Source organism: Daldinia decipiens (assembly GCF_022478715.1).
Source record: "Daldinia decipiens strain CBS 113046 unplaced genomic scaffold F4813scaffold_21, whole genome shotgun sequence".
Classification (NCBI taxonomy): domain Eukaryota; kingdom Fungi; phylum Ascomycota; class Sordariomycetes; order Xylariales; family Hypoxylaceae; genus Daldinia; species Daldinia decipiens.
The window spans coordinates 168,883-410,622 of record NW_026054564.1 but is presented as its reverse complement, the minus strand read 5'-3'; the positions used below and the strand labels follow the sequence as shown (position 1 = coordinate 410,622).

The 241,740-nt window shown below is 46.8% G+C and overlaps 59 protein-coding genes across 59 annotated transcripts; 33 read left to right on the top strand and 26 right to left on the bottom strand.

Moving 5' to 3' along the window:
• Positions 1-1,974: 1,974 nt before the first annotated feature.
• Positions 1,975-3,523, bottom strand: F4813DRAFT_381325 (P-loop containing nucleoside triphosphate hydrolase protein; the record flags this gene model as incomplete). The annotated part of the gene is made up of 6 exons (XM_049245659.1): positions 1,975-2,301; positions 2,351-2,673; positions 2,738-2,989; positions 3,089-3,141; positions 3,201-3,411; positions 3,466-3,523. 6 exons carry the CDS (start codon positions 3,521-3,523, stop codon positions 1,975-1,977), a joined length of 1,224 nt encoding a protein of 407 aa, XP_049098699.1.
• Positions 3,524-8,301: 4,778 nt separating this feature from the next.
• Positions 8,302-9,056, bottom strand: F4813DRAFT_363047 (uncharacterized protein). The gene is made up of 2 exons (XM_049243672.1): positions 8,733-9,056; positions 8,302-8,653 (listed from the first exon to the last, which is right to left on the bottom strand). Exons 1-2 carry the CDS (start codon positions 8,934-8,936, stop codon positions 8,492-8,494), a joined length of 366 nt encoding a protein of 121 aa, XP_049098698.1. The 5' UTR covers positions 8,937-9,056; the 3' UTR covers positions 8,302-8,491.
• Positions 9,057-10,403: 1,347 nt separating this feature from the next.
• F4813DRAFT_381324 (uncharacterized protein) lies at positions 10,404-11,666 on the top strand (the record flags this gene model as incomplete). The annotated part of the gene is made up of 1 exon (XM_049245658.1): positions 10,404-11,666. One exon carries the CDS (start codon positions 10,404-10,406, stop codon positions 11,664-11,666), a length of 1,263 nt encoding a protein of 420 aa, XP_049098697.1.
• A 7,767-nt stretch (positions 11,667-19,433) lies between these two features.
• Positions 19,434-20,416, top strand: F4813DRAFT_123084 (uncharacterized protein). Its single transcript, XM_049238625.1, has 3 exons — positions 19,434-19,690; positions 19,809-19,970; positions 20,332-20,416. Exons 1-2 carry the CDS (start codon positions 19,542-19,544, stop codon positions 19,930-19,932), a joined length of 273 nt encoding a protein of 90 aa, XP_049098696.1. The 5' UTR covers positions 19,434-19,541; the 3' UTR covers positions 19,933-19,970; positions 20,332-20,416.
• A 2,363-nt stretch (positions 20,417-22,779) lies between these two features.
• On the bottom strand, positions 22,780-26,820 carry F4813DRAFT_363028 (DUF676-domain-containing protein). Its single transcript, XM_049243671.1, has one exon. The coding sequence runs from the start codon at positions 26,452-26,454 to the stop codon at positions 23,131-23,133; it is 3,324 nt and encodes a 1,107-aa protein (XP_049098695.1). The 5' UTR covers positions 26,455-26,820; the 3' UTR covers positions 22,780-23,130.
• A 2,827-nt stretch (positions 26,821-29,647) lies between these two features.
• F4813DRAFT_122923 (uncharacterized protein) lies at positions 29,648-32,776 on the top strand. Its single transcript, XM_049238621.1, has 4 exons — positions 29,648-30,764; positions 30,821-31,012; positions 31,086-31,598; positions 31,657-32,776. The coding sequence occupies exons 1-4, from the start codon at positions 29,884-29,886 to the stop codon at positions 32,636-32,638; spliced, it is 2,568 nt and encodes an 855-aa protein (XP_049098694.1). The 5' UTR covers positions 29,648-29,883; the 3' UTR covers positions 32,639-32,776.
• A 325-nt stretch (positions 32,777-33,101) lies between these two features.
• F4813DRAFT_122949 (uncharacterized protein) lies at positions 33,102-34,860 on the bottom strand. The gene has a single exon (XM_049238623.1). It carries the CDS (start codon positions 34,224-34,226, stop codon positions 33,330-33,332), a length of 897 nt encoding a protein of 298 aa, XP_049098693.1. The 5' UTR covers positions 34,227-34,860; the 3' UTR covers positions 33,102-33,329.
• A 2,396-nt stretch (positions 34,861-37,256) lies between these two features.
• F4813DRAFT_122909 (uncharacterized protein) lies at positions 37,257-38,608 on the bottom strand. Its single transcript, XM_049238620.1, has 4 exons — positions 38,466-38,608; positions 38,358-38,409; positions 37,769-38,286; positions 37,257-37,714 (listed from the first exon to the last, which is right to left on the bottom strand). The coding sequence occupies exons 3-4, from the start codon at positions 38,220-38,222 to the stop codon at positions 37,689-37,691; spliced, it is 480 nt and encodes a 159-aa protein (XP_049098692.1). The 5' UTR covers positions 38,223-38,286; positions 38,358-38,409; positions 38,466-38,608; the 3' UTR covers positions 37,257-37,688.
• A 1,558-nt stretch (positions 38,609-40,166) lies between these two features.
• F4813DRAFT_122874 (uncharacterized protein) lies at positions 40,167-41,538 on the bottom strand. The gene is made up of 4 exons (XM_049238619.1): positions 41,383-41,538; positions 41,287-41,329; positions 40,596-41,228; positions 40,167-40,534 (listed from the first exon to the last, which is right to left on the bottom strand). Exon 3 carries the CDS (start codon positions 41,185-41,187, stop codon positions 40,672-40,674), a length of 516 nt encoding a protein of 171 aa, XP_049098691.1. The 5' UTR covers positions 41,188-41,228; positions 41,287-41,329; positions 41,383-41,538; the 3' UTR covers positions 40,167-40,534; positions 40,596-40,671.
• A 985-nt stretch (positions 41,539-42,523) lies between these two features.
• F4813DRAFT_397310 (uncharacterized protein) lies at positions 42,524-43,990 on the top strand (the record flags this gene model as incomplete). The annotated part of the gene is made up of 3 exons (XM_049247930.1): positions 42,524-42,691; positions 42,746-43,633; positions 43,688-43,990. The coding sequence occupies 3 exons, from the start codon at positions 42,524-42,526 to the stop codon at positions 43,988-43,990; spliced, it is 1,359 nt and encodes a 452-aa protein (XP_049098690.1).
• A 2,071-nt stretch (positions 43,991-46,061) lies between these two features.
• Positions 46,062-47,100, top strand: F4813DRAFT_122857 (uncharacterized protein). The gene has a single exon (XM_049238618.1). It carries the CDS (start codon positions 46,452-46,454, stop codon positions 46,995-46,997), a length of 546 nt encoding a protein of 181 aa, XP_049098689.1. The 5' UTR covers positions 46,062-46,451; the 3' UTR covers positions 46,998-47,100.
• Position 47,101: 1 nt separating this feature from the next.
• F4813DRAFT_122843 (mitochondrial K+-H+ exchange-related-domain-containing protein) lies at positions 47,102-48,351 on the bottom strand. The gene is made up of 2 exons (XM_049238617.1): positions 47,679-48,351; positions 47,102-47,611 (listed from the first exon to the last, which is right to left on the bottom strand). Exons 1-2 carry the CDS (start codon positions 48,113-48,115, stop codon positions 47,206-47,208), a joined length of 843 nt encoding a protein of 280 aa, XP_049098688.1. The 5' UTR covers positions 48,116-48,351; the 3' UTR covers positions 47,102-47,205.
• A 1,041-nt stretch (positions 48,352-49,392) lies between these two features.
• On the top strand, positions 49,393-50,911 carry F4813DRAFT_122786 (uncharacterized protein). The gene has a single exon (XM_049238616.1). The coding sequence runs from the start codon at positions 49,664-49,666 to the stop codon at positions 50,711-50,713; it is 1,050 nt and encodes a 349-aa protein (XP_049098687.1). The 5' UTR covers positions 49,393-49,663; the 3' UTR covers positions 50,714-50,911.
• A 557-nt stretch (positions 50,912-51,468) lies between these two features.
• Positions 51,469-54,545, top strand: F4813DRAFT_122768 (Cullin-domain-containing protein). The gene is made up of 5 exons (XM_049238615.1): positions 51,469-51,892; positions 51,944-51,960; positions 52,010-52,089; positions 52,141-54,029; positions 54,146-54,545. The coding sequence occupies exons 1-5, from the start codon at positions 51,761-51,763 to the stop codon at positions 54,332-54,334; spliced, it is 2,307 nt and encodes a 768-aa protein (XP_049098686.1). The 5' UTR covers positions 51,469-51,760; the 3' UTR covers positions 54,335-54,545.
• Positions 54,546-55,272: 727 nt separating this feature from the next.
• On the bottom strand, positions 55,273-58,775 carry F4813DRAFT_363009 (transport protein Avl9-domain-containing protein). The gene is made up of 4 exons (XM_049243670.1): positions 57,853-58,775; positions 57,358-57,784; positions 57,089-57,301; positions 55,273-57,037 (listed from the first exon to the last, which is right to left on the bottom strand). Exons 1-4 carry the CDS (start codon positions 58,056-58,058, stop codon positions 55,670-55,672), a joined length of 2,214 nt encoding a protein of 737 aa, XP_049098685.1. The 5' UTR covers positions 58,059-58,775; the 3' UTR covers positions 55,273-55,669.
• Positions 58,776-60,010: 1,235 nt separating this feature from the next.
• Positions 60,011-63,650, bottom strand: F4813DRAFT_122706 (vacuolar protein-sorting protein BRO1). Its single transcript, XM_049238613.1, has 4 exons — positions 63,166-63,650; positions 62,673-63,102; positions 61,470-62,621; positions 60,011-61,417 (listed from the first exon to the last, which is right to left on the bottom strand). Exons 1-4 carry the CDS (start codon positions 63,441-63,443, stop codon positions 60,278-60,280), a joined length of 3,000 nt encoding a protein of 999 aa, XP_049098684.1. The 5' UTR covers positions 63,444-63,650; the 3' UTR covers positions 60,011-60,277.
• A 1,669-nt stretch (positions 63,651-65,319) lies between these two features.
• On the bottom strand, positions 65,320-67,392 carry F4813DRAFT_122693 (uncharacterized protein). The gene is made up of 3 exons (XM_049238612.1): positions 67,019-67,392; positions 65,730-66,964; positions 65,320-65,670 (listed from the first exon to the last, which is right to left on the bottom strand). The coding sequence occupies exons 1-3, from the start codon at positions 67,202-67,204 to the stop codon at positions 65,484-65,486; spliced, it is 1,608 nt and encodes a 535-aa protein (XP_049098683.1). The 5' UTR covers positions 67,205-67,392; the 3' UTR covers positions 65,320-65,483.
• Positions 67,393-67,871: 479 nt separating this feature from the next.
• Positions 67,872-69,344, bottom strand: F4813DRAFT_363006 (uncharacterized protein). The gene is made up of 2 exons (XM_049243669.1): positions 68,927-69,344; positions 67,872-68,860 (listed from the first exon to the last, which is right to left on the bottom strand). The coding sequence occupies exons 1-2, from the start codon at positions 69,143-69,145 to the stop codon at positions 68,534-68,536; spliced, it is 546 nt and encodes a 181-aa protein (XP_049098682.1). The 5' UTR covers positions 69,146-69,344; the 3' UTR covers positions 67,872-68,533.
• A 3,305-nt stretch (positions 69,345-72,649) lies between these two features.
• F4813DRAFT_381316 (alpha/beta-hydrolase) lies at positions 72,650-73,642 on the bottom strand (the record flags this gene model as incomplete). The annotated part of the gene is made up of 1 exon (XM_049245657.1): positions 72,650-73,642. One exon carries the CDS (start codon positions 73,640-73,642, stop codon positions 72,650-72,652), a length of 993 nt encoding a protein of 330 aa, XP_049098681.1.
• Positions 73,643-78,111: 4,469 nt separating this feature from the next.
• On the top strand, positions 78,112-81,250 carry F4813DRAFT_381315 (uncharacterized protein; the record flags this gene model as incomplete). The annotated part of the gene is made up of 5 exons (XM_049245656.1): positions 78,112-78,346; positions 78,423-79,990; positions 80,056-80,143; positions 80,209-80,886; positions 80,997-81,250. The coding sequence occupies 5 exons, from the start codon at positions 78,112-78,114 to the stop codon at positions 81,248-81,250; spliced, it is 2,823 nt and encodes a 940-aa protein (XP_049098680.1).
• Positions 81,251-82,677: 1,427 nt separating this feature from the next.
• On the top strand, positions 82,678-83,547 carry F4813DRAFT_390421 (uncharacterized protein; the record flags this gene model as incomplete). Its single annotated transcript, XM_049247017.1, has 1 exon — positions 82,678-83,547. One exon carries the CDS (start codon positions 82,678-82,680, stop codon positions 83,545-83,547), a length of 870 nt encoding a protein of 289 aa, XP_049098679.1.
• A 4,791-nt stretch (positions 83,548-88,338) lies between these two features.
• Positions 88,339-91,069, top strand: F4813DRAFT_362984 (G protein alpha subunit). The gene is made up of 6 exons (XM_049243668.1): positions 88,339-89,172; positions 89,244-89,589; positions 89,643-89,771; positions 89,830-89,959; positions 90,014-90,252; positions 90,322-91,069. Exons 1-6 carry the CDS (start codon positions 89,046-89,048, stop codon positions 90,419-90,421), a joined length of 1,071 nt encoding a protein of 356 aa, XP_049098678.1. The 5' UTR covers positions 88,339-89,045; the 3' UTR covers positions 90,422-91,069.
• Positions 91,070-92,882: 1,813 nt separating this feature from the next.
• F4813DRAFT_122179 (glycosyltransferase family 35 protein) lies at positions 92,883-96,222 on the top strand. The gene is made up of 7 exons (XM_049238609.1): positions 92,883-93,190; positions 93,300-93,620; positions 93,685-93,950; positions 94,019-94,528; positions 94,586-95,502; positions 95,554-95,626; positions 95,678-96,222. The coding sequence occupies exons 1-7, from the start codon at positions 93,037-93,039 to the stop codon at positions 96,077-96,079; spliced, it is 2,643 nt and encodes an 880-aa protein (XP_049098677.1). The 5' UTR covers positions 92,883-93,036; the 3' UTR covers positions 96,080-96,222.
• Positions 96,223-100,057: 3,835 nt separating this feature from the next.
• Positions 100,058-102,988, top strand: F4813DRAFT_362949 (mitogen-activated protein kinase HOG1). Its single transcript, XM_049243667.1, has 9 exons — positions 100,058-100,782; positions 100,848-100,895; positions 101,000-101,129; positions 101,203-101,246; positions 101,305-101,404; positions 101,475-101,831; positions 101,882-101,960; positions 102,015-102,198; positions 102,286-102,988. The coding sequence occupies exons 1-9, from the start codon at positions 100,727-100,729 to the stop codon at positions 102,359-102,361; spliced, it is 1,074 nt and encodes a 357-aa protein (XP_049098676.1). The 5' UTR covers positions 100,058-100,726; the 3' UTR covers positions 102,362-102,988.
• A 9,034-nt stretch (positions 102,989-112,022) lies between these two features.
• On the top strand, positions 112,023-115,293 carry F4813DRAFT_381311 (fungal-specific transcription factor domain-containing protein; the record flags this gene model as incomplete). The annotated part of the gene is made up of 3 exons (XM_049245655.1): positions 112,023-112,360; positions 112,425-113,327; positions 113,391-115,293. 3 exons carry the CDS (start codon positions 112,023-112,025, stop codon positions 115,291-115,293), a joined length of 3,144 nt encoding a protein of 1,047 aa, XP_049098675.1.
• An 851-nt stretch (positions 115,294-116,144) lies between these two features.
• On the top strand, positions 116,145-118,563 carry F4813DRAFT_121884 (uncharacterized protein). Its single transcript, XM_049238608.1, has 5 exons — positions 116,145-116,263; positions 116,385-116,699; positions 116,803-117,709; positions 117,771-117,912; positions 117,993-118,563. The coding sequence occupies exons 2-5, from the start codon at positions 116,442-116,444 to the stop codon at positions 118,243-118,245; spliced, it is 1,560 nt and encodes a 519-aa protein (XP_049098674.1). The 5' UTR covers positions 116,145-116,263; positions 116,385-116,441; the 3' UTR covers positions 118,246-118,563.
• Positions 118,564-118,607: 44 nt separating this feature from the next.
• On the top strand, positions 118,608-120,435 carry F4813DRAFT_121832 (Pex12 amino terminal region-domain-containing protein). The gene has a single exon (XM_049238607.1). It carries the CDS (start codon positions 118,781-118,783, stop codon positions 120,077-120,079), a length of 1,299 nt encoding a protein of 432 aa, XP_049098673.1. The 5' UTR covers positions 118,608-118,780; the 3' UTR covers positions 120,080-120,435.
• Positions 120,436-121,284: 849 nt separating this feature from the next.
• F4813DRAFT_362909 (uncharacterized protein) lies at positions 121,285-122,675 on the top strand. Its single transcript, XM_049243666.1, has 2 exons — positions 121,285-121,854; positions 122,061-122,675. Exons 1-2 carry the CDS (start codon positions 121,459-121,461, stop codon positions 122,307-122,309), a joined length of 645 nt encoding a protein of 214 aa, XP_049098672.1. The 5' UTR covers positions 121,285-121,458; the 3' UTR covers positions 122,310-122,675.
• On the bottom strand, positions 122,676-125,521 carry F4813DRAFT_362907 (DUF590-domain-containing protein). Its single transcript, XM_049243665.1, has 4 exons — positions 124,187-125,521; positions 124,029-124,137; positions 122,987-123,974; positions 122,676-122,936 (listed from the first exon to the last, which is right to left on the bottom strand). Exons 1-4 carry the CDS (start codon positions 125,168-125,170, stop codon positions 122,852-122,854), a joined length of 2,166 nt encoding a protein of 721 aa, XP_049098671.1. The 5' UTR covers positions 125,171-125,521; the 3' UTR covers positions 122,676-122,851.
• Positions 125,522-125,953: 432 nt separating this feature from the next.
• On the top strand, positions 125,954-127,420 carry F4813DRAFT_121813 (Metallo-dependent phosphatase). Its single transcript, XM_049238606.1, has 3 exons — positions 125,954-126,572; positions 126,639-126,720; positions 126,775-127,420. The coding sequence occupies exons 1-3, from the start codon at positions 126,046-126,048 to the stop codon at positions 127,141-127,143; spliced, it is 978 nt and encodes a 325-aa protein (XP_049098670.1). The 5' UTR covers positions 125,954-126,045; the 3' UTR covers positions 127,144-127,420.
• Positions 127,421-130,687, bottom strand: F4813DRAFT_121809 (glycoside hydrolase family 16 protein). The gene is made up of 8 exons (XM_049238605.1): positions 130,079-130,687; positions 129,800-130,017; positions 129,640-129,748; positions 129,523-129,592; positions 129,192-129,470; positions 129,029-129,141; positions 128,608-128,967; positions 127,421-128,547 (listed from the first exon to the last, which is right to left on the bottom strand). Exons 1-8 carry the CDS (start codon positions 130,177-130,179, stop codon positions 127,698-127,700), a joined length of 2,100 nt encoding a protein of 699 aa, XP_049098669.1. The 5' UTR covers positions 130,180-130,687; the 3' UTR covers positions 127,421-127,697.
• A 1,073-nt stretch (positions 130,688-131,760) lies between these two features.
• F4813DRAFT_362902 (acyltransferase ChoActase/COT/CPT) lies at positions 131,761-134,240 on the top strand. The gene is made up of 4 exons (XM_049243664.1): positions 131,761-131,903; positions 131,973-132,024; positions 132,090-133,752; positions 133,826-134,240. The coding sequence occupies exons 1-4, from the start codon at positions 131,823-131,825 to the stop codon at positions 133,950-133,952; spliced, it is 1,923 nt and encodes a 640-aa protein (XP_049098668.1). The 5' UTR covers positions 131,761-131,822; the 3' UTR covers positions 133,953-134,240.
• On the bottom strand, positions 134,241-136,911 carry F4813DRAFT_362900 (adenylate cyclase associated N terminal-domain-containing protein). The gene is made up of 4 exons (XM_049243663.1): positions 136,361-136,911; positions 135,641-136,240; positions 135,077-135,587; positions 134,241-135,004 (listed from the first exon to the last, which is right to left on the bottom strand). Exons 1-4 carry the CDS (start codon positions 136,402-136,404, stop codon positions 134,561-134,563), a joined length of 1,599 nt encoding a protein of 532 aa, XP_049098667.1. The 5' UTR covers positions 136,405-136,911; the 3' UTR covers positions 134,241-134,560.
• Positions 136,912-137,114: 203 nt separating this feature from the next.
• F4813DRAFT_121645 (Ribokinase-like protein) lies at positions 137,115-139,203 on the top strand. The gene is made up of 3 exons (XM_049238604.1): positions 137,115-137,289; positions 137,345-137,482; positions 137,829-139,203. The coding sequence occupies exons 2-3, from the start codon at positions 137,395-137,397 to the stop codon at positions 138,992-138,994; spliced, it is 1,254 nt and encodes a 417-aa protein (XP_049098666.1). The 5' UTR covers positions 137,115-137,289; positions 137,345-137,394; the 3' UTR covers positions 138,995-139,203.
• Positions 139,204-139,717: 514 nt separating this feature from the next.
• F4813DRAFT_390407 (GTPase-activating protein ZNF289) lies at positions 139,718-141,384 on the bottom strand (the record flags this gene model as incomplete). The annotated part of the gene is made up of 4 exons (XM_049247016.1): positions 139,718-140,058; positions 140,123-141,040; positions 141,112-141,247; positions 141,313-141,384. 4 exons carry the CDS (start codon positions 141,382-141,384, stop codon positions 139,718-139,720), a joined length of 1,467 nt encoding a protein of 488 aa, XP_049098665.1.
• A 229-nt stretch (positions 141,385-141,613) lies between these two features.
• On the top strand, positions 141,614-142,801 carry F4813DRAFT_362891 (mitochondrial import inner membrane translocase subunit TIM21). The gene is made up of 4 exons (XM_049243662.1): positions 141,614-142,144; positions 142,200-142,384; positions 142,435-142,489; positions 142,545-142,801. The coding sequence occupies exons 1-4, from the start codon at positions 141,893-141,895 to the stop codon at positions 142,734-142,736; spliced, it is 684 nt and encodes a 227-aa protein (XP_049098664.1). The 5' UTR covers positions 141,614-141,892; the 3' UTR covers positions 142,737-142,801.
• On the top strand, positions 142,430-144,511 carry F4813DRAFT_397277 (uncharacterized protein). The gene is made up of 4 exons (XM_049247929.1): positions 142,430-143,126; positions 143,181-143,523; positions 143,580-144,049; positions 144,123-144,511. The coding sequence occupies exons 1-4, from the start codon at positions 142,867-142,869 to the stop codon at positions 144,361-144,363; spliced, it is 1,314 nt and encodes a 437-aa protein (XP_049098663.1). The 5' UTR covers positions 142,430-142,866; the 3' UTR covers positions 144,364-144,511.
• An 18,493-nt stretch (positions 144,512-163,004) lies between these two features.
• F4813DRAFT_121033 (p53-like transcription factor) lies at positions 163,005-165,256 on the top strand. The gene is made up of 2 exons (XM_049238603.1): positions 163,005-163,595; positions 163,690-165,256. Exon 2 carries the CDS (start codon positions 163,709-163,711, stop codon positions 165,155-165,157), a length of 1,449 nt encoding a protein of 482 aa, XP_049098662.1. The 5' UTR covers positions 163,005-163,595; positions 163,690-163,708; the 3' UTR covers positions 165,158-165,256.
• Positions 165,257-174,330: 9,074 nt separating this feature from the next.
• F4813DRAFT_390403 (uncharacterized protein) lies at positions 174,331-176,140 on the top strand (the record flags this gene model as incomplete). The annotated part of the gene is made up of 2 exons (XM_049247015.1): positions 174,331-175,167; positions 175,274-176,140. The coding sequence occupies 2 exons, from the start codon at positions 174,331-174,333 to the stop codon at positions 176,138-176,140; spliced, it is 1,704 nt and encodes a 567-aa protein (XP_049098661.1).
• A 211-nt stretch (positions 176,141-176,351) lies between these two features.
• On the bottom strand, positions 176,352-178,176 carry F4813DRAFT_362840 (Dihydropteroate synthase). Its single transcript, XM_049243661.1, has 2 exons — positions 177,686-178,176; positions 176,352-177,633 (listed from the first exon to the last, which is right to left on the bottom strand). Exons 1-2 carry the CDS (start codon positions 178,073-178,075, stop codon positions 176,458-176,460), a joined length of 1,566 nt encoding a protein of 521 aa, XP_049098660.1. The 5' UTR covers positions 178,076-178,176; the 3' UTR covers positions 176,352-176,457.
• Positions 178,177-178,275: 99 nt separating this feature from the next.
• F4813DRAFT_362838 (NPD-domain-containing protein) lies at positions 178,276-180,403 on the top strand. Its single transcript, XM_049243660.1, has 4 exons — positions 178,276-178,606; positions 178,658-179,005; positions 179,067-179,328; positions 179,394-180,403. Exons 2-4 carry the CDS (start codon positions 178,993-178,995, stop codon positions 180,223-180,225), a joined length of 1,107 nt encoding a protein of 368 aa, XP_049098659.1. The 5' UTR covers positions 178,276-178,606; positions 178,658-178,992; the 3' UTR covers positions 180,226-180,403.
• A 417-nt stretch (positions 180,404-180,820) lies between these two features.
• Positions 180,821-182,064, bottom strand: F4813DRAFT_390400 (uncharacterized protein; the record flags this gene model as incomplete). Its single annotated transcript, XM_049247014.1, has 4 exons — positions 180,821-181,191; positions 181,264-181,328; positions 181,395-181,756; positions 181,870-182,064. The coding sequence occupies 4 exons, from the start codon at positions 182,062-182,064 to the stop codon at positions 180,821-180,823; spliced, it is 993 nt and encodes a 330-aa protein (XP_049098658.1).
• Positions 182,065-183,257: 1,193 nt separating this feature from the next.
• F4813DRAFT_362835 (NAD(P)-binding protein) lies at positions 183,258-184,794 on the top strand. The gene is made up of 2 exons (XM_049243659.1): positions 183,258-184,170; positions 184,257-184,794. The coding sequence occupies exons 1-2, from the start codon at positions 183,483-183,485 to the stop codon at positions 184,457-184,459; spliced, it is 891 nt and encodes a 296-aa protein (XP_049098657.1). The 5' UTR covers positions 183,258-183,482; the 3' UTR covers positions 184,460-184,794.
• F4813DRAFT_362832 (uncharacterized protein) lies at positions 184,792-186,871 on the top strand. The gene is made up of 2 exons (XM_049243658.1): positions 184,792-185,282; positions 185,342-186,871. The coding sequence occupies exons 1-2, from the start codon at positions 185,189-185,191 to the stop codon at positions 186,685-186,687; spliced, it is 1,440 nt and encodes a 479-aa protein (XP_049098656.1). The 5' UTR covers positions 184,792-185,188; the 3' UTR covers positions 186,688-186,871.
• Positions 186,872-187,545: 674 nt separating this feature from the next.
• F4813DRAFT_120907 (actin cortical patch SUR7/pH-response regulator pali) lies at positions 187,546-188,928 on the top strand. Its single transcript, XM_049238602.1, has 3 exons — positions 187,546-187,776; positions 187,839-188,151; positions 188,215-188,928. The coding sequence occupies exons 1-3, from the start codon at positions 187,630-187,632 to the stop codon at positions 188,772-188,774; spliced, it is 1,020 nt and encodes a 339-aa protein (XP_049098655.1). The 5' UTR covers positions 187,546-187,629; the 3' UTR covers positions 188,775-188,928.
• Positions 188,929-189,082: 154 nt separating this feature from the next.
• F4813DRAFT_390396 (uncharacterized protein) lies at positions 189,083-189,982 on the bottom strand (the record flags this gene model as incomplete). The annotated part of the gene is made up of 4 exons (XM_049247013.1): positions 189,083-189,480; positions 189,559-189,640; positions 189,691-189,805; positions 189,858-189,982. 4 exons carry the CDS (start codon positions 189,980-189,982, stop codon positions 189,083-189,085), a joined length of 720 nt encoding a protein of 239 aa, XP_049098654.1.
• A 1,356-nt stretch (positions 189,983-191,338) lies between these two features.
• Positions 191,339-194,534, bottom strand: F4813DRAFT_120871 (P-loop containing nucleoside triphosphate hydrolase protein). Its single transcript, XM_049238600.1, has one exon. It carries the CDS (start codon positions 194,443-194,445, stop codon positions 192,010-192,012), a length of 2,436 nt encoding a protein of 811 aa, XP_049098653.1. The 5' UTR covers positions 194,446-194,534; the 3' UTR covers positions 191,339-192,009.
• A 543-nt stretch (positions 194,535-195,077) lies between these two features.
• Positions 195,078-197,036, bottom strand: F4813DRAFT_120877 (DUF618-domain-containing protein). The gene is made up of 4 exons (XM_049238601.1): positions 196,614-197,036; positions 196,442-196,533; positions 196,153-196,353; positions 195,078-196,095 (listed from the first exon to the last, which is right to left on the bottom strand). Exons 1-4 carry the CDS (start codon positions 196,709-196,711, stop codon positions 195,305-195,307), a joined length of 1,182 nt encoding a protein of 393 aa, XP_049098652.1. The 5' UTR covers positions 196,712-197,036; the 3' UTR covers positions 195,078-195,304.
• Positions 197,037-197,546: 510 nt separating this feature from the next.
• Positions 197,547-198,380, top strand: F4813DRAFT_390393 (clathrin light chain; the record flags this gene model as incomplete). Its single annotated transcript, XM_049247012.1, has 3 exons — positions 197,547-197,589; positions 197,663-197,871; positions 197,931-198,380. The coding sequence occupies 3 exons, from the start codon at positions 197,547-197,549 to the stop codon at positions 198,378-198,380; spliced, it is 702 nt and encodes a 233-aa protein (XP_049098651.1).
• A 372-nt stretch (positions 198,381-198,752) lies between these two features.
• On the bottom strand, positions 198,753-199,226 carry F4813DRAFT_390392 (uncharacterized protein; the record flags this gene model as incomplete). The annotated part of the gene is made up of 4 exons (XM_049247011.1): positions 198,753-198,814; positions 198,869-198,929; positions 198,997-199,076; positions 199,118-199,226. The coding sequence occupies 4 exons, from the start codon at positions 199,224-199,226 to the stop codon at positions 198,753-198,755; spliced, it is 312 nt and encodes a 103-aa protein (XP_049098650.1).
• A 322-nt stretch (positions 199,227-199,548) lies between these two features.
• On the top strand, positions 199,549-202,339 carry F4813DRAFT_120824 (uncharacterized protein). Its single transcript, XM_049238599.1, has one exon. The coding sequence runs from the start codon at positions 199,680-199,682 to the stop codon at positions 202,170-202,172; it is 2,493 nt and encodes an 830-aa protein (XP_049098649.1). The 5' UTR covers positions 199,549-199,679; the 3' UTR covers positions 202,173-202,339.
• Positions 202,321-203,918, bottom strand: F4813DRAFT_120814 (t-SNARE). Its single transcript, XM_049238598.1, has 3 exons — positions 203,699-203,918; positions 203,066-203,619; positions 202,321-203,007 (listed from the first exon to the last, which is right to left on the bottom strand). Exons 1-3 carry the CDS (start codon positions 203,719-203,721, stop codon positions 202,469-202,471), a joined length of 1,116 nt encoding a protein of 371 aa, XP_049098648.1. The 5' UTR covers positions 203,722-203,918; the 3' UTR covers positions 202,321-202,468.
• Positions 203,919-204,313: 395 nt separating this feature from the next.
• On the top strand, positions 204,314-206,049 carry F4813DRAFT_362816 (calmodulin). Its single transcript, XM_049243657.1, has 7 exons — positions 204,314-204,732; positions 204,841-204,897; positions 205,005-205,020; positions 205,164-205,289; positions 205,358-205,428; positions 205,482-205,623; positions 205,681-206,049. Exons 1-7 carry the CDS (start codon positions 204,730-204,732, stop codon positions 205,713-205,715), a joined length of 450 nt encoding a protein of 149 aa, XP_049098647.1. The 5' UTR covers positions 204,314-204,729; the 3' UTR covers positions 205,716-206,049.
• A 1,066-nt stretch (positions 206,050-207,115) lies between these two features.
• Positions 207,116-209,465, top strand: F4813DRAFT_362813 (glycoside hydrolase family 47 protein). The gene has a single exon (XM_049243656.1). It carries the CDS (start codon positions 207,449-207,451, stop codon positions 209,279-209,281), a length of 1,833 nt encoding a protein of 610 aa, XP_049098646.1. The 5' UTR covers positions 207,116-207,448; the 3' UTR covers positions 209,282-209,465.
• Positions 209,466-211,053: 1,588 nt separating this feature from the next.
• Positions 211,054-212,283, top strand: F4813DRAFT_381296 (uncharacterized protein; the record flags this gene model as incomplete). Its single annotated transcript, XM_049245654.1, has 1 exon — positions 211,054-212,283. The coding sequence occupies one exon, from the start codon at positions 211,054-211,056 to the stop codon at positions 212,281-212,283; it is 1,230 nt and encodes a 409-aa protein (XP_049098645.1).
• A 791-nt stretch (positions 212,284-213,074) lies between these two features.
• Positions 213,075-215,181, bottom strand: F4813DRAFT_362808 (uncharacterized protein). The gene is made up of 4 exons (XM_049243655.1): positions 215,118-215,181; positions 214,338-215,055; positions 213,751-214,054; positions 213,075-213,684 (listed from the first exon to the last, which is right to left on the bottom strand). The coding sequence occupies exons 2-4, from the start codon at positions 214,443-214,445 to the stop codon at positions 213,290-213,292; spliced, it is 807 nt and encodes a 268-aa protein (XP_049098644.1). The 5' UTR covers positions 214,446-215,055; positions 215,118-215,181; the 3' UTR covers positions 213,075-213,289.
• Positions 215,182-216,944: 1,763 nt separating this feature from the next.
• F4813DRAFT_390386 (glycosyltransferase family 8 protein) lies at positions 216,945-219,254 on the top strand (the record flags this gene model as incomplete). The annotated part of the gene is made up of 7 exons (XM_049247010.1): positions 216,945-216,986; positions 217,051-217,078; positions 217,132-217,238; positions 217,298-217,882; positions 217,936-218,072; positions 218,132-218,843; positions 218,919-219,254. 7 exons carry the CDS (start codon positions 216,945-216,947, stop codon positions 219,252-219,254), a joined length of 1,947 nt encoding a protein of 648 aa, XP_049098643.1.
• A 1,378-nt stretch (positions 219,255-220,632) lies between these two features.
• F4813DRAFT_120613 (uncharacterized protein) lies at positions 220,633-222,084 on the bottom strand. The gene has a single exon (XM_049238597.1). The coding sequence runs from the start codon at positions 221,754-221,756 to the stop codon at positions 220,851-220,853; it is 906 nt and encodes a 301-aa protein (XP_049098642.1). The 5' UTR covers positions 221,757-222,084; the 3' UTR covers positions 220,633-220,850.
• Positions 222,085-223,761: 1,677 nt separating this feature from the next.
• F4813DRAFT_362794 (uncharacterized protein) lies at positions 223,762-226,882 on the bottom strand. The gene is made up of 3 exons (XM_049243654.1): positions 226,454-226,882; positions 225,779-226,374; positions 223,762-225,525 (listed from the first exon to the last, which is right to left on the bottom strand). Exons 2-3 carry the CDS (start codon positions 226,290-226,292, stop codon positions 224,192-224,194), a joined length of 1,848 nt encoding a protein of 615 aa, XP_049098641.1. The 5' UTR covers positions 226,293-226,374; positions 226,454-226,882; the 3' UTR covers positions 223,762-224,191.
• Positions 226,883-241,740: the final 14,858 nt, after the last annotated feature.

Below are 241,740 nucleotides of genomic sequence, written 5' to 3'. Positions count from 1 at the left end.
ATTCTCCTAAACAACCTTCGATGAAGCCACGCCTACTCATCTCCGAGGCTTACTACGCTGTGTAAACAAAGAGGAAGTGATAATGTCCTGAATCCTATCACAATCGAATCAAACTGTCAGGATATGTACACCAAAACTCAACTCCTTGCCTATCTCCTGCAAGGAGGGTTCACTCCAATGCAATCTTGATATATTAGCTTATGTTGAACAATAATCAGTTTCCTATCCATGAACCCCTCATAAATGAGGCTATATCATGCTGGTCATTATATTTACCGCATCTCAGGCACATAAAGTTTCTAGCCATAGTTGAGCTTTGAGTGCTAATTATGGATGGATATGATATCGCACTCTGCCACCAAAATGTAGATGCGGTAACAGGTTAGACCCCTACAACTCTCATCACGATGAATACCATTCTTTTCGAAGTACGTGATGATTGCTTTTTACGGTGGCGTAGCTAACAGACTGAATTCCTAGGAGTAACGGCACAGTATTCCGAGGGATTGTGGAAGGTCCTCCCGAACTCTCACACCGGTGAGTCCAAAGTCAAGCCGGCTGCAGGCGATGCATATCCGGTTGCATTCCCGCTGCAAGTTATTCTCAAGGAACCAGGTTCGCCAATGAAGGGTACTGCGGCATGCATATCTAGTGGTCCTTTCTCCGCACTCGACCCCAACATCTGAAATCTGATAATCGAGCCAAGGCCCTCGAACAATCCATAAGCCTTGCCGAAAGTGAGAATACTAGGTCGCAAGTGTTCGGTAGAGTAGATCCGTACAGCAGGGAATATAGCTTCTACCTTATTACTCCGATGATTGTTTACTAAGTATATTTCGCGAAATTTAATGGTATGATATAAACCACCTCGATTGGCTTAGGTTCTGCAGCAACCTGTTCATCTATCAAGACGCGGGTTTATCGTACTCGCTAGCTACTTTTGCAGATGCAGGTCAGCAGTAGACCTTTGCGGCTGAATACTCGTTCACACTGGTATCTCTTAGGTCAATGAAACCATCGATCGGGCGGGTTACAGTTACATGTCTACCCTCTCACGGGTATGAAGCCAGGAATCCGGGAGTGATATTGAGGCAGTTGGTATGTGGCAGCGTTTAATACAATCGCTGGAATAGCAAGTCTGAAGGTTAGAAGTACAATCCAAATTGACAATGTTTCCTTTCATAGCGGATCGCAGCGGTTCTTCTATGGGGGCCCCGTTAGTAAGATCGCTATGTAAATTGAGTTGCGATAGTAACAATGTAACGGTATTTGGCCTTTGTACTGCAACCTAGTGCCGCGACCGGCTAAAAAATCAGCTACAGTAGGACCCTGATGAATTGGAATGTTGCCCACACTTCGCGTAATGGGCATGGCTCCATGATCGTTTCATCTTTGACGCCATGACGGAATAATAAATGAATAGAATAAATATGGGAAATATGGTTAGCTGGATATTATATATAGTGTTGAAGTAGTGTAGGTTGATACTGCCACTAGCAGGTGTGTTCCTATCAATAACAATTTCTTCATTGGTGCCAGATATCATGTACATAACTCGTAAGTATGTACTATTTGGCTACTTCTATATCTTACCATAAGAAGGTAACGTTAGCATGTGAAAATTTTACCGTGGCAACAGCTTGTACAAATTTTCTACTTCTTTCAGATAAGGGTAGTCCGGCAGCTCCGAGATCAATGAGAATGGCCGACAGGATGGAATTGGGCCGTGAAAGACCGAGGTGTGGAGTGGCGGTGGTCGACCGTTGAGGCTAGAGTATAAGGAGCCGACATTTGGCCGACGTTTCGTGGTAAGTTCTTTTTTGGTGTTGAGTTGTAGTGGAGTTCGTAAAGGGGTATGCTGAGGTTACCTATGGGTTTTAAGAGGGGTTTATCGTGAACGTTCCTGGCTTATACTTATGCTTCACATTCATAATAGATCAGACCTAAGCCATTAAGGACCCATAAATATGGATATTAGCTGGGGCCGCTCTCCTCATCCCCGGCAAGATCCGAACCCAAGCGGAGCGTAGTCTCTTCTAAATGTCCGAGTTGGTGTTCTAATCCGTCTTCAGTCTGGCCATCATCGTCTTCTGCCTGTCCAAGAAGAATGTCCTCGCTTCCCTGCCATTGGGGTGGCATACTTGGCATTTCTAATTCATCGTCATCTTCCCAGCCATAGTCTTCATCTTCGCTATCTGCAACCTCAAAATCGGTTTGCCCTAATTTTCGCTTATGTCGCGAAGTTGGGGACAGAGGCAAGGATGCTTGGCTCTCATCCAGGCCGACACCAACAAGACCGTCCTAAGCGGGTCAATATTTCAAGTTAGTTGCGGGGCACGAGTTGACTTACGCTCTGGACATGAAAGGCAAAAACTTGACTGAGGCCCCCCGCGGTCATCTTACCATTCAATTTCTGAATGCCAACAAAGTGGACATTGTGGACCGTGTTATTCCCCATTATCCAGTCCCTAAATAGAACTAGCCGAGTAGCAATTCCCTGTTCCCAAGTGCCAGCATTAATAGCGGGGATGAGAGTAGCGCCATGCTCAAACTGCATTCGAGTAGCGCACTGAGACAAAATTACGATGCAAATATCCCTCGTAGCGGAAAGTTTCTGAAGCGTCGAAATCAAGAACTGAAGGACTTGCAACCTTCTAGCCGAAGGTCCTGGCCCTGTGCATTACATATGTGAGCAAGCAACCTGAGGTAAGGTTGTGATATTATTGCGTAGCATTACCTTTTTGAGCCTGTCGGATCTCGGAATTTTTAGGGAAAGCGTAGTTCACCAGGCTTGATAGGGTGTCGATTATGACGAGGGACGTGTTGTTAGGAATCGCATTTGCCGTAGGTTTGCATAGGAGACCGATAAGATGCGCCAGGGTCGGTGCTTGGAAGTGGACGAAATCATCCAATTGATCTGCTGTTAATGATGCCGAAACAGAAGTGATCATATCATGAAGCCTACGGGAAGATACCGGATGGAACCCATCTATGAGATAAATTAATGACTCGGTAACACATCAACCATGTTAAACGACTATAAACTTATAACAGAAGATTGAATGAATATGGGCAAAGCAACACGAACCTACCCACACAACCTTCTCACCCTGTCGTAAGACATTTGCAGCGAGCTGGGTTCTATATTTGACATTCAGAAGATGCAACAACAGTTATATCATTTTGAAAGGCGTCTATACCCGAGCGAAGTCTTTCCGGATCCTGGGGGACCCCATATCTCTATGACTTGGCCTTTCTGCAGGCCACCAGGACGAGGTACGGTGCTGCTACTCTCACTAATGACATCATTGAGGGCTTGGTCGAGAGCCTCAATATTTGTCGGTAAAAATCGCTGAGGATCAGTCCCCAGATCTTCAAGCGCCTGGGCCGCAGAAACAGTTGGCAACCGATCTAGGTCTGGTTAGCACCAGTCTAAAGATATAAATGGTGAGATGCTATTCTTACGAGTCGAAGTTAGATCGAAACTAGATATATCTTGGCCGTGGATGGACGGATAGTCCATTTTAGAATCTGGGGGTAAGCGAAAGAAGGGGTTAATTAATGGGTCGCCGCATATAATGATTTATTTAAATTACGCAGGTCATATCATCTTTTACCCTTTTCGAGAATCAGGCGGTAAGAAAGTTTGTTGCTGGGGTTGGAGATTGGAGATTGGAGATTGGGGTTGAGTTTCCAAATCTTAGCAGGGTTTGAGCCTCACTGTGACAAGCAGCCGCAACCTGCAGATCAACCGTTGATCCCCTGAAGCAACTGTCGGCACTGGTGCACGTGACGTGGGGTCCATTAATTACTGATTGTACCTACGTACCTGCTTCGCTAAATGAGGTAGGTACCTCCTAGAGGTAGTGTCCCAGTGAGGTCGTCCTTGTCGTTGTTCATATTACATGTACTTATGTACTTAGTTGGATTCGCCTTGCATTAATCACATTTTGATCAAGAAACCCCGATTCTCCCAGCAGCGTCGATCAGCCACATGATGGTAACAATGCTGGCTAGTTCGAAGCTAACAAGCTTACTACTAACTAAGCTAATTGATGAAGAGGGGTTCTATTTACATACAAAGGATAGCATATCTGGCTAACTTGGATCGGTCCTCTCTTAACCATATCGGCAATAAGGCATTCCCAGCGCATCTTATGCCATACCTAGATAGTTCTAGCCCAATCCTGAACGGGTCCTAGACTGCAGTTGTTAATTAATTGCCCCCACGGAGAGCGCCATTCACTATTATGTACTAACAATTTGAGAGATTTGGCTACCGTGGCTACTTTCAAATAGTGCTCTTGTACAATTTACATACTACAATCGTGGAACAATCCGAGTCGCAACAATAACTAACCCTTGGCTAGCGGGTAAGGAAAGCATAAACCTATCACCATCTAAAGAAAGCTGAGACGAAATATGTGGTTCATCTCGGCCTTGTTTACTTTGCACAACCGGATAGAGAAGTCCAGTAAATCAGGTGGGCACTAAAAACGAAAAGTGATAACCTAAACCGGTCCCGACTGGGAGACTTTCTTTCTTTTCGCATTGATGAAGCTCGTCGATCCTCAATGCGGAGAGCTCACAACGGGTCTCCATTGGTTCGCGTGCCTAACTTCCATGGTTACGCTATCAAGGCTATCTCCAGATCGCAGGCAGGGGATGGATGCAGGTACGTGTCGTGTCGGGGAAAAGTTTCAACTCGGACCGGTTCCTGGGGTCTGGGCTTGTTGAACGCCACAGTCCGGGGTCCTAGGAAGTCAGCTTACTTCGGAAACATGGAACGGCATTCCTATCTCTCCTGAGCCGGTATGATAAGGTGAATAAATGCCTCTCGAAGCAAGACAATACAGTTATTCCGTAACGATCGCACCGTTTTCTCTCTCTTAAAAGCTACGTAAAACTACAGGTAGTATCCGAATAATCTATGGCGTATGCCGTCGTAACAGAATTCAGGGGATACATACTAGACTTTATGATGTATTCGGATACACGAGTATAAGGGGCTCATCTCGGTTTAATGGCAAGCGGAGCATGCCATAGCGTATATCGGACCAGTTCGGAGCGACCGAGAGCAGAAGGAAAAACCGGGGAACGATTTACCCGCGGGTAATCCTAGTCCACGATCAAGAAAAGATGGATCTAAGGAGGTTGAAACCCCCACCGAAAACCCGCACAAGCCTCATGATACCATTGCAGCCCCATGCGGGTTGTAAGAATCCCGCAAATCTGGTTTGACACAAGCGACCTTTTGAAATGCCTCTGTTAGAGTCTAGTTGTGTATTGTTTGATCGATGAATTGATGTATTGTGGTGGGGTAAATATCATCTATCATTAGCAAGGTCGTATTATTGCTTTGGGGATTGTGAATCCTAGCTAGCCCGTTGATAAGACTTTCAGGACGAGACGACTCTGTGTCGGTGTTTCTCGGCTACTACGTAAGCATCACGCACCATCAGCTTCGTGTTGAGTGTGCTGGATGCCACCGGCCTGACTCGCAGGTTACTTGGGGCTCTCGTATGTATGTACATATGTTGACTGGTAAATGCATATTCAACAAGATCGAGGACGAGGACGAGGACAAGGACAAGCCTTTCTCCGCAGCACGATATAGCTAAGGGCCGATTCAAACATCAGAGGGTGGCCCGATTGATAGGAAACTCGTTCGGCGGTTGATTGATCTTGCCTTGCCAAGATATCGCGGGACCTTATGTGCGTTTGCTACCATTCACTTTATTTTATTCTAGAATGTACTCCGGAATATGTAACGGGAATTAAGCTGCGGAGAGCTGTTGCGGAGAAGCGCCACCCTCCGTCTTTCTATATTACGTATGCGTAGATGAGTCTTCTATGAGAAAGGCAGGGAACTTCTGTTATCACTTACGAAGCAGGCTCCAGGAAGAGATTTTCTAATTTCATCTTATGCCTGAAGAAGCCGTGCGTACATAAGTAGTAGCTAATCATGACATCTACTATTATGCATGGCACGGTTACATAGGTAGGTTAGGTATCTAGTATTATTGTATTTATCGCATGAGCTACTATACCTGTAGGTTAGGAATGTTAGTCTATAGAGCTAGTTATTTTACTTGATTGCTAGAATTCCTTCGGACGGGTCCCTGCATTAAACATTTAAGGACCTGATCTTCTTGTTTACTCCTTGCAGCATAGACATGATATGACGTGTGTGTGTGTATATAACTGTTTGCTAACTTATAGTTATCTCATATATAGGTAGTTATATATAATAAACATGTTACTTATGATCGTAAGGTCCGTTCCAGATTTCAAATTAACTTGGTAATAACAAGGCTCATTTGCGCAATTAAGATGGACAAAGAGGTGCTCTTCGGTATGCCTTTCTGGGAAATGAGAACATTGTCTAGACCCTAAAGCCTTAAGCCTAATGAAGTATAAACTTAGTTTATCTGTGGATCTACAACCCCGGATCAGTGGAAAGTTTAAGTATTATCTTTGTGGGGAAACATGTCTATATAGCGAATTAAGTATTTATACTGTGCGTATCTTGCGTATCTTGATGGTTTACGTGCATGTAAGTTACTCATTTTAGCACCTTTGATACCTGTTTGTCTCATACGTAACTCCTCGTGTTTACAATGTTAATCTCAAGACCCTTGGAACCCGCGATCAAAGCTACAGTCATCAAATTACTTATTGGAAGTTGAAGCTATTGTATAACTATTCCCCAGGATAAAGTGGGTTTGACCTCGAGGCTACTCCCGCCTTTCCCCGGACTTACTTCCACGTCTACGCATTATTACGTATAGCTGCATACAAACTTAATGGGCTGTGAGGACTACACGAGAATAACAAAAAGCTTCATGAGCTGCTAGTGTAATAATTTTGAGTGGGCTGAAAGAAGACGTAGCAATCGGTTTGTCATTAGAGAGAAATGACATGTCAAGTGAAAATTAGACGCGAATCCACCCATGAGAAAAGGGCGGTATTAAATCTTTCGACATTAATATACGCGTAAGGCGACCAACTGATGAGCTATGTTCCATCTTGTACTTTCGGACGCATTCTACGACGCATAGCACACATCGATTATTATGCCTTACCTCGCTGCCTTCTATTATTTTATTCGTACGGCCCCCCGCGTTCTGAGAAAAGCTTGGCACAGACTGTGCTTTCGGTAAACTGGTATTACGGGGATTCAAATATCAATTAGTTACATCAATATTCTGCTCCTTACCGAGGGATGCCGCAGAAGAAAAACCTGCTTTCTTCATCGACAGCTTTCTTCCACTCCAGTTTTACCGAGACTGGGGGATTATTAGCCGTGCGATTACGTTCATGTTAGTTGTCGTCAGCACGTGTAAGACCTTATCATCAGCCACTCTCAAGGGAGCATGTGCAAACCATGGATCTGGTGATAACAGGACCCCAGCCTACGTATTCGAGAGTCTAAACTATACTACTTATTGAATTTTAGTGGGATGCTGGCCTTGTGAGATGGCAGCGTACCTGATAAGAAGCAAGGCTAACCCAGGAAAAAAAAAGTAGTATCTGGAACATGGCAAAACTTGGATTACACGCTATCTATCATACATGTTGCACTTGGCATGAATGTCTTACAATATGTATATACAGATCTTACTAGGGTAGATAGATAGCCTGTGGGGGAGAAGCTCTGGGGTACGGTAAGTCTAGTTGTCCAATGCGATTATGGTGACTTTCTTAACCCCTAACCCCAGATTTAGGACGAGTCAGGAACCAAGAAGAGAGAAAGATTGCGAAGATCAAACCCCGAGTCGCCTATCTACTATCTAGGGAGCCTGTGTTTCGTACGAATATATTAAGAAAGCTACGCAGTGCTCTCGTAATCAAGCCTTGTACAATACGAGCTGGTTGGCTTACTTGCGCTCAGGGCTCAGGGGCTGGGCTTGTTTTTTTTTTGGTCATCTACAAGTTGTCCAGGTGTCATGTCTGCACGTCTTCTTATGTCAGCCAGCGTCTTGCGTTCCGTTAAGAATTCTAGTGCGCATCTTGATCCACTCATCGGAGTCCATCTGTACTAAACTTCTCGAGTGTACTGCCGAGTCGACGATGGCAAGATAGTCCTTATCTATCACGCACTAAGAAGCACAACTCGTCGTCGAATGCGGCCGAGCTCGGCCCCACGCTCTCCATATCTTTTTATCGTGGGCCTTTACAATCATTTTTCTTCTGCTCGTAGTCTCCGGAGAAGGTATCATTGTATGTAGTCAGCTCCCACTTATGTAGATGGGTAGAAAGACAAAATAAGTTAATAATATACTTATTTTTATCAACGAAGATCCTTTGTTGGTCTAGTTACTTATTCGGTTTATTTATTTCTTGCCCCCTTTCCCTCGCCTCGATAGAAAAAAAAACCGAAACCGAGGCAGTTTTCGGGGCGCGAGAGAATTATCAAAAGTAGCTAGTCGTTGCCGCACAGCCAGCCGCCTTGCCATTTATCCCCACACATCTCGGTCGTACTATGCCACTACCCAGACCATTCAGGTGGATGACTTACATTGAGGCTAGTAAGATGAGAACGAATAGTACGAGTTTGGTACGATGGGCTCCTGATCCATTCAGGTGGGATTCGCTTGCGGCATATGCGCCTATTAAGTAATCCAAATAATGCAAACCGGTTACCTTTCATCTTAACGAGCCTCAAGTCCTCTTATTAGTAGCAGCTAGTGATAAGATGAACGGGACGAAAAGGCTTATTCTAGACATACTAGTAAAAGAAGGTGGAAAATATGAATCTGGGTGATACGATGAGATATGGAAGATGTTGCGAGAGGTGGATTGCGGATTATGCCATAATAGTAGTTAGGATGAAGATAGAAAGATAGGAAGATGGAAGTGAGGGAAGACCATGTGTTGTGTTCATTAAGGGCTATTCGTGGCTTGATTGTCCTTCTGTTACGTTTGCTAGACATACCCCCTGTTACTTACATCGTCTATGCAGTAATCTGTGGGCTTGTCTGGGTTGTCTGGGCTCCTTTTTATTTTTATTTTTTTACATACTATGCAGTAACTGCTTTTCCGCTCCCTTGAGAGCCGGGGGGCTCTAAGTAACGGAACTCCTAACCACATGTCCACACGTTCACACATGAAATCCTCTGACATTAACACGCGGAATAATCTCACACACCATCTCTATCTTTGCATACACCCCGTCCTATAAATGATGCATATGAAAGATGCATACACTGCATAGACGGCATAGACGACAGGTGGGAGGACACTCGCGAAAGAAGATAGCCTAAGATTAAAGTATTTGAGGCTTGGTCCAGACCACCCAGCTACTAGGTAGAGTAGAGAGCAGCAGAGCAGCAGAGCAGGTAGAAATAATAACAACAAATTCAATACCGATAATACCGATGCATAACAGGTAAAGTACCTCAGCCAGCCAGGAGGTAGCACATTGATGATTATTGATTTATTCTCTTTTTACTATGTACCCCCTTGTGCAAATCTCTCCAGTAGGTTCAGCGGCCTCCACGTTTCTCCTCCCCCTTCCCCAATTACCTCAAAATATAAATACAAATACGTACTATGCTATATAGGGTACCTAGGTACGTATTATCGTATCGTGCGCAACAGGTATGGCGAAGTAACGTGCGATGTACCTAAGTACTCCAGGGGGGCCCCTCTTCAGGACTTACCCACTGCCCGCCCACTGCCCAACCGACTAACCAACAGGTAGCCTGAAAACCGACCAATCATGTAATACATGCGCGCCTCCTTCAGAATGGAGCTTCAGGGTGGGTTCCAACTCCCCCAGGCCATATTCGTCCGTCTACTGGCTCCCCCCACACTAAGGGAGATTCTGTAAGGCAGGGCCCCGGAGGGGTGAAATGGGTGAAATTGTTACAAGTCTATAGGTACCTACAGTTCCAACAATTACACTGTACAGTACAGTTACAGTACAGTACCCTACTCGCATTTTTACTCGACTCGCCCACTCACCCACCGCCCCAGTGTAGCACGTTTTGGCACCTTGCAACTTTTCCGACCCGCCCGCTCTCGTAGTTCATTTAAAATCATACCAGTGCCCCCATCCCCCCAAAACGGCCTTCCCTTCGAAATTCTACCGCACCAGTACCACACCTGCAACCTACACCCGGCTTTCTTCGATTAAAAAACCCCGTTATCAACCTTGCTGTTGTACGTCCTCGAAATACCACAACAACCTGCACCACTACCACTAACAAAGACCTACGACTTAATAATTTTCAAAGGAGGCATCAAGGAAGAAGAGAAAAAAAAAAGAAGATTTGAGTATATTGAAAATCCGTGTCAAGCTGGCTATTACGACATCCAGCTTGTCAGTATATAAGCCGTACTTCCTTGAGAACCTATTATAGCAAGGAAGAGCCAGTGCCCACTTGGCTGGCGATCACATGCAACGCTCACAGTCAGCGGTGGATTTTTCCAATCTGCTGAACCCCGAGTCTACCACCACAACCAACGACAGCAACTCGACTGTTGGACATAAAGTGAATACGGACGGAGACGTTGATATGGCTACCGTTACTGTTATACGACCGAACGGCCCTCTGCCCGGCGGTCAACCTGCCGAAAACACAAACGAATTGCCACGACCGTATAAATGTCCTTTATGCGATAAGGCTTTCCACCGACTGGAACACCAGACTAGGCATATCAGGACACATACTGGTGAGAAGCCGCATGCGTGCCAATACCCTGGATGCAGCAAGAAGTTCTCCCGCTCAGACGAACTCACCCGTCACTCGAGGATACATAACAATCCTAACTCGAGAAGAGGAAACAAGTCGGGACAGGCTACGCATCATGGATTAGGTCACGCATTAACGCCGGACTCTATGATGCCTCCTCCCTCCAACCCAAGATCTATCAAGTCAGCCCCTAACTCTACGCTTGTTTCCCCAAACGTATCGCCGCCTCACTCTTACTCTGCATACACCATTCCGCATCCGGGGCCTCTTCATCACTACAACCGAAACATGAGTGGCAACGGCTCGCATCATAGCCATAGCATGGACATTGGCATATTAGCTAATGCCACAAATCAGATTGAGCGCGAACATATGAGTGTTCATCACCACTCGGCGAGATCTCACCCCTACTACTCTAATAGTCTCCACAGTTCGCGTGGCCATCTGCCTTCGCTCTCTGCCTACCATATGTCGAGATCTCAGTCGCACGATGACCACGACGACCATTACCATGCTCTTCGGCATGCCAAGCGGTCAAGACCAAACTCGCCGAACTCTACCGCGCCGTCATCGCCAACTTTCTCTCATGATTCTCTCTCTCCCACCCCGGATCATACGCCACTAGCAACCCCGGCTCATTCGCCGCGCCTTCGGCCGTACGTTGGTATTGAGCTACCAACGCTACGTAATTTGACCTTGGGACATACACCGGCGCTAGCACCGATGGAACCGCACCTCGAAGGATCCACTTACACACCCACCTCACAACCGACTAGCAATGGTTCTCGGCCCAGCGGCTTGTCCCTAACGGATATTATTAGCCGGCCCGATAGCAGTAGAAAGCTTCCTGTTCCTCAAGTACCAAAAGTCGCAGTTCACGATCTCTTATCCAACGATGGATATAATACTAGCGGTCGAAGTTCAGCAAGCGGCAGCTTGGCAGGTGACCTGATAGATCGGATGTAGGCCTGTCAATTGAAAACACTGTTACTATCATTGCGGCATGAATAACGACTTTAATTATAGAGGTTAACATAGACAAGAGGTGGCGTTATAGTGGCGGCATGTTTTTATTTTTGAGAGTAGCGGATGCTATTCGGCTTGTTTAATTACGCTACCTTTACGGTACTAATCCAAGCAGTTTCACAATGGACGGACGGCGGATTTACATTTGGGCTTTCCGTGTTTTCAGGCGAATTCACGAACTTTAGAATTGAGACCCTCATCGGCGGTTAGATCTCGTGTTATAAGTTGGTTCTGGAATGAAGTTTCTCTACTCTTAGGTTTCCGTTCATCGAGCAGAATCGACGGGAAAGGAACTACAAAGATTAACCACGTCTCTTTTTCGTTTTCTCATATTTCCTCTCAGTTTCACAGCGTTGGCATATCAGGGTTGATTCTCGCTCCTCATAGGCGATGGGTTAGACAAACACAGCGAGTTGCGTGTTTGGAGCATTGCGGCGCTTAGCTGGATCGGCAATCAAAACCTCGGGCGATCTGTCTACTTCCTCTCTTCTCAACTACGAGCGTTCAAGGGGTTCAAAGGAACTATTTGCTGAGTGTGCGCGTTTCAACTCAATCTCGGGCCAATATCTTGGTACAGGCTTGGCGGTTATCTGGTCACAAAAAGACAGGCAGCATGCTTTCACAATATTGGTAGTTGATAATGGTAAATGACATGAAGCACAGACAAATAAGATTCGGTCAAGACTTCTGAACATCTAAGAAACCTTGTTCTCCCACCACTTTGTTGACTTTGTAGACCTATAATATGATATACCTGATCATCGTGACAAATACCCAAGTTGTCGGGTCCAAAAATTACCCCGTAATAGCAAATCCCGTGTCCCAAACCTAGGTCGAGGAGACAAATGAGAGCGGGTATCGACATGCATTGCCCGACATGTACAAGTTCTAAAAGATTCTAAAAAAGTAGCCAGGATTTCAAAGTCTCCCTCCACTAATACAACCCAAGCAAGTTATTTTCTATATTTTCGTTACACAAGTAGGAGTCACCTATAATTATCGAGAGATACCGACACAAGGGACTAATAAGCCTATCGTCGCCCGTATCGCAGATTACTACGCGCAGCAGAGCCCCCCTGTAGTCACTCATTGGAACACCCCGCATACCTGGAGGCAAATAAGGGGACCAGGCTTAAAGACATGGGGAAATTAAGGGAGAGAGTGATAGCCTAACCTAGGGGAGTCTCGGCTCGGGGCGGGCTACTGGAATTTCTTGCCAAGGCTCTTCTCCAGATCGCCTTTAAAGGCACGGCTTATTACATACAGCGATAAGACGGCAAGGCGGACAAGCATTATATAAATTTCTCAGGTGTACGCATGCTTCACATGTACATTGCTGTAGTAATATTTTCGATATGAAAAGGCCACCCGCATATAATGACTGACACACCGGGCAGAAAAGAAAAATACAGAAAAAAATATTTTCCTCTCTTGTCTAAGTTACTTGCGGTATTATTAATATATTCATGCTCACCGCCGAATAAATAAACGCAGAAAAAGGAAGCTACTACAATATGTACCTAAGTTAATGAGTTTAACGTATGAGGATGGGATGGGGAAGAGGCGTCCCCCCACAAAAATACAATCTTGGTAGACCCTTTTACATTTCTTCTCTCGTAACAAGCAGAGATATAGCACGGTTGCAGAGGCTATGTAGAGAAGATTTTAGTATTGTACCAAGTGGGCACCGGGAATGACAAGCAGGAGGCACAGCGGCAGTGCGTCACCGTCAGCCCTGCGAGCAGTATGTATTATTACCTAGGTTAGGTATGTATGTATGTATGTAGAAGGGGGAAATAAATTTTCATTACCGGACGTCCCCGAAAAGCTGTGGTCCAATCCTGGGGTTGCGCTGAAGAAGCGGTGGGAGGTGGGAGGCATCATCTCTCTCTTATGCAACCTGCCAACGGTAGATGCGCAAGCTCCAATGACAAGCGACGGCCGCGGCCGCAATTATTCTTCATAGGGTAAGCAGGAGAGTTAGCGTTAGCCGTAGCCTCTTCCTACCTTTTGTCGACCTTCCTATTTACCGGGTTCTTATGTACTACTAATAGTACGTATGTCGTGACCGCGAGAGATAGGGGGGGCAGATAGCCTGTCTGGCCTGCTTGGGGGCGTTTACGTGTAATTGCTCAGCCTCGAATCCTAACAAGGCGACCTGAATTCGAAAATACGCTTCTACGTGCTTCCGCTGACGTGATACTTTCCACTGTACATAGGCGTCTTACATATGTAGGTATGTATGTACCTAAGGCAGCTGGTACGGCTGAATGTAAGGTTGGGGGGGTTCCTGAGGATCGCGGGTTAATAGTTTAGAAGGGGGTAAAATTATGACGTGAGGAACATCTATTGCACATGTTTTTATTATGTTTTTATTATGCTTACTTATGTATTGTACTTCGTATGTTTATGAATCTTTTATTTTTATTTTGTTGGGCCATGTCTCCGGTTCCTGGAATTCCCGAATACCCGAGTATTGTATCCGCATGTGAAAAGGCGTGAGGTGAGGGATAAGTGAGCTCAGAAATATGTCATAATGGATTAAAGCTTCGCAACCCCAGACTTGTTCATTTTTCATTACGCGTACAATAACCTTAAGTCTTGCGGGGCTCCGGATTTATCATTAGACACTAAAACTTTAAGACGACCTAAACTGGGATAAACTTAGAAACTAACTACCTATTCTTATTAACTACCTACCTACATAACTAACCTAGCTGTTTCGAATTCCTTCTGATAATGCACATCTACGTGTATCTACATTGTACGTAACTGCCTACGTGTTTTCGACCAACCATAGTTCGCCTACGAGAGATTTCCGAAGTCCAATAGAATCTACATTCTATCCCGGACGTTTAAAGGGGTAATACAGCTAGTGTGAATGATTGGCCCCCCCCCCGCGCACCCCGGGTTAGGTTATCGCTAGCCTTAGGTGACCAACCTCGTTACAAGGACTATTTTTCTATTTCGTCTCGTGTTTGCCTTCCTAATGTATACCTAGGTACCTACCTGCCTGCCTACCTACCTGAGTTGCTTAGTGCTTAGGTAGGTTATATTAGGACACTAAATGAGATCTCACACCTTAGCCCCCGACGAGGACATCTCATGCAGGGACGGGCGATTACAGGAGTCGAATTTCGATACGTGCGAAGGGTGGAACCTGGCTGCAGGCTTGATATTACACAAGACTGGCGCCTGTCCTCGAGCAGTCTATGAGCAAGTTTCTATAGTTGGCGGAACCCGATCAGCTGATTTGCATACAACTGTGTTGCGTGATGATGGTAAGAGCGAATTTGCCTGCTACCTGAGGCCGTGAACGCTGGTCGGCGCCGAGAAGGGTGAAGAGAAGCAAAAACACCATCTCCAGGTCTAGGGAAAGTCGGAAAATCAACGGGATAATGCAGCAACATGTGAAAGCCGCAAAGCGCGAATCGGATCGAATATGATCGACCGGACGCATTCTCCGTCAACGGTTTCGAGGGGTCCAAGAAGGAGAAAGGGAAAAAAAAAAAAAAAAAAAAAGAAAAAGAGGGACAGAAAGTTAACAATAGTTATCCGCTCTAAGGGTTGCAATTGTAACGGTATTGCGAGCCTTGTGCTCGATGCCTCCTACACCGCAACTTCTACAAATATGACGATATGACGATGTGGTATGGTTAAGAGGGCGATGGTGAAAATGCTAAACGAATAAAATGGTGTAAGTCGTGCTCTTGCGCAACTCGGTCTGGTGATTGAATAAATCGAGGGATTACTGAGATGGATGATGTGCACTGCCTAATACGGCCTTTAGGGGCCAAGACCAAGGACCCTAAGCGTCACTTTCGAGTGTGACAACTCCGCGATACTGTCCTGTCTATCTCCTTTTGTGTGGAGGGACTGTGTGGGGTGCGGACAGGAGAACCCTTGCTCATATCTCCGCCTTAGCAGTATGTACGTACATATCGAGTTACATATCGAGTTATTATTACTTTGAAACCCAGGCTGGCCTTTATCTGCGCCTTGTAGGCTGGCTTGCTTAGAGGTTGACCATTAGCATCCTAACATGGCGATATATTTATTGGACATATTTATTGGACAAGGTAACCCCAGCGGCGCGACCCTTTCAAGTTCGGTTTGGCGTGTGATAGACGTGAGAAACCTCTAGTGTAGAGTTGTTCATACGTTCCATTGGGTGCCAGGCAAATCAGTCTAGCCATGTGTTACTGTACCGTCGATAATGAAACTGTGAGCCCAATAGCATACCTATACGTGCTTGATATGAATGAGACGCGTGGGGTGGAGCAGATCCTTGCATTAGCTGATCCAACCAAAATAGCAACTAAGACGTAGGTATGTAGGGTAGGAATCGCGATTTGAGAAACGCCCTTTCGCACCTATCTCGTTCAAGGGGGGCCAACCAGTATGAGAAGAGTCATTTGCCACACGTTGCTTAATCGTCTACCCAAACACTACCATGCTCAAGAGCCCGCCGACGTGGTAAGCTGCCAGATCTTTTATTTTTATGTCCGTGATACGAATCTACGTGTTAAAAATTGTAGCTTTGGCTGATTCTCAACCAACAGAGAGGGCTACCGTATCGGAAATAAAAGGAGATATGTATGTATATTACTTACTTACGTTAACTAGATACCTAACCTAGGTATGTATGTAATTATGTAGGTATATATGTAATGTTACAAGGTCGTCGAGATTCAGGAGAGAGGTAGGTAGGTCCTAGAGTTACAAGATCATGTGTTGTGTTACGCGCAAGAATCCTAGACTTGTGTCTTACATATCCGGTATTAATGACTCTAAGTTCTTAAACAGCAGGTCCTAGACTCCGAGTATGTATGTATATCTATCGTACGTCCAGACGTGGGGGTTGCTCAGCCGATCCACTCCACGGGGTTGAATCCCTGCTTTTCATGTACCCCAAATCCCCACACAGAAACCTTCTCTCAAGTTCGTACGTACAATACATTACGGGGAGAGATGCCGATAATTATCCAGGGCTACCGGGGCTGAACACCATCGCGCTAAGGGGGAAGCGTAAAGGGGGTGGAGGGTCTCGGTGTGCAAAGAGCCGACTTCTCGAAGATCGATACCACCTACTGTAACTGTGGTTGGACGAGGGTTTACATACACTAAGCGCGCATATGAGGATGTAAACGCCTTCGTCTGGGGGTGTGTAACGTTTAGTTCAAAATATCTTCTCCGTGAAGTTCCTTACAAGTCGCTAGGATGCTGAATGTTATTTGGTGGAGATGTTGCTTGAAGCAGTTAAATAAGCATTCTGCTGCTTCATTTATATGGCAAAATACAAGACCCTTAAAAGATTCTGGCTTGATCTTTACTTAAACAGGCAATTTTAGATAATTTTTATCATTCCGAAAATACGAGGCATGTATTTTTCCATAATATTTTGAATGTCCTAATACTTCGCTCTTTTAAGTAACATTTCCACTAAATAACATTCAACATCCTAGCGACTTGTAGCTACCTACCTACGCTTCTGAAGCGGTACAGACATCCGTACCCGAGAGACGCCAGTTTCATAATACGGCAAATGAGCAGCTTTGACTTTGCTTTCATCCACAGGCTTGGGCGAGATATCATATCTCACTCATTACGGCCCCTAAACCGGCATTTTCGGGCGACCGCCCCGGATCGCCAGGACTTTCAAAGTTTGATAATCAACCTTTACAGATTAGACAGCCCACGCTCCGTTATTGCTAGTAGTAACAGGATCCTATCCTATTGGTCCTCCGCATTGTGGCGTATGCAAGAGTACATAGCGAAGATGTTGGACTCCGCCTTTATGTATATACTGGGCTCCGCCGTCTGGACACCAGCCCAGTCAAAACTTCACAATGCAGCGACGGTAGACCGCGCGCCGTCGTGACTTTTATGTGCGAGATAGATTGGCGAGGTGACGAGATGGCAAGGATCTGGACTAGCTAGCTACCTCGCAGATCCTCCTCGATTAAGGAAAACCTGGCGATTTCCCCGGGATATCGCTACTATTTCGAGCTCGGGGGTCGCCTACCCACTATGAACGTGTACATACAGAGTAATAGCGTCGTCTTATGTGACAATTTATTAGCGATCCGTGCCCCACGGATGCCGTTGTAGTGGTGTAAATCTACCCTATCTTAAATCTCGATACTACACAAGTATATGGGGGTCGAATGGGGGTCGAAGATCTCGACTAGTCCATCGAAAAGCTGTGGGGGAATTCTGCGACCTATCAGTGGTTCGGCACTGTCTTGAGATATTAATTATTTGATTGACTGCGCATCTAAGGGGAGATCATGTTGCCAGCAGTTACATATACAATATAGCTTAGGGGGCAGAATCAAGCCATGATTAGAAAAAAAAGAAACAGGGACAGGTCACAGGAACAGGTCCAAGCGATGCCGCGGGAAATGGCGGCGCAAGCATGAGGTTTCTGCCAGGAACAACGTCGCCGTATTCTCAGGTACGGTGTATAGCCTATGAAGGATCTTGCTCGGAACAAAAGAAGCGAGATTGCTCCAGTCGATACGGTGCATACCTTTCCTCTGGAGCCTAAAGAGCCTATCGGAATAGATGGTACTTGTCATCGTAGTCATCGTGAGTGTTGCCGTCATCCTTACGAAATGTTGGACAAGACAAAGCATTATGGCGGCTACTTGTTATATCGAATTATATTGGGCAAAGAAACCCCTTATATTGCCGTCCGCAGTAACCGGAGCTAGACGCCGTTGACGAGCATGTTGTCATTTTACTTATCTGCCAATCCTCTGAGGCAAAAAAACTCCTGCCATTCTGGGGTATGCTTAGACTACCTAGGTCTGAGTATGCTGTCGCCAAGATATCTATCCATAGATCAATCCACTTCACCACCATGCTAGATCTAGCCCTTATCAACAACGCCAAGTCTATTCTAATAACGTCCTCAGCTGGCGAGCGAAGGGCTAGAGCAAGGTTCTATTCTAGATCAAGCAATCTTTAATACCCTTATGATATCAATATTCGTAATCCGTAGCCTCGTTATCAAGCCAGACCTTTGATGCCAAGGGCAAATATCGCCCGGCAACCAAAAGACGATGCAGGTAAATTTGGTTCGGAACAGGTACGTGATATAATCTCTCGGGTTCCTTAGCTTGGCCTGGCCTTGGCTGCATTGCTTGGGAATCTGGATCGCCGTGAACCATCAAAAAACATGGCTCTCCAGTTCAGCTTCCATTCCTGTCTTCCGGATAGACGTACCGGTGCCGGGACTTGGAGAACAAAGGGGTGGAGGCTCTTCGTTCTCCGCTTTCTATAGATGAGGGTGAACTTGTTCTAAATTGGAAAGTTGAACGAGACAACTTCATTCGACTTCGCAACGTCAGAAGCAAGCTGAAAACGACCTAATCCGTCGGCATGCATTCGGTCAATGCAAAGGCCGTATGGGTATTATCTGATCTTATCCCCCCCCCCAACTTCGCCTCCTTACTTCTCCCATCCCATCCCACCCATCTTTACTGCATCATCGGCGCCGGACGACACGGTTGTGCCGATTTGCGCGGTCGTAAACCAGTGGGCGGCTACGGGCGTTACGGGTTACATCTAATCATGCAGTTAATCCCCAGATGAATTAATATCTTGCTCAAGACGAGCCGCAATCTATTCCACATATCGGCCCCGAAACGGGAGTCTACCGCAGATCTATCTCCGCAACGGCTGATTCGGACTTTCGAGTTTGCCTGAGGGGAAGCCTGTCGATGTGGTATTTGTACCCCTTCTCCTCACCCTGTATTCCGGGCGTACTTATCACTGTTGCCACCGGATGTTCGTCTACATATATAACTTATGGTCACCCTCTGCCGTGTAACCTCCACAACACTCTACTGCCTGCCGTACATCCATGTATTACTACTACTCTTCAATCAAGGACCAGCACGTCTCGCTTGGGAACTACAGAGCAACCGTCCCGGATCTAAGGAGAAACATACGCTCCAGTAGGCTACCCCGACGACACATAGCGTCGCTACGGTAAGATGTTGAAACCGGCGAAGGGGCTCGATTCTGAAGATAGATGTGGTGGCGACTTCAAACGGGGTTAATTCATCTCGGCAGCCGGTATTTTAAGTTGCACGGCGTGTGCCGCCTAGGCAAATCACATACCATCTCGGCTCGTACCGAAGGGTGGTGCCAGCAGGACGCCAATCCCGTGTCAGAATCGAGACCCTTTACGTCTTGACCGAGTCTGGCCGCCACAGGCAGAAAAGCCTTTCTTCGGTACAGTAAGCCGAATTGATTTGCTTCCTTGGCTTTAATCACAGGGATGCCGTGCGACAGTTGGAACGCCGGTCCGGTGAAAAGCTTCGATGACGCTGTCGCGGTTATCTCCATAACCTTGAAGCTTCAGCCCGACTCAACTTAGCAACCATACCTACTCCTATTTCATAAGCGCTTGCCTACGGGTGGCTACGGCTACAGATACCCTATCGGTCCTGGCGATTCGATGTACGGCATCCGGTCCTCTAGGAACGGCGCCAAGGTGTCATCTTTTTAAACCGCTACACGAGGTTGCTCACATAGTCGCGGCGCGAAATAGGGGCTCAGAGTGCAGAAACGAATGGTCGCTAATGAGCGTTAGGATATCTAAGCGAGAAAGACATGCAGACATAGACTTCGGTGGGCGTTCGACTACGCAAGCCGAGGCGGGAAATCAGGCCCAGAGATGTTACGACTTCGTTCAGAGTTCATGATGCTGAGAACACGTTCGTATGACGGCTCTACTGTGCGAACAGTAATCTCGATTAAGTAGTCGATAAAAGTCTAAGATGATAACGGTATCAACATCTTAGCACAAGGCATTACGAATGTTTTTGTCGAGATGTAGGATTAGGGGGAATCCATTGCTGGGCGAGGGTGAGGGTGAGGGTGTCGTTAGAACAATAGAACTCAAGGCGCTATAGTAAGTAATGTGAGGATAGCGGGCAATCACTTCAGTCGAAGGTAGTCTTAGGTAGGTAGGCTCTAGGGAGGTGAGTTTCCCCTTTTCGTTGAGTCCAGGGGAGATTATCCTGCTTGGTGGGTAAACTGTAGTGGGAACCATCAACTACCTACTATCTACCTATGTAATGTTATGCAACTATGAAGGCCGAATATGAATTATCCGTATAAAACCAGATGCCTATAATTCCCTTACGGGATATATAAGAAATGTAATAGAGTCAAAGCGATGGAGGGGGGCCTAGCCTCAGGAATAGGGGGTTTGCAATTACCTAGATAATTAACAGCTGGGGGGCAGTATAAGGTTTACTGGTTTGATATTTAATAACCGTAAGAGCTACACGTAGTCTTAGATTATAGGTTAGGTAAATACCTGGTATGAAGTCTCGACATTAAACGTAGTCGTAGTCGTGGTTTCTTAAGATACCTACTGACTTAAGGATAACCAACTGAACACTACCTAGGTACTTATCTATAATTCATAAAAGTAATTTGAGGCCATATATTTGGGTTTATGGTCCTGGTGAATAAAAGCTACACGAGAGCTGATTCCTAAGAATTTGACAATGGTTCTTAACATGTTATCTGATATTATACGAACCGTGGTCGTCTTGACACCGGCCTGAATCTCAACGACAGAGAAATGATAGGTCATGAGTATGCTTCCTGTGTTACATTTTAAGATAAAGCCCAGTATATAGTCGGTGGTTATCTATATACCCGCGCTGTATCACACGAATCGGTTCTATGAGAGTTTGCTAAGATATCTGGCCGACTTGGTCTAAGAGAGCCAGAACACTTATGTATTGGCGCATTAAATGACGGCATATTGATCAACTTCTTTGTATACTATATACCAACAGAGAACTTTACAACCTAAATCATCGCTATATATAAGCAACAGCTTGTGTATTTAGATTAAAACCAGGAATGAAAGATGAGAAACATGTTATAGCTGAGCCTAGAACTATTTCTTGCTGATTTACAACGAAATATAAACATCCACTCTGGAGTGATATACGGCTCATAAGCAACAGTGGCAGCAAAACCCCGAGTTTAGAAATGGACAATAATGTTAGGGTATAAGTGGGTTAGGGGTTAGGGGTTAGGTAGTTACAGGGATATATCTACTACCTGACCTACCTGTCCTGACACTTACTCTGTGTATGACAGCCATTAAAGGTATCAATTATCTAATAATAAGATAACAAGTGACCCTCATTCTCAGGGACGATTAGGTAAATAGGTTGAGAGACAATGAACTGTTCATAGTTGAGATCATGCCAGCCGTGGCCGAGCTTGTTTGTCCGGTTAAGAGTGAATGTTCGATTATGGAAGACAACTCAGATTTTATTAATACACCATGTAGGTATCAGATCAACGGAATATAATCTCACACCGACGATCCAGACGTAATTGAGTCCCTCGCTCTAAGGCTTGTCGACAAGATAAAAAGCGACTGTGCTTCTCAGCTACGACGCCGTTATATCCCATCCCATGGCTTCCTGCCTTCCGCCATCACAGCGTCAACGCCGTTAGCTATCCTAGTTTGTGAGAGGCTATATAGGACGAAGCGCACTGTTTAAGCACCATTAAAGAGACAAAGAGGTGGCTTTAGCTGGCTGTTTTGAGTTTGTTCCGCGAGATTAGTAGGAAGAGAATAGTTCTTCGCATGGTACGAGTAAAATCATATCTTAATAGTAATTGCTGAGGTCATTAGCGCGGTTGTGATTACGGAAAACAGAGAAGTGATGGTAACTGCTTGCACTTATCTAGGCTACAAAGAATGGCAGAGATATCCGGGATGAACCCGAGTGATTTAGGACCAGCCGGAAAGGTTCAAACTTATTGGATGAGATGAAAAGCAGCTAGCAGGTAGAAAAGCTGTTGATCATGGGTGATATTTCTCATCTTAGCTAGTCCTAGATTTCTACTAGAAGGTATTGATAACATAACTACGGCTCGGTTGCAACGTATCTATTCTTAACTGACATAAACTAACGTCGTCTTCTAAGTATAATATTATCAACTCAGGATTCCGAAAATGGCCCTAGCACCGCTACATTTAGGCCAAGTTGGCTAACGACAGTACGGGTTGCGGATGTCATGCCCGTGGCTACTAATGTAGGACTTATTTCGGGCTCGATATGTTGAAAAGAAAGCCAAGTCACATACATATCGATATATCGTAGTGAGTGGAATGATATTTGGTATGTATTATAAGTAATATATGTACGAAGTCGTTCGGTTCATGTAGCTCACTAATATCAAAATAAGATAATATGGTATCTCAGAATAGGCCTGGTCCTGTCATTCCAAACTGATGAATCAAAGATCTAACATGCTATGCCCAATTGCCCATGCTCCTCTATTGAGACTCCAATGCTAAATTAGTAATCCTATTTCCAGGGTTTAAAAAATACTTCCTGGAGAGGCTCTATTATTTTCTGTCTGCATTATTAAGCGCATTTCCGCTCGCGCTTCCGCCCCCTGGCTTTGGACTTATGGGACTTTGAGGGCTTTTAGGACTCTTCACTTTCTTTCCGGCGCCTTTACCTACAATCTTCTCTGTCCAATTCCAACCCGGGCTGGTTGCTCTTTGCTTGTCGTTGTCCTCGTGCCCTTGGGGTGTCTGGATCTTAGGCCTACCATAAGCCATATCCATATCGATTTCGCTATCATCCCCGCTGTCCGCAAACTCGCGATCGCTCCAGCTTGCAGAGTCGACCCTTTCATACGATGAACGAGGCGGCGAATCTCTTGAACTGTAACGAGTCGACTTTCTTTCCTGGGCTAGGGATGGTAGATCTGGAACAGCATCTGTGGCCTCGATAGCTTCACTTGCAGTATGCTTGTGGGTCATCGCACCGTATTTGCCTTTCCGGGGTTGGGCGTCTTCTTGTGTGTAGGTCTCAGCGCCGGTCTCGTCAGGTTGCTGGTCCATAGATTTTGCACGGTCACCAGTTTGCTCGGCTTCGTCTTGCATGCGAGCAGCTGCGCTGTCGCTAAAGTGAGCATCTACTAAGTGTTTGACAACAGGCCAACCAAAAGCATTGGCGAATTTGCGACGCACAATGATATTATTGTGCGCATCTGGCTCTAGTTTAACTAGGACCTTCCGCCAACTCAAGCCGCGGTGGTATGCACGAGCAATCTTTTCCTCAACCTTCATGTTGGAGCTGTCAACAACCTCATCAGTATCTCTGCTGGGGTCAGTATGCGCAGGATCATCATAGTCGTGAGTTGAAAGTTCAGAATCTGCATGCTCAACTCCGGCTTTCGGCGAAGGGAGATTCATATTCTCATCTTTAGAAGATGAAGAGGCGCCATTAGTGTTTGGCTTGTGCCGGAAGCTAAGTGTCTTGGTTGCACGTTTCTTGAGTGGTGGTGGTGGAATATCGGACGGATGATAGACGCGATCATGAAATATGGTCCGTGGACGCTTTGAAGGATCAATCAAGTAGTCCACCGTTGGTAACTTGGGATTAAGAATATCGCCCGCGGACTCAAAGAATGTCGTCCTCGGAGGAGCAGATACGTCATTTGTTGGGTCTTCGCTAAGCTCATGGCCGGAAGACACCTTCGACTTACTTGACGATGCCGAGTCCGTGGCTGCGTCTATTTTCAATGTTTGACTGCGCTGATAAATCTTGTTCTCTCGTGGAGACGGCGGAGGTGTTTTACGGGTTGCTGCTTTCTGCGGCTCGCTGGATTTGAAAAAGTTGAAAATTCCTGAGAATGCAAAGTCGTTATTTGTCTGTGAATTTTGGTTTGCCGGGCCCGTCTCCGAATGGGAAGTGGTTATGTTAAGACTGCGCCTGTCATCCTCTACAGTTGCGTTAGTTGGTGGCTGAGGTACTTCGTGAGGGTCGCTATGAGAGGACTCAGACTCGACGCCGGATTGTGATAACGATGGTGACTCTTCAGTTGTCGGCGACCAGGGACCTCTTCGTGACGACACATTAGCACCTGTCAATTCCGCCCACCCGAATCCGACGACGGTTTCAACCAAGCCGGCTTCACGTCGAGCCTTTTCTACCCGACCAAGTCCTTGCCAGTCTAGAAATAATAGGCAGCTTGTGCGTAGCGGTACAATCCCATCATTTACCACATTGGAATAGACAGTTCGGTTGCGAAACTTCTTCAGCGCCGTATGTGCTGGGCCGCTTGGTAGGATACGCAGCAGCGGTTTTGACTCTGGCTGTACCTCTCCCATTACCTTCTTGTGGGCGCTCTCCCCGAGGGTACCTACTAATGCGCCCCATCCGCTTCTGGCAATAGTCGGTGCCCGCCAAGTAAGGCCCAGATCTTGCCCGGTTCTCCCGACGAGGCCAAAGTCCAGAGCGAATTTGACATATAAAGGGTTCTCGTTGCTAAGGCCTAATAACGGAGATGCAAGGGTAATGAAGTTGATCGGCCGTATCAAGTCAAAAAAATGAGGGGAGTGCTTCTGGATATACGCTATAGCATACACCTGAATGAGGCCTCCTAGTGAGTGCCCAACAAAACTGATGCTGGTAAACTGGAACTTGCGGTTCTCCTCGTCATGCTGGCCCTTGTGTATGGTGCTGTTTTTATGAGCAGGTTTCCCCGATGCATCATCACCCCCACCGTCATTTTTGAAAGCATTGGCAATGCTTCCAGTCGCCGCCTTTTTCCTCGATGGCAGAAAAGGCTGGTCTGGGTAAGTCATGGAGAGCACCCAACGTGCCAAACGTTTGCCAAGAAACTTGATGCCCCTTTCTGTTCGAGTAGCATTTCCAGAAAAGCCTCTTACTACGACTTCTTCTTCGTCGTATTCGTCGTCATCAGCATTAGGAGGGTCGCCTTTTTCAGCCCTTTCTCGTGCTTTCCTGGCTCTCGCATCAGCCTTCGCTTGTTTCGCAGCTGTATCGATACTCTCCTTCATGTATAGCATATCAGCTCCAAGGTTACTATGCAAGCCATGCGTTACAACAACTAGGTGGATTTTCCTTGGTGGCTGCTTTTTTACATTATCATCTTCCGTCTCTGTCGGCTCCGCAACACTACCGGTTGCCTTGCTCACACTCGATGCTTTGTGATTTCCATGGTCCCACTCGTCCCAGCCAGGAAGCGGTGGCGTATTCCAGAGACTTGCCGTATCCTCAACCTTTAAGGCAATAGCCTTCGAAAAGACACCCTTCGGCTGGGCGGGGTGATGGCCATCTTTTGCGCCTATACTTTGTTGAAAATCGGTTACCTTGCCGGGTTGTGGGACCTGAGCTTGACCGCCTATGACTGGCACGCCACCGGGATTTAGACTCTTTTCGTCGCGCGCAAGCAAAACCTCGTAGCCCACGGCTGCACTGTTGGAGAAAATCACCTGGCTCGTAACCTCTACGATCCAGCTCGCAGTTTTGGGGACCTCTTCATTCGTAGTATCGTAGCCAAAGTCACCCCTCGAAGCCCCTGTTCCGGCGCTCTGGCGAATGTTGTCCGGTACGATCAACTGGCATGACCACGTGCCTCCAGCCTTGAGCATAGGCTCAAATTCGGGGACTCCATAACGTTGGGGGTTCTCAAACTTGCTATTAGGATCGTAGTGGGCGGGACAGGCGGAAACGTCTAGAGTATATGGGCCGTGGATAAAGGCGGCTCGCAGGGGAATAGGGGAAGTATTGCGGATTCGTAGGTATAGAACGTCGGGCGAGGGTAGTATTCGGTCGTGCGACGGCGCATAAGTTACGGTGTAGCGGATGACTTCACCAATTTTGACGCTGCCAACCTGGTGCAGGAGAAGCATGATTCAGAGGGGTTCCCCGCGAGAACCAATCATCGACCTGGAGACACTAGATGCGGTCAACGGTCTATGACGAAATATAGACGAATCGTTAACATGAGAAGGCGAGCTCTAGATGGTAGAACTGGGAGGATCGGCAGGGCACATTGGAGAATGAGGTATCGACATATTACAGGTGCGTTTGCAAGTGCGTTTATAGGTGCGTAAGGAGACCAGCGGAAATGAAAATTTAAAAGATGATTAGAGTGATCATTGCGTGGTTTTAGTGGGAGTCAGCGTCGATCGTATGGGATCGTGAATGTATGAAAGTGGTACTGATGTAAAAAGTAGGGTCTAAGAAGCACGCGGACAAAGTTGAACAGAGATCCATGGATCGGCAGGGTCGGGCAGCTGTTGCTACCGATAATGTGGCTACCGATAACAATGTGCTGCAGTACCGACGTCACAGACATTACAGTGCACTAAAATAGCGCCGCCACGCTTAAGTTACCGCTTCTATGTACCCAAAAGCTACAACCCCCATACCACTTCTACATTTCCCCTTTTAGCAACATTTAAGACCTACATCATGGTGTTCACTACACGTAAGCAGCTTCGGATATGGGTTGCGTTTCTCATCCGCAGTCTTATCATCCGAACTTACTCTTAAGCTGAAGGATGATCCTTGTGTCTTAGCGAATATAATATCTTTATCGTGTGCCTGTCGTCTCATTTCTTCATGCGCTATGATGAGTTGCTTAAGTATCCAGGTATCTAATTCGTTCAATAATGCAACTAGAAACTTATGAGTTAAACAACAAATGACTCGAGCACTATCTACTATATAATATGATATAGACTAAGGGGAAAGACCGCGCTTTGAAAATTGTTACAAGGAGCTTTTCGTCAAAATATAACTGATATAACATATGTCAGTGCCTTTCGTTCGCGGGTATTAATACTCGCATTCTATTCTCTATATAAGATAACCTAATATTCTATATGTTGTCTAACAGCTTGTTGGCACTCTTCACCTATAAAGCCACCCAACTGCTTGAGCAACCCCCTTTTAAACCTAAAGTTGAGCTTGACATATTTTAATATTTTGATGCATATCTACCTAGGTATTGAGTTTAATGGCTATATTGTGTGTTTACGATGTTGGAACTTGTACTTACTACCCATCTGGTAAACTAGAAGTAGAGACAAGTTGAGGAATTAACCCTTGAGATAGCCCGCGTATAAGACATACCCAAAAGTGAGCATCTTATTGTTTTATTGTCTGGAAGGATACACTTTATCAGAAAACTTCCTAAAGGCGAGACGCTGGATATTAATATATGATTGTAGGGCTGTGTAATAGTTATCCAGTATTAAGAAGAGGATCCAAGCTGCTTCGAGCGGAATCAAAATACTAGGTTACATCATTGTCTCAAAAAGCTCATATATTACATAAAATATATATATATATTAAATATAAATATCAATCTCTTAAACTTGCTGGTTTTTCGAAGAAGCTTCGGGTTGTGTAGAATACTTGTTGTTCAGGACTCCATACTTACATCTCAATGTTAAGACATAGGTTAGTTAGGTATGTACGGTTACTTTTACGAGTCTCTTAAGTTCCTAAAGGATCGGAGATTTGGGATAACTACCCGCGAATAACTTACGGGATGTCTAATTATACTGAGTCACTCATTATAATTGCTCTTCGTTGTGCATAAAAATATTGACGGATCGGTAGCGATGTCGCCGTGTCTTATTTGGGCTTAGTATTGATTGATCAGTCTAATTGTACGGCCCACGCCGAAGGGCGGCGGAGCTTGTTTTTATATCTGATTTACAATCCAGTTACTTGGGAAGGATAGAACTTCCTTATTGATCAATATACTGCAAATAATCTAGAATTAACCAAATAAATGTTCACTTGAACCAGAGAACGACAATTCAAGGTTACCGGGCTAGTATGGTGTTGACAACATTGAAGCTACCTGCTTGATATATGCAAGCTACCAAAGCTGAAGGACGTAGGTACCTAGGCTAGGGAGAAATACATACTACTACATATCAACACGGCGAAGCGGGCTTTTGGGGCATGCATTCCCTCTAGCATACTTGCGGTAAAGATTCACGGGATGGGCCGTTAGGCTTGAGGCTGCACAGGGCTGGTTGGTCCGGCTAGCTTTACATATGTAGTTGGAACTTTCGAAACTCGCTGTTGTTGTACAGCAGCATTCTTCTGCTACGATGTAGTAGTACGGACCGGTCGAATAGGCAGTGTTGTGTCAGATACGTAAGTAGGTATCCGACTTAGTAACACTAGCACAGGAATCGAGGCAGGCTACACGGCTAAACGCCCTACCACCTGGATCATACCTCAGGAACCATGGTAATCATTAATATATAGGGGCGAGCAGCGAACAGTAAATAGTGATCTATCGTAGGATACGGCTTTCTTGTGTAACTTACTCTACCTGCCTGCGTGCCTGATGACTGATCATCCAACCACCCCTTTTTAATGCATTGGAAGGATGATTTCTTGGAATATTGGAATAAATGACGACGATCAGGAGGAGCTAACGCACTCGTGACGAAGGATTTTCTGTCTTCAATGGTATTTTTTACTCCGAGTCACTTGATTGGAATTGCTCATCACAGAAAATGTCCCCCTTCTAAACCTGTGTGCGACTGGAGAGGTTAGAGCTCTGTTATTTTTTTTTTTTTTTGTATTTTTTTTTCTCAACGTGACGAACGGGCTGGAACTTGACATGTGTGAGGGGCATCTGGCATGGAGGGACCAGTCAGGAGCCAGGTTTTTAGTCGCGCTTATGCCGCTAGAATCACTGTCCAACCAACGAAAGGTCGTTTTCTAGGGGTTCCCGGCCACTTAGGTCCACTCAAACAACCATTCGGGCCACTCCCCAAGGACCCCCAGGTGAAGATCGTAGGTGAGGGTCAAAACAGAGGGGTAGGGGGATAGCCAGCAAAGGCGGAGACAGTAATAGTTATTCCTTACATATCGTACAATACTGTATCAGAATTATGTTCGGGTTAGAACCGATATTTGCCCTGACCACCTGTTCTCCCTTGTCTCACCTCCACAGCTTTTCCATACCTCACCTCTCGTAACTCTCCTCACGCCAGCGCGATCCAGTTATCGTGTAGGATCCTGTAGACGATTAAATCGTAATTAGGTGCCATCACACATCATTGTCCTACGACTTTGACGTCTATTGGGGATGTTTTCGCCCGATACTGCACATCCCACTCCTAATGCAGACTGCAACCATACAGCCCAATCAGCACTGAATTGAGTGCATGCAACTAGCCATTCAGGAGTAACCAGCTGTTCATTTCCCACGATACCGGCAGGACTCCTCAACCAACCGAAGGAGTAGAGCAAAGACGGTCTCTTCTACGAATCCGTAGGTACGGGGCTGATACAACGGACGAATGGCACAATCACAGCATGTCGCAGCCAAGCAGCGGGCCAGACGTCGACACCAGACACGCAGTCCCTCCCCATCTCGCCACCATGATTGGGACTCACGACATAATCCCAACCCCCATTCGCTGCCTTACCGACCCCGAGGACCTGAAATACACAGGTTTGCCGGTAGAAATCTAAAAATTTATTCTCATCAAGGTGCACCGCAGTCCGAAGACGACGACTCAGATGCTACCGACCCAATGCCTCATCCACAGCAGCAACTGACCCGTCCCCGGTCGGCCACCGTCGGGTCTCGGAACGGGAAAGGTCGGGCAGTGTATCTCGAGGTAGAAGACGGCGATGACGATGACGAACAGGCGAAGATGATTTCGAGACTCAGGTCTAGATCCAGACCCAGGACGCAATCGAGACACAGGACTAGGAGCATGACCAGGAGCGTGACCAGTAGCAGCGGAGACGATGAGACCTACGAACTTTCGACACCACCGAGATCCACCCCCTTGTATCGATCCAGGCCTACCTCGAGGATTCCATCACCGTCATCATCGAGAAGTTCAAGCGTTGACACCGAGTCATCGGATTCCACAGAGGATGAAAGACTTAAGCGCCGAGCCCGCAAAAGACCAGCCCAAGTCCCAGTAACCCCGCCTCCACCCCCGGTCGACCGGGTCTCCCGCCGACGGCAACGATCAAGACATCGAGAAAGACCTGCCTATGAAGAAGATACAGATGAAGAACCCGAATACGAAACTACGCTTCGTCGTTTGCGAGAAAGGTCCAAATCAGTGCCGCGATCAGGACACATCGAGTCACGAAGCACGTCCCGGATTCGTCCTCGTCATCGAGATCATTACGATGAGCCAGAGGCTGGTTCATCAAGACGGTAAGCATGCAGATAATTTAATAATGCCCAGCAGCTGATACTGACGATCCTATTAGACCTCATCGGAGGAGGTATTATGAATCCGATGTGGGATACACTGCGAAGCCCTCGCTTCCACGGGCGCATACTGCTCCCAGTTCACATGTAGCGTCCCAGAGTATGACTTCCTCCTCAATATCTTCTCCAGCTTTTCTGAATAGGGTTGTGGGTTCAGGACTCCCGTCGCCGCCCGAAAAGCACTCGAAGATGTAAGTTTGCCAAGCAAATCCAGCAATAAGTCGCCGATAAATGATGCAAATCTAATTGATTGCCTTTGAACAGGGTGGAGTGCATCGTGTGCCTCGACGACCTACCGTCTTCAAAGACGGCCAAGCTGAAGTGCGGGCATCGGATGTGTAAGTCATGCCTAAAGCGCAGCTTCAAGCTCTCCGTCAAAGACCCAGCGCAGATGCCTCCGAGATGCTGCACGTCAGATTGCATCCCGCTAAAGCACGTCGATAACCTGTTCGACATCGATTTCAAGAAGACTTGGAACCGGAAGTTCCACGAATTTTCTACTCGGAACCGTGTGTACTGCCCGGGTAAGAGATGCGGCCGATGGATCAGACCAGACCAGATCCAGCAACACCGCAATGGTCGCAAGGTGGGTAGATGCGGTAGCTGTCATACTCGCGTATGCTGCGACTGCAACAACAAGTGGCACGGCTCCGGCCAGTGTCCTGCTGACGAAGAGACGAACCAGATTCTGCAGCAGGCCAAAGAAGAGGGATGGCAGCGTTGCTTCAACTGCAGAAATATGGTAGAACTAAAGGAAGGCTGTAATCACATGACTTGGTAAGACATCGTTCTTTATGATGACTAGGAGTTTGTGAGGGTCTAATGAGGAATTTAGTCGTTGCGGTGCGGAATTTTGCATGATTTGTGGCCTAAAGTGGAAGACTTGTGAATGCCCGTGGTTCAACTATGATGGCGCCGACGCCGACGGACTTGAGCATATGCAGATTCCAGAACCGATGATAGACCGCGAGAGGTTAGGCCTCAGAAGTGCCCCGCCTGCTCAGGGCTTTGCCCCGGCTTTTGATGCTAGACGCTCGCCCGGCAACGGACTACGAACTCGACCAAGTCCCTACGATGACGAGCTTATCCGCAGGCGTCTTCAAGAACAACGAGACGAAGAATTGGCACGGCGGCTTCAGTTCGAGGACAGTGAAGATGAATATATGGATCCTGCTGAGGACATTATGGGTTTCGGAAACAACACCGTCACCAACAACACGGCGCCTTTCAACAAGAATAACCCCTATAGACGTCGAGCACAGACTGTAGTCGCGCCTCCAGCACCTGCGCCGCCACCAGTAGGGCCATTCGAAAGGACAGCGGGTTCGGTTGCAGACTATGTCACCGGAGTGAACAGGGCACGCGGCCTTCGTGCCAGCTCGATGGAACGTCGTCTTGCCGACCGGTTCGAACAGCGCCAAAACCCTAGCCCGGCTCCCCAAGGCTTCGGGCAAGGCATACCGCCTCCCCCAGCCCCTCCCCGAGCGATGGGCCCGCCGCCGCTACCGCCCCAAGCCCCCTTAACGACCCCTCCTATGATGCGTAGACACACCGTGGACGATGAAGAATTATACGAGATCCCACGAGCCAGTCGAATTCCCGAACGGATGCTCCCCAGACGAGCCGCGACGCGCGGCTACATGGACGACTCGGCTCTGTACGAGCCTGGACCCCGGGTGCGGCACCGCCAGCGAGCTGCGTCGACATCGCCCAAGGACTCCGTTCTCGCCGGCCTCACCGGGCCCGGACGCGGCATGCACCGCGTATACGAATGGGTTGAGCACGTCGAGCAGGACCCGCACACGCTCGCTACGTAGAGATTCGATCACCATCATCAGCAGCAGCAGCAGCATAATGTTAGGGAAATGGATTATTTATGGAGAGGAACGTTTTCCCGTACTAGGGCACATGTGTTTTGACGATTTGTTCATGAAGAAGATGCATGAAATGACAATATGGTTTGCTAGGATTTTCTACGGATCTCCTTTTGTGGCAAGTTGTATCACCATCTACATCAATACGTTCATGCAGCAGCATTATTACACGAGTTAACTTTATTATTCGAGTGGGCTCTGCATTAATATTACTGGGTATGGTTTTTAAAGTCTCAGGACGCTTTGTAACTGCACTCGGGTCGGGTCTAGGATCAATCAATCAGGAGTTGCGGAACGACATTATCCCATCGCTATTCTTTTTTTTTTTCAGGGGTATTTTTATTTATTTTTTTACAGGCATTTTTACAAGGAGAAACAGAACTATCGCTTTTTTCTCTCTCTCTTCTACCGACATAGAAAAACACAAAAAACAATTATCGATTCTTCTGTGCCACTCGCTCCTGAGAAATGACATCTTTTCCTAATACAAGTACATAGTAGTAAAGACAATGAACTTCTGAACATTAGGGGATATATCTACAGTACAATTTCAGAACTGGAACACTTTGCCCGCGGAAATGACTGATGGCCTTGCCTAGACGCTTTGCATTCTCCCATCGTACAATTATTATTTTTAGTATCGAGAAATGGGTTCCCCTTTCATATCCATAACAGCAGGTCCCGGTGCTTCTGTGAGATGGTACATCGGCGGTTCTAACGGCATGGGAGTCTGGCCCATCTGGTACGCGCTCGCTTCGGGTTGCGGCTCGGAAGATTGGAGTGCTGCTACCGCTGCGTATGCGGGAGGCTTGTCGCTTAATCCGTGTGCCGGTACTGGGGACAATGGAGATACGGCACTGGATGTAACCGATGGAGAATATGTAAGTGCCGGAGTTGGTAAAGCCAGACCAGACATTGACGAATTTGTTATTGATGGAGATGGGACTTCCCCTGGATAAGGTGTACGTTGGAACCTGACATTATGCTCGGAGGGGTTTTGGCTTCCGGGCATAGATCGGGTTGGCGGAGTTGGTAAATGTGTGTCCTGGGGAGAGAATTGATAGTTGCTTTCCAGCTCATCTTGCTTCCTGTGCTGCTCTAGTATACGCTGTCTCCTCCTAGGTCGGATACGGAGGAAATACCACACGGCCAGAAGGAATAAGAGTGCAATAAAAGCGCCTATTACAGCTCCTGCTATCATCCCACTGCCGTGATGCTTCTCGTCATTGTCATCGTCGTTGCCATTGCGCTCCTCCTCTTTCTCATGTTGCTCCTTTATATATTCGCGAAACTTGTCACAAAAGGGAAGATCGGGCTCGTCGCCATCAGGATCACATCCTGGATCCCTAGAGACAACCACTCCTTTATGATATATGTCGACTGAAGCTAGCCTTGCCTCAAGTGACTGGGAGATTTCAATGGGTCTTCTTGATTTAAGTGTCAACTCCCTTCCATCGGACCGTCTCGTTTGCGCTGTGTTGTCCGCGGTGACGCTGGCTACAAGCGCCAGTAACATATAAGGGAAACGCATAACGAGTGATGGTACGGTGCACGTAAAAATCGATATCTGGAACCCAAAACTGACCACAAGGTAGATGAATACTATAACACAGCTAGATTCATAAAGCTAAAAACTAGCCTATTACAAACGAAAGAGAATGTGAAGAGGGTAGTTGGCTAGCTAAGTGGGAAGAGAGGATAGCGGTCTATCTTGGACATCCGAGCGGCAGGACTTTGCCAAGGTGTGTGTTTGTTGCAGCCACCAAAAGCCCCAAGAACCGCAGCTCGTTGCAGCAACTTCACGGGGTTGACTTCGTACTGGCTTAACCTGCCTATTGAAAGGATTGATAGGGCGTACATATAACCAATTACGAGGGAACAGAAGCTGCACTGCCCCGATGGTGGAGGATGCGCGAATCAGCTCGTTCTGGTGACACGTCTTACACGGGGCTCCACATAAGAAATCGAGAATACCTCTATAGCTCATAGCCCCGAAGGATGGGGAACTACTGACGCGAGCATTGCTTACGGCCTGGCGAGTCTCGCAAGTCTGGTAAAACAATTATCCTATTGTTTCTCCCGGACGTGGGGCGGCGAAGGCCGGGACTGATGCCGAGACTCGCACTGGGTCGTGCGTATCGGGGACCGAGAAACTTATGTTAATCTATAAATTGGTCTTTAAGTCCGCTCTCAGTCTTTAGGTACTTATCAATATCGAGACAAGTCTATACTTTCAAGTAAGGCCCTAGGTTAGTAAACACATGACTCGTGAGGTTAGATATTACAGTCTTTATGCAAGCAGACGGCACTCCCTAGCCGACTTAGAACTAGATAAACGCGCACACCGTGGCTGAGACCTCGCACCGCAGCATCCGTAAGAAAAGGAGTTCTTATCTAATCCCGTCGATAATCAATAACCGTCTACGGTTTAGATATTGTGACGGTCTCTTCCCTCGCGCTTACGGAGGGCAGGGTAGGATCCTTTTAGGGCGGCTAGGGTACAGCAATAACAAGATACGCTTATAACATTTCAGATTGGTTTCTTCTTTAGCACTGTAGATCGTTTCCTCTTGACATCGACCATCTGGCTTCTCTTAGGGCCAATAGCCCCCACGTCCAAGTGGAAACCAAGAATGGCTGACCCTTTAGATGCCATGCCATTTCATGCACAAACATGCAGAACGATGTTCGTGAAAGGCAGTTTTTTTTCTTGTTTTCATGACCCTCACCCGCTTTGGTTACTCCGGATGAGAGTTTCTACTGGGCGCCAAGCACCGAATCAGGGCATCGGTCAACTGTGTAATAAGTGCTGACAGCGCAGCTAAATCGACAGCGTGCGTTGGGCATCTAGAGAAATGGTAGGCCCATTAGGCATCGTGATAGGCAATGCAGCAATAGTAAGAAGTCGGCCCCGACGAGACCGCCTCTTTTTCATCGATAGCCTGAGTGTTACGAAACGTTATAAGGGCTTTATTTTAATTAATTGAACCACGAGGCTGGCCTGACACTGCACCCAAGGTCGTACCAAGCCACTCCATGACAAGCGAGGAAATATGTAGCGATACCTACATCAAGCAGGCTTTAAGTGAGACCGGACATACGAACTCGCTGCATTTTGAAACATCGTTCGGCCTCCCACATTTTTAACATGTAATATACTGTCCCGATTATTGACCTCCCGGCGGGTTAGAAGTTCAGGTAGTCTTAGATTGCACGGCTAGCGGCCTCATCACCGCCTCCAGAAATCCTTAACAGCCTCTATACGATATAGAGTTAAACATAATGGCTTAACTGGATACCTAAGATATTCATATACGAAAATCGAGAATAATTAATAAGGCTGCATGCAACAAGGTATAGGTATAGGCAAGATGTCGGTAGTTCATAAGACCTGCATATAAGCGAAGTTCGCTGCAGCGTCCGACATCGAGACAATACAACCGTGTGATTGGTTCCCCGGCACGGCAGTGGCTAGATAGCCGTGTTTACCAATTTATACTTATTTTTCTTGTTCGCCGTCTTCATTTGTACATGGATATACGTATACGCACCAAGAATATCATACTTATGGAACACCGCCATAGTGACACGATATCGGGGTTGACATCTGCTGCACCCCTGAGATGAGACAATTATCGCCAAGAGAACTACTCCTATTTCCCTAGCAGTATCTCCATTCAGAAAGGTATCCATCGGCCAACCTTGTGTCCTCAAACATTATCAGCCCCTTGTTATTTGTACTACTAACGAAAGGTCAGACGTATGAGGGATGAGCCGTTGAGTATACAGCTTGCTTAGCTACCTATCTAGAGTCACCGTATTTCTAGCAATCTTATTCACTCACCCTTGGCCATTTAATGTAAAAGAACCGACCTAGCAATGAGAACATTGTAGATACCTTTTGAAAGCTACAAGCGTTGACAACAGCAACAAATCGAACTTTGATGCCTGTTAACTAACATGAGCTAAGTAGCTCACTGATCAGCTGTAGAAAGCCCTTTTAAATCTTTTAAGAGGTAGAAATAAAACTCATCCATCCCAATACAACTTTTGATGAGAGGTGGGATTGGACTATGTTTATATCAATTCTCATTTTTAACACTCAATGTTATATATCTAACTAAGCTAGGACCATTATTGCCTGTGGATGAATGGACTAAACAATGTGCCCCTATCTTAAGTGACTATTAAGGATTTGAGCCTCCTTTCATTTTCGTGGCTGAACAGGTAGCCACTAATCCCACCATCGATTCTATCTAGAGGTTGATGACCAGATAGTTCGGTATCCTCATTAATAAAATTATCTATGCCACTATATGGTTTATGGATAAATCGGCTAGGTTGATAATGTCACGAGGTAGAACTAAACAGTAGGGAAACAACTTCGTTGTTCCGCGAGGAACTCTAATATATCTACGAGAGTCTGCGTCTATACATAGGTACTGAACATGTCCTTTGTTTTAGATGTTTTATTTACAATCTTGACAGATGATTTAAGTTTCATACTTTAGATAGACGAGCGATCAAATACGCCCGACGTCTTCCTATTATATATATCACTCTCATAATATTTAATACTAGAATGCTAGATATACCTTAAACTCTTACATTGCTACAAACAAAGCTCATCAAAATCACAGAAAAGTTTGAAATCGTTAATTGCGGATAAATCATCTCATTGAGGTAAACGTGATAAGAATCATCTTCCAAAATCCCAACTAATCCCATTCCCATTCATCCAGCCATCTTCTCGTGCCACTTAATCTAGAGCTATAGGCATCTAAATAAAGGACAGACCCCAATGATCCATGATATTATCGAGTTGATGAGAGGCCAATGGTAATTGACATAACAATGAAAGCACTTCAGGGCATTACCCTCTCCCATCCCCTTTCCTACATATCCCGCCCTATATATCCTAAACTCATAACATAGACCCTCTAATTATAGCAATTGCCATAGGGTATATTCACGGGACGTGGCGGCGTATCAATTAATTGATGACGACAGCGTTTATTTCTGCACAGTAGTAGTTAGCACCATATATGACTAGATTTCTTCATGGTTACTCACGTGTCTTCTGAATGATAGCCTGGATTTGAGGAACAAGGGACTGGTCGATGAGAGAAGTGATGTCAAAGCCGCTGATGCCGTTGATGAGACCAAGGTCGAAAACATTGAGTTGGAGGGAGCTAAGATCGAAGTTGCCGAAGATACCGAGGCCGCTGAGCTGGGACAGGAGAGCAATCTGCTGCAGCTGGAGAAGCGCGTTGATATCAAAGCCGTTGTTGGAAAATAGCCCCTGGAAGTTGCCAATGTTCAGGTTGTTGAAGGCAGCCAACTGAGCAAATGATTGCAAGTCAAATTGGTTGATAGCGAGCAGGTACTGAAGATCCTGGTTGGCAAAGCCGAAGTTGTTGAAGGAACCAATGTCAATAACAGCTCGCTTCTCAGGAGTAGTAATGGCAGTAGGAGCGGCGGTAGCGACAGCGGCGAGAGCGCTAACAAAGATAGTGGAGGCCTTCATATTGAATAGGTAGGTATAGTGAGTGTTGAGATATTAATAAAAAAATTAGTTAATATGAGCACAGCTGTGTGTATCAGTTAGCCTTGTTACTAATGATAGGATCTATTTCAGACCACTTGATATTGTCCGACTTACCTCGAAGGTTCTAATGAATGTATATAAAGAATGAAGTGAACAACGAGCACAGCTATCGAATGTTAGTTAAGGTTGTCGAACCAGTTAAGAGGAAGACTCAAAACTCACCTCTGAAGGAATGAATGAGAGAATGGATCAAGAGGTCTGAAGATGTCTGTAGATTGGTGGTGGGATAGCAAGAAGAAGAAACATATCCAGATGAGATGAACATCGTCTTATATATCAAATGGCATGCCATGTTGATCGGACGGCAGGAGGGCTAGAAACAACGCCAAGCTTTTGAGGGGACATAATAACTCGGAACATCGTCGAAGGGGGGTTCCGGCGCGTGTCAAGATGTAGAAAGCCTCAGGTAGAGTAAAACAAGCCGAGTCTAGGGAACATATCCTGAATGGAGACATTCAATAGCTCGTGGGGATGTCTTGGCAGAAATAACCATAATGATTGCATCCTTGCATGGACGCAAACCTCAATAGCCGAAAGGCCCCTGTTGCTCTTTGCGTGCTGGGCTCAACAAAAAAACAGGTTGTCTACCTCATGACGGGGGAGCTGTGGGTGACATTGCTTATCCACGGAAGGCTTTTTCCCGGAAGCCAAAGCGTAGATCAGAAGTGTACCCATCTCAGGGGTAATAGTAGTCTAATTAACCTTAGCTGGAACAAGATCTGACTATGCTAATCGTCTGTCATGTACTATGCCATGTGATATACTTTTATTACTACCGGATTTCCCCGTGCGAACTGGTGACTCTTTGACGCTGTTACATGAAGCTAGTTCAACAACTCGCTTGATCGTCGTCAAGGATTGGCGATACCGTTTCCCGCAGTTTTCGCTACCGAAAAGAATACAGCACAGTTGGTAGAACATCTTACTGATATGGTAGAGAAAAGAGTTCGCCTGAAATTATCACTTCCGAGTAATATTCGTGTTTACAAAAATTTGACGTGGTTTGTATAACTAGCGGATGAGTTGAAGTTGAAAGACTGCTATCGCCCAAGCGCTGTCAAGATCTTGGCAGAGTCTTAGCTAGGACAAGGGTCAAATGCAGGGTCTGCCTTTCACTGGCAAGGTGCCGACTAGCCGGCAATGAAGACCTGGGTTCGGGTTTTCAAGAAATTACTTCTCGGACCTGCTATTCACTTTTCCGGATGGCATATCGAGAAATAACAATCCCATCATGATCAGGGCCATCCTAGTGACAGGGCTACCAGCCAATCATAGAGTCATGTTACCCATTTTGACGTTTTGAAGACCCCAGATCCACAAGGGGGGCTGTCATTTCCAATAGATCTCCCGACACGGCACCAACATAGCCTAGACTAGATCTGTTCACTTATCAGTTTCGATGCGACCCTGAGATCCCGTTCCTGGATATCGGATGTGTTACAGATACGACACACAGACCTCAGGTATGCCTGTATACTTCTTACATATGTCATGTAACTATACGCCTCGGTTACAGCTACACTGGAACTTGACATATCCGAAGTTGGTACAGAACACATGGTACTATTTCGGGCGCAATATTTGTGTTCGTCTGATGATATTGGGTCTAAACAAATTTGTTTCTTCGACTTACCGTATCCATGAGTTGAGCTTCCGTGCGCTATCATGTTAAGTCACATTGGGACGGATAGTTCTGTGTTTGATTTTGAAGATGTGCAAAATATATATTAAATAGAGTATGTACATGGAATGCAATGTTTCCTCTAAGCGTACCTGTGCTTATGTATAGAAAATCTCTATTTCCTACCTAGTTTATTCAGCTTTAATTTCAGGCAATCTGTAATAAATCCCACTCCAGGCCATCTCATAGATAACTGACGAATAATATATAAATCAGAAAAAGGGTCATTGCTACTGTATGTCTTGACTACCTAAATTAATATTTCTCTTGAGTTAAGACATTTGTGATATCTAGTTGAAAACAACCTTGGGTATCTAGGGACACAGATAAGAATTAAAATTTCAGTAGATTCTAATGTACAAGTCTATATGGACATATGACTCTGTCCATAGCTAGACATAATTTGACCTCGAAACTCGAACGATCGAGCATTTCGTCCTAGTCATATACTCTTAGTTCTTGTTCCGGCACTCCTTTCTAGCCACAATAGTGCGCTTGTTCTCACGGCTAGCCTGCTTGACAGATGCACTAACAGTACGCTTGATGATGTCTAGACGTCATTAGTAAATCATTTTTAACAAGTCAACTTTACTAGGTTAGGAAGAACTTACTAAGGTTGAAGTTGTTAAGGAGAATTTCCTGTTGGATGAGCTGCTCAATGGAGAATGAACTGACCAGACCAAGTTGTTAAAGCTGAGCAAGTTGCTGGAGTTGAAGGAGAAGCTGGATCTGGTTCCCGATACTAATGCCGCCAAGGCTACCGATATTGAAGTTGCAGATGCCTAGCGAGAGCATGAGATTTCCGATGTTCTCCTGAAGGTTGCCCTCAATATCATTCTCATTGGCGTCGTCGAGATTCTCCTCATTCTTATCATCATTCTGGTTGTCTTCTTCATTCTCATCTTGATTATTGTTCTCTTCGTCGGCATTTTGCTTATCATCAGCATTCTCTTCCTCCTCCGCATTGTTATTCTCGTCGCCATTGTCTTCGGCATCCTTGCCGGCTTCATCCTTGTTGTTTTCGCCTTGGTCGGCATTAACCACTTCGGTGCCGTTTCCAGCAGCCGTGCCATTATTTGCTAGCCCAGAACTCAGCACGGCAACTGAACGCTGATTTACGGCGAGTCTTTCTACGGCAAGGATGCTGGGCAAGTAGGCAATCAATGCCATGGTGGTGAAAAGGGGACCGGCCGTGAACTTCATTTTGTCGTTAGGTATGTATAAATATTATAATAAATATTCCGCTAGAAAGTTTCATATTAGCACATACTCCAGTACTATAGCCAGAGACAGAAGACATACTTTCAAACGGGGTTAAAGACAGAAGAGAATCGAAAGAGCGCAGCTATTATTTCGTCAGTTACGAGCCAAGAGATTCATGGTCTATATATGCTATACCTCTGAAATATACGGTATTAAGGAGTGTGGTGTTTGATAGTTTTCTTGAACGATAGGAGAGTAAGACTTCTCTGAGTCGGGGAGTGCGTGTATTATATCTTCACTCTCAAGTACTAATCGCTCCTATATTCCTACGACTCCCTTACGTCTTCATGTAAGAAGGCTCATGGGAACTTCAGCTTTGATTCCATGACCGAAACTTCATTCAGCTTGGCAGCGAATGTTATATTCTCGCAAGTCAGTCAATATCATATGTTACTTAATTAAGGAAGAGTAGGAGCATCGCCGTGATCTCAAGACGAGGACGCCAAGCCTCCTGATCTACTCGGAAGACAAATTGTCAGTGTTTTTATTTATTTATCAGACCATGCCATATGCACACATAGAAACACAGAAACACAGACTTCGGGTAATACTATCCGGGGTAGATTTTATTTAGAACAAGTTAATCTTGCAGGATCTCTTGAGAACTGGTTCGTATTATACCAGTTCAATAGTAGGAGGTATACTGGGCGAGGTCTGAATTGGTTCGGATGCGTGACAGGGCATCCCCACGCCAAGAACTATTCCTACCCGGGCGCTGTGTTTCCCGAGCTTTTGCCTCCTGTGTCCTAGGTACACATTCTGATACCGCAAACCCGCATGATCGTCATTCCGAAGTATGACCCAATAGCTTGTCCGTATGGATTTCGCTAGGCCAAGGTGACTGGACCCTTCACTTTGAAACCTAAGTAACTAGGTACTGATCATATATACCTACTTCACACTTACTGAATTGACTCGATACGCTCGTTTGTCTAATCACATCTTGTATTTTGTGTATAGGGATATGCCGTGCTTTGATGCAATCAGGCCTGGAGGATAGGTAATATCGAGGCTATGAAAGGGCAAGAAAGCTAGATACGTCAGAAATGTGATTTCTAGTAACCATATGTGCACCATATTGGGGAGTTATCTTGGTAGATAGGTACCTACCTCCTTGTATGCCTTAGGTATATCTCTAGCAAACATGTGAATATGGATATGGTTAGAGAATAATTTACTAACATCAACCACCTTTCTTAAGGTGGCGGTCACAACTCATCGTAACCCAAAACATTGGCACACTCATTCGTAATTTCTTTCTCATCCCTTATTTAATATGGAGGGGCCCTCTATCAACTGGTCTCTGAAACAATCTCTATGGTTTTGTGACTGTGATGGTTGCAAACAACCAGCTGTTCAAAGAGCTGGAAATTGTCCCCTCTGCAATAAACATCTATGTCAGACTCATGCACAGGATGAATGGCACAAATGTCCCAAGCCGGAGGCACGTAAATCATCGCTTCAGAATATGTAGTCGCACCATCGTTAACGTTTCTAGGAAAATTGGACCATGTACGCTTCTCAATATGTAGCCGCAGAAACTCGCCAAATAGATGAGCTATGCCGTAGAATAGATAGTGCTAAATTATGTGCACGCGCATCGTTGTGTAGAGGAGGAATTCCTTGCACTGCCAACTTATCAGCAAAGAACCTGCCAGTTATGATGGGTGGTCAAAACTGTCATGCTGAGATTACCTTTGACGACAACGTGAAATGGCTCGCTCGGTTCCGTCTGTCAAATATCTCATCGCCTCCGATAGAATGCCGCGATTACATCCTTCGAAGCGAGGCAGCCACAATGGACTTTTTACAGAAGCATACACGTATCCCCTCCCCGAAGGTTTTCGATTGGGCATGCGAATCAGACCCAAGCAACCCATTGGGACGAGTTGGCTATATATTGATGGAAAAGATGGAAGGGAAACCCTTGGATTGGCAAGGGGCAACCCCGCCGCAGAGAGAAAAGGTCATGCAGCAATTAGTTGATATATTTCTTGAGATCGAGAAGCATCCATTCGATATGATGGGGTCAATAGTCACAGCTAATGACCCAACAAGACACGAGATACAAGGCATTGCTCACCACGAAGTGTATTGTTTAGGAATTACAGGGCCCCTGGATCCTTTCCACTCTTCGCTAGAGGGAGCCGGCGCCCTTATAAAATTGTACCTTGCTATGATAGCGAGCGGCGAGATCGAGGCTAATCATCCGATAGATGTTTTCCTCATGCATCGCTTTCGTTTAGATCTTCTAAACGATATCGGGGAAGATGCTCCATCAGGGGGACCCTTTTTCCTAAAGCACCCCGACGATAAGGGCGACCACATCCTTGTAAACGAAGATTTCGACATCGTTGGGATGATAGACTGGGAGTGGTGCCAGACAGTTTCAAAGAAGAATGCATTCTCCTCACCATGTATGATGTGACCCGTTGCGAAGTTCTACGATGGTTCCAACGAGCTTGCTGAGGAAGAGTTGCGACTGGCTATGATCTTCCGTGAAAGAGGCCGTGACGATCTAGCCAAACACATTGTCGAGGGAAGGAAAGTGCAACGATTCTTCTTTGCTCTAGGTGCTGGTAGTGGATCCCATAATGATCGAGCAACAATGATCGATCTTTTCATGGGCCTTAAACGGGCCTTCGACTCTGGAGAGGAAGAATCGGAGGAGTGGAGGGCCAAAGCATTAGTTAGATGGAAGGACGACGAATTATTGCAAGTTTTATTGCAGAGATATACGTGAAGTATATGGTCTATGTCCTGTAACTATAACCCTGACTTTATAACCTCCTATCTGGAGAGACACCAATACAAGCAACTACATCGGATTTACTATTGGGTATTTTACCTGCGAGTAACTATAGGAACGGCTTCTTTGGAAGTTGCCACGAATAGATGGCGTGTTCCCATACAATTAGACGATTCTATCAACTCATACAGTCCCGCTATAGTATATAAGTTATTCTACATAACATTCATAATTCCACCATTCCTCCTAAACCAAATCATCCGCATCTCCATGCCAAACGAACGTGCGAGGATACGTCCCGTCATATTTAAGGTACATACTTCTAACCTGCTCAGTCCACTCTGCTCCCGTCTTGGTAACTTGACCTTATCTGCAGCTCGGATTTCGGGTCTCGGGGCTTGGTCCTGGAGATCCCGTGAGGCATCCCGCCGGAAAGCCAGAATAACAGGACGCAGCGGCAAAAACGTCGGGGTATGTCGCGCACATGACATTGGCCATCGTAAAGCCAGAAGACGAGCCAGTAACAAAAATCCTGATTGGATCAGCGTTGTAGGTAGGTAGTTAGAGCCTATTTTGTAATATTGGTAAGCCCAGTGCTGTCGCCGCCGCGATTGTGTGCAAGTGACTCTTCACTAGCAATATCCCATCAGTAATTGTCATGGATGGAACTGGGGAAAAGAGCAATAAACCCTCTGCTGTCAGCATATGAAGTGTAGTTAGTTTCTTATGAGTATTGAGGCCTCGAGAGTGTACAGCATATTCTGTCGACTGGGACAAGTTAGGTATACCTACGATATGTCCCGTCCGGAGGAAGAAGGGGCGAATGGTTGTGAGGTAGAGGTAAGTTTTATATGGCCGTAATAGCTTACATCTCTCAATTAGGTGCCGATAACATGGGTCACTATAGGAACATTCCGAAACCTAGATGAAGGAGGTTGCAATACCCAGCTCACAATGCTACTTTAACACTTCTTGAAGTATATTTCATCATCTAAAATGTCTGGATCTTTATCGAGTTGATCGGTGTCTACTTTCTCTTTGTGGAAACGACAGGAAAGACGAATTTGGAAGAGGTTGCAGCTATCTTGGATGGAGAAAGGGTGGAATCTCCGTTAGAAATAACTGACGAAGGTAGAACTGGGAACGCAGTCATAGCTATGGCTAATAATCACTACAAAGAGTGATACTAATGGTATCTTTTTGATTATTATCTGGGTTTACCTGAGGTGTTTTGCTACTTGTCCCGGGGAACGATTAAGCTAGAGTAAGTATTAAGGGGGCGGGGAAACGAAATGGGGATATTAAAAGACTGAAGGAAGCTATAATAAGGAGGTGCTTATATAGACTCTATTCATTATATATACGCGATGCTATCGTATAGCTGCTTATACTATATCTTCCGCAAATTTTGTATGTTTCGTCATGGCGTCAGCCTTTATAAGGATAGTAGCTCTCCAGGCTAAGCCTCCACCGCCGCAACCGGCCGAGAGCCGTGCGGAGGTTGATATGGAACTCGATCGCAGATAGCTGGTGGATATGATGACGCCTGGCATGCGAAAAGAATCCTCCATGATGAGGAACATGCCCTGCGGTATGCTATTAATCATCTCGAAGTAGTCGTCGCTACTATGGACAATGCCCTGGAGTATTTCCTAAGAAAACCACATTTATTCGGGCTCTGCAAAGGCTTAACCCAAGGAGTGGCCAACTAAGCCAAATTTGCGATGAAGAAGACAGTGCGACTATGTATCAGAACCGGGCTTACTAGAGCCAGTGATATGAACTCCGTCGTGGACTTCGGCTTGGGGTCGATAACAATTTGGTGTTGTGCGTATTTGAGATCCTATTATAAGAACATCGCGTGGGAAGGTTTCCTCCGGTCCAGCCATCCCATCCAGGTTTATGTATGTACAGTAAGTAAATATCGAATCTTTACAATCTTAACCTACATAAGGCTTTACATCGACAATTGTGGTTTAGTAAGATCCCGGCATGGCTTATCTTTGCCATTGAACGCAACCATGGTACTACGAGAGTGGGACATCAAAGGGTCAAAGGCCAATCCCAATACTCTTATTACACTCGAGCCACTCTAACCCCACGTAATTCAAAAAGACCTCCCTTGTTATAATTAGAAACGGTTTATCGAATGCTGTCCTTAAAAGGTCACCTAGGTGCCCATGCTGCGATCCAAATGCTCGATATCTTCGTCGAGGGCGACTCCATGCGTAGATAGAAGATAATTATGATTTTGCCTAAACTCAAATGTGCAAGCAAGGGGAGGTAATAATAATACATGAAACTGTGAGAACAGAGCGATCTAGCCCGCCGGTACCACAAACGACATATCGCTATCGGGGTGCTCGGCCTTTACCTTCTTTACCTTCTTTGTCCGGTGGATTCGACTTCATCCCTCTTCCAATCTGGCCTCTCCACGCTCCCTCAATCTCAGAACATGGAAATGGCTTCCTGGAGCGCGCCCCTGAGAGAACAATACGCGCCGATAATCTCCTCGCCCTTGAATCCGTCAAGACCCGAGGCATCGAAGCGACGCAGGCGGATATACTACGCCCAAGTCACCAGACGCGAACAGAGTCCGACACAGATACTGCTGCGCCGAAAGGCAAATGTCGCGTGGAGATTGATGTCTTCGAGGGATGGCGGCATCACGAATCGCCCCCAAACGATATACAATGGCACGAAGACCACGACGACTAAGCCACAGGAGAACTACTACCCCATCGGAACTATTGCGGAATACTATTTACGGACCGATTTGGAATGCCATGATTTTGGCCTAGGGGTGGGCTTGAGGAGGGTGGATATGGAGAAGCAAGCATTTGCTACTGGCGACTATCAAGGTGGCTCGCTACCAGACGCGTATCAGCTTTTGCACATGTTAACGACGTGGCGGTCAATGGCGACGATGGGGGTCTTGTGCATTGCTGGAGTTTTCTTGGCAATCCGCGTGGTCGGTATAGCTCAGGCTTGGCGAACGTGACAGTCATAACTATTGCTCATAAGAGTACTCTTTTTGAGGACTCCTGTCTGCTGCTCGGATACTATCGTAATGAGGAGCGAGGCCGATTTATCTATCCCCCCAACCAAATCCGGGTATCATTATTTATGGACTCGTGATCTTGTTATCATGAAATACCCTTTTGTCACCAGTTTCCTCGATATCTATTTGCTTTAATTCCGGCACCATGTCATTTTGGTTTATCCGTGTCGGGCGGTTTGGACTTCTCTTCCTGTCCTTTTTGAATCGTTGTCTCAACTTGCCAAATCGCCCGCTCAAGTTCAACTTCGAGCTCCGGTATCTCCAGTGCCTTTACGAGCTGTCGCCTATTCTCTTGCGAAAGTAGCATTCGTTCCTCGGCAGATTCTTGGGAACTACTGGTAGTTGATTTGCTCGCCCTATCCGTGTCTGCTATTTGTTCTTTCGGAGTAGGAGAGTTGGGGAGGAGTGGAGTGTAGATCGAGTCGAGTACTGGCGATGGAGATAAAGATAAGAGGTTGTTTTCGCAAAGAAACTGAATGTGTTTGCCGCCTGCGAGGGCTCGCCAATGCGACCAAGCTCGATACACTAGGTAAAAGAAAGGCAGGTTGGGGATCCTAATGGTATATTAATTAGAAGACTGTTAAGGTACGATGTGCCACTCAGACAGGATAATACACTTACACTGGTACAAGAGCAAACGGTGCACTGATAGGCATTCCGATGAAGCACCACATCAATCTAGTTTTATGCAACGCTTCCCGTTCTGTCCCAAGGGTTCGAAGGACGTTTACCGCCGTTGTTGTAGGTATTAGTGTTTCTGGGTAAATAAGATGGTTCTTATCTTTTCCTAGCACTTCTTCTGCCCTCCGTTTGGTGGATAGAGGAGGTACCGATTTAAGGCCCCATTCTTCGTAGGAAATTCTTTTCAATAGGGAGTTACCGTAGACCACGACTTTCTTCTGCCAACCTTTCTCTTGTTTCTCCCAGCCAGACCAAAGCTGTGCGGCACGAACCGTAGCCTTATCGACTACGGTTTGCTTACTTTTTGGTAAGACTTGAACCTTCTGGCAATATAGCAGAGTTCGCCGGGTTGAGATAGGGAGGAGAAAGAATCTCATTATAGCGGGTGAGGGGAGGATATTGTATTGCGACGGGCTTGCGACAGAAATGGACGAGGATAGCGGCGAAATGGATTAGAATAAAGAAGTCGCAATGAAGCCTCGTTTACTTCATCTCTCTGTAGACTTTGTGGAAATCATCGTGGTCACGTCAATGAGGTTTGCAAGCAGACAAGCAATGACGTTGAAAATGTAGATTTTAGACCCTTGTCGAATCCGGAGCAAGTTTCTACTTATGAGGCCCTGGACTTGTTAGGGTAGCAAATGAAGATTCTCTGGTGACGCATGTGCGCAGGGATAGGCTTTGTGGCTTGCATAATGTACGTAGTTGATTATGTACATCTTATAGAGGTACATACGTTAGGTAATGTCCATATTACGTGCTTACATACCTACATGTAGTACCTAACTACCTCCAGACCTTCAATGTTCTGTAAAGCTACCTAGATGTAATATATTGGATGTATGTAATTTTATAAAGATGTGATGGGTGCAATAGTATATGAATCTGAGTCTAATGAAAACTGTTTGGGATTTAATAGGTAGTTATTAAATATAGTGGCGCAAAATTTGGATGAACAGGGAAAATATAATAATAATAATAGAATATTCCCTGCTGTGAACTTCATGATACCTATAAACCTTAGGTAGGTATGCATGTATTGTACCTGTGGCTAAGACGATATAGCCCCACGGTCGGGTATGGATGTTAGGTGCCCGTCTAACGTATTGTAAATCGTGCTCCACACTGAAACGAAATCGATCCATCCCTGCGATTATACTATGTATGTATGTACTATGTAGTTCAAAAGCTATGGCCCCATATGACATCCTCTACTATTACATACATACCATCCCTGGTAAGTCTCCCCGGACAACGCGGTCCCTTGCTGTTGTACCTGGAGCTGACTTAAATTTATTCAAAAGCTATCGCAACTTTTTGTCATTTGACTTCTCAGCTGCTCCTTATCTCACCTGCACACAAAAGACCGCGTTTGTCGTGTAACCATATTCTACTTCCTTCTTCTTCTTCTTTCCGTCTTCGACGTATGTAATAACAAGTCGGCATTGTCTATTGTTCGTGGAATGGTTTTTGGAACTATCTGTTTTAAGTTATATTTACATACCAACCTCCTTACTTAGGTAGGTACATACTTTATCTACCTAATCTAACTTAGTCGCGTTAAATCCAAGCCTTGCTTTATCCTCGCTCGTCTTATGGTTATGCGCTTTGCGCTTTTCTCCGCTCTCGTCATTGGTGCCCATACATAGTATGCCGAAAGTTTGATGGAAGCTGGCGCCTACACAAACTCATATATACGTACACACGCCCGGCGTTATACATATCTATACCTTTGGAGCGGTTCTTTTTCTACTCGACACGCTAATTAGCCACCCCGCCTCTTCCGCGTCCTGATGACACAAGCTGCCCAATGTATGTGAGAGGATGACTAGCTATTTTGTCTGCTTATTCGACTATCGCCGCCCTACTTCGCCTTTATCCTTAGATTTTCGCATCCCTATGCCTCTACTACACCGAGCATTGCGATGACCCGAAATCCTTTGCGGACCACCGTGCCCGCTTGGGTGGAATTGTATGATGAGCACGCCCATGGGCCGAGAAAGGACAAACACATCAACCCTCCCCCACCAAGTGTCCGCCCGGAACAGAATAAAGGAAACCAATTAAAACGAAGGGTATCGAAGGATGGCTACATTGACTGGGTCGACGAAAAACATGATCGTGTATCTAAACTCCCTGTGTTTTTGAGAAAACGAGCCGACAGGCCGGGACGACGATGGGATCATTTGCGCACGGCAGAGCCAGTTATTATGGGACTCGGCTATCGAGCACCTAATGAAGATCCTTACGAGAGATGGCGGGATTTTATCCATTCGTCTTCCTATGGAAGAAATCCCGATGACGAGTACGAAGTGGTACCCTATGATGTCCTCGAACGACAAATGCCAGGCCTCGATCAGCCTGTACGAAGCCCATTTCATCCGTTAGATCCGAAGACCAAGAGAATATCTAGAAAGGATACGTGGGGGATGAAGATCTCGAATTTTGTACTGCGGCATCCAATAGCGCCGCTTATATTCCGTCTAATCGTTTTAATCACCACCATCGCAGCTCTTGCTGTGGCAACAAATATCTTCCAAAAAGAGAAGAGCCCAGAAACCCCCGACGACAATACCCCGGAGACTTCGCAAGCGATTGTAGCTATAGTCATTGACGCGATAGCTATTCCTTATATTTTATATATGACTTGGGACGAATATACAGGGAAACCCTTAGGACTTAGAGCACCAGCGCAGAAGATATCGCTAACGCTCTTGGACCTCATTTTCATCGTGTTGAAATCTGCTAGCACGGCACTGGCTTTCGAAGCGTTGGTGTATCATAGCGGGGACGGTCTGTCGACAGTTCCTGAATGGGCAGCAATGGAGAGATTGTCTTTGCATCTGGCTAGGGGTCTTGCGGCGTTGACGCTGGTAGGGTTGATCGCCTGGATTCTGAATTTCACTATTAATGTTTTCAGACTGGCAGAGAAGCTCGGCGGGATAGATAACGTAAATGAAAAATGGGTTAGGTAAATAGCTTGTAAGGATAGCGTATAAGGAGATGAATATACCCCAAGATGATAACGTTAATATTATTTAGCCTGAGGGTTTTGTAAAACATTAGCGGAATGTAAACAACTTTATTTGCGATGCTTGACCTTAGGTAGGTAGGTAGGCAAACTGTCTTGGATCAAAATGTCCAGGCATCGTTCTTTATATGCAACAGATGGCAGGCACACGACAGATGGAAAGCAATATCCTGTACAACATTGTAATCTACCTACATACCTACATGTATTCTATAGGTACCTAAGGTAGGTTAGGTACTTTAGGTAAGCCGTTGCCTCCTAAAAGGACTTGAGGAAGGCTAAGGTGACGTGGAGGGGTAGGAGTAAGGATATAGGAGTAAGGATACGCACCTACCTTGCGTTAGGTAAGTCGAAGTGGGGGCGGAGACTGGCAACCATTCGGCGCTAAACGGTTTCTAGTCAGTTGGCAGCCTTGGGGAGACCGGGTGATTTGCAGTGTCTGCCTTATTACAATTAGTGATGCGGCAACCTGAAATCAACTCCATCTGTTAATTCTCACTGTAGCAGCTGTGACATCGATTTTCAACTTCTTTTTGATTTCTGTTTCGATTCACTTTTTTTTTTTTTTAACTGTTAGTTCCTTTCAACACATTGTTTTATTTTCAAAATCATTGCGTCGCTAATTGTCCACCGAACAGTGAGCCTTCCTAGACTGAGGTCACGAGTCTGGAAGATTCACTACTCAAAGACAATGTACGTGCATTGTTTGTCTTGGTGTTCCTCCATCTTCCCTAGCATCCATAACATATAAAACTTTCCAGACCCTTGCACCGAATTTGCTTCACCACCATCTATAGAATATTCTCGTACCCTTTACACGACCGATTAACTACATCACTTTGATTGTCTTGTCTATTGCTAACTGAGTTTTGACATTTGCCTGTCTAGAGATCCGACTCCCACCTTCATACCCGAAAGCCATCTGCCTGTCTGTCCATAGTCCTCGTCTGGCACCCTCCTTGGGGGATATCTCTTCCGACATCTTATCACCATGTCCTTAACCGCGGCACGACCTATGCCTTCGGCGCCGAACCGAGAGGACATCGGCCAAACATGGGAGTACCTTCAGAGTGGTATTTCCAAGATTATGATTAATCTGCAGGAAGGAATGGATATGGGCACTGTGAGTCTCAGGTATTGCTCGCATGGTTTTCTCTGCTAACATCTTCAATAGTACATGGGAATTTATACGTGAGTCTTTCAGCCTTGTTATCTAATTGCACATACTAACGCGAAACAGGGCGGTGCATAACTTTTGTACATCACAGAAAGCTGTCGGGTTAGGTAGCTCCAATGCCGTAGGACAGGCTCACAGAGGAGGTAATGACGATCCATCCCGAAATCCACAATATTCCACTAACTTGAGCAAAGCGCATCTCCTTGGCGAGGACCTCTACAAGAAATTGAAGGAATACCTGAACAACCACCTCAATGGACTCTACGAACAATCCAAGGGACATGCTGACGAGGCCTTACTGGCATTCTATATTAGAGAATGGAACAGATATACGGTCGCCGCCAAGTACATCCACCACCTCTTTCGATATCTCAACCGGCACTGGGTCAAGCGAGAGATAGACGAAGGAAAGAAGAATACGTACGACGTTTACACTCTACATCTATATCAATGGCGCACCGAATTCTTTACACTGGTTAACAAGAAGGTTATGGATGCAGTACTCATGCTGGTGGAGAAGCAGAGAAATGGGGAGACAATTGAGCATAGGCAGATCAAGCAGGTTGTCGATTCATTCGTATCCCTCGGTCTTGATGAGCACGATGCAACTAAGTCGACTCTTGACACCTACAGATACCATTTCGAGAAGCCGTTCCTTGCGGCAACGGAGGAATTCTACAAGGCAGAATCTAAGCAATTTGTTGCCGAGAACAGCGTTGTAGAATATATGAAGAAGGCCGAGGCTCGATTAGCCGAAGAGGAAGAGCGTGTGCGCATGTACCTCCACAACGACATAGCGCTACCGTTGAAGAAGACATGCAACAAAGCCTTGATCGCTGACCATTCCGCAATGCTAAGGGATGAGTTTCAAGTTCTCCTCGACAATGACCGAGAGGAAGATATGGCCCGTATGTACAACCTTCTATCTAGGATTCCGGATGGGTTGGAGCCACTACGGCAGAAGTTTGAGGGTCACGTTCGCAACGCGGGCCTTAACGCGGTTGCAAAGGTTGCTTCGGATGCCGAGAAACTTGAGCCTAAGGTCTACGTGGAAGCTTTGCTTGAGACACATACCCGATATCAAGGTTTGGTCAAGCGCGCATTTGCCGATGAGCCGGAATTCACAAGGTCTTTGGACAATGCCTGTAGAGAGTTTGTGAACCGCAATGAGATCTGTAAGGCAGGGAGCAGCAAATCTCCCGAACTTCTCGCCAAGTATACCGATGTGTTACTGAGAAAGAGTGGGGCCGGCGTGGAAGAGGCTGAACTCGATGCTACTCTGACGCAAATCATGACCGTTTTCAAGTACATTGAAGACAAGGATGTATTCCAGAAGTTCTATTCGAGAATGTTAGCCAGACGTCTGGTGCACAGCAATTCCTCATCGGATGACGCTGAAACGAGCATGATAAGTAAGCTCAAGGAAGCATGCGGTTTCGAATATACAAACAAACTGCAGCGCATGTTCCAGGATATGCAAATCTCCAAGGATCTCAACACCGGATTCCGAGAGCATACCAAGGGCCTACAATCAGAGAAGCAGCCACTTGACTCTACGTACTCGATCTTGGGAACCAGCTTTTGGCCTTTAACGCCCCCTAATACGACGTTCAACCCGCCAGCGGAGATTCAAACCGACATTGATCGATTCACACTATTCTACAAGAACAAACACGAAGGCCGCAAGTTAAGCTGGCTGTGGCAACTCTGCAAAGGAGAGCTCAAGACCGGCTACTGCAGGCAATCAAAGACGCCCTATACTTTTCAAGTGAGCGTTTATCAGATGGCTATTCTTCTGCAATTCAATTCGAAGGATGCCCACTCGTACGATGATATCGCATCGGTTACTCAGCTGACTAGCGAGGTTCTGGATCCTGCCCTCGGTATCCTTCTAAAGGCCAAAGTTCTTCTTATGAAGCCTGACGGCGAGAAGCCTGGTCCCGGAAAGATGTTCCATCTTAACTATGATTTCAAGAGCAAGAAGATCCGTGTCAACCTGAACGTTGGCACCAAGACGGAGCAGAAGCAGGAGGAGGCTGACACTAACAAGACGATTGAGGATGACCGCCAAATGGTCTTACAAGTAAGTATTTACATAATACCCCCCCCTTTCCGCCTTTTAAAGCCTCCGAGCTCTCCAGTAATAGTACTACTATCTGGGCTATCCGTTTATGATCGAGGTGCTAATCAAAATTATAGTCTGCTATTGTCCGAATTATGAAGGCACGAAAGAAGATGAAGCACAACCTACTAATTACCGAGTGTATTACTCAGATCAGGTCACGCTTCGTGCCTAAGGTTGGTGATATCAAGAAGTGCATCGAGATCCTTCTTGACAAGGAATACTTGGAGCGTTTGGAAGATGACGATCTCGGTTATCTCGCTTAAGACAGACATGAGCCCTTAGTCTGTAGCAGAATTGCATTATACTCAGGCATATCCCCCCCGTATTCTTTCTCCTGGCATCCGTCGACGGCGGCGGCGGCGGCGGTTATATTCCTCATGACACATTGCGACGGTGGTGTAATAATGAAAGCCCGGAGGTTGGCTCTCCAAACGGACACTCGGAAGGCGCTTTTTTATTTTTCTTCCTGGTTCTTGGTTGGCGGGGCTGTCTGACGCGAGGTGGTTTTCGGAACGATCAAGTAGACTTTATTACGCGTTTAACGAGGCCTCGAGTTACTACAGAATGCGACGACGAGCTGGGCTCTTCCCACAATACGTTTGAGGGAGAGAGACCAGATCTGGCACGAGGAGAAAAGGGTTGTGTCGTGCGCAGAACGGAAACGCCTCGCTTATAGCACTGCAGCTAGCTAGCTGCTCCTTGCTTTGCCCCTCCTCCTCCACCTGTTTTCCTACATATACCTAGGCTTAGGTAGCTAGGCCGAAGACCGGGTCGTCTTGATGAGTGCTGGTGATGATACCTCAGGCGCCCCGAGCAGCCCCTACTGTACCATCTGGGTATGTGTCTAAATGGAGCCGCAAACCCCATAGATACGAATAAATACTCTATATCTACGTGCGCTAGTGTTCGTGTTGTGAAAATGATGTCTACTTTACTTTGGCATACCTGTGTTTAGTTTACTCCCTAGGTAGGTATCCATAGCCTCCCGGTGCCTAGGTAGGTAGGTAGGTAGTTTTCAAAGTCAAATAAAATAGGTCTGCGTGGAATAAGATTGCGGTCGGGCATTCTTCAAGTCACTTAGATACATACTTCCCCATAGGGACTAACTGGTTATAGCCGTAATACCATATTGAAGTATATTGTCACAAGAGAAAGACGACTGGGTTACAGCATATCACCGAAAGCGACACCGAGGCAACGATTTCTTTCCTTTTTGAACGTGAATTTCTTACTTGGTAGGAATAGACGGATTGTCGTCTATCTACTACCTACCCCCTATCTAAGGTAACCTAGAACACCTACTATGAACGTCCATTTATCCTGCCTATTGAGCGAGGTTGAGCATTTGCTTAGTCTTATGTCCCTAGCCCGTATCCGAAGGGATAAGGGTAACCAGGTTGCATCTCTCATACTCTATATATACACATCTCTTTCCTGCTAGCGCTAGTCGCCGTATAGTGAAGCTGCGTCGTTGCTATCCCCGTTCCTTGACTCGTAGAACGTAGCTCGTCACCTAATTAATTATCCAGCGTCTCTTTTAGACCCGCCTTCGTCGTATATAATTTGATCGCGTATAGGTTTATTCCCCGAGATAATCACTACGTGGTAGTTTCGGACACTTTTGGTTCCTCCCGTTTAGTATCTTCTTTGATATCGTCCTTCTCTTCAGTAGCTACCTTGGTAATACTACCATGGTCATCGCTCTCTAGTTGCACGTATTCATTCCTACCATTGCGTTCCGGAACGCTGCTTTTTCGTAGACTGCCCGCACTGGAAGACCCGCTTTCATCAGCCGAGCCCGCAGCATCAAGCAGGCTCTCGCCAAAGCTATCTTGCGTAAGCGGCCTTCTCTCGTGACCCTCGCTGGCTCGGTGCTGTACATCCGACATTTGAATCTTCTCCATACTAGTAAAGCCGGGTGAAGAAAGTGCAGGGCTGTTTAACGGCGTGTTCTTTTCGCTGCTGGAATCTGTGTTCCCAGACCTTGATTTGCGACCACCAAATCCCCAACCACCACCGCCACCTCCTGTCCCATTGGAAGCATTACTCGATCGGCCCCATCCTTGCTTCCGCTTCTGGTCTGCCCACGAAGTCCAGCTTCCAATATAAGCGCCGGCTCTCGCTCCAACAGAACTCGGTGTACCTGGAGCCTTTATTGAATCTGCTTTAGGTGATGCAGTTCCATTCTTCTCTGCCGCAGCCTGAGTCGCCTGTGACTCTTCAGCACGCTTCCTTTGCGCCTCACGGAGGGCCTCCATATCAGCATATAGCTTGTTGAACATGGTACTTGCTTTATCGCGTCCCGCTGCCAGATTCCTGCCTAGCACTTCCCGGCCAACTGCAAACCTTTCGTCCAGATGTAAATCTTGAACTTGCTGCTGAATCCGTCGTTGGACATCATCAATTGAAAGTCCGCCAGCGCAAGGATGCCTCGGTTCCACGATGTCAAATAGATGCGAGTCCGTATGCGATTCCCATATCCGATAGTTTTCGGTTCTCATCCAGTATTCCACCCATTCATTACCAAAGTCTATAGATGGGTCTCCTTCGATATGTGGAAGGGTTGCTTTAGGATTGTGTGCATTTTTAGCGAGGTAATTATGATATTTGACGGATGAAATGAGAGATAGGAGATATTCTTCAAACTGGAGACGGATGAATTCTTCGCTACCACGGTACCCCATCGTTTTCGGCCGGCCTGGATTGGATTCGTCCCATGTATCATTTACCTCTTGTGTGACGAAGTCGATCCATCGTCTATCAGAGTGGGAGAGTACTAATGCAGTGCGAAGTGATGTAGAGGTAATATTGATCGTACTTTCGTCGAGGTTAATGAGTATGTCGCTATAACGGTCTCTTTGCTGTAATAGTAATGAGTTCGTACTGCCAACTATATATGATTTCGTGCCGAAGTCTGCAAGGATATCCAATTGCTGTAAAGGTGTATATGGCCCGAATAGGCTCCCCTATAGAGATAATTAACTCATGCCCCTTATTTCCAAAACAAGCTGTCTTACCTTGCCAAATATTTGTAATGGAAGTCCCATGTATGAGAGCAACGAGTTTCGATCACTAGTTCTCAAACTCGTCGGCTGAGTCAAATTCTTCTCGTAGTTATTCAACTCCGGCCCTGCACAATCTTGAAGATTCCTAAGCAACCCGGGTATTAAAGAGATGAGGGAGAACTGCATCATGCAGAGGCGCTCACACCGCGAGCCGAAGAAGAGCATCTAATTTCCTAGTGAGTATAAGTCGGGTCGATAGCGAACCGTATTAGACTACTCACCTTCGGCTGCAAGAGGCAGCACTTTAAGAGCACCAAAGTCTGCCAGCGGAACTCCCTCACGAGTTCCCGGAGGCTCATGCCTAGGTATTGGTCCCTGTCTACCTCCTCATTCATCTGGCCGCGCGCCTTCTCATCGGCAAGGCTCTCCTGGAACCTCCGTAGGATTTCGGTATCACCGAACTCGCGCTGGGCAAACCACGCACTGGTGACAACAGATAATCGTTCCCTCAGCATGCCAAAGAACTGTGGGCTATCTGCTATTACTACGACTGCCTTCTGTACCGTTGAGCGCGTCACATCGGAGGGCCGAACCAGCAATTGCGAGGCGTCTAATTGTCTCGTACATGCTATTCCGAAGAGCGATGTCGCGGGAGAGTCGTCTTTAGCCGGTCGTAAAAGGGTGAAATACGAAAAGTCTTCGGTCGATCTATATAGGCCAATGAGCTCAGATTTGTACTAGATACAGATAGATGCTATACTGAAAAGTAAACTCACGCGTGGGCTCCGTCACTTAAAGCCATAAACGGAAGCAGTGGCCAGTCATACTCGACTGCTGGGTCTTGTCCTTCATCTACACCAAACCATCTCTCAACTTCAGGGCCTCTGTGGTGGTGAAAATCCACAACCGTTACTAAAGGCACGAAGCCCGCTCTACTGCTATCGGTCCCCTCCCCAGCAGGGGCAGAATTGAGCGTAGCCATGATAAATACCCAGGTGCCTAGAGACAACCCAAATTACGGACGAAAGAGACGCGCAGGTGGAAACTCGGGGGAAGCAGGTTGTCGATAATAGACGCGTATAAGTCGATCGTGACGATTCCGAGCTAGCAGCAATAATTCCTTTACTTCGAGCCGTAAACAGTTAAGAGGCTCGGCGGAACGAGCGGAGGCGGTGAGTTGGTAGCATACAGAGTCCCGGGGAATATAAGTCTAGGCAAAGGTGCGGCGGTTAAGTAGAACCAAGGTCAAGATTCTCCAATAGCGGGACAAAGATGTAAGTTCGTCAATGCTCGAGACTAGCTGAAAGCCCGGAATCGAGTCGGATTGGAGCTAGGCAGGAGAGTTTGGTGATGCCAATGGCCGGATTCCAATCCAGGTGTAAGCAGATTCCCAAAAATCTGACAGCAGTTTTTCCCATCGACGGTCAACAAGGACATGTGAAGGAATAATAATAACAAGACAGCTCGGCGTAGGTCACATATATGCCATTGGTGGAGTAATATACATAATCTTCAATGCCTCATGCGACATCGAGATGCTGTTTTCATGTAGCGGACTGTTGTTATGGTATGGTATGGTATGGTAGGTATGTTATGTTAGGTATGTATGTACGCTTTGTATTTTTGTATTTTTGTATTTGCTCATAGGTAGAGAAAAGAGAAATTCCAGAAGATTGGATAATATCGGATTTCTTTCAGGTGGTCCAGGGTGATCCAGGGTGGTCCCACATCCAATAAATTAGCGATGTCAACACTGCACAAGACCCCACCTACCCACTGTTCACTTACCCACTTACCCACCGCGGTCAATTAGTGTCAATCGGTTTTAGCACCGCTGCACCGATGGTTCTACCTCATGTCTGCCTACCTGCATTGTGGAAGTTCCATGCAGACATCATCTTCCAATCACGTGTAGCGATTAAGATTTTGCGGCGAACCCTTTTCTATTTATTTACCTATTTATTTATTTATTCCTCTTTAAACCACTCGCGGGTAAGTTGTACCTAGCCAACCTACAGCCAACTTATAGAAATGCTGTTTCGACGCCATAATAAGCATCGCCTTACACTGTTCTAACCTAGGCACATACTTTATAGACCATACTTCCATATTACGTTATACTTACATTAGATAATTACCTCTTATAACAACATCAGCTAGGTATATTCTTCAACAAACAGCAGTTCCTTTCGGATATCCCGCTGCCGCGTTCTCCCTCGTCCAACCCGCGCTAGGTCGGTTTAGGGGGCTACGAAAGAAAAAGATGTGGCGATATGCCATGCCAACTGTCTTGCATTGCATAAACGACGTCGACTTATCATAGCCCTTCCCGCATCGCAGCATCAATTGTTTGCCAAGCCCCCGAACGTTTGTTCATTAAAACCTACCGATCCTGCAGTTCGACGGAATATCCCACCCCCTTTGAGTCAGTCTATGTATATGTGCGTTTGTATGTATGTGTTTTTTTATCTATCTCCGCGTCTTTGCCCTCCGGCACTTTCAACTCCTATATACACATCTACATTTATATGCCTACCTACCTACCTACCTTATATATATGCATGTGTGCAGCCTGGCTACTAGGTCTCTTCGGCTATCAGTTGCTCGAAGAGGCAGACTTGCATATTCGCTTACCCGTACGAATGGGATGAGATCTCGTCCGGCATAATCCCACGCGAACTCATGCCTCTAGTTTAATCGTATTTGTTGGACTCGATGAATACGTCGAGAGAACTCACTGCCTGCCGCCTTCTATTATGCGGCTTGCCGAGACCCTACCTGTAAGCGAACCCGAGTCTGTAGTCAATTACGCTGCGTTAGTTACCAGATCTCATGAGCGTAAATGCTCGTATAACATACAATTTACCGTTAATGGTATTGTGGACGGCTCTCACCTTTGTGAAAGCACCAGGAAGTGGGCAGTGTCAAGGTAATATGTAAATATAATGGATTATGAATCCTATGAAGATAATATCCAGGCTCCAACTAAGTTAATGGGCAGCTACCCTCAGTAGACCTCGCGGTTTTAACACATAGTTTATCACGTATCCTTCCAAGAACAACAATGAGCTCGAAACCTAACAAGCTGTTACGTCTCTGAAGTTGCTATTCGACTGCGATTTTCACGACCAAATACTTGACTTTTTAGAATTCTAAAATCATTGCTAGCGTTTCCCTCGTCATCATCGTAACCTCGATCCTTTACTTCCAAGCGTTTAGTCCCGCCCACGGATCATTGCTTTGCTGCTGCTGCTGCTGCTGTTGTACTGACCGTGGCGCAGCGTTTTGAGGACCTCCGTATACGTATTCTTGTGGTTGTTGCGAATAGTGAATAGTCTGCTGTGGTCCTAACGGCGGAGGTCCAGGAGGTGGCGGAGGCGGTACAAAACCAGGAGGCATGTACTGTTGTGATGTCTGAGCTTGTGGGTTCCCATATGTACTATATTGGTGCGGTGCGAACGATGTCTGTGAAGGCGGAGGCGAAGCAGGGCCTCTACTTCCGACACCAAGCCCAAAGGTGGTCTGGTTTGGTGGTGGTGACGCTGGGCCAGGATTTCGGCCCCAAGCGCTGGGATTGTACGCGGCCTGGCCAAATTGTTGACTATTATGTTGCGGATTAGGAGTGAATGATTGTTGTGGCGTGGGTGCGTATGTGGTATTTGCTGGAGGGTTAGAAAACCCTGGATAATTGACTTGGTTTGGCGGCGGAGAAGCTGGCATTTGATATTGGCCAGAGGCGCTGGTCGTTTGTGGATAACGCGGAGCGTTTGAAAAAGAGAGCGGCGTCGGGGCAGGTCGGTTCGAGCCCGGGTTCGGTGACGGAGTTGTGCTAGGATCCATAGACATACGTTCCATCAGACCACGGAGCCTTTCCCGCTCTGATTCAGCTTGCGTGCTCTTGTTCGCGGCTATCTCTTGCTCGATCTGGCTAAGTAGTTGAGCGCCCTCCGATCTCCTGTTGTTAACAAAAGTCTCAACGTTCTTCTCGAGGCTATCAACCGTTTCTTTCATCTCCGTATACCAGTTCTTAGCACTCTGTAAGCCGGATTCCAAGTCGAGAAATTCTTGATATGCTCTCTTATACTTGCTGACTACCATATTCCTTTGTCGTTGTATGGCCTCATACTTGCTGCGTTCCGAGCGTACGCGCTTGTCCTGTAGAAGCTGGCCGAAGGATGCCTGCAATTCCTTCAGTAGAGAAGCTTGCTTATGGTTGGCTTGCAGGATACGGTTTTGGTGAGGGCGGAACTTCTCTAGTTCGGACTGAAATAATTCTTTCTCGAAGTTCGGGATCGACTTCTTGTTTAGAATCAGGATTTGTGAGATATCGTCGTTGTGAACCTGTACTTCGTTAGCCTATTAATATGGACGCTCCTGGGCTTTACATATATACCTTTTCTTTGAGGTCTTTTAGGACTTGATTCCGTTCCCTCTGAACTAAGTTCAGCCTTTTAAGGATGTCCTCAACTCTCGCTATCTGCTCCGCGACACTAGGGCTACCATCGTCAAAATCGGCATCCAACAAGTTCGCTTCGCTACTAGCTGGGCTTGTCGCGCCGCTAGACTTTGATCTAACTCTATTGACGGCCGTTTGGAACAGCGCATCAACTTCGCCCGTTTGCGCAGCATTCCGCATCTCCTCAAAAGCCACTTCATTTTGACGAAATTTGGTGTAGAGTTGACCATCACTCTTCGCTGCCTCATCTAAAGCTTCTCTATAACTTCGGATATTTCCTCGTAGAGTAGTCGTAAGCCGTGAGCTTGGCTGCTGCGTCCATTCGCTCTCGTACTTTGATCTCATTTTCTCGCAAACGCTCTCTTCCATATCAAGCTGCTTCGAACATCTATCCAGCACAGTCACGATTGCGTCCTTGTCTATCCGTAGCGTATCGAATATCGAAACCGGATTCTCATGGCCCGCAACATCATCGCACCAAGTTTGGAAGTCCCCATCTGGTCGGATCTCTTGATCAACGCCCCCTTTCAGTACCTTTAAAGACATTGGTAACTTCAAATAATCCAAACTGGTGGTCATTTCACTGTTAGCCAGGTCAACCCTCTCGGCCTCTGCGCGAATTAATTTCGCCTTTTCTTCGTCATATAAGCTTGCTGATTCGGTGACCGTGAATGGAACAATCTTCGCGAACAAATCTGGACCAGTTATGCGCTGAATATCCTGACCCGAATATAATTCGTTTACGGGTATTGGCTTCGCTGCAGGGAGTTTTGGGACCGGGACCAAGCTGGCCTCCGCCGGCACAGTCTGGTGGTAGATGTAGTCGTTGTCCTTTATCAATTCCTTCAATTTCTCCTGAATGGTGGTGAGGTTCCGTTTTGTGATTTCCGTTAATAAAACACCCGTGTCTGCACTCAAGTTCGAACTGGGTGGCATGGTGTTAGGGAAATTATTTGCCATTCTACTAGCTTCCTTCGCCTGGATTTCCGCCGCCGTAAGCCTCGCGACGGCGACACCATAAGAATTGGCATCTTCATCAGCAAGCGCTTGATAGTATTGAGAATTTGAGCTCATCAAGCTAGCTTTTATCTGGATACGAGTAAGTCAATGATTTTCATTTCGGGCCGCAGAATGACCTACCTGAGTAAAGAGGAGCCAGACCTTCTCGAAGATGGCCTTATTGACATTTTCCTGGACTCCTTCAAGGGCTTGCTGGTACAGGTAGGCTGCTTGGCTAGATAACTTTGCCAGCAGACCTACCTTCTTCTGGTCTGCAACCTGTTTCTCCAGAAATATCTCCTGGGCCTGCGCGAGCATGATCTGAATTAGAGTCTTAACAGTATCTCTGCTCAAGTCGGATGAAGGTGCATGTAAGAAGTTTTCGTTTATATAAGTAAACATGCCAGCAGAGGCTTGGAAGGAATGATAAGCGGTTTTCAGACCAGCCTCTTCGGAGCGGGTTTGGTTAGCGGCGTGGCAAGACAGAACAGCGGATATGTTGAATATTATCGAAGCTTTCTCAAAGGCGAGGGAGTACTGAGATGTCGACTTATGGGTAAATGCATCGAACCTATTATACTCAAGTCAGAATTAATACAGTACCAACACTCGACCTCTGCGGGAATAGCCATACCAGGTGAAAGAGATCTTGATATGCTGCTCATCTACAGGAAAGCGAAGATCTAGCAGCTCGAGCTGGCCGTAGTATCGATATAATAAATCCCTCCCGGATGTGCTATCCTTGCCGGCACCCCTCATGTCCTGGCGGAGGCGGTTGAGCGTCGCGCATTCTTCTGCATATCTTTCGGGGTCGTCTCCATAAGTATCTCTAATGTAGGTCTTAAGCGGGGTGATCCAATCGATTTCGTTGGTAGCCTTTAGAGGCACCGAGATCATGGGAGTTTGTGTCATGGCGGAAGATGCAAATTGCAGTAGGAGAATTCGGCGCAACAAATTCACTCTAATATTTCCTAGGCCCGTCTATCATAAGGAACGGCGGCTTCGTAGGGGAGTCTATCGTCGTATGTACGAACACAAAGAAATGTGATGTTGGCGTGATTTGATGCTGTATCAACGATGGACACTAGATCAGGTTATGAATTGTGCGTCGTGAATTTTGTCACCACTTCTAAGACACAACACTCGCTTCAAGTTAGTTCTTTGAAGGCAGGGTTGTACCAGGGATCGGTGTGTCTTCCAACATGCTGTCGTCCGAAAAGCAAAGTTGCAGAAGGCTGAATCGGACGAGGTGGGAGAGAGTGTATAGTGTATAATGTATGTAGCCTAATGAGTTCTATTGCGACGAGACAGTCAAGTCGAGTAAGATCAAGTGAAAGTTAGTTCACTAAGATGACGCACAAATAAGGTGACACGCGGCGCGTTGATGGATGCAGTGAGACACATGAAAGTGGCCATGCAAACGGAGGTTCGGGCTGGTAACGACAAGGACGTTTTGAAGTGTTCTGGGCAGGCGTCTATGGGAGTAGCCGCCGTAGGTTCAATCTTTAAGGCTTAAATCTACTATGTATGTAGGTATGTATCTACAGTGGGGTCCGGCTAGAAAGGTAAGGTTTGGGTGGCAGATGCTAGGGCAGGCAGTTCCAATGGGACAGCTTATCCTAAAAGGTACCGCAATACCTACCTAGGTACGGTGGGGTTTTGGTGCGGAGAACGAGATGGTAGGGCACTGTTAATCGTCAGCAGCGACTGCCCTGTAATAAAATCTGCGTACCTATCTGCAAAACATGTATGTACAATACCAGGTACCATACCGAATCTCACCGATGCTCTAATTTACCTAATTCACTTAATGTTGGGCAATCTAGGCCCTATATCCCGTACCTCTATGATAGTTTACGTGATGTGTAACATGGCGCTTAACATACGAGACGCCTCTTAATGGCTTATACATAATAAGCTTACCTATAATCCTACATATGTAGGTAGGTATGTATGTATGTACATGTACCTAATAGTCATGTTGTGCCACCAAAGAGGTACTTGAATCCTTCACCTTAAGGACGCCAAGGTTACATTGAATTACTGGCATTTTCCAAATATGTTCTACCCCTCTTATAAAACACAAAACCACCAACCTTATAATATATCTCCCGATTCATATCATGCAAGCTCCTTTTCTTTTCTTTTATTTCCTAGATACAATCAATAATATCATATAAAATAGCATCAAATTCGGGTTTCCAGACAGTAGTATACAGGTAGTGAGCACACTTATGCAGGTGACAAGGCCATCAACACGGCAAAGAACCCCTCTATCGTACGTCATTGGCTACAGCCTACAATCCTCTTCCGCTCCAAATGTGCCATGATTGGTCCTTCAGGCGGTTAGCTTCGAGACTCGGAGAGAGAAGCAAGGGATGTAGGCGCTTAGCGGGCCGCCGCTGCGACCTTAAACTCAATAAGGTTGCTTTCTCCTCGCGGCTCACCCTGCCGAGGCCGCTCCTGCGACCGCCTGTAAGATCAATTTCGTACATACATTATCAACGCCCCATACCTTACTTACATACATCGCCCATTACATACATGAGGAATGTCCCCGTAGAGAAATTTGGTGGAACTTGGCATAGTCGAATGATATACCTTAATCATCTATCCCAAGTCTAGTTCATCGTATATCTCAAATTGAGGAGAGTGACCTCGCACTATATGACGTTCCTTGAAGCCCCCATGCGTAATATACAAGCTGAATACATCCCATTTTGGGTACCAAGGTGCGCAAGGCTGCTCTCGCCAGTGAGTCGCTTCCGCGGGCGATGCCCGAATATCACCGACCCAGCCTCAACACCGTCCATGCAGTTCCAATCTCTATTTCTAAAATTCTGGTGCTTTATTTAATCACCTATCTCCCGAGGCGTAAGTATGGTACATGCTGTAAGAGGATACATGTCACCCAGTCGCCCAGAGACAATACCCAGGAGGTATAGTATAAGCCTAACTCGAACCCGAATCGGATTTTTTCTTCGGATCTTCGTCAGGTTTATTCTGACCATGCCCTTGGTCCTCTGGCCTTTGATGGGCTGGGTGGTTTGTCAAGTTATGCCATATAGATTTTAGAAATCCTTCGTTTTGATGTGACGCGGGGTCGTCATTTTTCGTTGCTTCTCCTGGGGTCCCAGATCTGTAAATCCCTTGGGTTAGATACGCTCATGTATGAGAAGATATTGGCTGATTACTTACCCCGGCATCCTAACATTCATTATCCGTTTAGCTGTCTTGTCACCCATCTCATCTGCCAACATCTCCAGAATTGTCCTCTGGTTGGCTGAGAGATACTTCGGCATAGCTACTCGGTATTCAACTTTCAAGTCTCCCGTTGCGTTGCTACGCCGAGCACCTAGCTTCTTCATACCTAACTTAGGCAGGGTTATCTTGTCACCGGTGTTCGTACCTGTCCCAACCTTTACATTGACTTGTCCATCCAGTGTCGGGACAGTCACCTCACCACCCAGCATCGCCGTGGTCAAGGGTATAGTTGCAGTATAGAGGATATCAGAACCTGATCGCTTGAACTTAGGATCCGACGCTACCCTGACGGAAACGTAGAGATCTCCTCGAGCCGTTCTAGGATTGGGTCCTGCTGCGTCGCCAGTGACAGGTGCATCTCCTTCGCCGTCTAATCGCAGCCTCATTCCATCTTCAATACCCGCTGGGATGTCTACGGTAATATTCTTGCTTTCCCTAACGGCTCCAGCCCCAGAACACGTCCGGCATTCTGATCCCCTAGGAGTTGACTGCCCAGTGCCTTTGCAAGCCCCACAAGTAGTCGCCACTTGGAACCCGGATAGGATGTGCACCTGTGTCCCTGTACCGCCGCAAGACGTGCAGTCTGACCGCTTGGCACCCGGCTTGAGACCACTTCCACTGCAGCTATGGCATTGCACAAGTGGATGTATCGTGACCGTCTTGCTGGTTCCTCTGGCCGCCTCCATGAATGATATGCTCGTTTGTATCTCGATATTTTCTCCCACGAGTATTTCTTGGGCGAACGGATTCTTTCCACCAGAACGGCCTCCCGCGCCAAAAGGCCCCCCTCGTCCACCAGTAAATGCGGAAAAGATATCATCGAAACCGAAGCCCGCACCGAAACCTCCTTGCCCCCCAAAACCCGTGAAAGGATTACCCGCACCCCCGAAAGGATCACCTCCCGGCTGGGGCCCACCATTAGGATCAAAGCCAGCGGCGCCAAATTGGTCGTACTGTTCCCTCTTCTTCGCATCGGACAGGATTTCGTACGCGGACTGGATCTCGCCAAATTTGTCTTTCGCCGACGGATCCTTATTTGTATCCGGGTGGAACTTCTTGGCTAACCCATAGTAAGCTTTTTTTATTTCCGCTGGCGAAGCAGATTTCCCAACGCCGAGGGTTTGATATGGGTCTTTGATAGAGAGAGAAGTAGGGCTAGCATGGAAGGGCTATATCGACTTTGTTAGTACAAGTATAACTCGAGTTTGAAAAAACTAACATACCCGTCTGCATAATACGGCTTCGCATCCAGGCTTCGTTATAATATTTGGTCTTTTTGATAGAGAACATATCGTGCTGACTTGCGCGCGCTTTCGTAAGTTACTTCGTAATCTCTGCCTTCGATATATATGAGCAGGGGAGAGTATGCGCGAGGGCAGCGCTGCCTTTGAGAATAGAGTCGAATTCATATTAAATACTCCTAGTCGCACGTCAAATTCTACCGGATTTCAAAACTCCTCATAATATCGTATTCATTCAGAGAGCTAATCGATCACGTTTTGCACATGTCGTAGAGGTAGAGAAGAAAGTGAAGATGATTAACATGCAACTTCGGAGCCGTTACAATGACGCTCGAACTTTTTTTTTTTGCGCTAAGATACGGCGCCGAGTAAACGGGAAGATTCTCGATCCTCCAATGACTCCACAGTTGGAAAGCCACAAAGGACAAGCCACAGTACGGACGTATCCCGGCATCTGTCCGGTCGATAATCCGTCAAGCGCACCTGGCAGCTAAACTACATACATCTATGAAATAGGTCTTACTCTATTCAAGGACAAAATAGCTATAGGAAAGCTATTAAATGTAAAAGCTCAAAAGGCGACTATTCATACTTCTAAACATTATTTTTATAAAATCTACCAAGCAGTTAATAAAGGGTTCCATGCTTATCGATATGCCCGTTATTTACGGGTAAATTACATAGGTAGTATGGGCTATTAATATCAATTAAACAACCTTTATTATTTATTACCCATGACAATTTGAATATATTACTGTTAAGCCTCATTGACATGGCTTTATTCAAGGCGAGATAACTAAACGTTCAAAGTTTTCTCCGTCCCTTACATATTCAAATTTGCAGGTACAACATACATACATACATACATATTACCCACCTGAGTATTCGAACTTCAATTCGGAGTTACGCCAGATGTGGTGCCACTTAAAGAAGCGCGGCCAATCTCAATTTAATTAGTAATAGGAAATGAGAGCGCGCGTCCAGGTCCCGCGTGAGGGGTTCGGTCCTACGCTATTGCAGAACCGCGAAACTCAAAAAAGTGGCAGCCAGGAACCAAAGAGGGCCAGGAACCAAAGAGGTACCCACAAAGCGGAAACAATAATAAGCATTTTATACGATAAGAAATATTTCGTACGAGAAGTAGATAACGGCTTCTACTTAATAACAATAATAATACAATCCCGAATTAGTATTTGACCTAATTGAATAGCAAAACCCTCCTTTATATACCTGTGAAGCCCTATCCTAGAGCCTCGGAGTGTCCCTTTATGCTACCCATTCATCATAGTCGTCAGCCCTTGTTCCTCCGTGAGAGTCCCACCCAAGCGCTAAAACTCCAGGATAATGCAAAAAAAAAATGCAAGAAACCCAAACGTATGCAAAGACTCACTACGAGCCTAGCGACACGATAATGATTATGATGCTGTATCTACAACAATAAAAGTAGCGCCCGAATCCAGAAGGGTAAACAATTCTCGCTCTCATAGGGTATATGCATCATGGTAATGGAGAAGAGTGTGGTAAATCTTTGTTCCTTTTAATCTTCCCAACGCCTGGATTCCTGACCTTGTGAACAAAGTCAACAATGACATCGGTTTCCTGTACGCCGAGGGCATTGAAATGTTTTCTCACGACCTTCGTAAGGTTTTCCTTACTCTGGCGTCGGTATTCTAATTTTCGTGCCATGGTAGGCGATCGCAAGCCGATTCCTGGTCGCGAAAGCACCCAGTGATGGTACGGGTTGGCAAAAGCGGTCGGGGTGTGGAGGAGGTATTTGCGACGGTAGTCGTGGAGGACATCTCGTTCAAAGGACGGCCATTGCAACTATAATGAGAAACAATTGTAAGTTAACTTGGAAGAGTAGCATAGAATAGTTGGATTGGCATTTACCCCTGGAGTGTGGTTTGGTTGTGACGCAGAAGCTGGTGCAGTCGAGGAGCTACCGTTGACAGCTGTTACGTCTCGCAATTGTGAGCCCGTGGAACTGCCAACACGTCGAAGTTTTCCATTCGATTGATTATGATTAGATCCGTGGCCGTTCCGATCTTTGACGCTCGCCGTCTCCGACTTTGCGTCGTCGTGGTTCGCTTTTGACTTAGCCGGCGGCATTTGGAAAGATTGTGATTAAAGAACGAAAGAAGGCAACGAGGCTATGGTCGAACTCAGAAGTATCATTACTAGGGTTGCCGATGCGCGCGAGGAGAAGACAGTAGGATAAAAATGACCAAGCCAGAAGAAGAATTGAAATTGGATCGCCTCGTTTTGGCGCATTGGTGTGGGAACAAAGCAGAGAGAGAGAGAGAGAGAGAGAGAGAGAGAGAGAGGAGGAGACAGAGGCAGCAGACCACTTCTGTAGACCGCCCACATTATTACATGGTCATAATTTTTTAGGGATCAATCCCATGTCATTTCTTCGTTTCCAGGTCAGCTAACGTGGTCAGCCACCAATGACGACAGTGGAACTAAATCGAGCCACCTACCGAACATCGGACCCTGCATTTGGAAAGCCGTAAAGTGGAGAAGATGAGACGGGAGATCTGTGGGGTGGCCAATGCGTTAAACTTTAAAGGGCAATTGTCAATTTCAATCAATAAACTTTATATTCTATAGTTACCTACCTACCTACCTATTCTACATACCTTACTATTCCAGTATTCTCCTTTCTTCTACTTACATGTAAATGCTTCTACTACCAAGACGGCCTTGTAAACCCAACATCACTTCGACAGTATCATCAGCATCTAATTACAAGACAATAAGCATAGCCTACCCCGTTCAAAATGTTTACAGGTATGCATGTCATAAGCTGTTTAGCAGTCAGTGAAGGGAAATTCAGTTGAAATTTCTAACATTACTAGGCAAATTGCGGGATAGCGGTTGAGGCTATGAAGGCTACCTGTTAGGAGGTAATCTGCTAAAGAGACGATTGCTTCAAGTCAGTGTCTCATTGTTACCACGTGCTTGCGGTCTGAGAATCAAAGTTGCACCATGCTAAAATATATGTTGTGTACAGCCACGTGGGCTAAGTTTCCCTTTGAAGTCGATTTAAAGAGGATGACGTCGTCAGATACTGCAATATGCATGGTTACCTTATATATTATATATTAGATATATATTGCAGGTCAGACGAATTCAGCCATCCCCCACGGCTACGAGGTGATTAACGCGTCGATCTAAAAGGCCTCGCAACCATGAGCTTGGACACGAACGCCACCAGGATAAACGGTATGCGAAAATCCTGAGATCGGAAACGACACATCGATATTTTATCTATCACTTTACGCATAGTGGTGTCGATTAGCGCATGCATGTCATCGCAATGCCGAAAGGCTATCGAATTCGTGGCTTTTGACGTGCAGAATTGGATCACGCCCCGTTTCAATGACATCCATCAAGCGCTGTGCCACCAGGTACCAACAAGGCTAGGCGTGGCTTGGTGTTATCTATCGGCATGCGCCTATGTGCTGGTAAACTCAGTAGATCATCACCAGAGCCACAGACAGATAGGACAGATAGCGGCCTCACATTTCTAAGTCGATTAACTAAGGAAGTTCGAGTAACTACAGAAGCAATCTAAGGCTGTTAGCAATGCTTCTGCCAGTGGAAATACCCACTCGTCGAATATACCTTTAGCTTTAACGGCTTCAACCAAAATCAGGTAGCTACGAGTTATAGTTATCATATCATCTCAAGTCTAACATTCGTTAGGTGTATAGAATCGGTAATTCCACGATACATAGTAGCAGAAGATGCTGCTCAAATGCAGAGTTCTCAATCGTTTTATAGAGGGAAATCCTCATATAGGAGAAGGACTTAGGTGAAGAAAGAGTCTCGGCGGGCTGTTGAGTGATGACAGATCTCCAAAAAAAAAAAAAAAAATCATAGGGCAGTACCTATAATCATCTGCATGGTTTTGAACCACTATCCATTGCCAAAGGGTCACTTCCCGCCTCCCATTCTTAAGAATTAGTTTATGTGCCCGGAGTTTGGCCTAACATCATCTACTTTCGTCTGCCCGCAGAAGTTTCAGAGTAACATCAACAATCTACCTAATAAGTAGGCCCTTAGGGGCGCCTGCAAGATCTAAGTGCATGATAGTGGCGGAGTTCGCATGGTATGCGCTTCTCGGCCCACCAGCTCCGCGAATGGTTAGTTGGCACGGCCGACCGGAGTTTGTTCAGGGTATCCACGGCGCTATTCGGCGATGAGTTCGGCAGGACGTTTGGGTAAAATATATGCGTGTGTATATTAACGACGTTCGCATGTGACGCTCAGCTGTAGCGGTCTTGTTACCGTTGTAGGAAGTTCCTTGCCGGATCTTTTCATGGACAAGCTTACACTAGTAGTTCCCGGAAAGTTATCAAGCCGTCGGCAGGATTCATAGCTAAGGACCCCCAGCTTCGAATTGCTACTACTCAACTTCCTAGCTCATACGAACTACTACACTATTTGCATTTAGTATACACTTACATACTAGTTAACATTTGTGAAGAATGGGTTCTACCCCAGAGAGGAGCCTATATAGAAAAGATTTACCATAATCAGGAAGGCTATAGGGGCCGATCGCTACTAGCCTCTACCTACTTAAGCATAGTGTCGCCGGGGTATACCAGCAAGCTGACATTGCTATACCTTGCACATGGTTCAGCGGCCCGTTGCGGTCTCGTCCGTGCTGGCAAGATGGTAATATCGAAATTATTTCGACATGCATGGGTCTTTGCACCGAAAGAAGAGCTTGAAACGAATAACTCTTATTTTCCCTAGTTAGAGTATAGTATCGATTTTAGTACGATCAGTTACACATATCCAAGATGACGTGCCCATCTAGCTTCAACTAGTTGCTAGCATCACAGCTGCAAGGACGAGTCGCTATCTAGGCCATAGATGGACTAGCCATATATCCATCCCCTCACAGACCTCTCCAACTTCTTCCATGGGGTACCGATGGGCTACTAAAACACAGGGGATGCCAATGTAACAGCCGCAGGCATTTTCGTTCATCAGCTCGGAATCGCATCTTTCGCGAGAGTTGTCATTTCCGAGCAGTAGCAGTCACATCACGGCGCATTCGGAAATAAGGACAGTACCTAGTTTACTACGCTTGTGGTATGGTATGGTATGGTATGGTATGGTGCTGTTTCTAAGAATAGGGTCAAAGCTCGGCCGAACGGGGAGCCGCTTCGCGTTACAATACTACCTACGTGATGCGCAACGTTGTAACTTGGCCTGTGTACGGGGTGCCGAAAACGACCATTTCTACCATGCGCTTTTGGTTTGTAGGGACTCGGTAGTATATACCTACCTGATAGATACCAAAGATATATGGCTTGGAGGTAGCTGGTTTTCCTTTCGACTGGCTGCGTAACCATGTAGAAACGTTGCGCGCAAAGAGTTTCCGTGTAGGAAACGGGAACTCAACATACGTCGCATGAAGAAGATGGGGTTTGGTAGGGAGATAACCATTGAAATCGACGTCGCTTCGTGCCTACCTATCTATAGTCTATCTGCTACTATCGGGTATAATGGCCGAAATGGCAAGTCGTAAACTCATCGCGGTGCTCGTGAAGCTATCATGTACACACATACATGCGCAAGAGCAAAAGGGAGGTAGCCCTATGTCGCACCACCCGCCTCGATCTTCTGTAGCAAGTCGTCCGTAAGTCCCGCAACCAGCGCCGGATCATCCTTCTGTATGAAATGGCCACACCCCGTCGCTATTAGCGGACCGCGCGCCCTGTCCGCGCTCGTCAGGCGCGCGAGCCCCCCGTTGTAGTCGGCCCAGGGCGGGTTCATGTACGCGTTCGTCAGACCCTTGGGCACGTTCATGGACCCTCGCAAGCCCTCCTCGGCAAAGGTCTCCCAGTCATGCCCTACCACCGTGATCCACGGCCCCGGCTTTTCGTCGGGCCCCTGCAGCGGCGGCGCGTCGGAAAGCGGCAGCAGCGACGCGATGTTGCGCCGGTCCAGATGCTCCGGGTTTGGCGCCGACGGCTGGAAGTGCGCGGCGTAGCCGGCGCGCGTGCGGCGCAGGTCTGCGACCGTCGAGTCCGGGGGGAGTATGGCCGGGTTGAAGCCTGGCGCGTCGGGGTCCGGGAAGAGGGACACTAGGTCGCTGTTGGCGATGTTGCTGTCGAGGAATAGCAGTGCCGCCGTAGAGCCCGGATACGTCTTGGCGTAGAAACGACCAATGACGCAGCCGATGCTGTTGGCGACGAAGATCAACTTGGGCACTTGGACCGCGCCATCTCCATTCGAGATATCTTTTCTTATCTTGGCGCGCCATATCTCTTGCGCCAAGACGTGCAGGTCCGCGACGACCTCGCACATGTCATGGCTCCCGCCGTGCTGGTCGTCGGCAGGATCGCGCGCGGACTCGCCCTGGCCGTAGCGGTCGTAGGTAAGTAGCGGCGGGTGATTAGTGCTGCGGCTTCCTTTGTTCCATCGTCGTTGAAGATGCTGTATGGTTGCACGCCAGCCAGACTGGGGGGCGATGAGTCCGTTGAGGTAGACGACGAGATGCGTGGTTGACAAGGGGCCCTGTCCCGGCACGAACTGGTAAGACAGCGGGGCATCGGGTTTGTGGGGGAGACAGATTGTCTCGGACATTTTCCCGGTTTCCGATTTCCGATTTTCGATTGCGTAGGTCGTTGTGATGTTATGTACTTGTTTGGTTGTTGGGTGGTGTGTTATAATAGATAGCTGACGTTTTAATATAGGTGCGGCGGCGTTAGGAATAAGTAATATATTATTATATATTATATAAGGACGTATAAGGTAGGTAGGTAGGTAGGTAGGTAGGTAATTAGGACATGCCGACTGAGGTTTGTAATTCTCCCCTTTCTTGAACATATGATGAATATGACAGATGATAGCAGTTGGCTGATGCGTAAAGTTTGTTTGTGACCTATAAGAGAGTTTCGTGTCACTGAGTTCATTGGTAGTTATTAGTTATTAGTTATTGGTTGTTAGTTATTGGCAGTCATTAGCAGGCAGCCATTACTGCCGTGTAAGTCAGACAAGGTACCTGGTTAGGTACATCTCATAAGGCTCAGATGAAGGTTGAATTACACATCGCATCATATGAGAAAGTCCTCAGCTGCGCTTACGAAATGACGTCGTTTACACTTCTAAATCTTTGTTTGCTCACCTGCTCACCTGCTCACCAAGTGGGACATACTAAACATATGCCGCTCTCACGGCGTATTAAATGCTAGTAAATATCGTAGTTATCTACCATCAGCTATCTCGAGTTCCTGATTGGTGGTGACGGCGTTTACTATGTTATCCATTTAATATAATTTGATTTGTTGTCACCTAGGGGAGTCCTTGCAATACACAATAAACCCAATCACATCTCATTCACTTGAGTTAATAGTCAACGTAGTATAAGTCACCATTGTAAGTCACCATTATAAGTCACTATTATTATACAATTTAGAACCATCGCATTAGCTCAAGTTTCATACATGTGCTGAAAATATGTTCTTCTCAAGTAGTGGTCAAGATGTCGGCGTCCTCCGAAGTACATGTACGGGACCGACTTATACGTTGTTGGTGACAACTTAAAAAAAAAAAAAAAAGCAGGACACATACATATGGACATGTACATTGTCATAGAAGCGATGTAATGCATGTTACGTTGAATTCATCCGAGTGGACTCGATAATCTCCACCATATCTGCGAAAACAGATGCAAGGGGCAGCTATGTACATACGTGATAGAAGAAGCTAAGAACTCGTAAATACTACGGTGGTATCAATGAGAAGAGAGGCCTGGCCATTAAAGAGTGGTCGCCTTAATTGCGCGAGCATACATACATAATACCACTATGTAAGAGGGTCTTGACCATGTTGGCATGTGAAACCTGTCAAGGTGAGGACGATAGGATAAGACATGTCTAACCCCTGAACGGAGGGACCCAAGCAAGCAGGTAAGGTAGTCTTGGGTGGGAACAATCGGTGGGGAACCAACTACACATGTTAGTCGGATGGCTCCATTGAAGGATCCTCGTCTACCAGTACGAGTACAACTCTACAAGGTGAACAAACTCTCCGTGGTCTGTTTTGGTTATTGGTACCTATCATTCGGTTAGGTACGAGTCTACGAGATGATCCAAGACATCAGGGTCTTGGGAACCGAATTTTGGAAGGTTGTTGTCGATCTACTCCATCGTACCCCCAATGACACCATCGCATAACCTACCAGGCTGCCAGGGCTCATGTTACTCAGGGGACCAATTCGCGTTGAGCCTCATAGGCGCACGTGAGCCATAACTGTAAGGTATGTAGGTTGCGTCCAATGTCGGGCAAAATACAGAAGAACCTTGGAAGTGGAGGGTTGGTGATACATACAGTACCTGACGCCAAGCGAATATTACCGCGAGGGTTAGCAAACTCGCCAATGTTTGACGTCTTCGAGAAGCTTGCTTGCTTGCTAAATTTCTAAACAGTACCAAATGTAAAAATAACGCCTGCGTTTGCTAGGACCACGCTGAATCTTTCCGGCTCATGCTCTTCGATACCGAGGATGTGGACGGCGGTAATGGTAGCAATATCTCAGCCGCATCGCTCAGCAGGTAGGCAAACATATGTATGTAATATTAATATAGAGTTGTCTGGCGCCTTGAAATCCTACGAGGCTATTTTATAATTGAGTGATGGCGAGCTGGATAAGAAGTACATAGGTTTTGTAGAATCTGCCTCGTCGAATACCTCCCCCCTGATACCGAGCAACTTTCTCCAGGCTTCCGGGCCGCATTAGGTACATACCTACATATACTCTGCCTTATCCCAGCTGCCTGGAAGTCTTCTGTATGTACATACAACATCAGCCCCGATGCCAAGACGAGGTGATGTACCTAGGCTAGCTCGCACGTACATACGCACTATTTAGGTCTCAGCTGCATGTCCGGGGTGAAAGTCTCCCCCCCACTGACCAGGTGGGATGAAAATGGGGATTTGAAAATTGGGTTTGGGACTATTGTCCCGTCTACAATGGCCATGTACTTTTGTCTTCTCTCTTATCTCTTTCTACGTGTCCTTGTTGATGAGGATTAAAGAGGTATCGTTAATGCTAGGAATATAGGCAATCTCCCAACGAGAACCACCATTTCACCTTCTTAAGACGTAGTATACCTAGGTATACCATGACGTAGAGCATTCGTATATGATGCGAATAGGCAATCTAGGTTCGATCCTTTATCAATGCGTGATGCATGTCTCATATTTCTACAGCGTAACGTGGGCAGGCTTGGGTGGCCTTGGATCGCCGTGGGAGGGATGAGCTCAGGGAAGAGACCTAATGTGTACGGTGTACGGTAAGGTATGTAGCCAGTCAGCAAAGAAACCTTCCTTCGCGATAGGCCGAGGTGCTTGATTCGTCCGAAGGGCACAGGATTCGGTGGAGACGCATTTGCCGATGGTGGGTTGACTCAGATCCATCGCGAAGCCTTTCCGCCCTATGTATGTATATCTTGTTGTATGTATCTTGTTGTATGTATCTTGTTGTATGTATCTTGTTGTATGTATCTTGTCAGCCAGTCTTTATGCATCTATCATCTATCCTCAGGTACACGCAACTCATTTCCAGTCTCCTGGAATCAACAAGGTATCAATTGCCTGTCAATTGCCTGTCAATTGTTTAGATGCTTACCTCCCCGGACTCTATTATGGAGAATTGATATATGTATAAATTAAAAAAGCCATCAACAATCCTTGGGATTGTCAGTCTATTGGTCGAGTTTGGCCGAGGTAGAGTCCGTTCATCCCGCTCTTTTACCCCAACCCGAACAAACTGCTGGGTTGGTAATAGGAGATTGCCGGAGAGTACATACTGTTGAAGTAGGTGACACTGTGATCTGAAGATCGTTCCGTTAGACTTGAGCGATTTCGATTGCTAGGTCTAGGTAGCTTTCCGCATGTACATCATAACTCCTAATGTTCCTAACGTCAATGCTATGTAGTGTATATGTATGGATGTCCTGGTACTACTACGTGGCAGTTCCGCATAGTGTATGTATAGGTAGTGTATGTAGCACCGCCTCAACGGCTGAATCCGGTACTGTGTAATCCGTACGGAATACTCTTTGAAGCTTGCGGAATTAAAGACCTTCTTTCGGGTTCTCAAACGTTAGTATCTAATAATTTGGAGTCTCGACGTCTCCTATCAAAGCTAGTGCGTCTCATTCGTCCTAGACATACTATATAGGTTGTGATAGTGATCGTAACAGGGGTCCTCTAAGACATTAGATTCGCAACCGAGAGGTCTTCACTGTGGATGCTAATAGTAGAGCTAATAGTAGAGTAGTAGGGAATGGTAAGGGAGCGCTAAGGTGCCGGCCAGTGGAACGTGTGCACCGCCCCTGTCAGTGTCGAACTGCTGGGGGTGATACTGGACGCACTATAACCCCCTAGGGTCCAATCAGAGGCTTGACAGGCGGTGACGCTAGACTTGGATATGTCTACGCGGGTATGGAGTACATAATAGTAGGCATGTCGAGTACCTAACTAACTTACATAGAGGTATGGAGTTTACATATCTAGGTAGATACCCTGATACCCTTGGTCCACGCAAGCCAGGGGTCCATGACCTACCATGTACTGGTCTGTTCTGCATTGGCCAAAGACGCCACTCGACCCTTGGTGGTCCCGTTATGCCCCGGGCAATCGATGATACTGTGGATGTAAGCTAGGTAGGTATGGCAGGTATCGCTGCAGACTCTAGCGAATTCGGGGGTCGCCAACTGGTATTGTTCAGCCTTCCCTGTGCCGCGGGGTGAACTTCTACATCTGATATCTCATTTTTTTTTTCCCTTTCCTGTCTCCTTTTCCTCTTTTCTCATCTCGCATTATGTGTCACCGTCTACGCCAAACGTTGTTGCGCAACCTTGATGTAAAACTACTGTGAAGGCCGAGTCGCGAGATATCCAGCTTGCCGGCTCGCTGCTCCACTCCCATACCTTCATCCTAGTTGCTAAATCTGGAGCTCCCCGACTCTCCACGACGATTAACATATATCGCCGTGTGCGTTGGACGGTATACGCTCTTAATTGTCTAACCTATACTATTAGCCCATCATGACGGACGAAGTCGAGCGGCTTGCGATCGCGCCTTTTAGGGAGATTGTAGAAAAGGGAAACGCAGCAATTGGAAATGTACCGAATGCCGACGAGGAAACGTCACCGCTTATGCTCAAGGCAGCACAAAACCTAGTTAGAGAAGGCGAACGGGCGCTGAAGCGGATCGAGCCGCTTTGCATTAAGAACTTTGAAGAGTATGGCGTTAACTTTGTTGATGCGATCAAGGAGAACGGTAAGATTTCTTCGTCTAGGAATTATAATAGACCCATGGAGAACTATAAGTTGACGAATCTATTCGTGCGCAATAGACGAAATCGCGCAGTTTCGATCCGAACTGGAGGATTTGTTATGGGATTTCGACGACTATGTTGAGCCCGACGACTTCGATCCCACCAAGTTCGATGAGTTACAAAAAGCCTCGAGAAGAGCTGCGCCGAAGATCGTGGATATCCTCAAGCGGATGAAACTGGTTGCCCCCGCACCAACATTGCGGTCTCCGTCCCCAAGGAGTAGGGCACCGTCGGCAACCCCTGACCACGTGAATAACTTACACTATGGGCAAATACCATCAACAAGTATTACCGTCAACCCTCCAGCGGCCATGTCGACAGAGAAACTGATGGAAGCGACAGAGCTGCAACTAAGAAGCATGATGGGAGCAGTGGCCGGCCCCGATGAAGGCCTGGAGGCGAATCTACCCCCGCGATCGGTAAGCGATCTCGACCGAAGAAGCAACTCGCACCGCTCCGAAGTGTCCGATGCCACCTCGGAACATCCGCCAAGACCGCCCTCGGCCGACCCGTGGCAGGTCGGAACGGCCCCGCCTGTCAGTCCCGTGGATCTTTCGGTAGAGGGAGACCGATGGGAACGTCGCCCTCCTGTCCCCAACGACTCCCCGACCATCCCTCCAGCACAACCGGTTAGTCCCCTCGGTAGCCACGCCGGCCCCCTGCGCATTCGTAGCAAAACCGACGACTCTCTCAGCCTGGCTCAAAGGGACGTCGAAGACAGCCGAATGCGTGCGGCTTCACAGAGCCAAGGGACGACTAGCGACGGATCTCAGTCTCCCAGGAAGAGGAATCGTTGGACTAACTCTACGCAGGGTTCAGCATACAGATCCCACAGCGGCTTTACGTCTGCTAGTCGATCACCTTCTAACGAGGGTTCTGCTAGTTGGCCTGGACTACTCCTTGACCCGTCGTCTAGCCGGTCACCTTCGGATACGTCTTCCGTGCTTGGTCGTACCCCTTCTATCCCCGAGAACATTGCTATTAACACCCAGGGCCCAAAGACCGCCCTCCCACCTATCCCCAGCTTCCCCCCGAGGCAGACTTCTCTCGCCAGGGCCCAGGAAAGAGCCCAGGAAAGAGCCCAAGAGAGAGCTCAGGAGAGGGGTCCTCGTCGTACCATTCGTCACCCGTCGACTGAGTCAATCAACAGCTCGGTTTTCGATATAGTCGATTGCATGAGCCCTACCACTGCTGCCGCTTCTACCGCACATCGAAATTCGGTCTTATCAGTCGAGCCTCTTAGTCCGGGGCAGCAACCGCCAGAGTATACCGGACTCCCGCCTATCTATCAACGCGCAGCGACGAACGGCAGCATATCCTCTAGTATGGGAACCATTACTAACCACTCATCGTCGACGCTCATGGCCCATCGTCCCGGCACCCAGGTTCCAGGTAACGTAGATTCGGGCCTGATCCCGGTTGACGCAGAACACCCGATGCCGGACGAGCAGCCCATCCCCGCGCGAGAACCGGACTGTTCGATAGGCCCGTATAGCTCTTTCTACAAGCTCAAAGGGTTTTGCAAAGGCGCAGAAGAGGTCATGGCCGGCCGGCTCGGCTTCAAGAAAATCAAACGGCCCGTTGGTGTAAGTCACGATATGGTTTGTATACGTCACATTGATCCCGCGTGCAGTATTGACAGAGGAGATAGGGCTTTTCGATGGCCGTTGTAGCAAAGTGCAATCACTGTTTATTCGAGATCGACTTTAAGTCGGTCGAGCAAGACTTAAATAACGACTGTAAGATTTATCTTCCCCATATTTACAGGTACCTATCTATGGATTCCGTCTCACATATTACCCAGCCTCCGGAAGTTTTACCTCTAATTCCATCGGGTTTCGACTGCGTATACTTCAAAAGAGCCATTTGCAAATTCGACATGTAGAGGAACAGCTCTACGGATGCTTATTCTGTATTCAGGAGGGCAAGACTGTCGAAGAGAGCGACGCTACGGTCTTCTTCAACCAGAGCCAATTATTCGCTCATCTGGCACGACATCCTCGCCCGCTCCCCGTCATCCCTGGCCTGACGGTAGTCGAAGCGCCGGAGATACCACCGTCCTTTAGAGATAATTTTGATCTTCACTTGCCACACCCGCCGACGCTCTCCGTCATGGTCGGACTCTCGCGAGAGCTCTCCAGACTGCCCTCTGCCATTGCGACGGAGACGAGGAAAATACAGAATGGGGTTATGCGCTCACCGCCTGGTAGAGATCCAGTCCTGCACTTTGCTATCGGAGCGAGGATAGTCGGTATTGAGTTCCCGGTCAAGTACGAAGGTAAATGGGGTATCGGCTGGCACGACGGTGTGCGTGCAGCATTCGAAGCCGACTCCGTCCAAATCGATGCGCCGCCGAAGACCGAGATCAAAATGCAGGGTACAAGTAACGTGCAAGCCGTGGCACGATGGAAGTGGAATCAGAAGAACGGTGATGACAGGTGGCTGAAATTCGACAAGGGAGACGTCATTAAGAATATTGGCTGTAAGTTCCTATCCATTTGTTTGTATTTTGGTGATAGCCGATATTCCTCAAGCCGCCTCGCAGCATATCCGAGTTTTGCAAACCAGAAACTAACACATTACTTTCACCAGGGGCCTACACCGATCACTGGTGCTGGTCCGGCACAACGTCAAAGGGCTGGGGAATCTTCCCGCAGTCCCACCTCGACCCAAGCTCGATCAGGACAGTCCAGCCTGGAGACACTGCTAGCATCAACAGCTGGGAGAAGAAGCCACGATTCCAACTTTCTCTTCGAAAAAACACGGACCGCAAATTTGGGTCTCTCGGCTCAGTCACTCCTACTAGCGAGACTCCTCCCGTCCCTAGCAGAGCGGGCGTCTACTAGTGCACGCTTATCTAACTTACCTCATTCCTCGAGTCATAATTACACTACTTGATCTCCCCACGCGGAGCCTTCTTACACTACCTAAGTAGTTAGTAGGAGAGCTGCTAGTTTCCCTTTAGTACGTATATATATATACCACACCAATACCAAGAGATGCGAAGCTAACGCCGAGGAGAATGAATAAGTGGGTGGGTCATAAGATCATCACGATGATACCGCGCGACTGCGATTTTATTTGTCTGGACACAAGAAAAAAAAAATACGATATAAACCGTTATCGACGGCGAAAATATTAATGATATGATACATGGTTGGCACGGTACGATTATTGATATATTACTTACTTACTCGCTCGACGTATACCCCTTTCTCTTTCGGCTTTTTTATTTTATTTTATTTTATTTTATATAAAAAACTGGTTTTCGACACGAGGGATGTGCTGTTCCTACACGGGGTGGGGATCTGGGATGGGTAGGCAGGTTGTGTGTTTTTTCTGGCCTTCGGAGGCGTATAGCGATATTACGAGTTGCTGATATATGTTTGGATAAGTCGAGTCGAGTGGAATACTGGACACTACCTTATCGAATTTTCGTTTTATTTTACTATTGTAATAACAATGGGATACACTACGAGGTTGCGGGTTCGCTTAGACTTGGGTCTGCATTGTCTGCATTCCGTAAGCGTCGATGCTGTCTCGCATGAGATTATTCAGATAGCTTATGCCCTCATTATTGTTTACCATTGTTTCATGCTACTTGAAGTACTATATACCCGTCTTGAGAATTCTGTATACGAGCAGCAAGCCAGGAGCGTTTAAGTCTATTTAGGCTTCGGGGCCTAGTTGTTTATAGATGGCCGTATAAGTCTAGCAAGGACTGATATATAGTAAATAATTACCGACTTTAGAATGTCCATAGAGCATTAAACGAACTTGATAAGTTACTATTTTGAGTTTCCAGGCTGCTAACATACCTATATAATAGAGATTCGTCTCGAGCCAAATGTTGGCCTAGTAGATCTCTTTAACTATAAGTGTATACGATTATTATCGACTACTTTACAATGAGGATAAAATACCCACTTCAATACCCTTGATCTGGAACTTCTGTGCGTTCCTGTCTAGCAACTGACGTCATTACTCGGGAGTATTTGAAGCACTTGGGTTAGATGATTCAGATTGGAGGAATAATATCTACCAAAGCTGACCAGCCGTGGAGAACAAGTGTTAACAGTTCAGTTCAATAAAAGGCTTGAGAATTTATAAGCTTTTGCTCAGCGAACTTCTACTTGCTGGCATATGAGCTTCTTAGAACCTTAGGGACCTTGTGTAATCTATGCTTTGTCTCGTAAACGTATCCAAGAGACATAATTTACGGCCTTACCTCTCTTTACTCAACTACCAGACCACCTGGCCGTCTCCTATCACAATGAGCTGGATGGATTCATGGTCGCGGCCCGGAAAGTCGCAAGCGACACCGGCGCCATACTACCTTCTTCCAGGAGGCGAGTCAACTCCCTACTGCCGCTCGTGCGGCCGAGTCATAAGCTCACGCCGCGCAAATACCGTAGCGGCGCATGATTCTAATAGCAACGTGCCGAGCTACTGCTCCCAGCGCTGCCGCAACACCAAACCCCGGAAACTGGATCGCGAGATCGAAGCTACGTTCGTGCGCATGCTCTCCGGCGGAAACGGTGACGGTGCTGGTCAAGTTCGGCAGGGTGGGAAGGAGAAAAAGCGCGTGGTTAAAGGCGACCCGCGCGTTATTGTCTCCTGTGATGAAGTAGAGAAGGCCATGTTCGGGGATCATGCGGACTCAGACAAGACATTCGGACGAAGAAAGAACCATGCTTCGAGAGTTCTCCCAGCGACCTCCTCCTCCGAGACGGAAGGAGATGGTACCGCTACCATAGGAGAAGCACTAGAGGACGGAGACAGCGCCGTAGACCTCGAGGACAACGAAGACGACTCATCGATAGACGGTGACGTCCTGGCGCGCATGGCAGTGCGAAGCGGGACCCGGATCCGACCGCCGCAGGCTGTGTCGCAAGTCAACGGCAGCGTAGGCGGAGAAAAGGGACGGGCGGAGCGGAGCGAGGAGACGGAAGAAAACGCGAAACGGAGGCTCGAAGGGCAGCGCAAAGCGCAGCAGCGCGAGATGGTCCGCAACGCCGCGCGCAGGGGCGTCGTCTTCGGGTTCGCTGCCGCAGCCCTGAGAAAGTGCGAGGCTGTCATGCAAGGGAAAGTCGTCGAGCCAAGTTTCGCGAAAGGCGACTGGGGAATAAGGTGGAGAGAGTGAGGGAAAAGAAGACTATCGTTTTGGCTAACTATGTACCTACCTCCTAGGTATCCCTTACTTGCCTCCCGTCCGTCCTAACCTAGGTAGTTGGCCACGTTCCGACGCGGTTCGCGTGCTATGGGGGGAGGCTGGGGTTCACGATGCCTAGGCCCCCTTACCCATTACTAGAATCGCGATGCTTGTCTTAATATATCCACCCAATGATCCCGAATTGAGATTGCGATCGACCCGTCTTATGCCTGCATGATGGGACAAATACATAGTAACTGTGTAACATAAGATACCTACCTAGGTAGTAAAATGCGAAACTACCAGAGACAGGTTTGGTATCAATGAAGTTGAGTTCCTGTGGTAAGGATGGAATTGGTAAGTGGTAGAACCAAACCTTTGGGTATATATTATACATACCTAGGTAGGTAGTTTCCTCTATACATACAAGTTCAGATGGGCCATTCCAGCTAGGGTAACTACTATTTATATGCTTCTTGGAATCCCCTCTTATTCCCGTATATATTTCGTATCCAAATACCTAACCTAGGTAGTTGATGAGACAGTATCAGAGCTTTAACATGCTTGTCGTAGAAGCATTATTAATCAAATCACCCAGGCTGAATCGGCCAACACGTGGTTGGCGCCATGGTTGGGGACCCTGCTAAATCAAAGCACAGACGGGAGATGCCACGTGTGATGCCTGTAGTGTACATAGTCAGTTTCGTTCCTAGTCAGTCGAAGGATTTCCTTTCAGGATAGAAATCAAACTGACGTAAGGGGAGATAAGTATGTACAGTACGAAAACACCATAGGAGCCGGGATTAGGAAAGAATAAAGAAAAGGGGTCTTCGGAAGAACGTGGGTCGCATGAACATGTTCTAGAAGGAATGTAAAAGTTCCGAATGCCCTGCAGCAAGGCTGTGCTAGCATAAACCTGGAGTATCGTGTAGCTCCTTTTCTACAAATTCTTATGAAACAAGGTCTCGTGTTCAAGACAGTGATTCTAGACTAGTTGGCCTTGGTATCTATCCTCTGATGCGCTATGAGAAATGATGGAACACAATTGTGGTTTACGCACGGATATTGTGTATATTGATCTATGTAGAGAGAGGGGATGGGGGCTAAACCATGTTAGACTCAACATGTATAAAGCGTTGTTGGGAGAATATGGAACATTCTATCCCCAGTGAGATTTTCGAGGAGTACTCAATCAACGTTGTAACCAGGGGTCTAATAACTATGAGGCTTGAGAAATTGATTCTTCGGTGCCTTCGGTGCCTTCTATTTTGTTTTTCAGATGCTCTTGTCTAGCCCGGAATACGCCGAAGGATATCTCAGCTACGCGCTTGATGACCGAGGCATAGAATCCGACACCGAATGCGTGTCTGACTTACGTCGAGTAAGCGCCCTTCCGCGGCACATCAAACACGTGGGCAGGGAGGTGTCTGACGAGAGAGGGAGTAGTATGCAGTGTCATCTGCAAGAGGTGAGAAGCTGGCGGTGACCAGTTGGAGACATACCCGGTGGAATTAACTAGCTGAAGAGGTTGATTATAGACCAGATCTCCGCTCACCAAGTCAGCGATGGCCAGAAGGCTTCTTGTGATTGGATATAGAAATGTGAGTCTTTTGAAAACTACTTCACCGCAGAGTAAAGAATGCAAAATAGCGTTGTCGTGTACGGAGGCCCCGCCATGGCTTGTGGCTCGGCCATTAAGAGTGTTGCTGCTGACACATAATATTATCGCTTTATAATAATGAAGGTATAATAGTAGGTTGTCATGTAGCAATGAGATGCAAGATAGGGGTATTCCGTATCGGTGTCCGTATCAGTGACAAAGCTTGAACAGACAGAACTTTAGCTGACGCATTATCGAGACTTCAGACTTTTTATCTGCATGTAGGTATACCTAACGTACGTAGGTAAATATATGCATATACCTGTTATTTCAAATATATAAGTAATATATCAGTGCTCCTTGAGCTATCTCTCGCATCTCGAGTTCTGACCGGTCATTTTATGTTATTTAGGTGCCTACTACCTATGTAAGCTAGGTCGTAGGGTAACAGTATGTAGGTAGCCGAGTTGCGAAATACGCAAGCTGTACATACCTAGGTACTATGTATGCAATTGCAACTAAATATGGTTAGAAAATGAAAGCACAACGATATGGTATGTACATATTGATTATCCCTGCTCGACGGTCGGTGCCGCTGACTGGTCCTCCCGTTTTATGAGCACTATCTACGTACCCGGCCGTTGCTCTAATTATAGAGCGGTGAATAACGCTTAAAATTTCATTAGCAAGGGACACCACTTATGACCACCTATGAGATGGCGAATGGAACCATACCGAGAAGTCAGATCAACAAGTTAAGATATTAGTTTCGTAAATGAGGTAGCCTACCTGCTTAGGTACCTAGGTACCTAGGTGTTTAACTACCCTTAAGCTTTTATTTTGCAGACCAAAACATATTAAACTGCTACACAAGTTGCCCCTGAGCACGTTGTTTAGATGCAGTCTTTAGGATGCAGTCTTTAGGATGCAGTTTTTAGGACGCACGAGGAGGAGCGAATAACCGGCTCGAATTGGATCGGGAAGCAGTGGCTGCCAATTGGCTCTGCGTGCATTGCAGCATATGTACAAGCATACAGTAGTGTTGAGTGCTTTCCCACAGGTTTTTCTGCAGGTAATAAAATAACACGGTATGGACCGATAACCGGGCCAATGGAATAGAAAAAAGATCGCCAGTCACGAAGAAGCATACTATGTACCAAGATGGCTTGTTTCCGATTCATTCCGTGTGCTTGACTCGACAATTCGTATCAATTGATCTCGATTGAACGATTATGATTGCCCTAAAAAAGAATGGATGGGGCCCCATGTGGTTTGCTTTGTTTAAGGTCGCAGGGTCGGCAGCTCGTGGAGATAGGGATGGCATAATCCCCGTTGGTCGGATTGGCCTATGGGGATTAAATGAAGCTCATGTGGGTCATTTTCGTAAGGCAACGAGTTTTTCGTACTCCTAAGGTTACTTAGACGTATCTCAAAACTTGCATAATGTATTAGTTAGTTAGTTATACCTTAGGTACCATACATCTTTACCTTCCCAGACCTATGTAAACTTGGATTATATAATACGAGTCCTCGCGCAGGTGCGTCTTCAATAGTGCCATTTACATGCTTGTTACGTTCCAAAAACACGTCGAGTCGAGACATTACATGTATGTAGGGGTAGCATGTACCAGAATACGTATTTCCAAGTATGTGCGCACATCAACTCAACGTAAGGTATTATCGCAATTATGCGGCATAACCCGACGCTACGGGCACTGGACGGGCATGAGCGAAAAAGGCATGCACAACTTCAATTAAAAAAGCAGTGTTGGTACTGTTGGTACCTACCTATTGAACCTAGGTACTATACATATATGTGTGCTTATCTAAGCATACAGGTTTAATACAGGTATAATACAGGTGTAATACAGGTATGGTACCTACCTCAATATCGATTGGAAGCCCCTTGCTCCAGGTCGACAGGCACAGCTTTAAAACAGGCGTGGGCTGCAAGGGTTGCAAGGGTCTATAACAATGGTACCAAATGCAACTAAATTCATACCAAATCCATACCGCCAATCACCTGACGAAACTACCCGTTAGCTTTCAATGAACCATTAAAATGTTCAGCCCTTTGGGGCTCTGGAGACTTTGGAGAATTTGAGAGGGGAACCCTAGATGCAAGTTGAAGAACGGTGAAGAGGCCCTATCCGCCGTGACCCTGCACAAGTGGAAATTCGAGAAGCATGATTGATTAATATTTGGTTTCTTTATTCCGTGTTTTCTTTTTCTTTTTCCCTGCAAGAGAGTCACATCGTGAGTCTTGCTTGTGTCAAATCCGTCCCTGTCAACATCAACGTCAACGTCAACATCAATTGATTACCGTGACCGCCGGCATTTTCCCACCGTCTTTCTCCTCATCCCCAATCCATTTTAGAACAATTCGTTCCCCCAAACTTAAGAAACTCGTCAAAAATCCATTGAGAATCGGCACCATTGTTACCGCTGTTCACTTACAAGGCGATTGGAATTGTGTGTCTATTTGTGTGCTAATCATAATTGAAAATTGTAAGTAAATACAACCTGTTTTATATACGTTATTCTATATCATCGTCAGTCAATTCTACCAGCTTCAACGTTCCCTCCCCCCCCTTCTGCTTATTAGTCGTATGTGTGTGTATACGTATATACATATATACCGATTTCAATTACCTGCCCGATTACTACATTGTATTATCCCGCTATGACATTGCAAGGCTAAGCCAGTTTTTTTTTCCTCCCTCAATTATTTCTTTACCTTACCATCTCAACCTTCAGCCATCTTGCCAGACTTGAAGATCACCATCGCATTTGTGTGCACTGCAATTCTTTTCGCGACCCCCAGGACTCGCATCCGTCCCGTCCCGTTCTTGAGACTATTATATTTTATATTGTACGCCACCCGTTTATGGATTTCCTCATTACGTCGTTACACGGAAAGTCAAGCGACGAAGACGGCATCAGAACTCCAGCTTTATGATACGTAAAGGTAGAGGTTCTGGCGATAGTCTGGTATGTAATCCTATAACCAAGCAAACAAGAAAAGAATGCAAGGAGAAAAGGAATTAGTTAATCCCTTTAATTCCTTCTCGAATATTTTCATAAGGTCTCGTTATCTATCAACAATTATAAAATATGAAATATTTAATATTTTGTATATTTTATATTCCCTGACTTTCACCGGCGTGGCCGGGACTGTACCTTTTATTTTATTTTATTTTATTTTACCATTTACTTCGTACACTACAACTTAGCCTGGCACGTTTCTTACAGCACCGCCTCGCTTCGAGGTTGACTAACCTGTACCTAACCTACATAAGTACCGCTCAACTTGTCAAATGCACCTCCATTTTTAATTCCTAAGCTTAATAGTTATTAGTTATTAAGGCTAAGGGGATAGTTAGCGCTGACCACCTCCCTTCTTTAGATAACCTCTCGCAGCTCTTGCCAATCAATTTCGTCATATTCCATTTATTACCGCTTCATTCGCTTCATTCGCTTCATTCGCTTCATTCGCTTCATTCGCTATATTTACATTACTCTCCGTCTTGACAAACAACGCAACCCCGAAACCATCTCAGTTGAGAACCCACAACTGAAGCGCTCCCTTCACCGCTAAGACAGCATCAACCGGGGCAACCTGCCAGGCCACCTGTCGACCCCATTAAACAAAGAAACGCGGTCATAATCATATACCGTTGTCGACTCTAACTTATTTTCCACGTGAGACTATCGCAGCGACTAAAGTCCTACCCGTTCACGAATCCTTAGAGAAAAAAAGAATGTGCCATTGAGGGACAACCATCGCGGATCACATATGCGCCCTGTCGCCCTATAAGTCAATAATTACCACTAGCCAACCCACGTATTCCCAATCGCGTTGGCTCTCAGACCAACGCGATCTTTATACATGATGGGGGCATGCATGAGCTCCAATAAGGAGGAAGAGGAGCAAAAGAAACGGAGTCAGGCTATAGACCGCGCACTCGATGAGGACTCGAAGAGACTAAGACGAGAATGCAAGATTCTTCTGCTGGGTAAGCCCGTCCCCATTTAGTCATTGATGCCCCCCTCGTGGTCCATGGTACTGACAAGATCCATTCGCCAGGATCCGGTGAGAGCGGAAAATCGACAATTGTCAAGCAGATGAAGATAATACACTTAAAAGGCTACTCGGAAGATGAACTATTCAACTACCGTGCCACGGTCTTTAAAAACCTGATCGAATGCGCCAAAGCCGTTATTATCGCGATGGACCAATTCAATATCGAAGCGAGCAGCGAGGAAACCAAAGAGCACTGCGACTACTTACTAGGATATACAGTTGAATCGGGCCCCTCAGCACATATCGAACCGAAGGTTGCGACGGCAGTACAAGCCTTATGGCACGATCCGTGCATCGAGCGACTCATGCAGCACGCCACAGAATTCTATTTGATGGACTCAGCCGAGTAGTAAGCAAAGAGGCCAGTACGGTTCGGTTATGTCTTACTTACCACTTCTGTAGTTTCTTCGACGAAGTATCGCGAATTTGCGCCCAGGATTACCTGCCGAATGAAATGGATGTCCTCCGCGCGCGGACGAAGACGACCGGTATCTACGAGACCCGATTCCAGATGGGAGCACTCAGTATCCAGTAAGAATTCCGGAATAACGCTTCTGATATGGTACGGATCCTAACTCTGCGTTTTTAGTATGTTCGATGTTGGTGGACAGAGGAGTGAGCGTAAGAAGTGGATACATTGCTTCGAGAATGTGACGTCCATCATATTCTGCGTGGCGCTGAGCGAGTACGATCAAGTGCTGCTTGAAGAAAGTAGCCAGGTATTTCTTGAAAAAGCGTCCGAAGGCCCGACTATTTCAGCTAACGTTACGTAGAATCGAATGATGGAAAGCCTGTTGCTATTTGACTCGGTTGTCAACTCGAGATGGTTCATGAGAACGAGCATAATACTGTTCCTGAACAAGGTTGACATATTCAAGGTCAAGCTTCCCAGATCGCCCCTGGGTAACTATTTCCCCGATTACTCAGGGGGCAACGATGTGAACAAAGCTGCAAAGTACCTGCTATGGAGATTCAACCAGGTTAATAGAGCTCACCTAAATTTATATCCTCAGTAAGTCCAAGCGTCCAGATGAAAAAATGAAAAAAAACTTGGTTTCTAGTTGCTGACTTTCGTATTTAGCTTAACCCAGGCAACAGACACATCCAATATTCGGTTGGTATTCGCGGCAGTGAAGGAAACGATACTTAATAATGCGCTTAAGGACTCTGGCATCTTGTGATTTCGTCTTTTAAATCGGTTATGACTTACCGGGGCTTAGGTTATACCCCTAAGAGTAAGAACCGCAAAAGCATTGGGCAGGAGTTTTAGGCAGGGAACCGCACATATTTCTTTTGTTTTTGTGTTTTCTTGCAAGGCGTCAGGGGCCTCGACAATCTCACTGGTTTTTAATATGTTTTCGGCATATGGGAATGACGTGGAATGGCAGGCAGAAAAATACCGACCGCAAGAGTCCGGCGAGAGGTGGTTTTTGTTCATTTCTACTTAGAAGAAGAGGAAGAAGCGGCCCGATGCTTGACAGGCACCACCATTACATACAACATCCGACATAGGATCGACGACGGGATAGGGAGATGCCGAAGGTATTCGTATAGACGAGTCTAGACTGCATAGGCGCTGGGAACAAAGTTGGTAGCTCATAGTCGGGCGACGTCCCATGAGATAGTTACTAGTAGATACCCCCTTCCGTCAGGTATTCATGGAATAAGTCAACAAATAGCATCTAAACGATGCGAAGTGCATTAAAGCCAATAGAAAAAAAGTCATGAATGCATTACGTTGTTTTATGTATGATAGTCGTGTCAAATGTTGATTCGCATCCTTTCACATACCCCCTTCTATTTCCTTTTTATAACCATGTAGTTTAACGCAAATATTTTAAACATAGGTAGATACCGAAGAGTAGAACGTACTAATATATAAAATATACCACAAACTAGAAAACACGATTCAAGAATCAGTATAGTTAGTAGAACACTTCATGTAACCTTATTATTATCCCTATAAAAGTTTTAGTACACTGAAAACCAAAAGTACTACCCGCGTATACCGTCCCAATCATATTACCCTATATATTACCCTATATATTGCCCTATCAGAATCGCAACTCAACGACATATACATAGGGTTTTGCTTTCCGTTTTTGAAGCCTTAAAATGCAAGGATTTCGTATCACATGCATGTAATATCTTCTCTATGTATGTAAATCATCAATGCCAAGAAAAACACTATAGCGTATGAATCCAATTATTAATAGCCCAAAACTACAAGGGCCGCCGGGGGGGGGGTCTCTAAAACCGAGGCGGGGTTATGGATCTAGAACATCCAGAACTTATAAGGGAGAGTCTCGATGGGCTTTGCTATGATTATTATTGACGTTCTTTGCGCACATCTCGGCAATGGGAAAGGAGAAACCGGGGAAGGAGTGTATGTATGACTTATGTTGCGATGGCGCTGTAGGTACCTCCTATCCTATGTATGGAGGATGGCCGTTTCAGTCAGACGACCTTGTTGTGAGAGGTAGCATCTACAAGCGTTATGACATAGCCGTCTCGAAGATGCAGCAAGATATCCATGTAGGTTGCTTGACGAGGATGTATTATGATGCAGATGCTAGGTCAGGTGCGCTACTGCTAACAGAGCCGCCGTCTGCGAATCTATAACCGTGGAGGTTCGGATATTGTCCTCCAGCCGCATATCCTAGTCGTCGTTGGGTGGGAGATTTTGATACTCCAATGTCGACGAAGAGGGGGGGTAATACTAGCTAGGTTAAGCGCTCCACGTTAGTATACCACGCCCATCTAATGTGCCCAAGTGATACAGGAGAACTGGGTGTTTAGTTAACAGTATAACGAGTTATATCTCCCCAGAAATTGTCTTGTACTCTCTATGGAAAACAAGTAGTTCTCGAGTTCAGCTAGTTAGTTAATGTTAACTACCTAGGTATACTAATTCATAACCGTTGGCTAGTACTACGTTAGCTGACAGCTCTAGACTTACAAGAGTGGCTCTAATCGTACATACTAAGGTAGCATACCTCTCCGCACTATCCGTAGAGCTCCATCCATCCATCCATCCACTCAACTCTCCCTATCCGCATATCAGTTCTCTAATAAGACAGAATATAATGATTGGGAGCTGTCAGGTTATAACTTATACATTAGGTACTACATAGAGGTAGGCAAATTCCTACGGCTACCGCTTTTGCCCATTGATTACGGCTCTATACCTCTACAGCATAGTGTCTGCAGCTTCCACGGGCTTCCCTTCGTCATCGTGCCTTAGCTGTGGCATGATTTCTTCTGGGAACTCTTCCCCCCTGGTAACTCAGTATCCACCATCGCTCCGATTCTTCATAAATGTCATCGGCCATGTGTCCCCTTTATTTGCCTTGATGCCCGCAATTTCTTTTTCCTTTGGCTGCCTCCTGAACTTTTCCTCTTTACTTTCGTTCTTACTCCGTTCGTGGGATAGGAAGCGTTGTCGTGCTACGGGAGAGGATATCGACCGTATAAGTACCCCGCGGTGATCGACATCGGACCAGGAACCAGAGCTCTCTACTGTCACAAAGAGCGAGCTCCAATCCCCATCGATTAACCCCGCCCCCTCATTCCATCATCGACCATCCTTGTCGTTAGCTCCTCTCTTAGATCTACCTAGGTATGTTGAGTATTGTCGTGCCAACTAACTAGTCTTTAATCGTTCGTCTACTTGTAATAGAGGATGACAGTTGATCTTCTTTCTTTCTAATTACCGAGTCTCAGCTTTTCCGTGAATTCTAGCTATTTTATCCTCTCTCAGGGGGGTAGCTTCGAACTATAAGCTCAAAGTTCCAACATGGCGTCGGGTCTACCAACCAGGGAGCGCCGCCCCTCCACAGCCGCCCCTATTGTCGACATAGTCGGTTCTGTAGGACCCGCGGGCATCTCTCGTCCGAAACATAAGCGTACTTTCACGGGGTTTGGAGCCAACGAGATCAAGACCGTAGAAGGTTCGTATAAGTCATGCTTTCCTCTGGTGGCTTCGATCATTTCCTAAAGGGACCACCTCCTTATCATTATAATCAAGACCACTTGCTAACCCCTATTCTCCTCTTGTAGCGGCGATCCCCGAGCCTCAACGTGCGACATGGACTAAGCACCAATTCAATGGCTTCAAGACGAAGGATGAGTTTGAGAAGGAGGTTGTTCGCCATGTCGAGACAACCTTGGCTCGTAGCATGTTCAACTGCGACGAGTCGGCTGCTTATTCGGCTACAAGCTTAGCGTTCCGCGATCGCTTAGTTAAGGAGTGGAACAAGACTCAGCAGCGCCAGACCTTCACGGATAGCAAGCGTGTCTATTATCTGAGTTTAGAGTTCTTGATGGGTCGTGCTCTGGACAATGCTATGCTCAATGTTGGCGCCAAGTCCACTGCCAAAGGTATAGCATAGCCAACTTCATTCTGTTTAATCGGGTAGTTAACAGGTAGCTAACTCTGCTGTAGAGGGTCTTGACGAACTTGGATTTCGTATCGAAGACATCATTGGCCAAGAACACGATGCCGCATTGGGCAATGGTGGACTCGGACGACTTGCGGCTTGCTTTCTCGACAGTCTCGCCTCCTTGAACTATCCCGCCTGGGGTTACGGCTTAAGATATCGCTACGGTATTTTTAAGCAGGAGATTATCGACGGATACCAAGTTGAGGTCCCTGATTACTGGCTCGACTTCAACCCGTGGGAATTTCCCAGGCACGATGTCACAGTCGACGTGAGTTACTACTACTATCTGATGGCTAGTCTATATTTTTACATGACGTTACCTAACATAAAATATAGATCCAATTCTACGGCATTGTTCGCAAGGCCCAGGACGAAAATGGAAAGACGGTGGCTTTCTGGGAAGGCGGCGATTTCGTCACAGCTGTGGCCTATGATGTACCAATTCCTGGCTATGACACGCCCTCTACCAATAACTTGCGACTGTGGTCTAGCAAGGCCGCTAGTGGTGAATTCGACTTCCAGAAGTTCAACAACGGAGAGTACGAGAGCTCAGTAGCAGACCAACAGAGAGCAGAGACCATCAGTGCCGTTTTGTATCCGAACGACAATCTTGACCGTGGAAAGGAGCTTCGCCTTAAGCAACAGTACTTCTGGGTTGCAGCCTCGCTCTACGATATCGTCCGCCGATTCAAGAAGACGAAGCGTGCCTGGAGTGCATTCCCCGATCAGGTTGCAATCCAGCTCAACGATACCCACCCAACACTAGCCATTGTAGAGCTCCAGCGAATACTGGTAGACGTGGAAGGCCTCGAATGGGATGAGGCCTGGCAGATAGTCACATCAACCGTGAGCATCCCCTGGCAATTAGCTATACCTAGCTCTATCTTACTAACTTGGTTTTAGTTTGGCTACACGAATCACACAGTCTTGCCCGAGGCTCTGGAGAAATGGCCCGTAGGCCTAGTACAACATCTTCTGCCTCGCCATCTTCAGATCATATATGACATCAACCTTTTCTTCTTGCAGAGCGTAGAAAAGAAATTCCCGGATGACCGGGACATACTGAGCCGGGTTTCGATCATTGAAGAATCCCAGCCAAAGATGGTCCGCATGGCATTCTTAGCCGTCGTTGGTTCTCATAAGGTCAACGGCGTTGCCGAACTGCATTCAGACCTCATCCAGACGACCATCTTCAAGGACTTTGTCAACATATTCGGCGCTGACAAATTTACCAACGTCACAAACGGTATCACGCCCCGGCGGTGGTTGCATCAAGCGAACCCCCGACTTTCGGAATTGATCTCTAGTAAAGTTGGCGGTCTCGATTTCCTGAAAGACCTCACGCTCCTCAATAAGCTAGAGACGTTTGTGAACGACAAAGCGTTTAGAAAGGAATGGGCCGAGATTAAATATGCCAACAAGGTCCGGCTTGCGAAGTACATCAAGAGCACCACAGGCGTTACGGTAAACCCGTCGTCTCTGTTTGACGTCCAGGTCAAGCGCATCCACGAGTATAAGCGACAGCAGCTGAACATATTTGGTGTCATATATCGGTACCTGAAGCTCAAGGCCTTAAGCCCCGAAGAGAGGAAGAAGCAGCTACCTCGTGTCTCGATCTTCGGTGGAAAGGCAGCACCTGGCTACTGGATGGCAAAACAGATTATCCACCTCATCAACAGCGTCGGTGCTGTCGTCAACAAGGACCCCGATATTGGTGACCTCCTAAAGGTCATCTTCTTGGAAGACTACAACGTTAGCAAAGCAGAGATGATTACCCCTGCTTCCGACCTTAGCGAGCACATCTCAACTGCTGGCACAGAGTGAGTCCCAGACTATAGGTTGGAATAAGTCAGCAATTAACACACTGATAGGGCGTCCGGAACCAGCAACATGAAGTTTGTGCTGAACGGCGGTTTAATTATCGGGACATGCGATGGAGCCAACGTAAGTCATCTGCAATTTTCTTATTGCGGTTTGGAAACTCACGAATATCAGATCGAGATCACCCGAGAAATCGGCCAAGAAAACATCTTCCTCTTCGGAACCCTATCCGAGGACGTAGAGGACCTGCGCCACGCGCACACGTATGGCACGCACGCAATCGATTCTGGCCTGAACGAGGTGTTCGAGGCTATTAAGAGCGGCAAGTTTGGCGACTCTAACGACTTCAATGCGCTGATCTCGGCCGTTCGCGACCATGGTGACTACTATCTAGTGTCGGATGATTTCCAATCGTATATCGATACGCAGAGGATGGTAGACGACGAATACCGCAACCAGGACGAGTGGGTTTCCAAGTGCATCCGTAGCGTCGCTAGGATGGGCTTCTTCAGCTCGGACAGGTGCATTAACGAGTACGCCGAGGGCATCTGGAATGTCGAGCCCCTCTCTGTATAAGTCCCTTCTTCGAAGGCATGTCATCCACGCGTGGTCATGTAGGGGCTCCGACGCTTAGGAATTGCATATAGTGATTACCTTCCCCAGGGTGAAAATGCGTATCGTAAGGAATTTTTTGTAGCGGACGGCCCAGTAGAAATAGGGGCTACGATTGTGATAGGAAGGATAATGATGAATACCTATCATTCCAAGTATCGACTACGCAAGTCATATTTTCTTACATCCTGCTTTCTAACGTGATGGATGTATATGTACGGGCTCGGAGAAGTCGATATGTCATCTAACAGTGTCACTGACAGACATCATCCCGATAACGCCGGCACTGGGCGACTCCCGTCGGTGCCAGGTATAGTACTTGTTAGTAACCTAGTCTATGATGGCTCGTACGTATAAAGGGGTCTAATGTCTGATGGGTAAGCCAAAGACCCAGATCTAGAAGTCTAACCTAACTAGAAGATTGGTGTTGTGCCCCACGAGGAATATGCCGGCAGTGATGTCACCGAGCATGGTGTCTCTGCGCCTAGACATACAGTGTAGGGTGGTTCATCGTGTAGATGGAGAAGGGCTATGCTGGTATGAGACGGAAGTGCGTAATGTTTGGTCTTGTCTCGCGGGGTCCGGGGTGGGAAAAGGTACGACGTGTTTCCCATCCCGTCGATAGTGACGGGCTGGTGGACTACGAAAGGTGTACGTAGCAGATTAGCCTACCGTTTGATTGACATCGCATGATCCCCTAGACGATCCCCCAGCCTTACAAGAGAATTGATCGTCAGGGTCCAGTCGTTTATCTAGGAAACTTTCTCAGGGTCCAACCTCGAAGGGTAGGTAGGTAACTATGACGATATCTCTAGGTTAGCTAGTTAAAGTTCTTTCTTTTTTTCTTGCTTACGAAAAGACACTTATTCTCGTACGATATGACCAAATATCTTGGGCTTTCTATACAAGACAGCGTTGTTTGTTATGCAGTGATAAATATGTCATAAGTACCTAACCTAACCTAATGTTTGGTGTATGCGCAATAGGTTAGGTACGTAGGTACTTAACTAAGTGAGTTAGGTAAGTGTCCATATGCCAGTTCCTCGTTCTTGGAGAATGACGTCAATAAATCTTATACTATTACCCTCAGGCCTAGCCTAGGGTAGTTAGCGGATTTTCTTATCTTATCCTAGGTAATAAATCAGCACCTCATCTGGTAAAGTTCAAGCCCCAAGTTCTACCAAATATAATAGTTACCTTAGGTAGGTAGGTACACAACGTATAACTGATGGAGCGAATGCTCCGGGTCTGCATGTCCAATACTCGTCCTTCCCCAGCTCCCGGAATTCCTTTTCATATGGGGATGTCTTGACTTCCGGTTTTTTTGTTGGCCCGGTCTGTTCTCCAATTGAGAGTAAGAAAATCGACATACGTCATTGCACGTAGTTGTGCCCTGGCGCCGTCTCTCCATTTCTAACTCCTCCCCCTCCTCCTCCACTGTACCCTATGTAGGACTTACCTACCTAATCAGGACGGTGAGCCGAGACGCCTTTGGCCGGATCGTGAGTAACCGTCTTTTAGCACGACCAACTCCACAAGATTAGGTACCTCCATTGGTGTGTAATTTTTGTAGACCGCTTCGTTACCTAAGGATCTCAGGTGCTAGCGCTGCTGGAAAACGGGTCACAAGCCCTCTTTTGCGCTTTGGGGTTAGTGCCCTATAGACCCTATAGGGATGTTATAGGCCATACGGCGGACGAAGGTTGAGGCTGACGGGATACATGCATCGGCGATGGTACGCGTAGAATTCGATTGTCGGATACCTTGCGAAGGCCTGCCATGCATACGGTCGGATCCTGAAGATCATTCTACTAGGCCTTTCTGCGTCGCTCTTCGTTAAAGACCCAAGGGGCTTATTAGCATAAATCGCATTAACAACTTCTTTTTATTGCGGTGTTACTACTATGGATATTACTATTAAGTAGGATCAAGTTGCCGACTGAAGCATATATTGGATGCATATCTACATCCTAGGAACATTATGTGTATGTCTAATCTAGGATGCAACTTGCTTACCTGGGGATTTTGCGCCTATACAAAATTGAGGGGCAGCGGAGGAATAACAGATAAATATGTAGACATGACGTCATTCGTCTCTAAGAGGAGAACAACGTACACCTGATTGGTTGCCGGTGCTGGTTTCGGAGCAGGCATCTTTTATTCTCTATCGAGGTGCCTTCGTCGAGCTATGATTCGGAAGATAGACTTGTACGTGATACGTGATGGCATTCCGTTGAATTACCCCCCTAGCCGTCCTCGGAATCGGCAGAGCGATGGAAGGGGGCGGAAGTATTGGATCCTCTGCCGGCCAACCCAGTCTCGTCGGCGTTATTAGCCTACCATTAGGGTGACACTCACCAACGCAAAGCAGTACTGCATATATGCATCTTCAACTCAACAGATCCCCTACTCGATGAAGCAAGTTGAAGCAAATTATGGGCCAAAACAACTTGTCTGCTAGCTGTTGTCATAAATTCGACAAATAACCTTGCGAGCTCGGGCAACACCAGATAGAAAGATAGGTATCAATACAATCTGTAGGTCCTATCATAAATGCAACTCACGAATTAAGAGCCTCATGCTGTGCCGCCTCAGGCTCGACAACTCTTAAGCATTGGTCTCTTATCTCTGGAGGGAACAATACAATATGGTAGGTTAAATCGTTATTGAAACGAGACTTAAAGCCCTTGCTTCCCAGTTTTATTACCTACCTACCTACCTACAGTAGATACCTAAGTACCTAATGTACATTATATGATACCTTAGGTTAGGTAGTTATGTATACATACCTACCTACATATATAATCGCAACAGTTAGGTAGCTTTTAGGTAACGGGCCGATCCTCGTGTAACACTTACTGAGACCCGGTCGGCACCTCATTCTTCCCACCACTTCAAGGATTTATATTGTCGAGCGCTACCTATCAACGGATGCCAGCAGAGATCGACACTCTATTTTTCCCACCACGTGCGGTTAGGTTCGCATTTAGAATATTAGGACAGTCTTGGGACGGCATTTCTGTCAAATCCCATCCTTAAAAGGGTTTTCTTCTTTTTTTTCTTTGTATAATCCATGCAAAGTTTGGGGGGTGAGCGCGGTTGATCTTGTTACTCTGCTGTCTCTGCTGTTTCTGTTACTATTCATAGATAATAGGTATACATATAACCTAGAACTACATATCTATACATATATGCACTGGTATCTTTTAGTCCCTATTATTACATAAGAATACAACATGTCAACTGCCATGTTGGGGCACCGGCTGCAAGTTAGATACATGAGGTATCAGAGATGGGAAACATCAGATAGGTAGTCGTGCATCATGCTAACCGGCATGGCATGGCATCGTCTCTTCGCATGATTGACTGATTATATCCTATATCTGATATTATCGTACTATCGCTAAACTGAGCCTAGTTGACATTTTTCCACGGACGTTGCAACACAACAACGACAACATCATAAAATTAATAACGCATTTGCGATTGGAGGCTCTCGGTTTTGAAAACGACACCTGTTTATAATGTTGCTAGGTTATACGATACGACTAAATCTGTGTGGTTATGGTATCTACATACTTGAAATCATGTATGAATGTACCTTACTATACCTTATCAAGGTACATGTAGTTTCTTTTATAAGTGGGTCTAACTTCTTCTACCTCTACATTACATGTACCTAACTAATGTAGTGATCAAGCACATTATGTATGTGCATTGTAAGGGTAGAGCGACATATTGGAACTCACACTCACCCTGACTTCCTAGGTAACCTTCAATACCTCTTCTACCTACGTCTGTTTAGTACATGTACTTCTTCGACAGGCTAAGCCTATACCTACTAGTAGAGGTTTTATATGTATAGTACTTTGTAGTTAACTACCTAGGTACCTATTATTATACTACATGTATGTAAATTCTTTCGCATAGCATCAGCCACTTGTCACAACTTGCCCGCGAATGGCTAGGGGTACCCTTAATAGGTGGATAGCGTACCTAACATACTAACCTACATGGTAGCGTTACTTGCTAAGAGGTAAAAGGTCTAGCATTTTTGTTTCTTATTTTTACATAGAAATTCTCGATCGCGATCGCCACTCGAAAAGGTGTCTTCGAATCGCCGTTCCAGCGTGCTCCTAAAACCTTATCCACAGCACAGCCCAACTCTCTCAACTGGAAAATCCTGTTCTTTCATCCCACTTTTCCCATCTATCAACGGCATTTCAAGATTGCCATTCATTTCAACTTGGCCTTCTATACCTTTTTTCTATTCACACCCTTCAACATTAGAACAGTAAGAAAAAGAAGAAGAAGAAGAAGAGAAGAAAAAGAATTAACAGAACGGAAAGGTCGTTAAACTCTATATTTGTCTACGCCACGCTTAACCCCCTACTTACCTACCAACCTACCAACCTACCAACCTACCAACTTGTACAGTAAACTTACCTAACTGTACACGGTTATCCGGATTTCTGCCCCTCGTTCCCCCCCCTCGTTTTGATAGCTGACAACGCTCCGTCGTCTCACCTTTATTTTTTATTTTTTTTTGATCGCCGTCCAAACTTTCTCACCACCCCGCCTCCTATAATAAACTATAGCTCGTTATTCGCCATGGCCGAATTCGTACGAGCTCAGATCTTCGGAACGACGTTCGAGATCACTTCTAGGTATGCCGGCTTTTCACAGCGCCGTCTACCAACCGACTCCGAATTGACATAATACTCTACAACAGATACTCGGACCTGCAGCCTGTGGGCATGGGTGCTTTTGGTCTGGTCTGGTACGTCATATCCTTGCCCAACTACTACTACGGCTACCACTGCGCCGAATAGTTTCGAATATAGAACCTAACGACTAACCAAATTTGAAATTGTCCTCATGTAGCTCCGCGAAAGATCAGCTCACAAACCAAAATGTCGCTGTCAAGAAGATTATGAAGCCCTTTAGCACGCCCGTCCTAGCTAAGAGAACATATCGAGAGTTAAAGCTACTAAAACACCTCAGACACGAAAATGTTAGTTCAAGTTGTCTCCCTAGAGGAGATTTATATCATTACTCTTTACATCATTACTCACGCCAGTCTCTAGGTTATTTCCCTCAACGATATCTTCATCTCGCCCCTTGAAGACATGTATGCAAGCCCAGAACAGAGCCTAAAATCTACTATAATATGCTAACACGCTTACCAGCTACTTCGTCACAGAACTGCTTGGGACAGATTTGCACCGACTCCTCACGTCGAGACCTCTAGAAAAGCAGTTCATCCAATATTTCCTCTACCAAATCATGGTGCGTGTACCCTTTTCGCGTTTGGCGGGTAACAGAGGGTAAAAGACTAATAGGTATAAAAAAAATCTAGCGAGGTCTGAAGTATGTCCATTCCGCTGGCGTCGTCCATCGCGATCTGAAACCTAGCAATATATTGGTCAACGAGAACTGCGATTTGAAGATTTGCGATTTTGGCCTTGCTCGAGTCCAGGACCCCCAGATGACCGGATATGTCTCGACAAGATATTACCGCGCCCCGGAGATTATGCTCACCTGGCAGAAATACGACGTGGAAGTCGATATCTGGAGTGCAGGGTGCATTTTCGCCGAAATGCTCGAGGGGAAACCGTTATTCCCCGGAAAGGACCACGTCAATCAGTTCTCCATCATCACCGAGCTGCTCGGTACTCCTCCGGATGATGTTATTAACACAATTGCTAGCGAGAACGTATGTCGGCGCTTCTATCGTTTGGCGACTTCTACTGACTCGGAGTGTAGACATTGAGATTTGTCAAGTCTTTACCAAAACGAGAACGACAACCTCTTAAGAACAAGTTCAAGAACGCTGACCCAGCAGGTTTGTTTTCAAAGTCTATGCTCTATTTTGTAAACATTGCTGACAGTTGGGTAGCTGTTGATCTACTTGAACGTATGCTAGTATTCGACCCTAAGAAGCGAATCACTGCAGCCGACGCGCTAGCACACGAGTACCTTGCTCCTTACCACGACCCCACTGACGAGCCTGTCGCTGAGGAGAAATTCGACTGGAGTTTTAACGATGCTGATTTACCTGTAGACACTTGGAAGATCATGATGTGAGTATTTTTATGACTCCTGGATTAGCATTAGTCTAGTCGAAACCACACATGAGGCGTCGATGACTAACAATTTCGAGGCAACAGGTACTCGGAGATTCTTGACTATCATAACATGGAGTCAAGCACGGCCGGATTCGAGGATCATTTCAACGGCCAATAGAGAGCGTTGCAGTTCTCAGAGCGGTTCTACAGGCGGCAAGCATAGTCTACGGCGACGATCCTACGGTTAAAGGTAATCTGCATACAACCCCAGACACAACCCCAGACACGAATCATGTTCTGGCGTTTCGAGACAGTATTATTGGCTTGGACTACGCCATGAAAAATCTCCTTCGAGGGAGAGAGGAGACTTGCCATCAGCGAGGAGTATAAGAAATACGGGAATATATGAGGATATGCATTTGGCTGATGATGGACAATGAGCAGCGAGGCTCTACGCGGCGGTAATATAAAGCGTAACAAGGGGGCCAAGGGGAGGGCACACGCGCTAGCTGTGGGGTGGACATTCTCCTTTTCTCGGGATTGGACATGTGAGGGAGGGGAGAATGCGCAAGCTTACAGCGTCGAAAGCAATTTTGATGCCGCAAAGCAACGAAGTAACAATGAAGCATTCGAAGGCGCGAGGAACAGTTAGCCAGGAGCTTGGGCCTTTTTTTTTTTTTTTTTTTTCCAAATCAATAAGAGACAGACCGACCTTTTTTCGAATATAAGGCCGAACGAATAGATACTCCCGGTATGGATATGATAAAAGGGATAAAATAATAGAAAGCTTTAGCCCCAACGTAAATATATCGGCTTTATCGGTGATGTTACATGATGTGATGGCTTGTTTTAGATGGGGTGTTTCTTAGGGGTATATTGAGGTCTCTGAAAAAGAGAAGGGGTTTCTGTGTAAGCCGTTTTGTACGGTGACGGTAAGACGGTTATGTCTAGGTTTATGATAAAGAGGATACGGGATTAGATGGTAGTACATGATAATAGGTGGTTTGGTGGTGTATATCTACTCGGAAGGGTCTTGTGAATTGGGAATTAAGGTGGAACGAGGAGGACCTACTGGCTCGGTTTGATTTGACGGATTGCTTGCGGGTCTCGGTGGTAGGTGATGTTTCTGGGAGGAAGTCGTCGATAGGGGATGTATATAGATGAATGGTCTTGGCTTTGGGGGGACTTGGTTGAGTGGCTTTCCCTGACAGGGCAGTGAAGGGCTATCTGATCATTTTCGTGTAGAATAAAGCCGTTGCCGGTTTAAGGGTGGGCTGTGAAGCGTGTTACTAGACACTGACTACATGTTCTTGGTATCGAAACTATAGGCAAGTAGAGTCCAATGATGCTTAGGAGTACTAGAAATTTGGATAGCTTCACCGAGGATGCATATTCTACTCTGGCCTTGTGTATCGACGAAAAGATTCAGCTCGGGGGGAATATATGATTATTATATTGATCAAAACTCAACGAAAGTGTTTCATCCGCCTACTATAATAGCAGCTATGATGACATGTGAGTGTCAAATTAATAATACTTCGAAGTCTACTCTAATGAAAATGTACTGTATCATGTTGCCCATTATTCAGATTGGTTAGCACGTTCTACACCCTTACGGCAACCGACTCTAGCGTTATACACATAGTAACGATCTTAATCCCATGGAATACGTCATAAAACGTAGCGCTCATGTCTTCATTAAAATCAGGCACACCAATGTTAAGGCTACCAGATTAGGAAACAGTCAAGGCCAGGATATGCATCAGATTGGCCTATTTTAGGGAGGTAAAGGAGTAAAAGGGAGAGATCCCCTCACCAAAGCTGGGGGATCTATTCCCGAGGTAGTACTTGAGCTCATATCGGTTGTGTCTGACTGCCGTATGTGATGCAAGGATGTATATATTCAATGCTGATATCCGGATCCAGTTCCTGTCTCCTTTACTGGCGTATTCGTCATTGGCCCTCCATGTGATCAGAACCGTTACTCAAGAGATTCTCGACGGCTAACTAAGACGAAATCTCAAGCTGCATATCCGGGCTTTGTGATGTAATCTGGTGAAAACACGATCTTTAGCTGAGGGGTGTCTTGTTTTAGCGTGGGGGTGGAAGGAAAAGGGGGCGTGGGCCGCTAGCATATCCCCTCTGATAATGAGGTAGATATTCAGTAGAGAATTTAAACTACAATGGCGGTTATAGCATCTCCGGTTTGAGGTACGTTATACACAAGCTAACTAGTACCTGAAGAAATTAAAAGGCATAGTGAACGTTTGCCTGTACTTGGGCCAAGGCATCAAAACATAGGAGCCTGAGTACAACGATGTATGGATATGCTACGTACCTAATTAAGATTCAGGAGAGTGTTGAGAGAATTCTACTCTACTACTATAAAATTATACATATACATGGTATATTAGAACCAGACGACTCAATAGACTAAAGGTCGTAGACGTAGGGATTCGAAGGTTAGAGAGCGGACTGCATTAATTGCCAGTATAGCTAACGTTCAACTTGATCCTATCTACTGGGTATATCTATAGATGAATTACTAGTTTAGCTACTAGTATGAAAGTAGCTCTTATAACACGATAGTTATATATAGTACGTCAAGTAGGCAGTTATCGTGTTGTCGCTTCATAGGAACAAGCTGTTCCCGTTCCCAATACCGAGGTATTCTTCTTTACTGACTATATTTCTATGGCGATTAATCTATTCTTGGATACCTGATCTGGTGATTATAACCTCTGTTAGTCTATGTTGGTCTAGCGATACCGCAGTTCCTAGTGGTTAAGCGAGCGCTTCCCACCCAGCACGTGTGAATATCTATGTGCATATTTGCCGCGAAGCAAAAAGTTCTTTTAGGTTCGGGATAAGCCGTGCTTCTATAACATATCCCAGATCGCCCAGGAAGAAGATTTCTGCTTCGAGTTTCGTGTTCTATCGGTGTTCTGGATTGAATTAAGCCTACATCGGGTTGACCTACCTATTCCGTGACCGACTCATTCTTGATTCCGTAATCGATATACATACGCCGGACGTTGGGTATATATAGCATCTGAAGAACCTGACCATGGTGTCGAATCACCTGGTCGTACACCTAGTTGTCTCAGACGACTTTTGACGCGGTCACCTAAACTGGAGTACACATTAGTAAATCCAGATATGGAAAAGACAAGGGGTGCGTATGACAAAAACGTCCATCGTCCAAGTGTGAGGAAAAGTCTTAGATACCTAGGTAGGTATGTATAAAGTTAGATCATACGGTTAGCTGTATATTAAAAGGTAGATATGTGCGGCAACGCCTGCATTGTAATAGACCTCCGTGGCTTTCTATCCACTTAATTACGGGATACCCCTAAACCGTACGACACCTCGGTGAAGACATGGACTCAGTCTTCAAGACGGTATGGTAAAGAATTGCTTAAGGCACAGTGTATATACCTCGAATCTTGGATGGATCGTTATACGGCCGTTACCTGGGGATAGCGACACTTGCGTGGTCACCGAATTCTAGATGATCCTTAATATTTCTAGAAAATCAATCTTAATCGGTTTAAAATTGGTCTGGCGGTCAGCCTCCAAAGACAATGTCACTATGGTCCCTGACTACGGGGGTGAGATACCGGCCTTACGCCAACTGCGATGGTTTCAGTCGGAGTAGGTAGGCAAGGCGTAGATTAGATACATTTCGACTCGGCCACATCGTTCGGCCGGTGCCAAGACCTGGGCTTTTCGATATATCATTTCCACAAAACCGTCGACTGCGTGCTTACGGGCTTCGGCATTCTTGTATATGAAAGATTCGCTACCAAAACTACCTTTTTAGACCTCGGACACCGGAAAGAAATGATGGCGTCAGAGATGCTCCTAAGCGGTCGTCATCGCTGCCTCGTTCGGATTTCATGCAGGAGGTTAGGAGGTGCCATAGGGGAAGATCTCTGCTACCCACGGGCGGTGGATGGACAGCCACCAAGATCTCATCCGTCCGAGCAGGGCTACGGTAGGAAAGGGGAACGTCTGTCGGGATGCCGATCATGAGCCTCACTCTAGACTCTATCCGCAAATCAGTTCCCGAGTCGTAACTGGACATAAGCCAGGCACGTGGAGTTACAGAATTTCCTCGACGTTATGCGGTTTGTCAGCGCTATTACTCGCCTTTCCTTGGCGGGGAGGCATATGCGATGGAACTGCAGACGGGCCCTGCTGGATATAATGCTGCCCCTAATGGGGGGCAAAACTGGTTATAGTAGGTGATAGCGATGTCCGTCGAATTACCTACTCCTGGCCTGGTGGAGTTGCAGCTATTATTAAATAGAAACTACCAGGAAATAGAAAACGAACGATACTTCTATAGCCGTTATGATAGACGAAAGAAACGGACGAACTTACTTACCCTCCACTACGGATTGTCCGATAATTCTTTTACGCCGAGACTAGAGAGCGTACCTATCGTGGCCTGGCTTTACTTGTCCGACCTTCCCACCCAGCTGCCACCTCAAACTTGGTGTGCTGAGCTGTCTATCATGCACTCCAGTTTTTTCTCTGTGCGACTCGTCCCCTTCCCCGACTATCCCTTTTCGTCGACCTGCAGTCGGACTCCCTGCTTACTTACCTGTGGCTGAAAGATTTGTCTCTCTTCTGTTTGCCTCTTACTACCGCTTCCGCCTACCCCCTTGACAGCACTAGCAAATCATCTTCGCGTCAGTTGATCAGCTGCCAAAACGGCCGGCTCGAGCAATGCATCTATACATATAGATCATAGGAGAATCCATAGCGGGAGCCCGGCAGGCAGGTCACCGACCTGGGGTTGGCTGGGATGTCGAGAGGAATTTGACCGAGCCGAATGGGCAATTCCGACGCTTCCGTGCGACTCTTCGTCAGCTTCCAGAAGCTTTCCCAAACGTGCCGCTGCGACACAACCCTCCACGGGAGTTTTTTCTGCCTTCTAGCTAAAAGTGAACACCTGCGGGGTTACTTGCAGGCCATACTATACTTGATTTATGCTATGGTTTTTGCGTAGATGTAACATAGCTTGCTTGTACCATGGCTCTCGTATTGCAGCGAGATGCGCGTAGTCGCCGCATCGATACCCGCCTCATCTATAAACACTGATCTTCTAACCATACATCCTTCCTTGTGGGTTGGTACGGGGACTACGGGTCTGAGCCCTGTCCAAGTCCTTGACTACCTACCTACCAACCTTGTCTGCCTAGCCAAATTATAAACGTCATTTTGATCCTGGGTTTCTTAGATTCTGGCCTAATTGGATGGCGAGACTAGATGGGGGTTCTGCGACCAAGTCTCTACATTCAAAGCTTTAGGGACGGTGTCAAGTTTCTAGATGATGTAAAGGAATAATGCGGCTATTGAGTTGCCAGCCGCTTGGAACCACTTCCTTGGTCCTTAAAACCAATACGATCACGCAAGCGTCCCACCAGTTTGGACCCTGAGCTTACCGAGCCCACGGCACGCCCTCTAGTTGATGACGGCAATGATCTAACGGTCTTAAGGTTTCGTGCTCTGCAATCTAAGTAATGATTGTAGAAAATGGGGGGCGCGGGGGGCAAAGTAAAGAGTCACTGTTAATGAATAGATATTTCCTAAGGTGTCAGCTGTTGGCGTAGTGGCTAGGCGGTTATGTCGTTGCTCACGATGTCCCTCTGCACGCTGGCAGGCGATGCTAGCGTCATCCAGCTGAAAAATGACCTTGACCGAGAACAGTTAAGGGTATATTATGACCAGGCTTGACCCCAGTTCGGAGGATATTAATGAGGTACCTACACACTAAAAGTCATCCATCAGTGATACTCGTGATCACGATGCAGACTTACAAGTTATGTGATTATATATTTTGAGCATTTCGAGCTACGCATATTGTTTTTTATTCTTCTTGCGATTAGTGACTTTTAAATATAGCCAATAGGTATTCTTGTGGGACAAGTAAGAAAATTTCTGATGAGAGATGTGATGAAGATGGAGGAAAAGCGTTTTTAAGCTGCATAGTGGAACTTGTGTAGAAACTAAAATGCATCCCGTGCATAATGATCCACGCGTTAATGCATTATGTACCTAGGTACCTGTAGATGTTCTCAGCTAAATCTTGCCAAGACCTGGAGAAATCGACCAATCAATCAGCTTGACCCCAGTCCCCACAAACCGACCCATTCTCTCTTGAGATTTTAGACTTTGATCCGCTAGTAGATTATTGTCCTGGGGTTCCCTGGTTTTGAAGCCACCGCGAATCCCATGCTCATGTACCTACATGATAACCAATACAAATATGCACGAAACATTTATTCGGCGCAGTCCGATGAGTCCAACTTTTACGTACCTTGAATGCCATTACTATTTGTCAATGATTTCTTAATGCGTTTAACCCATGCTAGACCTATAGAATATTTTATAATATCCCAAAGCGGTACCTTGCATCTATTAACTCACACATATATGTACCTAATATATATCAAGAATCACATTGCTACCTACCTACAGTCATCCCACTTTACAGCTACGTATATAAATACATTATATATTAGGCTGCGGGGCTAACGGTAAAAAAGCTACGTCTACTACCACATAAGTATGATGATGTAGGTAAGACGACATGAGCAGCAAGGGACCATGGCACATTTATCCCGTGCCTTCGTAGATAATTCGTAACCACCAGCACTAGTGGTTTGGTTGTTTTCCGAATGGGAGGGGTCCACGCGACTGGATCACACATCATCTAATAAGGTACCCACGGAGTATTCAGCAAAGCGGTAAGTCACTAATACATAAGTTAAGACTTCTGTTAGTTAACTCAGTTTAGGTAAACTTCGAGAATGATAGATGGTAGTAGGCAAGTAAATAACTTACTTATGGGCTTATGACTATACGCGATCAAATACAAAGCTTTAACTTGGATTATAGACCCCGTGTTAGAGTTAAATAAGGACTAACTAGTAGTCTTTGAGTTAGCTTGTAAGTATATCCCACCTGGACGGAGTCGAAGGCCCGTCTTACCTCGCTTGCCATAGTCGCTAACCTATGAGAAGAGTTCTAACATCAACCGATCCTATCAGTATTATTCTAATTGCTTCATTCTCTTCTCTTAGTTGTGAATTTCCTCCATGGTAAAAACGAGAGGGAGTATATTCAAGGTTTGATATTATCTTATAGAAGTAACTAATAAATAATGCAGACTTTATTCGCAATTGGAGACGTTAATAGCAGCTAAGTAACGAATAGCTCAGACTTCAAAGTATGCTTCTATAACCAACACTAACAGAAATAATTGACAGGTCGGGGTAGCTTGTGTGTATGCATACATGCCATATTTTTCTGACTCTCGAGAGCCGTTCGCCCCTAAAATACGATTATACGATCGAATGGAGCGAGGCATACAACCGTCATGTGTATACTTTAGGTACATATAACGATCCATGCATTTATTAGACGCAGGTGGTTTGTCTTGGCCTCGTACAGGGGACTGCACTCCACAGTTCGGGCGAGCCATCAGCATCCTTCCTACTCCCAGTTAGAAATAGTCATATGTGCTCTAGTATTAGCAGCTATTAAGAATGAGGACCCCCACCTCGAATTTTTGCCTTCTCCCACATTTCCATACTGCTATCCTATTCTCTGGGTCTTTTAGTTGTTATTTTAGCAGTTTGACCCTCCGCCGCTACGACTCCCCTTTTTCAGCCGCTTCACCCGATTCATCATCACACGAGTGTTTCGTGTTGTCTCCTTCTCCTCAATCGACTTTAACCGCTAATTTAAAGCAAATACCGATCAATACCGGTCAGACCGGGTCGTTCGGGGGGGTAATTCCAGACGAAGGATTTACCGTGCAGCATTTGTTGGTATTGTTGGAGATGGCCCGTACATGATATTTTGTAAGAAGCTACCATTTAATTGCCATTTAGTTAGGTATGTCTCATACGCGTTTCTTTCACTACCTAGCTTAGTTGGTACCCTTCCTACATTGTCCTACCGACCCATTGTCCTACTTGTCCGACGGTTTCGCGTGCGACTTAGACACACGGTTTCGGACCAAGTTCTGGTGCCGCATTATTATCTTCGCCGACCTCTTCCCGCTCAACAGCACACACTTATTCTTTCTCCTCCGACAATAGCCCTCTCCCCTGTCTCCCTGTTCATAGGCGGACCAGTCAAGACCCCTTGTCAAGTGTCATGTCTTCGCAACAACGTGCAGTCCGAGACTTTTCCTTTCTGCAATGGAACCCTAAGCAAGTAGGTACTCGAGCGCGGATAGATTCTCTCTTTGCCTCTACCATATATAAGCGTCTTCCTGGTTCGCGTACCTAACCGATCTTTACTTTCGATGATTCTGCATTTCTGTATTTCTGTATTTCGTATATACCTGACCTGTCCGTCTACTACCGACTAGCATGCGTGTTGATATATGAGCTATCTATGTTTGTTAGTTGGTATAACTAACTAGTTATACCTGCATACACATGCCACACTTTGTGGTTGGTTTCGAGTTCGGTTATTATCCTTTTTAAGGATATCTATTAGCAATAGTAGTTCTATTCCATTCAACTGCCCGGTAACTACAGGTAGTCCCGACTTTAGTATTTGTCCCGATCGTTTGTTATATAAATTCTTAGCTTCTTAGCCAATCCCGAACGGCGCATAGTGTGCTCCGTGCTGGTATTTACTATTTTGTAGCTAATTGGCCTTCCCGCTCGTCGTCTCCCTGCATCTACATACAAATCAAGACTCCCCCATGTCTTGTCACTGGACTCCAGTCTACTCCGGGACCCTCCCCCTACCTGCATGTAGGTAAAGTACCTAGGTACTTGCTTGGGTATCCGAGGTGTTGTACTCTAACCTATCAGATCATGTACCTTACCACGCACTTTCTACCTAACTTGGTACTTTCCTTCGTCCTCGTTGTTACATCCTGCCTCGAAAATTCCCACTTAATTGCATCGCACCTGAACCCCGCCCAGACGCGCTAGCTTCGTTAAGGTAACTACCAGTACCTATGTATTGTACGTACTATGTAGCCACCTACGAGGAAGGGCTGCTAGGTGTGTAGGTACTGGGCTCCTTAAAAGAGCGCCTTCCGTTCCATGGGCAATTTACCGCAATGGGCGGCATTTACAAATTTCGAATTCTCTATCCCGTCTTTAGACGCGGGACCCCCCAGAACTAAAAGACTAATCATCTTCCTCCCGACCTTAGGCATTCCAGGTAAATCCAGATAGTCTCTGTCTATGTCTTTCTGGCTCGAACATCGCGTGTCCTTCCTTCGCATCGAATTAGCTCCAGCTCCGTCTCCCGCTTACTACCCGGCGATCGATTCCTTCAAGACATAGTCCCCCTCGGTATATAGTTCCTTGATTTGGACTGTTATGCGGTAACCGCGCCATACATAGTTCTCTAATTTGGGCCATGTTGTTTGTTTCGAGGTCATCTTAAATCATCGCCACTGTTAGCTCTTAGCGCAGCCGATTATTCGTTTATTCGGGAAAAACCAAGTTGCTCTTCGTTTGCTTGTCCCTCTCTCCCTTTGCGCGCCTGCACGCCTGCAGTGGTTTTGGCTCTTCTGTTGTAACACACTTAGATCGTCCGACTGTGGCACCAACGGGCGTCTTGGAGTGGCTTTTTAGTCCAGTATTTTTCTGCTTAGGACCGCACATAGAGAGAGGTAGAAAGAGCACTGGTAGAGAGAGGGTGTGCGCGTGCGACTAAGCGTTACTGGCCAATTATTCTTCTGTTCGAGGTGCGACAGGAAGCTCTCTACGAGGGGTGCGACACATTCGCCGCGAGCGGCCCGGAATTGAAGCGCTACGATTCTTCGCAAGACCATGATGGTTTAATGGAACATGACTTCTGTTCTCCCCGCACTGCTTAGAGACGTTAAACCATCTATACCTTTCGTGCGATCGCGCCCCATCATGACCGAGGTCCAGGAGCCGACGCCGCCTCAGAACGTCCAGCATGAAGATGACCCGCAGCGAGGGCGTCGCCGAAGTCGCTCTCCTGACAAGGATATCGATGGTAATGAGAGCGACCAGGCAGGCGACGGTGACACCAAAAACGGTAATTCATCAAACTCGGATGGACCCGTGAGAAAGCGGAGGCGGAGTCGCAAAGGTCTGGATAAGAAATTCGAATGTCCTACTGAGGGATGCGGCAAGAGTTATTCAAGGGCTGAACATCTGTGAGTTTTATAGGATACTAATTCTTAATATGCTTGCTCTGCTGACCGGGCGGGATTTGAAAAGCTATCGGCACCAGTTGAATCATTCGCCGAAACAGATATATAGATGCGACTTTCAGGATTGTAAGCGCCAGTTCGTCCGACTCGACTTGTGCAACCGTCATAAGGATCGCCATACTGCGAAAGGGTCTGCGCTGAATCGGAAAGATTCTTTGATTAGCCAGTCTTCTCCCGTCGACAACGTAAGACCTCCGTACCCTACGCCCAGTGCCGTTTCCCCCGATTCCGATAGACTCGGGCCAAGCTATACTCAAGGACGCGGAGCTCACTATGAATACCAGTCACCAAAAGATACCATCGGCACCCCTTATACTCCGATATCAAATACGCCACCCGCCAACTTTTCTCATGCCGGTCACCCAAACGGAGTTGACGGGTATATGCATCACGAGCAGGGCTATCCCGCTCCTCACGGTGCGCGGCATCCGCACCACTCTCCTTCAGGCCCTCCACGACCGACAATCCAAACCGGCGTCATTGCCCCTTATGGCGTTTTATCGCCAGTTCCCACGCAGCACGGCAACTATCACGGGCATCTCGCCAATACCCCCCAGTCTGCCCCGACGATGCCATACGTCACTCAGCAAAATTTAACACCTTTTACCTTACCCCCTTCAGATTTTGCGACGACAACCGCTGGTAACATGCCGAGGGAATCTGGACAAGCTTACGCACCACAAAATTCTAACGATTATGACCATTCGCATTCTCAATCAAATGGTGAAATGGTGCTGCTGGATCAGATGGCAACGCAAACTACCATTCCAATTTTTGGTAGTGACGGCGTCTTGAATAAGTCCCCATACGTTGCTATTCCCGAAGACTTTTTTGCATATCTCTTTAATACCAATGATCCTAACGGATCGCCGCAGGTGGGCCATGTAATGCCGCCAAATCAATATGCCAAGTACGTATCAATGGCTGGCTTTAAGATTTGTATTATTCTTCGAACTAACATGGTCGGATCTAGCTATGCGGAGCATCAATATGGCATGCCATATTACGAAAGTGCATCTTTGGGATATTTCCCGCCCTCTAATCAACCGCAGCAGGTCATGGCTGTAACAAATCTTCTTGACCCGAACCTCCCGGAGTCGCTCTTATCCGAGGAAAAGAGCCAAGAGATTTTTGACTTTATTAAGGAGAGGTTCCACGAGAACGATCATGCGCCAGTAGAGCGTCAACGAGAAAGTATATTAGAAGGTGACCGAAGTGATGAGAACCATATGTTAAGCCGAAAGATGATGCAGCAGTATATAGGTTCTTACTGGCTTCACTTCAGCGATCAGATACCAATTCTCCACAAACCGACGTTTTCGCCAGATAGGACGCCGAATTTGTTATTAATAGCAGTGATGGCAATAGGTGCTGCTTGCTTAGATAGGACGCACGGGCCGAAGGTCATCATGGCTGGATCTCAACTCTCTAACTTCCTTGCGTGGCACCTAAGGTGGGAAATATTCATGGACGTAAATTGCCGACCGCCGGCGAAGATCTGGGCCTTCCAGACCCTGTTATTACTAGAACTTTACGAGAAGATGTACTCAACAAGGGAGCTCCATGAACGAGCACACATCCATCATGCGACTACCATTACGCTCATGCGGAGAGGGAGGGCCCTGATTGGGAAATCTGCTCTGGACTCACCGCCAAACCCACGAGATGAGAAATCGGGGGCGAATAGCTCTCGGCATTCTTCTACTTCAGGGCTTGCGCATACGCCGGATGAGTGGTGGAACCACTGGATAACGAACGAGACTACCAGACGTGCAGCGTTTGCGGCGTTTCTTATCGATTCGATTCATGCTACGATGTTTGGGCATTCGACCGTGATGGTGGCACACGAAATGCGTCTGCCCCTCCCTTGTGACGATAAGCTATGGAAGGCTACAAGCGGCGCTGAGGTTGGTAGGATCGAGGCGAACCTTATGTCTAATGGAATTAAGCCTATCTCATTCCTCGAAGGACTCAAGCGGACTCTTGCGGGGCATGAAGTACAGACGAATCCTTTCGGTCGACAGATCCTCATGGCAGGTTTGCTAAGCGTGAGTTGGCATATGAATCAACGTGACCTGCAAGTCAGCTCGCTCGGCGGTGGCGTGCAACAAGCGCTCGGGGGCCGTGACAAATGGCGATCAACACTTACGAAAGCGTTCGACTCATGGAAGACAGACTTCGACAAGTCGCTGCAGCGCGCCGATACCGTGGTCGATCCGTATAGCTACGACAAGCGGAACGAAGCTAATGTAGTATTTGAAAGTAGGACGGTGTTACACCATCTAGCGCACATGGCAATGCACGTAGATATCGTCGACTGTCAGATATTTGCTCGCGCCAAACGCCTGCTTGGTAGAGCGATCGGTACACAGGATTTAAATAGCGCGCAGCGTCGAATGAAGGACCTCTGGGCGCCGTCTGCAAAAGCTCGCGATGCTACATTTTACGCTGCTAAATTCCTATGCTCAGTTTTGCTCCCTGAAAATGCAGGATCGCCTTCGGAGGGTTACAGCCACCAATCGGGTATCCTGATGTATCTAGCCAGAGACGACGTCCTCCTGAACCGGCCATGGGTGCTCTACTTCGCAGCATTGGTTGTATGGTGCTACGGTTTCGCGCTGGAGGGCCCTTGCCCTGGAGTTCCCATTCCGAATACTACCGAGGAGAAAATGAGTCAGATGCGCGAGTACCTATTGAGAGTTGGTTCGGTGGCGTCGCCGGAAGACCTCAAGGGCATGAGGGGTGTCAACAACAACAGTACTCTACTTATAGTTCTTAAGGACTCGTTCGAGTCGACACGATGGGAGCTGCTGCACGAAGGAGCAACACTGCTGAGCAATTGTATCCAGCTCAACAGCGGTGCAACCGTGGTTTAGCGAAGCCCATGGCCAATAAAATACGAAGAAAAAACCCCCCTTCGCCGCGAAGGAAGAAACATGGAATATACGGAATGATGAACGAGAATCTAAGGATGGCTAACTGATGTATGAGGAGGAAGGGATTATGGACAAGCGGCATAGAAAACATTTCTTAACGAAGATCATAGCGTCTATCAGAGCATCTGGATCCTTGAACTTTTTACTATTATAACTATGCAAAAACAGCGATTTCGCATCATATACCCAACACGACGTAACGGTGTCGCACAACCACATCGCTGTCGCATTTGTGTGATATTTACTGCTATTCGATACGTATATACAAGATCTACCAAAAACTGGCCAAAATTATTCGAATATTCGTTACAAAGCATGCGGAGACATACTCATCCTCATATTGAATTTACAATACTTCTGCCAAGGCCAGAATTCTTATTGCATTTTATCGTGAATTGTCGGGACTGTATTATACGCCCTTAGGTAGTGCGAGCTAGCTGTTATAGCTGTTATAGCTGGAAATGCAGAACGTGGGGGTTTCATACCCCGTATAAACTAGTAAAAGTGCAATCGGACATATCCTTGTTTTTTTACCTTGTATCGTGTACATACCTACCTTAGTAACTGTTGTAAAAGTGAGGCCCTACATGTATGTAGCTACCGGCTAATTGAGTAGATTAGGTACATACCTACCTCATAAAGTCTATCTCAGGTTCCATAGGTACAAATATACATATAAATTTATAAGTCATATGTTATGTAATAGTGATAGGAAGGCAATATGTAAACTCAAGCGGGCAAGAGCCGGACTTTTGGAAATGGCGCAATGAGTTATTCGTAGAAGGCACTCTACCTATTGCGTTAAATCCGAGTACATTAGGTACATACATATAAGGTTATAATTAGGTAGGTACCTCATAGGCATTAATCCCGAGGTAGGACTAGTTTGCAGCAATTCCCAATCGTACATGTAGGTAATCACCCAACTCTCCACCTCTTTACCTTCATCGAACTCCGGTCAGCAAACCTTCCATATGGTCCCTCGCGGCTTAAGATTACATCCCAACGAGCCGCCCTCACAACCGTGATAGGAGAAACGAGAGAGCGAGAGAGATTGCCTCTCTCGCCCTCTAGTATACGTCAGAAAGATGGTCCTTTTAATTGAACTTCCACCTGAGATCGTGCAACATGTTCTCGGTTATGTCGAACCCTCCGACTTGGGATGGATCCCCCGCGTTTGCAAGGATCTCTACCATATTGTCAATGGGAACACCTCACTCTTCAGAATTGTTTATCTTAACAATTACGATAATCCTCTAAATAAGCCCGTCGTGGATTGGACGCAGGCAGTTCACGATGTTGTCCGTTTACAGAGTATAGGCCGAAGAGATCGTGTCCAAGATAAGGTACGATACTTCTCGAACTTCTCGAACCTCGTATGCTTGCATTTATTATGCCTAGCTGACTTGCGATTCAAAACTGTTCAATGTCTGACTCTTTGCTCCGTAGAAGAACGAACTCTCCTTCGTTTATAACACCGTCAAGTCTTTCCTCCAGAATGCTGCTACCGATACTGAGCGATTCCCGTTAACAACCCATCTAACATCCCGCAACACTGAAATTCTGCGCTCTATATTCGAGGAAGAAACTAACCAATCTGCTTTTTTGTGTCGGTCTACTATCTTCGGGCGCGCCCGCAAGGAATGCATCTGTTCGGATAGCCACATCTCATCCGTACAGGCAGACCACCAGAAGAGCGCACACTTACACTGTCTTTTTGGGGTGCCTATTTTGTATGCGCGGCCAGAGTCCCATCAGACGAGAGAGAGCAAGATGAGCCCGTACGCCTGCTCTATGGTATACGACTTAAGACGATATACAGAAAAGACGAAATGGGGCCCGTTTATGGATGACGATACAGACCGTGTGGATTGGGAGAAAGCCGAAGCCATCATGATCGTGATCGGATCGAACCTTCGGAGGCTTGGCCTTGCGAGGTTTCCATTATGTAGCAGCTTTTGGGACTCACCTTTCGCAGGAACATGGCCCCAAAGCTATATACCACATCATATCCCGCGGAGGCCGGGTTCTCCGGAAGTCCCAGATCCGTTGGAACTTCAGGACCCATATGGAGTCACAGGGACTTGGCTACGCATAGTATGCTTCCTAGACTATACAGACTTTCATCTATATAACTTCGCCGAAGGCGCACAACTTCCGCGGGATATCCCTCGACCTGCTCTCGATGTTGGCCAGGCTACGCGCCTAATCCTTATGAGGATTCGCGTGACTAGTATCGAGCCCCCTGGGCCCGAGGACGGACAAGAACTACCAGTTGTACATTTCAAGGGAATTTCCCAGCCGCTCGACGATAGCTATAATGATAATGCCAATTCAGACTTAAAAGGTATGAAAGGTGCGTTCCCCTTTTCACTTGCAGGACATATAAATTTGCTAATAAGTGCTTGGAGAGAAAGGCACCGTTCGCTTAACCCGTGAAGGCGAGGTACATTGGACAACCTTCTCGATTTTCAACGGTGAAGAGAGATGGCGTAGTGAGAGTGTCCAGATTGGTGGTGTCAAGAGCTCCAAGGGGGCATTGGGTAATTGGTTTGACAAGTAAGTCGACTGGACCTTAGCTGCTATTACCTAGGTACCTACCTACCTATGTGTCGTGTGTATGCTGAACAGATGCCTAGGGATTTCGATCCACATGGCCCAGCTGGTCCAAGTGCATTTTGGAAGGTTTCGGACGATATCATAGCAGAATACAGCGAAATTATGCAGAATTTTCTGCCCAGTGTCCACGATACCTCCCTCGCCAAGCTAGGTGACGAGGATGAATTTGACCTGCCAGCTTACCGGTCGGACGACGATGAAGATGAGGAAGACGAGCCTGGACTGGAGCTGGAAGTCACGGGCATCTCTTGGGTGACGTGGACGGATAACTAGGTAGACTTTTCGTGCCGTCTCTTTTATATTAATGTCCTACATGTATTTCTAAGCTTGGTCTAGTTGGAGTTTGAGGAGGTATGCTGTGCTTTGCAATAATTCCTTCTATATATTTTATTGATGCCAAAGTACCTAACCTAGGTTAATGTATTATCACTATTTTGCCCATGGCTATAAATTAGAAATGTCGAAGGAATAATTCATTACAGGAGGCGGGATTGATAAGGTAGGTACTATGGAGGTATCCAGGTACCTAGGTTAATGTCTTAGGTACTATTCCGTATAGTGGATTAGATAAGCAATAAATTATGGCCCGAGCTCCTTTCATTTTGCGTCAACCTCGGCATCTTGTCGATCCTGGACCGAGTACATAATGTACCTAAACTTGGATTGTTATTTGGATTGGCTCGTGTCTTGTCATCTTATGCTTCAATCTACATTCTACATTTTAAAGAATACCCACAAAACATGTCCTGCTATTAACAATCAACTTACCTAGATACCAATTGAGGTGTAGCTCGCGCTAACAGTCAGGATGGAATTCGTCACAGCCCTTCGGGGCACCTTCGACGACCAGAAACCCTCATTATTTGAATTACTCTCGGAACAACAGCTCAACTCACTTCTACCACCGACATTGCGATACCTTCTTACTGTCGCGACTCATCGGTACCCCCGTTATTTACTACGTGCTCTTAACTCCTTCGATGAGCTTTACGCGCTCGCCATGCTCGTTATCGAGCGCCACTATTTACGGACACGCGGTGGCAGCTTTACCGAACACTTCTATGGCCTCAAACGAGAAAAGTCGCTACAGGCAGAAGTCCCTCGTGCTACCGCCCGCACTCCGGAGCTGGTACGGGAAACTCTCAAGCTGAGCGAGAAGGATATCTGGAAGAATCTGGCTGTTATGGTTGCTCTGCCGTACCTGAAGCGGAAGCTGGACGAGAGCCACGAGATCGAAGCTCCACGAGCCCTTCTCGGTGCAAACTATACCCGTATGCCTGCGAACCCGACGTTTAAGCAGCGACTGTTACACTATTACAAGTGGTTCATACGTAATGTATATCCAAGCGTACACGCCGCCTACTACTTCAGCATCATTGCCTTTAATCTAGCATACCTATTTGACGGCAGTAAATACCACAATCCATTCCTCTGGCTCATCGGCACTAGGATGCGTAGGATGAATGGGGCAGATTTCCAGGCCATTGAGGCTTTAGGCAAGCCAAAGGCGGGAATCCCACCCCTTACGGCTGCCAGTCTCCTCAATCCGAGAGTAATGGGACCGAGGTTGTTAAGTAGCTTGTCAGTCCTACTACCGACCAGCATATTTGCGCTGAAGTTCCTCGAATGGTGGTACGCGTCCGACTTTGCGAAGCAGTTGTCGAGGAAGGCTGCCGAGAACCTCGAGCTACCGCCACCTGTCGTGTCTGGTTTATCCGCGTTAGGAGCCAAGGTGCCGCACAAGAAGGGCCAGAAGGATCACGACGAGAAGAGTAAGAAAGAAGAAGAGGAACGACCTAAAATACCGTCGGCAGAGGATGCGCCAATTGCTACTCCATCATTGCTCCCTATCTTTACCGTACCTGCGCCAGAGGATTCTGAGCTATGCCCCATCTGCGAAGACGAAATCACGACGGCGACGGCTTGCCAGACGGGCGTGGTCTACTGCTATGCCTGCATACATAGGTGGCTCGAAGGTTCACATCAGAGACAGGAGGAGTTCATGGCCGATCAAGCCGGCAAGTGGGAAAGCGGCCAGGGCAGATGTGCCGTGACAGGACGTCGGGTCCTCGGCGGCACGGAGGGTCTAAGACGTATCATGGTTTGATTAAGATTTGAGATCTGGGTTATATCGCAGCTGCATGTGTCATTGGGTCAGGCACCGGCGTCTGGGGTAGCATCTAAAAAAAAGCTACGGGATAGGGGGAATATCTGATAATATTAATGAACGACATAAATTCGTCAAAGCCCGTCGCCATGAGACATCCGTCTAGATGGGCCGGTTTTATTTCGATAAGCCATGGATGCCGACTTGGAGCTTCTTACAACGAACGAGTAATCTCGTCTATTGGTACTGCAGATGGCTCCAGAAGAGTTGTCAATCATGGGCAAAGCTCTTCGACAGTCTATAAAGTCTATAATTGCAGTGATGCAAGAAATTCAGACGGTAATGGACCGATTACGTTGGTCTAGGCTTGCTTTACTCACCGACGAGGGAGATTAGAGCTACGACGACATATTCCATAAATAGAAGCAAAACGAGATCTAGACTCGATGCGAAAATAAACACCACGCTTTCATCGCCGGCGCAGCACGTCGGAACGGGCCTAGGAATATACTCGTTACCAAGTCTTTTGATGCAAAACTGTCCACAATGCGCGCCCGAACGCTGTGTCGGAAGGCTTCTTAGACTGATCCAATCTCGCGCACCGCAAATTAAAACCTGGCATCTGGACTGAGCGAGACATTCTAGACCTGCTGCTATCACGGATACCCTGCTCGCACAGTCTGCCTCTTTTCTTATTACCCGGGGCGCCGGGATGGGTCTGGGTCTGGTGGGAAGATTGGGAGTCTCACCTAACTACTTCAGGGTCCCGGGGCTCCAACAACCTTTTTTCCCGGGCAGCTGGTTAATATGGCTAAAGTGCCCACGCCCTAGCTGCTTGCCGTCGGTTGGCAAGAATTGCGAGAATTAGCGAAGAAGCTCGCTACCGCTACCTATTGCTTTGCTTGGATGCGATAGTGGCGGACATACGCGCGTGTGTAGGTACCTACCTAGGTAAGGTGATGACGATGGGATGGTATTCTTGATTAGGAGGCGAAATTATCGAAAAGGGCCGGGCCATGAACCCCGGTCCAGAATGGCAGTCCTGATTTCGATATGCAGACATCGATGGCGTTCGAGATTTCTTTTTTAGCTTCTCGGAGCTGATCCGTGAGCTGCGCTCTTGGGATATCTCATGTGATGGATCGGACGAGGCGTCTTCTATAAAGACTGGTGTTGTCCGCTTGTTGTTAGACTAGAATATTTATATAGGTACTCATCGGGTTGTCAGACAGACAAGCAAAGTTATATCTACCTCTTTATCTCTATCCCTAACTTCATATATCTATCTACCTACCTAGGTATTTATTTATCTATCTATCTATCTATCTATCTAATACCCAAACCCAACCAAACAAACAAACTCACCCGCAAAAACCAAAATGCGCACCTCAACCCTCCTCCCCATCTTTGCCAGCCTTGCTGCCGCCGCACCCGCCGCAAACCCCCAACTCACGACGCGAGACGCGCCGTCGCCCCCGCCCCGCATCGTATCGGTATCGTACTCGGGCAGCGGGTGTCCATCGGCGTCGCCGGCGGTGGACCGCACGGGCGGGTTCGACGACATATCGCTGCGGATGAACTCGTTCGAGGCCCGCACCACGTCCGTCGCCGACTCCTCGGTCAACTGCCAGGCCCACCTGGCGATTGCCGGGTCCGCGGCCGGCTGGCAGGTCGGCGTCAAGGACGTCTACGTCAAGGGCCATTTGGTGCTCGACCCCGGCGCGTCGCTGGATTACTACGTTACGAGCTTTTGGAGCGAGGATGCTGATAACACTGTATGTTTATTTGTTTGTCTGTCTGTTTGTTTCTTCCTCTCCGAGAGTGTTTCGATTTGGTTCTTGGACAATGTGTATTTATTTTGTTTTTATTTATTATCCTATGCGTTATAGGTATACCTTAGGTACATAAGAGGTTCCAACAAGCGCGCCAGCAAAACACTCAGTCAGTCAGTCAGTCGTTAACCATCTCATCGTCGGAATAGGTCACGATCAGGGGCTCCCTAGCCAACGACGGCACCGGCCGCGTAAACCAAGACGTCACGGCGCACAGCACGGTTCCCGACAACCAGGTCGTCTACTCGCCCTGCACGAACTCCAAGGGCAACGTCGGCCTGCTCAATGTCAACTTCCGCGTTGCGCTCCAGGCCGACGGCGCTCAGTACGGCTACTTCGGCAAGGACCCGAATACTACTGCCTCTGAGAGCTGGAGCTACGTCTGGCGCCGGTGCTAGATTATTTATCATTATTATTATTATTATCGTTCTTCTTCTTCTTCTTCCTCTTCTTCGTTATTCCCTATGGGGGATGAGTGGAAGACGCCAAACGAGCGAGCGAGCGTTTCTCGTAGGGTGGGTTTGGCGGAAAACATTGAATTTTGGTTCCTTTTGTTTGGCGGCATGGGCTGGGTTTGTATTGGATGGATTGTGGGTTTATTAAAAGCTTGATAGATTATATCAACCTATACTTTCTACATATTTGTCTCTGACTTGTGTTTCAAGGGTTTAAACCAGGGTTCATAGTGGAATATGTCTCAACATCTTGGAGAGACTACCTATATATATGTGTACCTAGGTAATGACAACAGCTTACTGGGTAATCTTATATTACAATTGCCTTATTTAACAGTGTAAAGTACGTGAATAATAATATGCTATTGTTTTAGTTATAACACCAATCTCGACTACCCAGCCACTAAGCTTACCGTCATGGTCAACAACACAACTACAAGGACCTCTTCTACAACCCCCTAGGTGATACAAAGTTGCCCGGACACCTAGTTCTTGGCCACTTTCGCCTGTGAAATTAGATGACGGCCTATTTGAATTGTTTCATCCATTCCTTGCTGTCGTAGCCAGAATCTAAAAGTATTAGTATAGCGGCTCTCTAGTTGGGCTTGGAAGAAACTTACAACTGTTCAGGGGTTCCTCCACCGTGAGTGGATATCTCACGAGCTTGGTCCTCTAAAGACTCCCGGGTAATCTTTTCCCCTACTCGTGGTGTGGGGGGCAGGGGTTTCTCGATAGCTTCAGGTCCTAGGCTCTCCTCTAACACCTGTTTCCTTATAGCAAACCGCTCGGCTCGCTCTTTTTGAAGCCCGGGGGAGTCCATCTGCTTCAACGCATACCGAACCACAAATTGCGCGGCTAAGTACACGTGTTCGGAAAGGAGTATGCTTAACAAGAGACCCCACACGGCAATATTAGATGGGTCGCCGCCAGGGCCCTCAGAATCACCACTGAAGAGATACACGATGGCGGAGCTCACAAGGCTTCCAAACCAAGATAAGAAGCCGAGTGCGTTAAGCCATGGTCCGATTGAGTCGTCTCTCCAAGGAATAGGCCTCTTGCTGCTAACCGCGATTTTCATGGCGTCTGATCGGAGCTCAACCCAGTTATTGATTAAGAAGCAAAGCGGCGTGAGTGGCCAAATTGCTGAAAAGAGGGATAGGTAGCCAAATTGAATAACCATTTCCCTGTAATCAACAGTGACGTCGTATATGTCGAGTTGAGCCTCGTTGCGAACTCTTTCAAGGAACTCGCGTTCTTCGGGGACGTCGCTAGATGCTGAGGCCTTACCCTTGGATTGAACCCTTTCAACTTCCTTGAATGCCTTGCGCTTCACATAGGGAACAACAGCCTCGAGCGCGAAATTCACGATTTGCGCTGTTACCGTGAAATATATCATCTGCTTCTTTAGACGATCGGGATTAATCTGAAAGCCCTGAGTAGTGATGGACTCCTTGCTAGAGAATTGCTCGGCCGTAATCTTAAAAATATCCAAGTATGGCACGAGAAGATTCCCGAAGGGCATGTAAACAAATGCACTCAAGAATAGGGGAGTATAAGAGGTGATAAAGTTAATAATGAATAATTTTCGAACAAGGGCGGCATGATGATCTATATAGATGTTAACGACATACAAACGGGAAAATATTAGAAGAATCCACTCACCATCTATCGTCTCATAATTCTCCATGTCAGTGAGCTTCTCTGCAAAACTACCAAGAATAGTCGACAGCGCTGGCAGTAATCCTGTGAGTATAATTGTAGGTGTGAAAGTCTAAAAACGCATTAGATAACATATCGTCCGACTAGGAGGTTCTACAAACCAGGTAGGATTTGAATGGGCCATTATATATTTCAGTGAGAAATATCTCGATAGAGAAACAGAATACATATAGAGCCCCTAGAATTGCCAGACAGCCAAACGCAAATGGTATCTGTAACAGCTGCGTCTGCAACCTCTTCATCGGAGGATAAACTTTCACGGCTTCGCCAGTGACGGGATCTATAGCCTCATGTTCCCATCTAAATTGCGTTCGGGGACGTTGGATCCGAGATACTCCACGAACGCCCCATTGGACAGCAAGATCGACCTCCTTCTTTTTCCACCATTCGAAGAAGGTGATAGACCAGAGGGAGCTAATAATGGCATAAAACCACGAATATTGACCAAGAATAAGCCAAGCGCCGAATCCGAACACTGCCGGGAATATCAGAAATGCGAAATAGGATTGCATAAACGCGAAGTAGAAAGCAACACTTTCGCCGAACTTATCGCGAATCTGGTCGAGATCCCGATCGTCTAGGATGTACTTGGTACTCCATTGCTTAATCCATTGTCGGTTGAAGGCGTGGTTGTGAAGTGGGAAGATGGATTCCACGTTCCTCCATACGCCAATCTTGGGCGCGATACCCGCACCGCCTTCGTTCTTAGGCTTTGTGATCAACAAGTAAACGGTACGCAGCCGCTCAGCTTCGGTAACAGACTGGTGGGCGAATTCTTTAGCCACGTCCTTGTTGGGAGTGGTAATCCGCACACCGTAGAGCCAATCTTGAACACGTTCGCGATAAATATGATTGGTTAGATGTTGCTCAGATGCCACTTTAACGAAGACCAATAAGGAAGATCCGTCGCCGTATCGAACTTCTGAAGCGAGCCCAACCCTAGTGAGGGCTTCAATTAGCTGGGTGAAGCCAGCTGCGGCCTCGGCTCTGTCGCTGGAAATCTTGTACCGAACGACATAATCTACGTCCATATTGCCCCCGAGGTGACCGCCGTCGGAGGCATAGAGAGACCGGATGCTCGACATGATCCGGCAATAGTTGTAGTTATGCCGGCTCGGCGAGGCCTTTCGCCTTGAGTTGCCCAAGTATAGACGCCCAAGTAGTAATTATAATGTTATTTATAATGTGTTAGGTGACAGGTCTACGATCTGGATCTGGTAGGATATTGAGGTATTAATAGAGAGGACTGAGGGTATGAGAAGTCTATTAGGAGAAGCGATTCCATGTACATAGGAAGGAAGTAAATCAAGAAGGTTAGATGTTTTAGATTGTATCAAATTTAGTAAATGTGCATGTGTTACAACTTACATGTGTGTAGCTGAATGGTCCGATATCAAGGAAAATCGGCAGCAGTAGAAACAAGTTGTTGATCAACGTCATCTCGCATTTGATAGGTACGATTGGGACCACTTGGATCCATGACATGTTACCAGGTAGGTACCTAGGTACCTATACTTGGCCCGTGCGTTCCCTGCAAGTGCCCCGCGATAAACTCTGGGCGATGTGCGCTGTAAATTGCTTTAAACAGTCTAAACTTATCGCTTGCAGCAAGCTTTAGCGTGTTTTTACAGGGGTTGCAGGTATCGTTAGCGAACACGTTCCGCTGGGATTGTATACCGAATGGGCCTCTACAGCTAGCCGGGGTCCCTGTTGTTGTTACATTTTGCGGCGGCAGGAACACAACGACATCTCTGTCAGGTCCAACTTTATATTAAACCTCAGAACCGGGATATAGCTATGTTGCTTCTTGTCTGCCTGATAAAAGGCGATGCTACTCTTACACATTTATATCTCCCATCAACTACCTAAAATATTCTTAGTGAGCTTAACGACTACCTATTAGGCCCGCTCTCTAAGTCGTAGGGCAGCAAATAGGGCAGCAAACAGAAATATCATCGCCATGGGACTGCTTGTTCGACTGGGCCTACGCCGTCCCATTATCTGGGAGAGTCCGACGATACTAGATTGGCTACTGGAGGCGCCTCTTCAGGGGCTCATATTCTATATATACCACATAATCTTATGGCTACGCAGTAACGGAACTAGACCACCACGGGGAAAGCATCCCATTAAGATTGTATGCTTATCGGATACCCATGAGTCTATCGTTCAAAACGTTCCTAATGGCGACCTATTAATCCACTGTGGCGACCTGGTGAATGACGGTAAAGCCGCCTCTATTCAAAAACAGATCGACTGGCTGGCCTCTTTACCGCACCCACACAAGATTGTTATCTGTGGTAACCACGATAGTTGGTTCGATATTAGCTCTAGGACGGAGGAAGACAAGCTCCACGGCAATTCTGTTGATATGAAAACGATACATTATCTTGAGCATAGATCTGTCACCCTTGACTTTCAGGATGGACGGAAATTGAATATCTATGGTGCCCCTGACATCCCTCAGTGCGGTGGGCCTGATAATGCGTATGTATAAGCCAACTCCATTTAATGACGTTTGAACATGAATCCTAAACATAGTCGCTGTTACAGATTCCAATACACATCGTACCAGAATCCGTGGGAAGATGTCGTACCCATAGATACAGATATTCTTGTAACGCATACTCCACCAGTAAGTGAGCACCCTTGTGAGTTACAGCAACTGTATCTAAATATATCGCTTTAGAAACACCATCTGGATCTATCTCTTGGTTGTCCTCACCTGCTTCGAGAGATATGGAGGAAGAAGCCCAAAGTGCACATGTTTGGCCATGTCCACTGTGGTCGGGGGTTGCAGCACGTGTTCTGGGATGAGTGTCAAAAGCAGTACGAGAGAGCCATGTCTCGTCCGAAGCCAGGATTATTTTACAACATACTTGACTACCGGGCCTGGCTGGATGTATACAGGGTGCTGTATTACGGCGTCACCAGCATTTTATGGCACTGGCTATTCCTCGGCGGAATCGCAAACCGGAGCATCCTGATCAATGCTGGCATGCAGAATGGGACTTCGGGGAAATTGACTAAAAAGGCCCCTATAACGATCACAATTTGAGATCATAGTAAAGCTGCGCGAAGACCTATCGGCAAGGAATAGCACAGAAGTGGTAATTAAACCCCTATCCTAAGTTGGCAAGCGGGTTTATACCACAAAGGCTTGATGCCGCCATAACCGAGTCTAGGGTAGATCACTAGGTTAGTTATTGGCTTAATAACGGAATACTGTGCCTGTTTAGATATAGGTTGAAAAGTCGAAAGCGACATTTTTGAATACCGAAATAGAGGACGAAGAGGATATCATATTTGATGGTTTAATAAAAGGTGTTCTTTGGATATTTACACGGGCTAGCCGGTAATTGAACATAGCATAAAATCTTTCAACCCGAATCCTACTCCCAGAAATTCGTCATCGTTATCATGCTGCCGGACCGCAGCCTCTAGATGTAAACCGAATCATGCCAGACTTCCCCCGATTCCATGAACTCCACACCATCTACGTTATTCAAAAGAGACCAAGGAAAGGAAAGGAAAGGAAAGGAAACGTAGACAACCGACCGACCCGAATAAATGAAATCAGATAAGGAAAGAGAACATAGAAAGGAGACTTCATCATAAGATAAGCATAATCCCAAATAGACCAACCCACGCCGCCACACCCCAGCCAACTATTTGCGCGGCGCTCAAAGTCTTGCTGCGAGGGGAGGCAGCAGCTACGAGGGGTTTTACGTTACCGCTGCTGGGTCGAGGGCTAGGTGGAGGCGGGGGAGTGACGGTAGCCATCGCCACGGCGGCAGTCGTCCCGTTCGCGAGGCCGGTTCCGTTGCTGACGAGAGGAATGACAGTCTGCACGGCCGTAGCGGTAACGACGACCTTAGATGTGTACACGGCTACCGGCACGGTCAACGTCACGGTGCTCTCGCCGTGCGTACCGCATGCTTGACATGTAGCCTTGTACATCCTCATGGGTATGGCGGCGAGGGCTGCTGCTGGGGGAGGGGCCTTGGTCGTCGAGTAGACTGCCTCGGGTTGGGTCTTGGTGCAGGTGCATGGCGCGTATGTTACCGTCGTGTGGTATTCTACTTCTACCAGTTTTGCCGGGTTCGAGGCACATACGGTTGTGTATGTTATAGTTACGTCAGTTGTTACCGCCGCGTTATGCGCTGGCTTTACTGAGGGGTGATAGTGGCTGCCGCCCATTGCGGGTGCGGCCGGGGGCGCGGGGTCGTCGGATAGGTTTCCGTAGACTGTTAGTAAGATGTTGTCCATAGCGGTACGGTGGTGAAGTTTAGGTGCTGATGCGGGGGAGTTCGTTAGGAGAGAGTGGCTGGGCGATGCTTGTGTCGAAGCTGAGTCCAAGAGCCCGCCGCACATTTCGTGTCCGTTTCCAGGACACGGCGTATTGCATCTCTCATTCTCAACGCCGCTTGCTTCCCCAAGTGTATCGGCGCAGTAGCACGTACTATGATGCGGGTTAGTATATCGGATGACGAGCAGGTTGCTTGATGTGTTAGGTACTTACTCGCCCTGCACACCAGCATACTTGTGTCCAGCACAAGCAGAGACGCATGATTTGGTGTCCATATCTGCCGCCGATTTAACCTGCGAGAATGGCTCGTAGTTCTCGTGGGACTGGAAACACCCCAGAAGAGTGTGGCTGTTAGTGTCCCTTGGATGTATCTCGGCGCCGCCAGTCTCGGTAGGTTTTGCTGTGGATAACGTGATGGTGCGGGTATGAGTTGGAACAACCCCGGTTGGTTCCTCTGTTACGCTAGCTGTTGATGAAATACTTAAGGATGTGGTGTTGGTGGAAAGGGGCGGTATCGTCATGTCTGACAACGGTCCCATTTGATATACATCGATGAAATTGATATCCCAGTAACTTTCGTTAAAATTAGCCCCCGAACGATACCTTTAAAAAAAAGATTTATACGATCACTTACGCGCTTTGAAAATTCTCTGGATTCCCAGCAACGAATTCCTCACACGTAGGGGCGAGACGGTTGCACTGGTCGGTTTTACCCCAGATTTTGCCTGCATAATCGCCACAGAAGTTCTGTAACCTCGTATAAGTACATTGTAGCCCTATCAAAGACATGAACTTACTATATTTAATACTAGACTCATGTTGAAGAAGTATTTATCAGGACTGCAAGAAGGGCTGCCGAAAACGGCGTGGGGTGGTCCCCAGGTAGAAGGGTCAGGTCCTAAGACGTGAGCGTACAAGATATCATCGGGGATCGTAGAGCGTGGGAAATGCCATAATTTCAGGTCTTCAGAATCCCACTCCAGAGCGTACACACCACCGCCTTCAGCGTTAAAGGAATCGCCATATGAAGTAGTATCGGATGGCGGGGATACAGTATTGCAGCCCATGTTATCAAGCTAAGCTCCACGTATTAGCCACGTCCTAAAATAATCATCACGCTTGACTTACGGTTGGCGAGCAGTTTGCTCGACCTTGCTTCCCAGTGAAACCAGCACTGGGAGATTTGCATCCTGTAGTTCTGCTCTACTCAGCAGGGATTCGTTGCTTATAGACAAATCAACTTACGTATGAGCAGAGTATAAGTTTCGTTGGGCAGTATTGGCGCCATCTATGATGTCTAGTTCACCTCCCAAAGGCCATTCTGCTCCGTTATCTTGGTTATTGAAAGCCCAAACTAACGAACATGTCAGATCAAACTACAATAGTTGGGATGATCAGAACGAACAGGAAGGCCAAGTGCCGCATGTCGACGCTGGCATATGATAGATATCCGCAATAAAAAGACCGTGAGTAAACGCATCATCACTCGTTAGACGTACGCTGGGTCGCCCCTTATCGCTAGTAGAATATGTATTGTTTGAATCAACGCCGAGTCTCACGCTATTATAATCGGTCTCAACGGAAACTAGGTTCTTAGCTAAAGCGTCCTCTTTACTTTGGTAACTATTATAAGACAGTCAGATATATAATAGTTATTTAATAATAGCTGAACACTGATACATACTCAACAAAGCCATGGCTGGGATCGTTCCCGGTAAAGAAACTGAAGCTATCAAGCAACCCCTGGCCGGCATAATGTGTAGAGAGTGAATATCCCGTTGCCATTGCGGCGACTAATCCAAATGCTAATCCAAATGAATGTCCAAAATATCGAATAAAGTAAAGGAGCGACTTAAAGACTCGGAAAAGAGCGAAGTAAGAAGAGAAGTTGATGGTAAAAGAGTGACTAAGCTTGTTTGCAGAGAAAAGAATGAATTGTAAGAAACGACCTGGCCTGAGATTGGGAGACCAAACCGAAGGACTTTAAGCCCGTATTTGAAGTAAATTGTTGATATAGCCATGGTCGCGGTTTTGGTGGAATGCCTATACAAAGACGCGGCAGTGGGAGCGAGAATGCTAATAAGACCTGGAGTTGCAGCGGAAGCTCTAGCTAACGCGGGTGAGACATAGATGCTCTAGCAACGCGGAGAAAGGTCTTAGGTTTAGCTTGGATACTAAACTTGTTCCTGAAGATATCTCGTCATCTTCATTACTAAGTCTTTAATATATTACATAGTTAGAGCTTAAATGATTAGGTTAGTAGTCTCTTGAAGATTGCAATATTGACATCGATACATGGAAAAATAGAGGATTGATTAAAACCGGCTCTGAAGTAGAATGTTTTTGAAGACTACCTAACCTATTGAACTAACTCACTAACTACCGTTTACATAGGTATGTAATGTACCTAGGCAGGTAAACAAACCTCCCGCACGTCAAGCCCGGATCTCCATTCCTTATATTGCCCAACAGAATATATGTGGATAATAAAGCGGTTAGAATACCGTAATGTTATTGAATAGCCTTTTCATCTAATCATAACTTGTCCATTTTTGATTCTTAGATTTTTTGCTGTTGGTTTCCAAGGGAGGGGATCTATTTCTCTTGGCACTCAACACTGTGATAGATCCAAGTTAACATAACAAACGAGTATTGGCTAGCAAACGCGCAACTGCTATCATCTAGGTTAGGTCACATTGTTCTAGAATATTTCCAAATCATATGAAGCAGTAAGTAAGCGTTACGCAGCAGCGATGATGTAATGAGATGTGGGATTGGATCCAACGCGAAATACGCTTTGCATGTGAAAATGGAAATGGAGAGGATGTGGCTCGGTCATTTGACAATTGACCTTGTGTTGACCTTGTGAGGCTAAGCCACATAACCACAAGATAAATTCCCGCAAGTCGCGGTTAAAGCATTAAAAAAAAAGTCTGGGGTTTGGGGAATTAGAGATCCATTTACCTCGGCATCGGGGATCTGGCAGCCGAAGCAACCCACTTGCACAGCCAATTTCCAGATGCGGCTGTAGCTTGCGTCCTTCCGGACATACTGCCGACGCCATTTTGTTAAGGTTCGCGGTTGAAGAAGCTACGGTCTATCGGCTAACCGCTGGTACCTAGTACAAAGTTTAGAGTGCCCTTAACCCGTCAGCCCGCCTTTAATTCACTTAATTGCCTTAATTACCTTAATTACCTACCTATACAACACTCCATTGACAGAGCCCCGTTCAAGGAAAATAGCCTAGGTTCCACACTTACAAGGACACCATACCCATACCTATACCGCATCATACCGCGGTTCCTTTGATTTTTGATTACACAGTACCCACGAGATAGCTTACGAGCTTGTTGGTCATTGCTTTCCTTTTTCCTTTTTCCTTTTTCCTTTCGCATTCTACTCTGTATTAAGAGACAACATCTTTGGTAATGTTGAGTTCGTTGGCAAAGAGTCGGGCACAGGCTACCGCTCTGAGAATACCCATAATAAGACAATCTATTACACCCAAGGTGCGCACTCCGAATACCCATCTTGAATATCGAGTAATGGCGCAAAGCTAACGTTTATCGACTATAAAGAGTATATTGATGGCGCCGGCAGCGAGACGGAGCAACAGCTCCCTTCCCGCAGGTTAGTTATACGAGCGCAAGAGAGAGGCAACCGGACTGTTCATAATCGCTAATAAAACAATATAGGGTATGTAGAGGACAAGTCAAAAGGCGCAATGCTTCGATTCCAAGAATCGCTTCCTCGATTACCAGTCCCGACCCTCGAGGAGACCGCAGCCCGCTACGTGAAGAGCTTACATCCTTTGTTAAGCCCCGCCGAATATGCCGCAAGTAAGAAGGCTGTCGACGAATTCATAAAACCTGGGGGTGTAGGACAGAAGCTACAGGAGAAACTGATCGCGCGACGTGAAAACCCCAATATCAAGAACTGGATATACGAGTGGTGGAACGATGTAGCGTACCTCAGTTATCGAGACCCTGTTGTTCCCTATGTCAGCTACTTCTACTCTCACCGAGATGACCGACGGCGGAGAAACCCCGCAAAGCGCGCCGCCGCCCTGACCACCGCCGCGCTCGAATTCAAGAAGCAAGTCGACTCTGGCTCGCTTGAGCCTGAATACATGAAGAAGCTGCCGATTTGTATGGACAGCTACAAGTGGATGTTCAACACCAGCCGTGTACCAGCTAGACCCGCCGATCACCCCGTCAAATACGACCCCAAGGACCACAAGCACATTATCGTCATCCGAAAGAACCAGTTCTTTAAGGTTGCTCACGAAGTAGACGGAAATCAGCTCAACACCTCTGAGCTCGAATCGCAGTTTGCCCGCATCTATGACCTTGCAAAGGGCGCCCCCGCAGTGGGTGCCCTCACTTCCGAGAACAGGGATGTTTGGACGGACGCGCGCAAGGTGTTGCTAGACGCTTCGCCTAAGAACAAGGAGGCCATCGAAGCCATTGAGTCGGCCTCTTTCGTTGTTTGCTTAGACGATGCCTCTCCAGTTACTCTCGAGGAGCGCGCACACCAGTACTGGCACGGTGACGGCCAGAATCGATGGTATGACAAGCCCCTGCAGTTCATCGTGAACGACAACGGTACATCCGGTTTCCTGGGCGAGCACAGCATGATGGACGGTACACCTACACACCGTCTAAATGACTATGTTAACGACGTCATCTTTGGTAACAAGCTCGACTTCAGCAACCCGTCAGTGCGATCTAACCTGCCCGAGCCAACTCCGGTCAGCTTCGAAGTCACTAAGGATGTGCAAGCGGAGATTGGCCGCGCAATCCGAGACTTCAACGAGGTTATCGGGAAGCACGAGCTCGCGGTCCAGGCCTACCAGGCCTACGGCAAGGGTTTGATCAAGAAATTCAAGTGCTCGCCCGACGCATACGTGCAGATGGTGATCCAGCTGGCGTACCACAAGATGTACGGCAAGAACCGGCCAACGTACGAGTCTGCCGCGACCCGACGTTTCCAGCAGGGGCGCACAGAGACATGTCGCACGGTCTCAGACGAGAGCGTCGCTTTCTGCAACGCTATGGCCGACCCGGAGGTTTCTGAGAAGGACCGCGCCGACCTGTTCCGCAAGGCCGTCGCTGCGCATATTGAGTACATCGGCGCTGCGTCCGACGGCAAGGGCGTCGATCGCCACCTTTTCGGTCTTAAGAGGCTGCTTGAGCCTGGCGAGGATCTCCCTGCTATTTACAAGGACCCGGCTTACGGCTACAGCAGCTCCTGGTTCTTGTCTACCAGCCAACTCAGTTCCGAGTTCTTCAATGGATACGGCTGGAGCCAGGTCATTGATGCTGGGTTCGGAATTGCGTATATGATCAATGAGAACAGGTGAGTTTTCTTCTTCTTCTTCTTCTGGTTGCCTATATATTCAACAGACAAAATGCTAATGTACTCTTGATAGCCTCAACTTCAACATCGTGTCTAAGGGCCTTGGTAGCGATAAGATGAGCTACTATATCAACGAGGCCGCTAACGACCTCCGCGACTTGCTTTTCCCTACCATCGAGCCGCCCAAGGCTAAGCTGTAAGGAATAGGTCCTTTTCTGCATGCGCTTTTATGTATGTTGTTAGCGAGAGGAATAGAAGGTATATGTATCTTTACACCCTTATATTGGGTATATACCGTCGCATGGCATGTTAGCGCATTGAGCGCTTCTCCCCAACATTTTTGGTTTCGCTAGGTTTCTAGAGCATCGGACCGGTGTTAGTGGATATATTCTATATGTACCTAGAAGCTACCTGGCCAGCTATAGTGGCTACATACAGCCATATGGAATAAATCAAGAATTTAAGAAGACCAGTCATAATCACATGACCTATTTTGATTTCGTTTAAAGATGTGATGTGAGGATATTTCTAGTTGTGAATGCTTTAAATACGACATGCTATCTAGGCGATACAATAGACACCGTAGGCACCCAGAGGTCGCGAGTACGCCCGGGTATATCCTGGCTTTACACTACTTTCTTCAACCGCGCTCTCAACCCCCGGGTAGAACGTGCTTTCGAACGTATCTGGCCTTACATATAAACGAGCTGCACAGTTCAATCCAACGTCCACAGTCGCCCACAGTCGCCCACGACCTAAGTGTGTATGTATATAGGTATATACACATAATACAAACCGCTATAACCCTTTAGCCAGCGTGGTCGACGATCTCATTAACCATGTCGCCCTTCGCCTCGTCGTAATACGAGCAGATCTGGCCAGGGAGGGGAATCTCCTTGTAATCGTCATCAGGGCCGGCGACGATGTTGATGTTGATGCCGGAGGACTTGGAGGAGAAGACGCGGGTGGAAGAACTCTCCTTGCTGAGGTAAATCTGAGCGCCGTCGAGCTGGTCGAGCAGGACAGTGGGTAGGGTGCCGAGGACCTGGAGCGCGAAGTTGGAGGATTTGACTACGTCGACGGTGGATACGAGAGAGTCAATCACGATGCTAAGTCGCTGTGTGTTCTCGACTGTAACCGCGTTTGCTTTTCCCTTTATGATGATGGTCGTCTGGTTACATCGGCTGATTAGGATCGAGTGCGACATTTCGGCCTCGATCTCGATCGGCTCAGGGTGCTTATCAAAGTTTTCCTGGTGGCTGTTAGTTTCTGTAATACTTAGGAGCCAACGAGCCTAGGAAAAGGGGTAAATGGAGACGCATACGATTAACCATTTGTTGCCATCAAGCTCCTTCTTGGGAGGCTTCTTGAGGCGCATGCTCTCGGGCTTCGGCTTCTTCCCGGGCGCGGGACTCTTGCCCCTGGCAGAGGAATCCGAGACGGTCGAGCTTGCTCTTAGCGCCGGGTTCTTATGTGTCATTTCTGACCTGTCAACCTTCCTTAGGCCTTTGGTCACGCTCTCACCCTTATTTAATTCACTAAACACTGCGCCCATCCCTTCTGGCTTGGAGGTCGCGGCTTGATCCTTGATCTGAAGAACAGGCGGCGGACCCGGGGGTGGCGGCGGCGGGGCACCACCTGCGACTGGGGGAGGAGGGGGGGGCGGAGCTACGACGCCAACAACCGGAGCGGACTCTAGTGACTTCGCGATCTCGGATGCGGGCTGTCCGGACGGGTTCCAGGGGATACCGTTGGGGAAGTATTGCTTGACGTAGTCGGCAAGATCACGGAATACTTGATAGAAGGACTGGATCCATTCAACCTGGTCGGCATCCCTAAAACTTGGGTTAGCACTAGCTTTAATGCTTAGATGTAGCCACTCTCTTACTTCTCCTTATGTTCCTTTATCACTCGGTTTCCAAAGAATTGCGCCGATCCCAAAGACTCTTCAACATGCTTGAACGGCCTGTTTTCGACTGTAACCCAAGCTAGTACCATGATGCCCTCTGAGACAGCGCTTAGCTGGGAGAAAACGGCAGAGCCGCGGTTGGACTCTTTAATGCTGCCGACAGCCATGAGCGCCTCGTTGATTGGCTTGAGTAGTTCTTGGTAGACAACCATCTCCGATCCCGTTATGTCAGGCTTCTTAGCCTTAGTAGATATCAGCAGGAACCGGCGCTGCTGCTTGAACCCCTCCAACACCTTAGAAGCCTGTTCGGCAACCAAGCCGCCTAATTTGTTGCTGGCCTTAACATATTTATCAACCGACCGATCGATGAAAGCATCGAATTCTTCAATAGACTCGGGTAAAGGTTCTTGAGGCACTTGCACGGGTGCAGAAGAGGCCGGCGCGGAGATAGCCTGCTGTGGCGTAGGGCTCGATGTGTTAGACGGAGTTGCGACGGTAGCCGTGAGGGCGGGGACAGCTTGAGGTAGCTCTATTGTCGACGAAGCAATATCCTCTAGACGAGTAGTAGCAGCTTCTAGTCTAAGTTTAGAAGTTAGAATATCAGTTGACCTCAGCTGCGGACGGGATAGGTATAAGAGCCAATAAGATGCCGAGGATGCATAACGCTTCTCATAATGAGGTAGCGTAGAAAAAGCCTACCTCTTGATTAGAGTAACTAAATTATGTATATGGTTCTGCGCCATATTGGCAGTTGCGCCTAGGTGATAACGATAGTTGCAGCTTAAGAATTTCCAAAGTTAGGACTCAACGATGTTACGACGTTTCGACGTTTCGACGTTTCGAAGCTTCGATCAGGGGGGGAAGAGGGAGACAACGTTGAACTCGCGACACAAAGAAGCGATTTAATTTGATACAGAAACGAATAACGCTTAAGTCGGACTAGCGACTATGAGCAGAGATTTATGTGCTTGTAAAATGCTGATGCCTAGGTACGTAGATGAAAGGCAGGAGAAATAATCGAGATGACGACGAGGCTAACGATAGAGTAGGAATTTCGAAATTCAGACAACCGCCAAGAAGCTGCTCAGGTGGGTTGAAGCTTTACCAACAGGGATACGTACCCTTTTTTCACCTTCCCTTAGGTACCTACCTAGGTACATACAATACCAAACGCGATTGGTTTCTTATCCTAAATAGTATAGGTGGGTCTATGCTACTGCAATCTTGATTGGTTATAGATGTATTTACCTGCAGGCATTAGTCCTAAACACAAAAACGTGTACCGAAGTACTTGGAGCATATGGACACTGCTTAGGTGTACCTAACCTAGGTACCTAACCTACCTTAACCTACATAATCTATTAGCAGGTACCTTACCTACCTCACATTGCAACTTGAATGTTGTAACTTACATCCCACCTAAAAAGCCAACAACTTTCATATTAAAAACAACCGTCAAAAAGTGAGGCTGCATGCAGAAGCTCAGCCTGGTCGATTATTTTCTGCCTATCAAATATTCCCTTGGACGTTGAGGCGCGAACCTTCTAACTGTTGCTCACTGCCACATTTAAGAGGGCGGTCTAGGGTTGAGGTTCATGGGTTCATGCACTCCAAAATCTACACCGACCGTATGATATCGTATCGTACATGACATGACATGACATCTAACAGTCATCCGAGAAGAATTAGAATATCAACTTAAGACTCGAGAAAGAGAGACAGAACGATAAGCTATGGATGATCAAAATGTGCTCAAAACTGAGGATGGCGAGACGCCTTCTCAAGAGATAGACTTCGTCACTTTAGGAATGTTTATTATAGGTATAGTACACCCCCCCTCCTTAGTTCGTCCCTCGAGATCAGGTACCCGTTTCTCATTGGATCCGCTCGTCATCACCCATCACCCATCACCCATCGACCCGTGATCGTGAATACCAAAGCTTTGGTGGCACCTGAGGGTCGGATCGGTTGACTGCATTTGGTCCAAGTGGGATCGATTAACGGAGAGCTATGATACTAGGTTAGGTTACTAAACTTACAACTTGGCACATGTTACTATTCGGATTCTCGAGAATATGCCATATTGATATTTGATCAGTATCGCTACCTATACTTTAAAACTAATATCCTCTAACTAACTAACTAACTAACGTAATTAAACCTCAAGATGAAATTGAATACCAGCCGCCGCAACCCCCGGTGAGAGATATCCTCGGCGGCGCCGGCACCTACTCCGCCCTAGGGGCCCGGTTGTTCTCACCGCCACCGCTCTCAAACTCCGTAGGTTGGATCATCGACAAAGGTTCCGACTTCCCGGAAGCGCTAGAAGATCTCATATCCACCTGGGAGACCTCCGTGCTGATTAGACCTACGCCAGAGCGTCTTACTACCCGCGGATGGAATGGCTATGACGAGCACCAGAACCGTGCTTTTCGCTATATGACCCCCAAAAAGCGTCTGACCGCCGAGGATCTAACCCCAACTCTACTCGCATCCCGCTCCTTTCACCTCATCTGCTCGCCGACCCGGTGCCGTGAGCTGGTGTCCGAGATCCGCGCTAGGCGGAGTGGTCTGACCAGCGCAGACGGTGGCCCATTACCTAGGCCCATCTTCATCTGGGAGCCCGTACCGGATCTGTGTACGCCGGATGAGCTGCTGAACTGTACTAATACTCTCCCTCTTATCGACATTATTAGCCCAAACCATTCCGAGCTGGCCGGCTTCATGGGCGACTCAGGGTTAGACCCGGACACGGGTGAGATCAGCACGAAAGCCATCGAGCGGGCCTGTGAGCAGCTATTAGGTTCTATGCCGCTGCAGTCCTTCGCCATCGTGGTCCGCGCCGGCGAGAAGGGCTGTTACCTAGCGCGGAATGGTGGGCGAAAGCGCAAAGTACCCGGCAAGCAGCCGAAACGCAAGAAGCCATCCGCCTTATTACATGGTGGCTTACAGCCGGACACGGATATGGAGGCGCTCTTCGCGGGGCTCCTGCAGGACCCTGAGGGCATGGTCTCCCGCGAGGAGATTGAAGTCGACCCAGGTGTCGAGCGTTGGCTCCCCGCGTACCACGCTGGCTCGCCCGACCGTGTCGTTGACCCCACCGGCGGTGGCAATACTTTCCTCGGCGCCCTAGCCGTCGCCTTGGCAAGGGGGAAGAGCCTCGAAGAGGCAGCCGCATGGGGCAGCGTCGCGGCTAGCTTTGCCATCGAGCAAGTTGGCACACCAACGCTAGGCAAGATCCAAGACGGGAAAGAAGGCGGCGAAACGTGGAACGGAGTCCGTGTCGACGACAGGTTCGAAGAATTTAAAGACAGGCTGGCTTTTACTAGTTGATTAGCGTGACGAAATACCGAGAAAAAAACCCGAAGGGGAGGAAAAGAAAGAGTATGGATGTATAGATGGGTGGGTAGGCTAGATGAATTCAAGGATATGATATTTATCTTGCGGAGACGCGAGGGTAATAAAAAACGAGAGCGGGTGCGGCTTGGTATAGATCATCATGTCAATCAATTAATCACGTTGGGGATCTGGTAATGGGGATAATGTTTTTTTTTTCTGGTTACGACTTTTTACCTGTCTAGAGTGGCGACGAATTCTTATACTACCAGGTTGATTAGACTAGAAATGAGTATACAAGATTCTAACCTAAGCATTTGAACCTTTAGCATAGTCGTGTTAGAAGTCGATAGCCGAGTTATCAGACAACCAGACAAAACATTTATTAGGTCGCTTATTTATAAATTTTGACTCTTAAGAATCTAGGTTAGGTAGATAATCAAGTTTCATTACTATGCGTACCGTGCCAATTGCTCTATAACGTCCAAGTCGTGGGCTGGCAAAGCCGTTTGTATTCATAACAGCCCTTTTACCATCCGATCGACCATCTCCCACAGGTCTCAGCGTCAGCTTGATAGCGACACCACCATGCCTCCTAAGACCCGCCAACCCCGTCGATAGTGTAGAGGTCGAGCCCAGCTTTTTCTTTCCCCGCTTGTGATATGTGAAGTTCCCACTACTTTTTCTAACTACTGGCATTTACTTACCTAGGTAGATCGCTTAACTGTTCAAGTAGTTACGGATAGCACCCTGGAGTCTGGTAGCGCCTTCGCCTAGCGCGCTTGTAAGGTTATCTAGATCGTCGCCAGCGGTGATACCAAATTTGCGGACGAAATCCTTGGCGGCCGTTTCGAGGTCGCCGTAGTCATCCGCGGGATCTTCATCCTCGGGTCGACCAAAGTACGCGTTGGAGGAAATAGCCGTAGCACCTTCGAAGCCTTGCAGACGCGTTTTTGCCTCGGCCTGGGCGTTGGGATCGAAAGAACCCTTCCCGAAGAATTCGTCTGAGGAAATTCCCTTTTGGTTACCAAATTTGTTACGGGCGTAGCGCTCGTCGTCATCTGATATACGATTTAGTACATATTGTTAAATAGTGGGCACAATTGTGAAAATAATAGAACATACCTTCGGTGGTTGCTTTAACCGGTCCAACTGAGCCGAATCCGCCGGCATTTTTCTTGGGTGCGGCGCTGGCGGCGGCTTTGCCACCTCCAACCTGTCCAAAGCCTAATCTTCCTAGGCCCATGCCTAACCTCTCAACCTCGGCTGCTGACTTCTCGCGAGAGTGACCAGACCCGTATCCACGAGGAGTCACTGGTGTGGGCGAGATGACATTAGAAGCTTCGGTCTTAGATGTAGCGGTCTGCTTCGACTCTGCCTCTTCGGCTTCCGGATCGTAGCCCAATTTCGCAATGCGCTCGGCCTCCTCCTTAGCCTTCTTCTCGGCCTCGTCGAAGTCGATGATATCTCCTGTAACCTTCTTTGCTCCAAGCTTGGTAGTGGTCTTCTTTGCGCCCAGCACGTTAGCTTTGCGAGGCGCTGAGGGGTTTGTTTTGCGAAGCGCAGCAGAGGTAGTGACTCGACTGGCAGCAGGTTTGGCTTCGGATGCGGAGTCAGACTTGGATAGAGGGGACGAAGACCTGGAAATCTCCTTGCCGTTGGCACCAGCGTTGAGAAATGGGGAAGCAGTACGGCCGACAACGGGCGGCGTATTAGTTCGCGAGATAGGTGGCGTAGGCCTCTTGATGGACGGCTTGTCCCATGACGAAAAGAAGTCGTCATTTGGTTCACTAGAAGGAGTTGCACTCCCCTCGGTGCCTTCTCCAGCTACGTCAATGACGACGACCTCTTCCGGGTACTCGAGCGCGTCTCGCGCGGCTCGCTTCTTAAGCTCATCTTTGTACTTGGTCGCGACACTAGACTGGTACTTGGTCTTTGGGTCTTTGCTAGCGAGTACGGCGCTACCGCCATTTGCGCGGAAGTACTTGGTGGCGGACTCGTTACCGCCAACTTTCATAATACGTAACTGATCCCATTGCCACTCTGTATAGGTTATTAGCGCTGTGTAATCATAGGAAGCGGGGCTCGAGGCTAAACTGGTGAAAGCGACGTACGATCAAGGTTGGTGGAGCGAACAAAGGAGATATGGACACCGAGATTTCGGTGGTTCGAGGAACAGTCGAGACATAAGTAAATGCCAAAGGGGACCGAGGTCCAAGTAGGGTTATTCTGACCGCAATCAAAGCATATCTTTGGGTGCGCGTTAGTAATTGAAAACACGTATTCATCGCGACGATAAGTGGATTATCACGCACCCTATTTGCTGACTTGGTCTTCAACTTCTCGAAGATCTTCTGCGATTGCTGCTTAGTTGCAAGCGCACTCATCTTGCTGATTAAGCCCCGTTCGGGCAGGATGCACAGTATAGGATATAGAGGTGTTGGGGGGCGTAGGGGAAAGATGTCGGTGTTCGATGTTATTTGAAAGTCGAGAAGCCGACGTTGAACGTTGAACGTTGAAATCAGGAGTTCGGCCAGATTTCGCCAAATACCAACTTCAAAAGAATGGGCCAATGGGCCAATGGACCAATGGACCCACATGCTATTAAACAAAATGGAGCTAGTCTAGAATTAGGCTAGTCTAGAATTAGAATACATAGCCCTGAATTTCCTCTGTTCAACGGTAGTAGGGTGGGTCCGGAGGTACCGGTATACCTAGCCTTCCCTGTCTTCCCTGCCTTCCCCACATTACATCGCATTTGCAGAAGCTTCAACTAACTTCCATCTTGAAGCTCCATTCATTCATTGCTTTTCTTCCTCTGTCGCAAAGCTTTAAACCATTACAAGAAGCAGCCCCTTCGACAGCACAAGCACTGATGGACTTAATATCGCCGTAATGAAACTCCCACTCCGTTCATTCGGTTCTCCCGTTATTATCCCACGATTACAACCCTCTATTGCCTGTCGCACCTACGCTACTCACCATAGCCAAGGAACCAGTTCATCTGCTTCGAAGAGGAGGGCTGTGACGCCATTCAACGACAATGGGTTCGTGCCTTGGAGCGAGCTCTCCGTTGGTGAGAAGGCGTCGCGTGCCACGCAGCAAACCTTCAACTTCGGCCTTGTCGTAGTTGGTTTGGTTTTGACGGTATAGCTCCCGTCTATCGCATCACTTATCAATATGCTAAAGCATTATTCATTAGGGAGGTGTTGGCTATTTCCTCTATACAGACGTATTTTCCCCTAATAGTAAAACTGCCTACTTCAGCCGAGCTGTCGACCGAATCAAGAAAGATCCACAGTGTGTACGGCTGCTTGGCGAAAGTAACAAGATCGTAGCACACGGCGAAGAGATTATGAATAAATGGCGCCGTGCCCGTCCAATCGCGTATGACGCTTCCTAAGTAGACTTGTCTGTTGCCTTGCTAATGATAATAGGTCGACGTTTGATACGGATGCACAAGGTAACCAGCATCTAATCATGCACTTTTATGTAAGTCTACTTCGTTTCGTCAGCTATGAGCTTTAACGAGTCTGACGTCGCATAGGTCGAAGGACCGCTAAATAATGGTGTGGTAAATATGCATCTGATAAAATATGCCAATCACGACGACTTTGAATATAAGTACCTCTGTATTGACATCAAGGGTCATTCGAGGATTTACCTAGAGAATGCCGATTCTAAGCCCGCGGGTGGAGGAACAAGGAATTTCAAACTGTTCGGAGTGAACTGGAAATAATATTGTATATATTACCCCTTGCTAGCCTAATACATTGCGGTTCACCAGTTAGATAATCCTTTCTCACTTTGCTGGAGAACGTACCCCGCATCGAAACCTGCAGGCTCATCTTCAACGACGCCGAACCACCATGGCATCCCTCGAGAACCTGGCTCCAGAACATTTACAATCTTTCCGGCAAGCATTAGAGAACCTGCTCGCAACTGATGTCGCTGAGTTTACATATGCACTAATCATCGATGGCCTTCCTACCCAAAAAGTCTACTCCGAGGCACATAGATGGAATTTAGAAGGGCTTCCAATACTAAGCCAACCACAGCTTTCCGAAGGTACTATAGAGAGGATAAGAAGATTCCGTGCTGACTTTGAGATACTATCCTTACAATTCCCGTCAAAGGCAAGTAGCTGTCTTTGTTTCGAAGCACTGTAGCTAAACAACAGCAGACCATACAAGCATATCAGAACACTACATCAGGCTCGATTGCTTTCAAGTTGCGATTATTGGAACTTCTGGCAATTGCTAGTCATCAAATCGCAGTGTTTCTCTACAATCTTGATGAGGGCTCTCACAAACACTCAGAGTACTCTCTCAGCCATGATACAGGATATCCCGGCCGATATGTCCTGGGAATTGAAGAAAGTGCCACCCCTCACGCCATTCTTTAACCACTGCTATCGGGACTACGATCAGTACCCAAACTCCGTGTCGGATGTTGTCGGATATTGGGCAGAAACACGCATTTTTGGTGGCGTGGTATTATTTGACCGCGGCGAGACCGATGAGGAGGTGAGTAAGCCAAGTCTTTCTCTCAGAGGCATTCTCTGACCTGCAATGTGCTCTAGTGCGATGGGATGTATTTGCACAGTGATAGGAGAAACAGTCCTTACACTATATTCCCTCCTACAGAAACCCAGTTCGAGAATTTGGTAGACTTTTTACTCTCCCCAACTGCAGACCCCTCCCGCTGTCCTTTGCCAATTACCTGTACAGCGGACAACAAGTGGCGTTGGGAGCCCTACGAGGCTATGGCGTATTATCATATCTTCCGGGACCGCTACGAGCGAAAATTACCCGAAGATTATAGATATTCCGATGTTCAGTCTGCCAGAAACTGGCCAGAGGTCAACGATCGGTACATCGATTTTCAGCAACAAATGGCGAAAAGAGAAGAACTTCCGGTCGACGAAGACGCATGGAAAGCAGCAAAAGACAACCTACGTAAAATCACACCATCCTCGCCGGCTTGGTACTGGGAAAAGCCGGAAAGAATGGAAAAGAAGATGCTTGGAAAGCCCCCGTACTTTTTCGATCCGTAGTTTAGAGATACGGGCCTTTTAGACCATCTTAAGGAATCCTGAGAACGCACCGATATATATCCACCATAGATTTTCGGAAATAAGAAAGATTAAGGAAAACCTTGATATCCTTCTCGTCAATAACATACTTCTCTCCAGGCAAAATATCGATGCCATTATCGCTCAGCTGTACCCCTTCTGCTTCCTTAAACACGAAACCCTTGACAGGTTTCTTTGCGGAGACTACTACCGGATCTTTCAAAGCGGCAGTAGCACCGGCCCACTCATGAAGAAGGAGATGGGCGAGGGCAAGATTCGGGCAGCATTTTAATCTGTAATATATCTTGCATATGGCACTCAAAGTTCTAGTACCTTAGCTACCTATGCTAACCATAATTACTCACAAATTCGTAAAAGTAGCGGTATGATGTGTAAATGACTACGGTTTTATTAGGCACGATGCTTCTACCAATATCAACCAGGTAATTACTTGGCAACAATTAAACATTGATCTGATTGTACTTATTATTGGCAACTTGATAAGATCAAATGTATACCAGAACATGTTTAATCCTCATAATGTCCAAGGACTTTCACGAAATATTCTTAAATCTTTTAAAACAGGGGTTGTCCTGAGTGCCTTAGTTGTCTACCTCCTAAGCATCTAATACATACCTACATAGGTGGGTCAGCAGTAAGTGTCTATTACTCAATAGTACGTCCCTATTCTATTCTACCATCATAGCACTTCATTTTCTATTAGAAACAATATTTATATTCATGTCCCAAGGAACTCACTAGCCTAAATTTCAAAATAGGGGGCTTACCTTAAGCAATCTTCCATTATTTACTCAACCGGGAATAGTCAAAGTTCATAAAATGACTACACGATTGTCATGGTTTGTAAGTGGTATTGAACAGCCGTAGCAAGCTTGTGGCAGATAGCCTTGAGGCTCGCCAAGAAGGGGGCTACAGCGCAAGCGCAGTGTCAAGGTCACTGTATCGGCAAGAGAAACGTATCGGTGTAGTAATAGTAATAATTAATTAGGTAACTAGGAGAGTAACTTTTAGCTGCATGTTAAATTGGTATATAATAAAAGCTTAAGGCTATACTTTCATGGAGCAAAGAAAAGTTTTCTCTTCGGACAACTAACTGCAATAGCTACCTAGGTACCTAAGCAGTATCTGATTTAGTTTAAAGGGCTTATTGAGCATCTATACTAGTGAATCATGACTATGAGGTAAATTCAAAGAACTACTAAGTAAGATATACACTCAACTAGCAGTCTTTGGGATTGATAACGGATTATTTTTCGTATCTCTATTTCTATCTTCTAAGGGGGCCATCGTTATTTGTTATGATTCACGATGGGGTATTGTTAACTTTAATTTCGGCAATGGATAAGTTGGCTTTTGCTAGATTATTATAGATACCTTTAACAAAAAAGGTTCCTTGCTCTAAACACTTATAAACTCTTATGCCTCCCCTAACTAGTCAAAATAACGAGTTACTAGTTTGATGATAAGACAATACCTAACGTACTTTAAATCGAGAGAGATAGTTCAATCTTATAGACACCTAATTTAACAGAGCCCATCAATCCCCATCTCTCTTTCTAAGCTATGAAGTCTTCTACGTGGACTACTACTTACTTGGTTGGATTACGTAATCTACGCCCTTGCCCCTTAACAGCTGAGAAATTTGGATGCCACTGAACATATTTCCCATATCAACTTATATTAAGTTAGGTGTGTATCTATACATTCATGTCGATCTGCCTTTTAGCCAAGACTTCAGGAGTTCTCTTATCTGGCTCAGAAAACGCAGGCTACTGTGAATCCATGTCTGTGCTATTATACTAAGAGGGCGTGCTATTAACAATCTTCTATGAGATTTGGGCCAGCTATGAGATAGTAAAACATGAGTAACAGCTAAGAGATATGAACATATCGAGAATCTTTCTGCTATGTCATTTCTGACTCTCATCGGTGGTTATACCTACCTTAGGTACCTAGGTAGATATCTAGGTATGTATGGACATGTGTAGTCTTACCCAACGTGACGTTATTTCATGTAAAGCAGTCAAACTATCCAAGTCAACTGTTCAAGGGGCCTTTAGGTGTTTATCCTAAGTATTATGATCTCTGATAATAACTTTGATGATCCCGTTCTCGAAGTGCGTAGTACCTCGTATCTGTTTCAATGAAGTATAAATGCCAGCCACAAATGATCTACAATGGTTTTAAGCGGTCGTCCCCTAATTCGGTTAAGTTTCTAACATGTAAGACACTGTATCACAATAGATAGAGGATGAAAACATTCACAATCCACATAAACGCCAGCGGAGAAAAGTCCGGGGTCATTTGTGATACGTACATCCTATTCTTCGGCAAACCACGTAAAGTCAGAACCAACTTTTTTAGAATAAGTATATTGAATATTAACTCTGGTACCTCAGCGAGACTGTATGGCGCCTGGCTATCATATGATAGTTTCTTTGGTTTTGTATACAAACATTTATTGTGATATTCATGAGGACTTGACTACTTAATGGCTTGATATTTATTTAAATGGCTGCTTGAGTACGGTTGAAATGAGTGAGTTATTGGAACTAAGCCAGAGTATGAATATATGTTATAAAGTAACTCAGTGTACCAGGAGAAGTATGTATATTGGTGCTGCTGGGTTTTAACGTAGTTATCGCAAAGGACCTAAAGTAAAGTAATACGTGATTTGCCACTATGTAGGACTTTCAGAAATCTCCAGGTATGTCTCTGGACTAGAAAATGAAACCTATAACGGAAAATCAGCTGGAATGTTCTATATTTTGGACCGGAACCGAGCCTGAGGATCTGGGTCAAAAACTAATGCATGGTCAAGCCTAAAGGTTAAACATACATTAAGTATTTTGGGTTTTCACAACTAATGTACTTCGTTGGGCTATCGTTAGGCGGGGTGAAGACAAGTCGGGATCACCCCGGAACCTGGAGAAGTTGCCAAGGAGGTACAAAGTCTAAAACGAAAGGTGCATTTTGCGGTGTTCAGCGCACTTACAGATGGTGTATATTGATTATAGGGGGCTAAGAACAAGCAGATACTTGGAAATTATGTAGAGAACATTTCATAGTCAAGATTAACCGCATTCCCGGGCTTCGATCAACGCCTCACTCCTCACTACTGGAGTCTAGGGTCCGATTTTGGTATAGGATGAGCAGGCATGTTGCCATTGAACTGGATGGGTCATGTATACATCTGCTACCAACAAATAATTCGTGTATGACGGAGAACCCGGAACTCTTCTAAACTTCAGGTAGTACAACGATTTCGTTTTGTTTCGTCATGCCCGATGGTGTCGTGATACTCGAACTGGTCCCTGCCGGGCCTCTCAGACTTCCCCCTTTACGAATTCCAGTAATGCGGTAGGACTTCGACGCGTTTCAAACCGTTTCAATTGTGGTGCCCTATCGGTCCTTCCAGGTAGTTGGGCTAGATTGCTAGATTACTAGTAGATATGTAGGTTTCGGTGCCTAACGACTATTTACCAGGACATCGCCTGCCTCCTGCTCGGCCGTAAGATATGGACAAACTTAGCAACTATCTAAGCTGAGAGCCTCCGAAGGACCAAGCCGCGACAGATCATCTCGATCTAGCCCCCCATAGGCCTCCCCGGGAGACACAGGACTGCTAAATGCCGTCAACTGTACAGGGTTTACGTGGCCTAGAACGTGTAGTTGCAATCAAATAATTTTCCCGAATCATTCTCTTACTTCACCTAATTCGGTCACTACCCGGCCTACCGGTTGGCCGACGGTAATCAGATGACTATGCGGCTAGGAAATCATGTCATGATCAACATGCGAACAGGGAAGCCCAGGGCTATGCTAAATTAGATACGGGATAGTTATGACCCGAAGGAAGGGCGCTCATCCGAATATGAGTTCTCTAGCTTGATTGGTTGCAGATTGGTCGGGAAAGAGTACGCGTTGGTAGTTGAGCAGGTTACGTCTGGACCAAGCTAACTCCACCTCGATAGGAATTGCTAACGAAGTCTGGCACCCCTATTTCTAAAACGGTTCTCAGGATAAGCCACTAGGAGAGCCCATAAGATATGTATTACAGGTAGTTTAGGATATGTCATCGAGAACACTAAGTCCCCTATATTTCCAGGCATCTCATAGCTGAGGAGTAGTTGGGGGTATAGTTTATGTAACGAGTAACAATACTAGGTAGTCTAGGGGGAGACCAGTATACTGGTTAGTTGAGTTTCCATTACAAGGTTTGGAATTCAATTACCTGTTTATAACGCGAAATTATTATATTCATTCTTTCAATTCAGAAGAGGTAGACATCATTCTCTATTTGTAATGTTTATGAATTGATATGAATCTAAACGTGTCGGTATAGTAGATATCTCAAGCATTGGCAGACCGTGTATAATTGTATATATCAGAATAAACAGATCGACAGTAAAGATATCTAATTATTGTTATTAATTCGCCAAGGAGGTTATTAGGTACATAACATCAGCCCTCGTTATGGCTTTGCCCTGGATGTAGTCTATATTCACGAACAGTAACTACCTAACCTAGGCACCTACAGGTATGGAACAAGACGATACATGTTTAACATACAAAGCTTACAAGTTACATTGCATTTTAACTAGCTACTTGACGAACCTAACTACTAGGAGTTCGTACGCTTATATATTTTCACTGATAGCATTAACTGAGTCTTTGCTTTAGAGCGAATTTATTCAAATAAGTTACAATAGTAGTAATCCCAGTTAGACCTATGCTTGCTATGCGTAAGTCGAAATAATTAGGTCCTTCGAATTAAAGGTAAATGGCGGCGTTTCAAGTGATCATCCAAGTCTGTGGTAAATGATTTGTTACTCTACGTTGTGAAGCTTATAAGCTGGTTTCTGTAAACCCTCTTGCTGCAAGGTAGTGCTAAGAGTTTGTAACCATCGCACTAGTAACGCGGGCGTAACATCCAAGCATGCCCTTCAGTGTAATACTTGCAGTCAAGATGGAAGTCTTCAGATTCAATATTGAAACATAAAATTGAAGGAATAGAAATAACTCATTACGTTCATGCCAGAATACCCATAATATACGTCATGAACAGATTAGCGGTGTATTTAGCCACTCAACCTGTTGGGGAGGGTTGGCATACTAACTCCTAACAAAGGGGTTAAAAAGAGAAACTATATCCGAGTGTGTGCCTTATGAAGATCCCGATTACGCATAATTCTAAGACACCTATACGTATAACGAAGTTCGTAAGATTTATCTTTGTAACATGGAATGCGCCTTCAATGCGCGCTGGGCCACGTTCCAATGTCGCCCTCTGGATGGTGAAGTTGGTAACGCCTGAAGGTCATAATGGACTGTCTACCTAATAGCTTTTTATGTTTATAATAAGACAACTAGTCGTGCAGTTATAGCGTATGGGATGCCTGGAGTACTAAGGCAGAGCCAGCGTACAGAATAATATAGGGCGACAAAAAGCTACCCCCTAGAGTGGCGGTAGGATACTACCTGACACGATTCTGGCAACATTCGTGGGGTTCCGGCAAGAGAGAAGCCTTTACTTGGGTAAACATAAGGTTTTGGTAAGTTACCTGCCAAGTGAGAAATTTAGATTCTACTATGCGTCGTGGTTAAGCAAAAGACTCAATTTTTACCACCTTATTGCATCCTAAAGAGCATGCTTAGTGATAAAATAGTCACCATATTAACAGAGCGAAAAAGAAACAGAACCATCATAATTTTTTAAAAGGGGAAGTTCTTGATATATAATTCTCTACTCGCCGTACCTTTATGGGTTATGATAGATGTACCTGTTAAATACCTTGAGTACATTACGTGACAAGTAGTCCAAGACTCGACTTGTAAGGTATATTATTCTATCATGAATAGAGATTGGGCTGTGAAAGGCAATGCTTATATTAAAGAGGCCTTTAGAAGCATTGAAGGTCAGGTATATAGATACGGATTAACGAGATCTTATACGTAACTACTTTGTCTAGAACAGCTAATTATCGTGAAAGATCTATTAACCTATCTTGAGACAAAATTACTAAGGAACCACAGAGAAGCCACAGTTTACTACGTAGGAATTGATGGCTATACCGCCAATGAACCATGAAGAATAAAATTTACCTCTTTATATTATTCAAATCCCCAGTTGGACTATTAAGTTATATCGGCAAGATAAACTCTATGTACGGTTACCGGTAGGAAGTCGCTCAATGACGAATGTGAATCAGTATTTCTCCTCTAGACTCGGAGCCCACTCCGTGAGGGTATGGAGAAAGGTATCTATCGACTTCTACGATTCATATCCTAGTTCCCCATCTTCCTGTAGGCACAGTATAATATGTGGTGACTTTACCTGCTTGCTTATACACTTTGACACTTTCATATCTAAAATTGCGAGGGTATTATGAAGCCTACCCTCCTGTAGAATTATCTAATGCCGCGTTATGCTGTTTAAGGGGCCGAAACAATAATACGCATCAGGGTGTATCTACAATGTTGTCATATGATATCTAGTCGGTAGGTATATGGAAGAAGGATGTGTGGACTTTTTGGAACCGCATAGTGGATGTCTGGTCTTCCGAAATCCTCATTGTCAGTCCACTTCGTTCCGCGGTCAAGGGGATATTTCCGAAGGACTGCACCATCTCAGTGCTCGGAGACAGGATAACATCCATGGTTCGATGTTGTCTTGTATGTAAAATAAAGATCGCTAAAGGCCCGAGTCGATCGACGGATGGGATGAGGCATGGCAGCCAATACACAGATCCGACTCTAGGGTTGGAATGCATTACCGGGGCAGGCTTCGATGGGCATCCTGCGGGAAAGCGGCATTAAAGGCATGGCTAGCATGCATTGCGCGGAAGCGATCCAAATTAACGTGGATGATATCTAGGCGCTTCCGATACTTTCCGTCGACAAGAATCTATAATCGTAAACTTCGCTCGAACGGGCGACCGGAGATTTTTCTCGATGCGTGAGTTGACCAGTTGGGGGCATATTACTGCTGGAGGCCTAAGATGGTAAAGTAGTCGACTACCAATGCCTGCGTCTGGCTCAAGCCACCGCTACTTTCTTCTGACAAATTCATCGCCGAATCAAGGATATGGGTTGATGCTACGGCCCTAAGGATAGGTACCGATGTGTTGAAACCCTACAACAAATAAACCTTCGAACTATGATCTGAAATAAGAAGAAGATCTAGAAAACTTAACGATCTCGAAAATATTATGAAGAGCAAGGAAATAACTTCCATATCGGCAGATAAGCAGTGCCAGCCAGTATCTTAAAATTACACGAGGCTCTATGTCGGATAACGGTATGACGACAGGAACTAGGAGCTCTGTTGCACGTAATCCTTACATGCTTCCAGGCCGAAATGGGACGTAAGGTAATATCTTCCTAGTAGGGTGTCTTGTTCCCACATCTCATATGGGATGTTACACAGTGGCTTATAAGGTGAACCGGCCAGACTTACGATGGCAAAATTATGAAGAACACAGCTTCGTGAAATAAGCCATCTCGCTGGCTATTTCGATATTATTGCATTCTGTGGACGCACTAGTACTGGTCCTAAGGACCTTCCTTTTAAGTTCTTAGGAGGCCTAGACAGCTATCAATAATGGGAGGGTATCTCTACAGTGTAGAAAAGCCGGCACCCTGGGACCGGTGGAGGATAACACTGGAGCCTTGCAGGCGGTGAAGAGTTTATATCCCTTGATATTGGACATTTCCCCTCCCAACTTTTCACTCGAAAGATGAATACAGTGTGACTGGTCAAAACTATATGAAAAAGAACCGTCTCGCGGAGATTTTACGGATATCTACTATCTATACCACGATAAAAAATGGTTGGATCTCCGAGAGCTCCTGTCATAATTATCAGTCACCTTTATCCCTATTTCAGGATATATTAGGAGTTGTGCAGGTATGCTGATGCGGACAGGGGAGGGTAGCTCGGTCAGTAGGTAGACAAAGACTTTACGCTACATAGTTAAATAATTATCTCGGAAGTGTACTTTCAAGAACAGCCTAAGATTGGATGACGAGTTTTCAACCGTAAGCCGTAAGAATTCCTTGGCAGAAATTACAATCGGGAGTAGGCTATCAGAGGTAGAGCTAGGAGACAGGAAAGCCCAATATGAGGTCTTATTGGGTTCAGGCAACCGATTGTTGTCGCCCATCGGAGAACGCCTTGCGCAATGATAATATTTATTCGTCGGCAAGACGTGTAACTAGTTGGTTCCGTGCAAATCCAAGGTGGGATGGAACTTTGTAGACCGAATACCCCCAGCGTACCCTTTAATATAGCAATGTAGAATATCATTGTTAAGGATCGAGCAGAGCCTCACGATGTTCTACAGAGACTGATAGAATGTTGAAACCCGGTTATCTTGAAACATGGGCCTTTGCGATGGCATATAGATTCGCTAATACGGGTTGAGCTAAAAGAAATGGGCCAGCAACGATAGGAGGGATCTCGTGCCACGTTACAAGAACTAAGATGTATCATTCTTCATCTTCACGCTGCATTTGTGCTTGCTCGAGGATATTTCGGCATATTTTTAATCCATGACAGAATGCGCTGGTTTGACCTTTCCCAAAACTAGGCCCCAAGCCAGCCACGTATACGCAAGCCATGTGCTCCAGGCATGATCCTGTTTGTAGGACGACGCTAGTGTAGATGTACCAACTCTTCAACCCTTTTGGAATCATACGGACAATCTGACTGTTTAGAGAAGCCTGAAATGATCACAACAGAAGCTAGCAACGTGGATGATTGTTGGCTCAGGGGTAAAAGAGGTATGTTTGACAAATAATTTAATAGCAGCAGCCCCCAATTTGGAAATGGCAAGCGAACAAATGCGGATAACCAAGGTCAAATGCGCGCTAGTATTGACGCACATAGAGAGTTTGAGCAACGTAGAAGAAGGCAGGAGAAGCTAATAAAGGTCTGCTTCAAGTTGAATGCTGAGCGTGAGCGGGTGAGGTGGCCGGCAGATGAAAAGGGGGGATGCCGATTTTCGAGTGTATAGCGCCTGTCGATCGATTCGATAAGGCACCAAGCGGGATTAACCCATTTCTCTGTAGCTCCGAGGTACGCGAATGCAAGAAGCGAAATAACCATGCCAGAATGTGTAGTTGTTAAGATATACGAACAGTGAACTTACCAGTAAAGTGAGGAGATAGCTTCCTGATTATCCTTGTTGTCGATCAAGGCCCAACTAAGCGCCAACCCGCTGACAGTTCGCCAGCGAGTACCACAGCACCAAGCTTTGTAATACCATTGGCTTAATAGTCTAATTTTCTAAGCATTGAGACGCCCGGATATACTTGAGAAGGTAGGTAGGTGGAGGAAAAGGCTTCGGGTAAGGCCCTCCTCGTGCAACAACAAGTCGCATGCAAGACACGCCACCTTCATCGAGTAGCCTCGGTCAAGTTCTTGGTATATGTTCCTTGTTCCTTGGCCCTGCCACGATGGTTGGATGGATGAGCTGGTCCGTATCAAATGATGTTAAAATGTGACAGGCCTTGATGCTACTGTTGCTATAGAGTTCCGCTGACATTTGACCCCCCATCGTTGAAGGCTAGGGCGCGATGGCTTGAGCCCTGCTGTCGTGTAGCAAGTACAATTATGAAGAGTCAATATCCACGCCGGACTACTATTGGGTTCGCAAGCAGCCCTAAAATTACTTAACACAATTCTACCCGGATCCTGGATGCCGAAGCGTCGCACAAATTACTAATACTTCGGTCATGGCGGGCTTTCTCGTGAGAGTACGAAGGCACTGCGCTCTCGGACCGTGAGAGCAGAGCAATAAAACGTGTAAAGGAACCTGAACTGCGACCAACACAATCACTACTTACAGCAATTTGATAAGAGTATGAATGTAACGGTGGGTGGCTGCATTAAGAGCGCATGTCAAGCCACCCCTTTTCGAAATTTCTTGCAGAGGGTCACAGAGATACTTCGGTCCAATCTAACGCTATGTCCTTGATGGGGTTATAATCTGAGTATCTAAATGTCTCATGTATTTATTAGCTCCAAATTGATGTTGACTAAGGAATACTAGGGTGAGGGCCCGACTGAAATGACTGAAATGCCTGAAATTGACCGTTGCGATCAGTTTAACTAAAGGCTAGGGCCTATTAGGTAAATATGTCAACAAACAATGTTAACGTCACGTCATATTCTAATATAACTAGGTAATGTGTCTGTAGGATTATGTCTCGCATATATGTAGTGTATATATATACTGTTACTTGTAATAGTTAGCCGGTGAGGGCTTGGTGGTAGATGCAGGACAAGGCAGATTCATGTTAGTCAGTTACAGATATATAAGAAATAGCAGCTAGAGCTTCGCAGCCATGAAGAAATACCGGATATAAGTCTCACAAAGTACATATACTTGCGCGAGATACGCACAGTTTGAACGAATAAATGGATGAGCAAGTTTCTTAGTGAATAAGCAACGGCGACCTTTCCCGCAAGGTGTTAAATGTTTAATATGCATACCTGTAAAAGCTAAGAAGGGATGATAGGCTACAAAGCCTAAATGAAAGAACATGAGGCCCAATTATATCTCAGTAAACAAGTCATCTCAAGCTTCGAAGATACAGATACAAGCCTCACACAGTGCCCGTAGTTTAAGCACCTATGTTTAGATATATTCCGGCTAGGCATCCGTATATGTGCTCGGTTGAAGGCTCTAACATCGGGAATGGGAAATTTCCGAACTCTCTAGCACTTATAATTCGTTATGTAGAAACAGCAAAGAGGACTTCTTTGCAGGATTTGAAGGTCCCGAGGGGATTGAAACATACCGCGATCCGGCAAGGAAAAGTATGATAGGGACTTTTCAATTATCTAACTTGCGTAAACATGCATAACGATCGAAAACAGGAAAATAAGGCAAAAGTCAACATGTTCTAAGATTCTCATGTGAGGCTGATCTACAATTAGATACGCCATTAGGCATTTGTTCGAAAGTCCGATCCGTAGCTCTGATGTTGGTGAAGTCATATTGCAAGTACATAGACAAGTAACCGCTGGAAACATTATCCTCATTTGCATTTCTTCCTTTTTGCTTCCATTATTATATTAAATGCAAACTTCCTTGCTTTTTATTTCTAGAAAGCTCCAGAAAGCTCCAACATAAATAGCAGCAAGGAGTAGTATAATAAATGTTATAATACCTAATGTTGAACAATAAAATGGTAATACTTTACACCATACATACGTAGGTACCTACATACATCCATGTAGGTTAAGTGGTAATATACAGCCTATGTACTTAGGTATACCACCTATATGTACCTAAAATATATACACGATCAAGTCAGTACATCTAGATTTCAAAGTAGTATATGCATGACAGTACCTAGGTACGTATTTCCCGAAAAGGACGTACTAATACATGCTATGCACCTCTTTGGGTTGGTGGGTACTCATCTTGCACCATTACCGGACGTGAGGCCCTGGTATGACAAGGGTGACCACTGGCCATCTTGTTTATGATTGGGGGATCGGTCAATTCTAATAACAAGTATTTTCTGTCTTGTCAGATTCCCAAATACAAAATGTTATGTACCTCTATACTTATTGACTTTGCAGGGGCACTTTTACACCGGTCGTTATAAGCAAACTAACAGTGCGGATTAACTGAAGCAACTAGATATGTACTTTTAATTGATTTGGCGTTCTCCTATTACAATTTAGGCCTAGTACCATCTCCAAAGAACTACATATGCTAGGTAGGCATGTTTGCTTTTTTTGGGTTTGGTTTTGGTTTTGGTGTTGGTTTTTCTTATGCCTACAATTACCTAACTTCCCTAGATAAGATTAGAAGATGAAGACTCACCTGATATGTTGAGTCCCGTGGTATGATAATGCTTGGCTGTAACTCACGAATGTCTGTCCCGCCTCTACAGCGCCTATTATCTTCTGTGGTAAAACAATAACCTGCTCGAACCTATTTTCTCTAACTACCCTAGGAAAAAGTAATAACTAAGCCAGTCACCATGTGTTACCCCTGCCGCTTCTCGGTGATATGCATACCTACCTGTATTTACGTACGTTTTATACTTCCAACCTCTACTAACTATATCATACTCGAATACTTGAGGGATTCATATGCTATTCAAGATGATGGAAACGACATTGGTCTAGGGAAGGCAATAGCAAAAAAAATAGAATAAACCAAACGTAGAAACACAAGGCACCAAACATGGCAGTTAAGAAAAATATATGTATTTGAATCTAGGGCACTCCTTGATGATTCAAATTTTCAATGAGTGGTCACCTCGTACAAGATCTAGAATCGTCGCGTGGGCATCATTCGTTCAGCTTGCGCAACCCCCTCTACACCCATCCAGTCAAGAACAAGATGCTTTAGGAAAAGCATGGCTTTTCGGTATTGCTCTGTCTGAGTGTGCCAAACGTGGCACCGCTGCGTGGTGTAGATCATGATGTGCATTAACATGACAGAAAGATTGCTGCATCATTATTCTAGATGAACGAGCATTATATCAAAGCCCGCGGCCCGATCCGGATGGACCGAAGCCTTGCTGCGTAGTAAATAAATCCCTCTCACATGTAGGTATAATGCCACATTCCGCCTTGCTGACTTGGGGATACCGATTCTAATAACAAGAAAAACGTATTAGTCAAAGTCATAAGATAAAGACATCACCCCAGTGAGCAGTTTACAGTGTGTTATACCAATTGACACTCGGGGCTAAAGGATCCAAAGGCACTGAAGCCCCAATGGAAGCTAGATAATTGATAATTGTGGTTTAAAGCAGTTCGTAGGGTTACACTCTTTAGGGGCTTGATCTGTGGGGGACAGACCATGCTGGATGGACACATGTAATTCATCAAACCAACGGCAGTTCGCATTCACTATTATAGTTTAAGGGGCAGAATAAACATGTAGGACCTGTTCTTCGCAAAGCCGTATATGTATATGAATAGCCCTGCATAGGGGGTGAAATGATGAATATAATCCTACTTCTTTGCGTTTCTGTGATCTATAGGGAATGGCCACCAGCTCCATCCCTTTGACGTGGTCAACTGTTATCGTCCCCGATCCCAGCCTTGAAACCTCGGGTAATAGGGGCAAACCATTGGTCATCGCATGAGGTTCGTAGATCAAGTGCGTAGATATGATCAGGAATTAGGCTCTATCAATGTGTATACTTTTTTATTTGCCACTTTGGTAGTTAAAAGCTCAACCTTACATTGGGTTTTAGGAATGGCGTCATATTTTGGAACCACAGAGGGCTACGAGAGTGAACTGTGAGCTCGTCTTCTGACCTGGGTCTCTCGTAAAAGATGTCCAGCAGGTCTTCTTCATGTCAGCCTTATTTCTCACGTGTTATTTACCTGATAAGTCGTAGAACTCTCATGGCTTGAGACATTTGAGATCGTGGCTTCAGGTGGTCCATTGCTACGTCCGTACCTTGCGGACCTAGCCCGCTAGGCGTGCTAGGTTAGCCTACCAAAATGATGCAAGTACGCCCTGCTCGATGATTTATGTCGACCGGATACTGCCGAGGATTCGTCAGAGAGATGTCACAGCTAGGCTCAAGGCCATCGCTATATGCTAACAATGTAGGGCCGAAAAATTAAACTAGCAGAACGTTCGTAGGCGTGGTGAGTCACGTACCTAATGAATGCAAGCTTACGTAAACCCTCAAGTCCAGATGCTCTCCGCCGACCCAGGCAAAAGGAAATGAGAGCTTCCCTTAGAAGAAGTACGATCTTTCTAGGACGCGGCCCCTAACTCGTGGACTGCTTAGCATTTGCCTAACTGTGATTCTTATGTTAGGGGTAATCAATTTCTCCAGAGATACCCTACGACTAGGACTTCTAACTAAAGGCGGCGACGGTTGGTCCAGATTTGACCAAACGGTCGTAGGCTTGCTATGCAGTCTCCCGAGGACTGGGCACAACTCGACCAAGCAGATCCCTTCCCAATTACCAGGAGATGTTTGTGGCGTCTCGTAGAGGCACTGACGGTAGGGTACGTGCAGAAATGATGCATAGGGGAACGGAGTTCCTCACCCATCAGCTCCCAAGGTCTCGGTGCTCTTGATATCTCTAACTACTTCACATCGTCCCCTATGGCCTCAGAAGGACTACATTTAGGTACCTTATAGGATATCATAGAAAATTATATATCCCTAGCGGGGACTGTAAAGCTGAATATCCAAATGGAATTCTAAGTTGCACTAAAGCCCCCCTTTGGGAGAAGCCTGACTTTCCTAATCTTAGGAATATCAATTATAGCACCGAGCAGATTAGGGGTCCGTGGCCATACCCCAGGACTTGTTTGGCCTTGAGGCTGGGGAGACTAAAACAATTTGAAGCATAAGCCCTGCAACAAACGGCTTCTTGCCTTGATTGTCATGAGTAAAAGATGGAGCTGAGTTGCCCCAGATGCTTTGTGTCTAATTCGGTAAAATCTTCACTTGACCTCGCTTGACGCACTCCGCATCTTTGCCAACACTGATGCCAGGCACACAGGCTGTGCTGCCCACCCCGTAGGTTCTCATCTATGGGATTCTTTGACCAGACACATAGGGCTACACCCAGATACCTTGTCCAGCTCATACATCACTGCGCAGCTCGCCGGTTCATTTGAAATTCAAAGGAACGGCACACCGGCCCCTAACAATAGAAAAGACTGAACAAGCCTCGAGTTCTCCGCAAAATATACGGATGACCCTAATATTTGCTGTCTCAAAAGTCCCCCAGCTTGCACTACCACTGCTACCATTATCACCTCACCCAGTCCCAAGAGGGAATAGACAATACCCACTTCGCCTATCTACCAGTCCTATCAAAGATTTTATTATCCTGTCATTGAAGCCTCGAGGACCGCAGTGTGGCCGATATATGGATTTGCTGCTGCGAGTCTGAAGAAGTTGGCTTCATCCATATGCACCATTTCGTGGCACTGCCCTTTTGTCTCTTCTTACAAGCCTCCATAGATCTGCGCGGCATATGCCACCGTACGAGTCGAAGCCACCACGTTAAGCTTTAAATAAATTCCCTGTGAGGGTATATAGATTCCCTTCCGTCTCGGACTTCGCAGCTCTCGTGTTGTCAACCTGCACTTGTCACCTGCTCAGAATACTCACATATATTAAACAACCTCCCTTACACTGATTCGAGGAACAACTTAGGTCAGAGCCTATCATATTTGCTGGATCCACGAACCGGCTACGCGGACCCTATACCCGGCAGGCGGCGGTACGGGAGCTGATTCTTTGATAGCGCGAGGCTTGGTGCGGATAAGAGAAAAAGGTACGCCAGGTTACTGAACGTTTTTGGAGGCTGATTATCACGAGGCGCCCCTTTGGGATCATCGAATGGCGCCCGTATGGTTTCATTTGAGTGCCATCCCATGCCCTGTTCCAAATTGATACGCATGGCGCCATCGACCCAAGTTGGCGGTAGGCAAGTTGGTGTGCATTTAGCCTCCACCATGTTAATCAATCACAGATCGCGTTGGAATTCTGCAGCAGAAAAGCAGTACTGACACATATTCTCAGGGCCTCCCTTCGATTTGCTTAAGGCATAAAGATATTCGCATATTAGGGCCCCTTTCCGATAGGAAGAGTAGGTACTTAGTTCTTTTCTACTCGGGATATTGTGCAGACGCCACGCGCGAAATCTCGATGAAAAACCGCACTGGGCTACTGGGCTACTGGGCTATTGGGCTAGGTAGATCACGGAGCTAGGACATATACACAGCGACGCAGGATATAGATAGATACGGTCAGAAACTGAACGATGACGCTCTAGTCGACATCAAAGATACCTAACTTTCAGGCTGATTTAGTCAGATCTATCTACCCAGGTGTCAAGGTACTCGATCCGACATTGATTCGGCATAAATAAACCTAACTCAAGCGGCGCGGTTCGGTTCCCATCTTACACTATTGGCTCTGCGAGAAGATGCCAGGAACTGTTATGTCTTGGCTAACCCGCACTATCAATCCGTTTTGCTCCCCTTTCCTATCCTTCCCTAGCCCGGTTGTTCTCATGCTTTTCTTTTCTTGAGGGTTAGAAGCTGACAGAATTTTGTATCGTCTAGGTTTACAATTCGCTGCATGACCGTGCATGTATTCGCGGAAGCGTCAATTACTTGGCACTCATGGTTACAGTGGACTATTCAAAGGTCGGTGTACATCCTGGCCCCCCCTGGACTTCTCATCTCTGCAACGCAGCAAGCCCATTTTTATATCCCTGTCCTACTTCTAAAGATTGACATACCTACATCAATTACATACTTCACTGCTACCATCTGCCATGGCATCTGCTACCGATCGAGGTCGGAAAGTGGTTAGTCGATGAGTATACTAACAATGCAGAGGGAAAAAAAAAAGAAAACCTAAAAATAAAATGAACGAAAAAGGGAAAAAGAAGAGAAGAAGAAAACACAAACATGTGGCCACCACCATCTCCCCATCTGCTCGAAATGACTATATTACTTTTATCTAGTTATATCTCTTTTACCTATACCTATGTGTATTTACTTAGCTAAAGTACCCGTTTTGCAGGTACTTACACTGTTAGAGTGTCGGCACGTTGTGATGGGACAAGCCTTATTAGTGGATAAAAGTACCTACCTGGTCTCTCAAGTGAAGCCGGTGTCGTGTCGTCTTGGATTTCTTTTTTTGGGAACCCTGCAGAGAATACGGAACTAACAACCGTTATTGGAACAGCTAATCCACGATCCGTCTTCGAATCCTCCGTCGTCAATTCTATTAGCATCATCAGCCACTTTTCGGCCGAATGAAGCACGCCTCTCTTCTAACAGAGAGGCTCCTCGAATGAATCAACAACTTAACCCCAAGGTATTTATCATATTTGTTATTATATACATATTAATTTATTAACTCGTTAAAATTTCCACTTAATTCACTTATGCACCTTCTTGTCTTTTATTTTATTTTTTATTCTCCGACCATTCCCATCTCCTTTTACATCAGCTTCCGCCGAAGAACAAAAACAACAAATAGTTCGAGAAAGTCCGCATTCGCCGAGCCCGGTCTGTAGGAGGGCGCTTTTAATTAAGGAAAGCCAATTGGATTAAATGGGTCATGCACTGTCGATGCTGAGGATATCGGAGACGAAAGTCCAAGGCAGCTCCGGGTATGCTTGCTTAAGCTTTGAGATCAAAGTAGCAAGCAGGGCCAACAAAGGGCCAACCAACACAGGTCAGTTCAATCATCTCAACTCCAAGTATACATATTGCCATGTTCGTATGCATGCGCACTAAGCACGAACCCACCATACGCGCTCGCGCACACAAACATATACACGCGCATATACACAAACACATTCACCTCGTCCAATTCGTATATACATACCTACATACCTACCTAGGTACCTAACCTACCTACATTACATGTTATTTGTAGCCGCATATGGCAATTCCCATCTCATTTTCCCGCCACATCTTCTAGTTTCCCACCACGATATGCCAAATCAGGATCGGAAAAGATCAAATCAAATCAAAAACAAAAACAAAACAAAAACAAAACAAAAACAAAAAAAGAGATGATAATGCAAATCGGAAACCGGGGAGGTCGTGCGCCTTGTAGGCTTTTAAGCCGTCTTCCGGCGGTTTGCCAGACCGGTGGTCTCGAAAAGCTTTGCGAGGTATCGTAGGCAAGAAAAGGCCTGTCGCATTAGATGAAAAAATATGAATCAGCAATCCCCGGTTTCTTTTATGTCGCACAAAAAAACGCCCCCCGGGTCTTTTAGCGTGGTACATCTCGAGGGAATTCTCTACTTTTACCTACCCTACCTTCCAGGTATACTTTTGTATTGTACCTGAAGGCTGCTTCTGGAACCTCGACTGCCATCATCCTTGCGAGGGCGCTTGCCCTTAGGGTACATCAATCTCAAGGTATCTCCTACCTTAGCTACCGGGGCAGTCAGCTCACTGGGCTACGTATCTTACACCATGCCCACGGTGTCACAGTGCCACGCACGGAATGACAAGGTATATGTCACTGAACTGGAAGCAGCCGGAGCAAACACCGTGCTATTCTTGCACATTCACTGAAGCAGTTACTCTACTTACCTCCTACTAGTCTCGCTTTCTTTCTCTCATTCTCGTGTTCCCATATCCGCTGCCAGCCTGTTAGCCTACATCTTGGCCGGCATACCCATCTACATATCTACATACATCATACATCCCCATTTGATCTACTTGCCTACATAACCAACCATACATACATAACCATACACGGACAACTCCTAAATACTTGTCCACTTGCCCACATACCCGACAAGCCATCATACATATACAAGAAGTACTTACATACTCGTCAATACTCGCCAGTCTTCCCCGGTGCCAGCCGTGCTTTTTATGATTTTGTATTAGCACATCCAATACAGGGACAATCTTTCAATCTCCGTGTGCTAACATTTGTTGCCGATTTCTACAGGGCCTACTCACAAACCCTCGAGCCCTCAATTTCCTGCCGGCAATGCCAAAGCCCGGTAATGACTGCAGCTCACCTCCAATGGGCCTCCTCTATTAATTAGACCTGTCACTTTTATGCCAATTATCTTTACCATCATTACCCTCCTTTGTCACTGACTATTTTTACCCTTCTAGCAGGACTTTGAGTCTTCGCCGCCTTCGTGTCCTGGGCTGGAATATCTTGACATACCAGCTACAGGTGATATGAGGTCAGTTTTATGTCTCCCTTTCCCGCTAAGAAACGAAAAGAAAAAAAAATGAGTGAGAGAGAGAGAGAGAGAATATTCTTGTTCATTGCACTTTTGTCGTCTTTTGTTACATTTATGTTATTTCAAACTTATTTCACTTTGCCTGTCTTAGATCGCATCATATCACTTTGTCATCTCCATCTTCGTACCTTATCTCAACAGCAATACTCGGGCACTTATGGAGGTGTGCCGGCTGGGCTACTCTCTGGTCCCTACTAGCACACCCATATGACCTACCTAACTACCTACCTTACAATCTGCACCTAACTGCTACTTCCTGTAAATCCCTCTTACTATAGGCGCGGAGACGAGTTGCATGGGTGGCTGTTGTAGCTACACAAAATGACTGTGACTCTTCCGCTGTTCGCCGCTATGTGGCGTGGTATATAGCTCCCGATCCTGTATCCGCTACCCCTGTGCTACGCAACGTTGGCAGTACCACATCTCTTGGTCGCACTGAACACTTGGGCATTGTCTCGCATGGGATTGCGATACAGGCATTTTCGCTAGCCTGCCCAGAGCCTCGCATACCAACTTCTATTTGCCAAGACCCCTGCTAATGCTTTCTCTAGATACAACCAAGATTCCAATATTTCTTCCTTGACGATAGAAAACCCTCCTCAGCCGCCTTCTGTGCTCGGCGGTTTCTCTGCACCTCTATTAAACACTACTACGACGGGGTACTCCCCTGATACTGGATCATTCTATTCTCCAGCCTCACAGATCTTCCCCGGGATCGACGTTAGGCCACCGCGCCTGAGCTCCAAGTAAGTCGCACATTGATCCTAGCCCCTTCATAGTGTTCAATAACACGCCCGCTTGTAACTCATCCAGATGCTGCTTTACTCACTACCTTAGCAGTAGCACTTCATCCACGGGCATGGCACATGCCAACCGCTCCGCTGCGTTACCAAATCCAGCATCAGCGTACAACGTAAGAGATCTCTACTCTGGATCGAGACCATCTTTTGGAAGACCAACGGAGCACACGAGGTCACCTTCTTTTGCAGCGCCTTTGCGACGCCATCCCCTATCTCCAACTCCTAGTCCCAGTACCAGCTTCACAAGCCCTGTCAGGATGGACACCAGTCAGTATGGAAAATCAGGGGGTTCGCATATCCCTCCGCTTCTAGCAATGAGCACGAACGGCCAGCTAGTGTACAGCGATTCTGGGGCGCCGATCAAGATTGATATTCACGGAACTATCGACAAAGGGTTCTTCATGTCAGAGGGAGATTGGACGTGCTACAGAAGGAACTACTTCTCCTGCATCTGCTCGTACGGTTTGTCGCCGTACTCCCCCAACACGACCATGCAGTATGTTCCCAGCGGGTCGTCAACATCGTATCAAGTATTTGGGTTTGCGATGTGTATTTCTGCCGTGGTCTCCGACAGTGACTCGCACACAATTGATTTGGTGCAGCATACACCAAAGAGAGATAAAGGACCGGTACAGAAGCCCGAGAAAGTTAGGCTTACACCAAAGCAGCCACAACAAACACCGCACCCATTACTGTATCAAGACCATCACGCCATGCCCGGAAGTTCGAGACCCTTGTACGAAAGTGGTTATGGGCAGAGCACGCAGGGGTCCTACCCAAGCGAGCACACATTTGAAAGGATCCAATTCAAGCAGGCGACGGCAAACAATGGTAAACGAAGAGCGGCTCAGCAGTACTACCATTTGGTTGTAGAGCTATATGCAGATGTGGGAAATCAAGCCCAAGACCAGTTCATGAAGATCGCTTCGCGGAAATCCGCGAAGATGATTGTACGAGGGCGCTCCCCTGGACATTACCAAACAGAAAGGCGTGGGAGCACTAGTAGCGGGCCTGGTGGATCAAGTGGGATGGGCGGTTACTCCGGATCCCAGGTGTTAGGACCAGATTACGGCAGCTCGGGCGGTCCTTCGCTTCTTCCAGGCTCGTACGCTAGCAGCGGAGCGTATGATCCAAGATCGGGGCATTATGGAGGGACTCGCCATCACGAGCTACCAGCGGAGACGATTATTCCGACCGAAGAAGCCAAGGCTATCGACAACACGAGGGAGTATCAATACTACCCTGCGCCTATCTACGAAAATACCGATTCGAGACAGGGTGTTGAGATGTTCTCCCATCGAGGCGAACCGGACAACTTAATGACTTCAGCCCCACCGGCGGGCGACTCGAGCTCGTCGAAAGTCAAACACGAATACGAAGGTCCCCTTCCGAGTATTCTATACAACCCCGGAAATGCTTACTACCGGGGCTGCAGTCGATTTGAAGGGAAGCCAACATCGACAGGTTATTACCCAACCATGCCAACCATGCTTCCTCAATCTGGGTGATACGAAGATTGTGTGGCATAGAGAAGTGTACTCGGCCGCATCTTGGCTGGTCTACACAGTATATTTCCTTGGCAGATTCCTGACACCTGCGTTAAGTTCTACTGCGTCTAGCATGATCATCGGAGATGAAAAGCATATCTGTTTTATGGATTTTGGTTTTCCCGCGTCCATCACTAGAGGCGGGACTGGCGGCGCACGATGGGATACGGTAGAGGGAAAGAATCCGAGAGAGGATATGGTTTTATGGGAAATTCAGGCGAATGTGGGAATATACGAAAAATGAACTACGACCCCGGCAATGTGGTCGGGATATACTACAAAATATGGGCTTTACCTGGTGGGATAACGGACAGGATACCCCGGTGCGATGCTTTATGGTGTTTTCGAGACGGTTCGAGAAACGAAGGATAAGCGACTTTCATTCATCTACTTGAAAATTTGACGAAGACTACGCAAAAAAAAAAAAAAAAAAAAAAAAAAATTTCATGGGCGGCGTTGGGAAAGACGGATTATACGGGTGTCTGCGTTTAACTTCCCCAACTCGGCAATTGCTGTGGCCCGTTAGTCGAGTCCTCCTGGTGAGACTAACTTGATGCAACTCGCCTTCTCCTGTCTCGAAGTGATCGGAGGAATGCTTGGGCGGAATGTGTGTTTGCAAGTCTCGCGAGACGACTGGGTTCAGGGTGGACCGAAGAACAGGATCCCAGTTTGTGGCGCAAGGTGAAAATAGAAAGGCCTTCTGTCGCTGCTGGTGGTGCTTATGCGCTCAGAATTGCTTTCCCTGTATCTTCTTGGTCGAAAGATAAAACATAGCATTCTTTTCATTTTTTCTCCTCTCTCGGCCACGGGAATGGATCCTTTGTCTCGCGGGAGAGCGGATCAGTGCATGCCTATGGATCAGAGCAGAGACGCCTTATCCACGCATAACTCCACACTAATACGTGCCAACCAATTAAAGAGAACCCTGGACTAAACTCGAGAAAAAAGAATTTGTTCGGCTTAGGTAAGTAGATGCAAACTTAATAGCGAAAGGGGAGCGGGGCAATGCACTGCACCAATGAGTACCCCTACATGAGAGCGCAACGGCGAAGAGGTCCTTGGCAGAAGGAAGTGTGCGTAGTAGTGTATGGGGATTTGCTTTTTTTTTTTTTTTTTTTTTTTTTTTTTGTGAGAGCCAGCAGGTCATCAGGTTGAGAGGTCGTTCAAATTGGACTTGCAAAGCCTCATTATGCCCCACAACGGGAACTAGGTTGCACTAAAGGCACGATACCATGATAGGAGCATAGTGTAGTAGGGCCTGGCAAAAGACGTAAGGCCAAGGCAGCTTTTTTCAGCCAGGGTTCAGGCGATGCAGCGGGCGGGTGTAAGGCAACTGGACAGGGGGATCCTCCCTACATACGGAGCCTATGGAATTCTATGGAGCTAAGAAACTAGGGTCCTAGTACATATCGGCATGCGATCAAAGAGATCCTTGGTATCAGTGCTATCTAAACAGTGGAACTTAGCAGATGAAAATTACCCCACATTTGACGTTACAAGTAGGTATGTATGTACCAGTCCAGGACGTAATCTACGCACCAAACTTGGGGCTTGAGCTACACTAACAAAAACCTTGGGCTCCAGTAGCTTATCCTAACGATACCGACCTCTAGGCGGGTACCAAGTACCTAAACTATTAGGCATTTAGGCACGGAAGGTTAGATACGGTAGATTACGGAACTCTACTTAGAAACGGGACAGCTTACCTTGCCAAGGCACATAGGTACCTACCTAAATAGGAAGCGAGATTCGCGCTAGACTTTGGACCTCGTAGTTTCCTTGTTATATGTAATATAGGCTGTTGCTGCCTACTATTTGCTACATCTACTTTGTCCAACTAATTTCGGGACCGAAGAGACTTTTATTTTATTTTTATCTCTTTATTTTATTTTTATCTTTACGCCTTTTCTCACTGTTGCTGCGCGCCATTGCCCCTTTCCCCTTTCCCCTCCGATATTCAATCGTGCGCACATATATAAATGGCTTGGCACTCATTTACGCACCCTCTCTTTCCTCTATACAGTACGTAAATCCCTAAGCTTAAGCAGGTTATATCTTCCAGGCTCTATCTACCACCGCAACAACGTTTACTACAACCACACTCGTCTAGCCGATGCATTATTATTCACCGGTGAATTGGGGCTCGTTGGCTTAACAGCCGGGATGAGCCGTACGAGTCGTAGTGAAGAGACCGGTCAGTTGGCTCCCCGTGATCCAGCCACTACCGTTGACGGCCCAACAGATTCTGATTTCTCAAATCATGGCTTTTGTCAGATTTAAAAGCAAGTTTCAGTATCAGCAACGAGATTACGGCCGAGAAAACAACTATAGAATAAGCATTAACCAGACATAATTGCTTAACATACGAGCAATGTTGTATATGCAAGTGAGACGCGGCCCGAGGTCCTCTCCTCCCTATGGACGTCTTCACTCTCCCCCCTCCTTCAGCTTGCTAATGACACCTCTGCAATACAATATAAGAAACTTGTACCTGTGCTAATTGGTGCGCGGTCTAAATAAGCTTTTGTGGAGCTCTCACAGATCGTCGTGGAGAGTGGTCGGGGAAACGGGACGGTGAGTCTTTTCGTGTCTTGGATTGACTTTGTACTCCCAATCGCAAAGTCTGTTCCTGTTCAGTTGCCTGTCGAGAGAAAGATCATCCGATCCCTTGTCACTCATAGTCGCAGTCACTATTACTTCAAAGACAAAAAAAAATTTCTAGCTGGACCCGCCATCGCGGACCCGGAACCTCGCAATGCATGAGTGACAGACCCTTCACAGCTTTGATAGAATAGCGACAGCACCCTTGGCGCACGTTGTCGACCATCTGTTGGCCGACATTGGTTGCCTTGGGGGCCGCGTATTCTTATTCTCTATCTCGCACCTTTTTGTACACCCCTTGGCACCCTTGCTGAAGAGGTGAAAGCAAGCCAAGGTTAGGCAACTACCAATCGTTGTAGTGTAGGTAATTCCCCTTACCACACTATACGCCATCTTCATGTTCGAATCGCGAGATCCAGCGATCCAGCCTATCAGAATATATACCTATTAGACTGGACCGGCGGTGTCGCATCAAGCTCCGATGTTCCGCAGGAGGGAATTTTGAAATTTTGATTTGAAATGGGAGGTAAATGTACCATCCCGCAAACGTGTGGACAATGGCTGCTGTCCTGCATACCCGGGCTTGGTATTGAATGCCCCGTGTTCTCACCGGAAGGCTTACTACCTTAGGTACCTACTTAAGGTATTACATAGTATACCTGACGCCGCTTAGCATATCTAAATTCCCTCAAGCTAACTAACCTATGTATGTAATAGCTTCTCCTAACCCCCTCCCTGCGTGCCCCTTCATTTCCCATTTTCCAATTTCCCAATTTCCTATCTACTAACCACTTATTGCCAACGACTCCAAAGGCGGGATCTCTATGATTATTTTCCCTGCCGAGTTCCGGTAAGTACCTGATCAAATCCTTCCCACTGTACCCATCCAACCCTTCTACTCGGCATGGCGTCTCTTCTAGTGGTAAGCCCACCACAGTACTAGAATCGACGTTGCTACCTAATAGGACGTACACACCACCACCCTCAAAACAACTATCATGTCTCCTTAATTAAGTTCTCACCGCTCTGACCTGGCAGACGAGTATCGTGGCATCCCTTGTGAGCATCCCCTGCCTAATCCGCCAAGCAGACAGACATGAGTGAGTCAGTCAGCTTGTATCTTGGGGGCTAAGTTCTCCACGCGGACTTGTGGTTGCTTGCATGGAGGCATCTGATTGGGCTGTACGTGTATCGACGGCGTGCTCGGATCATCTTGCCATTCGCAAACAGCTTCTCTGTTCGCAAGCCACACAATGTTACCATAGTAGGTACATGCGCAGATACGGAACCGTATGTAATCCTCTACGGGGCTCCGGTCTGGTTGTGATGTCACTCTACCGACCTACGATACGCCGGCAACTAATTGATGATGGGACCATGGCAAGCAATCACGATCTTCCCGATTGCCCCCCCCCCCTATTACGCTCTGCAGTATGTACGTACATACACCCCGAAGATGTGTCTGACGTGCATCTACAGCGCTCTGTTACACTACTTCCGTTGTCTACTCAGCCCTACGCGGTACCTTGTGCTACTTTACATGGAGAAGATTCCGCAACACGACATCGCGGCTTGGTCCCGCTTGGGTGTGGCTGAGTCAGACGATGATGCTTGACGATACTTGACGATACCTTGTCCAACTCGACAAACAACATGCGAAGAAAGATATGGAGATGATAGGTCGGTCTAACTCCCTTAGTGAAGGCACATGTGTTTTATTTTGGTATGATGCAGAGTTTGCACTGTGTTTGCGTCTAAATCGAAAAATATGACAGGTCATTTTTGCAACCGTGGGGAGGAGCGGTACCAAATGCAAATACTGTCGTACGAAAAACCGTGCCGTACACATACAGGATTGGGGGACCATGTAGGCATGTTATCTCGTTGAGCCCTTCTGTGCAACGCATTTCGAGTACTACAAACCACTGCGCCGCGCTTCTTGCGACACGGGGGCGGCATATTTGCGGCACATTTGCCTGTCTCCCGACGACATGTAGGTTAGGTATGCTACATAGAGGTACACACACAGCACGTACAGTTCGTGCCGGGGTGTAATTGTTTGGGAGCCAAGGGCCAATTGCCAATTGCAAATTAAACCACCTTTCTACGGGGTGACATTCGACAGATCATGTTCGCTAGGGAAGCTCCCCCTAGGGAAGCTCGCCTTAAGCCAATCAACAAGCGAAATGCCGATCGGTAGGGGACAATTACCAAGCATGCACTCAATTTAATCCAACTACCTTAATCCACTACCTTGGAGGATCCGCCATAACTGCCGTCAGCAAGCAAAAGCTTACCACTTATCTAAGAGGCTAAGAGGCTAAGAGGCTAAGGGACTAAGGGACTAAGGGACTAAGGGACTAAGAGGCTAAGGGGCTAAGAGGCTAAGAGGGCATGTGGTGTTTGTTATCTACACCGCCGCCAATGATTCAAATATTGGCCGGGTAGTGTTCGTCCAATCATGACGCTTCCCCACGGTTACAATATTCAAAAGATTACGTGATAAAGGGACTCTTTCGACTAACAGTGTAGCTAACAGTGTAGCTAACAGTGTAACCAACAGTATAACCAACATAAACGCCCGTGTAACTCTAGACTCTTCTCCGTTGCTGTTAGTTTCTGTCAAGTTGGGGGAAGGTCAAGCCGAGTAAGCGCGGGGTGTCACAAAAGCAGGGTTTTTTTTTTCTAAGGGGAGCTTTCGTGGCTTGCAGGATTACCTAGGTACCTAAGGTAGGTAGCCTAGGTAGGTACCTAGCAGCAGATCACTGAAGATTTGCTGCTGTAATACGGGCTTTCGCATGACGAAAATGTGTGCCATCCGGAGTTCCTAGAGCCTTCTTTACATGTAAATCTTGATTCGGGACGCAGATTTTATCTGCGTTGTATTGTTGATTTTCCCGAGTCTAACTCCGGATCTTTTCTTTTTTTCTTTTCTTTTTTTCTTTTCACCTAGTTTGGGTACAATCTGATTATCCAAGGTACATAACCTACCCACCTCTTACCTCATCTTCCCTCACTGTAGACAGTGTGCAGTTTGCAGTTTGCAAGTTTGGTACATTACGGGGCGAAATCTCGACTTAGGTATCATTCATGTTACTAACCTAGAATCTAACACGAATAGTGGCTCTCGAGTAATATGCTAAGCCGTTTATGATCTGATAGTGGTACCGAGATTTGTTCTACGCTGGTCCTAGGAGCTTCTCGTGACTTATCTTGGTTCGATGTGTGGAGAAGGGAAAAGCAAATACGACTTAGGTGTCTGGTTTTACATAACTCATCAGGAGATCCAACAAGAATATTATCATCTAGAGATGGTAAATTTGGTTCATACTACCTTAACATGCTGGTTCATGTTAAGACATACGTATGTATTTTAGACCTCACATATCTACCCCTGGATAGAGCATTATAAGTTGTTTATCTAGTGTACCCCTTTTCTCTAAGCGTAACGGGCTTTGATCGCATTCTCAGGCTCTGCTATGTCTCTAGGATTTCTCTACTGCCAGATGGCGTGATGGCGCGCGGCAAGTATAGATATACAAATCGCAACTAAGGTTCTATATAAGACATTTAGAAAGGCCATACTGCAATTGAATCCTAGACGTTATAGCTACTAGATGGCGAAGGCGAAGGCGAAGGCGAAGGCGAAGGCGAAGACATATTGAGGCGGGGCCGTCAGAATGCGGTGAACCCGGATTTTGCGTAGGTAAGGCTGGGTGTAAGGGCTGTTAGGCTATGATGCATTAACCCTAACTAAATGCATATACATAGGTAGGTATCTATACACGTGCACTTGAGCAGACCCTATACGGCAAGGGAGTGACAACGTGGAGAGGTGTGTTGGACAAGGCGGCTAAAAATAGATTCCCGAAGTGGGAATCTAATAGATAAAGCAGGCGAATTTCACATGTGAAGGGTTTAGGCGAGAGATAAAGGAGAGAGGTGTAGAGCATCTAAGAAGCCAAATCAGCAAAATCTTCAATATCGGCCGGGACCGCCCCCAAGATCGCCATGCGGGCGAAGACGGCATTGGAATACTTAGATCTATATTTACATCTCGCTATACCCCGTACGCGTAGGCTACTGCTGTAGCATAGGGGCCAAGCCACGCCACTCCCGAGACATCAGCCCCCATAGTCGCACAGCGCTAGTGTTTTCTCTCCAGAGGATCCGGGACCAAGGCTATGTATGCGAGACGAGACAGGTGGACAGACAGACGGGTAGATAGGTCTCTGTTTCGGGAGACTGGCCTTGAAGACTACCGAGTGTCGAAGGCGGAGAGTATTGTGTCGTTTGCTGGAGTCGACCTTGGATTGGGATATCTGGGATCTGAGATGCTAGAAATGTAGGCACGCTAACGGAGAAAGGGAGATGGGAAAGGAAGAGGAAGTAGAAGTAGCACGGCATTAGCTGCCGCGAGGGAGCTCCCGAGTCGTTGGGCCAAGAAGTGAGATATCGTATCACCACCGCCCACCCACCGTCCATTTGCGTAGTGGGAGCTATTGTACCTACGAGCCTCAGCACCATAAGACCTGGTATTGACTCCCTTTAAGGCTTTCTAGGCCCTATGCAACCTTTATAATAATAGAAATGGGTGTTATTTAATTATACGCGATTAGAACTAAATAATCTAACGTTTAACTGTTGCTTGACATGGCATTACAAGTAGATAGATAGTAAGAAACACTGCCCGAGCTGATATCAGAAGCTTCGAGAGTAATATGCGAACTGCCCAACATAGGTAGATTTAATTTTTAAACGCTTAACTTATACAAGCTAGCCATCGCCTAGAATACTCATTAGCTAGGTAGTCACAGCTCTTTATGCACCTAGGTTAGTTGTCTCTAACACCGAATACTTTTCTTGTCTTCTGTTGTTCTAATTTGCCGCTGTCTCGAGGGTTCTTGTTCACAACAATAAGACATACCTGAACGGAAAGGTTAAGAACGGGCGTCTAGAACCCTAGATTGCCGAGGAAGCTAGGATAAAGGTCTTGTACATAGCTATATCGGTAGTCTTGATTTAAATACCTACCTACTTAGCTGGATAATTCTTCATGCTTTATTATAGTCGTGCTCTTGTTTCTTGCTCCCCCCTTTATTATTCTGTCCCGATGCTGCCCCAAGGGTTGACGTATAACTACCTACCTAACCTAAGTATGATAAAATGCACTTAAACGGGGATATTAAGAACGGTCGTCACGTTCGACCATGGGTGTTGGAGCGTTGCCATATTTATTATAGCCGTAAATAGGTCGTGTTGAATTGTAGTTCTACGGGGGAGGTAGGCAAGTCTGTTGACAAAATTAACAGAATATGGTTGCCACCTAAATAGATTACAATGAAACTACCAATATCAAATGAGGCGTGAAAAAAAATCGATCTTAGGTACTTATTTTGGTGCAATAGCCTGTTCTCTACACCGAATAACCCAACTCGTACCCATAGCGTGAGAAAAAACCAGTGTATTGCTCTACAGAGACAAAGTTCACTACTTATCACCTTCTTATAAAACAGAACGCTCAAGTACATTCTGCAATACCTTTTTTTAAAAAGAAAAATATTGCCAGGATATTTTCGTCTCCTTGCAAATGATATACAATAGGTCCCAGTTTCTACTACTTTTAAGATCAAGGCCTCCCAGCCCACCGCTCAGTCAGACCGTGATAGGATAACTAATAATATCATTTATGTATTTATGTATATTCGAAACCGTCACTTATATCTGTTGCTGTTCTGTAATAACAAGGTTAATTTAATATTGATCATGCTTAAACCCAATTGTCGAAGCTGTAACCCCATTTACGCAACCCCTCTACGTAGCCCCTGAATCATCATATGCTTCGACTTGTATAGTTGATATACCGTCTCTCCGTACAACAAACATGGTCAGCAAACAACAAACAATTTCGAGGATCCTTTGTGTAGCCTGTATTGAATAACAAAGCCCCGAAACTCGCTCAGATGAGACCAGTAATCAGTGAATTAAGTCTCGTGAGCAAGTAAACAAGAATAAGCTCTCGTGAGTCCACACCGCCGACAACCCCGGAATCCCATTGGCCAGACCGTACTAGTTCAGACCGTGCCATGTCCGGAGGTAGTCCTAGTGTAACTCGGCGCTCCGCTCCGGGTACCTTGCAAGCCGGCTCTAGGGTCCGAACTTAGTGACGGCTTCACGGCCGCAGACAACTTCCTCGCAAGCCGCATGCCGAGAATTGGCTCATTGAGCGGAATTTTCAGGCCAAACCAAGCATTGTAAAAATTCGCAACTCATGCGTGCTGCTTCCTTTTTTTTTGTTTCCACACTTTGAAACTACACAAACCCATTCACTTCGTTACCTTCACCTACCCCTCGCCTCTTTCCTCGTGGTCATTACAACCAAGCTCCCTAGGCGATGAGTCCACACTCTTATAAATTCCCTTCCTCGTCACTTTGATTTCGTGCTGGCATATTCTGCTTTTATCGAAGCCTTGACTTGATCCCGATTTCCGTTCATTTAGTTATTTCCCGAGGAACCTTCACATACATACATCATGGGTAACTGTATGTCCACCTGCTGCGGCCGCCGTAAGAGGTTCGAGCTACCGGACTTCGAAATGGTGACACTCCCTCGTAGCAACGAGGGAGAAAGTCTGCAACTGCAGCAACATTCTCCTGACTTGACTACATTGCCTATTGGCATTGCCTTGACCACGAATGAAGTCATCGCAGCCCCGGTTCCCGTTATCAACGAGACAGCTTCTAACCAAGCCCCCATTGTCAACGAGACAACCTCTAACCAAGCCCCCGGTGGCAACGATCCTCCAGTCGATGAAGATTCACATTCACTTACAAATTCGCTTCAAGATGTTACCATCAACAACATCCAGGTTGAGACCGCTAGACCGGTCAACTATAGTCGCCCAGGGGCGTACAGACTGGTGACCAGTACGTCAGCAGTTAATATTCGCGATCTCAGAGAGACTAGCTGTGGAGATGTTTCCCCTCCCCGCCTACGCCCATCAGCTACTATGAGCAATTTGAAACCGCTACCCAAGTATCCTAATGACGATCCTGTAGCTGCCTACATCGCTCGAGAACACATGATGCTCGAGGAGGCCTGGAAGATCTTGGTGCCTGACAAGGCGTTCATAGTTGATTTCAATCGGGAACGCAACGTGAGACGACCACGAATTCTCCGAGGGTCCGTAGAGGGCACGTCCTCGAACGACGTGAAGAACGACGTGAAGAACGACGCGCCCGTCAAGGATGAAAACAACAATATGGAAGCTCCGGAGAAGATTAATGAGATCGGCGGCACTGGCGCGACTCAAGAGGTTGGTGAAGATAGCGAGAATCCGAAGATCCTCATCCGCATACTTCGTCAGAAAGTAAGTGCTTTTTCTCTCAGAGGTAGCCCCCTGCCACCTAGCCCCAGCGAATACGATAACACCAAACTGTTAATCGAAGCGTACTAATTAACTACTATGTTAAAAGATTTTGCAACTCGACGATATGATGTCGCAAGTCAGAACGGGGGAGGTTTCAATAAAGCCCATTCCTAATCCTGACATTGATGATGCCAACGACCCCGATAATCCGGCCACCTCGTCTCCTATTAGACGTTCCAACAACCCTGACAGTGCTGTCAATGGCACTTCTGATATTAGTGAACCAAGCATCCGAGAGGCTGAGATGGATATGAGCTCCTCGAATTTCGTCGGCAGCCCTCATCGCATGGGCTTACCACGTCGTCCTCGTCCCGTTGGTATTATTGGGCCATCGACGCCCACTGGATCCTTTGATCAACCCACTGAGCTACACCACGAAACCCACAGTCGTGACGATCTGGACACCGAGACTGAACACCCGCTCATGTTATCCGAAGCGGGACCGTGTCAGAGCGTCATACGTGATACACTGCCCCAAGTCCCGTCTGGTGATGAGGAGCGCGATCATACCCTCTACGCAGTAGCTTTAGAGGATGTTACGAAAAACTACCATGAGGCAAAACCGGTCATCCTCGCCAAGGTACGCCGGTTCGTCGCGAGCGAACGTACAGTTGTCAAGGTTGTCGAGACCATCCTGGCCATGACAGACGACGTCATTGACGCATGCGTCAACGACGAAAACAGCCTCGAGATAGTCCAGATGATGGTGACAGGGTCTTGTCAGGGATCCGAGCTCATTCCAAGTGGTAAGATAACCCCAACTTTCAAGGAAAAGCTTGATAAGGAGGCCGAAGCAGCAAAGGAGCGCAAGGCGATAGCCCTGCTGGAGAAGTGGGCGGCCGAGGCCAAGGCCAAGGAGGAGGCCGAGGAGAAGGCCAAGGAGAAGGGCAAAGGGAAGGAGAAGGCTGAGTGAAAGGCCCAGCTGCTACCGTGGAGTTTTAGAGTGTTTCGGACAGGGGATCGAACACCCTAAGTCGCCGGGAGATGTTCTAGTTCATCATCTACAGGACACTCGGTTAAGTAATACGTTGATTTCGCATGAACAGGGACTCGCATATGGAACGCTTGAGTATCGAAAAAGGGGTTGGAAAAGGAAAAAAAAAATGAACAAACCAAAAAAAAAAGGGGGGGGGGGGGGAGAGAGAGAAAGGAGAAAGGATTGTTGAACGAATGAATTCATGAGGATTAGTTACGATCGTTTCGCGCTTAGAATATCTCGTAATTGTGAACTTAGTATCGCCAAATGGCATCTGCCATCTTAACTACCTGACTCATCTCAACGACATCGTGGACACGTACTATATCAGCACCGCCCTGGACTGCCGTGGCGACGGTTGCTGCCGTGCCGAATACTCGGTCCATTGGCTTTGGCACGCCGGTAACCTTACCAATGAAGCTCTTGCGGCTGGATCCTACGAGCCATGGCAGGCCTTCTAATCCGGGCCAGTTTCGTAGCTCTTCGAAATGACGTAGGATGTGTAGGTTCTGCTCGCCTACCTTGGCAAATCCCAGTCCTGGGTCAAGGATGATGCGCCACCGACGGATTCCCGCTGCTTCGGCTGCCGCTACCCGCTCAAGTAGCTCTCTAGCGATAGTTGGGATAAGTCCATCAGGGTAGTCGTTCAGTTTGCTCATTGTACTGGGGTCTCCTCTCATATGCATCAAGCAAACCGTCTTGCCCGAGCGGGCCATTGTAGAGAACATATCCGGATCCAAAAGGCCTGCTGACACGTCGTTGATTATATCTGCGCCGGCCTCGACGGCTGCTTGGGCAACTGATGCTCGATATGTATCTACGCTAATAGCGACATCGCGTGTCTCGGGAAAACTACGAATGAGCTTGATAACGGGTATGACACGGTCCTCCTCTTCTTGAGCACTGACCTCAAGCTTCCCTGGTGCAGTAGACTGGCCCCCAATGTCAAAGATTGTGGCTCCTCCTCGAACATAGGCCATAATTGTGTCTCTAAGTGAATCAGGGGTATGAATCCCCCCGTCCGAAAATGAATCGGGCGTTATGTTGAGAATGGCCATTATTTGTGTCTTCCGAGTTGGCTTGAGGGCATTCAACGGTTCTACTAAGGGGCATATTGGGGTCAAAGTAGACAGAGGTTCCGCAGATGGAGGTAGCTCATTGAGATAGTCTTGTATGAGCTTCCAGGGTTTGGAGGGGTCTATAGACTTATGCGGTATAAGTTCGGCGAGAGGCCGCAGAACGAATTCACGCTCTTGGATGCCAATATGAGGAATTTTAAGTCTCTCATGGTCAACTATTTCATCTTCATAAAGTAAGATGTCCAAGTCAATGTTTCGAGGTCCCTTGTCTATAAGTTTACGTCGCCCCATAGACTTCTCAATATCTTGCAATTGGTCTAGTAAAGATAGGGGCTTTAGATCCGTCTCTACCTGAGGAAGATTATTCAGCATAGATTCATGAATGATGGAAACTAAGACGTACTTCGCAAGCTCCATTCACAAACCTATCCTGGTCTAGAACGTACATAGGTTCGGTCTCCCAGAGGCTGCTGGTCCTCTTTACTTGGATGTCTCTTGAATCCATCTCCTTACATGCTTGCTCGATCATGGATATCCGGTCGCCAACATTGCTGCCCAGAGCGACGTAAGCTTTCCGCTTACCACGGCGCCGTTCTGCGCAACCGCATGATTTACTGGACGGACTGGTTGAGAGTTGGCGGTCCATTATTTTTCTTTTAGGGATGATCCGATTTTGAGAATAAATAGAATGAAAACGAAGTGAATCGCTCAGCGGAAAGACTAGATTAGCATGAGATGGCAACACTCGAGCATACCGATATGTATAGCTCCATGCTGATGAGAGAAGGCTCATTAAAATTTAGGACGAGGTGTCGACTCGCAACCTAATTGCCTCATTGGACAATTGTGCATCAAGGTAAGCAACTTTTCGAACTACACCTGAATCGAAGGAGCTGACCGGAAATTTTGAAAGTTCCACAAGGACCCCGGACCCCGGACCCCGGACCCCTGATTATTGATACTATGTACATACGTACCTCCTAGCAGTACGTACTGTATTTCCTTATCTTATCTTATATCCATGCGGGTCTACATAAAGTACGTACCTAGGTACATACATGCATGGAGGTAGGGACTCACTTGTATGCTGTGCTAGGTACATGCATGTAGGTAAACTTATAGGTCTGATAAAGATTTTTTGTTTACTGGAATGACGAAGTGGCGGCAGCTCTTATCTATAACGTCTTTATTTTTTCTTATTTTTTTAGAAGTAGGGTATGTTGAAGTGACTCTATCGTCAATATTCAACATGCTTCATGATTCACCCTATCACAAAGATGCATTCACCCATCAGAAGAAGATGCGGGCTACCTGTATATATGAGGTATGTACATAATTAATACATTAGGTAGTAACGCTAAAAAGTGCTAAAAAGTGCTAAAAAGTGGAAGCCTCGGTTCGGGTTGGACTAGACCCCGAATGCTTAACATTCAATACACTATTGCCTCGGCTTCCCCAGCTCTAATCTTTGGGGAGATCGTGTACCAAATCCTGAATATACCCCGATTTTCACATCTCCATCCGTTCTTATTACTATTCCCATTGCCGCGCTTGTTGCCGATACCAAGACTTTCCCCCTTTTAGTATTTGCATCTCTAACTACTTAATCTACCCCAGATTTCTTGATATAGAATAACATTGAAGCTAAAGAAGCGTCTTCCTCATCTTATCATATTCTACAATTTTACATTACCACCCAAAACAGTCAAGATGGCATCACCACGTATGTTACCTATACCTACATGTATTCATGAGCAAAGCACTGACAAGATGTGATCCTACAGAGAGAATCCGAACTCCCGTCACCGATCTGTTCAAGATCAATCACCCTATTTTTCTCGCCGGAATGAACGTCGCAGCCGGCCCGAAGCTCGCTGCTGCTGTCACGAATGCCGGCGGTCTCGGTGTTATCGGAGGCATGTCCTATAGCCCGGACATGTTGAGGGAGCAAATTAACGAGTTGAAATCGTATCTCCATGACAAGAATGCGCCATTCGGCATCGATCTGCTACTCCCACAGGTTGGTGGCAAGGCCCGCAAAACAAAGTAAGCCTTGACCATAGAGTCTTCTCTTGTACACGGCGACAGAAGCTAATCCGGTTAAAATGTAGCTACGATTACACGAAAGGAAAGCTCGACCAATTAATCGACGTCGTTATCGAATCGGGAGCCAAACTCTTCGTCTCCGCTGTCGGTGTACCACCCAAAGCCGTCGTCGACAAGCTACACAAGCATGGCATTTACTACATGAACATGGTCGGTCACCCGAAGCATGTCCAAAAAGCGCTAGACATTGGCTGTGACATCATCTGTGCGCAGGGTGGTGAGGGTGGTGGCCACACTGGAGATGTTCCGACCACCGTCCTGATTCCGGCGTGTGTGCAGATTTGCAAAGGAAAAAAGAGCGTGGTATCCGGCAAACAGGTCGAAGTCATCGCCGCTGGTGGTATCCATAACGGTCAGATGTTGGCCGCCGCGCTAATGATGGGCGCGGGCGCCGTCTGGGTTGGTACCCGTTTCATCTTAGCCGACGAGGCTGGAGCGCCTGAATCGCATAAGGAGTCGGTGCGAACTGCCGGGTTCAACGACACAATCCGAACCCTCATCTTCACTGGACGGCCCCTACGGGTGCGGAAGAACCCATACATTGAGAATTGGGAGACAGAGCGCCAAGCCGAGATCAAGGAGTTGACTGCCAAGGGTATCCTCCCCTACGAGCACGACCTAGAGAAGGTGGCGAACGGCACGGGCGAAGGCTCGGGCAAGGAGAGCGAAAGCGAAGAGGATGCAGACGACTTGATGGACCAGTTCCGGCCCTACTTGATGGGCAAGTGTGCTGCGCTGGTGAACGAACAGAAGAGTGCAAAGGCCATCGTGGATGAATTCATTGAGGACGCCACGGCAATGCTGAACCAAGGCACCAAGATGGTGGCGAAGTTGTAAGAGAGATAAGCCTGTTAGGGGGAATCCTGCAATATTAAATACCTTTGTATATATCCACAGGCACCATGTTTGAAGATCAGTGTTGGCGCAGTGCGGTCCCTGTTAAGGACTTGAGCAGTATAGTTGGGTGCGATAGTTGTATCAATTTATATAGCAATGTATACAAATTTACTTTCAAGCCCTAAGATACCTTAATATAATAGCCCAGGTCAAATTTCTAGACGACAAGATCTCAGGAATTCCTTTTTACAAGGTCGTTATAAAACTTCCCTTTGGCATAACTAGCCAAAGAAAACTAATGGGATTTGGTATAGTCATACTGGTCCTACTAGCCCACGCCCTTGTAGCCCATTACCTCCACAAGACGGATAGCTAACCCCTCTATTCCGGCGCCTATCACAATAAGCTCTTTTTAAGGAAAGTAGCTTTCTGATCAAGAGATGGTCTATCAGGTCATCTAAGACTACGTTAGTTCGCTCTGTGCTAAAGTGGTCTTAGTAAAGCGGTACTTACTCAGTCTCAGTCTCCCTTGCTATTCAGTGGCGTCCACGTTAAGTGAGACCCCTCGAGAGCCATCTTAAACGGACGGGTGGCATTATACAGTACCTATACCAATATACCTCTGGTCCGCTGCGTAGTCCTTTTCTTGGATGCCGAGACGGCTATAGTTCTTAGGATATAAAACTCGTTCCGGAAAAACCAAAGGTTCCGTGCTGTGTATTTTCTTTATATCGTCGAAATCACACGATTCCTCGTCTAATTCGTGATATTTGCTTCTCTTTTCTTTAAGAGGGTTATTGCCGGGCATCACCTGGGGGTAAAGTATTTCCTTGGTCTTCCATGAGTCATTCTTGGAACGGCTGGGGGATATTGAGCGGTAGATGTTATAGACGATGGGCAAACAAGCGCAGATGATATATAAGAAAAGCTCCAGAGTCGCCCATAGCCAAGCAAGCGTCAAGGTATCTGAGGGGAAACTATTAGTTTGGCTACGCGAATGTCGGGCTATCAACAGTTTGAATCTTTCTATTAACTTACATGTAATATTTTCCGGGTTCATGGTGCCGGTATAGACAACGCGTAAAATACCAAAGGCAACAGATCTGAATAAGTTAGCGTGGTTAATTCAGTAAATATACAACAATAAATAGAAACTGTCTAGTGCATACAATATAGGTAGGAGAAATAGAAAAGATATCCAAAGTTTACGCCGATAAGGCATCTGTAACTTCCATACTATACGCTGGACCAAGCCTATGATAACTGCGTCTATGAGTATATTGATAGTACCCATAGCTACATAGAAGGCCATAGCGTTTATTGGCGTATTCCACCGTGATTTTGCCGGGGTATTAATGAAGATGAGACCGAAAGTGTAGGTGAAGCAAGCTTCTACGACGAGGATTGTTATGACGCGTGTAAACAGCAAGAATTGCGTATCGACATTAAACAAGCGTTTATAAAATAGCAAGCCCGAGATCTTGGAGAAGGCAACGCTGACCGTATAGAGAACTTCGCCCGCGAGGCCCACCTGTTACTATCAGTTTTCGTTTATTGATGGAAGACAGGTAAATCCACCTTTGCACATGTACTCATCTGCGAAATCGTATACTCGCCGATGCGATAACCTGCAAAGGCACATACAAGGCCAGAAATATATGCCCCAGCGCCCGTAACGAATGCTGCCAAGATGGCCCAATCGTACCACCGAATCTTTCCCTTCCGGTGATGATGAACGAAACGCAGAACTATGCACACGGCTGCCAGCAGCATAAAAGGTCCCGGAACGATATTGATAGCCAGTAAGTTGAGACTGTTCTGTTTCGATTGGGCAGACATGACTTATAGGCACGTTTTACATCAAGTATTCGGTTGGAAGAATAAAAAGGGGTAATAGGGGAGAGTAAATATCTAGGTTAAGGGAAAAGCCTAAGAATGGTGTTTAAGAACTCAACATGTCAATAGGTTTTTCAAGTAGTTATCTAGCAACTAAAAGGAAGTATAAATAAATAAATGCTTCTGCTTTCCTTAACTAACACAGGCTACACCTCAGTTCCCTTTAACACTGCATGTTATACACTACACAGAAACTACATAGGACATTAACGCACTTGGTTGGGTCACACATCTGGGCCGTGGCCTTATCTCCGATAACCCTTCAACACCTGCAAGGACATCGATGAGGCTTAGCCCACGCCCGACATGTACGCTATTCACACTCTTCGGCTCGATCCGTGCAATTGCGTTTGCAAGCAGGGTGCCGCGCAGGCTTTCGCGGTAATTCATCCAAGCTTACGGTGCCGGACTCGGCACTTGCAGCAGATCCCCCACGGTGTGACAAGCACGCCTGCATGCTGGGTGTCGAAGACGAAACTCACACTTATGAGCAGTCTGCCGTTGCAATGGTGATTGAAGCAGGGAATAAGAAGGCGATTAGCGCTGATGAAAACATTTGAATCTTCTCAGTCCTGAAACCATACATCGGTGTACACCTTGGAGGTCAAAAAGGCGTACTTTAGGTACTTACTAATGTTAGATCGAACAGTCGGTAAATAAGTGCACTGCTACATAGGTATTTGACAGCTATATGCAGATACAAGATGTTGGAAGTGTCCACAGCTACATCGCGATTGTTGTGAAGTGGCGTACTTGTTGATAGTGGTGTATGTTAAGGGGAAGCTGGCTTATTTGTGTATCTCGGTGCGTCATGCCGTTTTATATTCTATTATTTTTATATTCTATTATTCTATTTGTACAGATGTTTTGCTAATTGCAAATGCGTAGTCCCCCTACACTTCGAGATATGGATCTTATAAGATTCAGAAAGTCAATCATGTTTAAAAATGATACTAGCATAACATACCGGTATCCTTTCACAAGAACACATCGCATTGAATAAACTACCTCAGGTTTTATAAATCAATGTTATAAGTATAATTACTTCTTTGAAATAATTTTATCAGTGGAAGAGTTGTAATAGGCGTCATTAAAGCTCAGATGCGCCCCTATGCATTGATCTGATCCTTGCTACACGTGGGTTCCAGGTACAGTTACGTCACCACTCATCGCGATATAAGAGGCACACTTCTAGTATAAACTTTCAAAGAAGCATTATCTTGACTTCACCGTGACGGGAAGACTTAATTATCCTAAGATTAATCCTTCTCAAATCGAATTATACTACCCATCTATCCATCAGACCTTTCTAGAACTACGTATTAACACTTATACATCATCATCGCGGCCCACCTCTCACTATGGCCGACACGCACCAATTCGATGCAAGCAAGCTCTTTGGGGTCCAAGACTATGTTGTAGTAATCACGGGCGGCGGGTCCGGGATAGGGCTAATGGCCGCCCAGGCACTCGCTGCGAACGGCGCCAAAGTCTACATCACCGGCCGGCGGAAGGAAGTTCTTGAGAAGGCGGCAAAAAGTCACCAGCCGGCCAAGAGCAGCGGGCAGATCATCCCGATCGGGCCGTGCGATGTGACCAGCAAGGACGACCTAGAGAAGCTGGTTGCGGATCTGAGCAAGCGCGAGAAGTACATCAACCTCCTGGTGTGCAACGCTGGCATCTCGGGTCCGAAGGCTGAACCAAAGGATGCCGACGCGGAAGACCTCAAGGCTAGGCTTTGGAATAATGAGGATCCTAGCGATTGGCACGATAACTTCAACACGAATGTCACCGCGGTGTACTTTACGACTGTAGCCTTCCTTCCGCTGCTACAGCAAGGCATCCGTCCGAAAGGTCCCCTTGAGCCTTACGCCCCATCTGTAATTACTATTTCTTCTATGTCGGGTATCATGCGACATGCCCAAGGCCACTTCAGCTATAACACGGCCAAGGGGGCCACGGTGCACCTGACAAAGCTTATGAGCGCAGAGTTCCAAAAGGCCGAAATTAGAGTCAACTCCATTGCGCCGGGATATTTCCCTAGCGAAAGTGAGTTGTTTCCGAGCTTCCATCTATTACCCCTTTATCCTACCAGGTTAGTATCGATGACGGGCAAGCTAACAAGTTTGCTACAGTGACCGCTAAGAGCAGTGATGATAAACAAAAGAGCTATGTGTCGCCAGAGGAGATTCAAGATAAAGGCCACGTCCCGCTCATGAGAGCCGGACGTGAGGAAGAAATGGGAATGACGATACTATACCTCGCGAAGAACCAATATGTGAACGGAGAGATCATCGCGGTAGACGGCGGAGTCCTAAATGTTGTGGCAGGGCGGTAAAGAGCCTACTCGTCTGTTAATACTACCTCGCAATGTCCCTGATGTGTTAAATCCAAAACCATGGAAAGGCGCACCGGTATTAGATCGTTAAGCGGTTAGATAAAAGTAAAAGCTCAATAAATGAGTATCGTAACTGTTAACATATCACCTATCAAGAGGTAGCACGATAGCTTGTTTCTTATTTCGACTAATTATAGGAGTTGTTCTTAAATTACTATTATGATTTCACACGAATGGTGATTGGATGGTTTCTCTAGTCAATGGAGGAGTTATCTCTTGATATAACTATAAGGAATGTATAATGTAGAATAACAATGTAAGATTGTAAAATCCAGATATTGTGGTGTGCATTGAGACGGTTTGTTTTCTATAGCGTTGTCAAGTTTACATTCTGTTCTCCTCAGGTATAGAAATTATAAGAGTCTTATGACATCGAATAAAGTTAATATGAAGGTAAACCAATTTATGACAAAGACTTGAGTAAACGGGGCAGGTATGATGGAACGAATCCGTAGCCTGTAGGTTTCTGGAAGGAAGGGCGGAGGGCGGAGTGAAGGCACAGGGGTTTAATGTACGGCTCATTACATAATCTCCGATGAGTCAATCAAATCATCTCCAATTCTTGCGCCGTTGGGTCGATTTTACTTCATTTGCTGACACTCCTCTCAATTTTTGCGACTTCTTCTTTTCGCAAACAGTCGAGATAGGGTTATCCCATCCTCAACTGTTATGCCTAAGAAAAGACACAATAACAAATACTCGAAACCGCCTTCAGTAGCTCCGCCATCACTTGCGCTGTCCTCGTCGTCGAGGACCACCTCCAGTAAGTTAATAATCCCTTAACTCCGAATGTGTGCATCGCGCCTAACAACCATCGCGCAGATCAGCATGAACGTTCCGTCAACCAAATTCTCGCAGATTTGCGACGGACTAGCATAAATCAAAATGGCATCTCGAGTAACTTCTCCGTAGCGACTCCCACCGTTCCGCCTTCGATCCGCCAAATCCTCCAGATTCCCGAGACACCCGCCCCAGCACCCCGACGGCCTCAACGTCTCCATGCGCATGGTCGACGGCCACCCCCAGGCCCGCCGCCACCGCGCAGCTGGGCATCGTTAGCGCAGTCGCGACACGCCCCCGCAGACCTAAGAAGAGACCTTGGAGGGCATATTCAGCACTGGCCCTTACCGGGCATCTACACTCCCGCCGATGGCAGTTTAGTGGATCGGCTAATACGACGGATGGCTCTAGATTGGGAGCAGCAGCGGCAGTGGAATCAATTTTATCTATATACCCTACCCAGTCAATTGCGGGCAGCCTTGATCAGTTGTCTCTCGGAGCTTCATGAACCAGGACTGTCTATCAACGATCTGCGACTGATCCTTGCTGGCCCCGCGGATGAGAAGCTCGCACAATACGAGGTAGAAAAGCCCGATTTGGATAAACTAAACGGAGATATATTTTGTTTGGACCTAAGCGGTTCGGTTGGGAAGTCAATGACGTTGAAAGAATTAGGCGAATTATTATATCCTCCAGTCGCAGTCGAGCTTGATCTTCTGGAATCGTGGGAAGCTCCAGAACCAGTTTCCGGGCCGGTTAAGCTCTTACCAAACTTAACACAGCTATCACTCGCAGTCGAGCCCGGAAATGCGCCCGCCGCTTCGTGGAAGCAGCTACTTTCATTAGCTAGCAAGTTACAAACACTTACGCACCTCGATCTGTCTGGCTGGCCAGAACCATCTTTGACACCAAATGCAAAATTTGCGAAGATGGCGTCATCGTTGACTGGAAGAACAGTCCAATATGGCGGCACCGGGCCATATAGTCATAATTTAGACGGCGACTGGTCGGAAGCAATACTGGTATTGAAACGTCTAAGCAAATCTTTGTATAGTCTAGAGTACCTCGATTTGACCGGTTGTGGGGATTGGTTCCCAGCATTGAGAGAAGAATCAGATGGAGACTTCACAGTCGATTTTGTTGACTGGGTGGGTGACTGGGGGAAAATCACAACATTGAGACTTTGTTCCGGGTATGCCCTTTCAGACTATTCATCAAGCGGTCAAATCCTCCGGTTTGCGGATTGGATCGAGTCTGCGACGGCAGTAGAAAAGCATATTAGAGCACAGCGGTCGGGAAGGGGACGTTGGATCACCGTAGAGAAAGATGTCCTTACGGACGGTGAGAAGGCGGTTGCAGAGAGTCAGCGACGTGGGGTGCTGTTATGATGTAGCTATAGATGAAAGGCATCTCACACATTCAAGAGGGCCAATGGCTTAACTTTAGAATACAATTATTGCCCCTGCTCAAAGAATCCGTGAAATCTTTATAATTGAATTCTGAATTCTGATTTCTGATTTCTGATTTCTGATTTCTGTTAAACGCTTCTTAGTTGCGACGCCGTTTCGAGTGGCCGCCAAGAAAGATTACCGTATGGCTACGGATTATTCTCAGAAGACGCTCCGTGGTGGCTGGGACTATTTAGTCCCTATTTAGTCTCCAATGACAAACACATCACCAACTGGGTTGCCGGGGTTAACTGGCTACAAGGTGTCGAACCGGTTTTACAGGGGGTGGGTTCTGTAGTGGTCCCCTATGACGCAACGCTAATGGACAGCCAATCATAGAGACCGACATGGACTAAAGAAGGCAAAACTACTCCGTGACGCAACTTATTGCCCACTCAGATCGTCTCGAAGTAGACTAGACAAGGTACAATTGTACGTATACGTAGCCGAGCAGATGTTCGATTGCCAGAGCAGACCAAGATGCGTTGGTATCCCCGGCACCATTCAATTTACAGATGGAATTCGGACGAATGAATGGTGGCCTTTCGGAGTTTTTTGGTAGATGATGCATTGTTATATTACATATATTACATGGTACAAGGCTGCTATCCGACAGCCATATTAAGTACTACATACGTACGACATTCATGAATTGCCCATTAGGTATATTCGACAATGCAATAGTTGAATCTAGGTTACTTGATTACATCTAGCTTTGTTCTACGCTTTAGTTCTTCTCATTAGTTAGTTGTTTAAATTCTTGTTGAACCCCGCTAGTTGAGACTTTCCCCCTTTTATCTGTTAAATCAACTAACATATAAACCCCCTATCTGATTGTCAGAGCATTAATTGATCCAACCTCAATCAACTACCTACGGAAATATGGCTGCAAAACGCGGCTATACCAGGCCACTGATGGTGGTTATTCCGACCCTCCTGTCGCTGGTGGGATTCGTGCTGGCAATGATAGCGCTCTTTGCTGGCTCTGGATCGCAGCAACGATCGATGGAAAACTATCATATCATTGCTGTATGTCCCTAGGTTAATCTATAAGCTATATTTCAAAAACCTCAAGTTAACCACGTCTCTAGATTAACATGTCCACCTTTGGTCATGATCTCGTACCAACTCCAAGTTCTTCCGCTTCCCAACCCACGGCCACCAGCGGCGACGGGTTTGGCTGGGATGATATCCAAGATGGACTCGACGACATCGAAAGCCAAATCATAGACGAGTTAAACGATATCGCAAATGATATCGCCGATCAACTTTCTCGCGAACTGGGTATTTCTCAGTGGTATAGCATACATGTCATGACTGCTTGCGAGGGCAACTTTGCGCCCAACGCCACTTCACCGGGTGCTTGGTACAATACGACGAACTGCACGGCACAGTCCGCAGGAGGTAAGGAACACTGATATCTTTTACCAGCTAAATAAGGCCGATATAACTAACGCTTGCTTCCAGTTCAATTCAATCTCACCGACATCATCCAGAAGGAGATCAATGCCGGCCCCCTGAACATCAACGCGGCCGACATCCCGATCCCAGACTCGATCCAGCAGACCCTTGACTACGTCAACAAGTTCCTGCTGGCAACATTCATCCTCTACGTTCTCGGAGCCGGCTTCTCTGGCCTATCTTTCATATCGTGCATCATCGTCCTGACGCTAAGACGCGAAGCCATCGGGAGAGGAGCGATCCTTGTCAACATGGTGCTTAGCGCACTGGCCGCCTTGTCGCTTGCGGTTGGCGCGGCGATCGCGACGGCCATCTCGAAGAGAGGCGCGTCTGAGATCAACGACCGGGGCGGCGCGTACGGCATCTCCGCCGTCGAGGGCACCAAGTTTATGATCGTCTCGTGGGTGGCGTTCGCAGTCATGTTCGTGACATTAGCATTCTGGGCCGTCTCGTGTTGCACGCCACGCAGGAAATCCGGATCGTCTACGGCGTCCAAGGAAAAAGCACCTCGGACGAGCACGGATAGCAACCGTGGCTTGTTGGGATTGTTCCGGCGAAGACACTAGGGAGGTGGGATACGGGAGAGCAGCTAATGAAGATGGAGGCCGCCGGGGAGCGATTGGGATGACGTTACGAGCTTCGTTTTAAGAAAACATAATGATTAGATGACAGTCATGGCACATATATTTATTCACTCAGCAACCTTTTAACCTAGATACCACCACCGAACATTTCATTGAATTACCCAATTCCTACAAGCAGCTCGTACTCATTTTCGCTGTCCATATAATCATCATCACTGTCCACCCACCCGTGCAATTGCGCCGTCCGTATGTATCATCCACACCGACTCCCCTATTTTAACCCCACGGTTCTACCACTGTAGCTCCAAGCCGATGATGGAGTGGTCGTCCGGGAAAGTGTCTATAAAAGCCCTGATCGCCTGCTCCAAGTGGCGCGCCTTTCCCAGCTTCAGCATTAATTTCTGTATTCCTTCCGCCAAGTCCATGCCGACCTTCGTTTTGCTTCTCTCCAGGACAATCGCCGCGCAGAGAAAAGGGTGTCTCGCGAGGTACAAGGCGTGCGAGTACAGCGGCTCCGTCCTTGACATCATCACGAGGCTGGCCATCCCGGACAGCATCATGTGGTATGCCGCGTAGCAAAGCCGGGGTATGTCGAGGAAGTCGGCGGCGATGAGGATCTCCGCGATGCTTCTCGGCGGCACCTCGGCGCCGTCTTCTAGTCCAAAGGCTGCTGTAGCTGCGGAGGACCCTGTGTGGGATGTAGTTAGCAACTGTATTGCCGCTGTATATAAGGCGATATGAGGGCAGTAGATTGCGAGATACTTACAGTCTTTATACATGAATTTTATAATGAATTCCATTATCGTGTCATCAATTTCGTCGAGCTTGATTTCATCGGTCCTGCTTTCCTACTTCCCCTTAGCATGCTGTCAGTAGAACGAAGAAAAGCAGCACTCACTAATAACGGAGTGGCCAATGCCATTCGAAAGAAGTTGCTTTGGTCGGAAATTACGCCTCTATGGACTAGCCATGATTTCCCGGATTTGGGCAGCGAAATTGTTATATCCGCAGGTCTAAGTAGATTGTTAGAAATTTCTCTTGTGTCTTTCGGGGTTAGATACTTACTCGTCTCCGTGCCTTGGTACGGACGTGTAATCCATATCGAAAACCGGAGTCACCATCCGTCCCTCTCTTCGAGATGGGTAGCGGTGGTAGCGGTCAAAAAAGGTTGCTACAGATTCCTTCAACATCTTAAGTCGTATGTAAGTTTTGGTGGGATATTGATTGTTGATAGGATTTGCAAGATAATCGAATAGCAATAGCAAGAATAGCCCTGCTGAGATAATTGAGTGTTGTTAACTTTGAAGTAGCAGAGTCTTGAAATAGTAGTCTCGGGCTTGTTAGTTCGCAGTTGTTCTATGTAAGATGTTGTGACAATGAAAGAGGATGGAGGATTGGCCAAGGACTGGGTGACTTGGATTATTTATAAGGTCGTTTGGAGTCATCACAGAGAGGTTCAATACAATATAAGTTTCCCATCAAATTTTAATTCACCGTTGGTATATGTGTTGGGGCTACGATATTCGTTTACCTAAAGTATCTAGCTGCAAAAATTTCGGATGACTGAATCATTTCCGTGACTCGAACAGTGGTAACGCCCATAGCGAGGGAATTGCTAAAAATTCAAAGTCATGGCTAGCAAAGCTTAGCAAATAGAAACAGAGCCCTCGAAATAAATTGTAATATTCTCCCGTGCTCTGCTTTACCGGAAAGTAATGATTCACTACTTATTTACCTACGGGGAATAGTGATTGGATGTTCTCATACTATGTAGGTAATTAGAAAAAGCCTTCGTATTAGGTACCAAGGCAATCAGATGAGTCTCTATATCAATGTTGTTCGTGGCATTCGCTGATTAGTATTTAATTTACCTGTATGTGGTCTGTGGTTAGAGCGTTAAAGCTACTTGTTTAATCTGCTGCCGATGTTGCGTAAATAAAAATTCAGTTTCTATTAACCCAATATCAGTCAGTTAAGTTTATCCGAGCGTAGGTTGCGCTCAGTCGCGTATAGTTAGGCCATTCTTACCTGAAGCTTGTGTTTCTAGGAACTAGATTTCCAACGAAAAGGATGGAATGTCTACTCGAACCGTGGCGGTTTATAGGGTTTGGTAATTTCACGGCCACATAGTTGAACTTAATTCGAGTTACCTCTCTGCTGGCTATGTGTTTACCCCTAAGATAGTAATGGTTGCGGTGTTAGTTTACAAGTAGTAACGGAAAGGAGGATGACAGAACGTTCTTGATAGATGTCAAGTCAAGATTAGCTACCTACCTATGTATTAGTTAATCCCATCTGATAATTAGAATCTTAGAGCACGTCACCGAGGCTATAATTACTGTATGCTAACTATATGCACAGCCCTTCCGTAGAAAATTGCCTACAACCCTAAATGCAACAGTGGTAAATATCAAAAGACGTACGTCATCGATCAATTACCGTATCATAACATTGGCTACAAAGTCACTCAACTGGAGGCTTTCCACAGTATATAAATATTGTCCAAGTTCCAAAGCCGATCCGCACATTCGTCGGCCCATATTCCACCACGTTGAAACCAGTATCATTTGCTTCTACTAATATACAATAATGCTTTAACTCGCTGTAATTCGGGACTACGCAATGCTATTGTTGTTGTCTGTTCCATGCAGAATCCCTCTAGCTAGAAAAAATGAAAATAATTATGACTTAACTCGCTGTGATAAACTATACACATATTAAAGTCCTCGAAAGGACTGAGCAAACGGTAGTAACAACGCCACATCCACATGCATACGTACAATCACAGCATCACCACAGCAGTAAGTACATTTCACCCCTTTATTCATCATGCCGTAGGTGTATCACTCTACAAGCCCAACCCCTTGAGTCATCAACGTTCTCCTTTCTTTCTATCCAAGGGATCCGCGGACTCGGGATAGAGTCCGGCTTATGCCTCGTCGTGGTATGTTTACCTGAATCGAGTGGAGTTCTGGACGCATTACTTTACACGTACATATACATACAAGTTGTCCATTCATTATCACCCAAAAACCCCTCCCGTGCCTGTGTATGTCTTCTCATATTTGGTGACCCCTTCCCTCTCTAAGAGCCGAATTCTTTTATTGTAAGAACCCCCTTGAATACGCAAGAAACTAGAAAAATGGCAATAGACCACTACCGCCGTTCCGTTTTTCATGCAAAAAATGTGTGCTATGGCTTATGAGATGCGTGACTATTACTTCTTCGATTTCTGTTTTGCTTCTTCCTCTTCTTCCTCACCAAGCTCCTCGTCGTTATCCTCCTCGAGCTCTTCCTCGATTATCTCGGATTCCGAGAGTGCGGGGCCTTGTGCCTTGATTGGGATCTCACCTCCGCTCATCTGCCACTCCATCAACCGGGTGAATTCACTGTGCGGGTTTGCGCTGAGTTCCTCGTAGGATCCCACTTCGGCTACTGTGCCTTGGTTAGATAGCACGATAATCTTCTCCGAGCGCTTGATCGTAGAGAGCCGGTGTGCGATCGAAATAGTTGTCCTCCTGCGGCCTTTGAGTAGTGCCGCCAGAGCCAGGTTGACTGCTGTTTCGGATTCCGCATCTAGAGCTGAAGTAGCCTCGTCTAAGATGAGAATATCAGGGTCCTTAATGAGTGCTCGCGCGATAGCGATACGCTGTTTCTGCCCGCCTGAGAGCTGTGCGCCCCTGGGACCGACTTGCGTCTCGAGACCCTGCGGGAAATCGGCAATAAACCCACAGTTAGCCTTTTGCGCAGCCGTTACTATCTCTGACCTCGTAGCATTTGGTTTTCCATAGGCGATATTGTCGGCCACCGTGCCCGAAAACAGTACTGGTTCCTGGGATACCATGCCGATGCGGCGTCGTAACGACTTCGCGTTCATCTTGGTAATATCCATGCCATTGATCTTGATAAAACCAGCAGTAGGATCGTAGAACCTCAGTAATAAAGACGAAACGGTCGATTTTCCTCCGCCTGAAGGTCCGACTATGCACACATTAGTCCCCGATGGGATCTCGAAGCTCACGTTGTTAAAGATCATCACAGCAGGGCGTGTAGGGTAAGCGAAAGAGACATTCTCGAATTTGATAGGTCCTTGTGCTGACGTGACTTTGAAACCCTTAGTCGAGGAGATACCCGAGTCTCGATCTTGAAGTTCGAAGATACGCGTAGCAGCGCCGACTCCTTTCATGAGTTCTGAGTAGAAGTTGGCCACACCGAATAAACCGCCACCGGCCCAGAAAGTGTACATAACAAAAGTAGTGAGATCTCCAGTTGTCATAATACCGTCTCTCACGAGATTTCCGCCGAACCAGAGCAGAGCAATTATCGTCATGTTACCCATCCAGGATGTTCCAGAAAAGTATGACGCATCGTATATAGACTGCTTCTTCCCGAGCTCAAAGACCTTCCTGACCTGGTTATTGTACCGACGGACCTCCTGGGCCTCGCCGGCAAAAGCTTGACTGGTCCTGACATTTCCTAAGCGTTCTTCCGCGATCTTAGTAAGAGTTCCTAGGTTCTGCTGCATCTTTCGGCTGATCCTCCGGATGATGCGAGAGTACACGAAAGAGGCGCTACCGATGAAGGGGGCAGCGAGCAAGATAATGGCAGTGAGACTAGGGCTGATCCAGGCCATCAGTGCGAGTCCCGCAACGCTGTTCACCATCGATCTTAATCCGTCTGATACATTTTGCGTAATACTCTTGCCCACTATAATAGTGTCCGTGCCGAGTCGAGAAATCAGGTCACCGACCCTGTTCGCATCGAAAAACTCGGCATCTTGGCTATACGTCTTCCTGAAGAGCTGCGATCGTAAGCGTGTGACGACTCGTTCGCCGACGATTCGCAGTAGGACGATACGTCCAAAATTAGCGCATGCGCCGAGGGTAAGAGCTAAGCCGAAAGCGCCGAAGAACTGGTAGAGTGACAGGCCGAACATTTCTGTATCCGCTGCAGCTTTCGCGGTAGCCACATTCATGACTTTGCCGACAACTAGCGGGAGTGAGACGAAGAGAGACGAGGAGATAAGCAGCAATACCACGGCAATAGTAAGATTCCTCGCCTCTGGCTTCGCGATCTTGATGAGGCGCCAGATCTCGTTAACCGAGGCCGAGCTTTTCTTGCTATCTTTCCCATCATGGGAAAGACGAGCGCGCAAGTTGACCTGAGCCGCCTTCGAAGCTTTCTCACTTTTGCCGAAGCCCTCGTAGGATTGCGCAACGTCTTCCACAGTCTTAGCCGTCGTTGAAGCAACGATACTGATGTCCCTCTTTTCGTTACTCGGGAGAGTCACATTGTGATTCTCTCGGCTGGTCGGTTGGTTTGTAGATAGTTGTCTCAGCACACCGATTGGCGATTTCCATGACGAGTTCGATATTTGTATTCGTGGAGTAGAAGTAACGCCGAGCCTCGGAGGAAAGTTTGGCGGCGTTTGCGATCGGATGGGACGAGATGAGTGATAGCTCGTCTTGAAAACGGTAGGAGAAATCTGAAAAAGCGGTTGTGACGGAAATTTCGGAGCAATTGGTCGTCTAGAGAGGACGGGGGGCACATAGCATGGTAAGAGGGCAGATTGGTGGGAGAAGCTCTTTGCGACGCCGACACCACGTTGTGGGAAGCTTCCCACTGCAGCGCGGCCCAATGCTCCCGAAGGCATCTTGTGCGCTTTATTCTCGCCGAGTCGTCATGGATAAATGTAGGTGTGTTCCCTTGCGCAGGGTTCGCACCATCGAAGCGAAGCTGACTTGAGCTTCACTGTCTTTTCTTTCTTTTTGCCGCGCAAGTTTCGTTGGCAACCTCGGTGGTAAAAAGGAAAGAAAAAAAAAGTTGGGAAGAATGCCGTCATCTACACGGAGCAATTCACTAAAACCGCTGAAGCTTCGAATTGCTTATGCATCATCCAAGTACTTGCACATAGAGTTACCTAGTCGGCACAACTCCGGTCTGTTATGTTTTGTAAAGTTTAGTGCAGAGTTAAATACGAAGTACTTAACAGGTACCTAAGTACATACCTAAAAGGCAGGCGTGCAGCGATTTGCGATGCTTGTAAACGAGATATGTAGTTTGGTAAACAAACTGGGTTATTTTGAATTCTACCTACTTTCCTATACTTAAGAAAGGGCAAGTAAGCTAGCTTCGTAAAATATTACATGTATTACCGGGAGTGCATACAGTCGTAGAAAGGTGATATAGTCGGATTAAATTAAGGATCTCCGAGGGCTAAATCGGCGCAGACCACATACAGTGTCTGCTTTATGAGTAGGTAAAATAAGGACTATAATTATCCTGATGGGTTGCAGTCATACGCCTATACCACAAGTAGAAAAACGACGGTATATCCCTGGTGAACGAGAAGAACAGTAAGCTTGTGTGATTTTGGCATTAGAAACCAAAAAGAGCCACCCTAGAATGCAAAATTGGCATTAACATACATTGATTCGTCTCTACTCTCTGCTCAACATCTTCTATCATCTGGGGGACATGTGCAAAATTAGCTCGAGCCATGGCTGCTAAGATTACGAACCGCTGCTGTCTCTACGAAGTATCTCGGCCACGTCCGAGTCGATGCCATCATCTTCTCCCAAGTCGGGAAAATCATTGCCATCATCGAGCTTGCGTTTCTTAGACCCGTTCATCGTAGTTGGCACCGACTTATACTGGACGCTGAGATTAGCGTGAGTGTCGGCATCCTCCACGGTGGGCGGTTGGTCGGTGGTTTCTTGGGTACTACCTGTAGTGTCTGTCATGTCGACGTTTCCCGGAAAGTCCGGTTCCATAGGTGGTGGTGTGAGTTCCTCAACCTCTGGTCTATCAGGTTCTGGGTCTGGATGATCATTTTGGCCATTGCTGAAGTAAGGCTCGTCGTCTGGAAGTCCTGCCATAATTGCTCTCTCGACCTCAGTCTTCTTATCCTCCACTTCCATTCTTCGTCTTACGAAGGTCTCCAGCTGATCTTCCTCAGATATTAGTGCATTTCTGTTGCTGTCTAGGACTTTCTGCAGAGCTGCAACAAGCTCCCGGCGAGCCTTCACACATTGGTCTACTGCTCCTTCCGCCTGGGCCAGTGTCTTGAGCAATCCGCTTAGGCGGGCAGCATACACAGGGGCAGAAGGCGCAGTGCTTCCAGGGCCCAATAATTTGTCGTATTCTTGATTGGCTGTGTTAACCGTGGACTTTGTACTTAGAAGTAGCTTCGTCACGTTTTGCTGGGGAGTTGTCAGGGGGGCTAGTTCCGTTGGAACGGAGGCAGATCCGAATATCGAGCCACCCAGCCCAGCCTTAGCGGTACCGCGGGCCTCATTGATTTCTTTGTATAGGTAATTAGTATGATGTTTGTATATGTCATCAGGAAACGGAGGTTTACCTTGGACGCGAGCTTCTATCGCTTCTAAGATTGGTGTCTCGAAGACAGCGCGTTCTCTCCAGACGTCAACGACCCGTTTGATTCTTTGCTGGATATCGGCCGATGCGCCCTTGTAAGCGGTGGCGACGGCTTCCGCAATAATAGGAGAGAATGCGACAACGAAATCATCTCTATGCCGAGCTTTCGTCTGCTGTGCGACCTCTACAACATTGTCAGGTTTCAACGAAACAGGGGCAATTGGTACAAGCACGGCGGCTTGGAGGGGATCCTATGAGTGGATAACACTTACCATTGGCAAGATAGATGAGATTCAATCGCTTGTGACTTGTAGAATCTTTAAGTCGTTGGAGCCACAGCTGCACTGTTCGATCTGCATGGCGTCTGATGTCCGACAAACAAGTCAGTGATTATCTACTAGGCAGCACGGATTGCTTAATAGGCATGTGCTCGAGTTTGCCTACCTATGAAACATGATCCACTGGGATACGGACACAATGCTGTCTGCCGCCTCGGAGAGGGCAGAGAGCTTGGCCAACACAGCATCGTCGGTGTAAGCCATGTCGACTTGTTGAATCGATGGTTTGAGTAGGGATTTGTGCTGGATTGATTGGGATCTTCTGTGAATTAGAATGTAGTTTACTTGATGAATCAATCTACAGTTGGCTACCAGGATTTCATCTTGACGCGGGCTGGAGACGCGCAGATATTGCTTAGAGGTAGACTAGCCTACTTGCAAAATATCATGAGATAAGAGAAGTAACTCGAGTCCAGCACAAAGCAGAAGGCGGTAAGGTTGGTAAGAACCAATTCAGACAGCTGCTTGATTCTGCTTGTTTGTTTTGTTTTGTGATATCTAGCTTAAGTAGTTGTTAGAGGTAAGATGCATTAAATGGAAGTTAGTGGAGCTATGAGCGGGAACGTACATAATACCGTCGATCCTAGATGATTGGAGCACGTGATTAGCGTTGTACACGGGCTATTTTTACCAATTATATCAACAGGAAGTTGCAATCCTTTTTTCCAAGGCATCAACGTCAGGTAATTTGGTACCTAGGTACCTAGGTTACATAGGTAAATTTACAGATCCGTACCTTAGGTAATAGTAGGTACCTGGAACGATAAGACGTGGACAGTGCGCATCTCGATAATTAACGCAACTAACGCCTTGAACACACTGTGTCCTGATCCATGCATGCAACTGTAATCTGTACCTACTTCATACAAAACATTCGTACCTGAGGCTGCAACTTAAGCCTTGCAAGAGCGTCAAGACTTGTTCTTGCATATTGTTAATTCTCCTAAGAATCTCTACATAACAACCTCGACGTACATCGCTAGTAGCCAGAAATCACCTACAATCCTACTTAAACCCTAATCGCATTGCTGTTGTCAATATGGCGGACAGATTCCCGTCGCTAGACGACTTTGATTCTGGTGGTAAGTAGAGCTACCCCCTACTTTTTGTTTTTAATCTAGCAATTGGCGCTCACTCCCAATTTCTCTTTGTTAGCCCAGACCGAGATCCAAGATGTTGGTTCGCCATCAGCCGACGATTTCCTCGCTCGAGAACGCGCTCTCCTTGGCGATGACGCCACGCAGTTTACCACGGGCAACGAGTCTGCGGCCCTTGCGGATCCCTCATCCGACGATCTTCTAGGAGGCGGCGCCGAAAGCGCCCAATTCGAGAACCAATTCCCCGATATCAACACTTCCAACGAGGTTTGTGACTTCTGAGCCAGCCGTAGCAAGATTGCGTCCTAATGATGACCAATGAACAGCATGTCGCACCTGGTGGTACTATCACTGGCCCGTCCGTCAGTTACAACTCTGGCTTCAACGCTTATGTCGGAGAAGAGGAGGAACCTGAAGTGATTAAGGAGTGGCGCGAAAAAAGGGATGCCGGCAACGCCCGACGAGCTGAGCAGTTTGCCGCCCAGAAGGCTGAGACTATCAAGGAGGCTCAGCAGAACATTGATGACTTCTACGAGAACTACAACAGCAAGAAAGAGAAGATGATCGCGCAGACCCGAAAGGAGGCAGAGGAATTCCTGGCCAGCCGAGACGATACCACTTCCGGCGGCACGAGCTGGGAGCGCATTGCTAAGCTGGTGGATGTGAGCGGGAAAGGCCAGAAGGGCGGTGCCAGCGGTTCGGGCAAGGAGCGCTTCCGTGAACTACTGATGAGCCTGCGCAAGGACGAAAAGGCCCCCGGAGCCGAAGGATACTAGACATGTCCTTAATACCAGTATACGGGGATGACCAACCAATAAAAGCTACCAGCTAGTTGGTTTATTAACAGGTATTCGAGGGTGGATTACTATCAACGTAGGCTGTACTTAGAGAAAACATTCATGTACGAGTAAATAGCAGGCATTGTAGAGGTTTCTTGTGCCTTGGGCGTAATGGACTGATTTACGTCAATTTCTACATCAACTTCGCGACTTCTTGGATATAAGAGGGTTGATTTATGAGGTCATCGAAACTAGAAGGAAACTCGTAGGGATCGTATGAACAACCGTCTATTCTTCAGCCTAATAGGACATATGTGGTCGTCCTCGCCTCTCTCGTCTACAATGCTATTTGTCTTCTCTTTTCCCAGTCTAGTTCTTGCCGAACCACGTATTGTAGCCTAGAATCTTACGTCCCATCATGTACATAGAGGCTGTAGTCATTGTTAGAATTTGTCTTACTGATATCTATAATATGATGAACGAACCTCCGAAAGTGCCCCAGAGTAGGACCTGATAAGGGACAAGTAGGTAGTTGCTTCGCGGGTTCTGCGTTATATTCGGTCAGTCGAAGATGGCCTCGGGCGGAATGCACATGAACAAATTAGACACATACGATCTTCCAGAGTCGGGTATGCTGGTTGTAAGCCTGCTGGTAGAATCGCTGGTATTGAGGCACCTTGTTTGGGGCGTTGACTAGACTGCATGGCTGGTTAGTATACGTCAACGAAGCTAACTCGTTCTATCGTAAAGATATTCGAATCCGCGCGACGACGGAATAAGGCCATTGACGTTCACATGGACCGTCGCAAGGATATCGGAACGTAGGGTGCACACGTACGCCATTTTGTAGATGTTCGAGGGTCGTTCGGAAGCAGGGTTACGGATTCGAGAGTGTATGAAGAGCTGTTGTCGAAAGCTTGAATTGCAGCGATTCAAACATCGAATGATCGGATCTCGGATTAGGTTAGTTAATGCTCTCTGATATGACTAAGCGTTAAAACCTCGGCTAGGCCTTGTAACTACCTACTTAATGTAAACCCCACTAACCCCCCCTGTCCTAACAGCGGTCCAATGGGCGCAACTGCGATTTCCTTATTGGCTTTACGTCGAAAAGTACCGAAATACCTTACCTAAGGTATGTATTAATCCGATCTAAGCTGCATCTTTCAAATTTCTATTTTCCTTATGCAACTATTCACTCTCTACCTTCGGGACTCTTGCTTCACCGTTTTCTCTTCTTCTTGAGGCTACTCCCGTTGACTAAGTTGCTTAGAAATATGTGACCGTGTGGCAGTAATGCGATTGGTGAGCAACCCCCTTCGAGATGTGAAGCCAAAGCGTCTTGTCCTCCATCCTCGATTCCCACTTTCGCTCCAGCACCCTCAGCTGCATGGACAGCGTATTCGGTTGTCCTCCCCGGAACTTGGAAAGAATTCACGGTACTATTTCTCAGCATCGTCCTCGAACAGCTCGGGAAGCCCTTTCGATGTTCTCTTGCCGGAACTATCCGATAAGGTCCAAGTGACACAGAAGACGCCTACGGAGCAACAGAAGCCGAACCTTCCTCCAGTTCAAGAGACGAAGCTATTTAGGCAATGGAAAGCTCTGTTGACCAACCCTTACCGTCTCTCTGTCGAGTCTGACTTTGACCGGCGCGGTCCCGCCAAAAAATGGTACGGCAAGCTGTTGGTGGACAAATTCGAAAATCGTAACGATCTTGCTTTATGGAGTGTTCTCTTGGATTACAAAAAGAGAGTCAATGGGGACCTAGGCGTTTGGGACGTTTGGAGAGGTCTCTGGGGTCGCAAGTCGCTGTACGATGTCCAGGATCCTCTTGCGCCTGCGTTTTGGCAAACAATGTTAGAGGCTGCAGTGAAGTCTAAGGAGAACAAGTTCCTAACGAGCGTCTGGATTTACAGCGAGTGGATGTATGAGATGCATGGTGTCAAATGGCCGCAGCTATACTCGACAGTCCTGTCACATTTTTTGCGCACTCACCAACACCACCAAGCTCTGCAGTGGCAGCTACGATTAACTCCAACCTTCTACCCAGGCGCAACCGAGTTTGCGAGCATAATCAAGCAGTTTGCAAATGACCTAGAGCTGTACCGTACTCCTATTCTCGAGTCTATGTACATAGTAAACCCCGATCGCCAGCTATATGATACCCTCGTCCCATATCTGTACGACTTGGGCGCGTCCCGGCTAGCGGCACAATGGCGACGTACCTGCGTTCGACATGACGATGTACCTCTAGCACCTGTTTCTGCTCGGCCTTTCCTGAGATTTCTGCAGGGATACTTCCCTTATGTACCACTTCGTCCCGAGGAATCCGTCGTGATCGACAACTTGAATTTTGAGTCAAAGGAAGATGCGGAGAAAATTGAATTATCTCGGGAATTCATGAATCGTGTGCACGGCGGGACGTTCGGCATCAGCGTCAAGAATTATAACGATGGACTAGGAGCCAAGTGGCTGGCCAGCTCCTGGGTCAGTTTGAACACTGCCATATCTACAATCTCCGCTTTGGGCATCAGCGAGATTGGACCGTTATCGTTGCAATCAATCGCGCTGAGAGAAGGAACATCAAAGGGCGTATTAAAACGCATCGAGCAACTACGCGAGCAGGGCATTTCAGTTATCGATTCCAATTATTTGAGATTAGTCCTCTATCTAGCCAAGATGAACGATGATGAGCTTCTTCTTGATCTTCTACATAGCGACCTTCATCCGGACGTATTTGATGATGCTGAGTTGCAGTCACACCTCGTTGTCTCTACGGCCAATTCAGAAGATTGGAGGACTCATCGGCTTATGTTAGCTACACGGCTAGCAGTAATGGATAAGCCGACTCGCCAAACAGCCAACGCGCTTGCTCAAACTTACATTCTACACAAAGACCGAGCAGGGCTCTCGAAGCTCTTAGACGATATGAAGGCAATGAAAATTACACTCGATTCCAACCAGACAAGCCTCATTTTCAACAACCTAGTCAGCGAAGCCAAGTCAACATTTCTACCTGAAGACTCACTCTACTTTTACCTACCTATTTGCCGACAGCTTGCGGCTATGGAAATTCCAGTACCCATTGACTGTTGGCGGAAGATACTTTTTTGTCTCACTCGACAAAGCAGAGTAGACGAGCTGGAAAAACTCAGTATTGAATTGGCAGATATGTTTACTTCCTTCCAGTCTTCCCGCCCGGGTTTCGTTCCCGTACACCCGGAGGATATACCGGAACCCATGAAAAAGCCGCTATCCGGTGTTGAAAATCTCCTAGGTGTATATGTTCCTTTGGACTTGCCAACCCAGACGCGCCTGCATCCGTTATGCAAAATATTCGACAAAAAGCTATTAGGGACTATCGTACGCTATTCATTTCACTCCTCTCCGAAACAATCTAAGGTGATCACTCCCATACAAAGTCATCGTCAACGGTATATAAAAGTCGGCGGCGGTCGAGCTGTGAAATTGCTACGGACTCTTTACGACCGGGGCGTTCTTATCGAAAAACCACGCTTAGCTGCTCTGCTTAAACTGCGCCTAATCGACATCTATGGACCTGGTTATCCGACGAAGAGAGTATGGCAGTTGGCCAGAGCGAACAATAATTTAACGTTGAAGGAAATGAAATCTTTTCTGGATGAGGCTTGGGGAGAAGAACTCCTTCCACCGTTAGAGACGCTCAAAGAGGAAATCGAGACTCGTGGCCATAAGTTGATGATGCGAGATAATAAGTATCTGCAAAAGATAGGGAGGACAATACCTCAACTTCGTATCGTGTTGTAGTATAGATTTAAATAGATTTAACGCCTATATGTACATATACAATAACTATAGAATAAAGATACCCACCGATTTATAGATGATAAATGAGAGGGTATACACCTTCATAAGACAGAATTAAGATTTAAATAAACTTGTCTGATACAGGATTTTGTCGGTGCCTCCCATGCCCATGATAGGTGGCTCGACAACTCTAGTTCGAATAGCTCAATGACATGACCCGAGCTCAAATATGATATACCGTATTTCCTACAAGCCTCCCAAACGTACAACAAGCACAACCCAGAAATGCTCTCTCCTCAGCCCCCGTCGCCTTCCCCATCAGTCCCTCCATCATTACTCCCCCCACCACCACCACGGCCTTTCGGTTTCAAGGCTAAGAGTATTATAGCGCCGACGATAAGCAGGACGAGTAGGAGGATAAGCTTGCGCTTAGTAGTCTTTTTCTGATATCCGGCGGCGACGACGAGTTCGCGGTCCGCGCCCTTGACGTCGGTGGCCATGCGCTCGACGTTGTAGTCGATGCGGTCGAGCATCGTGCCCTGGTCAATGACCATCGTCTGCAGGTCCCGGAACAGGTCCGATAGCTCGATGATGCCCTGCGCGATATCCTCGATCTCGCGCTCGCGCTGGAGGATCACCGCGTCGTTGGAATGGAGCTGGCGCTGCTGTGTCGTCTGCTGTAGCGCCGATTGCGAGTATGACCGGTCGGCGTCGGATTCGAGGAGAGATGGGTCCGCGGCGTAGTTGTTGCTGCTGCTGCTGGTGCCGCCGAGGGGCGTCGAGCTGCGCTCGCCGATGGGGGATGCGGCGCCTAGGCCGGACATTCCGCGGAGTTCTGGGGTGAGTGTTAGCACTAGGGGTCTAATCGCTGGCGTTTTCGAGGGCGGAATTACTCTTTAGGTATGCGCTTTGCTTTTTCCTGAAGCCGGCGCTTGCCTCTTGCACCCGCGTCGCAAGGCTTATTTGTATGTTCTTGGCCATAGTCTCCTCGGCCCTGGTCATGGCGCCGTTCTGCTTGCCGTCGCGCACCATCTGCTCGACGCGCTGGATGCAGCGGTGGCAGTCGTGGAAGGCCTTTGTGATGCTCTGAGTCAGGCGCTCGATCTCGCCTTCCTCAGCCTTCTTGGCCTCCTCGTCGTTGAAGCCGGGCAGCACGTGCTTCTGGTGTAGGCGCTCGAGGGTCTGCGACTTGCGGGCGACTTCGGCGAGTAGGTCCGAGACCTCGTCGTTGATGTCGGCCCAGCGCGGGGGTAGCAGGTCCATCTCGATGACGGCGTCACCGTCGTCGTGGTAGTCGGCGCCCGAGAGCAGACCCTGCTGGTCCTCGGCGTTGGTGCCGCTACCGCGGGCGAATTCCGGGAAGCCATTTCTGTCGCCGCCGGGGCCGGGGCCGTATCGCGTCTTCTTGGCCGGGTGGTGGGCGTAGGATTGGCGGTAGGATATATAGCTACATTAGGTTTCGGTTGTAAGTCTTAAGCGACATCGTGGGTATATATATATATATATAACGAGTGGGCTAGGCTCACAGGTTGGTGCGGTCTCGCCACATGGCGGACGCGGATAGAAGGTGTTGACACCCTCACTTTGGCTATTCTGATATGGATGGGGAAGGAAAGGAATTGGGTCAAAGAGACGGTACGGCAAAACTAGAAAAACGATGTCATGTTAAGCGTTAAGCTGTTAGTAATCGAACGATAAAAAGTGAGCCTCGAGTCTACATAGATTATTGTATATTGTACAGATTCCATTACGGCGTTAGGTACATTGTAGATGCAGAATTGCCAGCTCCCTTACAGCTGACGTAGCTCCGACCAGTCTGGCCCGTACTCCCCTTTTGGGTTGCAGGGCTGACGAGCATTGAGCGAGCATCCGCATATAGATACGTGCATGTAGATTCAATATTCGGGTTTGATTGGCATTTAAACGTGCGTTCATGGTTCGGATAGATGCAAGTCAGTATGTTAGCCTATTACATGTACCGACCTACATAGGTACATATGTACATACATCTTATAGCGCACGGTCCTTCTAGTCACACCATACATATACCATATGGATATACCTAATATGCATTTAATTACCTAATGTAGATATGTAGGACTTAATAGGACTTAGGTACGTATATGTATAGTTATTAGGTAGGTACATGTAATAAATAAAAAATGATAAATAAAAAGGTCGCTTAGCTGAAAGGAAAGTACATGTATCCCTCGGCTGCCTCTATCCGTTAGGTACCTACCGACGTCCATACAAGTCCAAAGTGCCCAGATGGTTTCCCCCCCCCCTTAACTTTTTAAGGAGGTACCCCCTACAAGAAGCCCCTCCATCATCCACCTCCTCCCCACTATTTTTATGAAATCCAGCCCTGCCTTGTTCCTAATATTATTGAGCCAACCCTTGACGCTTCTCAAAACCAGAGGCCCTTCTTTCTCCTTGGCAAACCTACATCTTCTGTAGTTAACTGCGATAGCGAACAAGTGCCACTCGTTCTTTTCGCTACCTTACAACTTCATCATAAACCTATACACAGATATCGCATCTCGAAAACAGCTCAACCATGGTATGTCTCTTCTCAGACAGTCACCGCCAACCTAGAGAGAACCCCGCCGATGAGGGGCTCTAAGGAGGTGAAAATAGAACGCGCGCTGACCTCGTCTTCTACCCTCAGGCCGATTCTCTAACCGAAGAGCAAGTCTCCGAGTTCAAGGAGGCCTTCTCCCTCTTTGTAAGTCTTTCCCAGACCTCTATTACTTCTTTACTTTTCATAGCTATCGATGCTAGCTGCTGAGTTGTCTTGCCTTTGATGACGTACCCGCTAATAGCTCGCAATAGGACAAAGACGGTGATGGTAAGTTACTATCTCGATATTGGCAACCAACACTACTTTTGCTTGAATCGATAAGAGCAATTATACCATAACTACCTCTGTCTACTTCGCCTGCCTCGTGCCTCTATACCAACGAACCAACTCGACTAACCTATGACTGTCAGGACAAATCACAACAAAGGAGCTAGGTACCGTCATGCGATCGCTGGGTCAAAACCCCTCCGAATCTGAGCTTCAGGACATGATCAACGAAGTCGATGCCGATAACAATGGAACCATTGACTTCCCTGGTGAGTTTGTTGCTGCCTGGCGCAAAGTCGTACCACCTCGGAGCCTTACTGACGTTAGGGTCGCACAGAGTTCTTGACCATGATGGCACGCAAGATGAAGGACACCGACTCCGAGGAGGAGATTCGAGAAGCGTTCAAGGTTCGAATCTCTTAGCCACGCAAACAAATACCCAGCCGCTTATATTCAAACAGGTTTTCGATCGTGACAACAACGGCTTCATCTCTGCTGCTGAACTCCGCCACGTTATGACTTCTATTGGAGAGAAGCTCACCGATGACGAGGTTGACGAGATGATTCGCGAGGCTGACCAGGACGGTGACGGCCGCATCGATTGTAAGTAAACACCCCTCACAACCCAAAGGCCCTGTCCATACTAACTTGCATTACTAGACAACGAGTTCGTCCAGCTAATGATGCAGAAATAAAATGGAGAAAGAAAACAGGAATTTGTTAGACTTTAGCTAACCTGTTGCCATCATACCCACTTCTTATGTTACGATGAGCTTTTTTCTTTCTCGGGACCGTGGCCAGTGGGACGCTATTGATTGAGCTGACATTGCCAGCTCGGGTGGTGATATACACATGAATGGTGTTAGGCTGAAAGACGGGCAGGATCTCCTCCACCAACGGCTGTCTTGACTCTATATTTCCCGATAAAACAATAGCACGTCAATCTTGGTGTGACTTAACGTCCCCTCCCACACTACTATTTTGCTACCGTGAAATTTATAGGTCTTTAATCTTACTACCGAAGCCTTGTAGTTTGTCCCTTGTGTAGCATTCGATTGACTCGAGATACCGTCCTTCATCTAGTATTGCTTGTATGATGACTTCCTCCATAACCGAAGTCATCAATTTAGACTTTTTAAGATACGATACGGTAACCCCAACGTAGGGGCCTCCGCATAGGCTCAAACATGAAAAGGTCAAACATAACCAGAACTCGTTGACTTATCCAACTCTTCATGGAGCCAGGTGTTTAAGATGACAGGAAGTGCTACCCACAAATTATAGTGCTATATTGAACTGTTCTTATAGATATGCCTACAGCGCTTGGTCTACAGATTAAGTCATGCTATAACTACCCTTAATATAAATGTTTTCTACATTTTGTTTATTATAATCACACAGGGTTGATGGGGCCATTATTTCTCTCCCTCTCGCTAGCACTATTCACTGTATATCAGGTACCTAGGTAGGTAGGTAAGTAGATACATTTCATTACCTACATAATTGTCCTACGGTTAAGCGTACGACCCGGTGAGTAGTTGACTACATGCGTCAGGTATCTACTAAATATTTGCACTTCAATCTTAGCATAAATTACCTTTCTGACATAATAGGCTAATAGCTACCTAGTTCAGCCCCGCAATACTGAAATAAGAAGTTTGTGAATTCGGCCTATATAGTGAGTATATATAGTGACTTGTTAATCTAACATTAACTATAATTACCGTCAATACCGTTATCACCAGTAACCCAATAGACTTGAATACACGTTTCCTAATTAACATAATAGCAGAAACCGAAGTCCACCAGTTTAAATAAGAAGGCACCTGGTCAGCAAAATCCATGGCTCCAGAACAAGAGAATAGTGAGTTAACCCAGAGGTTGCAGTCGAAGAGAATTCATTATAGGAATTCCGAAGACTTCACTAATAGTCTTTATCTAGGGGAGCTTGGGCCAGTGGCTATGCGGTGGAGAACGGGGATAACCTTATGTGGCTTACGGAAGCGGCTTGACAGGGAAGCTCCTGTCCGTTATGTGAACCCCTTATTTAAATTCGAGTTTAGGTATTTTTCTTTCAATTCGGACTTTACCACCACCCAAAATACTACCGAAATAGATACTCCCCCAACTGCGTCCCCCAAACACATAAAGAGTCCCGTTCCGCGAACCATGACATAAACCTCGCCCCGCTACTCAAACCTCTAACAGTAATAATTCATTCATCTGATGTTTAGCTACGAATTCAAGATCTCTTACCTGCTTGCCTCTAGGAAAGCTGACCTTTTCGTCAGTTCTCCGGGCTGATATTATACAATCCGTGCTCGAGCGATGTGAATATTTGCTTCCTTCCGACTGCATTCGCTAGCTTTGAAGCCTTGTTAGAGTAATATACGTTAGATCTACGTCTCAATCTGCCATAGTCGCAGCCATGGGCGTTCGACGAGTCCGAATACTTCTCGCTGCGATTGCCATTTGGGTACTTGCATCTTGGTACTATAGCTGGCACCCACCCGCCGATACGGGTATTTTTAGTCATACTCGTGGTCCGGGAAATCGTCCTACGTCGGCTTCGGCTGGCTCTAAAGGCCCGAAGTGGGAAAAGCGTCCGCCTCAGCACCCCGTGAAAAAACTCGCTACGCTCCCGACCAATAAGCCTTCCAGACGAATACCGCGTGTACAAGTCGCGAGACCGAAAGAGAGTGCTTCTGATAAGGAGTTGCGACTACGAAGACTTGCTGCTATCAAGGATAGCTTCAAACATAGTTGGAATGGGTATAAGAAATATGCATGGGGTCATGATGAGATCAAACCCCTCTCGGGGTTGCATAAGGATCCTTTTGCCGGGTGGGCAGCAACCCTCGTTGATTCCTTAGACAGCCTATGGCTCCTTGATATGAAAGAGGATTTTGACTTTGCAGTGAAGGCTTGCGAGACAATCGATTTCACAACTACGGAGACTCGTGATATCAACATTTTCGAGACGACAATTCGATATCTTGGAGGTTTCTTAGCGGCATACGAGCTAAGTGAAAAACAATATCCAAGCCTTCTTAAAAAGGCGACTGAGGTTGCCGATCTGGTGATGTCGTGTTTCGATACACCGAACCACATGCCCATAACGCGGTTCCCCTGGAAGGAATATGCTAGGGGTAAGCCACAGGTAGCTCCGGGACATGCTCTGCTAGCCGAAGTAGGGTCACTAAGTCTTGAGCTTACGAAGCTATCTCAATTGACCGGTGATATGCAATACTACGATGTCGTACAAAGAATAGCCGACGGCCTAGAAAAGGACCAAAAGACAACTGCACTACCAGGGATATGGCCGATCATAGTGGACCCCTCGAAGACGCCTCTCAAGTCTACTGGAGATTCCTTCACTCTCGGTGGAATGGCCGATAGTACATTTGAGTATCTTGGAAAGCAGTACTTATTGCTCGGAGGCGCCCTTGATCAGCCCCGCAGGATGTACGAAGGTTTCATAGACGTTGCGAAGAAGCATCTTCTCCGTCGTGCTTTAAACCCGGACAATCTCAAGCTGCTCTTCTTCGGCGACACTAGGGTTGTCTCGATGCCCGAGGGCAGCGAGCAGATTGTGAATACTCCGATAGCGCAACATTTGACATGCTTTGCAGGAGGTATGGTGGGTATGGCAGCTAAGATCTTCGACCGCCCATCGGACCTAGCTATAGCAGAGCAGTTGACGGAGGGGTGTGTGTGGTCGTACAACCAAACTGACTCGGGTATTGGACCCGAGCTGTTCCGCTTCATACCTTGTGACCCGGATGTTACTAAGGACGACTGCCAGTGGAGCGAGGCGCGATGGACGGAGGCGATTAGGAAATTTTGGGGTCGCAATATGAAGGGTGATACGCTTTCCGACAAGCAAGTCAAGGATAACATCATAGAGGCGCGGCATCTGCCCCTCGGTATGGTTAATGTTGACGACCGTCGGTACTTACTGCGCCCCGAGGCCATCGAGTCCGTGTTTATGATGTGGCGCATGACAGGAGATCACAAATACATGGAGCAGGCGTGGGCCATGTTCGAAGCCGTCGATAAGTGGACACGATCGAAGTACGCGGCGGCGGCACTAGACGACATAACGGTGAAGAAGCCGGAGCAGGTTGACAGCATGGAGAGCTTCTGGCTGGCTGAGACGCTCAAATATTTCTACTTGATCTTTGGTGACTGGGATTTGGCTAACTTGGACGAATGGGTATTGAATACCGAGGCGCATCCTTTAAGGCGGGCGGATGCATGAGGGTATATGGTTAGGGTGCTCAGTATACGAAGGATAGAGGACCGGACTTGATACCCCTAGAGGAGATTATATATGTGTGGTATATATGTTGAATGTAAATGATTTGGATTCGACCGGACCGGACTGGACCAGACTAACCTAGGAGACTATCATAGAACTACAATATTACGATGACTCATCTAGATTACTATTTGACTAAGTAGAGAAGTGAGATATACGGCATTGCTATGCATTTCCAAATATAAGAGGTCATGAATAGTAAAAGCCTCAGTTTTGATGTATTAGATCTGCCCTTGAAGATTGATATGCTTTGAACTTGGTTAATTATTAGAATTCGACCTGTGATAACCCTTCCGAAAATCGCATATGCTTCATGTCCACTACGTATTGTACCAAGGTAGGTACTTCGAATATGTACATAAGGGACCCTCTTGGACGCATAGCATACAATGTAGCATTTCCCGATGGGACCCGAATTCATGGGACGATTTGCTGTTACAGCAGCCCTTGTCCTGGCATATATAAAAGTTCGACCCGATCCGTTTTGGCATCTGCATTGATTTTTTTTACTTTTGATTTTCGATTTTTTTTTTTTCAAGTTTTGTTCATTCTTGGCTGCAACGACAAAAAAACGATCAATCTTCCACAACAGAAGGTCAATCGATCCCGTCAGACGAAAATCGCACGTTGGTCTTCGCCTCGGGCGGCCGAGGTTGAATTATTACTTGCAATCCAACATTTCTTGCAAGCTTGCTATTCGTCCCTTCTCCACTTACGATCAGCTTACGCTACGTACCTAGGTTAGGTACCATTGTCTTGTCTATCTCGTGTAGACTAATCACAATGACGGATTTGAGCGCGTGTTGGGTTGCCGGAGTTGGCACTTTCTTGAGTCGGCGTGGCGTGGGCTGAGCTTGGGTATTGCCATTGCCATTGCCATTGCCTTATCCCATCTCCGCTCTTCGCATTTCGGCTCTTTGCCACACGAAGCTAAGCTCGTTCGTCATAGTGTCCTCATTCTTGGAGTCGAGGGATAAAGGTAGGTTAGGGAGGGAGGGAGACTAGTGGTTATTTTATTTACTGTGTTCTCACCGCTAAAGCTTGGAGAGTTGGTAATGTTGGCAATGGCAATGGTAGTGTCGTGACTACCTAACTTTTATCTTTTATTTAGTTCCCGTTCAATAGTCTTGTTAGTGCCTGCCCGTGCATCTTCAAATCTACATCTCTACGTCTCTACGTCTCTACGTCTCTACGTCACTTCCCTACAAAGACCTTATTCCTCAATTCTCTTCATCTTACATAATTGTACTACATCTTATCAAACACTGTGCTTGTAGCTCTTGCTTACATGTAATCGAGTTCAAATCAATAAGCTTAATCACAGGTCAGCTTCATATTCAATATTTTATACTAACCCGCGCGTAAATAGAGGCTAGCAACGTCGAGACCAACATATTCTCTGACTCTGGTACTTTACGAGTGGAGACCTTATATATCCTCCTTTCTCCCTCTTGCGCATCGCAACTTACATTCTGCGCCTTATCTAATTCCTCACGTACAGATAGGAGTAATTAGCATCTCCGGCTGTATGTCCGAGCTCTCTTAGGGCTATGACATCTGACATCTCACCTTCTGCGGCCTCGCGCTCGCATTTAAGTGATTACCAACACGCACAGGCTTCTGGCTCGCGGTCCTCGGTCCACACACCTGTATCGCAGTCTCATCACTCCCGTGCCCCTCACCACAATGCCACAAGCACAAGTGTAGAAGCCATGGACGAGCACGGTGACCATCCTGTAGCTCGCCACTCGGCCAGTACAGCTGCAGATATTGAGTCGCAGACCGGTCCCAACCGCTATGGCGGCAGTGACCCTTATAACTTGTCTTCGGCCTTCAAGACGCCTGAGCAGCTTGACGAAATCAAAGCTAATACCGCTCGCAAGCGCACGGGCGCTGTCAGCTCAAGTATCAACCAGTTTACATCCACCCTCCGAGCACGAAAGGTCCAGACCTTCTACCACAAGCAGAATGACACGATCAAGCAAATGCTCAAATCGGTGGAGGAGCACTCCACCGAAGCCCAGAACGAGGCCGGTGACGACAACCTACGGGTCAAGATTGCCGTCATAGGCTCCTTCGTCGCCAATGTGTTCCTGGCTGCGCTGCAGATTTACGGTGCCGTGTCTTCCGGCTCTCTGTCTCTCTTCACCACCATGGCCGACGCCGTCTTCGACCCTCTGAGCAACCTCACCCTAATCCTTGTCCAGCAGTCCATGAAACGGGTGGATCCTAATAGGTTCCCGTCCGGTAAGGCACGCCTGGAGACGGTGGGGAACATCGCGTTCTGCTTCATGATGACGGCCGTGTCCGCCATCCTGATCGCCTTCTCGTGTCAGGACATCTCGAACCGCCGGGGCACGGAGGTCGAAGTTAACAAATTCCACCTGCCCTCGGTGATCGCGGTGTGTGTGGCTTTCGCTACGAAATTCGTCCTGTTTCTGTACTGCTGGGGCATTAAGGACAAGTACAGCCAGGTGAACATCCTGTGGCAGGACCACCGCAACGACCTCCTAATCAACGGCTTCGGTGTACTCACTTCCGTCGGCGGATCGAAGCTAGCATGGTGGCTTGACCCTATGGGGGCCATCATCATCTCGCTGATCATCAGCGGCGCGTGGCTGCACCAGGCGTTCGAGGAGTTCATGACCCTGGTGGGGCGCGCGGCCGATATCGACGTCCACCGTCTCATCACGTACGTGTGTCTGACGTACTCTGACGCCATCCTCGGCATCGATACCGTCCGTGTCTACCACGCCGGCCCCAAGCTCATCGCCGAGATCGACATTGTCATGGACCCTGACGACCTTCTCCGCACCACCCACGATGTTTCAGAGGGTCTACAGACTGAGCTCGAGAAGCTCCCGAATATCGAGCGCGCTTATGTTCATGTTGACTACGAGACCACGCATAAGCCGGAGCATAGCTTCCGCAAGGATCTATGATCGTATGTGTTGTGAGGTAGCATGGTATCTACCTAGGTGTCCGGGACAAGATTGGTTGCCGGCGATATTCATATAGCGCGAGCGTAGTAAATTATGAGGTATTTGAGGAAATGGTGAACCGTTATGGCGTTTTATGTAGATGAATGGAAAGTGAACACGGGAAGGAATAGAAGTCGTCCCGGGAAAGATATGGGCGTAGGCTTATCAACGTAGTAGTAATATTTATTAAGCCCATAGCGGAAACGTCCATAGGCCTTCACTTCTGGCAGTAGAACACGTTGGCGAAAGCGATATGGTGGCAGGTCGTATTTGGAATCAGATGGCGGGATTTCGGCTTAGGGGTGTATCACAATTGATTTATAGTGGCCGAGGCGAGGTTTCTGCTCGGGCTTTTCATGAACCTAATTTCAAATATCCAACACGCCTTAGAGTATTCCTAGACGTTTATATGTTCAAGCTTGCCCTGTGTGTAGTATTATGAGCTCTAGAGACCTATGATTAAAGGGGTCGATATTACTCGCGATACTTGATAGTAGATAGAGGTCACTTAATAAGTAATACGAGGAGGAGGCTAAGTTACCAATTTCTACCCTATAGGAATTCATTTTCCCTACCTTAATATAATAGGTCCTTCCGACCAAGATAAATTGCGTTCATGTAACCTGCTCGCAGACACGTCATCATCAATAAATGTAGTTCCAAGCCAATCAAGGTGTATCAGTTGATAGCCTCCCTCGTTGTACCAAGATATAAGATCAGTCATCGTAACGTAAGATCATATATCCAAAGGATTTTCGCCCAGTGAAAACTTATTTATTTGAAAGTCTAATTGCGCTACTCAGGAGGTATCTTATTGCCCTCACTACCATGAGAAATTTCTCAGAGCTCGCTTTTCCCACGCCCTATCCGCGCCGAAATATAACAAAACCGTAGATGTAGGGCAACAAGATTAAGTGTGTTGGCGGGTGTGGTTTAGGCAGCCAAACAGATTTGAGCAATCTAAGAACTAGAATCTCATCGGTGCCAATTCTTTCTTACGGCCCGGTCTTCCTGGTATCATTTCCCTATGTCTGCCACAGTCATATCCCCTCAGTACTGCAGTGTTGTCCTGGAAGGCTTCAATACGAATGTGAGCATACACGCCCCGTATTCTGCTCGATAGAGGTAGCCAATGTGACTGGCTATAATACGGGAAGCATAATTTGACTAGCTGTGGTCCCGTTGTAGTAAATTTCTTCAGGTTCATAAACTCCCCTTTGATGATGGGACACAAATCGAGCCACAGTGGACAATTATCGCGACAGGCAAAGACGAAAATGATAGAGGTCACATTGGACATGGTCGATCGCCGCAGACTCCACAGGAAGAAGTTCGTAGGGCAGAATGGTGCCATATAAGGCACTCCATAACACCCACATTGTCAGTATTCAATCTGGGCTTTGCTTTGTATGAACTTAGGGCACGTACAGACTACGAGGAATTTATTTTTCCTGTAAACGATAGGAGTTGCCTCTGAATTTACCTGCTTGCAGGTACGTAGCAACTCTACATGTGGCTTTCGGTGGGGGAGGCGGCGAAGCTCACACGTAGGCAGTTGTGGGCGGTACCAATAAATCTGACGACGTCCTGAAGATATTATGATATCATCCGGAGAGCATAAAAGATACTCGTATATCTCTAGACGTAACTCAAACGGGAGTTCGAGGAATGGGAAGTTGGCCCCTGAGCTACCTGTATCGTCATCGTTGATGTGTGCAGTAGAATGACTGACCTGATAGAGAAGGTATACTCATTAGTTTCATTATATTATATCGTAAAGATAGCACGTCGTTAGAAGGAAGCGTAATGAGTATAGACGCAAGCAGTTAATGTATATGAGCATATTATTAGTTATATGGTATATTGCCGAATACCCTAGTACGTGATCTGGGGAGATGAAGAGCCATGGGGTCGGGTTGTAGTAACGCACTCGCGTGCCTATATGATATAGCCTCGACGATCACATATATTCTAATGATATCAAGTCCCATGGAATGGAAATGCAGTGTGCTTACTGCGGATCTCTCACTAGCATCGCTACATTGACTGTTTTCCGTGGTCACCGCTAGAGAAGGGCGAGTAACCTTCTTATGAGGATCTCTCTTGTTTCCTGTTCGTAACATGAAGTTTTCGAGTCCGGTCCGGCCCGCCGATAGGGAATAGAGGAATAAGAAAGATCCACACTTCCCGGCGGCCCAACTAGTCTGCTAGTGTGGTGTATGGTGTATAATGAACAACAGATGGATAATGGATGATTAATGTTTGGAGAAGCTTCTGAATTCGAATAGCCGCGATGCCTTAAAAATTTCCACGATATTTCTGACCTGTAAGAGATGTGTGCGTTATCGAATAATTTGAAGTTGGGCAGTTTTCCGTTGATACTTGGGTATGTTAGGCTGATGTTGGATGGTCCAGCAACGAGAACTGCATAGTGTATGTGTAAAGAAATATGGAGTTGTGGAGTTGTGGAGTTGTAAAACCCAGGCCATTCGGAATCCATACATGTATGTCCATAGGAGCATTGAAGATCTATGTATGTAGGTAGTATGGATACGTGCACGTAACTAGTGCACATGCAACATTGAATATTAGAACATTGGAAGGCGGGGTGTGTGTGGCAATTTAGACTTTCCCTAGATTCCTCACCCATTTCTATCATTATTTATTTCAGAGAAAGGAAAGAGGCAGAGCTGTTTCCTATGTATGTAATCAGGGTTCTTTACATAGTCAAGTCTATGTATGTACATATTGATGTTAGTTAGTCAGGTTCTCCAAGATCGCTTTGTGGGGCTCACCAAGCTCAGCCCCTGATTCGCCACCAGATAGTTCTATTCAAGAAAAGTCAAGGTTATAAAGAAGTGTCGTCATTCTACATTACCTAATAATATGTATACACCAGCTGCTTATATAACTGTATATACATCGGGCCATGTGTGTTAAGCTGGATTATAACTCGGATGTATGCTACGTGTATCTCCGAGTTCGAATTGTCGGGATCGGCATGCAGAAACATGTACAGATCTTATGTGTGAAACAATACTTACATGTGCTTAGGTGGATGGCATATGTACGTCCTTGCTTAAGAGGAGTAGATTGGGTAGATTGGCAGATTGGTTGCACTAACTAACCTGAATCCTTACATGTAGTCCAAACCATAACGCGCACATTCTTCTTAACCAGCCACCCAAATACCTCAATGTTGAGATTTTTTTTATGTTTCCAAAAATTTGTTGATATTCTCCCTTCCTTCTCCTCGCTGATGGTTGGATGCAACTTATCTATCTATATGTATGCTGGGTGGCGCGCTTATTATGTTAAACTTGCTTGTTGTGCTCGTGGGTCCTGATCGTTGTTGACTGGTGTACGAAAAGGCAAAAAGATTCTAAAATTTGTTAGGATTCGTAGATATTTGTGGATACATGTGGTGTTGTGGATAATTGTTAATGTTGAAAAAGACGAGAACGTTCGAGACCTTCCCCAGCCATGAGGGCAGGGAGGGGACGTAAGCAAAAAACAAGTGCTCCCTCACCAACGGATTCGATCTTGTCTTGGTCGCCTCAAAGTTTGGCAAGTCCGAGACGAGAAACGATAGCAAATGGCAAAATTCACGATGTGGGCTAGTGGATAGCTTTCAGTTATCCAGTTATCCAGTTCCAAATCCCCAGGTCGTAGTGGACATAGATAGTGGATGTTGTGTGGAGCTACGGAGCTTTAGTAGGTACATACGTAGGCCTGTGTTCCGATGGCTCATGGGTGCTGATATGGTTCTTAGTGGGTCCGCAGTCCCTAAGGTTCCATCATTAAGGCTCCATTAGCGATAGTTACCGCCAGACGTCTTTCATCTTTCAACGGCTGTTGTATTTATCTTTCAACGGTACCTAACATATGCGAGTAGGTACATATGCGCATGCCCGCGTATTGCGTATTGCGTATTGCGTATTTCGTATTTCTCAAATCTTCAATCTTCAAACTTTTCTAGAACATACGACTCTTGATACCTATCAATTTCAGTTGGGAATCATAGCCTAGCATATTTGGACCAATCCTATCTCCAAACCATCAAACTAAATCTAGGTTGAAGCACATATGCCTAATATTGAATGCCTTAAACAATGCCTTAAACTATTCCAGACAAAAAACTAAGCTTGAGACCCAGATAAGTGCATCGCTGGACCAAGGACATGTAAGTAAATACATATAATCCACATAAATCCTTGTTCATCTTGTTGATGGAAGTAACGCTAGCGTTGCATTTGCATATCGAACACGGTCCATTTTGATGATCTCCTCCTCAACCTTGTCTCTTGGAAGGCAAAGTTCAAAGAAGAAAAAAATACACTGCAGGGTTATTTGCAACCAACCGGCTAGACCAGCCATCCCTCTTCATCGCCATAGATAAAAACAACTTGGCTTGCTACAACTATTATTTACAATTTCTTCTAGTTAAACCTAACTTCTTCACTGCTTCTCATCTAGCTGCCATAGTCTATTTTATAAGCAGACAGCTTGACGACTTTTAAGCTCCAATATACGTCCTCAAGCGTCAATATTCTTCGCATATCTACCTACCCCTCTCGACCATCTTTTTTTCGGCGTGACTTGACCGCCACTTCTTGCACGAAATGGCTACGCAAGATGGACCGCAGGAGGATGTGTACGCTACAGTTAGTGAATCCCGAATACATTCATGGAGAGTATGAACAATAGCTAATACACGTTCGCATATAGCTTCTTCTAAGCGACACATATTTACCTGGTATGTTTTACGACTCCAATCGTCTTGTGATCGATTCACTAATCTCCCTCAAGGTGCTTTGGTGCTTGCGCACTCCCTACGAGATGCTGGTACAACCAAGAAGCTGGCCGCCCTGGTCACTACGGATACCGTAGCGCCCGAAATCATAACAGAGCTCCAGGTATGTGTTTACTGCTTCACAAACACCTAATTGCTATAGCCGACTAATTTATTGAATAGACCGTCTACGACTATATCATTCCGGTTGACACAATACGCAATACCCAAACGGCAAATCTTCACCTGATGAACCGAGCCGACTTGCACTCTGCCTTTACCAAGATCAACTTGTGGAAGCAGACCCAATTCCGAAAGATCGTGTATATCGATGCTGATGTCGTTGCCTACCGAGCTCCGGACGAGCTCTTTGCGTTGGATCACCCATTCTCCGCGGCTCCCGATATTGGCTGGCCGGATCTCTTCAACACTGGTGTCATGGCTCTAACTCCTAACCTGGGCGACTACCATGCCATGTTGGCAATGGCCGAGAGGAGCATCTCCTTCGACGGCGCCGACCAGGGTCTTATCAACATGCACTTCAAGAACAACCACAACCGCCTCAGCTTCGCCTACAATGTCACCCCGTCAGGCCACTACCAGTATGTCCCTGCTTATCGCCATTTCCAATCTGGCATTAGCATGGTTCATTTCATCGGCGCCGACAAGCCGTGGTTCAGAGGGAGAGGCGCCAGCACTGGAAGTTCGCCCTATGACGAAATGTCTGGGAGATGGTGGGCTGTTTATGACCGACATTACCGTGGATCTGTACGTTCCTATTAACCCTTCCGTATGTTAGATCTTCAGCTTACCATATCTAGACCACATCGGAGCTCGTGCAATTCCTTACCAAGGGAGAATACCAATCCAACGGTACCACTAAAAATGCGTACATCCAGGGGCATAGGCAAAACGGGAATTCATTCCACTCTAGCACGTCAAGCTGGGACGCTCAGAGGTTTGTTACCAAACCCCGTTACCTATTGTTAGAATACTAAAGAACTAACTTGAAAATAGACATGCTCCCCCACAAAATTCCCGACCGGAAGCTATGAACTTCCCCTCTACTGTATATCATATGTCTCAAGATACTACTCAGTGGGTCGCACCAAAGTGGTATGAACCTCCTAGGGAGCCTGGTGCGCCCCCTATGAAACATATATTCCCTTGGGAGACTCAACGAACAGCGCCTTCTCGCGTGTTCGCCGAAGATTATCCCCAGGAACCCGAAGAGGAGGAGGAACCTGAAGAAGAAGAAGAGGAGGAGTTCGAAGAGGAACATCTGTCTAGTGGCGCACAAACACCTACGGGTGGACCATGGAACGCGCCTTCTGTTACAGATGCATCCACGGATGACCAGAGGAGCGAGCTGGTCACACCGACCACGCCAACTATTCATATCACACCTGCCACTTGGACCTCGTTTACGATGACCAATGCCTGGGACGATGTACCTGAAATTGAACGCTATGTTGATAAGATACAAAGGCACAAGCAAAAGCCGAGCCTCAAATCTCCTCCTAGCGCGGTATTGTTCCAGGATAATGCTCAACAGCCTGAGATTACTCGTCGCAGGCGAGGAAGCAAGGTTACCGACTTCCCCAGCGAAGCTGAGCGTCCTAGCTTGCCAGTCACTCCAGCGCCCATCCGCGGACAGAAATCATGGGATAGCGATAATGACAACCCGATGCTCCCGGCCGCACACGGTGTGCCGGCGCAGTCTGAATGGGTATGTGAGCATGGGACTCGGTGGACCCCTGAGGCTTGCCTCTGTGATATAACTAACATACTACGCTCTAAAAAGGACCCTGCAGCCAAGCTACAGGAGTTGTCTGAGTGGCATAACTCACTACTGCAAAAACTTGGTGATGGCAAAGACAGTAGTGAATTACATTCTGCTCACGCTACTCACGCCGCGCAACCGGCCACGCTCGTGAGCCCGCAGCCAGTGAAGGCTGGTGCCAATTCGAGTGCAATTCATAGCCTCGAGTCTAACTTGGAAGCGTTACCTCGAATCATTACGACCGGAAATCGTAATTCGAGAGGCGTAACACCCATACCGGCGCCTAGCTACTCGGGTCCTGGCCCCGCGTTCGAGAAGGGCGAGAATATGCCGCTAGAGTTATCGGCCGGGCAGTAGTCCACAACATATCACATCAAGCCCACCACAAGCCTAATAGGGCCCTTCCTCTTTGGGGCTAATATGCTCAGCGTAGAGGTCAGACGAGGCTCGTCTAGCAGCTAGGGAAGGCTACAGATATTCCCGATGAGTTGGAGGATAAAGGGGGCGAATGGACTGTTCGGCGTTTGGTACACGATATAAGGAGGAAAAAAACAAAATGACGGCATGATGGATGGATGAACGACCTGCTAACGAAGGTCTAATCACTCGGGATATTGGTTAGTATCCCTTACGCAGTATACCTTTTTCTTCTTCTTGTTTTTCGTTTCTACTTGGATACCAGACCAGCATCAAGCACGCAGGATCGCACGTGGCATTTACCCACGACAGCTTTTCCATGATCTCCCGTTGGAGGTTGCTATCTTTATTTGGTCTAAGAATTTTTTTTCTCCATTATATATGAATTCTTTATCCCGACCAGGGTGCTACTACAGCTGCCTTCGTGTCAACACTACACAAAAAAAAGGATACCTTATCTTGTTGCACATATGGATATTGTAATAGCACATCTATTACATATCTATATAGTCGCATCTACGGCATATGAATGAGGAGCGAGCATCTTATCTTAGCATAGCTAGCTTATCTATATATTGAGTTATCTTCATCATTAGATAGTTGACCTAGAGGATTGATTACATTAATGAATAGAACTTCTGGAGATGGGATGACGGGTATGATATACATAGACACAAACAAGTACGTACATATCAAAGTATATATAAAGTATATGATACATATTAGATTTATCCTACTGAAGGGAATGTATATGTCTTAAGTGGTATTGATAGACAAGATGTTTTTGGGCGTTTTCTATAGCGTGTAAGTTCAGACTAGGATCGCCGAGTGCAAGAGAAGTGATAATCGATAAAGTTTGTGCTGTCGGTAATACTAGCGACTTGGATCCACGGAATGCGGACTACACTTTTCACAGGTACATGATTTAGGCTTCTGCGAATTAGCAGGTGCTTGATTAAACTAGATATCAATTTCGGTTACTATTACTTCGGCCGAGTCTTGCTGTTGTGGCTTCTGGTTGATCATAAACCTGCGATGACTGGTTCGACTCGAGAAATAGAGCCGGAGCTCATCCATCGAACAATTTTAAATGTGTTCTAGTATTTAGAGGAATAGGTATATGATTGGGGTCTTTGCTACAAATAATAAACTTGCGTAGGCTACTTACATTCTTTCTTGGTAGGCATCTATCTCAAGTAATTTCTAGATTATAAAAGTCGCGTCTTTTGTGTTTGATATAGCTAGGTAGGTAGGTAGCTATGATAGAGCAAGGTCCTAGATCGTCTTGCTACTCAATAGCTAGCTTAGTACCGCCCGGGAGATCCTAGTTCCATGTCCATTGCTATACATAGACCGGGCTTATAGTCACATGGTCGCAATTCCTTATGCGTTAGCCAGGTGAACGACGGACAGCATCACCTTACCGTATATCCGTGTGAATCCCGGAGATCTAGAGTATAGAGCCCCTGAGCCAATAACCAAGAGCTCACGACTTAGGGACCTAGGTTCTAGAGCCTAGTGGACGTCCGAAATATTTTACCCTTCAACCGTCGACGCCCTCCGCCGCAGTACACCGACGACTAGCCACCGCTTCCGTATACTGATGTCCTCTTGGCCGCGGTCCCAAACCCACTCGCGCTCAACGCCGTCGCAGTCGCGCTCCCATATACTCTCAACCTCAAGTCCGACAGCCGCAAGGGCGTCGTCCTCGAAGAAACCGCGCATCTTGGCGCGCCCCGTATGAAACCCAGCAACAACCCAGGCTCTGGCGTCCGGGGAGTCTTTGAGGAACCATGCAATGGACTTGTGCAGGTTGGCGTGCTGCCATGGCATCCACAAGCAGTCGCATACGAAGACACGGTCGAACCGACCCCGATGTTCTGCTGCGAAAGGCGTATCCAACTCACCCCATGAATGACCCTCGACTGTCAGCGGTGCAAGGGAGCTGCCGGGCGAGTTCTCGGTCTTGGCATTAGCCACGACGTTCTTACGCAGAGTATCTAAGACAGTTTCGGAGGGGTAATCCGTTACGACCACGCCCTTAGCCCCGAGCAGAGCAGCCATTAGGCTAGGCAGCGCGGTACCGGCGCCGAGCTCAAGTGTCTCAAGGGTAGCGACATCGAAGGCGGCGGGCTGGAGCCGGCGCAAACCGACGTCGAGGGGCAAGCCAAGGGTGCCGGCCTCAACGAGCTCGGCAAGCAGCAGACTCGCGTTCCACAGGTAGTGGCTAAAGAGCTTGCGATCGGCCTCCCGGTCCGGGTCCGCGAGGGCGATGTGCAGGGGCTTGGGTAGATGCGGCGACGTGTAGAGTAGCGAGTGCTCCGCGTCGCCGTGCTGGTTCGTCACGTCATCCGGGAAGATGATGCCCAAGGAAGAACTGAGGTAGTCCTCGGGGTCTTCAGATGGAGGACCGTGAAGGGAGATGCGGCTCGTGAGGGCCATCCTGCTCGGCCGAGTAACTTGAGGCTCAAGTGCAGGGGGTGATTTTGTGCTGGGGTGCTAGAGAACTTTTTTTCCCTTTTGTTCTCTGCACCCAAGCGCGTGTGATCAAGAGTTGGGCGCAGAAGCGAAACCGAGAATGCTGGTGTTTTGGGTCTGTCCACCCCCGGTACCTAAGGTAAGTACACTAAGTACATGGCAGCATGGTTATCTCTCTGATAAGGTTAGGTACCTAGATACTTACTAGGGAGAGACGGAGCTATTCCGTTGCGAATCTTGCCGGGCGGAAAGTGACACCGTTTAGTGCATGTATTTAATGCTGTACGGGGTGTGTGCGCCACACCCCCGCGATATTAAAATAGAACAGAGGAACAAGCAAATGTGTATCATACCTACACTGGCGTGAGGTACCTAATGCACGTATGCACATATGTACATGGATATAATATATAATATACGGAGAAGGGAAAATAAGAAAAAAGCAACAAGATGGATATTGGGATGTATTGACACAATACCAATGTATGGTATGCAGTGTTACAGTGTTGAAATGACATCACATTAACCTCGCTATTACCGTAATTTGTGTATGGCGTCTAGAAGAGCCCACGGCCATGGCCACGGCCACGGCCACGAGAATGCAGAGAAATATGCGCTCATCAACGCCCATCTGCGTGGGTACCTATATGTGCGTCTACGGCGCTGCCGGTGGCATTTACATACAGTGAGTGTATTCCGTACCTGTGTATCGAGAGTGGTGATATGATGCCCGATGATGATGTTGGATTGATGGGGCCGTGGCCGTGGTCGTGTTTTGGATTGAATTTTTTACGGAGCACAATTGGGAACTTGTACATAGTGGGGAAAGAGCTTATCTATCCGGCTCGGTTCGTGTAGCGCTTGTTTCTAGCCTTACCGTTGCTTACCTTAGGTACCTTAGGTAGGTGGGTAGGTAGGTGGGTGGGTATAATGCGATACCCGCTGCTAAACAAATGTGCAGTTACGTTATGCTTTTCCAGCGTCCAGCAGCCATTGCCCTGCTGCAAATAAGCAAAAGCTACGCCCCTACACCGCTTGTAAAAAGACCCCAACCTTCCTGATTCAGGCAGCCAGTACGGAAGGGTACAGTAGGCTAACGTTAATTTTATACCCTTTTTCTCTTACATATACCCCGGCAATACACGTGGTATGCGGGAGCTGCGCCTCAGGTGCGCAAATGCACGAAACGGGCATCAAAAGCCACGGCCTAATCCGCGGAGGCCTCTACCGGGGCCGCGCTTGTGTTGCATCCGGGGGTTGTCAAGTCTAATGGGTGTGTGATGTATCGTAGGTGTATATACTATACTATACTGATACTGACATTCATTGACATCGATAACGGCAATGATACCTACTAGTCAGCATGACAGCAGCCGTTCCTCGTCCAATTGCGACGATGGAGATGATGGAGATGATGGAGGTGGACGGGTATGGTTCGTGGTATTGGCTATCCGTTCATCTCGCTGCCGGCCGCCATGGCTGCAACCGCAACCTTATGGGAAATGACATGTTCCGTTTCAGCTGCAAATATTCACTTATTGTACCAACCCTCCTGCGATTTCAGGCAATAGGAGGATTCATCCGGGAACCCTCGTTATTAGATGCCGTTGCCTTAGTTTTCCAATCAGATGAGCTAAACAGGCATTCACTGGATTTGGTTTATATTGCTCGCATGGACAAGATGGGATTTGGGTTTTGAAAAGATGCGTCGGGATTTGCGTGGTTAATATATTGAAGTATACCTACGTAGGGATTGGATCATGTATACCGTAGCCAAACCGTGTAAGTCGTGTAAGTCGTGTAAGTCGTGTAAGTCGTGTAAGTGGGAAATCTTGAGTAGCGTGTAGTTATTGGTTATTGGTTATTGTGTCATGTCTAGTATCAATATTGACATGACGACGTATTAATCCAAGTTATACACACTCTCACGTTCACGTTCATACAAGTCTAAGAATATAGTCAAGATAAGTAGTGCGAAAGCGAAGTGATTCTTTATTCAAGATCGAAGCCGACTCTTTGTTCGGCCTCCTCAGCGCTGTCGTGATAGAAATAGATAGGGTATCAGTACAGACCATCAAAACTAGGTACATAATGTATCAAAAGATAATAAAACATTTTTAGCAGCCGCTGAGCGACTGTCGGGAAGATATACTCCTTTCATGAGACATTTCTGCTTCTCCCCTTTCTATAGTTGGCCAGTGATAAACTTTCTCCCCGGCGGAGGATGAAGCCTCCCCCTAATAGGTTTTTGTATGCCATTAAGTATCCCCAACGTACAACAGACCTTGCGCCAATCATGCTTATCCCAATCTTCGTCTCGGTCGTCATGATGCTATGTATATTGATACAGTAGTGATTAGGGATGTAGGTGGATGTGATATATACGGGCGCGACTAGCTCTAATGGCTATACTCCATGCGCTTCATGTCGTCCTCGGTAGGATCATCCGAAATCCATATTCCCTTCTCCTCGTCTGTGGCGTTGAGGAAGGCGTTGGCTCGCTTCAGCGTCTGGACGTCGAGGTCTGTTACGTACGACTTTTCGTCGGAAAGCCTTAGGCGGATCTCGTGCTCTGTCGAAAGCATCATGTCGTCTTTAGCTAGTCGGCGGGGGCCGTCGAATACCGTCATGACCCGCTTCTTCATGGTCATCTGGCCCTTGTCAAAGCCCCACGAAGATGGGTATTCGCGTCGGTTCTTGCGGCTCTTGCTCTTGCCCGATAGCTGCACGCCGCCTCGCGAATGTGTCATGCCCCTTGACTTTTGAACACCGTTGGGCGGGTTCCCCTTCTTCCTCGTTGTAGGAGAGGTCAACTTCCTCGGCTTGTGTTCATCATCCCCGGCGTCGTCATCTTCAGCCATATCCTCATCCTCTTCATCATCGGAGTTGGGGACACTTTGTGTGGTGAGAGGCAGTTGGTTTTTCTCAAGCGTCTGGTGAACCTCCTCGTCATGTTCTACCTCGGCTAACCGCTTTGCGTTGATAGCCTCTGCGGGATCTTCTTGTTGGACGATGCGCAAGACACAGTCGTCCAAATGTTCATAGAAGTCCTGGGCGTTCTCAAACGTGGCCGAGCACGTCGAGCACTTGCCTGTGGCATCTGGCGCATAGCCAGTTAATTTCTTGCCGCTGTTCACCGAGGTTGCCGCCTTCTTTCTGCTGTTAGGGGCAGTCTGCTCGACGCCATGTACGGCGGTCAGATGCCGCTTGAAGACATCAGCCCGGTTGAAGGACTTCTCGGCGGCCGAGCCTGACCCGGGGCAAAATCCGCATACCATGGTACCCTTGTAGTGAGTCAAAGTATGTCGGTTCTTGTCATACTTCCGCGCGAAACCCTTGACGTGGTAGTCGCACGTTTGAATGGGGCACTTCTCTGGCCTCTCATTCTGGTGGGTTAACATGTGCGCCTTAAGGTCTTTAAAGACCTTCCCACAGTCTGGGTGCGGGCATCTTTGCTTCTTCTCCGATTCGTCGCTGTTGTACGCGTACTCGTGCGACCCGTGCGATTGGTAAGATGATAGAGACTGTCGCCTGGCCGGCGCAGCAGGAGGTGCTTGGAAAGGGCTGTATTGCTGAAAGGCGTGCATATAGGGAGATTGGCTGCCGTTGCGCATGGCTGGCGCAGGTGAAGCAGTACCAGAGAGAGCAGGAGAGTTAGGATAAGGGTTTTGAGGGGAGAAATTGTCGTACCCCTGCATCGGTGGGGCCATCGTTCCGCGTATTAGTGAAGGATCTGTAGAATAGGCTTCTTGGTCAGCGCATCGTGGTCTTCATAGTAAGTGTCATAGTAAGTGTGTGTTGTGTAATTCAATATTCAGTCAAAAGAAATCAACATATCCATCTCCCTCTCTATATTCGACTCCGAAACGACGGCGCCTGACGAAACCAACACTACCTCCTAAGCTCAATTCACATACAACGCTGAGAAAGCCCTACGGTTGGGGACAAATGAGAAACCATTAAAAATGAGACCCGCGCCAACTCACCAATAGCCTTATTGTCAACAAAAGCCATGTTGAATTCATCCATACCTGGATAGGTAGAGTATTCTGTTCCTGTGAAGTAGTTGCTGGAGTCGACAATCCCCGGGTTCACGCCGAGACCACCCTGCTGGTACTCGGGGAAGAAAGCTAATTGGCCGTGATTTGAGTTAGGCGACCCGACGGTTGAAGACGCCGTTTCTGAGGGAGCCGAGGCAGTTGAGAGGCTTGAGGCTGGAACTGGCATTTCGTAATCGTCTGGGAACATGCTGGGGGAAGCTCTGTTGTGGTTATTACTGTACATGAGGTGCGTTTCCGGGTACATGGAGCCGGCTTCGTATCCCGAAACTGGACGGTAGTCTTCCTGGACGCTCCGGGGAATGTTAAAAGCGCCTGGGCTCATGTGCATCTCCAGCGTCGGCGAAGTGTAGCCCGTCTGGGGGTGGGCTTCGGGGTAAAGCCTGAAATCATGCTCGTGTCGAGGGAACATATCGTAAGCTTGGTCGCCAACCATGGCCATTATAATAATTTTACGTTGTCGGCGATTCCGGGGACAGACTTGTGGTGAATTGTAAGAGGAAATCCCGGCCGGTATGCTCACGCTAACCGTCTCCCTCGCGTCAGTGTCTCGGTCGGGACACAGGATATGACTACAGTTTGTGCAGTGAAATAAAAGCTCACATTCGTCTGGAATTACACCATATCAAGACCCGACAAGATCTATATGGAACCGAGTATAGACTTGGTGAGCTGGTAGTGTGTCGTTCAAAAGGAGTGTCACTAAGACGGCCGGTGGAGTAATGAGATTTATATAAGTCGCAAAGCTTGGGCAATGGTCGAGGTGAGTTGTCGCGCCACACAAATTCGTGATGCCTTCTTCTTCCAATCCTATAGCTCTTCTAACATACGACCTCACACGGTGAGGCTATGGATGACGATGGCGATGGCGATGGCTTGGGAGGGATCCTCGTGTCGAACACGACAAGCACGGGTATGAACAGAGTCTATTATAGATATTGCTCTAAGCAGCCAGTAACCACGATGCTAAGATGGGAGGGTAGAGCGGGAGAGTTAAGTAGTCTAGCATAGTCCGAGGTCATAGAGATGGGGACAGCAGGAATCGGTAATGCTTTGGGGGCTTCTTATTCTATATACATACACACTTGCGCGCACAGCCGCGCTTTTCACTCAGGGTACGTAGATCTCCATGCTGCCCATTTGAGATGTGGGTTGATAGGGCAGAAGGGCAGAATCCGCGGCAGCGGTGAGAACAGGGATTACAAAAGTCGATCCAGAGCCTTACTTGGGTCATACCGTGTCAAACTCCAACTCATACTCGGTACATACGTACATCATTTTGACCCCCCATATGGTCACCTTGCTAGCGTCTCTTCCATTCTTAGGCGAGGCCGTCAGCAAGTAGCGTGGGTGAAGGACCTAGGTTAGGTGGGTACAATACAATTAGTATCCCGCCCGTCAATAATTCCAAGAGACGAATAATAAGTTAGCCCGTGGGGTTGTTTTGCTTTGAGGCGGCCCCCGTTATTGGTGTTATTGGTGTTATTGGTGTTATTGGTGTTATTGGTAGAGCATCACACACCTATGTTGTGCTAAGGCTAAGTACCAAGACCCAGTACATACAATACCTACCTCATGGTAGAGTACCAGAATACACTACACTACCTACGTAGGTTCTTTTTTACAAAGAGGTAGGGTGGGACGGGGGGGTAAGGGGGCTCCCCAATGGACCCCTGACACCCACGATTTACAAAGTACACGGCATAACCTGTCTGTCTTCCCATCTGTTGTTAATCGCTGTTCAGTCGCCAAAGGTCCCGTCAATCGAGCATACACCTGATTTGTACTAGTGTCATGTCCTTTTATAGTGAATATCTTAGCATAGGTAGGCATGATATAGTATACCTATATTGTATACGGTACAAGAGAGCATTATCCGTCACGCATCTCCCCCTGCTACCGTGCTAAATCCCAGGAGATGCATGTCTGGGAGCCCTGCCGGTCATCTCTAATTAGCATCGTTAGATCACTATTATCTTCACGGAAAGCATACCTAGTCGTTTGTTTACATTATTTCTACGGAAACGACGGATACCCATGGGATATAAGCAGCGAGGACAATTAATTACAAGTAAAGCTGAGAAGAACGGTCCTTGCTTAGTATGGGTATTCTCCGTGGTCTCGATACAGAGTGTAAGTGCAGTATTAGTTAGTTAAGAAACAGGGTTCATTGCCAGTATAAGGTTCTAGGATCCTGAAATATTATTTTTCCTTTTTCTCATTTCCCTTTTCTTTTTAATTTGACGAATAGAATTCCAGGAACGCTCTAGGGCTCCTGGGGGAACAGAAGCAGAACCCGATCCCGAAAAACGAAAACTAGATCAAGCAATAGAAACGGGGCATCTACCTTCTGGAATTAACCTATCGATACATAGACGTGTCTCATATCTCCTTCAATAAATGTATGCTGCACTATGTATGTTCACCACGCGCACATGTTCTTCCTTAGCTCGCCAGGCTATGTTCCAGGCTAGAGTATCTCGGGGTATTCTGAATCTAGTAATAGGAGACGAGAAATAGGTCTCAAGAACGCCTAATGGCGGGTCCAGAAAACGGTAGCGTTGGTGCAGAACGGCAGACCGAACGATGGCGCTTAGATAACAAAGAGTTAAAGAGGCTTTGCGCCGTTATGTCCCCGCCGACGTAAGATAGTCAGTCAGTCATATTGCCGATATCATCGTCAACTTAGTTAGTGTGGAGGTTTCAAACGTCCGGTCGTATCTATGTAATTGTACATCAGTCTGCATACCTCTCGGTCTATATTGTAGATAGTACACGAAGAGTAGTATCTACATGAAGAGTAGGTTAGTACATTGTGTACCTATGGAACGTCATATTTCGGGCTTTGCACAATTTACACAGCCATTCACACATAAATGTATATTCTCCGGTGCGGTAATGTAAGCACCGCCCCCTTTTCCTGGCCTCTGCGGCAGGATGCACGTGTCATACTGCGACCAGCCTATAATGTTGTAAAGTCAGGCAGGTAATAAGTACGAAATAATGCCATTATGAAGCCTGATTGGTGATCTTATCATTTCCACTACTTTTCTCACTCTGCACACAGCAACACCATTAATATATGCATCTTCCGTTTTGAAGCGGCGGTATGTCCAAAACGAGCCAGCCAGCTACCTTGGTGACAGTTTCACTTCGCACATGTCCGGACGAGCGAAGCGGTCAATATCTTTGTAAGCAGCTGGTAGCATTTGGTAGTATTTCGGATGAAGAGTTGCAATGTAAGACTTGCATCAAGCACCGTGAGCCGCAAACCTCATAAAGCTCCTAAGTTCCTAAAGTCCCAAGTTTCCAAACTTCCAAACTTCCCAGCGCGAGAAAAAGAAAGGACGTAACATCGTAGCTTAGAACGACCTTTAGAACTGATATCACCCGGGATTATACCGAACCATACTTCATGCTTTCAGTCTCAGATTCAAGGATTTCACGGTTGCTCTCTGTGAATATTACTGCCTATAACAAGATCCGCAGGTAGCATTTACGCCTTAGTTAGGAAAGTTTCTAGAGCGTTTAGAAAGACAACCCCGTTTGTGAGTCCGAGCAGAGATCGTTCATTGGTCTTTTGGCAAATTAGGTACATGTATGTCTAAGATGGAATTTGAACGATGGCAACTCGAATAATAAGCAATGATTGGTCAGAATACGTCGCGCACGGTACAAGCTATGTGATCTAACCTAGGTGGTATGTATGTACTTTAGTCGCGATCTAAAAAAAGAAGCTCGAAGGGTACAAAAGTTCCACTTCGGAATAAGTGTGGCGAGCAGAACGGTGTTATGTATGTGTGATGTAGAGGGGAAATAAGACATAGCAATATAATATTGATCATGCATAAACATATAGACATATAGACAACCATGGTATACCTAGGCCGAATTAATAGACGAAAGCATTAACGTCATGTTCCGTCTCAGGTAAAATATATCCGTCTAATCCTTGACTAAAATGGTCGAGTAGAGAAATCCTTTTCAAGCAAACACATTACAACACTATACCCATATGTCAATATGCCAATATGCTGTTGTGGTAGAGCATATGTGCTACTACTACAACAGAGGCACGTTGATGCTCAACGGGGTAAAGCGCGCCGTTCCCATTTACACAATAGCCTTCAAGACAGCGCTTTGAAAAACGTCATGTCGTGTTGCAATATGCATTTGCCTCCTCCATATATGATACACGCGATTTGATGCCACGTGAAAATCCGAAGGATCGCCCTCGTGACGGATGCGCATTGCATGAATTCCGCTTACTCCACCTCCTCAAGCCATAAACGATATGATCTTCTCGACGTACGGTTGGGCTGTCAATTCTCATACCCTCCTGTCGTCCTGTCGTCCTGTCGTCCTGTCGTCCTGTCGTCCTGTCGTCCTGTCGTCCTGTCGTCCTGTCGTCCTGTCGTCCTGTCGTCCTACCGTCCTACCGTAACTTACACAGTAATAAGAATCTAACAGCGCCAAGGGCTAGGATGTCACCAGGGGTTGTTCGCAAACAATTAACTCAATATCCATCCAGAACACTACGGTCGGAGCACCGGCACGAGGCTTCGCAGCCTTCACCGAGCCAGATACCGAAGCATTTTTCATAAAGTCGGGAATCATCTAATAATAAAACGATACCTACCCCTATCATCTACCATAAAGGATTGAGCATCATTGACGAAACCCAGCTCAGAAACGTATAATTGTTTAGCAAGAGCGCCTACCGGTCATTCATACATTAAGGTACCTCTCACGATAATTATCCTAACTGGATTTAGTTAAAGTTCTCATCTAATCATAACTCCGATTGATGGCGGAGGATGAGATGATGGTGACGATGATGCGATTAGCATAAGGCACTCAGCCCTATAAGAGGGTCAATGAGAGAAAACTCGATTAACGACAATTCGACGCCTCTCAAATGTACTCAAATGTAAGCAAATTCACAGCCACCTCCATAAAATAGACGATTGATCTGCGTTTCTTGGCTAGACCTTCGTACCAAAGGAACGATGATCGAATGTTCGACGAATATTCCAATTTAGGCAGCGTCGTCTTCCGTGTGCCATCCATCACTATGCAAAACCCGGCGCCTCTGCACCACAAGTAGCAGATGTAAGCACGTATTTGAAGCGCCAACTCATCACTGACCAGGTCCAGCAGCCCTTTCATTCAAAACAGCAGATGTCCGGGCAGGTTGATTGGTCCTACCGTTCGAGACTGTCCTGCGAAAGAAAGGAGAGCCTGTTTCGACGCGGCCATAGAAGTTGGAGAAGATGGGGGCCGACGCCTACTATGTACATGTCCACAGTCACAGTTATCCCTGGCGCCCACATGGAATATGTTACACGGTGGTATGTTGATCCCTCCGGTTCAGGGGTAGAAATGTAAGCCCTAGCTACATAATAGATCAGAAGGAATCATTCCGTTCCTGCAATCCTACACAACTGAGCAGAACTCGTGTCTCGTTTTTAAGATACCCCTGTCGAAGACCAAATCCTTCGAAGGACTGCAGGACCTGTGGGTGTTACCGTAATACCGCGCAACACGGATGTCAGCACTTTTCTGATTGGGAAAGCCTGGAACTAAATTCTATGCATAATTGTTACATAACTATTAACTGTGCTACCCACGTTCCTAAAAATAAATATTCTTCTGTTCTCTAGTGTTACAATGAAGACACGTGAAAATATGAGCGACTGGGGGCGCATATGGCTTCTCGGCAAGTGTGTGTGCTATTACCGTATGTATGTTTCTTGATATAGTTGCTTCAATACAAACTTTTTGAAAAGCTGAGAAACACTAACAGAATAAATAACAGAATAAATAACAGAATAACTAACTAGTTTCAAACCCCTACCGTAGTTCTGGGGCATAGGGCTGAGCTGTCGTAACAAGGTGCCGGTCCTAATGTCATTCGTGATCTCCGCCGTATCCATGTAATTATCTGACTTATTATGCTCTATTTGTCCAATCGCAAGCTTTTCCTTTTACTCGGGTCGGACCACGGAACCTAAAATGAGCACGGTACAAACAAACACTTCGCCTATTTACAATAGCCTTTCCAATATCGGACGGATGATGGTAAAGATAAGATAATAGAATATACTTACCTAGGAGGTATTCATGCGAGATGTATTGTCGTTGAGACTCTGACTAAGAAGAATTTCCCTCGCCTTGTAGCTTACAGGCACCTTTTACCCAACATATGAGAAATACGCCTATCCGCAAGCAAGAATTTAGTTGAGCATACACTATAGATATCAAATTAAGGCATATGTTAAGAGCCTCAGTCCTACGGTCATCTACAACCTAGTTCTCATATGATAAGTGTTAGCTTATCTGTACCGACGGCAGAATAAAGTTGCCAGTTGAACTTATGCAGTCGTTGTAAATATATCTTTCAAATAAGGGAAATTCGGGATAGCATTATGATATGTATTCATTATACATACCCCTATACTTACATAGTCTCTCGTTTAACAGTTCCACCCCGCTCCGCCCGTCATTCACACATCCTAGTCCGGTATCCATAACGTACTTGTAATACATCTGTGCATACACAGTGAACGACTAGTGAGCCCGGGCTTGGTCGAAAACGGATAAATTTAGCGAATTTCTACGAGAAAGGTTTGGCGTCTAAAATATACATATATTTCCAGGATTAGGGACCTTGTTACAAGTTCTTCCCCAGAGACCCATACATATCTACATCACGGCATGTATGCGCTATGCCCTATTTGAGGTCCCTGCCCCGAACCCCTACGGCATGTACTTGGTACAAGGTACAATACGGCACTTCGGAATCGGTTGTCGCGCCTAATAAGACCTCGGGGCCAAGACCTAAGGCAGACTGACGGGTCGTAGTCAACCTTGTATGAACTTCACGCGCAGACGATGTGTAGGGTTGAGTATACCTATGCCGTACAGAATCCACATTTGCCCACATAATCAGCATTCTCTAGGTACTACCGCTGAAGACATCACGGCGGACATCGGAGCATAAAACAGATGAACGGAGATTAGTTGAAGGATTCTAAAGGCTAATGTGTAACTAAGCGGGCGAATTCGCAATACCTACCTCACATACATACACCAGGCTATTACTGTATTACCATAAACCCCGTCCTACCAACTGGTCATCTGAACGAGACATTTCTACTATCTACATGCCTCTCGGAAAGATTCCGCATGTCGACGTAGGCAAGCTCGGCTTGGGACCCTGCATATTGATACTCATACTATGTAGTTGGGCGAGACAGGATCGGTCCGGTGTCTAGAAGAGAAGTCTTTGATCTCGGTGAACCCCTTATCTCTCTCCAACATCCAACTGCCTCCCCTTTTCTATTGTCTAAGGTGAGGATGAACGCATACGTGCTAGACTAATATGATGAGCAATCCTAGTAATGCACCAAGGAACGCGTTGACAGAGCGCCATGTGTAACATCAAACTTGGTTCCAATATCCTATAAGACCTACAATTCCGCCTAGTTCCTCTCACAGGCGAAGGCTGGGCTTAATCGAGGACGATGATACGTCGAAGAAAGGACGCACAAACTTTCAAAGTACCTACGTTAGTAACATTAAGCGCGCGTACCTTGCAGAATGGCCGTTGTTGTCTTAACTATCGACGTGCTATTCCCTCCTACGCCTCGTCAACGCATGAAAAGGGATCTGCCGTCGTGGCTGCGTGGGTAGTCAATAGATCAAAGGTCCATAATTCTACATCCGACGTGATAATCTAACTTCACGGACAGGAATCGTGATGATCTCATCCGCCGTTTATATAAAACAGGGCGATCAAGTTGGATTGTGACGCTATCGCAACGCCATGTCACAGAAATGTAACGGCGGAACGAGATCCACCATATAATGCCTGCTGGTCTGGTCTAGGGCCGCGGGATGAACTAGCATCTATCCCTCAGGCTCGTTGCCAGGTTCTAACATAGATGGATATGTAGATCAACAAGATATTGACATCAATGTAGATACATACCTACATACATACATACATATAAAGCTGCGATCTAACGTTTGTATCTTACGTATTTACGGGGTATTAATAGTCTAAGCAGCCTAACCACCTGTAGAGTATTTATGCAAGGATCCGATAATGAATTATTGGGTAGATTTGCATAGGGGTCCGTGTGTCTTATATTAGAACGCCAATCATTTCCTGCTTCCGCCACATCGGCGACCTAGAGTCGCAGGTGCCCGACGAGGCAGCCAACCATACTTCATGAGCAACTTAACCGAATCAACAAGCCCTGAAGACAAGAAAATAGCGTTCGGTAGATCTAGAAGGACGCATGGAAGCTCCAATCCCTTTCTCTGCATCCTGTGCTTCCCAATGCCGCCAGCCGTTATCCATGCAAGAGACTCATTGTGGACTAACATGAGGATCTTCGCAAGCCACCTTCAAGCCCCTGGAGATAGATAGTAATCAACTCACTTTTCTAATATCGTCATAGGTAAAATTCGCTTTCAGTTGATCCCCAAGAGTTTTACCGGAACGCCATGTTTCCGGGTGTTTGGTAACGACTAGCCCTACCCGATCTCACCGAACTTAGCAATCGATCATTTATTAAGCGGTGTCGAGATTTGGTATTGTACCTGCGGCACGTACAAGATGATGACATACATATCCAAGTTGTTATAGATATAGTTATTTACACATAGGTATAGTTTAGGTACGCGAGTGTGCTAGATTTTGAATGCTGGCTGGTGACTTGCGAGCCAAGCAACCGTCCGCCAAGCTGCATGTCTAATATGTACGAACTGGTGCCTTTTTAAGACATAGCACAGTATTGAATCGAGAGACATGCCCCTAAGAAACATCTTGGATCCCCCGCAATTAGAACACCCAGCAACTAGGTATACATACTCCTCCACTATGTATGCTACAGTACAGTAAAACAAAACTCGTGTGCTCTAACACTATCGTGCCTATGTATACATATGTAAGAAGCCCAAGACTCCACGTGCCCGCATTTCCCACGGGCCTAGCTCCATCGCTTCGGGACCGAAATTTATGGAAACTTCCGTCTCTTAATCCTTCCTTGAAACAACATATACTACTAGAACACATGACTAGACAATAACTATACGTATTACCTAACTCTCTATATATATCATAGAGTCAGGGGTATGCATGTCTCTCAGAACCTTAAACATGAATAATAGCTACCTATGCAGAAGTTGCAGCGGTTGGGTGCCACAGGCTTGGGAGAAATGATCGCCGTAGGTCCAGACCGTCTCACTGCTACTCCCGTGGCATAAAACATCAAGCCTCTCTCTAATGTCATATGAACTTTAGTCTATGGCCAAGTCTAGAGATGCGCCAGTTAGCGGATGAGATCAGCACGGAGCACAACGTGGTAAAGCCCGTTGCCGCGCCGGAAAAGCGCTAAAGCATTACGCATACTACACACAAGATCCTTCGGACGCGGCAGCATGTCTCAGACCTAGTAGATATACGTCCCGTTGGTCGTTATTAACAGACTTATTGCTTCATATCTAGTAATGAAAACTCCATCCTAAGATCTCGTATAGGTGCGTAGAGCCGGAACAGGTCTTAGTTTGACGCTGCTAAAGTTGACTGAGGAGGTAGTTTTGACCAGGATTAGGTCTGGCATACCTTACAGCCATCAATATTAATACGACATATCACAACGAGGGAATAATCCATATGCAATTCTTGTCGCACTGCACCAGCCAAGATTACACCTCTGGTGAGTTCCCTGCCAGCAAGTACAAATTAACTGTAACACAGTTCTTTGACTACGACGGCAGGTTCCGTGAAAGAGCCTCTTTTGATCGTCTTAACAACCGGTCTGGATCTATTCCGTATGTAATAAATCATCAGGAGGTCTATGCGTGTTGCTTACATGGGTAAAGAACTCTAAGATCACGCGCCAATACCCGGAAGCCCGTGTGTTGGTTAGCCAAACCCCTGGAAGTTCAAATGAGACAATAAGTCTACCGCCTGTGATAGGGATTCCCATACCCATGAGTACCTACCTAACATATCAATATGTATCAAAGCACTAGGTTAGGTTACCTAGGTAGGTACCTAGGTATGAACATATTATGGCTAATAAAGGGAATCATCGTCACCAAATCCCGGCTCGACCCAAACTTCTCGACTGGTGGACTGCAGCTGATGGAAATTACCTCACAATAACGATCCAAATTAAGAAAGATCCAGGATTACGACTTATAATGTATCGTCAGGACGGTTGCGATTGTGAATAAAGAAGCCGGCGTAGGGGTTACGTACTGCAGATGACAGGATTCCAAGATTAGCATGTGCGTTCAAGGGACCCATGGAACCGTCCCAGCTAGCCGGTTCGATCATCGCAGCCACAGCGTCAAACCTACGGGAACGTCTAGATACGGCAATTCTAGACCTCTGACAAGCCAGCCCCTAAACGTCTATTACAATCGCAATCGCAAGTAAATTCTATCAATTCTATCGTCAACAACCATGGTTCGATATCGTGTGGAACTACTATGTAAAAATAGTGTAAGTCTTGCGGCTTACTGTGATGTCGTGTGGATCTACCGAGGCTGTGGAATATAGCGCGATGTACATACAATACATATGATATGAAATACATTAGGTACATACCTACATATTAGATCAAAGGACCCAGAAGGATTTATGTACTGATGGCCATAATTCCGCACTGCTAAGCTCTTAGCGGAGACCCGACGAATTGGTTTCCGCGCGCCGCCCCGTGTTAGCTGCCGCCGGATACGACTCTGTGCGCTTAACAATTCCCGTCTTGTCTTAGCCCCAAGCCTCAACGTTTGTGGGGAGGGTTGTCTAAGGGTTGTCCCAGGGTTATCCCCCCTCCCCAATCTACCGTATCTAGTATACACTAAGTAGAGTATGATTTTACTACCAGGTGACTGACTTATAAGCTTCAGACCACGGCCCCTCGCTCCGTGAGGGTCTAGTGCGAGCCTGTATACACACACATACATACATACTTACTTTGAGATATGGAATACCAAGATTGAACCCCCCCCCCTGCCCTTCGCTTCTACGCCACACTATCCTGGCTCTTACTGACAAAAAGAACATTGCCTGTTCTGACGCGCATACGCCAGCTGGGTTCGCTACATATCAGGATAACTCTTGACCCTGCCGAGATCTCCTATAACAGAGCTGCGATTATACCTAATATATTATATTATATTATATAGATAGAAATATTGCAACGTCAAGCTTCAATGTAAGACCTCCACTGTGTACTATTCTAGCCGTAGTGTATGTAATATGTATGTCCCCAACTCGCGGATGCAGTAGGCCGTCAACCTTAAAGCCAGCCATCGATCGCCGACGCAAGATCTACTCCGCGTCTAGGCACTTGGGGATCATGCGCGTGGCTGACGTGGAGCTCGGTAATCCCCCTATCCCCTCTGAATCCGGTCTCGAGACCGGGGAAACTCGATGAAAAGCAGCGCTAAGGTCTGATAAACCCCCACCTCAATCTCAATTAACGTAGGTATGTAGGTGGCAATAGAGGTATCTTGGGCATCGCACATCGCACAGTACGGTACGATAAATATTGTGCTCCTATCATGGTAACGATATCGCCATGGCCCATTTCAGGGGAAGCCCGTCTTACTAGATAGTAACCCGTATATCCTCCAACCACCATCATGGATGGTCCCATCACCAATCTGTAAACAAAATAAACACTAGGTAGACTATCAAGCCGACTGGGCTGTTCCCGTAACACGTGTTTTTTGAGCCTCAATTTCCTCAGTCAGCAAGGACCCAGAACAGTCCCCTACGGTCCGAAAGCCAGTATCCTTTCCCTCCCCCCTCCCCCCTCCCCCCTCCTCCTCTCCCCCCCTTTCACCACCCCCCCAATCCGATCCCCAGTCGTGCGTTGGGTACGACCTACGTGCAGAAGCGAGATCATCGCTTGGCAGCATTTCAGCAGCCTCTGGCGTAGCATTGCCTGAAGATCTTTTCTGGATTGCTCAACACTACACCGCTTTGAGTCGCTATAGTGCAGTCTATTACATACATGGACTTACATACGGTTTCCCGTAGCATGCGTTGCGTGCATTCTTCATAGTATAGAGGCCACACTCCAAGAGTTTTTTTGGTTTGTTTGCCGGTTCAGCAGTAGGTAGCGGCAAGCAGAACAGAGCAGAGCGTTAGTCAAAAAGCAAGTCACCGTTGCCCCCCCCCCTCCCCCTCCCCCTCTTCTCCCCCCGTCTGCGCTAAGATCCGAACCGAGGCCGTCGTCGTCGACGACGGCGACACCCTATTCGTAGAGCCAGATTTTTCGGCCGGCTGACCCCCGTTTTGGGCCACGCACATACTGACATGTCGCCGACTTCAATTTTGTACTTTTGACAGGTAGGAACCTAGGTAGGTATGTAAGTATATTACAGGCAAGCTTACGGTTCCATTCGGGAGCGGTGCGCTCCCAACCAACCGCGGCATGTTCGATGTCTTGCAGCGCCAGTGTCGGGGTTGCCATGCGCGCGGCTCCTCCTGCAATCGCAGGCATCGTCGAGATAATTGGTCGCTCTAGGGGGCTGGGGCAAAAGTTTGGCCTAGATCTCCTATCCTATCTGCCTATCTGCCTATCTGCCCGTCTACACGTCTACTTACTACACAGTACCTACTACCTACTCCTACCACGATATTGCGCTTAGAACCGCAAGGTAATCATGGCATGGGCGATGGATGGATTTCTCGCTTGCTCGCTTGGCTTACCACGACACGTCGGGCTCCAAGCAGCACAGCGTAGCATCTTGCTCCAGTGACATTCACACTCTGACTGCTGCTTCGCCCGAGAGTGTCCGCCCGAAGATTTCCCCTCGTCTGCGCGAGCGACTGATGGAGATGGAATGGGCCCGACCAGTGGAAAATCTTGCGAATGACAACGATTGCTTGGGTAAATTACCGCAGACCGACCTTCTTACTTACTTCTTCTGTCTCGCTCGGTCGTGCTCGGCGAACGGTTGCGAAGGTGATGCAATACCGTACATAACCTAGACCGCTGCGCACGAGGGGGTGGTCAACGTTACAGCAGCAGCGCCTTACATGAACTGTACACCATGCATCTTAGACAAGTTTCGTTTTCCCCCTCTCCCGTCACGGCGAGAAGGGGGAAGCACCCGTCTCCGTCGGAGATTAAACTCGCTCTTCTTATTTGTATTATTATGTATTATGTATTATTGTTGTTATTGTTATTATTATTATTTTCTTAAACGCCGTTAGCGTCAAGCCTCCAGCATGTCATGACACAGTAAGTAACGTACCGTAGGTAATCTCCTAAGTCATCGGGCGAGGGCGACGCACATGCGTAACACGTCTGGCAGCGGTATGCTAGGCTTTCCCGGCCTTAATGCAAGTCCACGTAGACGCAGGTCCGCAACGATTACCTACCCCTCCCCTCCACACTCCCTCCCTAAAGATATTGTTTAATGCGACGACTTACTATACTGTCTTGGTCCTCGGTGTTCCCACGCAGAGCCTCCTGTCAACGTAGCTGTGCGCAGCACACACTCGTAGCAGCAGTGTGCCGTGCCCCGATGACGAGGGAGGAGAAGCTCGTATCGAGTCGCGTGGAGATAGCATGTTTAATTCCGAGGCGTGGTATGCGCGAGACTGTGTTGCTCAGAAATAGTTTGTTCGTATAACGAGATTCCGTAGGTTTGATCGTTCGATGGCTCGTTCGAAGCCACACGTACTACATCGGCTCGAGAATGATCATGTAGATAGAATGATAGCATCGTAATAGTATTTCAGCTGTCCCTTCGGGACTTACTGTTCGCATCTGTAGATGTCTGCAAGCCCCTTTCTGTGCATAGGGTCGTTGCTGGATAAGGGGCACGTCGTGCAGTGTTGTAGAATGATTCTTGATTTGACCACTACCTCGCGACAGGTTAAGTAAACACAAGCTAATTAAGTCTCGTATACTGCGTGAATCTAAAAATTGATAATGCCATGCCTACGCTCGAGTTTTTGGGTGTGATCTTTAAGTACCGTGATCGCTCTTGTGGAATCGCCAGTTGTCGTATACGCAAGCCCCCCTCTACTAGGTTAACCAGTTAAGCCTGTGTTTTCTACTAGTCTTCTTCCGAGAAGAAAGTCAATAGTCATAGAGATAGACTACCTATGACTCGTTGTATTCGCATACTTGATCTCCTAGCATATCCGTCTCGAACAACCCGTCTCGCTATCCTCGTGATTCCTCGTCAAGTTGAGTCATCATTTACTTCGGATTTGATTTGCAATCTATCTACCTTTCGGCCCCGTGAGACATCAATATTCTAGAAAATATACTATTGATCCCCTAAGGACTTCTCAGCTTTAGCTATGCATGTGGGATATAGGCCGAGGCTTGTACGAATAGCAATCCTAAGAGCCATCAGTTCTCGAGTCAAAATATGGCCTCTATTAAATACTCCCGTCTATGCCACCTGCCCAGGAATTTGCGGTGGGCGCAACAATGCAGAATGTCCAATCGTTCCTATCCAGGGTTTACAATATAGAATTAGTCTATTGAAGATAATTTCGTACGTGCTCGCCGATCCGGGAGACTCTGGAATGGATAACGGTGTTTAGTATAACATGTAGTAAAATTTGTTGGAGATACAATCTAAGAGAAATTCATTTATATCTATCGACATTATTGCCTACGTCGAATCTACTAAATAAGAGGTAGGCAGATGTTGTTCATCAAGTCAGTCAATGCATCCCCAGACGCGTACAAGCATGACAATAGAGTATTCCTCGTCATATAGACACGGTCGAGGTCAGACTAACTGCCTAGAAGGTAGAAAATATAGGTATCCATTAAAGCTCTAGATAGTTTTATCGACTATGGACACTTTCCTCCTGCTTTTGAGGGCCAGCTATGCGAAACAGAATCACCAACGATGCTGATCCCGCCGAATTGTGCCCTGAGCGACGTAGACTACGCAAAATTTTGGATTTTGGATTTGGGCAGTCGGATGGCGGATAAGAGATTCACAAATTTAGGGGCACTGTCACCCAGAGGAGTTGAAGGTCCCCCAAAAGACTCGAGCGTAATTACCACTGTGGGCAAGCGAGAATTAGGATGTATACATCAACTTGAGGTGGAACTAAATAGTAGAAAACAACTTCGTTATTCCGTAAGAAGCTCTAATATATCTACGAGGATCTATGTTTATACATACTAAACATGGTCCTTGTTCTAGATGTCTCATCTAGAATCCTGACAGATTTGCTATGACTTTGGGATATACAATAGCCGTCGATGGGAGCTGTTTATCTGAAGTGCAGTTTGCCAAAGATACCCTTAGGTAAGTAGTCTACCGGCCATGGTCAATTTTATTAATAACCCGATTATTACCTTTCAAAGCAAAAAGGGTAATAATGCTAAATACCCCTTGTATAAGAATCTCCCGTTAGCCGCCAACAAGGATTGGGATGGGAAATATAAGACTAAGCTGTTACCATGGATAGCAACGATAAGTATTTAAGCGTCAGGTCCAAGAGACCTCAGGCAATTAACTTTAGGCTTCGGACCTTTAGCTGGATCCCCTGTTGTGTTTAGTCCACAGATAGTTGACAATCGTCACGAGCTAGGCTAATATCGAAGGCCACGACGACATTGGCGTCAAAGCAGAGACTAGTAGGGAGCTTATTCCCCTAGCGGCCATCGGGAATAGCCCTTAGTAGTGTTGGTGACGATGTTGTCGTCTAGAAGGATAGTACGGTTATTATCTTGGATGTATATATGAATACGATATATGCTACTTGCACCGGCTCAGGGACATCGAAGAGGACTGTCTCTCGAAGATATTATTTTCCCTATCTCTTATGCTTACCTATGTAATTAAAAGAAGGTAGGTCAATGATCAAAAGGGGC

What these genes read in the sequence shown, in the direction of transcription:
- F4813DRAFT_363047 (XM_049243672.1), bottom strand. Translation starts at nt 8,936, where the DNA reads ATGTCTAGCAAACGTAACAGAAGGACAATCAAGCCACGAATAGCCCTT. An exon ending in TTTTCCACCTTCTTTTACTA is followed by an intron (nt 8,654 to 8,732) that starts GTATGTCTAGAA and finishes AGGCTCGTTAAG; the next exon opens with ATGAAAGGTAACCGGTTTGC.
- F4813DRAFT_123084 (XM_049238625.1), top strand. Translation starts at nt 19,542, where the DNA reads ATGGTCACCCTCTGCCGTGTAACCTCCACAACACTCTACTGCCTGCCG. An exon ending in AAGGAGAAACATACGCTCCA is followed by an intron (nt 19,691 to 19,808) that starts GTAGGCTACCCC and finishes TCATCTCGGCAG; the next exon opens with CCGGTATTTTAAGTTGCACG.
- F4813DRAFT_363028 (XM_049243671.1), bottom strand. Translation starts at nt 26,454, where the DNA reads ATGCTTCTCCTGCACCAGGTTGGCAGCGTCAAAATTGGTGAAGTCATC.
- F4813DRAFT_122923 (XM_049238621.1), top strand. Translation starts at nt 29,884, where the DNA reads ATGGCACAATCACAGCATGTCGCAGCCAAGCAGCGGGCCAGACGTCGA. An exon ending in GAGGCTGGTTCATCAAGACG is followed by an intron (nt 30,765 to 30,820) that starts GTAAGCATGCAG and finishes CGATCCTATTAG; the next exon opens with ACCTCATCGGAGGAGGTATT. An exon ending in CCCGAAAAGCACTCGAAGAT is followed by an intron (nt 31,013 to 31,085) that starts GTAAGTTTGCCA and finishes GCCTTTGAACAG; the next exon opens with GGTGGAGTGCATCGTGTGCC.
- F4813DRAFT_122949 (XM_049238623.1), bottom strand. Translation starts at nt 34,226, where the DNA reads ATGCGTTTCCCTTATATGTTACTGGCGCTTGTAGCCAGCGTCACCGCG.
- F4813DRAFT_122909 (XM_049238620.1), bottom strand. Translation starts at nt 38,222, where the DNA reads ATGAAGGCCTCCACTATCTTTGTTAGCGCTCTCGCCGCTGTCGCTACC. An exon ending in GGCTATCATTCAGAAGACAC is followed by an intron (nt 37,715 to 37,768) that starts GTGAGTAACCAT and finishes ACTACTGTGCAG; the next exon opens with AAATAAACGCTGTCGTCATC.
- F4813DRAFT_122874 (XM_049238619.1), bottom strand. Translation starts at nt 41,187, where the DNA reads ATGAAGTTCACGGCCGGTCCCCTTTTCACCACCATGGCATTGATTGCC.
- F4813DRAFT_122857 (XM_049238618.1), top strand. Translation starts at nt 46,452, where the DNA reads ATGGAAATGGCTTCCTGGAGCGCGCCCCTGAGAGAACAATACGCGCCG.
- F4813DRAFT_122843 (XM_049238617.1), bottom strand. Translation starts at nt 48,115, where the DNA reads ATGAGATTCTTTCTCCTCCCTATCTCAACCCGGCGAACTCTGCTATAT. An exon ending in CCGTTTGCTCTTGTACCAGT is followed by an intron (nt 47,612 to 47,678) that starts GTAAGTGTATTA and finishes ATATACCATTAG; the next exon opens with GATCCCCAACCTGCCTTTCT.
- F4813DRAFT_122786 (XM_049238616.1), top strand. Translation starts at nt 49,664, where the DNA reads ATGACCCGAAATCCTTTGCGGACCACCGTGCCCGCTTGGGTGGAATTG.
- F4813DRAFT_122768 (XM_049238615.1), top strand. Translation starts at nt 51,761, where the DNA reads ATGTCCTTAACCGCGGCACGACCTATGCCTTCGGCGCCGAACCGAGAG. An exon ending in AGGACAGGCTCACAGAGGAG is followed by an intron (nt 52,090 to 52,140) that starts GTAATGACGATC and finishes ACTTGAGCAAAG; the next exon opens with CGCATCTCCTTGGCGAGGAC. An exon ending in ACCGCCAAATGGTCTTACAA is followed by an intron (nt 54,030 to 54,145) that starts GTAAGTATTTAC and finishes TCAAAATTATAG; the next exon opens with TCTGCTATTGTCCGAATTAT.
- F4813DRAFT_363009 (XM_049243670.1), bottom strand. Translation starts at nt 58,058, where the DNA reads ATGGCTACGCTCAATTCTGCCCCTGCTGGGGAGGGGACCGATAGCAGT. An exon ending in TTAAGTGACGGAGCCCACGC is followed by an intron (nt 57,785 to 57,852) that starts GTGAGTTTACTT and finishes TGGCCTATATAG; the next exon opens with ATCGACCGAAGACTTTTCGT. An exon ending in GCTGCCTCTTGCAGCCGAAG is followed by an intron (nt 57,302 to 57,357) that starts GTGAGTAGTCTA and finishes CTAGGAAATTAG; the next exon opens with ATGCTCTTCTTCGGCTCGCG.
- F4813DRAFT_122706 (XM_049238613.1), bottom strand. Translation starts at nt 63,443, where the DNA reads ATGACACAAACTCCCATGATCTCGGTGCCTCTAAAGGCTACCAACGAA. An exon ending in ATCAAGATCTCTTTCACCTG is followed by an intron (nt 63,103 to 63,165) that starts GTATGGCTATTC and finishes TGAGTATAATAG; the next exon opens with GTTCGATGCATTTACCCATA. An exon ending in TAAAAGACCTCAAAGAAAAG is followed by an intron (nt 61,418 to 61,469) that starts GTATATATGTAA and finishes AACGAAGTACAG; the next exon opens with GTTCACAACGACGATATCTC.
- F4813DRAFT_122693 (XM_049238612.1), bottom strand. Translation starts at nt 67,204, where the DNA reads ATGAATTCGACTCTATTCTCAAAGGCAGCGCTGCCCTCGCGCATACTC. An exon ending in AAGCCGTATTATGCAGACGG is followed by an intron (nt 66,965 to 67,018) that starts GTATGTTAGTTT and finishes AAGTCGATATAG; the next exon opens with CCCTTCCATGCTAGCCCTAC. An exon ending in ATGAATGTTAGGATGCCGGG is followed by an intron (nt 65,671 to 65,729) that starts GTAAGTAATCAG and finishes AGGGATTTACAG; the next exon opens with ATCTGGGACCCCAGGAGAAG.
- F4813DRAFT_363006 (XM_049243669.1), bottom strand. Translation starts at nt 69,145, where the DNA reads ATGCCGCCGGCTAAGTCAAAAGCGAACCACGACGACGCAAAGTCGGAG. An exon ending in AACCAAACCACACTCCAGGG is followed by an intron (nt 68,861 to 68,926) that starts GTAAATGCCAAT and finishes TTCTCATTATAG; the next exon opens with TTGCAATGGCCGTCCTTTGA.
- F4813DRAFT_362984 (XM_049243668.1), top strand. Translation starts at nt 89,046, where the DNA reads ATGATGGGGGCATGCATGAGCTCCAATAAGGAGGAAGAGGAGCAAAAG. An exon ending in ATGGGAGCACTCAGTATCCA is followed by an intron (nt 89,772 to 89,829) that starts GTAAGAATTCCG and finishes CTGCGTTTTTAG; the next exon opens with TATGTTCGATGTTGGTGGAC. An exon ending in CACCTAAATTTATATCCTCA is followed by an intron (nt 90,253 to 90,321) that starts GTAAGTCCAAGC and finishes TTTCGTATTTAG; the next exon opens with CTTAACCCAGGCAACAGACA.
- F4813DRAFT_122179 (XM_049238609.1), top strand. Translation starts at nt 93,037, where the DNA reads ATGGCGTCGGGTCTACCAACCAGGGAGCGCCGCCCCTCCACAGCCGCC. An exon ending in GGCACGATGTCACAGTCGAC is followed by an intron (nt 93,951 to 94,018) that starts GTGAGTTACTAC and finishes CATAAAATATAG; the next exon opens with ATCCAATTCTACGGCATTGT. An exon ending in ATCTCAACTGCTGGCACAGA is followed by an intron (nt 95,503 to 95,553) that starts GTGAGTCCCAGA and finishes ACACACTGATAG; the next exon opens with GGCGTCCGGAACCAGCAACA.
- F4813DRAFT_362949 (XM_049243667.1), top strand. Translation starts at nt 100,727, where the DNA reads ATGGCCGAATTCGTACGAGCTCAGATCTTCGGAACGACGTTCGAGATC. An exon ending in ACGTTCGAGATCACTTCTAG is followed by an intron (nt 100,783 to 100,847) that starts GTATGCCGGCTT and finishes ACTCTACAACAG; the next exon opens with ATACTCGGACCTGCAGCCTG. An exon ending in CAAGAACGCTGACCCAGCAG is followed by an intron (nt 101,961 to 102,014) that starts GTTTGTTTTCAA and finishes ACAGTTGGGTAG; the next exon opens with CTGTTGATCTACTTGAACGT.
- F4813DRAFT_121884 (XM_049238608.1), top strand. Translation starts at nt 116,442, where the DNA reads ATGGTCCTTTTAATTGAACTTCCACCTGAGATCGTGCAACATGTTCTC. An exon ending in GAGATCGTGTCCAAGATAAG is followed by an intron (nt 116,700 to 116,802) that starts GTACGATACTTC and finishes TTTGCTCCGTAG; the next exon opens with AAGAACGAACTCTCCTTCGT. An exon ending in TTGGGTAATTGGTTTGACAA is followed by an intron (nt 117,913 to 117,992) that starts GTAAGTCGACTG and finishes ACAGATGCCTAG; the next exon opens with GGATTTCGATCCACATGGCC.
- F4813DRAFT_121832 (XM_049238607.1), top strand. Translation starts at nt 118,781, where the DNA reads ATGGAATTCGTCACAGCCCTTCGGGGCACCTTCGACGACCAGAAACCC.
- F4813DRAFT_362909 (XM_049243666.1), top strand. Translation starts at nt 121,459, where the DNA reads ATGCGCACCTCAACCCTCCTCCCCATCTTTGCCAGCCTTGCTGCCGCC. An exon ending in GCGAGGATGCTGATAACACT is followed by an intron (nt 121,855 to 122,060) that starts GTATGTTTATTT and finishes TCGTCGGAATAG; the next exon opens with GTCACGATCAGGGGCTCCCT.
- F4813DRAFT_362907 (XM_049243665.1), bottom strand. Translation starts at nt 125,170, where the DNA reads ATGTCGAGCATCCGGTCTCTCTATGCCTCCGACGGCGGTCACCTCGGG. An exon ending in GCCCATTCAAATCCTACCTG is followed by an intron (nt 124,138 to 124,186) that starts GTTTGTAGAACC and finishes ATGCGTTTTTAG; the next exon opens with ACTTTCACACCTACAATTAT. An exon ending in GAATTATGAGACGATAGATG is followed by an intron (nt 123,975 to 124,028) that starts GTGAGTGGATTC and finishes ACATCTATATAG; the next exon opens with ATCATCATGCCGCCCTTGTT.
- F4813DRAFT_121813 (XM_049238606.1), top strand. Translation starts at nt 126,046, where the DNA reads ATGGGACTGCTTGTTCGACTGGGCCTACGCCGTCCCATTATCTGGGAG. An exon ending in TGCGGTGGGCCTGATAATGC is followed by an intron (nt 126,573 to 126,638) that starts GTATGTATAAGC and finishes TCGCTGTTACAG; the next exon opens with ATTCCAATACACATCGTACC. An exon ending in TTGTAACGCATACTCCACCA is followed by an intron (nt 126,721 to 126,774) that starts GTAAGTGAGCAC and finishes ATATCGCTTTAG; the next exon opens with AAACACCATCTGGATCTATC.
- F4813DRAFT_121809 (XM_049238605.1), bottom strand. Translation starts at nt 130,179, where the DNA reads ATGGCAACGGGATATTCACTCTCTACACATTATGCCGGCCAGGGGTTG. An exon ending in ATGCGGCACTTGGCCTTCCT is followed by an intron (nt 129,749 to 129,799) that starts GTTCGTTCTGAT and finishes CATGTTCGTTAG; the next exon opens with TTTGGGCTTTCAATAACCAA. An exon ending in TGAGTCTAGTATTAAATATA is followed by an intron (nt 129,142 to 129,191) that starts GTAAGTTCATGT and finishes ACGAGGTTACAG; the next exon opens with AACTTCTGTGGCGATTATGC.
- F4813DRAFT_362902 (XM_049243664.1), top strand. Translation starts at nt 131,823, where the DNA reads ATGTTGAGTTCGTTGGCAAAGAGTCGGGCACAGGCTACCGCTCTGAGA. An exon ending in GACAATCTATTACACCCAAG is followed by an intron (nt 131,904 to 131,972) that starts GTGCGCACTCCG and finishes TCGACTATAAAG; the next exon opens with AGTATATTGATGGCGCCGGC. An exon ending in TATATGATCAATGAGAACAG is followed by an intron (nt 133,753 to 133,825) that starts GTGAGTTTTCTT and finishes TACTCTTGATAG; the next exon opens with CCTCAACTTCAACATCGTGT.
- F4813DRAFT_362900 (XM_049243663.1), bottom strand. Translation starts at nt 136,404, where the DNA reads ATGGCGCAGAACCATATACATAATTTAGTTACTCTAATCAAGAG. An exon ending in ATAAAGGAACATAAGGAGAA is followed by an intron (nt 135,588 to 135,640) that starts GTAAGAGAGTGG and finishes CCCAAGTTTTAG; the next exon opens with GGATGCCGACCAGGTTGAAT. An exon ending in ATGGCAACAAATGGTTAATC is followed by an intron (nt 135,005 to 135,076) that starts GTATGCGTCTCC and finishes AACAGCCACCAG; the next exon opens with GAAAACTTTGATAAGCACCC.
- F4813DRAFT_121645 (XM_049238604.1), top strand. Translation starts at nt 137,395, where the DNA reads ATGGATGATCAAAATGTGCTCAAAACTGAGGATGGCGAGACGCCTTCT. An exon ending in TTTAGGAATGTTTATTATAG is followed by an intron (nt 137,483 to 137,828) that starts GTATAGTACACC and finishes TTAAACCTCAAG; the next exon opens with ATGAAATTGAATACCAGCCG.
- F4813DRAFT_362891 (XM_049243662.1), top strand. Translation starts at nt 141,893, where the DNA reads ATGAAACTCCCACTCCGTTCATTCGGTTCTCCCGTTATTATCCCACGA. An exon ending in CGCCGTGCCCGTCCAATCGC is followed by an intron (nt 142,385 to 142,434) that starts GTATGACGCTTC and finishes TAATGATAATAG; the next exon opens with GTCGACGTTTGATACGGATG. An exon ending in ATCTAATCATGCACTTTTAT is followed by an intron (nt 142,490 to 142,544) that starts GTAAGTCTACTT and finishes GACGTCGCATAG; the next exon opens with GTCGAAGGACCGCTAAATAA.
- F4813DRAFT_397277 (XM_049247929.1), top strand. Translation starts at nt 142,867, where the DNA reads ATGGCATCCCTCGAGAACCTGGCTCCAGAACATTTACAATCTTTCCGG. An exon ending in ATACTATCCTTACAATTCCC is followed by an intron (nt 143,127 to 143,180) that starts GTCAAAGGCAAG and finishes AAACAACAGCAG; the next exon opens with ACCATACAAGCATATCAGAA. An exon ending in CCCCCGTACTTTTTCGATCC is followed by an intron (nt 144,050 to 144,122) that starts GTAGTTTAGAGA and finishes TATCCACCATAG; the next exon opens with ATTTTCGGAAATAAGAAAGA.
- F4813DRAFT_121033 (XM_049238603.1), top strand. Translation starts at nt 163,709, where the DNA reads ATGGCACATGCCAACCGCTCCGCTGCGTTACCAAATCCAGCATCAGCG.
- F4813DRAFT_362840 (XM_049243661.1), bottom strand. Translation starts at nt 178,075, where the DNA reads ATGAGCCTTCTCTCATCAGCATGGAGCTATACATATCGGTATGCTCGA. An exon ending in TTGTGAATGGAGCTTGCGAA is followed by an intron (nt 177,634 to 177,685) that starts GTACGTCTTAGT and finishes AATCTTCCTCAG; the next exon opens with GTAGAGACGGATCTAAAGCC.
- F4813DRAFT_362838 (XM_049243660.1), top strand. An exon ending in GGCAAGGCCCGCAAAACAAA is followed by an intron (nt 179,329 to 179,393) that starts GTAAGCCTTGAC and finishes GTTAAAATGTAG; the next exon opens with CTACGATTACACGAAAGGAA.
- F4813DRAFT_362835 (XM_049243659.1), top strand. Translation starts at nt 183,483, where the DNA reads ATGGCCGACACGCACCAATTCGATGCAAGCAAGCTCTTTGGGGTCCAA. An exon ending in GGGATATTTCCCTAGCGAAA is followed by an intron (nt 184,171 to 184,256) that starts GTGAGTTGTTTC and finishes AGTTTGCTACAG; the next exon opens with TGACCGCTAAGAGCAGTGAT.
- F4813DRAFT_362832 (XM_049243658.1), top strand. Translation starts at nt 185,189, where the DNA reads ATGCCTAAGAAAAGACACAATAACAAATACTCGAAACCGCCTTCAGTA. An exon ending in GTCGTCGAGGACCACCTCCA is followed by an intron (nt 185,283 to 185,341) that starts GTAAGTTAATAA and finishes ACCATCGCGCAG; the next exon opens with ATCAGCATGAACGTTCCGTC.
- F4813DRAFT_120907 (XM_049238602.1), top strand. Translation starts at nt 187,630, where the DNA reads ATGGCTGCAAAACGCGGCTATACCAGGCCACTGATGGTGGTTATTCCG. An exon ending in AAAACTATCATATCATTGCT is followed by an intron (nt 187,777 to 187,838) that starts GTATGTCCCTAG and finishes CCACGTCTCTAG; the next exon opens with ATTAACATGTCCACCTTTGG. An exon ending in CACGGCACAGTCCGCAGGAG is followed by an intron (nt 188,152 to 188,214) that starts GTAAGGAACACT and finishes GCTTGCTTCCAG; the next exon opens with TTCAATTCAATCTCACCGAC.
- F4813DRAFT_120871 (XM_049238600.1), bottom strand. Translation starts at nt 194,445, where the DNA reads ATGCCTTCGGGAGCATTGGGCCGCGCTGCAGTGGGAAGCTTCCCACAA.
- F4813DRAFT_120877 (XM_049238601.1), bottom strand. Translation starts at nt 196,711, where the DNA reads ATGGCTTACACCGACGATGCTGTGTTGGCCAAGCTCTCTGCCCTCTCC. An exon ending in CAGTGGATCATGTTTCATAG is followed by an intron (nt 196,534 to 196,613) that starts GTAGGCAAACTC and finishes GTCGGACATCAG; the next exon opens with ACGCCATGCAGATCGAACAG. An exon ending in GATAGAAGCTCGCGTCCAAG is followed by an intron (nt 196,096 to 196,152) that starts GTAAACCTCCGT and finishes ACCTATACAAAG; the next exon opens with AAATCAATGAGGCCCGCGGT.
- F4813DRAFT_120824 (XM_049238599.1), top strand. Translation starts at nt 199,680, where the DNA reads ATGCGATTGGTGAGCAACCCCCTTCGAGATGTGAAGCCAAAGCGTCTT.
- F4813DRAFT_120814 (XM_049238598.1), bottom strand. Translation starts at nt 203,721, where the DNA reads ATGTGGCGAGACCGCACCAACCT. An exon ending in TGGCGAGACCGCACCAACCT is followed by an intron (nt 203,620 to 203,698) that starts GTGAGCCTAGCC and finishes AACCTAATGTAG; the next exon opens with CTATATATCCTACCGCCAAT. An exon ending in GCAAAGCGCATACCTAAAGA is followed by an intron (nt 203,008 to 203,065) that starts GTAATTCCGCCC and finishes CACTCACCCCAG; the next exon opens with AACTCCGCGGAATGTCCGGC.
- F4813DRAFT_362816 (XM_049243657.1), top strand. An exon ending in TGGAACCATTGACTTCCCTG is followed by an intron (nt 205,290 to 205,357) that starts GTGAGTTTGTTG and finishes AGGGTCGCACAG; the next exon opens with AGTTCTTGACCATGATGGCA. An exon ending in CGGTGACGGCCGCATCGATT is followed by an intron (nt 205,624 to 205,680) that starts GTAAGTAAACAC and finishes TTGCATTACTAG; the next exon opens with ACAACGAGTTCGTCCAGCTA.
- F4813DRAFT_362813 (XM_049243656.1), top strand. Translation starts at nt 207,449, where the DNA reads ATGGGCGTTCGACGAGTCCGAATACTTCTCGCTGCGATTGCCATTTGG.
- F4813DRAFT_362808 (XM_049243655.1), bottom strand. Translation starts at nt 214,445, where the DNA reads ATGTTACGAACAGGAAACAAGAGAGATCCTCATAAGAAGGTTACTCGC. An exon ending in ATGCTAGTGAGAGATCCGCA is followed by an intron (nt 214,055 to 214,337) that starts GTAAGCACACTG and finishes CTTCTCTATCAG; the next exon opens with GTCAGTCATTCTACTGCACA. An exon ending in AAATAAATTCCTCGTAGTCT is followed by an intron (nt 213,685 to 213,750) that starts GTACGTGCCCTA and finishes GGTGTTATGGAG; the next exon opens with TGCCTTATATGGCACCATTC.
- F4813DRAFT_120613 (XM_049238597.1), bottom strand. Translation starts at nt 221,756, where the DNA reads ATGGCCCTCACGAGCCGCATCTCCCTTCACGGTCCTCCATCTGAAGAC.
- F4813DRAFT_362794 (XM_049243654.1), bottom strand. Translation starts at nt 226,292, where the DNA reads ATGGCCATGGTTGGCGACCAAGCTTACGATATGTTCCCTCGACACGAG. An exon ending in TGTTGACAATAAGGCTATTG is followed by an intron (nt 225,526 to 225,778) that starts GTGAGTTGGCGC and finishes CCTATTCTACAG; the next exon opens with ATCCTTCACTAATACGCGGA.